We start from the raw sequence: 222,894 nt of genomic DNA, 5'->3' as shown, positions 1-222,894 counted from the left end.
CTGAGGTCAACAGGAACGCAGACGGTGCTGGGTCTCTCTCTATCTCATAAGGAGACCCAGACCGTCATTGCGTCCCAGAGTGTAAAGAGGAGGATCCAGAGACAGAGGTCTGGACCTCCTGGCAAGGGGCAGGCTGGGCCTGTGTGCCCACCTGCTGTCGAGAGCCGCCCTCTGCAGGTGCAGAGGGAAGCCCTGAGACTGGCTGGGGACCAGGTGGAGCACAGACACCTGTCCTGTTGCCATGTCTGGAGGGCACGGGGACATGGAGGGAAGCACCGGTTCTTTAACTGTAATAACAGTGGTCACAAGTGGAGGCACTGTCCGTATACGCTGATGGATGATGTCAGGGACGCGCCTCCCTGCCCTTGTGTCTTTTTCAAGGCGGAACTGTGACCCATGACAGGCAGGCGCCCCAACCTGTCGAAGGACAGCCCTCGCGGGACGAGCCGCTTCACCCTATGGCCTTCAGCTGGGGATGATAGATGGCCAGGAACCCGGGATGCCTGGAGGAAGGAGGAACCGGGAGAGCGGCGCTTCATTTCCCTGGGTACTTGGCCGGTCCTTGCTCCCTGGGGGACAGCACTTCTGGGACGCCAGGAAGTGCTGACAGACCAAGGATGGCTTATGCCCTGAGTGCTTCCGGGTGCAAGGGCAGCACTTCTGCCACACTGGGGAGTACTGCTGGAAGTACATTGTTGGGCACCTCCGGGACAAGATGAAAGGGGCCGCCTCACTCCAATCAGGGAGCCGGAGTCGAGAGGAGGAAGACGGAGCTTGCAAGAGAGGAGTTGGAGGCGGCCGAAGAGAGACAATGGACTGGAGAATTAGTGTGTGAGTCGCGGGAACCTGTAAATAGTTGTATTAGTAAATCCGTGTGTTTTGGACATTAGTGTCGTGTCTGTCTGTGGTTATCTGTTACAGTATGTATGTGTGTGTGTATATGTGTATATATATATATATATATATATATATATAATGTGTGTGTGTGTATATATGTATTCATGAAATGTCAGGCATTGAGAATTACAGCAGATAAATGTAATTGGAGTTTGCAGTCTGAATGAGTGAAAGATGACAACATCCCTGTTGCTGTTTATTTTTCTTTCTTTCTGCCTGTTACATAATTTTTCAATAAAGATTTATAGAATTATACCTTGTGTGCAGGTACTCACTCCATTTATCTGTAGACATGTAAAGGTTGATTGTGATTGCTATTTAGAATTCAAGTACTTTGGAGCATAGCAGATGTAATCTGGCTTATGTTTAAATCGGATGGGTGTTACGGAATTGAATTTTAGTTTGCCAGCTTCAGCACAAAGGAAGCACAGTGAATTTCTGACTATTGTAATTTAATAATAAATCCCAAAGCCTCTGTTAGTGTTTTCTGTGATGACATAAAAATGATAATGCTGCTTTTTTCTGTATATCTTTTATAGAAAAAAATGGAGTCATTGAAGCTTGAAATGTCAGATGCAGTGGGTGCACTTTGTACTCCGGGTCATCTCTGAAGTAGTAAAATCCTGGTTTAAGGTAAAACATATGCCTACACTGCATTTACATGTAATTGATTTATCAATTGCTGTTTAAACTGTTTTTTGTCTTGTCTAACTGAAGACTTGATTGATTCACGCTGTGTACTCATCTTTGCATATTAACAGCCAGATTTCCACATCAGATACTATATGGGACAGTACAGGATTTCATAGTAAAAGAGATTTCTCTTTACTGCTCAGCAAGGAGTTTTACTTATATTTCCATTCTAAAGAAGATTTTTTTCTTGGGTAAAATGCTAAGAAAATGTGCTTTTTAAGAAGTCTTTCCAGAATATACAGCCAGTGTTTTTTCTGAGCCAAGGTCCTGCTGAAAGCTCTTTTTGAGTTATTAGTGGATTTGTTTTCCTCTTAGGTGGTCCTTTCCTGGAGATGAAATAAAAAATAGGCACTTTTTTTGTCAAAGAAACTTGGCTCATATATTATGGGACTACTCATACCTGTAATTTATCACGGACGCTGACTGGGTAGCCTGCCTTCCTATTGATTGTGGGTTTGTGACCTTGGGTATGGTTCACCACAGGCCTGTAATACCTCATGACTCATGCTTTGGCCACATTTTTACTGTTGCTGTTCTTATTGCAGATGGACCCCTGCTCACCTAGAGTCACCCTGTTGACTTTTAAAACCATCAAAATGAAAGGGAAGAAACGTTTCCGAGCAGAAGGCTTGTGGGAATCAATTGCAAATGCATTGAGACAACTGTTTTAAGGTGACTGAAGATTTCAGAGCCACGTACATTTGATTTATTTCCAAGCAGACATGACTCATCCTGCCTCTTCTAAGAAGCTTGAAGGTTTCACCTTCCACCATTCTCTACGCTCTCTCCGACTAGTAGCTATGTTGTCAGGGAATTTGATCTCCTACTATGACTTACATCTTTAAAAAAAAAATCATATTAAGACTTTAAACCTCCTTGAAGTCAAGTCTTTACAGAGATTCATTTCTAATCTTAAGTAGATTCACCCTGTCAAATCATTTAGAAAAATAATTGGCAGAGTCCTATCTCTTGAGATGTTGGGCTTGACCAAATTATTGCTCTTTTCCAAATATTGAATCAGTTCTATTGTCTGCTGTACGTGACAGGGTGTAAAATGTGGGGCGCCCTTTGTGTAGACATGTAATCCATAAACTGCATTCCAAGTGCTTGTGATATTTAAGCTAAAGGTTAAACCTTTTGCCAGAGCCTAGTTGTTGCAGACACGAATTAGATAAATCATATTTTCAATATTCCCCCATTATATCCCATTAAATCATTTTTTAAAAATATTCCGTTTGATCTGTCTGCCAGGCGTCTGAATATCGCATTATATATTGCAGAGAAATTTTCACTGCCACATCCATCCAGATTTAATAGTGAGGATCCTTGCGTGACACCCTTACAGCTACAAAAACAAAACCACGAGTATATATCACTGACATTTCTGGTGTCTTCATTAATCAGGTTTTATTTATGTAGTGCCTATCAAGACGAAACACTTTCTAATGGAAAAAAAGGCGTATGTTGATCCACCTAATGTCTAACCCACTCATCCAGCTGAGGAGTGCAGAAAGGTAAAGCCTCTCCTGCCATTCTTGGTGCTCACGTCCCTGTCACAAATTGCTGTTTTTCCTAAAATATTACTACTAGGGGGTTCCCCCCCCTCCTCGGTTCGCTTGCCAGCCACTTTGCATCTCTGCTGCTCACGTTGTGAAGAGGGGGACTGAATGCACCCCAAGGAGACGCGATTGCTCCTCCAAAACCCCCTCTTAAACGGTGATACAATAGGAAACAAGTACAGTTTGGTTTTTTTTTTTTTAACCTCCTCTTTACTCGATCAGCTGCTGCCTTGCTGCTGCTGCTGTGCTGCGTGATCTGCATCTCGTGCGGTGCTTTGAACATTTAAAAGCCTGTACAGCAGCTGTCCTACTCTTTGTCTTTTATTTCCGGCCCCGGGCGTGGTTAAATCTTTTGGCACAAAGTCCTGTCTCACAAGATGTGAGTTCTTGATATTTTTTAGTTTATAATTTACAAACGGAATAAGAATCTTACAATCTAGCAACATCACATTAAAGTTTGATAAATTCTGAAAAGAATGAAACCAAACATATACAGGTATATGTAGGTTTTAAAATAAGCCAGATTTAAAACGTGATATAAAATCGTTGCACTTTTAAGCTTAGGATTTTATATATAGAGAGTATATTGCTTTGTTATGTTTTGTGTTTATCACACTTTTCTGTATAAATTATAGTAACATAAAGTAGATATTATGTATGGACTAATACATTGTTTTGCTCTGATTCAGGAATCATTTTTACTCCCATGTAAGTCGCTCTGCATACGAGTTATGATTCAAATGGAATAACTGCTTTTGTATGCAAGTGTATTTGGTCAGTGTCTTCATGTAGATATGTCACCCTTATCGTATCCTACTTGAATTCCCAAATCTGTGCAGCACCTTTCCACTGAGTATGTGGTGATCTGAGCTATCTGTGCTGGGAAGTCAGTCCTGATTGCCAGCTAAGTCGTACTTTGAGAAGGATTGGTGTGCTTTTGCACATGAGCAGCAAAATATGCAGAGTGATACCCAGTAACTTTTTCCAGCCTCAGGTGGGAGGCGTGAGGCCGTAATGTGGGCCCTCTGACCCTGCATGCTCCAGTGCCACTTTGGAAACGGCCTGTGACGTGCCTGTAGATCCACATTGAAATTTAAAGACGGTCCTTCTTACTTGCTAATTTTGTACGCTCTTAGTGGTTTTCTACGTGACACAATGCAAAAATTGTTTCCAGTTCTGAATGTCTTGACTCACTAACCTTTTGAGCATACATTACTGGCTTTCTTTTTCTAATGCAGTACAGGTAAATAAGTTATGCTGTAACGTGCATTAGCACTGGATGCAATCGACTGGGTTGTGTGGAGTTTGCACACCTGGGTACTCCATTTTCTCCCACATCCTAAAATGTGCATGTTAGATTTGCCATCAGTTCTAAATAGCTCCAGTGTGAGTGTGGGTGAATAGGTTTTGCACATAACTGTAAATGGACTGGTACCTGTCATGGGTTGGTACCAACATTCTGCAGGATGCTGCATGAGAAGGCTTCAGCCCTTGGCAGCCCTAAACTGAATTAAATGGGCTTGACATTTCTTTTATGCTCTGTTTATTTACCCCTTCTACAAGTATATCATTATTGTTATTATTATTTACTTAGTTGGGTGACCCCTTAATCCAAGGTGACTTCTAACATTTGAAATACAATTACATTTGTTTTTCCAGTTGGAGCACAGACAAAAGTAATGACTTGCTCATGGTGAAACAGTGTCTATAGCAGTAAACAACACAATCATCCCTCAAAAGCTGGTTGTAAAACTAAGCAGGTTGGGCCTGAACACCACCCTCTGCAATTGGATCCTGGACTTCTTGACAGAGAAACCCCAGTCATTTCGGATGGGCTGCAACATTTCCAGCATCATCACACTGAGCACTGTAGTGCCGCAGGGCTGCGTGCTTAGTCCACTGCTCTTCACCCTGCTGACTCACGACTGCACAGCCACGCACAACACCAACCACATCATCAGGTTTGCAGATGATACGATGGTGCTGGGACTGATAAGCAGGGTTGATGAACCAGCTGGCAAAGATGGATGAGTTTAAATACTTGGGATCAACAGTACAGAGTAATGGGAATTGTGGAAGAGAGGTGAAAAAGAGAGTGCAGGCAGGGTGGAAAAGAGTGTCTGGAGTGATTTGTGACAGACGGGTATCGGCAAAAGTGAAAGGGAAGGTCTACAGGACGGTAGTGAGACCAGCTATGTTATATGGGTTGGAGACGGTGGCACTGAGCAGAAAGCAGGAGACAGCTGGAGGTAGTAGAGTTAAAGATGCTAAGATTTGCACTGGGTGTGACGAGGATGGATAGGATCAGAAATGAGTACATTAGAGGATCAGCTCAAGTTGGATGGTTGGGAGACAAAGTCAGAGAGGCGAGATTGCGGTGGTTTGGACATGTGCAGAGGAGAGATGCTGAGTATATTGGGAGAAGGATGCTAAGGATAGAACTGCCAGACAAGAGGAAAAGAGGAAGGCCTAAGAGAAGGTTTATGGATGTGGTGAGAGAGGACATTGCAGGTGATGGGTGTAACAGAACAAGATTCAGAGGACAGAAAGATATGGAAGAAGATGATCCGCTGTGGCAACCCCTAACGGGAGCATCCGAAAGAAAACATTACATCCTAATAATAACAATTAGAAACAAGCAAGAGCAGACAACCAGACAAACAGCAGTGAATGATGAAAGGCTGCGACTACTTCAACATGAGGCCCACTAAAGAGTACATAATGGATTAAATAACCAGAACACATGGAAAAGCAGAATGAAAACTACCGTTAAAGTCAGAAGTTTACATAAACTTACTGTGAATGCTTTAAAACTCACTTTATAACCCCTCCACAGTGTTTATACTAACAAAATATAAAGACATCTACTTTGTGCAGGGCAAAAGTACGTTTTTCCAACAATATTCACAAACTGATCATTTCACTTTTTATTGACTATAGCACAATTCCAGTGGGTCACAAGTTTACATACTCTTAGTTAACTGTGCCTTTAAACAGTTTGGAAAATTCAAGAAAATGATCTCAAGCCTTTGGACAATTAGACAGCTTCTGATAGCCAATTAGTCTAATTGGAGTCAACATGTGGATGTAAGATCAAAGCTTTGACGTGGCCTTTCCAAACCATTCACCTTTCTTTTTTTAAGTCATTCCATTGTCACTTTGGTCTAATGCTTAGGGTCATTGCCATGTTGAAAGATGAAGCTTCTCCCAAGCGTAGGTTCATAGCAGACTGGAACAAGTTCTCCTGTAGTGTTGTGCAATAGTTGTGTCCATCCATTGTCCCTTCAGCTCTGACAAGATTCCCAATCCCAGCACATGAAAAGCATCCCCATAGCATGATGCTGTCACCACCATACTTCGCAGTAGGCATGGTGTTCCTGGAGGCATGAGTAGTGTTAGTTTTACACCACAACTACCTCTTTGAAGTCTGACCAGAAAGTTGTACTTTGGTGTCATCTCACCAGAAAACCTTCTCCCAAATCTTACCTGGGTCTTGCTACCCGTCCGTAGCTGCCTGTTTTATGGAGAGCTCTTGAAATTGTGGACCCCTGCACCTTCACTCTAGTTTCAGCCAAAGAGCATTGCAGACTTCTGAGAGTCCTGGTTGATTTTTAGTTTCATCTCTCGCCAGTCGACTTCTTACTCTGATTTTTAGTTTTGATGAACGGCCAGTTCTAGTAAGAGTCTGGGCGTTGTGATGAACCTTCCACTTTTTGATGATGGATCCAGCAGTGCTTAACAGGACATTCAAACTCTTTGATATTTTTTGTATCCATTCCTTCCTTGTTTATTTCAATTACTTTGTTTCTTACATCAGCAGAATGTTCCTTTTCTTCATTTTTGCAGTGATTGTCCAATAAAGACTTACAATAAAGCCCTTACAGAGGGTGATTTTTATATCCAGAGACATATAAAGGACTCCCAAGTAGAACCTGATTATGTTTAGCTATGGTCAAATGACAGTCACTTTATGTCATTTGTGTAAACCCGGAGCTTCCAAAGCACAGAAGTTTACTGTAAATAGTTATGCAAACACTAATTTTTGGGTTTTCTTCTTTAGTTAAATATCAGCAGAAAATGGTTTTATTCTGACTTTGGAAATGTATTGTTATGGCATAAGAGTTCACAATAAAAATACTGAATGGATAAATATGTGGACATATCTTTTGTCATGCAGAAAATTATGATGACTTTCAAGGGGATCGAATATTTTTGCACACCACTATACATTGAAGATTAAAAGAAGCAGATAGTAAAGTGGACTAATTTAGAAGCCAATAGCATTTCATCCATATAGTTACAGTGTACATGCTCGTTTTTCTTGTTAGTCTGGTCACTGTGATCTCTCCAACTTGGTGAATACCACACTGAATCAAGCATCAGCAGGTCCCGTCTCTCAAGTGCTCAAAACCAACCAAAGAAACCTGAAGGAATACAAGTAGCTGAAAATTTGACTTGTATATTTCTCCTTTAAAGGTTCTTCTTGCATCTTGTTTGAAGTCGTATTGTGCTCTGATCTCAGTTCTCTTGCCATCTCTTTCACTGTCTTTTGCTGTTTTCATGTTATATTGTTCTTGTGTACAGAGAAATTCTTACTTGGATATGCTGATCAACATATAACATGTTACGTGTCTCTGGTGCCACAAATAATGAGCTTACTTTGAAACTACTGACTTTCTTACATAAGGGTGCAAAACTAAAAATATGTCCAAATAAGTACCTTCACGTCTTCACTTGTTCGTCACCTACTACTTGTCAGGTCTTCCTTTTGCTGTCTTCCCAGCCTTAAGATGCTTAGCACCGTGACCTGTTCAAGCTGCTGGAATTACAGTCACCATCTTAATCAACTCTGCAGTACGTCTGCCACCTTCTACTCTCAAAGTCACTACCAAAGAAACTAAAGTTGGAGGATTTGTCACTAATTGAATAGACAATGGTAGATCATTATCTGGTATGACGTTTCCAGTTATCTTATATTCGCATAACTGTTTTTGTGAACAATTTAAATTAGATATTTAGAATGCAAAAAAACATAAAAATGATGAGTTAATATAGACATTTGCAGGTTTGGTGGTGTCAGTGGCTTCTGAAATGCAAAACAACAAAAAAAGAATTGGTGAGCTTCCTTTTTGTTTTATCCATTGTGGACCACTAGTGCATATACAGTCGCCCTAACTTAACACAGACAGGCAGACACAAGTTTACCACACAACACACGATTTGTTTACAATCGGGGAGCCTTTTTTTTTTTCCCCACAACACAGTCCTTTAGACTCTTCCTTCTCTCGGTTCGTCCTTCCGCCTCCATTCCTTCTCGGGCAAGCTTCATCCACCTCTTCTCGACTCTGGCCTCCAGAATGGAGTGAGGTGGCTACTGGGAGTGTTCCAGGTGGTTCATGAGTATTACCTGGAATCACCCCCAGGTGTGGTGGAAGTCCCTTACAGGGCTCTGTAGCTCCCCCTGGTGGCCCCTCACAGGGCTGCACCAAACTCTAGCTCCCAGAGTGCCCTGTGGGTATTCCGGGCTGCCGTCTAGCGTCCCAGGGGAGGTATGGCCTCACCGATGCTGACTCCCCAAGTCCTTCCATTCTGTTGGCGTCGCAGCCAGATAACAGCAATGGTTGCCCATCACACCATTAAACTCTGTCATCTGAGTGCAAATGCTGTGATCTTTGACACCGTACCACACATTTTTAAAAATCTCTGTTACATGGCATGTCAGTAGTGTTATGACTTGTCCTGCATTCCCATCTCCATGCTAGCTATAATAGTTGTGGGAAAAAAAATTCTTCATGAGTTGTATTCCTCTAACCAAATCTATTTTTATAGGTACATTCTCATATATTGCCAAAAGCACCTACAATTATACAATTATAGCCATGTCTGTCTGTCTGTCTGTCCATATGAAACGACTCGGCTCCCAATGGACTAATTTTGTTCAAATATGGCACACTTGTTTTCACGAAAACTTGTCAGGGCAAGTACATATTCATTGACATATCTTAAATATAGCACGTGGTTATGATTTTTCAAAATCTCTCTTTGAAAATCATCTGCAAAATCATAAAACAGAGAAACAACCCGTGACACTTCAACTAGTAATGAGTGTATTTTTTCAGTTTTACCTTGAGAGCAGCTACATCTGTTTGTAACGTTTCTTTATATATATATTATATACTAGCTGTGTAAGCCCAAGCTGTAAAACGCCCGGGTTCCTGGAAACTATGGATTCTGGCACTTCAATCACTGAATCAATCACATCGGTTGTGCATTAATGGCTAAGCGAGGTTCTCTTTTTTCAGCAGTTTTGTTTTGCCGACCTGCTTGCTTCCGTTGTCTATCAGCGGCCAAGCGAGTTTCTCTCTCCTCGGAGGTCTCTTTCTGCCAATGTGCTCACCTCACTTGTGTGTTAGCGGCTAAGTGAATTTCGTTTCTCTGCAGTTTCAGTTTGAAAGAGTCGCTTTCTTTGAGCTTCACGCTGTAGCCTGGCTCTTCCGGGCTGGACAGACAGACACACACACTTCCACGTGTAGATGTTTATATATAAGATAAGCGTATTCTAAAACACGTCACAACAGTGAAACACGTGTGATCATGTGTAATGAAGCAAATACATCTCTGGGGTCCAATTTAGATGAGATTGAATGACTGGGTGTTACCATATAAAAAAGATACAACATTAGATATTTATTACAATATGAACGCTTTCAAGGGAACTCAGGCCCCTCTTTCAGGCAAGATGTGATATTGTAATCTTATAATCTTTCTAGTTATCCAATTAAAGGTGTCATTTTGCTTAACTTCTCACTACCTCCATAATGGCTAACACGGTACAACACCCTAGTACTACATTAATTTAATTTATTTATTCATCTTCATACCAACCCTTACTGTACAAATGCAGAGATAGTTCCCTGCCTCCACCCCATCCTGTGCTCGTCTCTGCAGCTGCACGGCGCCATCCACTAACCTCAGTCACGGCAGCTCACTTCTCCTGCCTCTTGAAGTTGAAGCAAGTAAGTGACATTGTGTCCGTAAAATATAAAATAAAGTCAGCTTAACTCATGTAGAAATATATGAAAGAGGGCTAGGCGACATTGTATCTAACAGTTACTAAAGTACTCGACATTTGTGCAACACTGAAAGCAGCCTTTGTGGCTGAATTATCTGAAGATTACAGTGATTCTTTAATTATTGAGAAAGTGCCACGACGGTCCACTGTCTGTCATATTTGGATGCTTTTAGCTTGAGACTTGAGCACAACTTTTAAATCTTCATCATGTACTTCTTTGAAAAATGTTATGTTTAAGATGTTTGAACTCCAGTCAGCCACAGAACATCCACATCCAACAACTAACATGAGCACCGGAAGCTTTTTTGTGACTTGAGCTGGAATCTGCCCTCTGTGAAAACCATTTCAGCCACATCAAATTGCAAAATATTGCAATATGCAAAATTATATGCATATTGCAAAAACTATATTTTATATGCACTATGAGTACATGTATTCACATTCACCTATCATTGGTATTTTAGAATATGACTCACTGTTACAAGAATTTGAAATACTAGAGGGCTCTGCCTCCTGCTAACTTTGCTCGCCAACCCCCATTTGGGCCCTATGCACTAGTCATTTCCCAGATCTGCCACTTGCGACGAATCGTGCTGTACTTTTGGATAAACACAGATATCAACTCTGTCTTTGATATCTCCATCTCTGACAACTCATCACATGTTTGTTTATTATATTTGCGAGCGTGCTTTTTAGGATTCATATAGAAATTACAAGAAAACTTTTTGTCTGTGTTTTTCAGATACATTTCTTGTAAAGTGCGATACTTTTGGACGTATGGATTTGTATCCGTTATTGGCTGTAGAATTTCTACATGTGTCCGATCGTTTAAATCTTTTGATTCTATGTTGCATCGCTTCTCCGTGATCATAAATATAAATCTGACCGAATTGTGGTTTCATTGAAATTAATCTTGTAGTAGCTTTAATTGTTGTGGGACCACAGATTCTCATAGCGTATGGTGCTGAATAGTGTAAATCTAAGTTTTGAGCATTGATTGATGCGAATGTGGACAGATTATTGTAGATTCAGATATTTTGCCTGTAGTGTTTGTGGATTTCACATCCACCAAATAACAAATCTTTTATTTCTCGCGGATATACCTCTTCATTGGGAGGAAACACTACTTTTCCCTGATGGCAACATCAATTAGACGATCTTCAAGTCTCCGACATAAACTTTAAAGCCGAACAATAACTACATACTTCTGTCTTATCACCTATGTCCATATATTCAATCTCTTTTCGCTGTTCCGTTTTTTCACTGAGTAATAATTTCCGTTTGTGTGCGCTAATGCAATCTTTACTATCAGTTTTTTGAGACTTTCGAATTTTATTACTTTCATTATCTCTAACCTGCTCTGTATGTGTATCGCGTGAATGTTTTTGAACCTCTTTACGACGTTCTAGTTTGTCTTCTGCTCTTTGTCTTTTATTTCTTTTTATTTTTATTATGATTATGGTTAAATCTCTTGGAACAAAGTCTTGTCTCGCGGGACTTAAAATTATCTCTCTGAAAAAGTCTTGTCTCGTCCCAGGATTTTTTTATATAATAGAGAGAAACAAAAATTATGATAAACTAATTAGAAAAAGCAAAACTGCTCCATCTTTCAAACCAGTTAACCAAGGCACCTGATTGTTACACCATGCAGACATTTTCTTACTTGTTGTTTTCTTTTCGATTTTTTTTCTTTCACGAAGCATTCAGCCATCTTCCACTAGTCCACTGGAAAATGACTCATCACAATGTTTTTATCTATTAGAAATTAATAATGAAATTAAATAACTTTTGCTTGCTTTGGGTAAAACATTTTTGTCTTTCTGTATCAAACCTTTGTTCAGAAAATGCATTAAAGCTTGATGCAGTTTTGATCCAAATTTTTTTTTTTTTTTATCCCTGAGGAAATTAGAAGAAATGTGATTAAATACAGATGGCCATAAAATGTTTTAGATTCTCCTTGAGGTTGATATTAAAAGATTAAACTGTGGTTCTGCAGTCTGTTTAACTATTTCAGCAAAATACTGCAGCGGCGTGAGGCCGCTCAATACAAATGTCTTGTGGCTGTGAAACGTTTTATATAAAACACAGATTAAAGACAGACTCAGAAAGTGTAAATTTATAATTATTATCATTATGTAAAAGTTGCCAAAAATGTTTTCATCTAGGAAATGTTCCAAGTTATATTTTTAACTGAAGCTTAGGACTTTACAGTGTAGCACATCCTCACTTTAGCTGAAGTGAGTGGCTTTCCAAGGCCACAGAGACGGCAGTTCCCATTCTCTGAGCTCTTTTTTGTGTGCCATGTTTCTCTAGAGAGCTTTGTATCTTTGGAAAACTGAAGCACTTGTTCATGATTCTTAAGGCCCAGACATTCTGCTCATCTGTATGGACAATCCAGGGGTCAGCTGCACTAATGATGAAGGTTTATTTAGTTAGACTTGAATTTGATTATTATGTGAAGTCACACACAGATTCATATGGATAGAGTATGTGCGGATGAGCTCAGATTCTGTCCCTGACTCTTGTGTAGTTATAGTTGAAGCTCTGGGCACAAAACTAAAGGGATTTTTTAATCTGCAAGTGTCATTGGAGAAGGATTATATACACTTATGACCAGGAAGGGCACCTCTGGGGAAAAAAGAAATGACTTTTAAAACATACCCAGTGTAAGACGCTACTAGGGGTCGCTTTCACCCCTTTCAGCCCAACAGACAGACACAGTGAACACAGGGCAAAATCACCAAGAAGGTTTTTAATTATTTTCTTCTTGTTTTCAGTGCCTCCAAGCACCTCCGCCACCATACACAGGCAATTCACTAGTAATAATATTAATAATAATAATAATGACAATAATTTCTCCTCCACTCCTCCCAACAAGCTCTGTCCAACTCCTCCCGACTCTGGCTTACTTGCTGGGTCTCCAGCAGTCCTTTAAATAGTACTTGACCTGGAAGTGCTTCTGTCCTTCCGTCCACGTGACTCGTCAGCACTTCCGGGTCAGATGGAGAACTCTCTTCTTTCTTTTCTTCAGCCCAGAAGTACTTCGGGACTCCTGTCCTCATGACCTGGGAGTACTTCTGGGCTATAAATAAGTCCTTATATTCCTTTACAACTCCCCCTGGTGGCACCCACGGCACCCAACAGGGCTGTGCAACCAAACTCCAAGTCCCAGGATGCCCTGCGGGAATCCGGTGCACCACCAGATCACATGGTAGCTGCCATCTAGCGTTTTGGAGGAAGTAGTGTCCTGGAAAAGCTGCCTCCCCCCATCCTTCAATCACAATGGCATCCCGGCTGGGATGAGCTGCTGGCCGTCCACCACACAAAATTAGTTATAAATTGCAATTGGCCGTGTATGAAGTTATCTCATGACGTGGTTTCACTGATGTATTGTAGTTTAATTTGGATATCAACCGTGTGTGAGATACTCTTCTAAACTCATACTGCGTTACTAATATTAATTGAAAACTTTTTTAAATTCTGAAGAGTGCAATAAGGCTTACAGGGTACTTACCGTAGGTTTACCTCCTCACCTTCTTTGTCCTTTTCCCTTCTTGCAAGCTCATACACAGTTCACCATCCATGGTGGTACAAACATTTTATTTGATCACTGCTCACTTCTTACTTAGGATTACTGTATGTCTGAGTTTCCCCAGAAGTGTAATCTTTTTAGGCAACTGTCTGGGCGGTTTTTACACACTTTGGCTCATTGTTTCCAACCTTGTATGCCTTCTTAAGTTTTACCTACCATGTAATTCTTAATAAACGATCAGAAAATCTGGAAAGACAATGCCGTAGATCAGTGGTTCTCAAACAGTGTGCACCACACACATTAAGCAAGTTAGTAAGTAAATACCCTTGTCCGGGCATCCACATACTCCCCCCAAACAAACTTACGGGGGAAAAACTCCAAACCCCACCCCACCCACCTTATAGGAACAAACTTTTTTTTTGGTTTGTTTGTTTTCATGTCCTTTTCTTTTGCTCAGAAAATATGGTAACAATGGATAGAACTTTTTTTGACTCCAGGCTTTTTACAGAAGTTCTTTAAATAAATAAAAAAGATAAATAATTCTATATACACACACACACACTATGGTCTGAACACACACCAGAATGACTAAAAAGCAAGAAAATTAGAAAGAAAACTTCTGACTTGGCAGCCACAGTCTCAGTTACAGTGAGGCGTTATGCAGTTGTATTGCTGTTGCTATGAAGGAGCCCCCATAGCGTTTCTTGACACACTTCTGCTGAATGATTTCTTGGCTGAAAGTCCTCGGTGTTGGTGTGTCAGAGAGAGGAGGTGCAGCGTTGTTCATAAGGGCTCTCAGTTTTGTTTTGATTCTCTCCTCCTCTATGACCTCCAGGGGGTCCAGAGTGTGTCCTATAACTGAGCCTGCCCTTTCAGTTAGCTTGTGGGCCTCTCTTGCAGTGCAGTGCAGTGCAGTGGAAACTTGAACTTGCCATCATGGTAACCCTAGTCTTACTACTGAAACAATTGTGATCGTGATGCCTTATTCATGGGCATGCTTGCTCTGATCCATTTGGTTATGATTTGTGTTTTTCATGTTTTTAAATGGGTTTTCCTGGAGTGTTTTTCGATGTCAGTCTGTTAATGTAAGGAATTGAATTCTAGTATTTGTTTTTTGTATACATCATCATGAAAGAGCTGAAATATTTTTCTTATGCAATTTTGTTTTTTTTTTGTGGATGCTGCCATTTGTGGACATTGTTATATTACCCAGAATTACCTGGGGGATGTGCAACACGTGACATCATATAAAGGTCAGCGCATGCACTTCCAGATCATCTGAGATTAACATCATAGCAGACAAATCTCTGGTGTGTTTCCTGGTGTAAAAGATTTCTTCTTCTGATATTTAGACTTTGGTTCTTGGTTAGTGTATTAGATAGGAGAGCATTCTGGTTAACGGACTTGGCATGTACTCACTACTATATATCTCCCAGGTCTTTCTCTTAAAAACAATTACTGAAATGAGAAAGCACACAGCCACTCCTGTCAGAACCAGTAAGGTTTTCAAGCTCCCAGAAAGCTGATCGTTCATGACAGAAACAGGCAGCTAAATTCCTTTGGCTACTCCCAGGGAAGAGCAAGTGCTAACCGCATTTCTTATTGTCCAAAGCTTAAGCATGAATGCTACTGAAACTGAGTAGCAGCCACCACAAATCAAACATTAAACTGTTATTTAATTTAACACTAGAATCCCCGAAACTTATGATAAAAGTCATAATCCCGGGCCACCTTAAATTCCTTCGCACGTATGTTTTAATTCTATATTAATACAGTAGTAACAATACTGTACTCAACACTGCTCAAAATCTAGGAAAGTCCCGGAATCAAACACGCAACCTCTTGATTATGAGTCAGCAGTTCTTACCGCTGCACCACCCAAGTGGTCGTGTCAGCATCGTACCCTAACCCAATTTCTTTTTCTTTAGTTATATTTTTGAATAAAAGTGCACATGTTTTGTTATACTTGTACCTTTTGTGAAAATGTTTACTTGATATTTGGACTTCAGTCTTCACACATGTGGCACCCGGTCAGGGTTCATGCCCGGCCGGGACGCCCAGGAAGACAGGAGGAGGGTTCATTCCTCCTCCAGACCACGAGGGGGCGTCCGCCCTGGTTGTGTTGGGGGCCACGGGTACAGAGCTTGGAAGCCCAACCCTGTAGGGGCCTGTGGTCACCGCCAGGGGGCATCCCCCTGCCTGAAGGACCCTGGAACCCAGTACTTCCGCCACACCAGGAAGTATTGGGGGGAAGAAGAGAGGGAACACCCGGAGTGCTTCCAGGAGGACAGCCAGCACTTCCTCCACACTGGGGCGTGTCTGCTGGATGGCCAGTGCACACCTGGAGCACATCTGGGAAGGAATAAAAGGGGCCACCTCCCTTCATTCGAGGCTGGAGTCAGGTGGAAGCAGGACGAGGTCAGAGAGAAAGAGAGAAGGAGGCGGTCCAAAGAGGAGGCAAAGTGGTTGGCCTGGACTTTGGGAAGATTGGGGTTTGTGGAGCACTTAGAGACATTGTAAATAGTAGTAGTGTAAATAAACGTGTGGTGGTGATTAAAACATGTCTGCCTATCTGTGTCTGGGGCTCATTCTACACACATTATACACTTAATGTCAAAATTTTGTTATCAGTACTTGAACACATAGCAAAAACAGAAACTTTTCATGTTAAACATTTCTTGCCTTGCTTTTTCTATCATCTTGCCTTGCTTTTCCTGTCATCCTACATTAACCCAGATCGTAGTAGACACGGAACATACATGAAATGCATGCGTTCCAGATAACAATATATTAATTACCTTATCCAACTCCAGGCACCTCGCACGCAGATAAACAAGACTTGAGCTGGGAGAACTTTTTGCCCGAGTTGAGCTCTGTCAAGGTGATGATGAGATAGCAGGCTGCTTGTGCTGATCGACACATTTACAACACAAAAGACGCTAATGGAGAGGTGCAAAAGGAATTTAAGGTGGCCCGTGATTACAACTTTTTTCGTAGGCTTCAGGGATTCTAGTGTTAAGCTACTGAGGCTCCTTTATTCATACAGCAATGCACCTTTATAATGCCTAATTTTGACTGCTCTCATCTTCAGCAAAGTCAGATGTTTTTTCTTTTGTAATTATTTGTATGTATTTGAGGGTGCTGTTGTTCTTATTTGTTGTGATATTTCTTGCGCTTTTATAAAAAAACAAATTTCCCCCTTTGGACAAGTACAGTACCTTTATACACCATGTGGCCAAACGTATGAGGACAACCCTTTAAATTATTAAGTTCCAGTGCGTCAGCCACACACTTTGTTAACAGCTGCATAAAATCAAACACATAGCCATGCAGTCTCCATACATAGACATTGGCAGTGGAATGACTCGTACTGGAGAGCTCAGTCACTTTAAACATGACACTGTCATGGGATGCCACCTTCACCACAAGTTAGTATTTGAAATTTCTGCTCTGCCAGATCTGCTCTGGTCAACTGTGATTATTGTGAAAAGGAAGCATCTAGGAGCAAGAACAACTCAGCAACAAAGTGCTAGACCATGCAGCCTCAGAGGCCATCAAGTGCTAAAGTACATAGTATGTAAAGATCACCTATTCTCTGTTGCATCATTCAGAACTCAGAGTTCCAAGCTTCCTCTGGAAGTAACATCAGCACAAGAACTGTGCATCAGGAGCTTCATGAAATGGTTTCCAGGACCGAGCAGCTGCACAGACCTAAGATCACTATGTGCAATGCCAAGTGTCACCTGTAGTTGGGTAAAGCATGCTGCCATTGGGCTCTGTAGCAGTGCAGTCATGTTCTCTGGAATGATGAATCACACCTCACTATTTGGCAGTCTGATGGGTGAATCCAGTTTGGTGCATGGCAGAATGCATATTGCCTACTGTGACGTTTCGTACAGGAAGGATAATGGTTGGGGCTGTTCTTTGGGGTTTGGGGTTGTCCCCTTAGTTTCAGTGAAGGGTATTTTACGTGCTACAGTGTACACAGACATTTTAGACAATTGTGCATTTCCAGCTTTGTGGCAACGTTTTGTGGTAGGCCCGTTTCTGGTCCAGCATGACTGTACCAATGACTCAAAACCAGGACTGTAAAGATGTGGTTTAGAGGATCTCGGTGGCTTACACAGAACCCTGACCTCAGCCCTGTTGGACACCTCTGGGATGAATTGGATTGCTGATTGCAAGCCAGGTCTCCTCATCCAAAACCATGACCTGACTTCACAAATGCTCTTTTGCCTCAAGGGATAAACATTTCCACAAACAAACACTACAGACTTGTGGAAAACCTTCCCAGAAGAGTGGAGGCTGTTGTAGACAAAACACAGTGGGTATAACTCCACATTAATGCGCATTGTTTTGGAATAGGATGTCCTACAAGCTTACATGGGCATCATAAGCAGGTGTCCACACACTTTTGACCTTATAGTGTATCTATCCAAGTATCAATCTACGTATTTGTGGCTTCATTTGTTTTGTGGTGCCTAAAGTAACATTAGAATAATCTAGACAAGAGCAGGCTATTCAACCCAACAAAGCTTGCTGTTCCTATCCACTTAATTCTTCTAAAATAACATCAAGTCACGTTTTGAAACTCCCTAAAGTCCCGCTGTCTACCACACTACTTGGTAGCTTATTCCATGTGTCTGTGATTTATGGACACATGACACATAGACAATTAGAAATGTAAGAGTTATCAGTGAAGGCTGTCTGCATCCCAAGCTGAACAGGCATTGATAAGGGAAAGACCACAGCAAGCATTGTTCTGGGTTCTTTACAATATATTTCAGCAAAGCTTGAGACCTCCTTTATTTTTTATAATTGCAGCATTGCTTTCAACATGGTTAACCTTCCTGAACTTGTAAAAGTAAACATACGAGTCAGTCATTTCTTTTGTTGTTAGATGTTGAATTTCTCTTCTGACGGGAATTAGATGAAGCTTGTAGGATACCGTCTCTAAACTCCCTTTAAATATGAGTATGGTTGCCCCACAGAACTGTGTCTTATTACAACTTTAATACCCCATTACACATTTGACTGCACTTCAAATTCAAGTTTTGTTGGAATGATGAGCAACACTTTAATAGTTCTTTTCACAAATTATATTTCTATGTACAGAAATTAAGTAACTCCATCTACCCATGGAATTTCAAATCCACTTAATCAAATTGCAGGAGACTCCCTATCCGACATCATGTAGTGCAACAAGGCAGGAACCTGTATGGGCCATATATAATTGCAGAACAGATTATTGGAATCATTTTGACAACAACAGACTATTCAGCCCAAGGAGCTCATCAATCCTATTCACGTAAATTTTTCAGAATGACACTGAGCTGTGATTTGATGGTCCCTGAAATCCCAACTTCTCATCAACTTTAATATTAAAAGTGATTTGATGTTTTCTTCGCTAGTTGGTATGGTAATATGTTTGCTTGAAGAGGGGTGCACCACATAAAGCTCAGTAGCAGCACAAAGGTGCAACACTAGACAATGGCCTGCAGGCAGTAAAGATTGGGTTGCCCTAAGCAAGAGGAAATGCTCGGAATAACATTTGTAAAATCATGCAATGGCATATCTCTTCAGTCCTTTGATATTTCAGACTAAAACGTTCACTCAGTTGAACACATTATTAGGAACATGTAGGGCCTGTTTTTGCTCTCAACACAGCCTCAATTCCACAAGATTTTGGAAACATTCCTTTGAGATTCTGGCCCATGTTGACATGATTATATCACTCAGTTTCTGCAGATTTGTCAGCTGCAAATTTATTTATTTAAAACAGCCCAAAGGTGTTCTCTAGGATTCAGATCTGGTGACTGGGAAAGCCACTGAAGAACACTGAACTCATTGGCATGTCCATGAATCCAGTTTAAAATGGCTTGTATCATGCTGGAAGTAACCATCAGAAGATGGGTAAATTGTAGCCATGAAGGGATGCACATGGTCAGCAAAGATGGCTTTGGCATTCAAGCAATGATTGATTGGAACTGGGCCCAAAGTGTACCAAGGACACGTTTCCCACACCATTACACCATCACCACCAGCTAGGGCTGACACAAGGCAGGTTGGTTGCATGAATTCATGCTGTTGGTGCCAAATTCTCAACCCTACCATTTGTGTGCCTCAGCAGAAATTGAGATTCATCAGACCAGGCTGTGTTTTTCCAGTCTTTACCTGTCCAGTTTTGGTGAGCCTGTGGTGACTACAGCCTCAGCTTTCTGTTCTTGGTTGACAGGAGTGGAACCTGATGCGGTCTTCTGCTGTTGTAGCCCATCTGCCTCAGGATTTGACATATTGTGCATTCTGAGATGCTTTTCTGCTTACCACAGTGTGGCTATCTGAGTTATCATAGTCTTCCTGTCTGCAAAAACTAGTCTGGCTATTCTCTCCTGACCTATCTCATCAACACGGCATTTCTATCTACAGAACTGACACTCACTAGATGCTTTTTGTTATTTGCACCATTTTGAGTAAACTCTACAGACTGCTATGCATGGAAAGTCCCAGGAGATCAGCATCTCTTGAAATACTCAAACCAGCCTGTCATGTACTAACAATTATGCCAGGTTGAAATCACTGAGTTCACATTTTCCCCTTTCTGGTGTTAGTGTGAACATTAAGTGAAGCTCCTGCTCTGTATCTACATGATTTAATGCATTGCGCTGCTGCCACGTGATTGGCTGATTAGATAATTGCATGCAATAGCTGGTTACAGGTGCTTCTAATAATCCACTACACTCCACGCATTCTTTGGTTACCCTTCCACCAATTAGTAAATATCTTTCAAATAAGTTCAGATTTATTTCTTTTATTGCACTTCACTGAAGACATACAGTATGTTTATCATTCTAGGATGTTCCTCCTTGGATTTGTAAAAAACTTTTGTCAATTTATAAAACAATGTTTACTGTTGGCCTTATGATGTACATTTGTCCAAATATTCTTTTATCAAATTCGATTTATGTTACCGTAAAAATAACTAATGTCTATAATTAATATTATAAAAACATTTCAGATCATGGTCCTAATCCACAAGTGTGATCTATTACCTATGTTCTGATTACATCCAAATATTCAAATAACACCATGCAGAAGAAACACCTATGTTCATGCAGTTACATACAGTATAAATGGTGTTACGTGGCTTTGTGTTGTTTTCTCCTGTTCTCTATTTTTATAAAATGTGTAAAGACCTTAAAATTGTCTTCAGAGAAGAATGTTAATAAAGACTGAACAAAAAAGAAAAAGATTGTTTTAATGCATCTGATTATCTCCTCAACTTGAAAGACTCACACTTGCTTCCCTGAAGTGGACTGTGCTAACGCAAGGTTTTTGCTTTGTTTGTCTTAGTAAACAGTAATTTGAAATCTAAGCAAATGTTTGTACTGTTTGAAGAGGCTGTTTTCTGAGATGCTGACCACAAATCGCCTAAGAATGCAACTTGTTGTCTTCAGAGGAAAATGCTGAGAGTTTTGGAAGGAGAGACTGTGAGCCTAGGGGGCTCTATAATTGGCTCGGCCACTATATTTTGCCTTTAAAATTGCTTGTCCTAAACTGAATCATATGCATTGGCAAAGCGTACGGGCGTCAAGGACGCAAGAAATCTGTGAAATAGCTGGCCACCCACGGGTGTGATGCAAGTCTTTATATTCTGAAGGCCTAACAGTGACCATGCTGGTCACTCTGAAGGATCTGGTTACACTTACAGCTGCTTATTTTTGTCGGTTTTGCTCTGAAAACTGGCATCCGTTTTAATAGTCAATTGAAATTTGAAGATAGCTTGTGTGAGGTAGAGGACGTAGTGGCTCAAGAATATCCGTTTTGAATGTGGTATGATTAGACTGGAATGCTGGTTCCACGGCAGTTTCACAATAAGAGAATTCTAGCATATCATGTGTGCATGCCCACTGGCTTTTACGTCCATTAAGTTCTCAGTCTGTATCTCCTGGAATTCATAGAGTATAACATATAATTTTCTTATTTAATTTTTCCGGTTGTCCTTTGCTGAAATAAATGTTTTCCAACAAACTCGAAATCAGAAATTTGACATGACGATGCAAGCCATTTTCAAACCAAATGGAAAAAAAATCAAAAGCCAAATTTTCCCTAACAGTGGTAAACCCAGGATGTCAGACATGCCCAGTGCTTCCTCATATGGATTATTTTAAACTTTACCCTGAGTTAGTGAAAATAAACATCAGGAATTCTGACAATGAATGACCTGAATTATTCCATTATTTTAGCAAAAATAAAAAGGTCAGAGTTCCAAAGTTTATTTCTATACAAAATAATTTAAAATGACATTATAGTGAGGTGCTGCACTGGCTGGCAGTGTTTCCTCATGGATGCAGTTCCCTGGGTTTGAACCCTCTACTGGGGCATTGTCTGTAGTTGCCCGTTCATCCCAGAGCCCCAAAGCTGTGCCAGTTAGGTTCACAGGAGATATCAGATTGGCTCCTGTGTAATTGTGTATCTGAGTAGGCCCTGTGTGACCCTGAATTTGTTTAAGCAAGTTTAAAAATGTTACGGATTACTTTTGCTAGTTTAATAGTCCCGTATGTCTTTTTGTATGAAGTACTTAAGTTTTCTCCAGTGTCAGTGATAAATATTCAGGGCTGTAAATGAGACTCCGTGACCGGTCATTGGGTACACAGCAGCATTGGAACATGAGGTGGTAAAAAGTTGGGATGCGTTGAAAAGCAAGATTCTACATGTAGGGTATTTCAGCGTTGGCACCCCATCTATTTCAGATAACAGCGCCTCGCGGAAGTGGACCTCGTCATATACCTCATCTGACGACAGATGATGGGTCCAACCAAGACTCCCTGTGTCAGACTGGCAAGGCGATGGCTGTTAGGTGCAAGCGTGGGGCTTATCTGCAAACCCAACAGCATTGCTCTACTAACTAAAATTTGACTTCTGATTTTGATTGTAATTCCTTCTGCTATCTATGCCAATGAAACGTGGAAAGCGACTGCAATCATCGCAAAATGCCTGAATGTTTTCCACCATCCAAGAGATCCTTCGTATCTCATACTGTAACAACGTCAGAAATTAAGAAGAGTATCGTCAAACCACCATTCACCCTCTAGCTGATATTGTCACTGAACACCAGTTTTGTTTTGTGGGCCACATTTTCCTCATGCCACCAGAGCGTCAATCAAAAAAGGCAATGCTGTGGACTCCAGTGCATGGGAAACGGAAACAAGGGTGACCAAGGCCAGTGTGTTAAGCAGGTTTCATGATCAATGTGTCATTGAGTCGACGATGCTGTACGTTTGACCACAGTGTACAAAAGTTAAGTTTGTATTACATAGTAATATTCCTTTCTTAATGAAAAATATTGATACTGCTAACTCCTAAACAGAATGGACTCAAATAATATTTTAAAGTAGTAGAAATCACCATAGTCAATGGATGGGCCTCTCTGGCAGTGTCTTAAATTGGTTTGAGCCTTACCTGGCAGGTAGAAAATTCTTTGTTAGTTGAGGTATTTATACTTCAAAGACACATGATATTCTATATGGTGTTGCACAAGGCTCTATCTTGGGTCCGCTGCTCTTTTCGATTTACATGCTTCCATTAGGTCAGATTATCTCGGGGTATAATGTGAGCTACCACTAGCTATGCTATGACACACAACTGTATTTATCAATAGCGCCTAATGACCCCGACTCTCTTGATTCACTTACACACTGTCTTACTTGTGCTTCTGAATGGACGAGTAGTAATTTTCTTAAACTAAACAAGGAAAAATCAGAAATCTTAGTGATTGGCAAAAATGGATATAATGAGGGTATTAGAAATAAACTTGATCCTTTAGGATTAAAAGTCAAGACAGGGGTAATTATTGACACAGACATGAATTTTAAATCACATATTAATCAGATCACTAGGACAGCATTTTTTTCACTTAAGAAATATAGCAAAAGTTAGATCTCTTATAACTTTGCAAGATGCTGAAAAATTAGTTCACGCTTTTGTTTTCAGTCGACTAAATTACTGTAATGCACTCCCCTCAGGACTACACAAAAAAGACATCAACTGATTGGAACTAGTGCAGAATGCAGCTGCTAAAATCTTAACTAGGAAAAGAACATCCGAGCACATCTCTCCAGTTTTGATGTCACTACATTGGCTACCTGTGTCATTTAGAATTGATTTTAAAATACTGCTTATGGTTTACAAAGCCTAAAATAATCTCGCTCCTATGTCCTATATTTCAGAATCCCACTCACCTTACACTCCAAATCGTAACCTTAGATCTTCAAATGAGCGTCTGCTTATAATTCCTAGAGTTAAACTTCAAAGAAGTGGTGAGGTGGCCTTCTGCTTTTAGGCACCTAAAATCTGGAATGGCTTACCAATAGGAATTCGCCAGGCTAATACGGTGGAGCACTTTAAATAGTGCTAAAAACACATTACTTTAATATGCCTTTCTCATAGCTTCATTTTAGTGTAACCTGGATATTCTGTATATGCATTTAATTATCTTTTTTTTCCATGTCTCCTAAATCCGTATTAACCCCTACTTTCTCTGCTGTTCTTTTTTTTGTTTTCTGTGGTTGCAATCTGTGCCACCACCACCCGATCAAAGCAGTGTGCAGTCCCTTCATTGATGGATTGAAGGCCAGAGGTCCACATGACCATATGAAAACCATGAGGACTGATTGAGGTCATTTATGTTAGGTAGAATGCCTAGAGGGGGCTGGGTGGTCTCATGGTTTTTTCTCAGGCTGTCTGGAGTTTTTTTTTTTTTTTTTTTTCTGTCCTCCTGGCCATCGGACCTTATTATTATTATTCTGTGTTAATTAATATTGCCTAATTTTATTTTTTTCTCTTTCTTCATCCTGTAAAGCACTTTGAGCTACATCATTTGTATGAAAATGTGCTATAGAAATAAATGTTGTTGTTGTTGTCCTAAAAAGAGATAACGGTGGTAGCCCAGAACACACATTACAAGGAAGCCAAAGACAGAACTGTTTAATGAATAGGCAAGAGAGGCACTACTAAAGGACACTTGGCCAGTCCATCTTTTGGGCTGTGTTGGAAAATCTGAGTTCTCTGAGGAAATACACATGGTGATCATCATCATCATCATCATCATCACTAATAAGCAAACTCCACACAAACAGAATTTGTCTGGACTCAAACTGGGGTCAAAAAAGCTAGGAAGCAGCAATGATTTCTACCATTCAACTAAACATTCTTCTTATATTCTTCTATAACACATTAGAGTTGTTTCCTGGCACATCATAACATACAAGAGAGACATGAATTCCTGGACAATTAGTGGTCAGCATTTCTCAAGGCAGGCCTTTAAAACAGAATAAACATTAGCTTAGATTTCAAAACTTCTGTTTACCAAGGCAAATAAAACAGAAAATTAATTAAGAAATTGAATGATGAGCAATCCAGAGAAAGTCCAGGGAAGGCGAGATCTGTCAAGATGATAGAGTAGTGAAATACAACTACAAAGTTAAACAAATATTTTTGGTCAGAATAAAAACCACTACAAGAATTAGACAGTAGACTGGCTCATTAGAATGATTCGGGTTGGTTTATTCTGTTCAGAGTTTGGGTGCTGTCCTCCTGGTAAAGAAACACTTCACCCAAAAATAATCTATATATATATATATATATATATATATATATATATATATATATATATATAAAAGACCAAGTCGCCCGACCATGGGGTACGCGCGCACGACAGAGCCCCGCCCGCCAACTCTAACCCTTCTCCTTCGTCCACCCTCGCTCTCGAGGCATAAGCAGGCAGAGCGCATGGGGTATGCACGACAGAGCCGCGCCCGCCAACTCTAACCCGTCTCCCGCGTGATGGGATACGCACGACAGAGCCCCGCCCGCCAACTGTAACCATCCTCCCGCGTCCACCGTCGCTCTTGAGGCATGCACACTGCCTGCTCATGTGCCCGCCCCCAACTCCTCACCAAACACATCCTGAGTCGCTTTGCTCTGTGCTACAGTCCACATGCACCTCTGAGCCACGTTGACTGTTCATTTTCCTAACATGGCCACTGCTTCACATGTATTTCATGGAAACAAATCTTCTTTCAAGGTTATACAAATTCCTGCATCAGGTAACTGTTTCTTTCTATCAGTTGGATATTTCTGGAAAAATGTCATCGACAAAACTGTTGCTCTCAAACTTCACAACCAATGTTCCCTCTAAGGAGCAGCATATAGTGAGCAAAAAACATTGTTTATGAGCGACATTTTGTTTAAGCCAAAAATTTATGAGCACCAACTCCGACGGTCGGAGTGAGCGATCGTGCGATAAGTACGAGCGACGCCGTCGGAATGAGCGATCGTGCGGGAAGTATGAGCGACGCTCTGAATTCATGTGAGCGATTGCTCACGCGCTCAGCTTAGAGGGAACATTGTTCACAACATGGCTGTAACCTTTGTTTGCCAACATTGCGATAACTTCGGTGACGTGCTGTCCGTTGTTCTTAGTCACGGAAGCATAGTCATACAGTCTGCTCAACAATACGCTGACCACATGAATACTTCCACAGTTTATGGTGGCGAGGCAGAAATTGTGGCAATGTCCCAAATACTTCCAGCTACTATCACCATTCACTTCCGAGATCGTCCTTCATTCCCCGAAGAATTTCTTAGCAGTCTTACTCCCACTGGCATGCCTCCGCATAAACTCAAAATTAAAATTGGTTCACTCGTCATGCTTCTCAGAAACCTCATGCCAGCAAGAAGTCTCTGTGATGGCACTAGACGGCCTGTTACCAGCATTCACCGCAATGTACGGGAGTGTAAAACTATCGCAGCTGCTACCTCACAAATTGTCCTTATTCCCCGGATTTCCCTGACCCCATCAGATTCAAATTTGCCTTTTACTTTTACATGCAGACAATTTCCTGTTAGATTGGCCTTTGCAATGACAATTAATAAGACACAGGGCCAAACTTTCAAAAAGATCTGCCAACACCAGTTTTCAGTCATGGACAATTGTATGTTGCTCTCTCCAGAGTTCCATCTTTTCATTCAATTACAGTCGTATCCTCAAACCCACCCCCTTTGGACAACTGTGTCTTTCAGGAAGTGTTCACCCACTCAATAAATAATTATGCGGTGTATACTACGCCACAGGTTGGCTAGTATTTTTTATTTGTTATTTACCCCATGCAGTTTGTAATAATGGCTGAGAAACATTTTTAATTTCATGTTTTCATGCAGAATGAAGGTAACGCGTTGAAGGTAAGTTTCTGATATAATGTCTGTCTATAGTGACCTAGCGCTGGACAACAGCTAACAATATAAAAACATCCATGAAAAAATTTCGCGTTACACGTTGTCAAGTTGTTCATTTATATGCTTACAATATCCAAACCATATGTACATTTATGAAAATATTGATAAATAAACCACTTCCAAAAAAAACTATTGTGATCGAAGGCAGAACACGCTCATGATGCAAATGAGCATTTGAATTGTAGATTACGTTTATTTTCATAGCTGTGAGCCACAAATGGAATACCCTAGGATTTTTAGCAGCAGTCCACGAAACTGCACAAGTACAAGGCATATTCTGCTCCTATATTTTCACTCGTTTTTTCTTTACTTTTTAATTTTTAGTTGTAATCGAGTCACAGTGCATGCTTTTTTTGTTGATATCATGTGAAGTACAGTGTTAGTCAATGAATAAACTGTTGCTGGGCTGGACTCCTGACCAATGAATGAAGTGGGGGAGGCACATCTTCCATTTAAATGCCCAGTCAGTATTCAGAAATTAGCCTGAAGTGAGAGCCATTGAAAAGAACATCGAGGATTGGTGGTAGTCCAAGATAGAAAACCAGAGTGCAGTGTGGATGGAATAATTGGAAGAAGATATCAGGAGTATTGTGTGATCAGAGAATTAAGGTGAAGGTTAAAGGAAAGGTTTTGAAAACAGTAGTGAGACCAGCAATGACGTATGGAGATGAGACATGGGCAGTAAAGGGAGCGCAGGAGAAGAAGTTAGACGTGGCAGAAATGAGTGTGTTGAGATGCATGTGTGGAAATACAGGAGAGGAGAAAATAAAGTTGAAGCAGAGGTGGATGGATAAAGTAAAAGAAGATCTGATGGAAAAGGACTTGACTGGCAGGACTGAGGTGTATGGAGAAGGCTGATCAGGCATATTGACCTCACATAGAAGTGGGAAAAAATGAAGTGAAAGAAACAGAAGTCATGTCTGAGTGTATTTTATGTTTGTTCCAGAAGTGGTTCATTTAACAATATTTTAATAAGAGTACATTTGTGTGGAATTCTGTGAGTGTACAGCTGGATGATTTGACATGTGGGTTATGCCATGTGAGTAATGTAATTTATTTTTTCATGGTCTCTTCGATATTGTTTATTGTTTGTTCAGCATTGGTCACCATAGATCCCTGAAATATCAGAAACAATTACCTCTGTTCTGGATGAAAACACGAGATTAAGCATTTTTCTCTGTCATCACTTCAAACTACAGTACATGGGGTAAGTAACATATACAAAAATATTATTTTTGGGTCAAGTATTCATTTAGAACATCTGGCTTGAATTTTTCCTCTTCCTTCTTACATATTCTTCTGGTAAAGCGTTCTGTTTCAACACATGATATTAGGATGCTTCAATAATAAACTAAGCTTCCAGTGACATCAATGAATTAAGGAAAGGAGAAAATTAACAATGAAACACAGAAATAACTTTAACTTGCTCGAGTGATGCTCACAATCAATGTGTGATAATATGCTCTGCTCCGTTTGTTTGTTTATAGTATTCCCTGATATATCATTAGCAGTTTATACTTTAAACACCCAAACTGCTTTCTAATACTTTAATAGAAGGAAATTGAGATGGTGGACAAGACACAGCATAGCATTTTGTGCTACGTTGTGGAGAGTCAGTGGTGAGATGGGAATGGTGTAAGTCATATTGGGATGAAGAAATTGGGCTCGTTACACTTTGTTACATAACACTTAGGATATTTATTTGTGTGGATATTAGGATTATTTAGGTAAAATTCAGATTTTTAAGTGAATAAACTGAGAAAGCTAACCATATTTTTGATAGCGTTTATTTAAAAAAGAATTTGACAGGCAGGTGCCTTTAGCACATAAGGTTTGGTCTGTTTTCCAAGAAAGAAAGAATTTTGGGAATTGCTGTATGTGAGTAAGATGGAAGAACCCTGACAGAAATGCAAATGTAAAGCAAATACTAAAAAGTGTTGTTATTGTATGTATATCTATATAGACAGTATAAAAGCCAAATACCACTGACTCGCTCATCAATGAGGACCATGAGGACTTGGGACTTGAAATTTGGGATGTAGGTTACCTTTGGCCCATAGGTGCTTGCTAAGAAACAGTTTTAAAAATTTTGTGGTCCAAGCACGAAATTTCTTCTAGTTTTTTAGACCCGTTTGTATGTCTGTCCGCTTTTCACGAGAGAACTACTTAACGGATTTAGAGCGGGCTTTTTCTATAATTTGCTTCAACATTCCGTTGATTTTGCGACTTTCTCATCGCGCTAACTATCATAGTTCGCTTGTGGTACCGATTTATTGGCGCGAATCCGAGAGAGACTCAATGAACTGCAGGGAGGGGGACAGGGCCCTGCTCACTCACGTTCCAGCCTGGGGCGTAACCTTAACTCCGCTTGCTTAGTGAATCAGAAAACTACTTAACGGATTTAAATCTTTTTTTTTCTATAATTTGCTTGAACATTCCAGTTGATTTTGCAATTTCTCTCATTGGGCTAAGAATCATAGTTTGCTTGCAAGAGTGATATATTTACACTAATCCGAGACAGAGGCTGCAGGCCGAGGGGAGGGGGAAGAGTGACGTCAGGAGTGGGGAGCTGGGCAGGGCCCTCCTCAATGTCCTGTTTCACTAATACGCGGGCAAAGCCGCGAGGGATGGCTGGAGTTCGGTGTAGCCCTGTTGGGTTCCGTGAGCACCGCCAGGGGGTGCTGTAGCTACTGAGCCCCTGACTACAGCTCTTCCGCCACACCCAGAAGTTCTGCCAGAACTAGGTCAATGAGCTCCTGGAGCCTTATAAAAGGAGCAGGCAGCCAGAGTCGGGTACAAAAGGATGAATCTTCCTGGAGGAAGAGTGGAGGCAAAGAAAGAACGTAGAAGGAAAAAGAAGAAGAGAAGTGTTTGTGCTTTTGTGTAGTGCTGAACTGTGCTGTTCACTTGGGAAACAGGGGAAGTCGTTTCCCATGGAATAAAGGAAAAAATAAAAGTGTGCATTTGCACTTGTGTCCCATGTCTGTCTGTGTCGGGGTCGGGGCGGCTGGTGCACCTCCTGGTGGTCCACAATACATAATATATATCTTATATATAAACGTCTACGCGTGGAAGTGTATGTGTCTGTCTGTCCAGCCTGAAAGTGTGAGCAATGAGTCGGAGACAAACTCGCTTAGCTGCTGATAGATCGAGCTTACACAGCTAGTATATATATATATATATATATATATATATATACCTGAGAGGGGAGCAGTAGAGTGTGTACACCTGATGAGCCCAAATGAGGGCAAACCACGTGCCGCATACTCACTGCATTATTTGACAGTAAACTATGCAACATTCCATGATCTGCTTCTCGCAACTGAAAGAGGGTACCGTGGTGGATGTTTGCCGAATGGCAGACCAACCACAAGTGCTACCTGGTAGGTAACCACCCACACAATTCAGGTCGTCGAGACTCAGACTACGAATGCAATGAATATAAATATATATATACAGTTAGGTCCATGAAATGAAGGGATTGTGTTAAAAAAATGCTTTAGTTGCCTCACATTTTTATGTAATCATTTTGTTCACCCCACTGAATTAAAGCTGAAAGTCTGCACTTCAACTGCATCTGAGTTGTTTCATTTAAAATTCATTGTGGTAATGTACAGAACCAAAATTAGAAAAAAGTTGTCTCTGTCCAAATATTTATGGACCTAAATAAATTATATAATATATATATATATAATATAATATATAATATATATATATATATATATATATATAATATAATATATATATATATAGAGAGAGAGAGAGAGAGAGAGAGAAATAAATAAAGGCACTATATTGCGCCCGACCCAGCACAGACTTGACACGGTAGGCACATATAAAACAAAAAGACTTTTATTTTTCTTCAGCTGGAGGGCATGTCTTCCCCGTAATCCCTCCAGCCACAACACAGTCCCAAGCACTAAACACTGACCAACAAACACTCTTCCTGTGGCACCATCACTCCTCCCAGGCAACCTCGTCCTCTTCCTCCCGACTCTGGCTGCTGAGTGGTGGTGGCTGGCCCCTTTTATAGCCCACCTGGAAGTGTTCCAGGTGCTTGACCACCTGGTCCCAATTGCACTTCCGGGTGGGGCTGAAGATTTGTCCAGCTGGGCTGTGGAATCCAGGCAGCACCCGCTAGCGACCACCCCAGCTCCCAACCAGGCTGTGGAGGACTCCATCTCCCATGGAGCCCTGTGGGAGGTTGGGGAATCATCATCGTCCAGGGAGGCTGCCACCAAGCGTCCCGGGGGAGGTATTGAGCTGCCCATGGTTGTTTCCCCAGAACATATGCAGCATCAGCGTCCCGGCCAGACATGGGACCTGGCCGCCCGTCACAATATATATATATTGTGTGTGTCTATATACAGTAGAACCTTGGTTGTTGAACATAATTCATTTCTAAAAGCTGTTTAGAAACTGCTTTATTTGAAAACTGAAGCCATTTTTCCAAGAATGAATGTAAAATGCTTTAATCCGTTCCTGAACCCCAGATGATTGCTTATTTAAACCTTTATAACAGTACTTCATGCATAAAATCGTATGCAGAAGCAATGAAAATTCATAAAATCCTACACAAAAAGAATATACTGTCCAGGCGTTAAAGAACCCCACAGAGAGAGAGGAGAATGAGGAGTCAGCCGTGTGAAGCCGAGTGGCCTTTACAGGATTGACTTCACTATTTCAGCCTTCAGAACAGATGAAAGTGCAATCCTGGGTCGAGAGTACCTTCGACCACCAAACTGCCCATCGATAAAGTACCTTTCATAGTGTACACAAAGTCTATTTTCTTTGAAAGTACCCACAGGAGTTAGAGCACTCATGAAAATATTTCAGTCTGACCTGTAAGTGCAACTTAAAATGAAATTTCCACTTTCTGTGTGTTACACTCATCTAACCCTTTTGTGCTAAAGGGGAGAAAATGCTTAAAACAAAACATAAGCAATGGCGCCACCCACTGGTTTTTTTTTTTATTATTAAAATACTACACTTACTACACTCTTACAATACTGGTTCTTTAATGGCACTTTATGGATCTGTACTGGGTTGTGTGGCTACTTGTAGAACTGTTGCTTGACCAAGCACCGTTTAATTTTGGGATGGATTCTTTGCATGTAAAGTTGGTTCTGTGTGCTTTGAAAACTGTCCTAATGTGTTAAAAAAAAAAAAAAAAAAGACTGGCTACCTAGCTGGACACTAACGGATTAAGAAAACCTGAACAGGGCCTGTGTTATAGTATGCAGTGAGAGTCCTTTTAAAATAGTGAACCATTGGTATTTTACAGATCTGTTATCTGTTAATGGTTATTTACTGTATAGAGCCTGTTATGGATCTAAATAAATAAAAGTTGTTTTCTGGAACCTTCACGTGGATGGGTCTTTTGGGAACCCAAAATGGTTCTCCTATGGCATCGTTCTGAAGAAGCACTGTTGCACCTTTATTTTTAAGAGTTTAGAATGGTGGTCTTTTCTGTCTGTCTATCTATTGACCCTCAGCAGTGACATTCATGTCTCTGGTGACTCTTCCTATGAAGTCAGTAGATGAATTGGGAGAGCATGAAGGGTCATGAGGCCGCTGCAAAGGGGCGTGTGGTGCTCCCAATGTCTCTGCAAAAGGACGAAGGTCCAAGTCTTTAGAGTCCTGGTGCTTCCTGTCTTACTATATGGTTGCGAGACATGGACGCTATCCAGTGACCTGAAATGAAGACTGGATTCCTTTGGTACTGTGTCTCTTTGGAGAATCCTTGGGTACCGCTGGTTTGACTTTGGAATCCCGTATGAGGCACATTACCTGCATTGTGAGGGAGCGTCTGTTATGTCACTATGGCCATGTGGTGTGCTTCCCCAAAGGTGATCCAGTCTCATTGCTGAGGATCTGAATGGCTGGACCAGGCCAAGGGGACATCCATGTAACACCTGGCTGCGGCAGATAGGTGATCACTTCCGGGGGTAGGACTGGACCACGTGTTTTCCTGTGTTGCCAACCAGGGTCCCTAGCCATTTTATCGTGTGATGCGTGCAGCAACTTGGTGTACCAGTGCATGCTCCCTAACCTGACTCCAGTATAAATAATTTCAGAATTTACCTAATTGATTAAAAACACAGAAAATATACTTTTATGAACTCCAGAGACAATAAGCTGTTACTGACCTCTTCAATTTAGAGATTAGATTAGGAAACAAGTGTTTGGACACTGAAACACAAAGTCGTAGGTGAACAGAGTACAGTGAAATTCTAATTCAAGATGTTTCGTCGCAATTAGTGAGCAGAACTACCTTATCTCAAAACTTCTGTTTCCCTTACCTGAGGAGAAAAGGGAGGAGGTTAGGAGCATGCACTGATACCACACAACAAACCACCTCAATCCCAAATTAGGACACAAGCAGTTCCATGCAATGGGTGACACCTCAGCACCACACTAGTTCGAATGGACTGGAACTGTGTGAGTTTTTTTTACCGTGGCTGGAGTGCCAATCCTGCCAACAACCACTGAGCTTCCCCTGTAAGTTGGAGGACCTGCTTGCAGGGTTGGATGCAGTTTAACGGAGTAATTGCAGGTTAAAGGCCCAACAGAGTGGAATCACTTCTGGCATTTATGGGATTAGAACTGGCAACCTGAGAAATCTCAAATTATAGACCAACCACTGAATGTTTTCTTGTAGACCGTGATCTGCAGTGCACTGGAATACAAGTCTTTATTTAATTTTGCACACATCATGGACTATAGCATCACAAGATGGAATGAACAATTTACATGATATGTATGACCCAGCATACTTGAGTGCACACGATGTGTTTAAAGACATTAATCTATTCAGTTTTACAAACCTGCTTATTCCATTTCAGAGTCACGAGAGACCATAGCCTACTGTGGCAGCACCAGGCACAATGCGGGAGCAAACCCTGCAAAACTGGGCATTACAATAGCGGGCACAGTCACTCACAGCAGGCCAGTTTAAACTAACCAACAAATTTATGAAGTATAAGAGGAATCTGGGGAGCCCAGAGAAAAAACACACTTTACACATGCCTTAGGAAAATGGTGCATAGAGAGTGCTGTGATAGACCTGGGACCTGAAGTTGAGAGCTTATGGGCTTAGGTCCCTGGCTGTGATTTCATTCTCTGGATTTCCCACATTTCAGATGACTTTGTATGGAGTTAGATTACTGTCAAAAGTCTGTGTCCAAGTACCACACATTTTGTAAGCGCAAGTTATATTTTCAGCACACTTTGTAAGCTTGAGCGATGCGCTTGGCAAGTGTTTTGTGGTCGCATGATTTTCAGTGATGTTCTTGAGCAGCATCATTGCCAGAATTATTTGAGAGTGTATCAAGCAGCAAAGACTTCTCTGGGACTTTGTATTTCTAGCCAATGGGAATAGTCAATGCTAACCAGCCAATTGCGTACTGAATCTCCTTCCCCACCTCCAAACGGGAATGCGCATAGTTTACTCCATGACTTGGAATTTGCTAAAATTGTGCTCAAAATGTAACATGCGCTTCCAAAATGATACTCGAGCATGGACTTCTGGCTGTAATCAAACTCCAAAGCTTTGTCCATATTGCATACTGCATTTTATAGTAGGAAGAAATGGCCTTAATTGAGGTAATTGTCATTAACAGCAAGTACTTTCATCAAATACTTTAACATACATCTAATAGAGGTATCATACTCATTTTTGTGCCTTAATTGTATTTCTTTCATTAATTAGTCTTCTCATTTTCTTATTCGTTTGTGTTTTTATTGCGTTTACTTATTTGGCCGACACCTTTATCCAAGGTGACTTACAACTGTACAGTTTGTTGTGATCGATTAATTCGAATCATTGAAATACTTTTGCTTAGAACTTCCATTTGCAAAAATAAATCCAGTGAATGTATATTCGTTCTTTTTAAGGAGGAAGACAAACACAAAAATGCATTGAAGCAGCACAGAGCAATGAAGTCCTAGAGATCAAAAAATAGTTTAAGGCTGTGCCAAACAAAATGTTTGTATTTGGTAGTCTATTCTGTGAGTTTGACTCTGCGACAAATATTACTGTACACAAAACTAAACCCTTATTGTATGTTAGATAAAAGATTAATCTAGTTTTGGCAGCAGAAACACTAACTGAAAAATTTGCAGGAACAAACAAGCTTTAAGTATATAATGAGGAAAGAGCCGTATCAGTTGAAAAAAGACAGGATGGAGGAAAGATACCACATGGAGAATGGAAAAGTACACAGCCCAGTCATTAATGATTATATGCATTCACCAAAGCCAAACAGACATGTTGAAGTGTTTATTTTAAATGTGGTCGATTTGCTCGATACTGACAAAATTGCAGTGTATGTAGCAGACACCCACTGGAGAACAAAATGAGAGAAATAAAGATGGGAGTGCTGAGACTGGATGGATCTTAAACTTACAGTAAAATTCTCAACTCTGTTTATTCTGATTTAGAGTCACAGGGGCCAGAGAAAATCTCAAAATATCTCAGCAGAAGTGCTGCACTGGAGCTGTCGTACAACTCAAAAATGTTACACAATCCTGGTCATAATACTTTTCATCGTGTTTACTTAATTTAATCAACCATTTGCTCTGCTGCTTGTAGTGTGCAACAAATATAATCAATAATTAGTAAGTCACTATGATTTATGCTTTAAATGGTTATATAGACATATATGACTGTTTGATGTTTACGCATTTGCACATGGGAGCATGGGAAGTGATTCATGGGCTCTAGTAAAGGGAAACAGGGAGGGAAGAATAAAAGTGTTACACCGCCACTAAAGATTATATCACATTAGACGACTGTTTCACCAATTTTCAATCATTGCCTTAATTTACAGTACTTAATCTCACCGTGTGGGAGGCAGTTGGCGGTGTTCTTCTGTGAAGTCAGTTGTGTAATATGACATTGCCAGTGACTAGTGTTGGACCGGTACTAAAATGTTAACTTCAGTATTGATGCCTCAGTACCCGTTTCAAAACATTTTACTATGCAAAATAATATAAGACACCAAAACTCCCCGTCTTGCTCCAACCTCCCTGGGGCCCTGCAAAATGGCTCAAATTCCTGGTGCTCCAAGTAATTGCACCACAATATGCAACACTTCCCTCTTAATCAGTGAAAAGTCCCACATGCATCAAATCAATAAGGGACTGGTGTCCCCGTGAAGTTCCAATCATATCAAAGCAACAATAAATCTCCCGTGAAGTTCCAATCAGGTAGAAGCAATAATAAATTTCCCATGAAGTCCTGATCACACCGAAGCAATAAGAAGATGTTGCCCATGAAGTCCCAGTTGTGTCAGATCCCCTGTGAAGTCCAGATTGCAGCGAGGCAATGGGGGGTGGATTGGAGGTTTTCCCACATGGAGTTCCAACACCATCAAAGTGTGTAGTTTTGGTTTGTGACGTCTACAACATGAAGCTTTTTGCGCAACTACAATAGCGAGTGTTGAGGGAAGGGGTGTCTGAAAATCCTGACATGATGGTAAAGTACTGTTTTAAAATGTGTTTCCCAGTATTGGTATACCGTGCATCCGTACCAGTGGTTCACTTCAACTCTTCGAAATCAAACAGATTTAATTTTTGTCTTCAGTCGTATGAGTGTGCTCTGTGTGCGACAGCTGACAACCAATGAGTGCTCATCATATAATGCAGTGATGAGGATTAAGGTGTTTTGGACCTTACAAACAGTAGAGCAGCTCATCTGTCTTACGTCATGTGTTTTATATACTACTAGCGGTAAAAAGCCCGGGGTCCTAGAAACTATTGAAATCGTCAGAAAATAATCTGAAATGTAGAGATGTCAGGTAATTGAAAGGAACTACTTTGGGCATCTCTCTCCTAGGAGGATTCAGTTTGCCGACGTGCTCTCATCACTTGTGGATTAGCGGCTAAGCGACTGTCTTTCTTCGGATGTTTCCTTTTGCTGGTGTGCTCACCTTGCTTGTGTATTAGCGGTGGGAGGAAAAGTAAAAGGGATACCGTTTTGCAATGTGCTTGTCTCGCTTGTGTAAGAGTTTCTCTCTGTTCTCGATGGTTTTACTTTGGCTACAGAGTCGCTTTCTTCTTCCGACTCGTTAACTTGGGGCCGCCTTGCCGGCTCTCTGAGCTTCACGCTGTAGTAGCCTTGCACATCCAGGCCAGACAAACAGACACACACACTTCAACACGGAGATGTTTAGTTTTCTGTTTCCATGAATTACACGTCTCACTTGACGGACGGACGGACGGACGGACGGACGGACGGACGGACGCACGCACGCACGCACGCACGCACGCACGCACGCACGCACTTCCACGTGTAGACATTTATATATAAGATGGCAGAATGGAAAAAAGAAATTAAAGGGTTGAGAGTGCGGCTGAACTCTCCTTACCTCTTAATGCTTTGTAAACACTGCCTCCATTAGGCAGTATGCTATTGACTGTTACATAAGGGGCCAGCATGACCGCAATGGAAGTTCAGCATTCAGTCGGTAAATGTGACATTGGCCGCAATTTTCACTTGTTTGAACTGACATGGTCTGGTGAGTGGCACGGTGGTGCAGTGGTAGCACTGCTGCCTCGCAGTAAGGAGATCTGGGTTCACTTCCCGGGTCCTCCCTGCATGGAGTTTGCATGTTCTCCCCATGTCTGCGTGGGTTTCCTCCCACAGCCCAAAGACATGCAGGTTAGGTGGATTGCCGATTCTAAATTGGCCCTAGTGTGTGGTGGGTGTGTGTGTGTGTTTGTGTGTGTCCTGCGGTGGGTTGGCACCCTGCCCGGGATTGGTTCCTGCTTTGTGCCCTGTGTTGGCTGGGATTGGCTCCAGCAGACCCCCGTGACCCTGTGTTTGGATTCAGTGGGTTGGAAAGTGGATGGATGGATGGATGGTCTGGTGATGAGATCCACAAATGCAGTTGGAAAATCTGACTTCTCCCCTGACTAAAAGTCACATAACATCGACTTAATCTGTCTTCTGCTTCTGTTCCTAAAATGGAGGACAAGTCCCTGGATGATCAAGATGACACTTCTGCCACAATTCCCTAAGTATTATGCCTCAATTCCCTTCCAGTATTTAAAACATAAGTAAACTGGACAATAGTGTTCAGTCTTGGACGAGATTCTGAGAAGAACAGAGTGCCACTTAAAAAAATGTTATATGGTGACTCCACTCATCTTACTTTTCCACTCCAGTGCTCTTTTTGTCCTCCAAAAATTTTTTCAGTTAAGTGGGGATTTGCTTTGGGACCCCAGCACTTCTCTCTTATTTACAACACATTGATTTATTTGGCATATACAAGCATAAAGAAATATTTTTTGTGTGAACTTTTTAAAATGTAAACATTCAGGGAAGAACTAGAAAATTGGACTAAAACTGTTGGCCAGACACGCTGTGGTTCATTTAGCCAAAATGTTTTGGTTGCGTAGTGAATGAGAGAGGAGAAGGGTCAAATATGGAGTTATACTGTCAGTCAGTCAGTCATTCGCCAACCCGCTATATCCTAACACAGGGTCACGGGGGTCTGCTGGAGCCAGTCCCAGCCAATACAGGAAACAAATCCCTGGGCAGTGCGCCAGCCCACCGCAGGGCACACACACACCCACTAGGGACAATTTAGGATCGCCAATGCAGCTAACCTGCATGTCTTTGGACTGTGGGAGGAAACCCACGCAGACACGGGGAGAACATGCAAACTCCACGCAGGGAGGACCCGGGAAGCGAACCCAGATCTCCTTACTGCGAGGCAGCAGCGCTACCACTGCATCACTGTGCCGCCCGAGTTATACTTTTAATTAGATTATTTTTTGTAAATAGCATTTGAATAAAAATCCATAAGAGCTGCTGCTTCTAGAATCCTCGCTCCTGAACATCTGTCACAATGGTATAACATATGAGTGCCCTCCTGTGGGAAGTCATTGAACTAGCCAGTCCTTGTACCTTTTCTCTGCACTGGACCACCTGAAGGAGAACGAAGTCCTGAGCCACAAGCAAGAAACTTCCCACAAAGCTATTGCACCAGAAAGATTTGACACCAGTGGAATATAAGGGGAGGTACATTTAGGACTGAAGCCAGAAAGCACTTCTTTGTACAAATAGTTGTGAGAATCTGGGACAAACTACTGAGATATGTAGTCGAAGCAGAAACCTTGAAAAAGTGTATGGATGAGATATTGGGACAGTTTAACTATTCCACCTTAATAAAAGGATAAATGTCTGTGTGTTCATCTGGTTGCTACATCGCTGTCGTTCCAACAGATGGTGCATCACAAACATTAACACTACTTTTACAACTCCCATACCAAGTGCCATATAACCGATGCATACAGTATGCATTACATTTTGTCATCACAAAGTATGGCGCATCACAAACATTTGTGGTAATAAAATGTAACACATTTGTCATTTCAGCCGATGGCACATCACAGACATTAACACATCTTTTATGAATCCCATACCAAATGGCATGTAACAGATTGTGAGTGCCACTCCGAACACCATCAGACAAACACCAGCACTTTACAAAACACACGTTTATTAAACTAATAAAGTCCACACAACACACAGTGCTCCCGCACCAATCACTCCCAACACGGGCCTCTCCCAATGTCCTCTTTGGGCCGCGTTTCTCCCTCCTGTCACCGGAGCTTCGTCCTGCTCCAGCTCCCAACTCTAGCTCCCCGACTGTAGGAAGGCGGCCACTTTTATATTCACCCGGATGTGCTCCAGGTGCCTGATGACGTTCTTCCGGCGGCACTTCCTGGTGTGGCGGAAGTGCCGCATGAGCCCCTGGAAGCACTCTGGGTGTCGCTGGAAGGACCTACCCCCACCTTCCCAGGTGAGGCGGAAGTGCAGAGCTCCTGGGCTTTATGAGACTTGGGGCGCCCCCTGGCAGTAGCCACGGGCCCCCTACAGGTTTGTGCCTCCTTGCTCCATCCCCGTGGTCCCCTGCTTATCTAGGACGGTTGCCCCCTTGCAGCCCGGGGGACATACTGACTGCCTCCTAGTCCTTCCAGGCATCCCGGCTGGGTCTGGCCCCCAGCCTCCTGCGACACAGATACATATGCGCTGCATTTACCATCACAAGAGAAGTGTTTGTAGTAATGTATTTTATTGCTACAAAAATTTGTGATATGCCATTTGTTGGAATGACAAATGCAATACATTTTATTACTACATGAATTACAAGATATATTCCAATAGATGGCACACTGCATACGTTAACTCTGAGGTCTATATTGATTAGATGGGTAGCACAGCTAGTAGTTAAACAAACAAACTTGATGGACTGGTTCTTATGTTCTTGCTTGATGATTTTAATGTGGTGCTTTAGCAGCTCTTAGTTTTAAGAAGTCAGATCAGCATTAACAGTCAAGCTAAGGGCTGTTTTTCCCTGATGTTCTAGTAGTTTGTCATCTGCCCCCCTTTTTGAGGTGTGTGAGTTTTAGGGATAGCATTAGACCTTAAGGTGTTTATTGATTTGGAGAAGGCTTATTACAGAAAGGCACATCAGGAGGTCTGGAAGTGCACGAGAAAGAAAGGAATACCAGAGGAGTATGTGAAGATTGTGCAGGATGTGTATGAGGGAGTGAGGACTCGAGGCAAACTTCTTTTTGGGACTGCAAGCTGCAGTCGGCCTCATTTACAAGTTTGTGCTCAGAAGGACTGCGATGACCTGCAAATGAACTGTCTGGACAGAAAGCAGTGCTGTGAAGGGCATCACATTGAGAACGAATGTAAGAATGTTTTCTGTTTTTGTTTAAATCCTGTGTACTTTGGATAGTTTCTTTTTGCTGTTACAGTGCATCCAGAAAGTATTCACAGCGCATCACTTTTTCCACATTTTGTTATGTTACAGCCTTATTCCAAAATGGATTAAATTCATTTTTTTCCTCAGAATTCTGCACACAACACCCCATAATGACAACGTAAAAAAAGTTTACTTGAGGTTTTCGCAAATTTATTAAAAATAAAAAAACTGAGAAATCCCATGTACATAAGTATTCACAGCCTTTGCTCAATACTTTGTCGATGCACCTTTGGCAGCAATTACAGCCTCAAGTCTTTTTGAATATGATGCCACAAGCTTGGCACGCCTATCCTTGGCCAGTTTCGCCCATTCCTCTTTGCAGCACCTCTCAAGGTCCATCAGGTTGGATCGGAAGTGTCGGTGCACAGCCATTTTAAGATCTCTCCAGAGATGTTCAATCGGATTCAAGTCTGGGCTCTGGCTGGGCCACTAAAGGACATTCACAGAGTTGTCCTGAAGCCACTCCTTTAATATCTTGGCTGTGTGCTTAGGGTCGTTGTCCTGCTGAAAGATGAACCGTCACCCCAGTCTGAGGTCAAGAGCGCTCTGGAGCAGGTTTTCATCCAGGATGTCTCTGTACATTGCTGCAGTCATCTTTCCCTTTATCCTGACTAGTCTCCCAGTCCCTGCTGCTGGAAAACATCCCCACAGCATGATGCTGCCACCACCATGCTTCACTGTAGGGATGGTATTGGCCTGGTGATGAGCGGTGCCTGATTTCCTCCAAACGTGACGCCTGGCATTCACACCAAAGAGTTCAATCTTTGTCTCATCAGACCAGAGAATTTTCTTTCTCATGGTCTGAGAGTCCTTCAGGTGCCTTTTGGTAAACTCCAGGTGGGCTGCCATGTGCCTTTTATTAAGGAGTGGCTTCCGTCTGGCCACTCTACCATACAGGCCTGATTGGTGGATTGCTGCAGAGATGATTGTCCTTCTGGAAGGTTCTCCTCTTTCCACAGAGGACCTCTGGAGCTCTGACAGAGTGACCATCGGGTTCTTGGTCACCTCCCTGACTAAGGCCCTTCTCCCCCGATCGCTCAGTTTAGATGGCCGGCCAGCTCCAGGAAGATTCCTAATGGTTTCCAACTTCTTCCACTTACGGATAATGGAGGCCACTGTGCTCATTGGGACTTTCAAAGCAGCAGAAATTTTTCTGTAACCTTCCCCAGATTTGTGCCTCGAGACAATCCTGTCTCGGAGGTCTACAGACAATTCCTTTGACTTCATGCTTGGTTTGTGCTCTGACATGAACTGTCAACTGTGGGACTTTATATAGACAGGTGTGTGCCTTTCCAAATCATGTCCAATCAACTGAATTTACCACAGGTGGACTCTAATTAAGCTGCAGAAACATCTCAAGGATGATCAGGGGAAACAGGATGCACCTGAGCTCAATTTCGAGCTTCACGGCAAAGGCTGTGAATACTTATGTACATGTGCTTTCTCAATTTTTTTATTTTTAATAAATTTGCAAAAATCTCAAGTAAACTTTTTTCACGTTGTCATTATGGGGTGTTGTGTGCAGAATTCTGAGGAAAACAATGAATTTAATCCATTTTGGAATAAGGCTGTAACATAACAAAATGTGGAAAAAGTGATGGGCTGTGAATATTTTCCGGATGCACTGTATCTACCAGAAAGCCTATAAATTACATTTTAGATTCAAGTATCTATTTTTTTCCTAAGGGAACTGGAGATACAGCAGACAGCACTGTTGTTTATGATCAAAACTTTTATGCAGAGCTGTCCATCATGAGAGTAGCACATCAGTTATCTGTATCTGCGTATAACACCACAAGGATCAGAGCCCCACATGTGTCTTTTGGTATCAAGAATGGAAGGTCCAAGAGACAACAGAGATGTCAGAGTTAGTGAGACTCTCCATGTCATCACAGAGATTCTGTTTACCTGGACATCAAAGATGACATCCATACATCGGCCCGCCTGATGAATCTGGAAGTCACTCCTCAACATTCCTCCTCTGATACTGATGTTATGTTTATCTTTATGGAAAGTATTATTTAAGTTTTCTGAGTTTAGAGCAAGAATGCATTAGGACTTTACTCCCAGACTTTACTCTTACTCACTATTTTCTATCATTTATTTCAGTTTTTTAGTTCATTTGCAATTATCCTGTTTTAATAAATATTACTTTGTTTTTCAATTTGTGTCCTTTTTTTTGCATATCTTGAGTAATAAAGTAGATACAGGACACCTGGTAAGGGGAGATTTCCACTTTCTTTCCCACAGTGTAAGCTAATTAAGGGCAGCAGTCCCCTACAGAGGACCTCACAACCAGAAGTCATGCATTGTTGGTTGACGTTAATCTTGTAAGAAATGACAAGTCCAAAGGAGAATTGTTGGGGTGCCAACTTGGTTGTCCCCATTTAATCAAAGAAAAAGTCAAAATAAAAGAACTCGAAAGTGAGTGGAGTTAATGGAATCGTCAGGCTTTACAATACAAGATAGGAGCTCCATCCTGCAGTGTGCCCATTTCACAGAGTGATGCCTCTTTTCAACAACCTCGTGATTTATATCAGGAGGACAAGAAGCAGCAGAGTCAATTGTCCTTACTGGGCATCTTCTCAGTAATGTGGAGGGGATAGAAGAGGACATAGTTAGTGCCAGCACCCCCTTTTGATCTGGGGTGGTAGTACATACCTCAGATAAGCCTGGAGGAACATGAGTGACAACCTCTATAATTCTGGGTTATTCTCTGAAACCAGGGTGTCCCAGCCTTTAGGTTGAAGCTATGAAGGTGTTTTAGCTTCTAAATGTCTAAGTTATTATTAAGGGCTAATGTATATCTGCCGTTAGATAGGCTTATATCTAGGCATGATGTGTAGGTGTTTCAGCCTTTATGTGTCTAGGTAAGTATACCAGGCTCTAGGTCTTGGTCATATCCCGTGACACATGTGTGCTGTTCATGCTAAGGCTAATGAGACCCGATGTGGAGTATCAAGGAGTGATAGGCCATGCAGGTACCACTTGACATCAGTACTTAAGTGTTTAGGGTCTGTATGTGTGCGAGTGTGCATGTGTGTGTTAAGCTAAGAGTGCAAAAATAGACCAACCCATAATGAACTTGGCAACACTACAATAATACAGTGGGCAGCATGGTGGCGCCTCGCAGTTAGGAGACCTGGGTTCGCTTCCCGGGTCCTCCCTGTGTGGAGTTTGCATGTTCTCCCCGTCTCTGCATGGGTTTCCTCCCACAGTCCAAAGACATGCAGGTTAGGTGCATTGGTGATCCTAAATTGTCCCGTGGGTGTGTGTGTGTGTGTGTGTGTGTGCCCTGAGGTGGGCTGGCGCCCTGCCTGGGGTTCGTTCCTGCCTTGCACCCTGCGTTGGCTGGGATTGGCTCCAGCAGACCCCCATGACCCTGTGTTAGGATATAGCGGATTGGATAATGAGTGACTGACTGACAATAATACAGACCAAGACACAGAAATACCTCACACAATATCTCAAGTTTACAGTGGATTCAGTTTTTGATTTTTAATAAAATCAAGTTTGAAAACATGATTTTACTTTGTAATTATAGGCTATTGAGTATAGATTGATAGACAAAAATGACAAATTTATCCATTTTAAATTAACTGAAAAGCACAATAAATTATGCAAACAGTGAAGAAGTCTAAATGCTTTCTGAATCCACTGTAAATGGCAGGATCAAAAATACAGCCTCCTAAATCTGAGGCAGATCGACACCTCAGTTTGGCAGACGTTTTTACAACAGTGAGCTAACTTGTAGTAGCAGGTACAGTTTGTGGGACTTGACTATTTATAAGCAGAAGAAAAGAGCGGGCTTTAGTGATTCTAACCAGAACGGTTAGGTTCGGGAGGCTTTTAGATCAATCATTTATTTGCTTTTATCTTTTAAATTAATAAGCTCCCTAAGTTGTAATATTGGAGTGTAGTATTTTGTTTTCTGTAGGATCAAGCTTTCGAGCTTTATAGAATGCTTGAAGATCACACACTTAATTACTTGTAACATCTGTCAATACACATTGATTTAAGGAAGCCCACCCTGTTATAATTCATGTAATGTGTTTTTGCTTTTTGCTGCTCATTTCAAAATATCTTAAAACAAACAGGAAGCCCTGTTGAAAACACAGACGTATATTTTGAAATGCATTTGAGATATCGCAAAATGAACAGAGTATCATTTCAATATATCTTAAAACTCTTTTTCAGATGTCTTAAAATACATTTAAAATATCTTGAAGTCAATGTATTTTCAGATATCTGTAACTCATTTTAAGTTACCCTAATTGCTTTTCCAGAGATCTCTAAATGTTGATTTGTCTTGACATACATCTGAGATATATCTGAAAATGGACAGGAGGCTATTCTGAGATATCTGGAAATGCATTTGAAAAATCTTAAATTATATTGTAGATATTTGAAAATGTTTGGTTCACTTTATTAATCCCAGAGAGGAAATTGTCCTTTCGTGTGAGCTTTGGAGGTCAGAAATGATATTTAGGTATCTTGAAATAGGTTCCTGCTTTTTTATAGATAATCTTAAAATGTATCTGACTGTTTTGAGATATCTGAAATGCATTTTAACAGGTCTCAAATACATCTCCAGATGCTTTCAAGTAACTTCTTGTCTATTTTCAGATGTCTGCAATACAATTGAAGATGTGCTAAAATAACTTCCCGTTCATTTAGAGGGATCTCAAATTTGTTTCGATATTCTGCATTTTGAAATAGGCAACAAGCCCCATTGGAAACAAAAGGATCTTTACAAGAAGAATTTGAAGATATTTTGAAGTCATATACAGTACTGCATATATCAAAAATGCTTACTGACTTATTTTAAGATATCTCAAAATGTAACTACAAATTGGATTTCTATAGCACATGTCCATACAAGGCATGTAGCTCAAAGTGCTGTACATAAAATTAAAGAACAAACTGGAAGAAAAACAACAAATTTGAAATATATGAATAAATAAATGAAATATCAAAAGCAAAAAATTAGAATAAATCAATACATACTTAAATTATATACTGTAAAGGTATATTTGAGATATCTCAAAATACAAATGCAGGAAGTTAAAGATATTTTGAAATGTATTTAAGAACAGTACATCTTTATTTTGAAATCTGTTTGAGATATCTTAAGATGTGCTGTTATCTTGAACTAGACCTTAATTCATTTACGATTTTTTTTTTTTTTTTTAACATTTCCAGATATCTTGAAATGCATTTTGAGATCTCTAAAGTAGTACAGTAACATGCTTTGCTGTAGTAGTTACTTCAACTCTAGGCCAGCAGATGGCGATGTTGAATTTGCCTTTGAGCGTGTTGGGATTTTTCCCAGAGTTCATCGCGCGTTAAGCCTCTCACCAATCAATATTTGTTGACTCGCGGGTTGGAATCCTTTAAGGTGACTCTCGTTGTGTGTTGCTTGTCAGGTAAGTGTGGTTTGTGTTTATAGTGAGGCTTAACAGAACGTGATGGCAGTAGGTTTAAACTCACAGAACGCTGGACTTTAGTTGTCTATTTTATGTGAGGCAAAATAAGAAAGGTAGTTGTTTGTGAAAGTCTAAATAATTCCAGGGTGTAGATGCTCGTGTTTGGTAGTGTGTTTGTGGGTACGACGCTTGATCGTCGTGCCGTGTCTGTGACTACATGCCAACATTTTATGTATCGCTGGGAGCTGAAGCCCCACCTACAGGGGGCACCAACCATAGTTAAGCCTGATTAAAAATGTGGTTACTGCATTCGGCATTTTGATTGCAGATGTGTTTTGTCCGGCCAAAAGTGGGAGCACTAGTTGAATTCTTGTCAATCTGACACATCCTCTCAGCTCTAGCAAGGCTTCCACTGTTAACTGCTGCTTTGCACCTACTCCGGCTCCAGATTACTGTTTTCTTGTCGAAAATAAATGAACAATTCATCTGTTTGTAATAATTCCCTTTATGGAGCGAGACAAAAACATTTTATTAAATAAAGCATGGCTTCTAGGACACTGTATTGCATGTTAAGCAAGTTCTTAACAGAATCCATACTGATATTACTTCACAGTTTAGTAGATTGAGTGTAGTCCAGCACGTGTCTAGTTAGAAACAAGTTATTGAGATTCTGTTATACTGTAGCGCCAGTGCCGATATGGGTGCATGTGTGAATCTTTTTGCGCCTTAGATGGCAACATTACTTGTGCCGCTATCCTTAAAAACACCGTTCTCCTGGAAGTCTGTTTGCGACATGACAGGCTTTATAGGCGCATCTTCCACGGTGTTTGAAGCTCCTCATGGTAATGCCAGCTCATACTATGGACTCCTCATCCCTGGCTGGCGCATTTTGTCAGTGCCATTACAATACTGTATTGTTTTGCGTATTAGAATACATTAAAAATGGATGAAGCTGCACTAGTGCGTTTTGGTATCCCCATACATGCTAATATGTGGTTGTGATTTTTTTTTTTCTATTTTTTGTTGAATTTCTTTTCCTGTTTTGAACCAGGCTGGCGTGTGTTGATCTAGACGGTGTATATCTTCCCAGGAAAGAAAATGAATTTATCCATAAAATTATGGAAGATCTGGACAACTTCCTGCAGGAAGAAGACCAAAAAAAGTTAAGTTGTTGCTTGTATAGAACAACTTCATTGTTGCCAGTTTTTATGGCTTTTGTTTTAAAATCACTCTTTGTTATAGACCCAATGGTCTGTAGAGACAACTATAAGTTGTATGTTCAAGCAAATCCTCATGTTTCATCTTTGGGTTGTGGAAGCTAGTTAAGTGGAAATGTGTATAAAGACCAATTGTCAATTGATAATTGAATTGTTAATTGGCAATTGTCTGTATAACATAAACTTTTCATTTTACCCCTCTGTATACTCTTAAGTTTGATTGGTTATTTTGGGTAAAATATGCTTCATTATAAGCACCAAGAAAAACATAAGGTAGTTGTAGATGAACAATACATCATTGCTCATGTTATTCTTTTGTTTTTAAGTTTGATGCTTAATCCAGAAATTAACTTTTTTATTTAGATACACAGATGCACACAGGCTTGTCCAGCTTTTGACTGGGTAATAAGACAGACTGCACCACAGTACTCACGTTTATTTTACAAAAGCCTAGGCATGTAATATAAAATTACCATTATGATGTTTAAGCTCACTTTGAATTTCCTGGTCTGAACACTGCAAACATTCTGTTGTATCCTGATGTGCTTTCATTTTATCATTAGTGTTTTTCATTTTTCATTATTGTAACCTTTATTATGTGGTGGTTTATGGAGTGTATGCATACTTTAACTTGTAATGTTGAATTATTTTCTAGAGTTCTGCTGTTTCCCCCACTTCCAAGCCGCCTACGTTATCTCATCCACCGAACCACTGAAAAATACGAACCTCTAAGTACTTTTTCCATTGGGTCAGACAGAAGTCGTAGAACAGTTGTTTGTCATTCTGGAATTAGGTGAGTTTTGGTTTTTTTTTGTGTTCTTTATTATTTTGTATGATACAGATTAATTTCTGTACATTTTCGTAATGTTCAATTTTAAACAGCAACTCTGCGTTGTCCTGTGTTGGTTTTATTTGATAACTTTAATCCATAAAGAGATTATTTTTTATCTCTACACTGCTTTTTTTCTATTTTTTTTTTTTTTGTAAACCGCACAATGCAAAACCCAACTGATATCTAATTTCTTTTTAATATGCTTATGCAAAATGGAGGGCCAGCTAAGTGAAGTAGAGGCAAGGAAAAATGTGCTATCCTGGTGGCTTAGGAAGTGGAATAAGCAATAAAAGGAAACTGATTGAGTGGCGTAGCGGAAGATGCACTCAAAATGTTCAGGAGTAGAAAATCGCACTGTGCCTGAAATAAAAAAAGAAGTGGTGAGGCATCATAGTCGCAGTCCATCGTCAGAATGTGAACACCACTGGAGGAGGTAGCAAACTCCCAGGGCTCACACCGTTTGAGCAGCAAGTTGCTGCAGTTATTGGTGACACACTTGTTACTGGCATTTTACCAGCAGGGGAGGGAGATTCTGACATCACCTCAGCTGACAGTGAGTTGTAATTTCTTTTTTGCTTACCATTATCCATACTTTTGGAAAAAAATAAAAAAAAAATTGTACATGTAATAAGACAAACAACCAAGCAGCAGATGCAGTATTAATTGCTGTTTATTCAGTTCCAGACAATATCACAAAACCTGACTCCCATGCTGAGGACATGGCTCCAGACAGTGATGGTGCTCTTTTTGTGCCAACCACATCTTCGAGCGCTGGCTGCTCACACACCCCTGCCTCGGAAACCTCTGGGCGATCATCTGGCCGTGTTGTGATGGATGCTGTTCTTTAATCACAAAGTGCATTAGTGGGTGCTGAGAGAGGTGTAGCCAAAGAACTATGGAATATAAAGGCAGTACTGTATGATATTAGCTAAGTTTCCATCCAGTTTTTTGCGACGTTTTGTTATCGACAAACAGAATATACGTAAAAAAAATGTGCGAAGTTTGCTGTCTCCAGCCTGTTTCCATCCAACTGGCTTTTTATCGATAAAATGGTGTGCGTGATGACGTCATCCCCCCCAAAACGAACTGTTGCATAAGTTTTGTTGTATCGCGAAAAAAATCTGCCCTTGATCCGTTTCCATACATAATTTTGTGTATGTCGCAAATTATCTACCTTTTGTTTTCCACGTTACACCCTCTCCACTAAACAAAGAAACAAAGAAATGGAGAGATTATTCAGACAGTTTTTTGAAATTTGCCAGCTTACTGTTATTTCAGTTTCACAAATAATTGGAATTTTACATAATATCCGAAGACGACAGCAGAATGAAGCAGTTGCTTATCTGATAGCCCTAGAGCTTGAAGAAAGTACCCCAGTGCGACGAAACCCACGGGTATGGGAGAGACGACGGAATAAGACCTTCTGGGAGGAGGTGGTGGAGAGACACTTCATAGAAAATCTCTGGCAGCAAAATTTTAGAATGACACGGCCGATATTTGAGATGTTGTGTGGATTCATCAGTCCTGATGTTGCGCCCATCATAGGTTGCCACCGACCACCGGTTCCAACCCAAAAGCAGATTGCCATCGCCCTTTACAAGCTGGCAACCTGCGCCAAGTATAGAGTAGTTGGAGAAACTTTCGGGGTTAGTAAAACTACCATCCATCGATGTGTATATGCTGTGTGCACCGCTATTAAAGAAAAATTAATGTGGCGTTATATCAGACTTCCGACTGTAGCGGAGGCCAATGAAATTGCATACCATTCATACACGTGATGAAAATGTGACACATTTATTTGCGTTAAAGCCCTTTTTTCCGACAAAAAGTGTTTCCAATGTAGTTTTTGCGACATCTGAAGTATCGATATGGAATTTACGCGCTAAAGTTAAACGGAAAAATATTATGTCGACATGTACAACATTTTATCGATAATTAGCATTTCCATCAGCTATATCGGTAAAATAATTTGAAGCGCTAAATATTTTTTTGCAAAAACTCCTTGGATGGAAACCTGGTTATTGACCACAAATTAAATGAATTTGTGGAAAAAAATTACGCATCTGCTTACCTGTTTTTATATTTTGTTAATTACATCCAATTAACGTTGTAATGCTGTCCGATGTGGCTGATTATTTGGTGGTTTAGGGTCAGGTTCATCATAACATATCTCTTCAGGTATGGGCAAGCCACGATTGTGTGCCATATTATGTAGAATGCTACATGCTTGTTTACTGTGGACTATACAGCAGCACTCCACCTTATCTAGGTAGTGCCAATAGCCCTTAAGCTGGCATATAGTACGTTCTACCACCACCTGAGAGTGGAGGTCATTATAACATTGTTCTTGTTCAGTCAGTGGGTTGGCAAGTAGGGTGAGAAGCCACGTCTTCAGCAGGTACCAACTGTCACCTAAGTAATTGTGTTATATGGTTACATTGTACAGAAAACATACCGTTTTGACCAAAGGGGTAATATTAAATATCTTTTCTTACTGAGAAGCCAGCCATCATGCACAGCACCATTTTCAACTTTGTTCCACAAACTACTAATACTCGGGATGAATGAATCATTAATTGAGCCAGGCCATCTCGTGACGTTAGTGAGGTGCATTTTCACATCACAGATGATTTGCATAGTAATAGAGTGAGCATGCTTTCTATTTACATAAACAAACTCATTCTGTGAAGGTGCCTTTATATGGCGCCAATGTGTGTGCAGTTGACTGCTTTGATTACATTGGGAAAACTGGACATTACTGAAAATTGTACTTTGATGTTTGCCTGTTCAACCACAGTGTACGGAAATCTTATATATCTGCTTGACAAGCAGAGAATACCATCCCATACAGCTTCAATGGCATGACTCAGTGATGACTGAGAAATACCTGATTATTCAGCCAGTTCATGCTGAAAGCTCCTTTGGATAAAAACCTGAGAGTGAACAGAACTTTCAAAGGAGCAGGTAGAGTAAAATTCCTCACAGTTTGCCTTTGTAAAGCCAGCCCCAGTTCAGCTCCAAGAAGATGGTTCTTGGAAATCTAAACCGACTTAGAAGCCTTTCATCATCTTGTGCCAAGAATTCAGTATTGTCTCTGAATACATGTTCTCTTCTAATACTTCCATTTGCGATGTCCTCTAACAACGCTAAAGCAGCCATGATAGTGGAATAGTGTGGCCATTCTGTGCACCATTATATTGTTACAGATTGATTACAATCAAGGTGCTCTAAATTTATAAATGATATGCGGTTAATTTCAATGTATTTGATAAAGCCCACTTTGTGGGTGTGAATCTATAAAAGAAAAGAAAGGGAAACCACACAAGGATAGTAGCGTTGCTTTGACCAGGGCTGTGGAGTCGGTAGATAAATCCTTTGACTCCAGCTTCTGAATCCGATCCTGACTCTGACTCCTCTGTATTTAATATGCTAATGTATTTTCCATGTTGATTGAATGAAGGCAACATACACGTCATTTAACCACCGAACTACTGGCTAGGAAGCTGACTCTCTACCGTATTGGCCAGTTTAAACAAAAGACATGAACCCCTGAACACACATCAGGCCATAGCACACACCTACATCATTATACTTGTTTACACTTAAAAGAACTTGTTAAAAACATTATATCTGAAATAAAATGAGAACACTTTTTCTAATGTACCATAATCCAGATTACAATATGTGAATGTCAGGTTGTATAATAGCTCAGCTGAACTTCACAGTAGTAGAAACACAATATGCACTGGGCTTTATTCTTACATCAGTGAAGTACTTAATTATGATTGTTGTTTGTGAAATGGACCATTTGAACTTGCTGTATTTTTTTTTTTTCATTATAATTTAAATTTATTAGGAGTTGGACTCGGTCCTCTGACCCCGACTCCAGGTACCCAAAATTGTCTCCGACTCCACAGCCCTGGCTTTGACACTGGGTGCTGCCAGTTAGCAAATCCAAGCAGAAACTGTGTGCATAAGGGGGAGTGCTAGCATGAGAATGTATGTGGCTTTACGCCAAGTTTAGTTTTTATACATTTTTGTACGTATGCACCATTTATACATGAGGCCCAAGGAGTCCAATAAAAACAGAAGCTGGTTGGAACAAAAACCTGGATCCCCAGGGCCGCGTTTGAGAACCCCTGGTCTACAGGATATGCAGTAGTACCGTGACAAACAGCTCTTCATTACATAAGACCTACTGTAGTGAAAAGAACAGGGGTGACAGAGAAATGTGGAATGATTTACTTCTGGACAGTTATGATGCTTGAAAATAAAACATCATTTTTTTAATATTCTGCTATTTTAAAGTTGTTAAATTAGGACTATGATGGATTAAATTGATATTCTTTTCTGTTTCTAACACATAGGTTTGAACAGAAAAACATGAAGACATTTTAGATGAGTGAAATGTTGCAAAATTTCATTTTACTGTTCTTATGCTTAAGGTACTGATATGAATCTTGACGCATATCACAACATCATGTAAATTGTCAAGTTACTACACCCAGAGTAAAATATTTGCGATCAAAGCCAGAAAATTGCTTGATTAATGAAGTTCAGTCATTTTGTTCAGTTTTTCTTTAAAACATTATCCATTTGAAAAGTGTTTACAGATAAGGTGGATGCCAGAAAAACACAACTTTTCTCCATCCAAGCTAATGAGGAAGCTTTTCAGATTGGTTAACACCATATACAGCTGGGCAATTCACTTCATTGCTGCTGTTTACTACCAGTTAACGGAATGTTGTACTTAAGGTAGGAGAGGTATTCTGGTGAAAATAATGTTTGTGTAGCTTTTGGAAACTGTACTCGCCTTTCTATCCCTTACTGCTTTGTATTTCATACTGTTTTTTTCTTTCTCATGAAAGGTGCTTTTTACATCACAAATGTCTATTGTTACAAATTAGTAAAGCATAAGGCCATTACTAGAAAAATAGAAATGGAATGCTTATGTAAGTGGAGGCCAATGGACAAAGTGAAATGTATGTTTAAAGTTGACTATCCAGTGATTTTCTAAATGTATTAATTCTGACAGGCTCTGACTCTCTGCAAACCTCTATCTCAGCATTATTGAAAACAAGGCATGTATTGGATTTGGATAAGACAACAGTCCATTGCAGGGTGCACTTGTTCATGCTAATCAACTTAAACTGGATATCTCTGATGTACAATATACACTAAGAGATTTTGAGTCTTGAGGTGTGAACCATCAGCACTAACCAATGTTCCATTGTGCTGCTGTAGATGTTAAAAAGAATAAAATAGATGCCAGGTATTGGTTTATGCCAAGGTTCTTAACAAGAATGAAGGGGCATAATGGGAAGTTGAATTAACTATTACATGAACAAATGAAAAGACTTTTCAAACACAATTTTAAATGTAATACCATTATGCTGAGATGGAGATCCAATTGGTAGTTTATAGTGCCACCTTAGTGCGCTTTAGTTCTTGGTTTGTTAATAGTTTGTGAATAGAAGATTATAAGCTTATTTAGCTAAATTATGTTTTCTTGCTTAAATGCTTTATAATACAGATGGTCATATTTTAGTCTGAGCTTGCTGTATTTGTTCTATATTTTAACAACTAGCTGTATTCAGTGAAAAATGAGACAAATATTCTCACTCTCTTAATCTTAATACAGTACTCTTCAATACACCAGACAACCAATAATAAACATCATGACTTAGATTCATTTTATGTCTATCGACATGTTGCAACACAGAGGTTTTTACTGTATTTCCTGGAATACTGTAAAATGTGTATTTTGTCTGACATATTTTAGTAAGAGTTTTTGTAATAGGTCAAGTCTAGTTACATATCTTGTTTTAATATGAAGTTGAATTATGATCTCAATTCCCCTGCAATGTTTATATGTAGCTGAAAGTCAATAGCATAATGTCATTTTTGCTTTGCACTTTTAGTTTTTCTGTCATATTTTAAACCAGAAGATCTCCTCCATTTAGACACCATGTTTTTTTTAAAACATAAGCACCTCTTCCAAACTTTGTCTCAGTCCAGATGTCAGGAGTTGAAAGAATAAAGACTACCATAAACTGCTGTACATCTTCTCAGTCTAATCCTGGGTAGGGTCCAGGCATAATTAAATAACAGTTCTTTATACTTTTCTATGCAAATTTACTTGAAGCACTTCTGTGTTACCTTGAATTACAGAAAATTAATGTTATTGTTGTCAATCCATGTTAACGTCAGTGATGTTAATTTCTGCTTTGACACAATAACTGCACATATTGGCAAATAGCAGTACATTTAATTACCATAGGGGAGCTTGCATATCTAATAAAAACTTTTTTCTTTTTTTTTTTTTTGTTTGGCTGACTCCCCTTCTTTCTCATTTTAATAGATTGCCTATTGAAACTGAATGTGATGAAAGTGATATCTGTAGTAGCACTGGTGCGGAGATGCAGTTTGGAAAGAAAAAATACATGTTTAAGAGTACACCCAAGAAGAGCCAGCCAGACATAGCCTTATCTGTTTCAAGAGGGAAAGAAGAAGAATCCTTCCAAGCAGCAAATTGTGAGAAAGACAGCATTCCAGACACAGACATAAAGCCTTGTGTTTTTACTTCATCTTCCAACCAAAATCCATCTGAAGTGCACATTTTATCTAACTTAATTCCAGAATCACATTCAGACTCGGCAGATTATCTACAGCATATCGAAACTTGGAAAGAAAACTTTCAGTTTAGGGATGTACCAGTCTGTATTCAAGATGTTGTTGCTGATAGCAAAGATGTAAGTTACGTACCGAAAGATCCAGGCATACTTGAAAGACAGGACAGCAGTTATGAATTAGAAACTGGGAATCTGTTAACTTCAATGACTCTACAAGACCAACAGGAAGAAAGTCTTGCAGTGAGTAGCTCTGTGGAACAAAGGAAAACAAATCGTGCAGAAGAAGATTTGGAAGAAAATTTATTAAAAGAGGTTCAAACATTTTAATTCTAATCCTATATATTATTGGTAATAGATTTCTTTAATTTTTTCCAATTTGGGTTGTCGTATTTGAAAATAAAATATCATAGCTCATTTATTTCAGTCCCATCCTCTTCGTATCCCTCTCTCTGTCTCTCTCAAGTAGGAATTGTAGTTGCAGTGTGTGTTTATTTATTTATTTTTGGATGTGTTCTAGATCATGCATTGCCTTTATATTAATAAGGAGCATCTAGTATCCCAGTAGCCTACAGTGCATCTTTGGACTTAAAAAGAATATACAGCCCACTGATTGTTTAAGAGGAGAAATCCCATAAAATATTTATAGATATTCACTTGCTCTATGAAATAATATATTACCTTTTTTGTGTGTGAATGAGAAGATTTCAAAGTCTAAGATAGCTGTGCTAAAAACAATTCAATATAGATTGTTAGCCTGGCATGTTTACTACTGACAGAACAGGAATACTTATCTTTAATAAGATTTTTCAGATTGTTTTGTTTCAGTTATATTTACCTTATGTCACACGTAAAGAAGGAATAGGGACAGCAATAAAACAGGGAACTGGACAGAACAATGCAGTATGTTACAACCTATAAAATATTTCCACCAAAACAGCACTAAGGAAAAATTAGCATTATCTAGCAAGTAGTTCAGTTCTAAATTATGTAGTTTGCTTAGAATGAAACAGATTCAACTTTGTTCCTGCAAATAACCGATATACACTGTATTTTGAAAAATCTCTTGTCATAAAAATAGTTCGTGTTTTTTTTGTTTTTTTTTTGACTTGCTGAACCAGTACAACAAAATCAGAAAATAATGTATAGTTAACCAAGACACATTAACGCTACAATTTATCCTGGCTGGTCTTAGTGTATGCACTACCAGCAGATGCAAGCAGTTTTGTGTATTTTTCCTAATTTCTTAGACTTAAATAAAAGATGTAAAAATGTTCTTCTGTGTTCAGTGTTCATGTATTTATTTGCTTTTTTCCCTTTGTGTTACAATATACAGAAAGCTATGCAATTTGTGTTTTAAATGCTAAATAAGGCTTTGTTTAATTAAAAAAGCCCATTTTGCAGCCAACATTAATCATGACATTTTTCTTCATCTTTTGTTTTTGATGTGTATTTGTTTCTGTTTGTAATGTAGATCAGAACTTATCTAAATGAAAATGAAATCTCTATCACAAATTCCCAGTGTGATTATTCTGCATACAATTATGTGGCAACTAATGATGAAGAATTTGACCACATTATAGAAGTTTATGGCTTTCCAGCACATCTGAAAAATGAAGATATTTATGATGCCTTTGCTGCCTTCAGGTATGTCTCTTCTAACTGATAGTGACTTTCTTCTACTTTGTATTGTTTTATAACATTTTCTAAAACACCCTAATACTTCTGGTTGAATGCAAACATCCTCACTAAGATGTGGCTCATTGTCCAATTGTAGAAGACTTGCATATAAATGGAAACCTCCTTTACTTTCTTTTTCTGTCCTTCCATAAAATTTGTAACCATCTTTGTTATACTCATTCCCATCTTTGTTATTTAGCCAGGTTTTTGTTATTGCTATACAGTAATCCCTCCTCCATCGCGGGGATTGCGTTCCAGAGCCACCCGCGAAATAAGAAAATCCGCGAAGTAGAAACCATATGTTTATATGGTTATTTTTATATTGTCATGCTTGGGTCACAGATTTGCGCAGAAACACAGGAGGTTGTAGAGAGACAGGAACGTTATTCAAACACTGCAAACAAACATTTGTCTCTTTTTCAAAAGTTTAAACTGTGCTTCATGACAAGACAGAGATGACAGTTCCGTCTCACAATTAAAAGAATGCAAACATATTTTCCTCTTCAAAGGAGTGCGCGTCAGGAGCACAGTCTGTCAGAAAGACAGAGGAAAGCAAACAAATCAATAGGGCTGTTTGCTTTTAAGTATGCGAAGCACCGCGGCACAAAGCTGTTGAAGGTGGCAGCTCACACCCCCTCCGTCAGGAGCAGGGAGAGAGAGATAGAGAGAGACAGAGTTTGTTTTTCAATCAAAAATCAATACGTGCCCTTCGAGCTTTTAAGTATGCGAAGCACTGTGCAGCATGTCGTTTCAGGAAGCAGCACCACAAAAGATAGCAACGTGAAGATAATCTTTCAGCATTTTTAGACGAGCGTCCGTATCGTCTAGGTGTGCGAACAGCCCCCCTGCTCAATCCCCCTACGTCAGGATCAGAGAAAGTCAGCGCAAGAGAGACAGAAAAGTAAGCCGGGTAGCTTCTCAGCCATCTGCCAATAGCGTCCCTTGTATGAAATCAACTGGGCAAACCAACTGAGGAAGCATGTACCAGAAATTAAAAGACCCATTGTCCGCAGAAATCCGCGAACCAGCAAAAAATCCGCGATATATATTTAAATATGCTTACATATAAAATCCGCGATGGAGTGAAGCCGCGAAGCGCAATATAGCGAGGGATTACTGTAATATCATAATTATGCTCCGCCACATACAAGTCCAACTTGCTTTTTATTTTTGATACTCCTAGCATTCAAAAAAGCAGTTTTTAATGCATTGCTTATTTTGCTTTGACACTTTAACTTTGGGCTAGAATTTAAGTTAATATGCATATTTGTTTTTACAAGACTGTTTGTGCCTTCATGTGAGATTCCAAACCTGGCCTGTGCTAAGCTCCCTGCAACTCCCTAGTTTTAAATAATCCTCAGGTTACCTTCACGTATAACTTCCCAAAACATTGTTGCCCCTCTGGTTCAAATATAACCTAACACGGTGAAACAGATCTCGTCTGTTCCAAAAGGAGTCATAATGCCATATACAGAAAACCTATACCCTTCTATACTACACAGAGATTTCAGCAATGTGTTTAAGCCTTTTCATCTCCTTGGTAGTAATTAGTGAACAGGTAATAGTGAAATGTGAACTTTGTTGCCTGGCAAATAGAAGAAAAGCATCTGGTAAGATGGTAGGATGTAGATCTTTAGAAAGCATTTCATAGGGGTTCACAAGAGGAGATGAGGTAGGCATTGGGGAAAATTAGGTGTGGATGAATGATTAGTGTGTTTGTTGATGACAGAGGAAGCATGAAGGTAGTCAGTACAGCATATTGGCATAGTGAAAGTTTTGATGTAAATATGAGGCTATACCATAGATCTGTTCTGAGTCTGTTGGTTTTCAGTGTAAAAAGTTACATGATAAGTCAAGTCAAGTTGGGGAGCATGCACTGGTACAGTGTGTTGCCGCACCCACTATCCGACGAAACAACTCGGGATCCCGGTTTGCAACCCCCCTGGCAGACACGCGGTCCACTTCCACCCTCTGGAAATGACCCTCTATCTGCCACAGCCAGATGTTACGTGGGCCACCCCTTGGCCTGGTCCAGCCACTCGGGTACCCAACAATGAGGATCTTACGAGCTGGATCTCCCTCTGGGAAACGTGCCACATGGCCGTAGTGCCGTAACTGATGCTCCCTCACAACACAGGTAATGTGCCTCATTCGGGACACCATGAGCAACCGCTCATTTGACACAAAGTCAAACCAACAGTACCCAAGGATTTTCCGCAGAGACACAGTACCAAAGGAGTCCAGTCTTCGTCTCAGGTCACTGGATAGCGTCCATGTCTCGCAACCATATAGCAAGACAGGGAACACCACGACTCTAAAGACTTGGACCTTCGCCCTATTGCATAGATATCTGGAGCGCCACACACCCCTTTCCAGCAACCTCATGACCCCCCATGCTCTCCTAATCCGTCTACTGACTTCATAGGAATTGTCCGCAAAGATCACAGCATTGTCAGCAAAGTCAAAAACCGTGAATCTTTCTTCACCAACAGATGCCCCACAGCCGCTAGACCCCATGACCTAATAGGGATAGATTTTAAAACCTATTTATTCAGGTAAACTTTCTACCTAGCTAGTTACTGCCAATTATATATCCTTTATCATGTTAGGTCATGGGGTCCAGCGGCTGTGGGGCATCTGTTGGTGAAGAAAGATTCACAGATTTTGACTTGGCTGACGATGCTGTGATCTTCATGGAGTCAATGTAGGCTGTGATTGGGGCTCTCAAGAGACTAAGCGAGGAGTCTGAGTGTCTGTGCTTGTGAGTGTCCTGGATGAAAACCAAGATGCAGGCCTTTAATGACATCTTGGGCACAGCCATCAGCAGTCTGACCAGAGGGGGCTGGGCGGTCTCATGGTCTGGAATCCCTGCAGATTTTATTATTTTTCTCCAGCCGTCTGGAGTTTTTTTGTTTTTTCTGTTCTCCCTGGCCATCGGAACTTACTCTTATTCTATGTTAATTAGTGTTGTCTTATTTTAATTCTTTGTCTTTTTTGTGCTGTATAAATAAATGTTGTTGTCTGCGGAGAGAGTATCAACCTTGTCGAGAGGTTTACTTACCTTGGCAGTGACATTCATGTCTCTGGTGAGTCTTCCTTTGAAGTCAGTAGACGGATTGGGAGAGCATGGGGGGGTCATGAGGTCGCTGGAAAGGGGTGTGTGGAGCTCCCAATATCTAAAGACTTGGACCTTCGTCCTTTTGCATAGAGGCCTGGTGCTTCTTGTCTTGCTATTTGGTTGCGAAACATGGGCGCTATAATGGAGAGAAGAAAGGTTGATATATTGTGCGTGCAAAAGACGAAATGGAAGGGGAGTAAGGCCAGGTGGATCGGAGGTGGATTCATATTGTTCTGTCATGGTGTGGATGGGAGGAGAAATGGGGTAGGAGTTATTTTGAAGGAACAGTATTTCAAGAGCGTTTTGGAGGTGAAAAGAGTGTCAGGCAGAGTAATGATTATGAAGCTGTAAATTGGAGGTGTGATGATGAATGTTGTTGGTGCATATGCACCGCAAGTGTGCAATGGATGAGAAAGAAGATTTTTGGAGTGAGTTGGATGAAGTGATGAACAGTGTACCCAAGGGACAGAAAGTGGTGATTGGAGCGGATTTCAATGGGCATGTTGGTGAAGGGAACAGTGGAGATGAGGAGGTGATGGGTAGGTATGGTTTCAAGGAGAGGAATGAAGAAGGTCAGAGGATAGTGGATTTTGCCAACAGGATGGACATGGCTGTGGTGAATACATATTTTAAGAAGAGGGAGGAACATAGGGTGACGTTCAAGAGTGGAGAAAGATGGACACAGGTAGATTATATTCTATGTAGAAGAGTTGATCTGAAGGAGATTGAAGACTGCAAAGTGGTGGCAGGGGAAAGTGTAGTTAAGCAGCATAGGATGGTGGTCTGTAGGATGATGTTGGAAATCAAGAAGAGGAAGAGAGTGAGGGCGGATCCAAGGATCAAATGGTGGAAGTTGAAAAAGGAAGACAGCAAGGTTGAGTTTAGGGAGGAGGTGAGACAGCCATTGGGTGGCAGTGAAGAGTTACCAGACAGCTGGGAAACTACAGCAGATGTAATACGGGTGACAGCAGAAGGGTGCTTGGCGTGACATCTGGAAAGCGGAAGGAGGAAAAGGAAACCTGGTGGTGGAATGAGGAAATACAGGAGAGTATACAGAGGAAGAGGATGGCAAAGAAGAAGTGGGATAGTCAGAGAGATGCAGAAAGTAGACGAGTACAAGGAGATAAGGCTCAGGGTGAAGAAAGAGGTGGTGAAGGCTAAAGAAAAGGCGTATGATGAGTTGTATGACAAGTTGAACACTAAGGAGGGAGAAAAGGACCTGTACCGATTGGCTACACAAAGGGACCAAGCTGGGAAAGATGTGCAGCAGGTTAGGGTGATATAGGATAAAGATGGAAACGTACTCACAAGCGAGGAGTGTGTGTTGAGCAGATGGAAAGAGTACTTTGAGAGGCTGATGAATGAAGAGAACGAGAGAGAGAGAAGAGGTTGGATGATGTGGAGATAGTGAATCAGGAAGTGCAATGGATTAGCAAGGAGGAAGTATGGACAGCTATGAAAATGATGAAAAATGGAAAGGCCGTTGGTCCAGATGACATACCTACGGAAGCATGGAAGTGTTTAGGAGAAATGGCAGTGGAGTTTTTAACCAGATTGTTTAATGGAATCTTGGAAAGTGAGAGGATACCTGAGGAGTGGAGAAGAAGTGTATTGGTGCCGATATTTAAGAATAAGGGGGATGTGCAGGACTGTAGTAACTAAAGGGGGATAAAACTGATGAGCCACAGCATGAAGTTATGGACAAGAGTAGTGGAAGCTAGGTTAAGAAGTGAGATGATTAGTGAGCAGCAGTATGGTTTCATGCCAAGAAAGAGCACCACAGATGCAATGTTTGCTCTGAGGATGTTGATGGAGAAGTACAGAGAAGCCCAGAAGGAGCTGCATTGCGTCTTTGTGGACCTGGAGGAAGCATATGACGGTCCTTCGAAAGGAGTTGTGGTATTGTATGAGGAAGTCGGGAGTGACAGAGAAGTATGTAAGAGTTGTACAAGATATGTGCGAGGAAAGTGTTTTAGTGGTGAGGTCTGTGGTAGGAGTGATGGATGCATTCAAGTTGGAGGTGGGATTACATCAGAGATCGGCTCTGAGCCCTTTCTTATTTGCAATGGTGATGGACAGGTTGACAGACGAGATTAGACAGGAGTCCCCGTGGACTATGATGTTTGCTGATGACGTTGTGATCTGTAGCGATAGTAGGGAGAAGATTGAGGAGACTCTGGAGAGGTGAAAATATGCTGTAGGGAGGAGAGGAATGAAGGTCAGTAGGAACAAGACAGAATACATGTGTGTAAATGAGAGGGAGGTCAGTGGAATGGTGAGGATGCAGGGAGTAGAGTTGGTGAAGGTGGATGAGTTTAAATACGTGGGATCAACAGTACAGAGTAATGGAGATTGTGAAAGAGAGTGCAGACAGGGTGGAATGGGTGGAGAAGAGTGTCAGGAATAATTTGTGACAGACTGGTTATCAGCAAGAGTGAAAGGGAAGGTCTACAAGACAGTAGTGAGACCAGCTGTGTTATATGGGTTGGAGACGGTGGCACTGACCAGAAAGCAGGAGACAGAGCTGGAGGTGGCAGAGTTAAAGATGCTAAGATTTGCAGTGAGTGTGACGAGGATGGATAGGATTAGAAATGAGGACATTAGAGGGTCAGCTGAAGTTGGACGGTTGGGAGACAAAGTCAGAGATGTGAGATTGCGTTGGTTTGGACATGTGCAGAGGAGAGATGCTGGGTATATTGGGTGAAGGATGCTAAGGATAGAGCTGCCAGGGAAGAGAAAAAGAGGAAGGCCTAAGAGAAGGTTTATGGATGTGGTGAGAGAGGACATGCAGGTGATGGGTGTAACAGAACACGATGTAGAGGACAGGAAGATATGGAAGAAGATGATCTGCTGTTGCAACCCCTAACGGGAGCAGCCGAAAGAAGAAGAAGAAGAAAAATAGATAAATGAATATATGGACATCTGTGCTGTAGAGATTAATGCCAAAAGTAAGGGGCATTGGCATTTCCACTTATGGTCAGATATCCTTCATTTTATAAAATATTTGCAGCTACAGTCTTTTTTTTTTCTTTCCTGGTATTTTATGTTCTTGACCCTAATTTTAGAGATTATTCATCAAAATAATACATCCACACAACAAACACACACAGTTTTACTACAGGTATAACAACTTGAAAAGTGATAGATGTATTCTAATATGTGCTACTGTATATTTTGAAATGCTTGAATGATTCATTTGAAATAAAGCAATATAGAAATGACATTTTATAGAAGTTAATTGAAAAACCACAAATTTGACAAAAATCACTCCTGTGATATGAGAGCTGTATTAATAGTCAACTTGTGACAGATGGTAAAAAGTTGCCACTTGTTCTAATAAAAGACATCTTTTCAGATTTTATAAAAAGAAGCCTAAGTGAAAAAAGGTTCTTACAAATCACATAGAATGTGATGTACGAAATACAAGCTATGATTAGTTCACATATTTTCAACACACCAAATAGCAAATATTGGTCATAGAGCTTACAGATAGTATGACAGATAATCATATTATCGCTTGTGTAATTATAAAAAAGGTTGAGATTGCTAGTGGATTTGCATCATCAGACTACTACAAATAATGTATTTAAACTGTACATTACACGCACAGTTTATAGACTGCACATTGCAGTATAAGCAAAGGGTCCGTGAAGGAGGCTACATAAAGACAGAATAGCTACTAGGGAGGTCATGAATCAGATTTAATTTCTGCAAATATATACTCTACTGTAGCATAGAGTGCAAGCTAAGGCACAGTGGATCTCAAAATGTAGGTGAAAACTCTGAAGGCATTTGGTGATCCCTAGAAATAACTCGCTGAACTGATATTACACATCTATATATTTTTATAATCACAATCTCTTTTACAAGTATACTTGTCACTGTAAAGGTTAGAAACTTGCTGGCAGTCTTTATGCAAAAAAGATTATTTTGATAGGGGCATTGGAACAGTTAAGTTCAATTAGCATAGGTTGGCACTGGCAGAAGAGCGACATTATGCTATAATTTACTAACAGTAAATAGAAATTAAGACAGCCATAATACATAGATTACTGTTGTAACATATAGTGCCTAAATGAGCTCAGTTGACCACACATAGACAACATAACTAGAGAGATTGAATAACGTGCCTGATAAAGAGTACATGTAAACATATGGAGAAACAGAATAATGCTGCAGTAAAATGGTGATGTGGCATGTTAAGATTAAAATGAATGCTTGATAATGATGGCTTGGATATCCTGCTGTGGTGATACATACATCAGGTTGTGATCAAGGTTTTGAATGATAACACATGGAAAAGGAGTGTTTCAGGTAAGCTGATTTGTGTTTTTATTATATAAAATAAAGTTCTGTATTTGATATATTTATTGTTGATTATGGTGGCAGAGAATGATTATGAGTTTCATTTTGGTCAGACATGCAGGAACAATTTTACTGTATTCTGTACATTTGACAATACTTCTATCACTAACACTACAACCTGCTTCATTTTAACTTGTGTTCTGAAAAGGATTTGGCAAGATACAGGCAGGAGAGATATGTTGCTTTGGATTTGTGTAAAATAACAATTTTTTCCCCTCTATAAGGCTGTATATAAAATCTTTTTTTTTTTTTTTGCTGAGTAACGATGTCTTCCTTTGAACCGCACCATACGGGCCAGAGTTGTGAAACGCCAAGACTTTGTTTTGGCAACAAAACCCTGTAACACTTTCTTGGCCATATTGTTGTCTCCCTTACTATTCTCTAACTTTCTTTGTTATCTATTTTATCCATCCATTTTCCAACCCGCTGAATCCGAACACAGGGTCACGGGGGGTCTGCTGGAGCCAGTCCTAGCCAACACAGGGCACAAGGCAGGAACCAATCCCGGGCAGGTTGCCAGCCCACCGCAGGGCACACACATACGCACACCCACACACCAAGCACACACTAGGGCCAATTTAGAATCGCCAATCCACCTAACCTGCATGTCTTTGGACTGTGGGAGGAAACCCATGTAGACACGGGGAGAACATGCAAACTCCACGCAGGGAGGACCCGGGAAGCGAACCCAGGTCCCCAGGTCTCCCAACTGCGAGGCAGCCACCGTGCCCCCTGTTATCTATTTTAATTTCAATTAAACGTTAATCATTCCCAACGTGATTTTCGATACGTCTGAGCGATTGTACAGGATCTGCTGAATTTATCTGGAAATATGTGAATCACCGGGATTTAGCTTGTTGTGATGGTTATTACAATTTTCAAATGGTAAACATTTACTTTTAAAAAATTTTATTTTACATTTATATCAATATTTTAAGTGTTTATAGAACAAAACTATTACTGTAACAAATTTTAATTGCAAGCTAAGCAACATTAATTCTTAATTTATTCATTTGTTTTATTTATTTATTTTATTCTTTTTCCCCCGTTGCCTGTGCTGTCTTAGATTAGGCACTAAATAGATTTTAACTGCACAATTTTTGGACTGAATGATTTTTTGACTGTAGTATGATAGTTTGTGAAGTGCCAGCAAGAGATCTGCTCCACCTAGAATAATTACCCCTCTTTTTTTTTTTTTTTTATTTCACTGTTATTAGTAGTAGACGTTAATTTAACATAACATTGTAAAACCTGCTTAATTCATGGTGCCAGCGGTCTGGGGCCCTCTGCAGTTCTTAAAGTAGATTCAGATTGTCATGCTATGCCTCATTGTTACTATTTTTAATCTAATTTTGTTTATGAAGATAAGTATGAAATATATTAAACAGGTGTACCTACCAGGTCTGTACAGTGCATCCATTTGGATTATGGCAGTAACAGATCTGAAAAAATATCTCTCGATTTATTTTTTTATTTGTGTTACAGCAAGGAGGGACTGAAAATTGAGAGAGTCGACAAGAGCCATGCGCTTGCTGTGTTTTCTAGCAAGACCACAGGTAAAGCGATTCTTAAGCAGGTTCTTCTTTTTTTTTTTTACCTTACATGTGAAAGTGTATGAATTGTTTCACAATGTTTGTATTTGTAATAGTACAAAGTTGTAAATTTACATATTAATTGTATTTGACTATCTCTCCTACCATCCAGCATCTAAAGACGTAGTCCAGTATACAGGGGTACGTCTGTTAGGCTGTCACTTTAATTCCAGTACCAGTTCAGGTATTTGCGATAGTTTGGACTGGACTGTAATGTTCAAAATAAGTCTTTATTTCCACATCTTCACTGAAGAAAGGAACACTGGCGCACTAATCACTGTCCATCTCCCAGAGTTTAAGAAAACAGAAATCTACCCCTGTGACCTTAAGAAGTATCTGCTTATTTTCTTCATTGTAACATGTCTCTCAGCTCTGTTCTTTTTGTTCTGCCTTCTGTCTGAGATTTCATCTCTTTAACCTCGCGATTCTGTTCCTGGAGATGACTGATGTGTGACCATGTATAGCACAAGTTTAGGATCAGACAAGGTGAATGAATAGTTCAGTATTTGTCTCATCAAATCAGAGAATCGTTTTCCTCTTCTCTCTCAATGTGCTTTAATTACCATTTGACAAATTCCAAATTGGCTGTCACAGAATAAGACGCCTGAAATAAACTGATGACAGTATACTGTATATCAAAGCAGTGCCTCACATTTGTTTTGTTTTATAAGCTAGAGCCATCGTCGTCTTGGCACGCAATACCAATCAACACTCTGTGTTGTGTGCTTTTTGTAGCATGCATGATAAGAAAGGGCAAAATATGCACCATAGCCAAGCCACGATGAAACACAACACAGAACGACTTTTTTCTGTAATACATAATAATAATACATTTTATTTATATAGCGCCTTTCCCATGCTGAGTCACAGTTTTTTATTCAGAAGATGATAGAAAGAGAACAACCAAGGGTGTCTGAGTGAGTTAAAGTAATTAGTAACTTCTAGTTTACTTTGTTGCAGTTTATAAGTGAACTTGAAACAAATCGCTGTTGAATCTTCCAAATAACGTTACCAAATATTACTACTTGTGCTGAATTGCAGCAATCTGTGAAACAACAAAACTACTGCATCCCAAGCTAAAATCCCTGTGCACCATTCCACCTTCACCCCACCCAAGCAACCCTAGCACTGACCCCTGTGGAGCACCAGTCTTAACATCGGCCAGTTCTGATGAGGTTCCTCGCACCATCACCCTCTGCTTCCTGTGTCTGAGCCAATTCTGCACCCGCCTACAAACATCACCCTGAACTCCCACTTCTTTTAGTTTGATGCCCAACCTTATCAAATGCTTTCTGAAAGTCAAGATAAATATTATCATCTGCTCCACTTTGATCGTATTCTTTTGTTGCTTCTCACAGAATTCCAGCATATTAGTAAAACATGACCTCTGTCTTCTGAACCCATGCAGACTGTTCAGTAAAACTCCTGCTCTTGCCATTAATTTACCTGTGAATATGTACATATATATGTGTGTGTGTGTGTGTGTGTAAGTGTGTACAGTATATCCTAATGGCTAAACTGCATATAAACGTATAAGAATGTCTGCTAAGTCCTGCTCATTTGATTTTGATCTGAAAAGCTTGCTTCAAGTCCAGGAGAATGTTAGAATGTTCTACTTCTGTGTTTGAAACCCGCCTCCTGGTATACTCTTCACAATGCTGTTGTGTTTATTTATTTATTTTTGCTCCATCTCAGCTCTCCAGGCTTTAAATATTCAACACCCTTTACTGAAGACGCATGTGTTGTCAAAAGCAACCAAACAATCTAAGGGGAAGGCAGTAAATAACAGAGGTATGATTTGTTTTTATACTGCACAATTCTCACTTTTGCAGTCATTTATAAACATGGAGGTTTTTTTATTTTATTTTTTTAACCCCCAGAGTTCTTACAGCCAGTGAAGAGGCGGCCAGTGGCTGATGCATCAGTAGCGAAGAGGCTGGTTGCTAGAGCTTTAGGGTTGCAGAATCCTGTAAAGCAAAACAAGGACCTATAATATAAGGGGTTTGTTTTTAAAAAACATGAAATGGCAATGGTGATTACATAGTTCTCAGTATTATTTGGGGTCCGTTTAGCTTAATTCTAAGCACCACAACTGCACACTCATTTTGCTGAAGTGTCTAACCCTGCTGTAAGCCTGTGTTTGAATGGCGGTGAGGATTTAGCATGTTCTCTCTTGTGGGGGGCTTTATCTGGGTGATCTGGTTTCTTTTAAGGTAATATCCTACTTGTCAGAGCAAATAAAAACATATATTGTGCTAACAGCCATATTCACGTTAGGACTGGTGTAATTCTGAAGTGTGTTTTAGACCCCGACTACTGAGTTAACGTAACTCCACAATGCATCTGCCCACTTGTGCCGCTGCCTTCTCTGCTACATGTAGATTTTCTGCTTCACCAGATGTGACTAGTATAAAATTGTTAAAATAAACAATTTTGCCAAATCTGTGTGTTTTCATTTCCATTTCATTATTCTGGGTACTGTAAGAGCTGCAGAATCAGCTTTTTCAACACCCCTGGATCTGTTGTCTTTGTTTTTTTTGGTATATTTAGTGTTTGGTTTACAGATTTTACCTTCTTCTCTAGTTCTTTCAAGTAGAACCTGGTTCCAGTATATATACTTTTTAATATTGACCGTATTAGTGTCTGTGCATTTTAAACAGAAGTCATACTTTCTCCCTATTTTCCCACTCCTTTGCCTTTAAAATACTTCAGTCTTAAATGATGAAGACACAGTAACAATGTTTTAACTCTAAATGTTAATATTACTGTGTATTTAAAAAATCATGGTGTCGTAGTACCCTCCTAATATAAATGTACAGTATGTAATGACATATTAACCCAGATTTGAGCCCTTTTTTGTGTGTGTGACCATTTTCAACAAGTGTTTAAATATTTCTATTTGACCTCCTGTGATATCGCCCCAACCTAAAGCCCATCCAGTTCAGGGTTGTGAGGTTCTCCAGGGCCTGCGTTGGGCACAAGACAAAAGCAGCCCTGGATGGACCAGCCTGTACTTGCACCGATAGTCTCACTGCACTTGCACAGTTCCAATTTTAGAATCACCTAACAAAGACTTGGAAATCATTTTGGAGAAATTAGGTGAAGACTGACAAGCTGAATTTGTGTTGCAGGGCCAGACGTGATTCTCAAACAAGTTTGTAGTGAATAGCAGTGAAGTCTGCCAACTCAAAGGCTACACCCAGAGGGCCCCCAAGTTCTCCAGTCTGTGCATTTTTTAGTGCCGGGGTTTCAGGGAGAGAGCAAAAGAAACTGAACAAAAGACTTGATGCTGAGAGAAAATAAAAAGCTAAAATTGCTGGAATCAATTCTGGAACTTAGTGGCACATTATAACTGAAGCCTAATAATTAATTTGTATGTTGTAACGAGTGTGGAGATGGACAGACAGACAGACACGCGCACACACAGACCACCACAGCTGCTTGGCTCCACATGTCTCCGATGTGCTTCTGTTTGCTACGACATCTTTCTGTCATTTTGACTGTTACGTCATTGTATGGATAGCAACAACAAATTGAGTTGAGATAAGCATTGGGGTCTATGGATGTACCACATGTTAAAATGCTGCAGCTATTCTGGTATGACACGTTTGTGTTTGCACTTCCAATCAGACAGTAACCTGAACTCACTTTAGTTATTTGTTTAGACGTGCAGTGAGGAGACAGTGGATGTCTTGTAGCCTTGTCCGTGCTTTACAGGTATCACACAGGCACATTTGTTAATTTGGGTGTTTTGAGTACTGAAATCTGCATCTCCTGTCACTCTCCATTATCAGTTCACTTAACGGCAGTCCTTTTGACAGGGTGTTTACTTCAAGTGCATATTTTGCAATTCATATTTTCCCGGACATAGCTGCCAATTCTTTCAACCTTCTATCGACTCCTGCACTGTCACTGTAACTGAACAACAGCGGACACACACAGCACCTGTGACAGCATATCGTTCAGTTTTACCACTCATCTGTTCATGTCTTTGAATGCCAATGTATAATCTGATTTTACAGAAAGGTTTTTTGGTTGAACCAGATTATGTTTATTTTTAAAACATGCAATGTGCTCTTTGCACATGCAACATCATTTATATGTTGAATTGGGGTCTTTTTACTAGACTTTTCAGCTGTAGAGAGTCCACCTTAATCAGAAGCTTTCTGTCTGCCCCTGCTTTGAGTGCCACCTTCATGATGCGTTGGATTGGTTTAGAAATGTGACACTCAGAGAGCCGTTTAACTGTCCTCACCCAGTATTAAGCAAAGCACACTCATGGTTGACTCCAGACATCTGCATTTTACATCTGCCTAAGTGAGACTAGGACTGAGTAGTCTGTTGTAATCAACATTATTCTGGTAATGGTATTTTATTTTTAAATTGCTTGCTTTTAAATGATGATGAAAAGAGTCCTAACAATTACATTTAATGTTGCTTGCCATTTTTGACGTTATCCAAGTGAAGCTGAAAGTAAGACATTTTGGGTGTTTGTAGGCATAAACAGAATGTGGGAGAAAAGTTAGTGCACTTGGAGAAAATCCACACAAATGAGAGGACATACACGCTCTTTTTACAAACCAATATTTGAGACCTGGTGATATGGTGGAACGACCATAGTAATGTGAGAATGCACAATTAACTGTAGTAAAACAGTAAAAACTGGGTACTGAAAAAGCAAAATTATATATTTATTCAAGTAAATGCATAGATTACTATTTGGCTGGTAATAGGTGTTTCCTCCTAAAATAGAGGAACACATTTAGCACCATTGAAACTCACAAAGTACCCCAACAAAATAAAAGTTTCACTCGCACATAATTTATGGACATGAAACAATATTTGGCTGTAACAAAAATACAAGCTGCAGAAAATCCCTGACTCTTAACAACAATAAGTTACTAATAAATGCTCGTGCTATACCAGAGTAGGAAAAAAACCAAATTGATGAAGTCAGGTACAGTGTGCACTGCTGTAGTACTGGAGGCCTATACTGCTGTTTGGCGTCGTAGCCACCGTAGCAGTTTGTCATCAGTAAGTGCAGCAATTCTTAATGTCCCTGCAGCTCAGAGAATAGAGGGGGGGGGGGGGGGGGGGGGGGGACACTGAGGGTTAAAGAAGGCCAAGCTCACTGGGTTTTTCTTTTTAACGTATGCCTGTTTTCTGGATGCAGATTTAACAGTTACATTGGGAATGGCATGTATTGTAAGCAGTGTTTCATCTTGTATCCAAATGGCCATCTTTTATTGGTTTAGCAAATAGTGCATTGTTCCCACTTAACAAATGTTGAGAAAAATACAAACCACCAAAAACATATAAATATGGCACATTGAGATTCCATTATGTTTTACAAAATTACTTGTCAAAAATAACTCTTGCTGATGCAACTTGAGTTACACCTTGCAAAATGTTACAGGCATCCTGATATGGGGAAGGTGTTCTTTCATTCTGTGGTTAACCTAGACTTCCCAGAAGACACCACTTGGTTAAACTTAACTGAGACTTGACTATTGAATATGCTATGACAGAACTGTAGCTGACATCATGGAATAACATAAATTGAGGAGCTTCTCAATATTTAATAAATTGTTTAAACTTGTGTATTAAAAAATGTATTTGTGGTTAGCTGGTTTCATCCCACTGGGCATTACTGCAGAGTCCATCTTCTTTTAATATCTTCATTTTCTTTTTCTTTACCGGCGTGATAATTGGTTGGTTAGAAGATCTGGGAAAGTACCTTCAGTTTCAGCACTAAATGAGCCACCTGGAAGGAGAAGAAGAGGAAGAAAAAAAAAACAATTTCTTGTGTGAATAACAACCACCAACAAGGCTTACTAACACAACACACTTTCTTTTATAATATGTCGTCTTTCATTACCCAAAACCGTATGATGACCCATATTGACATGAAGAGTTTTTTCAGCATATTTGTACAGCTGATTTTAATATTCTAACTGTTCAAAGACTAAGATTCATTTATTTATTTAACACTACTTTTAAAGAAGACAAAAAATTAGTAGCCAGGATTGAACAATTTTAATTGATAGCATCGGTAACCACCAGTGAAATATCATTTCAAATCTTTCTGAGTAAATCATCAGGTGCACACAAGGTCTACTGTATACAGTATACTAGGCATGTCTGTCAAACTTTCAAAGATACATCAGAGCAACAATTTTAAATTGACTTTTTTGTAAGATTCAGAAGAAACTGACCAGCAATACTCCATGATGGGTTTGGCATTGTCAGGCAACTGTAATTTTTTGAAAGAATCAAAGATAAACTACCATGAGTGAGTCACACAGCATGGGCTATTTAAAAAAGTACATTCTTACAAGATTAACAGCGTTGTCACTTTTAGCATGTTTTTGAATGCACACAAATGAACTAAACATACAAGTAAAACAAGTATAATTACAGGAGAAGAAACTGAAAACTTCCTAGCAAATTTGGGAGCCATGCACTCAGAAATGTGTACATAATTCACATACGGCACATGTACGTATACTGTGCAGAAAATATGTAAAATATTCATTATCCTACGTTATTCTAAATATAGTTCACTTTATCAATTGTCTATTTGTCATTCCATTATTTTTAAATTAATCTTGCTGTGTTACAACATTCAGCTTTTAATATGTTTCCATGTTTTTGACATTTACACACATGTGGAGCTTCCAGCTGAAATCAAATTTCTACACACCCCACTAAATTGCTTACTTCAAGCTCCCTGTTGGTTGGGATGGAAAACCATTTCACCTATTGAAATATAAACCAAAACCCTTATTGCTATATTTCTGGCTCAGTGGTGATACACAATATATCTCACTATGTTCAATCAGGCTGGCTAAATGTTCAGTTGTAAGTGAAAGGCATGTGTGAGATTTCATAAACACTTGTATTAAAACTGACATTGATCAAAACTAAATGCAAACAGGCTAACAGGGATTTCTTTCCTGTTTGAAAATATATGGGGTATAAGATATCAACATATAAATGAAAAAAATAACACAGAACCTATATTAAATAAAACGTATGCCTATCTTTGAGAATGCTCTTACAATAACATTGATTAAAATATTGTGCAATCATAGGGTATCCTTTCCTACTTAAAATAAAAAGCTGGGCAAATAACAATAAAAATGCAAAAAAGGACCTACTTGCTGTGACATTGTTTTCTTCTGAAATGGATATGCAAAATTGAAAAAATATTTTTAAAATTCTTTATTTTACTTCATGAATTTAAAGAAACGGATCACTTAACACTAGAATCCCTGAAGCCTACGAAAAAAGTTGTAATGCTGGTCCACCTTTAAATTTTTTTGCATCTCTTCATTGGTGTCTTTGTTTTGTAAATGTGGCAATCAGCACCCCACCGATGCAGTTGAAATCAAGTCAGACGCAAAAGTTTCAGAGCTCAAGTCTGTTTATCTGGGTGTGAGGTGCATAGAGTTGTATGGGATAAATAATACAGTATATCGTTATTTGGAATACATACATTTCATGCGTGTTCCGTGTCTACAAAGATTTGGGTAAGTGTAGGATATCAGGAAATGCCAGTCAAGAAACTATATCAAGAAACTTTTTTCTTGATATAGTAATAATAACAAAATGTTGACGTGAAGTGTATAGTGTGTGAAGACTGAAGTCCAAATATCAAATAAACACTTTCAGAAAAGGAATAACAAAACAAGTGCGCATTTTATTCAAGAATGTAACCAAAGACAATTTACATGTTGCTGTCAATGAGTTAAAACCCAAATATCAATTGACATAAATTGGCTGATGCAGAGGTAAGAACTGCTGCCTTGTAATCAAGAGCTTGTGGGTTTAAACCAGTTTCCACCTTGCATTTACTGATTTGAGTTGTGAGTTGCTATAATTATTAGTATTATACAATAAAAACATACATTTGATTTGAGTCTGTAACACCCGGTGTAAGGCCCTTAACCTTCAATTGCTCCAGGGGCGCTGTACAATGGCTGACCCTGTGTTCTGAGCCCAAGGGGTATGTGAAAACTAACAAATTCCTAATACAAGAAATTGTATAAGGAGAAATAAAGAACAAAAATTTTTGCTACTTATAAAAGTTTTTTTTTTTTTTTTTTATATATTGAGTTCTATTCTGAAGCTTGCACTGTCCTTTGTTTTGGAACAGGTTGGTGGGGCAGAAGGGCAGTCTAATACACTCGTCGTGCTGTAGTTTATGTCACTGTTGGAAATATGAAAGAGATGTGAAGTGCTTCCACTTTTGGATGCAACCTGTTCATGGCATCCTCTACAAATGACATGGTTCTTCTGCTCATCCGATCTTTTAAATCTAAGCCATCTCCTAGTAATTGATCCATTGTTTTTCTTTTTACAAACCAGATCATCTTCAGCAGTTTGAACCGTACCTGTGTCTTCTCTCCATGTTGCAGGAAGATGTTACAAAATCCATTTTACAGAAACAAATTATGTACTTTAACGCATAGTAAATGTAGCTTGATATAAACAGTGTTATTTAATCCTATATCTTGCTTGAAAATACCCAGTCCTAGAACCGGTCATCAAATGCCCAATGGAATGCTTCCACCGATGTGGAAAGAAAGCAAGCAAGAAGGGTCCTTGCATGTCTAAATTTGTTTTTCCCTATACAAACTACAAAGGCACAATTTAGAATAAGGAATGCATGATGATGTCATGTGTAACAGTGATGTCTGACCACGAGACCAGCAATGAACGGCACTGGCATAAACAACATGGCAATGACCATGCAAAACTAGAATAAAATAGTGGTACCCACTAGACAAGCAAACACATTAGCTCCGCAGTGGCATGACCATCATATTGATGTACTATATCAAGGGGTACATAAACCTTTAATACATTTGTGAAAAGCGTAAAAGTAATAAGTGGGAATCCAAACCCCATTTTAGAAAAGTGCGGTTTAGCAGAAAGGCTAAATGTTTCCATGTCTTCATAACTGGCATATTGCTGGTATAAAGTCACAGGACAGCACATTGTGGCAGGTTGTTAAGAAGGTGAAGCAATGCCTGTACTTCTTCAAACATCTGATTAATATTAGTGAAACACAACCTTCCCCATCTGAACCTGTGCTGACAGTGCTGCTCAGTCTTTTTGCCTTAATAGTTGCTTCCATTAATTCATCTGTGATGCATGTTAAGCTTATTGGTCTGTAGTTACTTGATAGTAACTCGTAAACTTTAGAGGAAGAAGTGCTAAATACTTTTTTTAGCAGTCCCTGTTAGTTTTTGGAGGTTTTTGACTTCTTCACACATGAAAGAATTTCTTTTGGTCATCCACCTTTTTTGAAATATTTCTCCATCTTTTAGACTTCCTAATGTCCTTTTTCACTGTTGTTCTCATATGCCCTATGGCTAGTGTGGGAGTTACTAGTCTTATTATCTTATTTGAGACAGTCTGGCCATATCAAAGTTGAAGACACTAAACACATTGTTATAAGAGAAGGGAGCAGAGTAACATTTGAATTGAGACAAAAATATGAGCAAGCAGTAAGCAGGGAAGTGGAGAAAATGTACACGATTCACAAAAAAATGAAAACCATAACAAACCAAACATACAATCCTGACAGGTACAGATGGGGCACTTTTTGCTTTGTGGGTAGGTGTTGCAGAATTTTTTTGGACATGGCTTAAAATAAATTGTTGCAGCTGTTCAGAAAGACAACTATCTGAGTTAACTACAAACAAAGCAATGCCATCAACAGAAGACCAAAGTCCTCTGTAGAGCAAAATCAAATAAAGGGAATGCTTTTATGTTCTGTGGATTCCCTTTTTATCCACAGTATGCTCAATCAGCAGAAGCTGCCCTGTTCTTTGGAAACTTTTATTAGCAAAGATTTAACGGTTTGGCAGTAAACGGGGGAAAAAAGGAGCATGTTCTACAGTTCTGGGCTGAAATTTTCTAAATATGGTAAGCAAGGTTAGTGTTCAATGTTCTTAAAGTTATTTGTCACATTTGGCAGTGTTAACTCTTAATTTAGCGCAGTAATAAATGTTAATGATGATAATTTGAAGTCATTTAACAATTCATACTTTTTATAAAAATATGCCTTTTTTTACAGATGAGAAAGACTAAAAAACATCAGTTTCACCCTGTGAGCCTGAATGTATTGGCAGCGATGTGTTTGTGATACCGAGCTGTGCCGTCATGTCCATGCAAACACAAGGATCCCGTTTATCGTAAACAAAATAAGTCCGTCCTTGTATAAAAGGGAAGGCTAAACACCCTCATCTCCTTAGACTCATCTAAAAAAGGGACAAGAAAGTAAAGAGAAATGACATCTGCACGTATTCGCCTTCAGAAGAGGGGAGAAAGGGCTGCCACTCCACGTTTCTTACACACGGGGGGGGGGGGGGGGGGGGGGGGAACCACATCAGTGTGGCACAAAGACAGGAAAAAGAGAATTTTTGACACCGTCCACCAGTCCTCACCCTTTACACCCTAGCACTCAGAAAGCAAGCCAGGCAACAAAGCTGAAATATTTCCAGATCCCCTATAATAAGCCAGCATGAAAATTCAACTCTAAAGCTTTTATTAAAACTTCAGGCATTTTTTCTAGCTTCACTGTTCAGTTTTAATTTAGAATATATGAAAACTGACACAAAAACGAATATGTTTTAGAACTGCTCCATTTTTTTTTTTAACTACTTCAGCCTCCCACCCAGTGTTAAGACCCCATTTCCATTGCACATATCGCTTATGAGTAAGGTAAACATTCAATGACATATAAATGAGTATGCTTTGTTGAGAATGTTGACCCTTTCTAGTCCGTACTAATTTGATTTTTTTATTGATTCAAATATAATTATTAGTTGGCTACTTAAATTTTACTTTTAAAGCAGAAACATATTAGTAATGTTTTTACTAGTAAGAAAATTATGTTCTGTCTTTTTTGTTTTTCATTTAGAGTTGATGCACATCATATGTATTTTTATATACAATTAAATGTTATTTATTTTGTTTATATTCCACCAAGAAAGATGTCACTTCATGTTTTTAATTGACTGTTACAAATGTGGGCACAGGTATTCAGAAACACAGAGACTAGCACTAACGTTTTATCAAAAAGGGTTGTTTATTTGTTTTGTTTGACTAGGATGAAATATCACATCAAGCTTATTTTTGCAGCACTATACTTAACCACAAAAACAGGTACTCTGGGACCAAATTTGGTAAATATAGTGCTTTTCTTCCAAACAATTTATTAACCAAACAGTATCTCCTCCCTGGGACTGGAATGGCCCTTTTTGTTAGTATTGTTTTGTTCTTTTGGCCCATATAGAACTTTGCTATCTTAGATTTATATTTTTATTTTCTAATATTTTGCTGAACTTTGTGTCTTAATTATTACATATCCAAAAATGAATGGCTATTACTCTGCTTATGCAATAAAGGAGCCGCTGAAGAGTAGTGAGTACAACACTCCAGATTTGTAAAAGAAAGTATTTATATGATTAAAGACCTTTGTTTCACACCAATATCAACTAAATAAAACACAAAAAATGGCACTTTAAGGATTTCTGTGAATAAACTGGATTTTACTTTACATAACCAAGACATTTTATGTTGCACAACCCTGGAATTAATTTTCCTTTGTGCTTGAATCTGTCAGCTAGCTTTGTACCAAGTGGGCGGAGTGGTGGCTCTGAGGCTAAGGATCTGCGCCGGTATCCCGAAGGTTGCCGGTTCAAATCCCCGTCACTGCCAAAAGGAGATCCTACTCTGCTGGGCCCTTGAGCAAGGCCCTTAACCTGTAATTGCTCCAGGGGCGCTGTACAATGGCTGACCCTGCGCTCTGACCCCAAGGGGTATGTGAAAACTAACAAATTCCTAATACAAGAAATTATATAAGGCAGAACAAAAAAAAAAAATGTCTTATCCTGTAGCATTGCAAAGTTATACTCTTAGGTACAAGGTGACCCCTTGTTTGGAAACATTTAGTCTCTTACACCTAAAGTATCCTTTAAAACAATTATTGCAGTTGCAGTTATACAGTATGTGTGTGTATATTGGTAGGTAACCACCCATACAATCAGATTGTGACACAGACTACGAATGCAGTGAATGTAATTACCCCGATCTACATGCTGTCAAATAAACGAACCACACGCCGTGGCGCAACGTTAGGGGCATCGCCTCTGACGCGGACGTCCGAGGTTCGATTCCCGAGAGGGAGTGCAGTGGAGTTTGTACACCTGATGAGCCCAGAATGAGGGCGAAACACGTGTCGTGTACTCTTTGCATTTATTTGACAGTAAACTATTTCAACCATTCTATGATCTGCTTCTCACAACTGAGGGCACCGTGGCGGATGTTAGCAGATTGCTGGCCAACCACAAGCGTTACCTGCTAGGTAACCACCCATACAATCAGATTGTGACACAGACTACGAATGCCGTGAATATATATATATATATGTATATATATATATATATATAGATATATATATATACATTTTGTTTATATAATATAAATATAAAAATATAACTATAAAATATATACTGTATATATGTGTGTGCGCATAAACATGTACTTATCCAAACCTTTATTTTCAAAATTATTTTTCATGCCAATCCTTCAAAAAAATTTCTGTTTACCACTAGCCACAGAGAGCCGACATTTTGTGCGCTAGATTGGGGTTTTTGTGCTGCAGTTCACACATCTTCACTTGCCTTCTGTTGCAGTTTCCCCGCATACAGTAAGTTTAGTGTTTTTATTTATTATTGTTGTTGTTGCTGCTTTTTCCTTGCATTTCTGGAATAAACTATGTACATACATACATTTTCATGTGTTACTGGGGTGGGGACATTGCCTTTCCTGACAGACCTGGACACAGGGCAGGAAACAGCTCTGGACAGGACCCCAGAGCTAGACACACGCACCACACATACACCTACACTAGGTGTTTTTGCACCACTTTTGGGTTTCAAGCACATGAGACTTGTTCATGATATAACCCACCCCATTCCTCCACCGAAGGGATCAACAAATCTATGAGAATTTTTTTATCCTGTATCTAACCAAGGTTTCTTCACCAAGCGCTCTCTTCAACCTATAGGCCACTGAATAATAAACAGGGTTGGTTAAGCAAGTGCAAACAGAACTGTTGTAGGTTGAAATGAGCACTTGGTAAAGACAGCGCAATTAGAACCAGGATAAAAAAAAATCTTGCATGGTGCTGTCCAGCTTTTCAATCTGGGGGAGTGTGATGATGCACGTTAAGGTTGATGGTTGCAAACAGGGTTTTTTTTATTTTGCATTTTTTAAACAGAGCAACTTGTGCACTGTGCTTGTGTTTGCTTGTGTGGCCCCGGGATGTTGAATGGAGTTATTGGTACTGATGATGCTTGCACGTGAGGGCGCGACTGGTTCCAGTTTCCTTACTGACTTCCCAAGGGTCATAATTGAGATGCTGCCCTCACAGAGGCACAAGAAAGTCTTTGCAGGAGAGATGCTTTGGAAGTTTAAAAGGAGGTAAGAGTGGGAGGGCGGGCATTCAAGCAAGTGAGTGAGTGAGTGCTGATGTGATGAGTTGGTATGGTTGGGCCCCTACGAGGGAGCAAAAAAGTGAGGGGTGTCCACACTGGCCAATGGTGTCAGAGTAGGGACATTTGAACGTGCCTCCAGTGGATCTGAAAAGTGCTGAGTGAGCACAGTGCTGGTTGAGACAGAAGGAACGGAAGCCCGGTGCAAGGGACCAGCACTGTCGGCATCTCCACCAGCTGGGAAGACCTGCTGGAACTGAGCTGGGCAGACCGAGAGAGAACTGCGACAAACTGGTTTGTGATTGCTTCCTGGGACAGTTTTCTTTGTTGGATTTTACTTATTTATTGATGACTTTTAACCTGTACATAAGCAATGATTTTATTATGAATTATTTGTTGACTTTTACAAAGGAGATCAGCATTTTTTGCACTTTAGGGTTTTAAACCCCAGTTTGAGATTTAAGCAAAATGCAGTTTTGAACCATACTCTAGAATGCAAGTGTCCTCATTGCACTGACCCATCTTGGTTGATGAATATCAATGTCCTTGCATTCAAGAGAGACATGGCAGCTGCAGCCAGTCCGGGCCATCACGGGGGAGATTATATGATGAAAATGTCAGTAGCTGACATTTGTCTCTCATATGCTTGCGTCCCAGTGAAGCAAGGAGTGTTATACAGTGACATTTGATCAAAAAGGGTGTCCTTAAGTGAAACTTAAAGAGGCACCGGTAACAGCATAACAGTATTCAAAGGTATACTAAGAAATGTTGCCTGTCCTCTAAGTTGAAATCGAAAGAGCACTGCTCAGTATACTAACACAAACAGAATGTGCAGCAAGAAACATCCGGAAATGGTAATTAAACCCACAACACTATTCAAAGTTATACTCTAAGCATTACTGACAAACCAAGTGTAGAACTGAGTCCTTCAGCAATCAGAGCCAAAACTGTGATAAGAATGTGACTCAGGGTCTTCATATTCCTTACCACTGGCATGCTATAACTTTTCTAGGACTTTTTCAACCATATAGTCTCCTTTTTTTGAAGACGACGATGACAACATTTCCCAGGTTCAAACTTTAAGTCTAGTTGCATGTCAACCAATCAAACTCCATACACTTTCACAGAACTTGTGCATAATGGTGCATAAAAATTAGCATTCATTCAAATGTATTAATTGCCTTTTACACACAGCAGTGACATGTGGTATGGATGACCTACCATAGACAACTATACATCACTAGAACGCTCCCAACCTCAGCTATCCAGTGGTATTGAGCCTTTCACTGTATGTGGCTCGACGCAGATGAGATCTTGATAAAAGCAGATTCACTCAGCTGTGGTGCGCTTCTCGTCTCGGCATATGTGTGTGTATGAAAGAGAGCAGATGACATGGAAACTTGTGATTTATTTGAAAGGAGACATCCTTGGGTATGCATCCATTATCCAACCCGCTATATCCCAGCCAACACAGGGCACAAGGCAGGAACAAACCCCGGGCAGGGTGCCAGCCCACCGCAGGGCACACACACACACCAAGCACACACTAGGGACAATTTAGGATCGCCAATGCATCTAACCTGCATGTCTGTGGACTGTGGGAGGAAACCCACGCAGACACGGGGAGAACCTAGGAAGCGAACCCAGGTCTCCTTACACACAAATATTATTATGAATAATACAGTGCTTCGTCAGCAGACAGTGCTGTTTTATACTGGTGATGAACAGGTTTGGGAAACACTGCAATAGCATAATTCTTAAATTGCTTTCAAATACTACTGTACTATTCACATCTGAGATTTAATCAAGAGACGGCAATGTAAGTAGTGATGTACCTTAATTAACACAAAATTCTGTTATTTATCTAACTGAAGGGCTGGTAATTGAAAAAACAAAATATTTCCAGTTAAACAAGGAGTCTGATTATTCACATTAAAGAACTGGTTAAGTGGAGTAGTGGTGTAGGAGGACCAATTTTGGTAAACATTGCCCTAGCACATAAAGGGTTAAAGTGAAAATGAGTTTTTTCCAATTATTTTTAACAATACCTAATAGTAGTATATTTCTTTACCTTTCAAATTTCACAAACCATATACATCTGTACAGTTTAATACTTAATTTGAAATTATTTGAATTACACAGACTGCACTGCAGATCTGTTCTTATACTTAAAATTTCATGTCATATTCTCATTAATATCTGTTTAAAGAAGTGTTTTTAATGGATTACAAAGATCGGACAGGGAATAAGACTGCCTTTCATTATTCCATGTCACAAAATTCTGAGTATTCATTAGAGTCCCAAGTTATATGACTTTATTCTTTTCTATGTAATCAGGTAAATTGTCATAATAAGAAAAAATACATACTTGGTTTGTCTTTTATGGAGTGAGCCTGCACATACCTAAACAATTTACTTAAGTGTGCCAATTAAGTTTCAACATTTGTCCTTACCTATATGACAGCTGTACATCCACACTCTATGTCCGTCGTACCTACATCGACACTTCATCACGTTATTAGAATAATCGGATTCAGACACTTCATAATTCGGGTTGATCACCACCTGCCAAAACAGAATTTTTTTTATAGCACACAACATGGACGATTGATACATTTTCAGCATCTTTAACTATCAGCTTTGCTGGCATCCTTGAATTCCATGTACAGCTTTATTCCATTTAAATTTCTAGGTTTTAGAAAGAAGTAATTTGTGGTGTAAAGAACAAGTGTATCAATATTTCCATGTACAGTAGTACAGTTCCATTTCTGAAATTAAATATTTCTGTAGTGTATGTGATTTATGTCTCCATGAAGTAGCAGGCCTAGTTTCCATGGGATATAACTGAATGCTAAAAGAAGACTGCTGTTTACTACATGAAAACAGGCTGATTTTACAAATGGAAATTATAATTGTAATTGCTGCAACACAGTAAGTATTTCCATACATGTTTAGTTATAGATAAAAAAATGTACCTAACTCCATAACACTGCTACTTTTACTATATATCTTAATGCTAGTACAAATTTCTGTTGTAAACATATCCCAATTATTACTTTTCATTTATTGTATCATGTTTGACTAGCCTGCATTTTTACAAGCTTTCATAGCACATATTTGGAATGGAAACATAGTAATAAAAAGTGCATTTTACAGTATAGAATGCAGCACTCTGTCCCTTGATTTTCAAATGTTGCATTATGTACTGGGAAGTAAATCCAGTGGGTGTAGAAAGTATTTACCCCAAGACTGCTACCACAGTTTATTGTTTGTACCGTTAATTAAAGTATTTTCATGGACCAAGATAGCCTCAACCTGCTGTCATTACAATCTGAACAAAACAATTTAGTTTTGACTGTTTCTTTTAACAGAGTAATATTAAACATGAATGATTTATCCAAATGACTAAAACCAAGACAACCGATTCTTGGTCTAAATGGATCACACAGGTCTGAAATTCTATGTTGTCTCTCCCGTTAGGGACATTCTGTTGCACGTGTTCATTAAGTACACTATAAGTGCATATACCATTGTTCACTCTTAAAAGCAAATGAAGAAATCCATGTAAGACACACCTGAAAAATGTAATCTCCAGGCTTGACGTCAGTGATGTCAACCCACTGGCAGTCTATGTCATGGCGATACGTATCCCAGCAGCCCACAGTTATTCCCTGTTCACCAAAATTGGCACACTCATACCGTTTATAAATTCCTAGAAGATAAATGGAGTTACTGAGTATAACAAATTTACAATCTTAACAAACAGAAACTTAATGAATGTTCATGCTGCTTCTTTATAAAAAATAGACACTTGAGCTCAACAGGCCTTTGGCACTTCATTTTTGATAACATTATGCAGGATATTAAAACTACTGGAAACCAGCTTTGCAAACCACAGAATTATTTTCTTAAATGACATTCATTTTGATGTAAGTTGATGTCATCAAATTAAAGCCACTGTGAGTTCATTATTGTGTACTGTACTGTGATCATTGTCACTTGTCAGACTGTCACTGGTCCTTACTTGGCACAGTACAGAAAGACCCATGGCTATAAGAAGTTAATGAAAGAAGAGGAGTTATGATGGGATGTGAGGTATAGGAGATACTGTTTTGGAAATTTATGCCATTCTGTCAGTATGGCATGGGAACAGCCAGGAGGAAAGAAGATAAGTAACTATCAAAAAATGTATCTCCTGGATGATGTATTGTTTGTATGTGTATGTGTTTCTTCTTCCCGGGCTCCACCTTTATGTACAAATTCAAAAATATGCATTAGCATTAATTTTAAGTTCTTTAGGACGATGGCCAGGATTATTATGGCAAGCTTTTTAGGCAATTGCCCAATTATTTTCTCTTTTTGTATACTTTGGAACTGTTGTCCTTTAAGAGGTTACTGTATGAGCTAAGGAGTGTAAAAAAGGCAAATTTGATAACGTGTCTTAATTTCCAGTCAAAGAGCATTATCAGTGCCAGAAAGTCTCATAAGCAAATGGGTCATCAAGAATGAGAAACGACAAAAACTATAATGAATGGGTTTCATTATATATATATATATATATATATATATATCATTATATATTTGATTATATAATGACATACTGAAAGAGGACAAAGAACAGAAACTGTTCTTTGACTTTTTACAAACCATCAACTTTACAGTTTCATTAAAGACAGTGCCAATGTTGTAGACCAACAAGTATGGAACAGTTGCCTGCTGTTTAGTTCAGATAACATAAAAACTGCTAAACAGAATGACCACTAAATGTTATTTATTTTCATAAAAATTTTGTGTTATAAAGGACAAAATTAGCCTTAAAGAGAACTTAAATGACTTTTGGACCACGCTAATGTAGTATAAAGCAAAAATGACAGTATATGAAAGTAACAAAGCTCTACAAAACACAAACTTTTTTATGAAAATTCTAATACTAATCGAAATGTATTCTAGAACACAAATAATATTAAAATACAGTCATTTAGCAACCAAAGTCACATGACAAAGTTTAACATTGGTAACAAATTGTTGAACAAATGCTTGGCCCTTCTGTTTTAAATGGCGTGACCTCCTGTTGTTCACACTCTTCAAAAAAAAAATCTAACCTTCTATTCTCTCTTTTTTCAACGTCTTGGAAGGCCTGTTAGCTGAGTCCTCGTTCCAAATAACCTGAAGGTTAAAACAGGCAATGCACTGAACTGTACCCTCTTGTGGTGGGTGACACACCATTACTGCAAATCTGTCTGGGCAATTTTGAAAGCTCAGGAATAAGGGGAGTGCTGCGTCTGTTGAAATATTTACTTGTAGATATGCAAAGGACTGCCTTGGTGAGCCTGCATTTTTAAAAATCATTCAAGAGAAATGGCTCTCTGTCCCCAGATATAGAGAGCAGTGACTTGACTGTTCCATCTGGGGTCCTTCTGCTGACACCTGTCAACCTTCAAGAAGTTCACCTGGCTTCCTTATTCTGCTGAGGCCTCTTTCTCTTTCTAAAGCCTTTGGAGAATTGATGTACATTGCACCCTCTACACTTAACATGGTTATTTACTTTTGTCTTCAAACACCAGGACCTGACCTGGGTTCCTGTTTTCCTAAATGTCCCTTCATGTATCCAGACCCTGGTCTATGCCCTTTCAGCGGTTATTCAGTTCTTATAAATCCAACAGTAAAAAATGTCATTTTATGGTTTTGAATTGAGGTACAACTTCTTATAATAAATGTTAAAACTGGAAAGTAGATATCTTTTGCAGAATTTTAAGTAACTCATTCCTGATTAAATCAGTGTTAGAAATAAAGGTTATATCAGATGCATCCACTCCTAAAAAAACAAACAGGAAATGTATCTGTGAAAACCACAGCATTTAAAATATCAGGATACGAGGGGAGACCCAAAAATCCCCAGGATTGTTAAAAAAAAACAACTTTACTATACAATCTATAGCAATTGCTTTCAGTCGATATCAAAATCCTCGCCTTGATCCACTTGTCCCTGCTCTTCTACCATTCCTGGAGACATTTCCTGCACTTTTTTGTTACAGTGTCTAGAGCTTCCTGCAACTTTTTTTTCCTGGATTTCCAATATGCTGGCAAATCATCTTCCCTTTAATTTCAATTTTAATTTAGTAACCAAAAAAGTCACAGGGAGCTATATCTGGCAAATACAGGAGGTGAGCTGCAACAACCACATTGTTTTTAAGTCAAGAACTCTGAGTGACAAAGTGGTGTGTGCAGGTGTGCTCTCGTTGTACAAAATGCAGTTTTTTGTGCACAGCTGGTCCAGACATTTTTTTTTTCTGATACTTTTCTGCAGACACCTTGGAAGTTCAGTGCAATGCTAATTAACACTCTATTCACAGGGAACAAACTTTATTAACAAGTCTGTTAACACTGAAAGACATCATCATTGTTGTCTTGATGTTTGATGTGACCTGACGTTCTTTCTTTGATTTGGAGAAAAAAAAAAGATCCACAGAAGTCACTTGCACAGATGTAAAATCCAACCATCCATTTTCCAACCCGCTATATTCCTAACTACAGGGTCACGGGGGTCTACTGGAGCCAATCCCAGCCAACACAGGGCACAAGGCAGGAAACAATCCTGGGCAGGGTGCCAACCCACCGCAGGACACACACAAACACACCCACACACTAGGGCCAATTTAGAATCGCCAATCCACCTAACCTGCATGTCTTTGGACTGTGGGAGGAAACTGGAGCGCCCGGAGGAAACCCACACAGACACGGGGAGAACATGCAAACTCCACGCAGGGAGGACCCGGGAAGCGAACCCAGGTCCCCAGATCTCCCAACTGCGAGGCAGCAGCGCTACCCACTGCGCCACCGTGCCGCCCCAGATGTAAAATAAATATCAGAAATGTGCATCTCAATCAGCACAGTGTCATGTGGCAGACTGATCTCTAAGAAGACTGTGGGCATGTGACACCTAGCAAAATAATCGAGAACTACACCTTACTACTGTGTTGTTGACCAATTCTGGAAATTTTTGGGTCCCTCATTGTAATTCATAATTCACTTGAATAAAATAACTAAAGTCAAACTGACCACTACCTTCTCCCATAATGCAGAACAGATGAAGTGACTTGTCAGAGAACACATGTCGACCTCCCATCACCAGTCGATTTAGCGCCACCTTTTACCCATTGAGAGACGTCGCATCTACTTGCTTTTATTTATGTTACTGAGCGGCCTGAGATGGTTTCTAGACAACGTATGGTAGAACAGTCAAAAGTGCTACAATCTTATGCATCCAGTGCCATGGGTTCAAATCGTACTCCTAGACATCCTCCCTGTGTCTATACAGGATTTCTCTTGTGCTTGTGTATCCATGAGTGGGCGCTGCAGCATACAAGCAAGCCATCCATGGCTGTTGTCTTCCTTTGTACCCAGCAGCGCTAAGATAGGCTTGGGTCTGTGCCCATGAATTGGATTAAGTGGGTTTGAGAACGTTATGCTTGTATTACTAAAAACATAATGCTATTTAGACTACTCTATTAAGCTGTTTTCTCTTCTAAGATGCCACTGTGTGGCTTTGCCTTGACTAGGTGTACTGCCTTAATATTTACTTACAATTACATTGCTGATGCTTTTACAGATTTACTTACAAATCACAGTGGTTTTCGTATTTCTAAAATTAAAGAAATTCTGGTGAAATAACATGTTCATGGCTGATTTTATATAATGTCTTTCAAAGGCAATTTTGATTGTAATACAAGAAATTTACAATGGGTTTAATAACATTTCAAAAATTTTCCTTTTGTTCAAGAATGGTAGAGAAATAATTTGCTATCGTATGATTCATAACACTTTTTGTCTTAGAACAGTTTTTCCCAAACTCAGTCCTGGGGACCCCCTGTGGCTGCAGGTTTTTGTTCCAACCAGATTCCTAATCAGTGACAATATCTGATAACACTGAGCTCATTTAATTAGCTGGTATTTTTTTTCTTTTATTCGACATTCAGAAAAGCACAGCAGCATGATTTTTACATTTATAACACATTTAGAAATATTTCAGCTTTTGCTATAGATTTAAATGCTTAACTCTCTTTTGTTGATTTCATGATACTTTGCCCTTTCTCTGTGCAGTTTTTCCCCCTTCGTTGTATCTTAATAATGACAATTTAAAACGAGCAGAGCAGACACCCAGGCAAACAACACACTGAATAATCAAAGGCTGCAACTACTTTAGAGTCAGACCCACTAATTAGTAAATAACGGATTAATTAAACAATTAGAACACCTAGAAAAGTAGAATAAAAATCAAGATGAAAATACTGTTAAAAAGAAAAAAAATACATTATTCCTATATAACTGCTTGGTACATTTTAATATTTTTTTTTAGCAAACTTAGTTTTCTAATTTCTATATTGTTCCCTAAACACAGAACTTGGGAAATATCAGTTCACTTAATTAGCCCAGGAGTTCAATTAAAAACAGAAGCTGGTTGGAACAAAAACCTGCAGCCACAGGGGGTCCCCAGGACCGAGTTTGGGGAACACCGTCTTAGAAGGACACGCTTACAATAAAATTCCCCACTGCAATAATCCCAAATTGTTTTGCAGTTGCTAGTATGCAAGCTGCAGGAAGATGGCAGCATATCTGCAAGTAAATATTTCAACAGAAGCAGCACTCCCCTCCATTCCTGTGCTTTCAAAATAGCTAAGACAGATTTGCAGTAGTGGTGTGTCACCCACCACAGGAGGGTACAGTTCAGTGCATTGCCTGTTTTAACAGGAGAGCAAAATACACAGACACTGAGCCTCATATTTAAGTAATTCAGCTATTAAAAGTATTCATTCAACAATCTTAATTTTGTGGGGCAATCTTCTTTGAGTGTTAATGAAAATTCAGTAAAATAATACAGAGATTACAGTGTTCTGCATAACCCACAGAATACATTGTATAGAGAGCCTTAGTGTTTCACAGTTAGCTAGTATGTAATCATAAATCTGTTTAGCTGTCATTATTACTTCTCTATACTTACATATTCATCAGTCAGTCATCGTCCAACCAGCTATATCCTAACACAGGGTCACAGGGGTCTGCTGGAGCCAATTCCAGCCAGCTTTTCACAGGGCGAAATGCAGGAACAAATCCCAGGCAGGGCGCCAGCCCACCACAGGACACACACCCACGCACCAAGCACACACTAGGGCCAATTTAGGATCGCCAATCCACCTAACCTGCATGTCTTTGGATTGTGGGAGGAAGCCCACGCAGACACGGGGAGAACATGCAAACTCCACGCAGGTTTCCTAACTGCAAGGCAACAGCGCTATCACTGCGCCACCGTGCCGCCTACTTACATATTCAATGCTTCAAAATTACTGTTAAAATTGAAGTTATTTGAGAAATCTAAGGGTACCTTCATCACATTCTGTGTCCTCCAGGCAGAAGCTTGCTTTATGTCCCTCAGCAACCTTTGAACCATTGAGACTTAGCAGGTCGTAATGTGTAAACACCTCCATGCTGTGATAGTGCCTGAACAAGAAAAATGCAAATAGTTATGTCCTAGCTGAGCTCCAGTAACTTGAACTGTATGGTTCTCCTTAGGTGCACAGCAGCATTTTGGATGGAATCCAAAATTAAAACTGTTCAGTGTGTAAAGTTGCAGTTGGGCACTGCCAGTTCCTTTAACAGCCCAACCGTGAGAGTGCTGGGTTCATTTACTTATTACTATTAAGTATGTATGCCATGTAATGGAATGCTGCACCCATGTGGGCATGTACAAACTTCAGCTTTTGTGACCCTGAATGAGAATAAATAGCTTTTCCAATTTATTTTCAAAATTACAACCAGGCCACCCAACCTGACCTGTTTATAAGTAGCAGCATTTCCTTATGCTTAAAGTAAAAATCAGTAACTAGAATAGACTTGGGGGCATGGGGAAACAAAGACTGGATGGAGCTGCATTCAGTTCTCCACACATTCTATGGATGCCTGCTTGTTTTTTTCCCAGCCACTCATATATTCTCCCATATCCCAAGGATGGCCTGGTATAAGTGAGAGAAAGAATGAGGCATTCAGCAACAGACTAGCATTTCACCTGGGATGTGATTTGTTCCTGGTGCTACCAGAAAACACCCCAGCTCCCCACAATTCTCTGGTAGGTTCAGAAAAACACGTGAATAGATAAGGAAATATGGCTTAATGAAAAAGTCATTTCACTGGAACTAACACGTTAGCAGGTTCCCCCAACATGATGAACTAGCTATGTCATTCTAAGCTAGCTGTCTAACCAGCCAGGGCTTTAGCTGTAGACATACAGAAACAGATCTACTTTATATCATTTTGAAATCACCTTGGATAAAGTGCAACATAAATTCATAAAAGTAATAAAGATGGTCACATTATATGGGTTTTATATTAGTGTAACTTTCTTTCTGAATGACTTTTATCACCTAAACAAATCACTAATGACACCCCAGGTCCTGTCGCCTTATGAGTTATGAATGCTTTTCACTATTCACAGCAGAATAGAGCGGCTGCAAAATGTTACAAACAAGCAAAGCAGCCAACAGTGCTGATGTCATCAAATTAATCAGTGAAGGTGGGAAAGAGAATTAGGATGGTAAGAAGTCAGAGGTGAGATTTATAGAGAAGGCCAAAGGAGATAAAAAAAATGTGATGCCTCATTAATTTATGAACAATTTAACCAGATTACACTGTGTTCATTTATAGTGTATGTTGTATAGTTGGAGTCCAGTCAGCTGAATCCATTCACTAACAAGAACTGAGCCTGTAGCCTTTTGGTTCACAGTCCAGCTCCAGAACTGTTCAGCCTCCCTAGGAGAACACATGGGACACAAGTTGATGAATATGAAGCATGCTGTATTTAAATTTCCCCCAGGTCAAGGCAGGCAGTAGACACATGTTATATGAACATGGCTTTTTATGTTGGCCAACAGATGTCTGCTTCCAAAAGGCCAGCTGCATGGGTTTAACATGCCTAAATATCCACAAATCCATTTTGTGAATTTACTCTTTTACAGTAGGGGGCTGGAGCTTATACTGCAGCATCAGTCACAAGGGTTGGAGTGACCTGCTTGAAAACTGGGATAAAGATGGAGAACCTCAAAAAAATCTACACACAGCATGAGAACTCCATGAACGTAACACTAGTCATGACTAAGAGCTGAATTCCAGGTTCCCTCAGTTTCTTTAATTCTAACCCCCAAAACCACACCATCACACTTCTGGAACTGGTGCAGGGCCTTGTAAAGTTAGTGATTGCCTATATGCAGGTCACAAAGGTAACCATAAATATTAGCGGTTTGATAAATCTGACACATGAAAAAAAAAAAACACTACTGACACTGAACAAGCAAAAAGAATCAGTGAAAAAAACAACAAACTGTACTTTTCAGTTCAGAAGAGGTGAGCACCTGTTATCAAATCAGTTTACTGTTCTGATTCGATTCTATTAATTTTATGTGAAATAGGTGCAGTGGTTAGCACTGCTGACTCAGAGCTCAGATCACATATTTGGTCACAATAATTGGTCAACTTCCTTAGCCCACCGATACATTAGCCCATTGCACAATTATAATCCACTCAAAGCTAGTTTAGTTCATCCTTCCACATCAGCTTCAATGCATTTCACTGAGTTCCGTGAACTTCCTGAATATGTCTGTGAATTTGCCTGAGGTTGAGGTGAAACAAATTAGTTGGGATTTGCTCTTCACTAATTATCATGCTTTGGCCCAGGTTCTATTTAGTGGTCTCTCTGACAATTCCACCCACAGTGGTTAGTGTGGTTTGTGACAGGTCCAAGTGTATAGGTTAGATTCTCTTTCTAATTATTGTCTACATGTATGCTTTGGGGTATTATGGTTTCACCTAACTTCACAGAGATTAAATTAGGACTCTAAATTGATTAGGTATTGGTGTTTTTTGGTATGCCTCCTAAAGACCTTGTATCCCATCTGTGGTAACTCCAGTCTTTGACAATGTAATGGAAATTTCAGGTTTAGAAATTGAGTTGAAATATGCAATGTACACTTAAGGGACACTGTGGTCATTATACCTGGCACTATTAAAGGGTTTTCATTCATTTTACAATGCATGTATAGTTCGTATGGATGGTGTTCCCCACAAATGGCTCCATTCTAAATAAACTCTGGTATTAAATGGAAAAATAATGGACAGGCTACAATCCACTGCCATCCTGTACTGGAATAAGTGGCTGTGAAAAATGTATTGCATGAGAGTACTGTAAATACAATTTCAGATTTATTATTCAAATAAAACTCTTTCAGGTTGCCTTCACTATACAAGGTGCTCAATAACAGCTGTAATTAAATACAATATTTAGAGGAATGTTTTGGGATGTGGGGGATCATACAAAGATGCCTTGAAAAGCCAATTCCTGTACACAACATACGGAAAGGTTTTGATCCAGCAACTTTGTCCTAATCACCAAACAGTTTCCAGAACAGTATTAAGCTGAGATTTAAAGGCCTCCAAGGTGTCACATTTGCTATCGTCGTAGCCAGCTGGCTCCTTAGATTCATAATTATGTTTCTTAACATTTATGTGCAATTTACCCATAACCCACATTCCATCTGTGTCACCATGTGATTCCTGATGTGGCACTCACCTTACTGCTTTCTTTCATTAGCTTTATGTCCTGTCATCTATCCATCCATTTTTCATATCACTTTTGTCATTTCTGGGTCATGGGGAACTAGAATCCTGGCAGCCTAGAGCACTAGGCAGGGGTTAACCCTGGTTGAGATGCCAGTCTAATGCAGGTACAGGTGAGATGAGTGCCATCTCAAGCTCTGCTCCTCAGTAGCAGTACAATACATGGTTTATTGATACATGTTTTTATTTAGAATGCCATTTTTTGTCGAGTCACCATGCTTGGTACTGGAAGTTGCAGACTTTTTCCTTCAAGTCAATGGACCACCCAGCTGCCTGCATAACCAACTTAGCTTCAGTCAGTCCATCCAGCATACCGGTTGATCACCTAATTGGATGTTTGCTTGTTTTGCCATCAGATAGGCAGGCATCTTCAGTGCCACATTGATGTGTGAAACAATACTATGTGCTAGCATTTACCAAGGCCAGCTAAGCTGAAAACACAGACTTTGATTGCATTTTATTGTCTACATTTTGTACAATCCTTTCATTCTCTCTATTTTCTTACTTTGATTCAGTAAATAATGTGGAGTTAATTTTTTTAGCTAGACGCTCGGGGTAATATTCATAATTTGCACAGGCTTTCTTCACATTTCAAGTTATTTCCATCCTCATGTGACCCCCATTCTCATTTTATTCTGTCCTGTGTACACAAGTGACTTAGGCACGTATTGCCTGAAATGAATCTAATAACGAAGCTAAGAGTCTCAAGGCCTCAAAGCACCAGAGCAGAGAGTGATGTGGTGCATAAGAAGAGAGTGACGTGGCGATTCAGAAGGCATGCTTTATGGAATGCTGGCAAGCACATCTGGCAGAAAACATTGCAGTCTTTGTCCAATTGCTAGAAGCTGAACAGACTTTAAATGTAACGGCCAAATCCTGTTTTTTAATAAAACTCTTAATGCCTTTTTGGAATGCAAGTTCCTTGATTTTTTTTCCCCTTCCACTGGTTTTCCCTTAAGGGGCAAATGCTTATTTTTCTACTAGGTCTGTCAGTGATGGATACTGATCTTTAAGGCTGCACGGCAGCATAGTGGTTAGCGTTACTGTCTAATAACGCCAGGAGACAGGATTTGAATCACAACCTGCTCACTGACTGTGTGCAGCCTGCACATTCTCCTAGTTTAGGGCTGGGTTTGGGATTGTCTTATCCAGGGCTGATTCCAACATTGTGCCTAGTGCTGCTGGAGCACAAATTCTTGCCTCCATGAAACTTGAGTGTAAGCATATGTGAGTACAGATAAATGAGGGGTAGTGTTTATTTTATATAGCAACTTTCAGAGTGGAACTGTGTATGTCTGGGATTGCCTTTGTCACATCACCTTCATATAATCTGAACAATGACAACAAGTCAAATGTCTTGAACCTGTCATCTTTAGAAGACAAATTGTGAGGACTCTTAAAATACTGAAGTTGCTCTACCTGTGCCAATATTAATTTATATAATCCAATATTTAACAACCTCAACCTACCAAGATCACTCAATAAACCCAGCCAGGAATTTGACCACATATAGCAGAAGCACAGGAAGTCCTTGTACTACCCTTCCTACACCATAAAAGTAAAAATTCAGAGTCCCACTTCAGTAGGTGGGAGGTAGCAACAGAAGTAAAAGTACATGAAAAAATAAAGACGCACAGAGGTACTTGGAGCAAAAAGGAAGGAGCACACCTACAAGGATGAGTAAAAGGAGAGTCTGAGTAATGAGGGGTTGTGGCTTAGCAGTTATGGTTTGTCATTCATACTGAGTATGTAGTAAAGTTGAAGCAGCAGAGATTTCACCTTGACTTAAATAGATTGTCCAAAGGCTTGTGACCCCCCAGCATGCTAGTCAAAAACTAAAATAAGAATCTATGAGCAGCTGCTGACCTCTGACATAAGGATCCTGCCTTAAGTTACATAAGCTGTTGAAAAGTGAATGCTGGCATGCAGAGGCACGCAGCCCTCAGTTCAGCACCAGCCTTGTTTTGTCTGAGAAGATATATACTCTTACGGCATGCGGGAGAGTCCTGGATGCCTCCTTGTGTGTTCTTTTTGGATCCTGGCAAACCTTGTCAGGTCAAATGTGAAATACTCACCTGTCAGCTAGACATGTGCTTAATTAACATTTATTATTTTAAACATTAGCTGCCTCTAACTTAGCTATCTACAGGCTATCTACAAGCCCAAGCTTTCAGAGTGAGAAGGGTCCCCAGATGATGAAGAAGACCTTTCAGGGTTTGCCTATCTGGGTATGAATAGATTTCTTCAGTAGTAATATTTGGAATTTAAAAAGAGGTGTTCAAAAACCTCAGGGGCGACCACGACATATATTAAAGATGATTCTTCACTGTCTTCATGAGCCTAGGCCTTTATACGACTTTGTATGGTTTCCCTTTGAGTTTGACCTCAATACCAGAAGAAGACAAATTGTGACAAAGAATATACATCTGATCATTTCCCAGTAGTCTCTTGAAATGAAACTCACAAAATAAATATGACCAAAGTGAATTGCCATCCTAACAAATCAACTTAATCAGTTTCAAGGAATACATCACCCAAAAATGTTTTTCTTATTTTCACACATCTGTGTTATTTAACCCAAATAGTTTGTAGCGGTGGCCAAGAAAAAAATTTAATTGCATAGTTTCATGTATGAATTTTTGAATTAAAGAACTGCCTTTCCCCCTCCTTTGTGGGTCAAGAATCCTGTTGTCAGTTCAAAATACATTATTTTAACTAAAAGCCATGCATTTTGCACATTTTGAGTACACAACTGGAAATATTAATAAACATGAGTATTATGAAACATAATAGACAAGTAACGTGAGATTTTTTTACTTTTTTTAGGATGTTTTTCACATAATTTGCCGTTGTACAGCATTGGCTTCTATTATGTCAATTTTTTTCTCCCCACTTTGCATGATAAAATGAGCTTAAAAATTTTCTCGACCACCACTACAAATTGCATTGACTAAGTAACATATAAAAAAATACAATTTTTTGGGTGGAATATTATTTTAATGCTAAAAGTAAAAAAAAATAACACAGCCTGTTTTTTAACTAATAGTGCTTATTCTAATATAAAGAATATTATGATTTTTTTCTAATTAATCAATTGTAATACTCAAAATTCTTTAAACCTTGAAGAGGAGTTTCTCCCCACAAGGTCAACACCATTCTCATTTGTTACCGTCATCGGTCATCAATGATTTTATGACTAGGAATTGGCCACAAGTTTGCCCAGTTGAGATGTGCATATTACGTAAAACTGACAACTTGCCTACTTTTTTCTCCAGCTGCATAGTTTTCTCGTTCCACGGCAGATGACCAGTATCCCTCTAAAAATAATTCATACAACATATTTCATGTAGGGGAGAAGCTTGAAAACACACCAAATGATGCCATGCACTCATTGCTATTACAATCAGATGAAGACTACATGAAAACTTGTCACTGAAGAAACTCAGGTGACATTGTGACATCAGGTGATGTGGCAGAGTGGTGGCTCTGAGGCTAGGGATCTGCACTGGCAATTCTAAGGTTGCTGGTTTGAATCTCGTAAATCCCAAAAGGGACTTTGCTCTGTTGGGCCCTAAAGCAAGGCCCTTAACCTACAATTGCTGAGCGCTTTGAGTAATGAGAAAAGCGCTATATAAATGCAAAGAATTATTATTAGAATTATTATTGGTCATAAAATGAGTGGGTGGTTTGCTGATTTCATGAGCAGTTCTATGTGCAGTCGTTAATCCTATTTCATTTATTGTAGATACTCTCCTCTTTGTGCTGGTAAAAGCTAGAACACATACTGCTACTGCAAATGTGGTATCAAGTTGTGCAGTGTGTGTGTGATTCAAGAATGGAGCATTTGGAAAGTACTTGAGAACATTCAAAAATACAGAAATCTGCTCATCTTGCCTAAGTACTGCATTGGCTTCTCTGGCAGGCTAAACTAGATTATTTGCAAGTGCATCGTGCTTGTTTTTCTTAATTATAAATATAATTTTCTAATTCTCCTCAGCAATCAATAAAGCTGTTAGCACTTGCATCATTTTGTTAACTGTAATAATTACATGTTCATTTCTGAGACCCTTCAAAGAAAGTGCATGAACCTGGAACAGTTCCCGATTATGTACTGTATGCTTTTTCATGGGCCAGCCAAAGTTAATTTCTGCAACAATTGTAAATTCAGGCGCGCGGCATCGGCTGGTGTCTGATCAGCTGATGCCTGCTTCTAACTCTCTTGCTCGATCTCCTGATCACTGCCAATAAAGTCCGATTCTGAAAAATCAAGAGTCCGACTCCGTGATAATGCGCAAATGCGCATAATGCGAGTGTTTTCTTTTCTGCACTTGCTTCGCTGCCTTTTCACATGTCGGTGCCATCTTGCCTGTTTACATTTCGCAACTCACGCACACGCAATGTTTATTTGCTGAGTCAACGAGTCTAGCATTCCTCCAAGCACAGAGGGAATGCCTGTGACGTGACAGTGAGATTTGTCGCCATTAACAGCTGATTGTCGTAAAAGTCGACATCCGCCTTCAACCCCTCCTGTCGACAAAAGTCGACATCCACCCTAAAAGAGTTAAAATGATAGGATTCAAACTTACTTGTATACTACAATGTTGAGCTATGAACAGTTACATCATTATCTCTAGGCTATTCAAATATTTTCACCTTTATTCAAGATTATGAGTAGCTGCAAATAAATGGCACAGGAGAAAATCTGTAGAGCAGCTCCTTGAGAAGCTTACCTATCTAATGTGCAATTAAGTGCCTTTGTAGTGGACTTAATGTAAGTTGTATGGTATGCTTGATAACATGACTTATATAACTGTACAAGTTGCAGGTGTGTAAAACATGATTTTGTGTGAGTGGTATCAGCAGAAAATATTAAAATACAAATGAATGCTGCAGCTGAGTCAGGAGTAAAGCAAATCAGAGTATGTACCATGTAGTGCAAGGAAGGAAGGCCTCCAGAAATAAAAAAAAAAGTTTACCTGTTGTACTGATAGAGTAGGTCATGATGAACATAAAAGAGACAGCAATACAGAGAGGCTGTCTTCCCTAAATTGGTGAAACAGTGACTGGATTTTGCAATTCACAAGGCCCAAGAATTCCAGTTTCATGTTGCCACAGGTTATGAAAATTGCATAATGTGACATAATTCAGTTAAGATTTTTCATGATTACCCAATTGTAAATGTTATTCTGTTAATGAAAACTGCAAAAGCTCCCACCACATCACAAATATTGGATTCAATAGCATAGCTTCTACTATGAAAAGTAGACTGTGCCTACTTATCTGTTTCCTGGCACATGCCCAGAAAACACAAGGTACTTGCCTGTGACAATCATGCCAAATCCAGGCATGGCGCCCTGCTTTGGGACGGAAATCAGATTGACCATTGTTGTGGATCTGTGAAGAGAAACGAAGGAGGCGTCGGTAGGAGTTGGCTGCGATATTGTTAGCTGTAGTAGCCAGGCAGTTCTCCTCATAGGCACACTGGAGCATGAACATAGGTCGATCCTCAAGGTATGTAGTCTGCTCCACCACTTGTGGGTTCAGGACAAGATCTGGGGCAGCTGGAATTACAGCACAAGAGAAAGAATTAAAATCTTAACTTTTAACTGATTACTTCCATTGCAGAAGACGAGATAAGTTTTGGTGTACTTTAAAACCCAGAGGACTTAAAAGGCAACGTCATACTAGTGGGGAAAAAAACTAATGTCCATTATCCAGTTTTTGTTATTGTGATGATTTTATTTGTTGGAAGACCTGCAATGAAAGTGATGGTCCCTTTCAGCTCCTGTGATGGCTTCACATACTAAATTTTTATTTTAGTTATCTTTACATTTTATTTTGGTCAAAATTATACAATGCAGAGGTCTGAAATGAGGTCAGTGGTTCTCAATCTGTGAGGCAGGCCCCCCTAGGGTGGTGCGAAGTAACAAAAAGGGGGGGTGTGAAAAAAAGAAAGCAAGAATCGAAAATATGAAAAATACATCTATTGAAACCAAACAACTGGAAGTACATTCTGATACTAGAAAAATAAATATAGAGCTAAATAAATGTCGATAAAAGTTAAGTAGGTATAATAAAATATGCATCTATGATATATCATTAATTAAAAAAGAACAAATTGGTATTAGTGGGCTCCTTTCAAAAAAACATTAGGGGGGCGCGATTAAAACAGTTATGAAAACTCGGGTCGCAAATACTTAAAGGTTGAGAAACGCTGAATTAGGTTGACTATCGCATTCACAATTTTTTTATGACTTAGAGCATTTGCCTAAAGCCTGTACTTTGGTAGGCCAACTTTATTTCACCATTGATAGTTTTTGATGTTACAGTGTGACAGTAAATACTCCTGCCTTAAAACTGTTAGATTAATTCTGAATACTTTGTTTAAGAATGTTTATGTGATGTAAAGTATAAAGGCCCAACCCAGTCACTAAAGGTGATACCTATCAAAAATGATGGACAAAAGCAAAATAAAAGGTACATTTCTTGAGTTTATAATTGACTTATCCTTAGTTCACATTAAAGTCAGTTTGCAAAACGTGTTCAAATTTGATTCTATGAAAATTTTAACCCTCAGGTACAACAAGGTATTCATTTTTCCCTTACGGGTAATAAATAAATAAATACATAAATATATAAAGGTACTGCACAGACGTAACCAAACAGATATAATGTGGAAAATTATACATGTTGATAGCAAGCTGCTCATGAAATGCAGCCAGTCTGTCATGGTTTTGTGGGTGTTTATGGATTTTATTGTTTTTGAGTTATTATGTGTTTTATATTCTTTTTTTGTTTGTTTGTTTTGTTGTGTGTGTACTGTATGGTTTCTATGCATCTCTGCTTGTCCTGCTTTGTTCTGTGTGTTTCATGGGTGATTCTCTATGAGGCGGGGCCACCTGCCTATCACTATCAATGGACTTCTCTCGGCCCTGTAATAACTGAGAAAGCAAGCAGTCCCTTGCAGTTCATTGAATGCATTTGGTGGTTTTGGTGAGTTTTCCTATGATTGTCATTTATTGTCGATTTCTTGGATTTTTCTACCTTTGTGCTCTGTATTTTGACCTTTGGGACTTTGTTTGCTTGGAGACTGTCTATTTCAGGCAACTCCTGCTGTGCCTATTGTGCTCCTTGGAGCTTTTGTCAAGAAGAGTATTTATGTGTAATAAATATTTTATTAATAAAAGAATTTTTTTCTGCTCTTCATGTTAACAAGCCAAAGGACGACTGACCCTTCCACTAGTGTGGGCTTTTTGCCCAAACGTTATCCTAGGGTACTTCCAAGTTCATTGCACAATCCAATTAAAATAAAAGATAGTACATAGTGCTGCTCGTGAAATTTCAGCCAGTTACCTCTTAAGTCATAATTTACTAATCCAATTTTAACATGTGATTTGTAAATACACCCTGTGTTTATATACTGTACATGCACAATAGATTACAATAAAAAACTGACAAACAGTTGAAATTAAATGTAATTTTTCACAGTGTTTTGGATTCAATAGCAAACATATTAGTTGAGGTGTTAGATCATAGCTATTTTGTGGTCATTTTGACTGATTTTTGTAAGGTTGCTTTTTGCCACCAAATAATAGATAGATACTTTATTAATCCCAAGGGGAAATTCACAATAATGTAGATAGATAGATAGATAGATAGATAGATAGATAGATAGATAGATAGATAGATAGATAGATAGATAGATAGATAGATAGATACTTTATTAATCCCAAGGGGAAATTCACAAAATAATGTCTGCAATAGTATGTTTTGGCCTTTTTTGGTAAATTTTTAAAAATGAAAAAATTTATATTATTTAAAAATAAAACTGGCAGTACTATAATGAAAAAAAAGGTATTTTGAAAATGCAATATATTATACAGTATCTGTACTTGAACTCCAGATATTCTAAAACAGATAGCTATTCCAATATATTTGAAAAATATTTAAAGAAATCTGTAAATATTCATCTGATCTGACATTGCTGCATGGCACAGTGATCTAGTAGTTTAGTTTTTCTGGCTCACAGTGACAGTGACCTAGAGAGATTACTTGCCTGTACGGTGAAGTATTATGCTGGTACATTTTCTCTTTGAACTGAAGAAACTTATCAACATACTTTGGTTTCCATTTACATTACAAAGATTCACCCCTTGAGTTAATTTGTAACTATAAACTGCTCTAATAGGAGAGGATGCACATAAGCAAGATCTGCAAAGAAATGAGATCCTGTCTGGAACTGTTTTTTGCCCTGCACTCAATGATACCCAAAGGTAAGCTAAAGTTGTTTGTTGACCTGTAATTGCAGAAGGTTCACTAAATATAGGGTTACATGTTACTTCAAGTTTAACCTGGTTGGCCTTTACTTTAAAGGGCACAGTCTACTGGAAGAGTTACCAAAGTTGTAAAGTTACAATAGTGTGTGGCATATAATTCATCAAATAGCTAAGCAATTGTATTATTCAAAGTATATTCATGATTAAGGAATATTCAGAGCTGAAGTGTGAACCTGCAACAAAAAAACACTAGCTCTTGTGTTTCCCTTCCATTCATTAGTGTGTTTCCTCATAAGTCCACAAATAATGAGCAAAGTTGCCATTAGTGTCTAAGGAATCCAAACTTACACTCAGAACACGAGACGCCAGCTGCAAAGCGGGCTCCACCTTTGGGGCAGATGACATCGGTGCCATGATGTAGACAGTGGGATAGGGCCATTTCCGTTCCTGAGCACTTGACTCCACTCATCACCACATCATCTGCTGTTACATCCCCTGGCCAATACCATGTCTCCTGAAGCAAGAAGAATACACACGCATATAAAAAATAGAAATTATTCAACTGACAGGGGTCTTGTGTTGAATACATGGGACTGGAGCCTAACCTTGCAGCACTTGGCCAGCAGGAAACAACTCTAACAAGTAGGTAGTCCATTATAGGGTTAAAATGCAAAAGTAGTCATTGAGAAATAAAGAATTACAAGCATACATTTGACCCTTTTGTCAGATTATTGTCAAATTAATGAGTAATGACACCCTTCTACAATAATAAAATGTTTCCAATAACCAGAAACATGGAAGCTGAGATTATCCTTATCAATCATCTGTCTACCCATTCATTATAAACCTACTTAATCCAATTCAGGGTCTCCAAGGGGGAAAGAACCAATCCTGACAACACCAAACACAAAACAGAATTTAATCCTGACATAGGATGCTGCTCTGTTGCAAGGGACATTTAAATATTCACATTAACATGCAGAAGATTAATATTGCGTTGATAAGCCACATAACACATGCACCTTTGGGAGTTAGGAGGAAAGATGGAGTACCTGTAAAAAAACGTACAGACAGCAACTAGAGTGAGTGTTCTCTAGAAGCTGTGTGGCAGCAACAACACTAACTATTACACCTCCATGCTCCTTTCAGTATCTGTTAAGTTTTATTTTTTAGCACCTTTCACAGGAATTCACATGTGCCTTTCATTTTGTCAAGACTTTTCTGGGAACTAGATTCTCCTCATCATATTGCTACGTAAAAAAATGTAAATATTTCCGTTTTTTATTGTTCATACACTGCACATTGAGTAGCAAATATCCATTGTATTCTCCTGAGCATTTTAGGTTTTCAAAGTCTTTCTACTGTCTCTTTGTTCAGCTTTTGTCTGCACCTTGTGTATGTTAAGCTTATGATGGCTGCTTTCTTGGCAGTTGAGAGAAAACACCCACGATTTTTGTCCACACAAAAAAAAGCTCATGAACTGTGCCACTGAGTGGTTAAATACATTACATCTATATTCTAACAGTTATTTTTGTACTTTGTGGCCTGTGGTTGACTAAAAAATTCTAATTAATCTTGACATAGTTCTATACGTTGTTTCTCCACATCACTTGAAATACATGTATTTTTGGCAAGGGGCACTGGAATTTGTTTTTCCTTTAATACATATTCTGCTATCTTGCTGAAAATGTTAGGGTTGAGCTGTGGTTGTCACATTTTCCATTTTTATTTGCTCTTAGACATACAAATGTACTTTGCACAGACCCTGACAAGAGATACAAGGTCTTCAACAGCTTGAATGGAGCTTCCAGAAGACAGAACTGACCTGGAAAGCATGACTCGCAAATCCCAAGCCAAGCTGGCGGCATACCACCATGGCTTCCATCGTACTCCAGCTATCACTGCAGACTGTTCCCCACTTTAATGTCCCATTCTTCTTCACCAGCACCTCAACACGGCCCTCAAAAGGGTTGCGTCCACCACTCAGGCGCAGCTGTGGAGATAAAGCAGAGGTAGAGAAAGATAATTAAGAAAGCAGATGATGTGGAAAAAAATAAAAACAAGAATGATGGGTCCTGGAAATTGACATCACCCTTTTAACACTCCTTATATATGAAACTTTTGAGCAATATTTTCCAGAAACATAAAAACACAGTATTCTTGCTCTTTTTCCAAATGAAATATTAGGGCACATTTCTGTATGCTATAAACATTCAACTCACCCGTAGAATGCAGAAAGATGATGAAAGCTCTGACTAATGGGCATATGATACCCTAGTGGTTAAGAGACTTTGATGTTTCCAGTGTTACTCTGGAGAGAAGTTCGCAGGACTTTGTCTACATGATTACATTTCAGAAATACTTTTTTTCCTGCCCGCGTTTTACACAGAAATTTGTAATTGATGTAAAGATTGTGAACATGCAAGTAGAATAAACTTGGTCTATTTTTTAATACAGTGGCTACTCCGAGTTGCATTTTTCTCCAACAACATTTATTCTCTAATTTATTTTCTAACTTGTGGAAGATTGAGATTCAACTTTATGGACGGTTCAGAATGAGGACACAGGTGAACACTAGATCATGCCTTTATTTTCTAATGCTAAATAATTTATATTTCAGTTCTCAATGTATTCATATATAATGAACTTCCATTTAAAAGCCCAGTGGGAAAAATATATTTAAAAAGATATCTAAATTATAGGAATAAAACCACATATAGAAAATAGAAAAATGACATCGGCCTAAGCTCACTGGAAAAAAAATTAGTCACAACTGGCTAAATCTTATCTAACAGCAAGTTAACTCCTCAGTGAGCCCAAAGAACAGCTGTAATTCTGCTTGGCATGGATGCTACTAGTTTGCAGATATAGGCGACATCTATCTATCAATTTTGATGGCACCAAATCAAGCAGTTCAGCCAGATTGGTCGAATGGCTCCACTGGCATTTCACTCATTGCTCCAAATAGTTCCCCTGATTTACTGTTGTAGGCCTATTGAAATCTGGAGATAATGCGGCCAGCAGAGATGCAAGAATTCTTCAGAATATTCTTTGTGCCAATAACACTGGGGTAGCCATTTTATGTTTACTCTGGAGATGAAGCACAAAAGGTGGCACATGGATGTACAGTAGCCCAATGTAACCTTTTGGTTCAACTGTGTCGTCACCTCAAACAAAGAACCAGTTTTCTCCAGAAACACCATAACAACAGAGAAATATCTCCTGCCTGAACAACACCTTCCACGCAGGCCTCATGGAAGGCTTTGTGTGGTTTACAATGTACCTATTACCTTACATCATTCAAGCAGAAACCCAACTCGTCAGACCAGGTAACATGTTTCCAGGCGTCAACAGCCCAGTGTTTGTGACTCCATGCCCGCTGTAACCATGTAGTTTTGTGAATAGCTGTTAGCAAGGGCCTCTTCTGTGGTACTCTTCCTCAAATATCTATGGCATGCAATTCCCTCCTGAGTATTTGAAATGGCTTGTTGTAGGCCTGCATTGACTGCCGTTGCAATGTGTGACACATAGCAAAGGACCCTATCTGTGAGCACCATCTTTTGACTACAATTCTGTTGACAATTATCAGTTGATTGAGATGTACTCCACTGCTGGAAGACCCATTGAACAGTATGCTTTGACACACCCGCAAAGTTGGCAACTTCCTGTTCACTATGCCCTTTGGCACAGTTGAATGCAGTAACTCCTTTTTGCCAATCATTCACATCTATCATGCGATTAGCCATTTTTCATGGACAGAACCAAACACACATGACACACCACTACTGCACATCTCTCTTCGAGCCCTGTAGCACTTGACACAGCTATCTGTAGGACTGTAGTTCAGTCACAGCTATCTGTTGGGTGTCTGAAGTATGCATCACCTCTTACACACCTTTCTTAGAAGGAATATGAAACAGACAAATTCACAAATCTAAGTAATGTTCACACACTTTTAAACAGGCAAATGTAGATCTAGAACCCCCAGATGCTACAAACACCATTCTTTCTGACACAATACTACAAAATTTTCCTTTGCAACTAAGCAGTAAGCATGAACAACATACCACTTACTAATTTAGTGTTTTCTAACACTTCTCATGTGTCTATTTTTCTTCAAATTACTATTTAAACCTGAAAGAAATATCAAAATAAGGAAAAATACTACAGATGCAAAAGGAACAGTATTTAATGGCTTAAGCTCTGTCTTGTTTTATTATTATTATGCTTTTATTTATTATTGGTAGCACTGCTAGTTAAATATATGGGGTAACATCAAGTACAAATGATTGGCAAGAAAGAAACAAATGATAACTTAATCCCACATTAAGAGTAACTTAAAGTGAAGTAGAGACACAAGGAGAATAAAATCAATAGGCAAAATTTTTATTTGTCAAAAGTATTGCTAAAATTTATATGAAAGAGATAGTCAGAAGAGTAGATTCATAAAACAAGGGAAAGAGAATTTTATATACATTGAAAATGTACTGTAATTTTAACTTTATTTTTTATTGGCCCTCTTCATTTTCATTATAGCCATGCCATGCTCATGCACCATTTACAGGCAAAAAAGAAAGCATCATGTCTTTTTTTAATTAGAAAAATAAGTGCAATTGTCACTCAGAGTGTAGTGGTGCTACTTTACAGCACATCGTTTGATTCCAAACTTGCTTACCTTTAGGTTCTCCTTATAGTCTTGTATATTTCCTCTCATAGTTCAAAATATGCTGACTAATGATTTATGAATATTACCTACAGTGGACTGGTACTTCATCTAGGACTTGCACCCTTCCTTGTTGAATAGCGTTTGTGTCTTCACAAATGCAAAACTTATGGATATTTAAAGTAGGGAAGGATAGAATTATGAGAAACAAGAAAAAGGGCAGCCAATAACTAAACAGAGACATAGATGGAAGTAGGTAAATGAAAAAGTTCAGTCACTAATATTGGGGCCAGAGAGTGACAATGTGTTGATACACACATGCAAATAAGAATTTCACTGTACTGCATTGTATTGTAAGCTATAAACCTGTAAGAGAGTGACAATATGTAAGGACAAACTTGTGAGCAGAGACAGAATAATAGGAAAAAGGTAAATGAGGCCAAAGAGAAAGCTGAAAAGACTAAGCAGCTGGTGGATTAATAATACCAGGGAAAGAGCACAGTGGCTGTAAAAGCTCTAGAGAAGGAAAGACAGAAATACAATATAAAATAAGCAGGTAATAATTGGGCTGCATGATACATAATAATTAGTGATTGGGCAGCACGATGGTCTATGCATTTTATTAGTACATTAATGATTTTTATACAAAATGACATACTACTTGTTGCAGAGAGAAATTGAAGAATATTTTGTTTTACATAAACATTAGAGCAACTTTTTGCGAGAACAGGCCATTCAGCCCATCAGGCTTGCTAATCCTATTTCTGTAGTTTTTCCAAAATAATATCAATTTGAGATATGAAGCTCCCTCAAGTTCTAGTCTCCCCATACTGCTTGGTAATTTATTCCATGTGTCTTTGTGTGAAGAAAAACTTTCTAACATCTGTCCCTAACAAGTTCCAAACCATGTCCCCATGTTCTTCTTTAAGAAAAGGTACAATGATTATCAGTTCTTCCTGACTGCTACAGTACATTGACCCAGCCATTTTCTGTGTGATGTCAGCACACTTTTCCAATGTTGTATTGATTTCCTTCACTCTCCTAATTTATCTGGAAAACATGCTTGTAAGACTAGTTAACAATTGTAAATTCTGAATGAATATGGGAGTATACGTGAGTGTATGCCAGGATGGGTTGGTATTTTGCAGAGGGCTGACCCAGTAATGTAAGGATAGGAATGGATTCAGAAAATATCTAAATGATAGAATGGATAAAAGGGGCAGAGGTTATCTACACTCCTTTACAATCATTTCTTATTTATTCTGTAGTCTTGTTTATGAGTGTCTGCCAAATTGTGGGCTAGTTAATCATAAAAGAGCTGGGAAGAGTAGCAGATTCCTAACAGCTGCAGTAATAGCTTCCTGTACATGTACAGTATATTCTCACTACAGTTGCAGTAACATATCACACTGCTGCCCTGGGTGGAGCAACAATGATACCACTGTGTAATCACTGCAGCTTTTTGCCATTATTTTCATAATAATTTTTATTCAAAAATGTACCATTAAGTTACTGATGTGGAACTAACAATCTGAAATGAAGATGATGATTGCATACATGAGGTAATGTTCTAAAATACATTTTCCTCAATGACAGGGCTGTGGTGTCATCTGGAATGGTGGGCACACAAATTACTACTTGTTTTCTACCAACGAAACAGTTCTGCATCCAGGCTGTGTAAATACACAACAAGCTAATGGTACAAAATGGTGGAATCCAAACCAGATTATCATCTGGAATCAATTGTGCAAAGAGAAAAGTCATAAAATTTGAAAGTTTTAATAAAACATACTCATTCATTCATTATGTTAGAAAGGATTCACCTAAAACTTCTTCAGAGGTTTATGCAAATTGGATATTAGCCATTAGAACAATGGGTAAACATGCATATGACACACAGAAGACAGCTCACCTAGTGTTAATTCAAAAGAACATTTTTTATATGTCTATTTTTTTTTTACAATGTGTTCAACGGGGGGTTGGGTGATCAGGACTTTTCTATTGATACTTACTGTATAACAGCTTAAGTCATGAAATATTATAATTAGAAAGGTAATTATTATATTTTCTGTTTAATGTGCTGGAATCTCTCTACATCCCAGGAGACATCCCCATGCTGACCACTGCCCAAAGAGTCAGGGAAGCCAAAAAAAAGTGCATGGGTGTGAATCTACTATGAAACTCATGAAGCTTAAACTTTAGGGCCCTAATCCCAGAAAGGCCAAACAAAAGACTTTAGTCCACATTGCTTAAAATGTTTTTGTATCTACTGTATGTGAAGGGGATTTTAAAAATATATTAATAATGTAGTGTAACGAAAAAACAAAATAGTTGTTAAAATAAAAATTAAAGTATCATTTAGGCCAACAGTACCATACCATACCATACCATTTTTATTTGTTAAGCGCTTAAAAACACAGCATTACAACTGACCGAAGCGCTGTACAGTAAAAACAAGCAAGACTAAAAGCAAAATATTAAAAACAAACATTAAGAGAGAATTAAAACAGAGACACTAAAAACAGGTCAGGGGACCCAATAAAACAGAGAAATAGCAAAAAGCAAGTGGAAATAAGACAGGTTAAGAATTAAAAGCCAATGTGAAGAAGTGCGTTTTTAGGTGTGATTTGAATGTGGCGACTGAAGCGGCTTGCCTAACCACTAAAGGTAAGGAGTTCCAGAGCCTAGGTGCATAGAAAAAAAACAGAAGAAAAAAACCCTTCAAACTAAGGATGTTTCATTCTGAATATATGGGGGTGAAGGGACCCCCATAACATTTCAAACTTCAGGGCCCCAAAAATATAGGCCCACTACTGAGTGCATATTTGATAATAAAAGAATCATCTCTATGATAAAATGAGCCAAAGCTAATTCAAAGCACATCATTTCTTCTGACATGTTAAGAATGTCTTGAAGGTGAGAGATCAAATGCATTCTCCTGCACGCATTACACTGAAAAATGGTATAAGAGAGCAAGTAAAGAAAAATGTAAAGTGAAAGTATGCCAGGCTGCTCAAGTTTATTGAAATCAAATCATTTCAAGATCTTGGAGCTGCAGTAATTTGTCATTTGATTTAATAAAGCCACACATTCCTAACATAAGTAAGCTAAGTAACCATTTGAAGAAGAGTGAGGGTAAATCACCCCCTAACCAAAGACAACAATGCTTCATCACACATGCATGTCAGATGGTTTCTCAGAGGTAAACACTACCACCCCAGGACGCCAGGAGGGTGAGATTGCTGACTCTTCTTCCCCTTTTGTCACCCATAGAAGATGACCATTGAGGGCAACTGACCCCACCCCTTCTGGTCCACACTCTATAAAAGGAAGGCGCTCCCAGAAGATGAGCCACCTACCCTATGGGGCTCTGACCCTGAAATCTGACTGCTCTCCAGAGCCATTAAGATACAGCCAAGGGCTATGTTTTGCTTTTGTTTATTTGCTGCATCATTGAGCGCTTGTTACTTTGAGTCTACTTATATTGAGTAAACTGGGTGGCACCCTGGATTACCCTAAACCGATGACAGTATCGTATACAGTATATATTGCTAATAGTAGTATCTATTATTCTTCTATTGCTGCTATAATAAATGTCTGTATTTTTGCTTTTAAAAGCAAACTGGGTACAATACAAATAAACACAAAAAATTCTAAATAACATTACCAACTGAAGTGTATTTTGACTGTTTGCAGAACACTACTGCATTGTTGGTAAATCCCTTGCATTTTGAACAAGTAATTACAATATATTTTATTATAACTATTACATTTTTTTACGATAGTTAAAAAAGTATAAATGGAGGGGACTATACAATAAACTGAAATGTTAGCCACCTTACTCATTTTTTTAAAATTTTCTAACATTTAAAAAGAGTATGCTTTTATTTGTTTGTTTTACAATACAGAGAATTTGTTTACTGTTATTAATACTTTTGTTATTATATTCATTGTTTTGGTGTCACAGTCCAGTTTTGGTTCCTGCCTTGTACTCAGTACTTCTAGGATGGACTCTGGTTTTCTATATTACCTTGTGAAAGTTCTGAAAATGTATTATTATTATTAGTAGTAATAACAGTAATGAAATGCTAGACATTTTGTTAGATTCTGCTTTTTAAAGTGATTGTATTATTTATTGTGAAGGGGTGATTTGGAAGAGGCAGATAGTGAGTAAGAGAGAAAGAGAGAAACGAGCCTTGGTAGAACCATATACTGTTTCCCAGGACACTAGAGGAATTGAAGTTCTGGCCTGTAGTTTGAACACTCATGACCAATAGAGGACAGCGCTTGGTTCCAGGAATGGAATCCTTAAAAGTAGGGACTGACAAGAGTCAAGCTATAAACTGCAAGTCTATTAAGTGGTAACAGTTGGACTCCAAGGACTAGAACCCTTTGTCTCTTTAAGGCAGATGCAGACTGCCAGAGTGACTCAGTTGTTTAAGCTTAAGATTCAGAAGTACAGAGATACTGTAACAGGGGCATCTACAGAGAGTACTAGCTTGGTGTCCCCATATCAACAGTGTCGCCACTCTTAACTTCAGAAGTGATTGGGGGGACCATGTATAAAAAGTGATGCCATTTCTACATGCTGTGATCGATATATATGCAAATACTCTTAAATTAAAGTTAATAATGTCAGAATTGTTTGATAGGTAATTTTAAACTGTGGAGCAGAGGGGAATATATATAGGGAAAAATATATAAGAAAAAAATGTTTTTAGCAAGTCAAGACTGGTCTTGTGCACAGCTGTAATCAGATAAGTTTTATTAAATTGGCACTTTACTACCTGTAAGTGCAAGTCAGCAACAGTTCCATCAGAGTATGTCTGTGTTCATATTTCATTTAAATTAAAATCATGTTTATAATACCTGTGGGCTAAACTATCTTCAAAGGAGTTCGGCTAAGAGCACAACAAGGCTAAATGCAAAATGTAATAATATCACATAAAAATGTACAGAAGAAGTACAAGGTACAAGCTAAGAGAATGGGAAAAATCACTAATGACTTATTTCAAGCTCCAGATGATAACTGCTGCTTTAATCCTGATATCTCAAAAAAAAAACACATTCTTTACATGTGCCATATTTCCAAATAACATGAATTAGGAGGCAGAGCTCAAAAGAAAGGCTAAGCTAGCATCAGTCGGAGAGTTCCTTGAAAATGAGCAGACTTTTCTCTCCATTATTTTAAGAAGCAACAATGCATTATTCAAATACCAGAGAACATAGGTCTGACTTCGGTCCATTTTGGAATGTTGACAGTGACGTTGCCTTGCATGCAGACAAAAGGAGAGACTGATATTACTTTCTAGCAGGCCATCTTTCGTATTAAAAGACAATCAACAAAGACAGCTCACCTCATAGAAAGGCCAGAAACATTTTTCATTTTTCTTGCTTAGACAGCAGACTGCTAGTGGTGGTGTTTTACTTAAAGCACAATTACTGGCTTTTCTCAGTTTCACAGCACAATGGAGTTCAGTATTCTTGTCACTGGTGATGCAGTAATGTCATGTTTTTAGCACCCCTTCCTCTCACACATTCCATTCTCCAACTTGTACAAGCCTAGCAACCCAATATACCCAATCGAAAACCACCCAGTAATGTGTCTGGCAAGAAGGCCATGCTTTTGAAAGAGCAAAGTTGTACATAAATCACTAGCTTTTTCAAGACTTTTTTCATAAATAAGACTAACATCTTGAACTGCTGAACATAAATTAATGACGGTGCTAAGGTTGTTAATTGTCCCCTGTGAAGATGCACATAGAGAAATAAATCTGCCCACTGCATTTTAGGAAGGAGAAGCTATATAGTTTAAGACAGGAGCTAAAAGAGTAATTGTAGAAGTTAGAATCACACACAGCTCAAAATCAGTATAATAATCTAAAATCCATATGCTTGCATCATGAATAGGCACACAATGACCAACCTGAATTGTACAATTTCTACTATTTCTGAGTTTGTGTTTGTGATTACATTTAAAGTCAGGCATAGGATGATGGGGGTCCGCCAAGAATCACAACAGAGGTTTTAGTAAGTGTACATTTCAGTGCAGAGCTATAATTGTTTAGATGGACTAGTTTGCTTTGGGGAGCACAACTTTGGTTATTAGTCTACAGATTAGTTTTGACCAAGCATGACTTTAGACAGAAAGTTCTGACTTCATGTGCTTTTTTTTACCAGACCAATTATCTAAACTTTGCCACTTAAAAAATCCAGAAGTCCTTAAAGAAAAAACTGTAACAATATGTTCTCGTTTAAAAATAATTATGGGGTGTCATCAAATGACCCAGTATGAGATTTTACTTATTTTTTGTTCTGTTCAGTCAGCTGGATTGATAAATTTTATGTAACTCATTGTGAAAAATGAAATGTACCTGAACATATTAGAATTTTCAGAAGAATTATGAGTTTACAACTGTTTCAGGAGTTTTCCAAGAAGAACTGAATCTTTTACTTTAATACCACTATTTGTAGGCAATGCTTCTGATCTTTTAATTGTTAATTATAAAGGCAGGACTGAGAAAAGTGAAAATGTAGGTAGTGCATAAAAATACAATTTGCTACCCAGTCAAAGATTTTTATGTAGAAAGTAGTGTTTATGAATGTGAATGCAGCTAAAGAACTCCCCAGTCAAGGGTCAATATCACATTGCATTCTTGCTTCAGTATGCAAGAGATGCCAGTTTTGGAAATGAAGACAAACCAAATGGCAAGACACTTGACTGAAAACCCGTATGTGATTTCTGTAGTCACAACAGATTGGGTATGATAAACAATCTTTGTTCAAGAGCTACTAAAGTGCTGAGGTAATGTTCAAGTTTACAAGAAAAAAAGATATTTTAAAGAACTTTATATGTACTATGCTCTATCACTAAGAAGCAATAATAATGCTTCTCACACTTCAGGCTATTGAGGGCATTGTACAAGTCAGAAAGGAGCTGCCTGCACACTTTAAGTGTGTATGCGTACAAGTATGGGTCTAAAATCCTGATAGTTATAACACAGGGTAACAATGTCTACTCACAGAGAGGGAGAGGTTATATAGCGCATTGCCGCACCCACCACACGACAAACCAAATCAGGATCCAGATTAGGACCCGAGTGCAGTGGGTGAGACCTCACCACCATACCGGTTAAGATGGAGTGGAACCAGTGTGAGGTTTTTTACTCTGACTGGAGTGCCAATTCTGCCACCAACCCCCAGGTTTTCCCTGCAGGTTGGAGGGCCTACATGCAGGGCTGGACGCAGATTAACGTCATACCCAGGACGGAGCAATTGCAGGTTAAGGGCCTTGCTCAAGGGCCCAACAGAGCAGAGTCCCTTTTGGCACTACTCACAGAGTTAATATTTATTGTTTGCTGGAAGCACTGGAGCTGCTGAATAAACATGGTTGTCACAAGAATAATTCAATACAAAGGGCATAACAAACATTGGGTTTTTGTCATTCTGGCAATAACAGATGTGTCTGTTACTTTCTTCATATAACAATGGTTTTAGTGGTATGTTTTAGTAATGTGTAACTCTAATGTTGAAACTTAGAATATATCAAAGAAGTGAATTCCTGTGTAAAATACAGTATAGATTCTGACATGGAGTAAGGTTATGAAATTAAGGGGGAACTTATGAAGGACAATTCACTTAACTTAAATTGTTTCTGGAAAGACTTGACAAATTTAATGGAACGTGGGTGCTAGAGCAATCATTTACCTGGCCACAGCTCTAACTGTAAAAATGTATAAACAACTGTGAGTGGTAAAGTGGTAGTGCTAATAGTGTTACTGCCATGGGTTCAAATCTTAGCATGGCCATTTTCTAAATTTAGCCTGCATATTTTGTGTATTTTTAAAGTGTCGTTATTTCCTCCAACATGCAAAAGACATGTATATTTGGCTGAGTATCACCCTTAAATGTGTCTGTTGTGAGTGTGTACGAGTCTTCTAGTGATTAACTTTAAGATATTGCTGATTGAAATAACAAGGTTAGGAAAATTAATAGAAACAATTGTAAAAAGTCACACTATAAAGAATATTTAAGGGAATGAGATGGTGTTGAGTGTAGGAAGGTTCATGCAATTACCAGTTGTACAGCTGCAAGTGCTACCCATCCCAGTAGTACTGAGTACAAGGCAAGAGACAACCCTGAATGGCACTTGGCCAACTGCAGAGCACACTGTTTTATATGTTGCTGAGATTTGTGAGAAAAACTGGTGTCCTGGTAGGAAAGCCCACATTAACATTAAGAGGATATGCAAACTTCACACCGATAAGAGACTGATTTAAGAGTAAAAAGGCAGTAGTGCTAACTATTGTGCCATTGTGATCACGATATAGAAAGAATGTGTGTAAACTTAATGAAGTTTAAAAAAACTTTAATACTCTAGTCCATACTGTTATTGTTGTCTTTTTCACAGTATGCAAAAATAGCTTTTACATTTACAGGACTGCATGACAACTTTGTCCATAAGTCATGTAAATCCTCATCTGAAACTACCGTTGACATAGTAAATCTTTGTAATTAACCTTTACACAGTCATTATAATCTATTCATATCTTGTCTGAAAAAATGATCACGTTGTGTCGGTTTGTATGTGGTTTTTCTTCTATCACTAATTCATTTTTTGAGAATGTTTTTTCCATTATACAGTTTCAGTGAACCAAAAGCATTCCCAGCAGCTTATTGCTCATCATGTCTCTGCCCACATTTCCCAGCCTTTTTAGCAGTTACGCAGACATAGTCAGGAATGCTGGAAAGCTGCTTCACAGTAACAACAACAACAACAACAACATTTATTTATATAGCACATTTTCATACAAAAAAGTAGCTCAAAGTGCTTTACGTAATGAAGAAAAGAAAAATAAAAGACAAAATAAGAAATTAAAATAAGACAACATTAGTTAACATAGAAAAAGAGTAAGGTCCGATGGCCAGGGGGGACAGAAAAAACAAACAAAAAAAACTCCAGATGGCTGGAGAAAAAAATAAAATTTGCAGGGGTTCCAGGCCACGAGACTGCCCATTCCCCTCTGGGCATAAATAACTAATAACTAATAAATAATAAATAACATAAATAACAACGATAAAGACAACTCAGAAAGGTTACAGTGAGATAGCTCTAATTAACTTTATATAACTTCAGCACGGGAAAATATGATGAACATTAGGTCTTTCTCTTACAAATTAAACTTTGTTACAAAGCTGACACACCTCAATGTTGCATTTTAACTCTGCTAGAAAATGAGCCCTTTTTATGTGTCACCAACCTGTTTCAACAGCATCTCATTTAGTGCTGGAGTGATGAAGACTAAGTGCAGAAATGTAACAAATATGTAGGAGAAGGAGAAAAGAGAGGATTATTATGGCCAAAAATTTTCTCTTATTCTCCCTTTCCATTTCTAATCTTTTTAAAATTTCTCATTTCTACCAAAACAAACACCAAGATGAGCAGCACTACTAACCTGATTCTGGAAGCCCATTGCAGGGACATTGCATCTCACACTAGCATCTTCTTCGTGGCTACACCCTAGAGACTCCTTGTTGAAGTAGCAGTCTGTTATGGACTTCTCAAATCCAGAACACTCCACCTCATTCATATGAACTGGACCCATCCCTGAGGAGGAAGATAAATGACAGAGAATATTAGTGACAGGCTTTGCTTATAAGGCAACAACACTGTTATTCAATTTACAGTAAAAATAAATACCAAATCAATTCCCCCACAGTTCCTTTCCACAATAGGTGTACTGTAATCTGTGAACAAGTGGTGTCAGAAGGCACCAAGTCATGAACTACCACATGCTCAAGGTGAAATGTTCTAGGCTAAGAGCACAGGACATCACATTTGGTGGTAGTGATGAGATGATCCAGTGGTGAGAGGCAGACTCACTTTTCTTTTGTTTTGTTTTTTTTTCTCTGTTTTCAAGCACAGCTGATTTTTCTTTTTCTTTGGTTAATACCCTGTTACGGTTCAGGATGAATTAAGAAGCCTGACATAATCAAATGGGGCAGTGTTAGGAACGGTTATAGGACCGGTTTACCCATTTGAGAGGGGAGGTAAACAGAGTGCAGTATTTAGATTCTTCTTTGTGGTACATGATGTGTTGTGAGTCTCAGTTCCTGCTTGCATACTCACCGCTCCACCCTAAAACCACATTACAGGCAGAATGTATCTCATGCAAGACAGTAGATTTTTACAAAGTCACCCTCACAAATCAATGCTGGCCACCAATAAGCACATGACATGCAGATCTCATCAGAATTTAAGAACTGCTCACCACACCCTCCAAGACACCCCCTGTTAAATAGACGAAATTTTCAAGAACGGACATAGTAGGACATTTTAACTATAGAAAATGCTAGCTGTTATTTGAATTGCTTTTATCATTTGTTTATTTTTTATGAGTATGAAAATGAGAAACTTAGTTGCTATGTGTAATTAATGACAAATCTGATTAAAGCATTCTCTCTTATACATTTTTCAATCTCTGCATTGATGCCATTCACTGTTAGCACCATTGTAACCCTATTCACATTACGCACTTACATAGACCCTCTAAACTACCAATTTATTGGGTTCGAACCCTTCACATGGTCCATAACTCTGGTATGAAATAATGTTGGTTCATGACTAGTGTCTAATGCTGCCAGGATGGGATGCAGATCTCTGGATTCAGTGGCAGCTCGTAGCTAAAAATAGTGGGGGTGCTGCTCCAAAAAATTTTTAGCCTTTGTTTTAAAATTGTGTAAAAGGAAACAAACATGTATAAAAAGAAAATTTATTCAGAAACCGAAAAAAATGAATCAAATAGAATAGCTGGAAGCAGGATAATAATCTAATTCTACACTTTATCACATTCAAGAATATGGTACACGGTTTTTAAGCACAACACACGCAGAGTTAAAAAAAAACACTACCTTCCACCAGCACGCCAGGGTTGGCACTGCGGGAGCGACAGTGCTCTCTCTCCCTCGCAGCCTCGCGTGCAGCTTCCTATGTGCGCATGCGCACAACAGCCAAACATCACGCCGCTGAAACTGTGAAGCGCACAGTTCCATACAAAGATTTTTGTATCTTTTTCATAAACTGGGGGATGGCTACTGACATTAAGCTTAAGGATTATATATTGTACAAGTATAAAGAAAGAATTAAAGAAAAAAGGACTTATTATATTAAATGTTATCGATAATATCAAGTGGGATTTGCATTTGTACATGCCATCAAGCAGGTGACAAATGATTCTGCAGCACGTCCAGTCAGAGAATGACGAGAAGATTACTACAGGATAAACTAGATCTTTCTTGACTGCTCTCCTTTATCAAAACGGTTCTCCAATCCATTACTATCTTCTATACTACATAATGTACATTTTTTTACTTTACTGTATGTTGCATTGCTGTTATTTACATTTATTTGCTTTATTTTCTAAATCAAAATATGTGAATAGGATTATCAACATGTTGGCAAATGCACATGGACTGGTACAGTGTTGCAGTGGTTAAAGCTGCTGCCTCACAACTCTAACACCACAATACCAATCCCATCCCAGTCACAGTTTATCTGGAGTTTAAACCCATTTGAACCGATTTAACTGTGGGTTTTACTTGAGTGACCCCAATTTCCTCTCGCATCTGAAAAAGACACTCAGCTCAGCTTAACTGACAACAATATATTGGCCTGGAATGAATGCATGTAGGTATTTTGCACAAGTGTGTCCTATAATAAATTAGCATTTACTTTATGGCTGGTTCTTGCCTTGTGCCATACTGAAAACAGATGTACTGTAGCTAGTGTACCGCAGAAAAAACTAAGAAGAGTATACATTACAAAGTGATATCTTTAAACATCAAAGAAAGAAAGAAAGAAAGAAAGAAAGAAAGAAAGAAAGAAAGAAAGAAAGAAAGAAAGATGACATTTGATACTCTTATTGATACTCAATTTGAATCCTAAAAGCAGAATCCCTGTTGAATTGTTTGCTATACTTGCCCTTTAATATCTATCACTGAAGCTTTTCATGGTCTTGCATTGTTCACAATGTTAAGCTTCCCACACCCACAGAACATTTTGTTCTTATAAACATGAGGTTGTCCTGCTGCTGCATGTATAAAGGAGAGTAAGCATCTCTGAACATGTCATCTTTAATGGGACTTGATCCTCATTTCTCTTTAATAAGTTGAATGATTTTTTTTATTTAAGTCTAAAGGAAAATGTTAAGTTGCCCTGATTCATTTGTTATTGCAGCATTATTTAAGAGAATGAATGATTGCATTTTTAATAACCAGGTGCTACTGCTTTAACTTCCTCTACCACTTAAACCTGCAGAAAACACATGCACAACGCTTGACACTTGCACACCTTCTTTGTAAAAGACCACTTTTCCCACAAAAGGGACTTTGTACTATAAAATTAGGCACTATTAGGTGACAGCTTAGCATCAAGGTTGACCTTAATTGGCATAACTGTGACTTGCAAAAGGTACTCATGAGAAATGAAGGTCTTAGTGCACCAAAGAAGACAAGCTATCCTTGAAATAGCATGCCTGAATTGTCAGGAAAAGATTACACTGGAGGACATAGCTATCTTAGCATTGGTTTGTGAGGGTGTTTAGGAGATAATACAAAGTAGACAGCATTACCCATCGCTGACTTATTTAGGGAAAAATGGGTTCTGACATTTGTTTCAAATCAGTTTCCCTTTGAAAGGCAGTTTGGCACCTGCCTAGTGTAAGTAATTTCAAATTGCCACCTGGAAAAAGTATTGTCCATAAATCTAGATTAAATCACCTACCTTGGCCCAGCCTAGCCCCATTCAGGGCCTCTTTGGCACTTCCAAAGCCAAGCTCTCGGCACACAACACTGGCAGAGATGACATTCCAATTATCATCACAGATTGTTCCCCATTCCCCATTCTTCAGCACTTCCACTCTTCCCTCACCCACAATTGCACCTCCTTTCAAACGCACCAAAGGTTGCTATAAAGAGAAGGACAGAGAAGTTCAGAAACATGCTGAGGGCTAAAATACAAGCCATGCTTATACAGTAGTATCAGGAGATACACATATAATATTGGTAGCTAGGAGGTGGCAGTATGAGTTCAAATGACCCCCAAAATAATTTTCCATATCTCAAGATATTATGAAAAAATTACAGTAATATTACATAATAGATCATGTCCATTTTCTATAAAGAACATTAAAGGAACATCACCCACACAATGTGTAATTTTTGATTAAAATCTCTAAGAAAGTCAAGGTCAAGATGCTAATACTGAATACCACAAGCTGCTTTGACATCGAGGAAACACAAAGGTTATTGGGATTGAAAGAGTAAGCAACTTTTCCAGTCCTTAACTAATGAAATATCTGCATGTCTCCAAGTCTACAAAGTTACAGTCACTTTTACTTGAAGACAAGTCCTCCTCTAGGAAAGCCTCACAACTTACCAAAAAACATGCAAAGAAAAACATTTTCACAGGGACGAAAGTAAGTTCTCATGAAGTGTAAGAGGACACAAAACTGAAATCTGTGCTAGACAGCATATCATTTTAGTTTTGATATCCAATTTCATACTGACGGCTCTGTTACAAGGTCATATGAGTATAGCCATATACACATTACAGGTGTTAGCGAAATCCTTCTAATAACGTAAATGCAGGGTAATGTACATTGTGTACCCTTTCCATGTTTCTTCTTATGAGTTACAATTGTTATATTAGAAGTATGGAGAAGAGTTGTAAGGAATTTAATCAGAAGTCTCCTGATATCAATGACCCTATGCTTGGAAGAAGGATTCAAACAGAAGATTCCTAGTACTCTTCGTACCAAGCCCCATTTTAATTGCTTACGACTTGAGGAACTAATAAGTAAATTGCCAGGTTTTTTAAAACTGAACTGCTCAGAATTATCTTTGTGGTATGTGAGATTCCTTTTCCTTTTACTACCTTCTTCAGTTCTTGTCTCTGTTTCAGTGTCCATTAACTACTTGGCTAACTCACTGACAGAACCTACTACGGTTTCAGTCTTACTGGTGAAATTTTCATCTCAAATCACATTAATTCTTTGACTGGTTCAGCTAATAAACTCTTTGATGTTATTGTTGGAATTCTCAGTTGCGATCCCAATCACTTTATAATCTTTCAGGAAGTATTCCTATTTGTACTGCATTATGTTGGTTAAACACCCAGTCAGGTTAACTTGCTAACCTTCAAAAAGAAGGATTTTACTGCATCTTGCCAGTGACAGCTTATCAAATTAAATTAATGGCTACTTTTAGGAATGATTGTGCTTTATCTTATTTGTGAGAATTCCATTACAGGGCCAGCATTTATCAAGCATCTCAAAATTACTCCTAAGAACTGTACGAAAAGTCTGACTAGGCTAAGAATTTGTCCTACCTCAGCGCAGGGCATAAAAAGTGTCCTACACTTACTCCCAACTTGGAGTGAGAGTTCAAGTTTCAGAATAAATAATGTAAGTTTTTGATACCCTGAGCCGCAAACTGAAACTCATGATGACATTTTGTAGTATTGTGATACTAACACCTCACTACAAAGATAATAATAATAATAATAATAATAATATGTCACACATGTGCGAATAGGAGACAGCTAAATGGCCTGAATAATAGTAATTCCATGCCAGACCAGGGGGCGGTGAGGTGCACTAACTGTCTCGGTTTCCGATGCCTCTGATGATGTCACTTCCGGGTCCGGCACAGCTGAGGATGTCACTCCCGGTCCCCAATGACATCACTTCTGGTTCCAGCCCTAATTGATGTGACTTCCTCCACTGGCCTTTAAAGCTGCCATCTTACCTCCACATCAACAGTTCAATTGTGGTCTCCGATCTATAAAGATCTATTGTTGTTTTTCAACACTTTCTGCAGCCAGGACATAATATACGGGTAGCTGCCCCAAACCTTCATGATGCCTCAGTGTGATGCTTGTGACAAATAATAATAATAATAATAATAATAATGCTAAAATAGTAGTAGCAATAGTAGTAGTAGGAGGAGAAGAAGAAGATAAAGTAGGATATTGCCTTAATAACGTAAGATATTGCACTAAGCTGCACATAATTGTTTCTATTTTGCAACTATAACTATAACACTGCAATAAGCAGCAGTGGAGATGGAAAAACCAATCACAAAATGAGGCATATTTATTTAACAATAAATGTCTCAGAGATTGTTCCTTCCTTGATTGTTGGGAAAAGGCTCCAGCTTCCCTGTGACCCTACTCAGGATAAAGCGGGGTTAGAAAATGGATGGCTAGATGATCCATAGTCATACTTTCAGATGAATCAACTTCCCACTGTTAGTTTCTGAAGTCACTTTCACTTTTTCAGTGTTGCAGTTTTCGGCCAAAGTGGTGTGCTAAGCATCTCAGTGATCTGCCCTAATCTTCTGTAAGGCTCTATTCATCTAATGCCCCAGGAGTCTTCGACTGCCTTCTTGAACCTACCTAGGCTTGCAAAATTTGAAGGGGATTGCACAGATAAATGTACCTGTGTGGCTATTCACTGTCAATCACCCATCCAGCCATGCATATCCTCACTTTGAATGACTTTTATCTTGCCAGTGATTATTAATTTTTATCTTAAAAACTTTTACTTAATACTTTAGCGACTAAGCCTATTTGTGTTTTATTCTGTTAATGAAGACCAATTAACTTATTGACCTGTTTAGTTTATAATTTATTCTATTGCTTTTTGCCTGACAATATTTGAATTCTCTCGAATGTAATGCTAAATTTAAAGAATAGCCCCATTAATATTTGATCTTACTGGTATATCTCAGTAACTTAATGGTGACTCCCCAGTATAGCTCTTCAAAATTTTCTGACTGGTATGTCTTCAATTTAGATCTCATTAAGAAAATGGACACATCTTTCCATTTAATCTTACAAATGTGATTCTCAGTTCAGCACCCCTCGACTTATTTAGTAAAAATTAATCTCTCTGTCTTGAAAAATGAGCTACTGCTCAGTCACATGTTTTCTGCTGTTTTCAAATTACTTTATAAGGAAGCTCTAGTATAATAAGAAAGAGATAACTCATAAACTCGTCCTACCGCCTGTGTGAAAGCTTTCCTAAATCCTGACATTGTTGTAGGGGCAAATGCTCGGCCTGGAATGCAGCTGACCACAACTGGCATCCCTCTTTCACAGGAAACATTGTCCTTTCGCAAAACAGACGATCCCATCTTGCAACTTGAGAGGTGGACTTCATTTCCAGTGCAGTTCACAGAGTAGCCCCAGTACACAGGCTTTTTCCTTTGTGCGAACATCCTGAAAAAACACAGACATTCAGAATTTACAAAAACACTTTTTGTTAACATTCCTTAGGTCATGGCCCGTGTCAAGCATGGAAAACTGCTCTTTAGGTTGATGATCTAAAAGGGTTTTTTTTCCAAGTCTCCTTTTACTGCTGCAAAGCATGAAATCATGACAAATTATGTCAGACATTTTTACATGTTTAATAAGATCTTCTAATCAACCATATTTACATAAATAACAAACATACATTTCAGGAAAAATAATTAAAAATGAAAAAATGTTAATGTCTCGTTTGTACACATCCTTTAACTATGTAATCCCATTTTGCTTTGATCAGTTTCTATCAACAGCATACCTGAATTTTGCAATTCTATCACATTCTTCCAAGCTCTATAAAATGGTGGGGGATCTTTTGTGTGCCATCATATTTAACTGAGTCTACAGATTTTCTATGGGGTTGAAATTCAGGCTCTGATTGGGCCATTTCAGAACACTGATTTCCTTTTTGCAAACACTTTTGAGCTGACTGTGTGTTTCAGGTTGTTTCTGTTCTGAAAAGTAAAATTCTTCTTCTCTAACTCCAGCTTTCTGTCACAAAGAAGGTTTTTCCAGAAAATATCTTAATGTCTGAAGCTGTTAATTTTTCTTTCATCCTTACCACTTTCCCTGTTGGGAACAGATCATTCCTATCATAATGCTACCACCACCATTCTAGATAGCAGATAAGGTGTTCTTTGGGTAACAGGCTATATTGACTTTGTGTTAAAACTAACTTTTGGAATTTTAACCAAACTATTCTACTCTTGCCTCTTCACACAAGGCATTGGGAGATAGACTGAATTTTCTTGCAAAATGTATATGGACTTAAATGTTTGTTTGTTTGTTTATTTTGTTTTGATTGTAAGAAATGGATTAAATCTTGCAATCATACTTCAAACTCAGACTTGTGAAAAGTATGCAAAAATGGTTGTACTATGTTAGAAGTGGCCAGATACTGCCACAAATTTCTGCAGTTCCTTGATGGCAGCCATTGGCTTCTTGGTAGCCTCCTTTTCTCCTTATGCAGTCATCAGTTTTAAAGGGATGCTCTGATCTCTGCAGTCATCCCAGTGACATTTCCAGTTTTTCATCATGTAATATATGTAATTCTATAAAATTACATTTTCTTCTAATACTCTCTCATGATCTTCACCTTTTAACAATATGATTCAATAGATTCTTTGTTAGCTGTTTCAGGATCATGGTTACAACTAAATTATGCAAGGAAACCTTCAGGGAAATCCTACTGAACCAGTCATTTTCTTTAGGGCTTATCAGAATAACATCAAATGATGTCAAGTGTAGCTTTCAAATTAGCTTTGAACAGGATTTGAAATGTGACTGGCTAAATCTAAGCACAGCTACAATGCGTAATAGAAAAGATGTGAAAAAGACAATGAAATATTTTGTTTTCACATTACCTATTTTTTCACTTAAATATTTTTGGTCACAAGATCTTACTAAAGGGTAAAGATGTCTAAAATATTACGATTTCTGCTTCTACATCAATAAAGATGAAATATTTCAGCAAAAAAGGGTTGCATAGATTTTGAAATTCCTCCCCACTTGTCCACTCAGCATCGCGGGACCTATGGACTGCACCTGGGCCAAAGGAGAGAGGTACTGTGCACTGTCAAATCCTCTGGCGGTTCCTAATATGGGAGTGGTGTTGGTAAATGGGCACTTGGTGGTGGCATTGTTCGACTGCGCTAGTAACATTACCATTGTTGCTCACCGTTATGTTCTACCGCGACAATGGGTGGCTCAAAGAACGAGCGTGACTTGTGTACACGGAGAGACCAGATCCTATAGGTCCGCAAAGTGCTACGTCACCTGGAGGGGGAAGCCGAAACAACTGCTCATCACTGTCTTGCCCGAGCTCCCTTTTCAGGTCATATTGGGACAAGACTGGTCAGAAAGTAAACGCGGTAGAGCAGGGGCCACTCCTAAACCTAGCTTGGGTCTGATTGTGGAGGATCAAGGGGCTCTCCCAGCTGCTCTCACGCCGTGTTCTTCGGCAACTATTCATGGGGAGAGCCCTCTTCAGCGACGGACCTTAACCCAGAAGTGCAACTGGGTGAGGATCCAGGTCGGACGGCTGCTCCCCCGGGCTGCCCACTTGATCCACTCGCCGGCATAGATTATCAGTTTCACTCTACACTGGCATCATTTAAGAGAGCAGTGGAAAGATGATTCCCTGAAGTTTGCCAGGAATGTCATCATATCCATAGACAACATATCGTCGGCAAATTCCATGCAACCGGGACCCTACTTTGTCTTGGAGAATGATCTGCTGTACTGAGTTGCGGAACACGAAGGTGAGAGTCGGAAACTGTTGTTAGTCCCACAGACCTACCGGCAGGAGGTTTGCAAGCTAGCTCACGCCCACCTCTTAGACGCCCACCTCGGGGACGAGAAAACTTTGGAGCGAGTAAAACTCCGATTCTATTGGCCCGGGATCAATGAGGAGGTCTGAAATTTCTGTCAGTCTTGCCCAGTCTGCCGATTACGTCAGATACCCCAGAGGGATCGTGCTCCTCTGTGTCTGATTCCCCTTATTGACATTCCCTTTGAGAGGATTGGTGTCGATCTGGTAGGACCCCTGGAGCCTTCGATGTGAGGCCATAAATATATATTAGTTATGGTCGATTACGCAATTTGGTATCCAGAGGCGGTTCCCCTGCGAGCCGCTAATACAAAAAATATCGCACGGGAATTAGTAGGGCTCTTTTCCTGAGTAGGCATACCCAAAGAAGTCCTTACAGACCAGGGCACACCCTTTACTTCGGATACGTTCAGGGAGGTTGCCAAGTTACTCCGCATTAAGCATCTTAAAACATTGGTTTATCATCCTCAAAATGGATGGGTTGGTGGAAAGATTTAACCAAACCCTCAAACAGATGCTCCGCAAGGTAGTCAGCGCGGATGGTAGGAACTAGGACTAGCTTTTACCCCTGGTACTTTCCACCTATCGTGAGGTGCCACAAGCCTCCATGGGCTTTTCCCCTTTTGAACTGTTATATGGGTGCCAACCCCGGGGCATTTTGGTCTTTCTAAAAGAAGGATGGGAAGGGGAGGCACTTCCCTCCACCAATATATTAGAGTATTACGCGCAGTTACGTGATAGATTGAAGAAAATTAGACCTTTGCTAAAAGATCACATGTCGAAAGCTCAAGCAGCGCAGGCGTGGAACTATAATAGAAATGCCTCCCTGCGAGAGTTTCAGCAGGGAGATCGAATAATGGTGCTTGTGCCCACTTCCCACTCCAAATTGTTGGCCCATTGGTAACAAAGCCAGTGCTGATGCTCTCTCCCTGGTTTACGACCTCTCAGTTCGGGTCACCCGACCCGATGGGTCTGGGCTGAGGGGGGGTCATATCACGCACGAGCGCATGGGGAGCAGCTTAAGGACCCAACGCGCACTGAGACAAGTCATGCCAGGGGACAATGGCAGGGTACTAACCTCTCTTTCTCTATTCCTGCAGAAAGAACGCGGACACCTACTGAAACCAGCTATTTCCAGGTTCCTTTCTAACCTCTGGTCCCATCCATCTTCCCATCCATCACCACGGCTTTCCCAGCATCACTTTACTTCACTTCCGGCCCCCTCTTATAAATTGTCTGTCCAGCCATCTTTTTTTGTCTGTTGTATTTTGCTGAAAACACTGACCTGAAAACCTTTTACTTTACAGTATACGGGGCCAAAAAACCCCAAACCTATATATAAACAGAAGGGCAGCACAGTGGCGCAGTGGTAGCGCTGCTGCCTCGTAGTTAGGAGATCCGGGTTCACTTCCTGGGTCCTCCCTACGTGGAGTTTGCATGTTCTCCCCGTGTCTGCGTGGGTTTCCTCCCACAGTCCAAAGACATGCAGGTTAGGTGGATTGGCGATTCTACATTGGCGTTTGTGTGTGTCCTGCGGTGGGTTGGCACCCTGCCCGGGATTGGTTCCTGTGTTGGCTGGGGTTGGCTCCAGCATACCCCCATGACCCTGTATTCGGATTCAGCGGGTTGGAAAATGGATGGATGGATGGATATAAACTGAATTTGCTGCCCTTACATTATCTCTGGGCTCATACAGAATCAATCCACATTAACCACATTGCTTGTTCTATAAATTGTTTCACATTTCAGCTTACTGCTTAGGGAGTTATTTTCTTTTAGACACTTTATTATATATAACAATTTCCTACCCTTCTTGTCTTTATTACTCTAATGCAGAATCACATGCATAATCAATGTTCTCCCTGAGTTTAAACCAAAACACATATCTATTTGGGTTCAACTAACTGTTCTTTATGGGCTTCCTGATTTCTTATGGAATCTCATGTGAGATCTGAGGTCACCTTCCTGCAATTTCTGTTAGCACTAACACTAATAAACAACACAAAGAGGGTTCCACATGCTTTCCTTTCTTAGTGGTCTAATACAGAATCACAGCTATGTCTGAGCTCAACCTGTTTCTTCTTACATAGGCTCATCTCACTGCCCTTTCTTGTCTTACTGTCTGATTCAGAATCATATTTGAATATGAGCTCAATGTTAATGTTCTCAAAAGTCATATGTCTATTTTAAATTTAGCCTCAACCCACTGTCCTTTCTTGGTCTTAATGATCTTATGCATAATCACCCAATCATTTGATCTCAATATTTTGTTATTTCTGTTTGCTCTGGGCAAAAATGCAACACCACATGTGTTCACGAACTCAAGTACCTAAACTTTTTGTCGACAATAGACTGATAGACAGCATTTTTGCTTGGACATGACCTCATCTCACTAACTTTTTGATTTTACTGGACTGATAACTTGCATCTTTGTTCCTTACGAATGTGCTATGCAAAACATAATCATTTACATAACACTTTGTTCCTTTATTGTTTTTACAGAATTTAAAGTGTGTATAAACACAAGTCACTGCATTTTCCTTCACGGCCTGCGCTGTCTTACTCAAGCTTTCCTCCCTGTTAAGTTTACTTTGAAATCCTTAACATGTTTATCCAAACTCTGTTTGCTGCACGTAATGGATATTGGCATGAGACCAAAACACTGAGTTTTTCCAACACATATAATGATAAATCTCAAGTTCACTTTTTAAAAATATACATTAAATAACCAATGAAGTTAGGAAAGGGCTGTATCAGCATGTATCCATAAAAGGAAAAAACAGGAAGGTTATTTCCACTTGGAAAAAAGAAAAGAAGGTTAGAGACTTAATGTTTTGCCTATTTAGTATTCAGCATAATCTGCATTTTCTTCTGTATGCGAGTTGAGTTAATCTGCAAGTCTAAACATTTCTTTTAGGAGTTACTGTTGTTATGTGTGTGAGCGGGCCCTGTGAAGGACCCATATCCAGAATACCTTGTTCCCGTCTTGTGCTTGAAGCTGCTGGAATAGGCTCCCAGGAACAAAAAAGTGGATTTATAAAAGTTATAAATTATAAAGTTTATTAAATAATATGTTTCATCCTGAGTGGGCCTAAAAAATACTTTTGATGTAGCTTTGTAAAAAGTATGCCAGATCACATTGCAGATAAATACAAAATATAGCTAATATCCTGAAAAAACTTAAGCATGTGCCATTTGTAAATTGTTAATAATAACAATAAATGTGATTCAAGCATTATTTCTGAAATGTGTAACAATGTAATTACAGTGTGTTTTGCTATAGGCTGAGCTAGACTTTAAAGAGAATTGTATGATAGACACTGTACAGATTTGAAAATGCCTGCGTCCCATTTTCCAGATAGATTTGAAAGGCACTATAGTTTATATAATTGTTACAGATATACATTTAACACTGTACACTAATAGAACAACATGTTTGGGGATATTGGAAGAATAGAGAATGCAAACTGAAAAAGTAAATTATTAATGTCTTTTTGCCACTCCACAGTCTAGATAAGGCAAGAGTTAAGAATGGAGAGTGAACTCTGAAAAGAGAGTGGTCTGGGAGACAAACGAAACACTGGTTTAAAGGATTAAGCATGACTAAAGGAAAGAAAAACGACTTTACATTAACTAGGCTGTGGTAGCATACAGTTTAGTACTGTTGTCTCACAGCTTCAGAAAATTGGCTTTGAAACTTTTACCAGCTAATACTGTATATTGTATATGAACATTTGGTGCATTCCTCCATGTCTGCATGGGGTATTTTTCCACATTCAAAGATATGCATATTAGTGCAGTTGGCAACTGTAAATTACCCCACATGAGTGACAGTGACTGCCACCAACAGAGGCCTGTTATCCCCTCTACAGTTCACAAACTTGAAAGGAAATGAGTGAAGTATGAAACCTTAATTGTTGAAAATATTTTATTCCAATTGCAGCTTCAAGAAGAATGTAAAATTCTTCCTTGTTCTGTAGTATATGTTTTTTAGAAAATAAATAATGCTTAAATATTTTGTTGGGCACATTTGTTTAAGGCTAACATGCTATGTTAAGTCAATTAAAAACTGCTTAATTATTTATGTATTTAATAGAAATGATAAGAACATCAATTGCTGTGGCATTTTTTTGTTCTCTTAAGTGCTTTCCTCAGCATGTACAGTATATATGTAGTTATGTGTTCTTAGTGTGGTTATTACTTAAAACATTACACTCAATCATCCAAAATATGCAGTCCTTTATACTTCACTGATCATGTATACTTGTGCCTGCTCATTTAATTCCACTTTTCTGGAAACTACCCAGAGAAACAATGATGCCACATGCTTCTTTCAGGTATATCCTGATTGTACTGGCAGCAGTTGCCTAGTTAATCAATGTTTTAATGTGCCAAGTGACTGCCTGTTAAAACCTGGGCCTCAGCATTTTGTTTAAATTGTAAGTGATTACATTTACAGTTTATTTGGTAAAAAGTGTTTTAAAATAATAGTATATGATAGTGCTTGATTTGAATTGTTTTATACAATATTTGTGACATAATACAATAAAAATTAAAATGTATACACTACACAGAAACATGTGGCCTTTCTTGAGGATGACACTCAAAAGCCCCATCCACTGTCTGCCTTCCCTTACTTGTACACTCTTGCATTGAATCTCTTCTCCCCAGGAAATCCAAACATGCCACATATGACCCGGCTGTTCTGTTGGGTCCAGTTCACATCGCAGAGCTGCTTCCATTTTCCTTCATCCTTCACCTCCACATAGCCCTCTGTCACCGGAATGCGTTTTCGATAAGAGGCAAGGATTGCTCGTATCTGAACATCTTCCACCTGGATGTTCAGATTCTGAAAGAAGCACAAGAAATTGTCAAATTCAAGAGGCCCAGATGAGTAAGACACTAAATATTTGATGTTGCTGTGAGACCCACCTATTTTTGGAAGATAAACCACCAGTGAATGTAGGCGGTGACAACACTTCTGAAGTTTATAAAAACAACTTTAATACATTCCTTTAAAAGTTTAATAGATTACAAATATTCTTTAAGTCAATGCAAATACTTAATCAGAATGACATAACACAAGCTTCCTGTTTACAGACCCCAGCAACTGGCTGAAGGAGAAATGAGTAGGAAAATGAACACATGAGTTTCAGTTTGGCAGAAAACCACCCTGACAAAAAATGTAACCAACTGTCAGAGGGAAGAGTTAGCAAACTTCTAACTCATGTTGGCAATGACTGAATTTATTTGCACTTTAATAACCGGGTTATTCACAGAAACACAGTTTCAAAAAGTGAATACATTTATTCTGGTTAGAGAAATTGGGTTAACACACAAGTAACCTGGTTATGTGGCCAATCAAATCATTAATGAGGATTTCGTTGTCTGTGAATGTCTGTTGTATTCTGTTATTCTGTGAAGGTGTCTACAAAGGTAAATTTCCTAAGGTGAATGCATGGGTGATTGCATTATTCCTTCTCTTGGTTGAAATAATCTGTCTCAGTATTTCAGAGATCACAAAACTTACATTGATGAGCTGAACATACAATGCTAAGCTCTACAGCACAATCAGGAGACGCAGGCTCCATGCTGGATTTTGGATTCACGGTGGCCATTGATGTTTTTTAGCACATTTTTGTGACATAAGAGCATTTTGCCAAAGATGAATTCCATTAAGTGAACCCACATGTAAATGTTTCTTTTAAAGAAAACATGTTTTAGTCTTAGCCCGGTTACTCACTTTATCCTGGGTTTGTGTGAGTATGTAAACACACCTGGTATTGTGGCTGTAGGTGGATTATAGGAAATTGCAAAGAAATGCAAACAAAAGAGAAGACAGCGTCTTAGGAAAGCCAATGGAGTTGGACATTCTCTTAAACCTCTCACAGAAAGTTTGAAAATCATGAATTAATTACAATCTAGGACTGAGTCTTTATAATTAATGATTAATAAAGATTAAATCATGCTTTAGTAATTAGTTGATAAAACATTGTGTTCCTTTAACTATTAAAAATTAAATACTGGTTAAACTCGAAAGTTACTTTTAAAAATAACTCAGTTACATTACTCATTACTTACAAAAAAGTAACTAAATATGTTATACAGTGAATTATTATACAATATGTGTTACAAACAGTGCTTACTTTTGCATTTCTTTTTATTTCTTTTGTGTGAAAAACTGCACATCATACTTCATGTGTGGTGAAGTAAATAACAGTGATCCCCTTTGTCTATCCATAATCATAAGCCGTTGAACATTCGCTATATGAACACTTCTTGCTGCACCGTTAGATCACACTGTTTCTGAATATCTATAACAAATAATTGAATTAAAACTAAACTAAGAATTTGTTTACAGTATAGATTTCTGTTATTGGACACACAGCACACTCTTTTCTGCTTGGTTGTGTGACTGTGTTCAAAGGACTGGCAACAATCACTGGCTTCCTGTGACACTAAACTGAGTTGATTAAATTAACCCCTCAGCAAATGTGGAATTAAATGTACACCTATAATTCTTATTAATTTCTTTTCACTTGATTATACACATGCTTAACTTCTTCCACACTAGCTGTCACCAGACTGTCAGAGTATATGTGTGTATGATATTACACTTTTGCAAAATAATGCAAGTTTTCATTGTAATGTAGTAACACATACCTGTTTTTATGCAACACGGGATTTTTACTTTAATAAAATTGTGTTTTGTTATTTGTTACTTTAAAAAGTAATGTTGTGTTTTCATGAAATGGTTTTGTTTTTAATTTTCAAATTCAGTATATCTGTTAGTGATGCATTTTTCATGGTATTTTGTTTAAAAACTTGATGTTTGGCTTATCCAGAGATGGGCTTATCTGTGAGTATCTGCAGTATATTAAAAACATTTGAACCAAGAATTTCAAAAAACGTTGTAGAAATGTATTTGTAGAATGTTTGAGAGATTGAATGACATCACTTTAAATATAGCTTTTTGTGGGGAATCAAAACTGCCAAATAAGCAAAGATTCTATTAACTTCAGTCAACAAGAAAGATACATTTTTAAAAGTTATATAAATTAGAAAGATAATTGTTTCAGTCTTTATTAAAAATTATATCATTTGATGAACTATTGTGTCTTTGATTATTTTTAAAATAATTTACTATGATATTTTCATATTCCAAGCCTGAAGTAGTCACCAACTTTCTAAATGCTCAATGTCCTGGTGGAAGCTGTCTCAAGACCGAACAGATAAATGCAAACCTATGGCATTTCACTTGATAAGGGCAGCAGTTTATAGTAAACATTTCAACAGTTCTTTCAAGCTCTTCAGATTTCTTGCCTGCATCATGTCCATCAGTTACAATGGCAATCAACACAAGAGTTTCCCATAAAACTTAAAAGAACTAAAGTTTTTTATTACCACCCCAATTTGAGCCCAACAAACACAAATTTCTACTAATGATGAGCAAATAAGAAGAAACTCATGTACCTCCGATGGCCCAACACAAACAGCACAAAGTTATACTTATTCAGGGTGGTTTCATGTCATGATGCTTCGAGAGGAGTTGCTTTCTATCAGCATAATACTCAATACAAGAAAATACAACACAGAACTTGGCAACACTAATCAATCCATATCTTTTCTCTAATTATTTTTCTCCTGAATCACACATCCCACCAATACACTCAAAGCCACTAGTAAAGGTTTAGCGTGAAAACATAAAACAGTTAGAAGCTAATATGTTCACTTTTAAAATAAAACAAGCCATTTTCCGGTATTCTAGTCATTATTTCTCTAACAATGGCTTCCAGCACCTTCTAGGGCATTTCCATTAGGTTCTCAGGAAACCAGAAATGTAGAAGTAGTAGTAGTAGTTGTTGAATGTGGGTGAGTAAAGTACATTAGACTGAACTCTTGAGTACTTGCTGTACTTTCACTCAATGATGAGTTTGAAGATTTTAATTATGAAAATGGTGGGCTAACTCCCAGTTTACATTCTGTAACTCTTGCCTTTGGAGAAGGGTAAATGGAACATTTTGGAAATCCAGTAAATTTTAAGGTACAAGCATGTACGGTATATTAGTCAATGCTGTCAGCATCTGTGGGTAGGGATTGGGGTACATACGTTTGGATAAAAAACAGCATTCAGACAAATAAAGTTCATTATAATATTAAGGCAGGCCTAGAAGTTCTCCAAAATATGACTTATAACAATTTTGATAGATAACCTGATCCGTGCTTCCCTTGAATTTGCCTGCCATTAAAGATTGCATCCATTGTTACCTTCCAAGGCATGAATCCAGGAACTCTCACCTTATCCCTAGGGTTGCCAGATTAGAAAATTAGAAATACGGGACACTTTTAAAATCTCTCTCTATATTACTACTGTATATCTGTAAATGTATACATACCCCCTACACACCCAGACCAATATATTATATAAAAGTAGAGACATAAGTTAAAAACATAAAGCAAGGATTTTAATGGGATATGAGGAAAACAAAAATAAAATCATCACAGGGGTCTGCTGGAGCCAATCCCAGGTCACAAGGCAGGAACCAATCCCAGGCAGGGTGCCAACACACCGCAGGACACACACAAACACACCCAGCACACACTAGGGCCAATTTAGAATCACCACTCCACCTAACCTGCATGTTTTTGGACCGTGGGAGGAAACATGCAAATTCCATGCAGGGAGGACCCGGGAAGCGAACCCAGGTCCCCAGCTCTCCCAACTGCAAAGCAGCAGCGCTACCCACTGCACCACTGTGCCACCAAGTAAAATAATTTTAAAATTATTTACTGAAAGTGCAATTACATACACCACAGTTTGCTTCAAAACAGCATCTGCCTTGTTTGATAAATGTCGATTCGCTGGAATATTCATCACGGAATTTACACTTACATTTTGGCATTTTGGGATGGATGGATTAGTTTTTAAGTTAGAAAAAAAGTGGGCCATGACAAGTAGTAACAACACACTTTGTTGACACTGTATGAGAGAAAAACGGTAAGAGTGTCGCTGTCCTCAGCCAACCATAGCAACTGAACAAGCTGCAAACAGGCAGCAAACACTAGTTTCATCGTAACATTTGGGTTATTTTCATCAAGGTAATCTGAGAAAAGAAAGTATAATTACTTATAAAGTTATAACTAAGTACCGTAAGAAGGTAGTAAAAATATATTTTTATTACGAAATTTAAAAATGAACTAAATACGGGACATTTGGGTGTCCCTGAAAGGTCAGTATGGGACTGGGGACACTTTTTTAGGGCCCCTTCTGACACATACACAAAACAGAAACGTTTGGCTGATTTGTGCAATATAAGATGACATGCTTAGATAAATAATATTATGCTTATTGATAAGTAAGGAGAAGGGGGAGGGAGGAAAAAATATAAAGCCGATCGAAAAGGGGAATCTGTGCTTTTCTGCCTTGAAATGCATGAATCTATGTACTTGTCTGTGACTGAATAAAAGCTGATTGATTGAACTATTCCTATTTTCCTCTGAGGTCTCTTCCATACTACCTTCCCCAAAAGCTTGACTGCTTGATATGACCCACACTCCAGTGAATTACCCTTTCCCTTGTATACTGGAAGCAGCACACTTCTTTTTAAATTTTCAGAAGTCCTCCCTTCACAATAATCATGTTGTACAGGTCTGTCAAAATTTCAACCCCTAGGACCTTCTGGTGCATTCAGCAGTTTCAACACCATTCCAGTTGGGCCAACTGCTTAACCTACTTTTCATGTTATTCAATGCTACCTACTCTGTCAAAAATATATAGCTCAGTCCTTCTATTTTTTCAAAATTAACATCTTTATCCCATCTGTTCTCCTTATTCAGTAACTTCTCCACATACTTCTATCAGGTATATTTATTCATTTTACTATCAATCATGATGTTTCCTTCAGCATTTTAAAACAATTAACACCTATTACATCCTGTTTTTCTTCTTCAGTCTGTTTCATGATTCTGAACACATGTCTGCTTCCCTCTTCTAACTCTGCATCTCACTTGCTCTTAGCTTCTTGAGCATTCATGACTGCTTTTCTAGGATTTTCCTTTGGTGCCTTATAAACTGCCTTGTCACCTTATGCCATTGCTTTTGCTTCTCCTTATAATATGTCCTCTTCTCCTAAACTGCAGTCTCCACCTCAGAATTCCTCCATCATATTTTCATTGTCTCAGTGGTCCAACTGCAGACTTCTTTTGTTGTTTCAAATGAGACATTTGCTCTGGCTACCTCCTTCCACTTCCAGATCTTTAGATTTAGTACATACATTATTCCTACTTTCTTCATAACACTGTCTAACACATGTAGATCTACTCAAACCAAACAGGGCTCTAACACACTATCTTCTCCCAGGGTTCCATTTATTCCATTTGTATCATGCCCAAATCAATTATCCTTACCAATACATCATCTGTCTGCTCCTTACACCATCAGATTCACATGTAACCAACTTCTTATCCTCATTCTTAAACATGGTATTGCAGACAATCATGTCCATCATATCACCAAACTCAAGAATCCTCTTACCCTCAATGTTTAAGGTACTGAAGTTAGCCCCAATGTACTTTCTCATAGCCATCAGCACTGGCAGTAACATGTCCATTCCAGTTGCAACCCATTATCATAACATTCCCCTGACATGACCTCCAACAACTTAACACAAAACTCTTCATCGCTTTTGAAAAATTGTGAAGCATATACACAGAATATATTAATTAATCACACATTTACCAATAGTCACTTTATCAATATAACATGATCAATCACCAATTCACCAAATCATACAATTCTCAAACCTGCATAATCAAATTCAGTACTGATGGGGACTGGAGCTTATACTGGAAGCACCAGGAGCAAATCAAAAACCAGTCGATCACAGGGCCTAATCACACACATCTAATATACTCGATATAAACATACATTCACACAGAGTAATATAGAACTGTCAGTCCACTGGTCTTGCACATTTTGGAGATGTGAAAGGAATACCAGAGTACCTAGAGGAAAATCCACACAGTAATGGAAAAAACATAAATACTGTACTCTGCATAGAGAATAACAGAGTCTGGGATTCAGTTTTCTATATAACAGTCACAGTCCCTGATTATAGTTTCATCTTGATTAAGAATTGCTTGTAAACATTTTATACACAAATTACTGTATATACAGATAAGTTGCATGTCCTGTACAAGTGCATGTACAAAAATACACACATCATATGCAGAAGAATTGTTCTTTAATAGAGAAAGCACATTAGAAGGCTAGATTTCCAAAGAAAAAAGTGCTATGTGAGCAATTTTTCCTTGGAATAAATGTCAGGAGGAGAGATGGGATTCTAGTTATTTCTGGCACTGGTTTCTGAACTTACTTTACAGTGGTTTATAATAAAGAAGATGGTTTCCTGTGTTAACATCAGAGCTGTGGAATCTGCTGGGACCAGTGAGCTATGTTAAATTGAAATCTGGCCAAAGACATGACCACATTATGTTCTGGGGGAGGGTTATGCCAGTTAATTAAATCCAGGACTAGGCTCTCCTCAGGCACCCATTGCAACAGCAAAAAGGCAGCTTCCTGGTGAGGTAACACCTTAAACTTGAAGTTCTCCAAAATTCGAACTGCAGAAAAAATAAAATCCAAGTCTCTTTAAATTCAAAATACTCTGGTATAATTTTCATAATTGTTGTTTGCCTAAAGGCATTTTGTCTGCACATTCACTTGAAGCCTGTGAACTGTGTGTTTTCTTTTCCTTCTCTAACAGTTGCAGATTCCAAATTATTAAGTTAATAAATGCACTGAGAAAAGTGAAAAAAAAAACTCTTTGCTGAAAACTTCATGACCCCTTCTGCTCCCAGTAAAACATTCACTACACCTTGACAAACGTGGCTACTCACAATTAAGCTGTATCTCTCAGGATTCTCTGCAAACCACACTCCTCCTGAAAATCCCTGCTTGTTCTAATTGTGAGCCCCTGTGATCCTTACTGCTCATTGTACAATAACTGCCTATGCAGTTCTTCAATGACCACCAGTGTTGCTAAAGCTGATTCCTTTGTCTCTTTACTAATCCCTTATAACTGAAATCCTAACGGCCCTCATCAGTTTTAAAACTAAATCCTTAGAACCCTCACTTCTTCTTCTTCTTTTGGCTATTCCCGTTAGGGGTCGCCACAGTGGATCATCTTCTTCCATATCTTTCTGTCCTCTGCATCTTGTTCTGTTACACCCATCACCTGCATGTCCCCTCTCACCACATCCATAAACCTTCGCTTAGGCCTTCCTCTTTTTCTCTTGCCTGGCAGCTCTATCCTTAGCATCCTTCTCCCAGTATACCCAGCATCTCTCCTCTGCACATGTCCAAACCAACGCAATCTCGCCTCTCTGACTTTGACTCCCAACTGTCCAACTTGAGCTGACCCTCTAATGTACTCATTTCTAATCCTATCCATCCTCGTCACACCCAATGCAAATCTTAGCATCTTTAACTCTACTACCTCCAGCTCTGTCTCCTGCTTTCTGGTCAGTGCCACTGTCTCCAACCCAGATAACATAGCTGGTTTCACTACCGTCCTGTAGACCTTCCCTTTCACTCTTGCTGATATCCGTCCGTCACAAATCACTCCTGACACTCTTCTCCACCCATTCCACCCTGCCTGCACTCTCCTTTTCACCTCTCTTCCACAATCCCCATTACTCTGTGCTGCTGATTCCAAGTATTTAAACTCATCCACCTTCACCAACTCTACTCCTTGCATTCTCACCATTCCACTGACCTCCCTCTCATTTACACACATGTATTCTGTCATTTCTACTAACCTTCATTTCTCTCCTCTCTAGAGCATATTTCCACCTCTCCAGGGTCTCCTCAACCTGCTCCCTACTAACGCTACAGATCACAATGTCATCAGGAAACATCATAGTCCATGGGAACTCCTGTTTAATCTCGTCTGTCAACCTGTCCAACCCTCACTAACTCCCCTAAAATGAAACCCTCATGATCTTCATCCTGCGGTGGGTTGGCACCCTGCCCAGGACTGGTTCCTGCCTTGTACCCTGTGTTGGCTGGGATTGGCTCCAGCAGATCCCCGTGACCCTGTATTCGGATTCAGCGGGTTGGAAAATGGATGGATGGATGATCTTCATCACTCCACTCAAAATTAAGCCTTTTATTACAACTTCCTCTAACGTTCACCAAGTGGCAACCTCCATTATGCTGTCATATGATTATTAAGGAAAGTTTGTAGATAATAATTATTAGGTGATCTCAATTAAAAAAAACATACTATAAAACATGTTTACGCTCTATGAAAGAGAACAACGCAACAATATCCTTCATTCACACTTGATGATTTAATATAGATATGTGTTCTATCAACATAGCTAATTACATTGGAAATTCTGGTAATACTAATCATTTTTTCAGATGCTTTCATCTGAAGTAATTTACAAGGGGCAAAGTATATTTGAGTAAACATCTACTGAGTGTAACTACAAGTACCACACAGCAAAGTGCCTAAATGAGTAAAACCAAGAGGGAGAAGGAAAACTAAGCTAGTAGTCAAAAGTAGGAATGTCACAAGAACAGATATTTCTGCACCAAGTAAATACCAAAATTCCAAAAACCGAAGTCGTACTAGCCTTTTTACATTAGTGAAAGTAGGTACCACAATTATACGTGACTGCAAGTACTGTAAGCAAATTATGCTGAAAGGCCCAATAATATGTCAGAAAAACATGAGAAAAAAAACTAAATTATGTAGCATTTGTGTAAGGACATGGAGGAATGGAATCAGCACTTTACAACTGACTGGTAGTGAGTGGTTTTAAAAGGAAAATGTTGTCTTCATCAACAGCTGCTCCACCACACTGCTATGGTCTTCTATAGCATCACGCACCTTCAGCTGCTTTGTTTATTTTACCCACACATACACACCACCCAGCTCAGTCTCACTCTACTCACCTGGAGTCAGAGGTAACTTAGTCTGCTACAATATCTCCTGGCTCCATACACCGACCCTGGGCCAGAATCCACATCCCAAGCTTGCTGTTTTACAATTAATTTAAACCTGTTGTTACTGTTAGCTGTTTATATATTTTATATTCTATTACAGAAAAAGGCACAATATTGTTCATTTCAATATTGCACGTAGTTTTAAAAAAAATCCCATTAAAATGGGATTTCTGCTTTTGCCATGGTATTGCATAAGTATCAAGTATAAGTTTCTTAATGAACAGGAGGGTCAACAGAGGGAACAACACAAAAACAGTTTTGCCCACCTTACATACCATATCAATGATTCAATTATTCAACAAATCCTTCTGTTTTTTTAATGTAGAATTTAACTGTTTGTGAAACTAACATTAAAATCTTTCTTGGTGTAAGACAGATTCTACTTCTGGAGACATCTCACTTTCTGCATATTAAAGGAAAGGGATATCTGCCTTCATTATTTTTCTTCATTTCTGGGACCCTTTTTGTAATGAGGTAAATGCAGCTATGATAAAACAATAATTTCTAAGTTTCGTCTCTTGAATAGCCTTAAGTATAATTCTGTCAAATTTTAGTCTAGTTTGGGAAATTTCATATCTGAGGAATGGGCTGTGAAAATCAAATTTTTCATTATTTGTATGCAGTCAAGGTACAGTAAAATCTCCAAAATATGTTCAGTTTGTTTTCTGAAATTTAGTGAGAAAATGAACATGGTATACACCAAAACATGGATTTCTAAAATTCCCAGAAACATGTAATTGAGAAAGCCCTGAAAAATTGTGGCGGCCTTAGCAAGACCATATAGTACCACTTGGTGACCGGTAGAGGTGTTAAAAGCTGTTTTCCTCACATCCCCTCCTCATCTACTGATAAGACTGTAAGTTGACTGCAAGAATCTTTATATAGATTATAGAGTCTGTTACCTGGTTCAGTGGCTAATTTTTCTGACAGTAACTGTAATGATGATGCTTTTTCATTGTGTATTTTCAGCATTTTGTAGTTGTTGGTATTTACTGTAAATATTTCCTTATTATGTTTAGTTTTGTAACCATTTTTGTGGCTGTTTTATTATCACATTACACCAGGAAGTTGCACGTCATGACCTCATCACCAAGAAGGTATTTAAGACAGTGACATGCGATTCCTAGTGTTCAGAATTCTGGTTTGTGTCTTATAAGTCATTCTTTAGCTCTGTTAGGAGTCAGTGAAATTAACATGTATTTACATAAACAAAATAAAAAAACAAAGAGTAGTACACAATAAACAACATAAATCAAAGAATCAAAAATAAACAAAAAAGACATAAAACATAAATCTGAACCCCAGCCAGGGGAGGAATAATGACAAATGAAGACTGTAATTTCTAGGTTGCCCACAGCTGACATTTCCTGCATGAACCTGGATCACTGATAGCCACGAACCAAGATGGACTAGTGCAATGAGGACACATAGCAAAAAGGGTCTAGTTGTTCCACTTTGTTGTTCAGCAGGAGAGACCCTACTCCCATAGTGTCACTGCTCCACACAGGGCTTCTAACCCCAACTACCATGCCTCCTCTTAATGTCTACTTCTCTTAACTCAACACAAAGAGTGTTTTGGCTTGAATATTGGATTAGAACATTCGGCAAACATGCCCAAAAACGTTGCAATAAAAACATAACCCCTAAAAATACATTTTTGTTTTCATCTATACAATATCAGTTGCAAAACTGTACTTCTAATCCAAAAGTTGTTCAAACTACAGGCAAGAAATGTGACCTCTAGGCAACATCACCCGAAACAAACAGCAAATATTATTTAAAGCACTTATAATGGAAATGGGAAAAGAATACTGGTGGCAAGACTGTAAAGAGCTCCTGGCAGCCATTCAGACCAATCATTCTAAATAATATGTAAGAAAAGTACAAAAGTGTTTAATAATAATGTGAGGAGAAAAATGCAAAATTATAATTAAAAAAGTAGTGATATTCTGCAACATCAAACTTTAATAAGATTTCTACTTGCCCTAAATTTTCCCCTCCACTGTCTTTGGTGTTAGCACCTTCTCAACACTATACCACTACAAGGCACTGAATTTGTCTTCTGGCTCAGTTCCTGCTGCTGACCAACCTACATTCTGGTTTGGCATTTCTTTCCTGCAACAGCCCACAACACTACCACCAGAAGCTGTAGTCAAGCCAGCCACCTCATAAAGAAAGAATGAAAGAACAACCATGCTAGGAAGAGCACAAAGGGAAGATATAATAGTATTGCCTCCATTCTGATTCTTAGCAATTGAAATTCACTATTATTTTCTTAGTTTTAATACTGAAACTTTATATTGATAATTCTACAATAGCAGCATAGTAACCAAGTTACATTTTAATCTGATAAATACAGAAATGCTATCTTAAATGCTGCAATAAAATTAAACAATTTATTGTCATCTGAGGATGCTAAGGAAATGCAACATTTGAGATAAAGAAATAGCAAACTAACTGCTACATTGAAATATAACTTGTTTGAAAGTATCTGTTTAATACACGATCATTTTCAAAACTAAAATGAACGCTAACATTAAAGTGAACAAACGTTATAACTTAATAATAAAAGTAAAACTATCTTTTGTTTTGAACATAAGTTATAAATTGTTCTGCATTTTTATACATATTAAAAGCACTTTTAAAAAGCAAGCAATTTCTAACAATAGGTATAATGTATGTGGTAATGATTGACTTTGTCATTGCCAGGAAACATGCACCTGTGTCTCCAACCATCTATCCACTAAAGTTAGGTATTGAAATGTTAAAGCACATTGAGTGATATTAACAGGTATTTTTCAGAGGAGTATAGATCTAAGAACCAAGGGCCTCATGCGTAACACAGTGCATAGATTTCACACTAAAACATGGCATATGGACCAACCTGGAAATGTGTGTATGCATAAAATAATCCAGATGCATAAAACTGTGCGTACGCCAAGTTCCATGCTCTTCCCCTTTATAAAACCCAATGAATGTGAAACTTAACACAGGTGCACACGCCTACAGCCTCCCCCTGACTCCTCCCAGAATTTCACATATTTGAATATGCAAATCAATATAAGTAGCCCCTTCTGTTCAGTGTTTTGTTAAAAGACAATGGGAAAAGCACGTGGAAAAAAGAAGAATTTCAACGAATGCAAAGTGGAGGCAAGGAAAAACGTACTATTTGTAAATGAATTGGTTAAAAAATAAATGCTGCATCTCTACATCTGATTACCTGTTTTTACATTCTGCATCTCTTCAGGTACAGGCAAGCAACAATTGTGTGCCACATTATGAAGCACGCTACATGCTTGCACAATGCAACACACTTTCTGAGGACTACAGAGTAGCACATTAATATAGTGGAAATGCTTTCTGGTTACATAAGCAAATTCATTCAATGATGGCACCTTTATAGTGTAGCGTTGGAGCCGAGTGCCACAACAAATAGATTCGCTGCTCTTTACATGGCTCTTTCAGGTGACTCACTATCCTTAACATGACTGCTTGACTAGTTGGAAAAAACCATGTGCAATAGTACAGAGTTGCCATTTTTATAGGCTCTCCTGCTTATAGATGATGTAATGACAGCTCATTCTTTGGTGATTCATCCCTGTCTGGTGTAACTTGACCAGCACTGTTGCAATAGTAACATGCTAGCAGTTGACCACTCCAATTACATATGGAAAGCTGGACGTTGCTGCGAATTGCCCTTTGATGGTTGCCAGTTCAACCACAGTGTAAGGAAATCTTATGTATCTGGTTCACAAGAGGATAATACTATCGTATATAGCTGGCATGACGTGACTCATTGGTGATTGTGAAATACCCGATCGGTCAGCAAGTTCATATTGAAAAGCACCTGTGGCTAAAAACCCAAGGGTGGACAAAACTTGCAAAGAAGCAAGTAGAGCACAATTCCTCAAAGCCTCCTGTGTAAAGCCGGTGCTAGTTCAGCACACAGTTCCAAGAGGATAGCTCTTGGAAATCAAAATTGACTTAGAAGCCAGTCATCGTCATCTATAAATATGCACTCTCTTCTGATTCTTTCATTTGTGATGTCTTCTAATAACTCTAAAGCAGCTATGGTAATTGGAATACTTTGGCCATTCTGTGCACTATTATATTGTTACAGAATGATTACAATCAAGTGAATTAAATTTGTAAACAATATGCAATTTCAGTGTATTTGATAAATCCTGTGTCATGGATACAAATATGAAACAAAAAGTGCACAGAAACAGTAGCACTGCTTTGATGCTGGGTGCTGCCCTTTAATAAAAACCGAGCAGAAACTTGCATACGCACAGTGTGGGCGTGCTGTGAAATTGAGCGTGGCTTTACACAAAATGTCGCTTTTTTTACATCTCAAAGTGTGCATGATAACGTAAGCATGCATGTCTCTTCAAAAAGAAAACCAGTAGAGACTTAGTAGTACATTCCTGGATGTAGCCACTGCTGTATTGAAGCAATGCAACAAAAACTATCTCTACGCTTTACAATGGGGTCTAACATTTATATATTTGTTCATAGTGTAATACAATTTCTTTTTAAAAAGGTACCCTGCCAAAACACTTAGTTGGCCAGTTATCTTATCAAAACACCTTGACTATGCATTGTTCTCCTCTCCTGCTAAAGGAATCTTAGGCTAGAGAGGTCTGTACATTTGTTACATTGATGACGACATACTTAAAGGTTTTGTTTCTTTCCTGGTGTATATATAAACACAGTGAACTCCAATTTCTGTACTACAACATGCCTAAAGAAGGGGCCTGAGCTGCCTTGAAAACCTGCATATTGTAATCTGTTCAGTTAGCCAAAAGAAAGTGTCCTTTTGCTTCACTTCTCATTTTTAAAAATAAATAATTTTGTGTATAATGGTTTATAACACTGCAAAATACAGGTGATTCATTTTGCACAATGCAGAAACTTGGAAAAAACTATGCAATTTATAACTAACTTGTTTAGATAAATGACTTATGATGGGACATCAGCTCATCCAGGGTGTATTCTGCACAGCAGGACATTCTGTTAACACTGCAGAGTTTGAACTTAAATACAGTAAGTAGGTACAGAAAAAGAATGAAGCTTGTGTTTTATTCTTTGTGATCATTATGGCAAGGGTCTCTAATACCACATGTGATACCACATGTATGTGCATAAAAAAATACTTATGCCAAAATGGTACTGACCGACTAGCAGCCTCTCCAGTACTCTTCTCAGTTTTCATAGGCAGATACCAAAAGTCAAGGAATCAGTTATCCCTGACATTAAGCTGAGATGTGTACTCTTCTTCAGCACATTCTATTACAGAGTATCTAAATAATATTAAATCCTTGAAACTAAGTACAGAACTCAAACCCTCACAAGATATTTGCAAATAATGCAAATGTTCAGTTTACTTGAGGGCCTTTTAAACAGAACAACATTACTATTATTATAAAGTACTGTTAAAGCAACATGACTTCAAAACTTGAAAAGACCACCAAACAAGAAATGAGTCCAGTTTGAATTTTCTGTTATGAATAGAGCTTTTAGACATACTACCAGTCTGATCAGAATGTAAACGTGAATGATGCTCTGTGCTTGTATATGGATATGCACTGTACAAGACTAAATGAAGCCAAATTGAATTTGATGAAAGAAAAACAATGTAATACTGCTAACCAGGATTCTAAATGGAATCTCAAGTCAGACATTGCAGTTGCTATGCAAGAAAGAAAAACTTTATTTTATATAGCACACTTCAAAGTAAAGTATACTTTGTAAAGCAAACATAATACAATTCACAACCCAGCAAAATCTTGAAGACTTTAAGAAAATCACCACATGAAAATTTGTGTATCGATACTATATGTATGTATTATATAAGTTGTATGGTGGTGAACTGGTTTCTTATTCAAAGTCAGTTTCTACCTTGATCTTGGTGCTACTGAGATATTTTAGCTTATATGGCACCAGAAGCTATGTGGAATTAATTATATCTTTATTATGTCTGTAAATATATACGGCACTACAAGTCTGTCCTTTATGAAAGGAGCTACAAAACAATATATAGACTGGATTGTGAAAGAAAGAAAGAAAGAAAGAAAGAAAGAAAGAAAGAAAGAAAGAAAGAAAGAAAGAAAGAAAGAAAGAAAGAAAGAAAGAAAGAATTTTGCACAATGCAGAACTAATCTTCCCCATGCCCCAGCTAACACTAAAAAGGCAGCTTGCAGATCAAATTTTCCAAGACAGACAAACTTTGTCAAAACAGTTTTTTTTTTCATTTCAAAGGAATCCCATTTTCCGTAGCTGTGAACGTGAGCTGTGTCTGCTTTCACAGTTGACTCACTCTGTATTAAAGACTCTATAAATTTTTCCAACTCACCAGAGAGTTTTTTTCCCTTAATTGTAAGAGAGTTTCCTTCTGCAGGTCACATGAAGCAACACGTGTCTGTGAAACAGAGGCTGCAGAAGGGTTCAGCACTTGGGCTGTATTTGAGAATGAATTTAGCATCTGTAAACTCCCCATTCTGCAACCACTGCCATACTGTAAAACTTCCACATACCATCGCCAATTCCATGCTTTTCTTCTTAGGCAGAATTATTCTACTTAATTCATAGGCTACACCACCTACTCACCCTAATTAAAATATGGTACAACATAAGAAATCTTCTCTCAGTCTGCCTGTCCATAGCCCTGCATACCTCCTGCTTTCCACCAGAGAGAAAGTGAGCAAGTGTGACTGCATAAGAAAGAAAAAAAAGTGTTACTGTGCAATTGTAGCTCAAGTATTGATGGCGTAGCAGGGGTGTTAGTGTGTTTATGTTGACAGTCAGACAATCAAGAATATGTAGCTTCTACTAAGGTGATATTTTGACCTGAACTGTTGTTTGTCAATCCATCACATGAAGATAATTCTGTCTAGTTTCCTAAATATCTACATGAATATGTTATTATTAAAAGTTAAATTTCTTAATTTTATTTGAAAAGTCAAGCAAAATGACATCTTTTATTGGCTAACTAAAAAGATTACAATATGCAAGCTTTCGAGGCAACTCAGGCCCCTTCTTCAGGCAAAATGTAATTAATTTTACTTTGAACTTTGACCGACCAATAAATATTTTCTAAGCCTTGACATATGATTATGATTCCATCTTTTATCCCGACAACTTCAACACAACCTGAATGCACCTACTGGATAAATAGAGCACTCAAGTTAAAGCATGGATAATTTGTAGTGGTAAAGTTGAAAAAGGTTTGGGACATCTTTAAGTAGTCAGACAACAGCAACATTTTCTGACACATACCTGCATAATAGTATATCCATAAAGAAAACATGCTTTGCTCTAACATGGAAAATAATGTAAAAGGAAAGGCAATTATAAGACAGTAGAAACAAAATATGCTCAAAGTGATATATTTTCTAAATTTAAAATCATTGCCGTGTAAGAGAGAGTTATTTATGGGAGTGAGTGAGTGTTTTTCCTGCTTTGCAAACCCTCTGCCGCACCCCCTCAACCCAGAACTGAATTTAGCCAGCTTGAGGACATTATATTATGTACATACTGTAGTTGTCTGGTATTATTCTTCATATTTGTTTTCTTTCTAATCTAACTTCATACATTAGGTAGAGATTTAAATTCTGTTTACCATTCTAAACCCAGCCCAGGCTCATCTAAGAGGAATATCCTGACATTTCACACCTCGAGTTTTCTGTAGGCAGATACGCAACATAAAGCCAGTGACCCAGTCACTTCTTATGGAAAAATCCTGAAAGGCAAAGATAAGGTCAAGCATCCAGGAAGTGGCAGAGCTGGGGGCCTCATGCTTTTCTGAATGACGCAAGCTCTCCTGAGCCTTGATGTGACTGTTAAGCAGACTGAGGTAGTCTGAAATTCATATGTGAAATGTTTTCATTTCTGAAAGCCAGTACACAGGAGAGCTGCACCATCAATGGACATGTCTGGTAAAGACATCAAAGTTGTTGGTTTCACTGTGAAAAGACAGTTTAAAGAATAAAAAAACATATGGCAAATTTTGGAAGTTCTTCTACGATAAATATTTTTTTGTTGCTCCTACTACTATCCAAACGGAGTCTGCAGTATTCATCAATTAGTTATACATCCATTGGTTCATCCATTCTCTGACCCCAAATTTTTTGAGGCACAACAACAACATTTATTTATGTAGCACATTTTCATACAAAAAACATATAGCTCAAAATGCTTTACAAAATGTTAAAGAAAAAATTCTAAATAGGCAGGGAGGAGGAGCACAGCCCAACAACAAGTACAAGGCAGAAACTAACCATGGAAGGAATGCCATTTAAAGCATATCTCTGCTGTAAGACCTGCTATATGCCAATTTCGATATACAATATTGATCATTTGTGACAGTATCTCAGTATACATCTTTATCCTGATCCCAAAAATGGCAGAAATCTCAACAAAGAATAACACATTTTTTATTAACACATAATTTTAAAAAATTGTGATGATGGAATGTTAAGTATAGGAAAGGAAAGATGTGACTGGGATTGTACTATACTGTACCGTACAGTGAGATTATTAAATTTATCCATCCATCCATCCATTTTCCAACCCGCTGAATCCAAACACAGGGTCATGGGGGTCTGCTGGAGCCAATCCCAGCTAACACAGAGCACAAGGCAGGAACCAATCCTGGGCAGGGTGCCAACCCACCGCAGGGCACACACACACACACACCCACACACCAAGCACACACTAGGGCCAATTTAAAATCACCAATCCACCTAACCTGCATGTCTTTGGACTGTGGGAGGAAACCCACGTAGACACGGGGAGAACATGCAAACTCCACACAGGGAGGACCCAGGAATTGAACCCAGATCTCCTTACTGTAAGGCAGCAGCGCTACCACTGCGCCACCATGCCACCCATTATTAAATTTAATAACATCAAAATGTCATTAACATAAACCAATTCAAATATATATCCAATAATAAACAAAACTAAAGCCAGGGATATGGCCCCAGCAAAACAATGACAAAGACTTGCTGTTATTTTGCCTGGTGATTTTAGTCAGCACAGACTGGTGTTTCATCCATCCATCCATCCATCTTCCAACCCGCTGAATCTGAACACAGGGTCACGGGGGTCTGCTGGAGCCAATCCCAGCCAACACAGGGCACAAGGCAGGAAACAATCCTGGGCAGGGTGCCAACCCACCGCAGGACACACACAAACACACCCACACACCAAGCACACACTAGGGACAATTTAGAATCGCCAATCCACCTAACCTGCATGTCTTTGGACTGTGGGAGGAAACCGGAGCGCCCGGAGGAAACCCACGCAGACACGGGGAGAACATGCAAACTCCATGCAGGGAGGACCCGGGAATCGAACCCAGGTCCCCAGATCTCCCAACTGCGAGGCAGCAGCACTACCCACTGCGCCACCATGCCGCCGACTGGTGTTTCATCCTGTCAAAATCCAGCTCTCAGCAACTATTATCAGTGGAAATGTAATCAAAAATAGGATAGATGAAAATTCATAGAAAAAGTGCAGCAAAGACTTAAATAATGGCAAATAAAAAATAAAATTAATCAAATGCAATTCTGCGGTAGGCTGGCGCCCTGCCTGGGGATTTGTTTCCTGCCTTGCGCCCTGTGTTGGCTGGGATTGGCTCCAGCAGACCCATGTGACCCTGTGTTAGGATATAGAGGGTTGGATAATGGATGGATGGATAGAAATGCAATTGATTTTGTATTAGACAAATATGGGATATTATTATTGAAGCTACTGTGCTGAGCATTGTGCCTTCATAAAGGTGAACTATTCCATCACTCTACTAGTATAATGTTTACTATATTTTCTAAATGGGAAAGTGAATAAGGATTACATGAAAATGAGACATTTTCTATAATTTTTCATTTTAGTGCTTTTTTGACCCATTAAAAACAGATGTAACTGACAAGAGCCAATGCCACATCTACTTAAATTCTTTATGAATTTGGAAGTAGAAGCTTAAGGCTGCCATTTTCTAGTCATGTATCCTGTAAATTGCACTGTATGGCAGTATTTGGTGTGACTGTATTTAAATCAGTGCCAGGTTGGGATACTTTGTCTTAAGATTGTATTCAGTCTCAATTCTTAGCTTTTTGTTTTTGTTCTCGAATATTTTGTCTTCTGCTTGTAGAGAAAAGCCAAGCAAAATGACACCTGAAAATTTTAACTACATTTCATGTCCTGATCCTTTTTCTCAGCTTTTTTGCAGAAGGGAAGTGTGGAACTAAAAAGCCAGTGGGCTTACTTACATTGAGGCCCAACTGAACTACTGAAGTTGGAATAGTTTGGCATGTTTTAATTTTAATTCCTCCTCTAAACAGTAGCACAGTATCTAATCATTAAGCGTCATGGAGACAGGAGAGTGAATTCCTCTTACATCAAAAAGGGTATGCAAGCAAGTTTAGCTGGCAACTGTAAATTAGCAGCATAATGCAGTGCATGAGTGTGACCTTTGATTGACTGCCCTTGGCTCCCCTTCTTCTTTCGGCCATCCTGTTGCAACAACGGATCATTTTTTTCCATATTTTCCTGTCTTCTGCATCTCGCTCTGTTAAATCCATCACCTGCATGTCTTTTATTAACACATCCACAAACCTTCTCTTGGGCCTCCCTCTTTTCCTCTTGCCTGGCAGCTATATCCTTAGCATCCTTTTCCCAATATACCCAGCATCTCTCCTTTGCACATCGCCTCTCTGACTTTGTCTCCAGACCGTCCAACCTGAGCTGACCCTCTAATGTACTCATTTCTAATCCTATCCATCCTCATGACACCCAGTGCAAATCATCTTTAACTCTGCCACCTCCAGCTCTGTCTCCTGCTTTCTGGTCAGTGCCACCGTCTCCAACCCATATAACATAGCTGATCTCACTACCGTCCTGTAGACCTTCCCTTTCACTCTTGCTGATACCTGTCTGTCACAAATTACTCCTGACACTCTTCTCCACCCATTCCACCCTGCCTGCACTCTCTTTTTCACCTCTCTTCCGCAATCCCCATTACTCTGTACTGTTGATCCCAAGTATTTAAACTCATCCACCTTCACCAGCTCTACTCCCTGCATCCTTACCATTCCACTGACCTCTCCCTCATTTACACACATGTATTCTGTCATTTCTACTAACCTTAATTTCTCTCCTCTCTAGAGCACATTTCCACCTCTCCAGGGTCTCCTCAACCTGCTCCCTACTATCGCTACAGATCACAATGTCATCAGCAAACATCATAGTCCATGGGGACTCCAGTCTAATATCTTCTGTCAACCTGTCCATCACCATTGCAAATAACAAAAGGGCTCAGAGCCAATCCCTGATGTAATCCCACCTCTAACTTGAATGCATCCATCACTCCTACCGCAGACCTCACCATGGTCACACTTCCCTCGTACATATCCTGTACCACTCTTACATACTTCTCTACCACTCCCAACTTCCTCATACAATACCACAACTCCTCGTGAGGTACCCTGTTAAATGCTTTCTCCGGGTCCACAAAGACACAATGCAACTCCTTCTGGCCTTCTCTATATTTTTCCATCAACACCCTCAGATCAAACATTGCATCTGTGGTGCTCTTTCTTTGCATGAACCCATACTGCTGTTCACTAATCATCACCTCCCTTCTTAACCTTGCTTCCACTACTCTATCCCATAACTTGATGCTGTAGCTCATTAATTTTATTCCTCTATAGTTACTATAGCTCTGCACATCCCCCTTATTCTTAAAAATCGGTACCAGTACACTTCTTCTCCACTCCTCAGGCATCCTCTCACTTTCCAAGATTCCAGTAAACAATCTGTTTAAAAACTCCATTGCCATCTCCTACAGACATTTCCGTGCTTCCACAGGAATGTCATCTGGACCAACGGCCTTTCCAATTTTCATCCTTTTCATATCTGTCCTTACTTCCTCCTTGATAATCCATGGCACTTCCTGAATCACTATCGCCACATCATCCACCCTTCTCTCTCTCTCAATCCCTTCATTCATCAGCCTCTCAAAGTACTCTTTCTATCTGCTCAATACAGTCTCCTCGCTTGTGAGTACATTTCCATCTTTATCCTTTATCACCCTAACCTGCTGCACATCTTTCTAAGCTTGGTCCCTCTGTCTAGCCAATTGGTACAGGTCCAATTGGTGTCCAACCTCTCATACAACTCATCACATGCCTTTTCTTTAGCCTTTACCACCTCTCTCTTCACCTTATGTCTTATCTCCTTGTACTCTTGTCTATTTTCTGCATCTCTCTGACTATCCCAGTTCTTCTTCACCAACCTCTTCCTCTGCATACTCTTCTGTACTCCCCATTCCACCACCAGGTTTCCTTTTCCTCCTTTCTCTGTCCAGATATCACGCTAAACACCCTGCTTGCTGTCACCCTTACTACTTCTGCTGTAGTTGCCCAGCTATTTGGCAACTCTTCACTGCCACCCAGTGCCTGTCTTACCTCCTCCCTGAACTCAACCTTGCAGTCTTCCATTTCCAGCTTCAACCATTTGATCCTTGGCTCTGTCCTCACTTTCCTCCTCATCTTGATTTCCATTGTCATCCTACAGACCAGCATCCTATGCTACCTAACTACACTTTGCCCTGCCACCACTTTGCAGTCTTCAATCCCTTTCAGATTGACCCTCCTGAATAGGATATCATCTACAATGGAATAAGCAGGTTCAGACAATGATGCATGTACGCAGTGCCCACTTTAGTAAATAGTAAGTAGCTTACTATTGTTTTGTTTTTCAGACATAAGATATCAACCACAATTTATGAAGGTGTTTGTATTCAGATCTTACCTTGACCTTAACAATAATCATATTAATAGTAAAAGATACATACATTTTCTAATGTACTCAGACTCATCAACAATGATGTAGCCCGGGGATCACTGGGCATTTCGTTTTTTGGTGCCACCAATGCAGTCCCTCTCCAAGGGCTTTTGGGCAACTGAAAAGCATATGCTCCAGTGTCCCTATCTGGGGGCATAAGAGGCAGGTCCATGTTTCAGCTTTGCTCCACCTGTAGAGGTTAGATGGACTGGGGACCACATCATAGGCTGACTGGACCAGGAATTTAAGCAATGTGGTTCCGTCTTATATAGCTCTGACCAAAATATTTGGTGGTCCAATGCCTGATCCCATCTTGTCCATGCTACTTGCAGTTGAATCCTTACTAATCTGCTGGCACATGACTCCTCCATTCCAACTCTTACCTCTTGCTGGACCAAACTCCATCTTGACCCACTTCGGGCCCTTTCATAGCTTACAGAATCTTAATCACGTTTTAGTATTGTAAGACCTGTTCTGCAGCCTTTCAGTTCAAACACTTTATTTTTACAAAGTGTTGACAAGAAAGATTCATTCATTTCTCCAGCAGTGTTCAAGTACTCCACAAGTGTTGTGATCGGGGTTAATGTCCAATTAGCAAAAGTATTTACTCCAACATGTTAAGTTAGTTAAAGTACCAGAATATGCATATGTGTCAAAACCTAGAACACCTACCTGACTTTGGGAAGGAAAGGCAAAAAAAGTGCTTTGTTGTGGGAGAAACAGCTGGCACAGATAAGGCAGTCAACATGGGCTATTGAGTATTTCTAGCCATTGGATAATTGTTTTTTAAACTCTCGAATTCGTAGGCGTTATACATTCCTGTCTTTTGTGCTCTCTTCTCTTTTTCCTAGCCCGCAGCTAGGAAACCAATGACTTTTCATTTACTCTAACTTGTCTGCTCTTTTCAGACTCTTGCTTTAGACAAATCCTGTAACATATATTCAACAGCTGAATCATAAACTTTGAAGAGAAAAAAAATGTCTATCAGTCTAAAAATATATATGTTAATAAGTCATTAGTTGCCAAAGCAGTCAAATAAGTAAGAGACAGATAAATACTTATAGATGGACAGATGAGTAGAAAGATAAATAGACAGACAGATAGAATCACTCAGGCCTTGTTCTGTCTAGTGAAACCAAAAACAAAAAAGAAATCCACTCTGACAATCATAGAAAAAGACTATTAAAGATGACAGTATTGTGCAGAATATAATACTTCAGCTGTTTAACTGAGCTCCACAAACTCCAAATTGATTCTCTGCATCCTTCATGACTACTTGCAACTCACTTTCATCAACAGTGTAAATATTCTTGTTTGGCTGTTAATAGAAACAGTTCCCACTGAGGTCACACTGATCTAAAGTACTCCTCTGAATTTGAGCTCTGTGCACTTGGAATCACATTTACATTGGTGTTATGGTTATGCATGTCTGAAGGTTTTCAAAGGGATACTGTTGCCCTCTGTGTTATTAATAATAAACAGGGCACATAAGTCACATCTGGGAGGAGGGCAGGTGAAATCACTTGCACCCTCATCTGAATAATAGGCATTCCTTACATTGTTTCTTCCTAAGGTTAAGCATCTATAAGCATTACCAAGGATAACCAAAATCTCTGGAAAAAGAATCTGAGTTACCATCTCGCAATGCGATCTTTAAGTAATATATCTCAATAAATAAGTGAATTAGTAGATGACAAGGATTCTGAGGCAGCACAGAGGGCTTCTTTCATCTCATTCTCGGTGCCCTTCAAAATCATTTGTAAAATGACATACTTTACCGCACATGACATACTTTTATTTTCTAAATCTATACTGCCACTTTATAGCTTAATCATCAAACTACCCTTACTTCATGTTCTTACACTCAAAACATGCCAGAAGTTACACAATGTCATTTGATTTATCTTTTTTCCAAACTAATAAATTCCTGCAAAGTGTTTGGATTGATCTATCCTACTCTTCATTTGGCAGTATTCTGACTAACCTGACAGGAGTTAAAGATTTCTGCTTAGGAAAAGAAAATATCAGGCTGTAGTAGGCAAAAGGTTATATTGCAATTAATTGACTGCATATTTCCAAGTAAGTATGATCAAAGAAGTTTTGACTGAGGAAGCTATGTCAAAGCTTTTCATTTACACTCTTGTTAGGTTTTCCAAATCCAAGCTTCCCTTAACCGGCTATTTAATTAATATGTAAAGAGCCTTCCTTGTTCCCACTGAGCTCCTGCATGCTCTAAGGCTACAAGGAATGCTATGCATGTAATATCACCCCCAAAACCTGACCTGCTTCTACCGTAAACAGCAAACTGTCTTTATGTGTCAGTGGCACTGGCAGCCCTGACTATTTCATTACCTAAAAAAAACTTTAATGCCAGCAGGTCAAATATTTACTAATACTGTGTGGAATGCCTGAAACCTTGGACATTTTCAGACATAAATAGTAGATATGAAAATAAGCTTTTATATATATATATATATATATATATATATATATATATATATATATATATATATATATATATATATATATATATATATATATATATCAATCATTCCAGGAAATCTAAAACGAAAACTGAAAAACAGGACTGCATACAGGAATAATGATGAATACCAAACAAATCACCTTTGTCAATTTAACAAATGTCTGCACTGAAATTAATAAGCATGAAATGCTTTAATGAATTTGAACAAAAGCCACTTGACACACTTCACTCAATTAAAAAGATAAAAATAATAAAACCTCTTAGTACATTAGTAGTGCCAGCTACAATTTCAGTATTGAACATTAATGGATATTACATATAGATATTTCCAAAGACTTTGATTCATTATGAATTGAGTCAGATGTCCATTAAAAATTCAAAAACACATTTAATTAGAAGAGCCCATGATTGTGCCATACAATGTCACTTAATCAGTTGAACTTCCACTTTTAAACTCCTGAGTTCAGAATGAATAGCACATATTGTATAATACGAAGTCTCTCTACCAAAAAGCTAACCAAAGAACATAAACAGGTATCTAAATTAAATCATATAAATGTAGTTATGTGTAGAGCATTTATATCACTTTGCAGATTTTTTATATCACCTTAGGGTGACATGGTGGTACATTGATTACTGCTGCCACCTCACAATCTGCCTTCCTGGGTTTAAATTCCAGTCACTGTTTGTATCACTTTACACATTCTTCCACAGATATGCAGGTTAGGTTAATTAATGATTCCAAACTGTCCAGAACTGAAAGGAGAAAAATGATTTTGTTTAGCTGTTACATTCAGGGTAAAATTCAAAATTTTCTGCACTGATCAGCCATTATGGGTATGGGAAAGCTGTGCAGTCTGAAGCCCTTCATTTATTTTCATCAGGTAAGCCAATTTGTGGCACTGGAGAGTGATGAAGTATTGCATTTTGATCATACATGCAAGTAAAAATGTCACTATACTCTGCTCGTGTGACATTACTACTGCTGCTGCCGCAGCTGCTGATACTGCTGCCAGAATAGGTTCAGGCTCCTTGTGACTCTCAACTGGATGAAGAGGGTCTGCTATGTTATTCATAGGTTATTTAAGCTGCTAAGTCAAATACAAACTGCTAAAAAATACCTACACCAAGAATGAGAATGTTATGTAATTTATATAATTTTGTTTCTATTAACTACTATGTATTTTTAAATACATATAACTCAATTGTATATATACTATAAATTCTGTAAGTGTAAACTCAGATAATGTATATACTGTGTACATATTGGGATGCGAGCCCATTGCAGGCTCATACCAACTATTTTTAATGTCAACAACTAACTTTAAATGTTTAACTAATTTAACATGCACATTTTCGGTAGGCTGCAGGAATCTGGAATAAGCATGATAAGTGCAGAAGTATTCCAAGAATACTGGCAAACTTGATGCACTGATTTGCAAATGAAAGAACACTTACTGTAATACTGAACCATTTCATGCAGAACATTATAAGAAAAAGAAAGGAGAAATATAAATGTCCACACACTTTTGTGAGCAGTGACATGTTGCATGATCAAACATGAAAGTAAGAATTTCACTTTACTCTGCACATATGATAATACCATTACTATTACTACTACTATTGCTTTTACTACTAACTTTTTATTTTACTCTTAAGGGAAAATTTAGTCAGTACTGCAAAGGTTTAGTTTGATGGAGCAAGTTTGGAAGGGTTCACTATCCATAGCTGAGCTTGTTTTCAAAGTGAGGAGCACTTTTTTGAAAACAGGAGCTGAAACTCAGAGACACTCTTCCTACCATGGAAAATTCTGCAGGAATAGTATAATTTACCAATTTAAATTAAATTTATTTCCTCTCAAATGCTTGTAGGATAGGCACATGGATGACTGTACAGTAGTAACAATAATCTCAATTACCCAACAACACTCTCCTAGAACACATATACATACTGTACGTGGTCTGGGAAAGGAACAAATTACTTTCTCAAAGTCAAAAGTACGAAACACAGCTAGTATCACATGTAAGAGTAAAAGAAGGCAGGTCAGCATATAAAGATAAGAAAGTTTTATCCAACAAACTGTCTGATAAAACTGTCAGAATGTAATTTTGTAATTAGCATTGTGTAAAGGATCCATTTGCAACAGCTTGCATTTCACAGGTTAAAGGAAACTGCACATCAATAGCTGATATTTATTTATGCTTCATTTACCAAACACATACATTTTTATCCTGTTTTTAAATATAATTTAATTAATTGCCTAATAGAGCACTTTGCAATTGTTTTGACAATTAAATTCATAAAATAAAATGAGCAACTAATTGATTCGTTCCATATAAAAAAAGTGCCATCATTGATTCTTTGACTGCTGTAAGTCAAACCCTGGTACCAGTGAAGGATTAGAACAAAACATCAATCTTGTTTGTGACATCTTCTCTGTTTATGGCCCAGTTTCTCTGGGGCTGCCAAACGTACTTGGTCTCTTTTGGTTGCAAAAGTTGAACTGACAGTAAAAAATAAATAAGCAAATGGAAGCTTCTGTGATGCACATTTAAAAAGACACTTCATCTACACTTTCCCATAGAGATAAAAGAAGCAAATATAACAAGAGAGCACAAGACAGGGTGCTTCACCTCTTCCTTCACTAGGCTCCCCTCCTCTCCATTCTCATAAGACTGTCACCAGGAGCTCACCCAGGCAGAATCAACAAATCCAGTGATTCAGCTATTTAAAATTCCGCAGTGATGATCTCAGAGGGATGTAAGAAGATCTGGGGAAGCTTTACACATTTTTGCCATTAGCTCAATGCCCTGCCCACCACCAAACCTCACAACTCCCCCCAGCACATGTCAGATGGAAAAGCTGAGTTTGCAGTACTGAATATGTACTCAGATCTCAGGCATCCCCCGTCTAGACTTCTCTTGTGTTCTTGTACTACCAGCTGTGGGTGGTGGGTGGTAGTGGTGGTGTTGGTTGGAGGGGTGTGTTGTGTAGACGGTTACTGTTAAGTATCACTTTGCCTTGATATCAATGTCATTCATAGACAGAGAAAATCAGAAAAGAAGCTTCCACACATAACAGCAGAGGGATTGTGCTAGCCTGTCTGGAGGAAATCATCAGGCAAGGATTTCCTACGCCATTGAGTGGGCTATATTTACAAAGATGACTCCTGATTAAATAGCTTGTCTCCAACTCACTTTGTCTATGTCCTTAATGGCCTTCATTGAACCTTTCAATAGTGAGTCATACACTGTACGGTTTCCTTTGCGGTATATAGAAAAGTCCAAGCAATCTTTCCCACCATTCATTAGAAAGTGTGTCTGACCCAACATTTTTAAACTTACCTTTAAAGCAAGTAAATCTGCTCCAAAAAGGGAAAAATGAAAAGGTTCATTGCTTCAGAGAGTATATTCACAAAATCAAAGATTCACATAACAGACACACAGTGTATTTTAACTGTGTAAAATAGAATTGCAGAAAAAAACACTTTGCTATTGCTCAACAACTGAATATGTAGAGCAGAAGAAGAAACTGGTGCTGACAGGAAACGAGTGTCTAATACCACTGAGAATAAAATGTGGGTCAGCCATTTAAAAGCACATAGAAAGTGATATGGATGTAATGTCACTTGGTAAATCACGTCGATCAAATAGGATGATACACTGTGTGACCTTGTATTGTAGGGCCAGAAGATGGTATCTCAATAACAAAATATGACAGGGATCATAAACTGAGATCCAGGAGGAGCTTAATGGCAAGTGCAGAGTAAAACTAATTTCTTAATTAGAAGCCTATTCCTGCTGCTTATAAGCATTTCAGTTAAGTGGGTGGTATGTTTCCACTTTTAAATCTGCAGAATCAGAAATTTCAGTTCAGTTCACGTCGGTTTTTATACTTTTTCCCCCTTTTTCTTTCAATATTTAATCTGTTCTCTCTATATAATGATAATATGGAGAACAAAGTGCAAGTTCCTGAGAAGCACTGCATAGTGAGACTATTCTTCCAATAAGAATAACAGAAAACATTTTAAGACAAACTGAGTACAAATCATTTTCTACATGATACCACTTTTAACCTAAAAATGAAAGGTTATATAGAACCAGCACCATTATTTTAAAAGTAAAAAGATGAAGGAAATGCTTTGACTGTATTGTAATTTTAGTTACAGAAGAAGAAGTGATGCCTCCTGAAAAACACTTCAGATATCTCTTGAGAAGCTTTGTCAGTAGCTAACTGGAGCAACAGTAATTCAGCAACATTGAAACCTGTATGTAAAGCCTTTCCCTCATGAAATTATTCACTTTATTGCACAGTACCTTACAATTTCATTCACTTCTTTTTCACCCCTATCCTTTGGAAATCTAGGAAATCCCGTGTTGGGAAAATAGTTTATTATAAATTGCTTTTATATAATCATTTTAGTATTGCTTATATTTTGAACAACAGAGTAATTTTGAAAAGAAAATGCCATTCAACCAACAAACTCAACTATGGCAGTCACCTAATTTCTTCAGTAGAGCTCACCATCAGTATGACTGTCTTATGCTGACATGAAGTACTCTTTGTTTTTGATTGTTTTTAAAGCTGTTGGCATTAAGTTAATATTACTTTAATAATCACTTTTACAATTTGTGACATTTTAACTCAATCACTTAAATTTCTAGCACATTTTTATTTACTTTGAAACTAAGAATTTTAGAGACTATAAATGGAGATTTACTGCAGTCGACCTAAATTAACGGTTCAAGAGTTAGCTTATAATTAAGGAACTGGCTAGAATACAAGTCTAAAGCAACTTCAGAGGTGTGAATAATAAGCTTGAAAACACTGACTGGAAGCGTGTTTAGCATATTTAGTGAAAAAATATTACATTGTAATTTGACTTAGTCAGTGATTATTTACCAACAATGAGATGAACTGGCAAGGTATAAAAAGAACTCTATATTTATTTTTTTTTTCTATTTAAAGGATATGTGCAGTTTGGAAAATTGTGCATTTGGCATAACACAAAATATAAGTGACTGGATAAAAGACAAACCTCTACACTGTTGGTCAGTGTATTGATGAATTTGAAGCCTGGGATTCTCTTATCACTACAGACAACACCAACATCCTCTGTATGTTTGCAGTCAGAAACTCCAAAGCCATTAGAAGAGCACTGGGCCAGTGTCTTCTCTTTTCCAGTGCAGTGGACATTGTCAAGCCAAATACGCCCTATTTAGAAAATGAGAAAGGTTATTATATATTTGGAAAAGAGATCAAACTCATTATTATTAATTTATGGTAGACATACACCACAATAAAGACTCCTTATTAATGATTTATAATGATCTATAAATTTGAAATTTCCAATTTTGCTTTACTTTTACTAAAATGGATACATAATGTCCAGCCTTAAGTGCACTCACTTATGCAAATGAGTGGGCGCTAGTCAGATCTTAAAGGAGAAGTTATTGATTTTTCAAGTTATTTCTTCACGGTCATGGTATATGTATTCATTTACCACAAAAGTACATGTCCTAATGTAAAAACAGAAACCTTAAAACTTTTTGAATACTGTACATTTACTTTGAAGCGGCAAAATTTTCATTTTAAGAACATGTGCCTATTTCTTTTCTGAAATATCCTTGTGACAGCAAAAGTAAACCATAAGAGATCATTTTTATCACAGAATCTCTGTAGTGTTTTCTATAGGTAAGAATGGGTTTTCTATTGGCTTTTCATTTTGCCCCTCATTCTGTCGTTTCTCGTGTGTCCATTGCATTGCTGTAGCTTTATACTTTAAATTATCCTGCTTTTGTCTCTGCATTTCTGTGTCATCAATAGTTAAGTGTCTTATAAAAAAATGATGCTCTGCACTAAATTGTGATAAGTGTCTGACAGAGTGGTAGAGCTTTCTGTATGCCCTGAAATAATCTGATTTGATTATGCATTCAAAACATGATTCATAGTGTGTGTCAGTTCTGGCAGCACATGTATACACAACAGATACACATTCAAACTCATTTTTTTCCCTAAATATAACCTCATTTATATTTACATTTGTCCCTGGTTGTATCAGTCCTTCCATCTATAGCCTTGTGCAATCTAAGATGCATGTCAGCTTCAAATAAAGAAAAACGATTATTCATTGTTACATTTTCATACATTGTTGGGTCTGTAATGAGCATACCATCTTCCAGCATTGAAAGCTTCCCCTACAGCTTGTTTTTTCCACTCTGTACTGTCTCCATTTCTCTCCATGTGGAAACTTGCTCAAGCATTATAATAATTACTCCAAACTGTGTAAAAAAGACTGTTGGTAGATATTTCTCAACCCCATAATATAAATGAGATAGCTGTGGGCTATGATTCACAGCAATTTTAAATATTTTAATTATTTTTAGTATACTGTATGTAGTGATAGAGTATGAGTGATTATAAAAGTGATTTTTTTAGTGATTATTACCTAATTGACTACAACACACAGACAGCCATTCACATCTGAGCATCATCATTTAATAAATGTCAATTGTAACAGCTGGAAGAAAGTAGTTTTTGTGGTGAAAAGGAGAACCTACAGGAAATCATGCCCCTGAGATGAAAAGGTTGTCAGATGACCAGCAAGGTAAACTGCAGGCCTGTCTCATTTTAACTCATAAAAATGTTTTGTTTTTAGGTGCAGTCGATTATCATGTGTGAAGCACCTATTGATAAATTCCATGTTTCTCTTTTCGCAGGAAACAACTCAGCCCCACACGGACCAATTTTGTTGAGATGTGACACACTTATTCTTCAGAGAATTTGTTTGAGACAGTTCAATTTTCACTCAGAGATGTCAAACAGATCACGCTGTACAAATCTTTAAAGTTTCTAAATTTCCCATTGAAAAGCATAGGCAAATTTGTACACTCACCCATCTTAAAACAGAGAAACTTTTATTTACAACTTCAACTAGAAATATACCAAATTGTATATTACTCATCCGACAGCCACTCGGATGCCTAATGTAAGTTAGTCGGACACCGTGGAAGGCAGCCGTGTGCAGGGCCGGATTTATATGAAAAGAGGCCCTAGGCTATTACACTTATGAGGCCCTTTCACCTTCCATTTTTAAGTTTGTAAATTACATGAGAGATAATAAAATACATCATTACTGTGATTAACCAATACATTTTTATGTTTGTTTATTAGTCATATGCGTAGAATTTCTCCTTATTTTCGGTTCAGTGTTTTAGTGTTCACTGTTTTTAGAATAGTGTAATTTTCATTTTGCTAACAATTTGAATGTAGGCCCCTCTTGATCTTGAGGCCCTAGGCTGAAGCCTAGTTAGCCTATAGGAAAATCCGGCCCTGGCCGTGTGTGTAAACATCTCACACAGCAAGCGCACACTGCAGAGCCCTTCTCCTGCTACTTTAGATACGTTAAACATTAGAATACAAAAAAGTCACTTCAGTGGAAATAAATGGAAGAGGAAAGCAACCATGTAAGCAATACATAAGACTGAATTGATTGAACAATATTATCTGCAGATTATTATTGTAAATAACCAACATTAATAGCCTGCAGCTAAATGGGGTTTGAACCAATTAACACAGGAAAGGTGCAGCTGCCCTAACTTATATAAATTTAAGATGGGTTTAGAAATGCACATTGACATCAGGATGTAGGAAGCTTCAGTGGATTAAGCCCCAGATCTTTCAGACCCAGGTGTACATGAACAATCATGGCAAGTCCTTAATCTTCTTGCCCATTGTGTACTATTCGTATTCCCATTATACAATACATTGGTTCCTTACTAAGCTTTTACTTACATAATTTTAAAAAATTACTGTGTTTTAACTAATATTGATAGCTAGATGGAGATTCTGAAAAACATATTTAGGTTCTTATTCTCCTTTTATTGGAGAATACTGATACTGATGTTAAGCCAGTATTGGTCATTTGGTATAAATATGTTTTTCAATTGCTAATGGATACTACTCCATTGGGTATACTTTCAAAAATAATTAGTCACAGACACTCCATCACTAACACACCCACCAATCAATGCCGTTTTTGAATCACTTGAATTGCAATCTGTTCTGTATGTTTTTAACTCCATTATGCAGTCCTGTTAAAAAGCACATATTTTAATGTAATCTGCTAACACATTTAGTTGCTTTCTATCATCGCTATTTCCTTAGAATATGACTCATTGCTATAAAATTATTTAATAAATATAAATATAATAACTGACTCAGGGATTAAATAAATAATAAAAATAAACAGTTGCTGAATGCACCTGAATGTTACACCACACATACATTGTCTAACTTGTTTTTTCCTTCCACAACAACATCGATACGCTCTTTTACCATATACTGTATGTGCAATACTTGATAACCTCTTTGATGTAATATTTACATATTTCTGTAAGTTTTAATGCTTTCGTTTTCACGTTTGGGCTCATGCCCCATTATGTCCATTATAAAACACGAGAACAGGTTAAGTGTTTATTAAAATTATAAAAAAATGCTTCACTTTAGAACATAATTTCATATGCCAAATTAATATATACCATGATTGTGAACAAATAACTTTGACTTTAAAAACTTATCCACTTAAGCTGGTAGAATACTGCAAAAAGGCTTCAGACTATCCAGTTCTATCCAAATCTGTTGTCTTTCCTCTTTTGCAAAGACATAATTACCATTTACAGCTAAACCAAGACTAACATCGTAATAGTCTAATTAGTGATTATTCATGGGTTCTGCAATACATGGCCATACTTGTCTCATTAAAATCAATTCAGCTCAAATAATGGTTGTCTTTCATTCTTATCTGCAAGGAACATAAGGCCACTTATTTGTGAAAACACCAGTAATTCTGGCTTTTGTCTCATTTATTTGCTTTTATCTCATTTTAGAACGTAGCCCAAGCCCTCCACTTTCTCTAGATGTATTGGAGTAAATCCCAGAGCTACCCTGCACTACTGAAAAGCTTATGTTGTTTTTACAGATAATTCTGGAAAGGGCACACAAGCCATTAGCCCGGGAGCTGACAGGTACTTCATAGATATGATGCAAGTTGGGAAGATGCCCTGTCAGGTTGTGAAAACTAGAAATTTAAATGGCACAAATACAGAAAAGTTACATAAAGAAGTGCTTCTGGTATCTTCTACTTTTATTAGCCTGAGACTTTTTTATCTTGTGAGTAGGCTCCTTAATACAGTTAGGGATGCTAAGCCTACTTTCTTATATCACCTTCAACTAAGTAATTACACCAGATCTAACCCAAGTGAGATATCTGGTTGTGAAAGGACAGAAAGACTGGAAATCTGTAAGGCACAAAAGCAGGAATGTTGCATAAAGAAATGCTGATTGCATCCTCTGACTTTATTAGAATACATTTTTTATCTTGAGAATATGCTCCTCAATAAAGTTAGAACAGTAATCATGCAAGATCTAACACAAGTGCAATTTTTTAATATGAAGTGGCAGACAGAGGACAGCAAAACTTCCTCAGAGCTTCATCTTTACATGCAAGTGAAAGGCCACCATTTAACTCCCAGAAGCCCTGTGATAATGATAGAGTAGGAATTACCTTCTCCTCTTCCATACTTGGAAGCAGCCGACCAGGACATAGCTTCCACATACCCCAACTCTCTGCAAACCACCTGGGCTGCGTGGATAGAAAAGTCATCATCACAGACTGTGCCCCACTCTCCATTGTAGAAAACTTCTACTCGTCCTTCATTGTGTTTGCGTTTCTCCCCTGCCAGTCGCAGTTGAATTTTCGGAATGTCTTGTGGCACCTGAGGAGCTTGGTATTGCTCTGTTTCATGATAGCTTTCACCATATGGCCAGTTCTCATACTGGGCATAGCACAGAAGTCTGAACTCTCCACCCAGGCAAAGCAGGAAAATGGAAAAGCAGAAGAAGAGACTTCGAGGCATTATGGTTGGACTTTGGGGGTTTTGTTGCAGGAAAATACACACGGTCCTAGACAACAAGAAAATCATGTTAGACTACTACATCATACCCAGAGTGGGTTTCAGTGACACTACTGTTTTAGATAAAGTTTATGCACCATTGTAATTGAACATAATGCAGTTATCAGTATATCTTAACAACAGGTATCACTGGCACATAGCTGAGTAAAACATCTCAGTATGTTAGCTGTTTTCCTCTGTTTTCCCTAACGAATATGTAGCATTGTAGAGAATGTTGGTCTAAAACAATTACTGCATCTGCAGAGGTGGTACTAACCTGATTTATTGGGGCAGCACAGAGTGGACAGTAGCTCCTCTATATTTAAGACATCCATCCATCCATTATCCAACCCGCTATATCCTAACTACAGGGTCACGGGGGCCCGCTGGATCCAATCCTAGCCAACACAGGGTGCAAGGCAGGAAACAAACCCCAGGCAGGACACCAGCCCACCTCAGTCCTCTATATTTAATACAGGAAATTTGTGATGGTGAAGAAGAAAGTGGTTAACATTTGAAAGGCACTGTTGCCTTATCAGACTCATTCTACACTTGAGTGAATCACTTAGCCTATCTCTACTTTTGTTTGTAAATGTCTAAGTTTGTAAAAATCCTTCAGATACTATTCACTACAAAAAAGCTGTACATTAACATAAATGTTAAATTTTGTTCTTTGGGTTTCAAAAAGATTTACTGGGGAATGGTGTGCTGAGTTCACTGTTGCCAAATAAATTGCTAACTGAAAGCAATAATGCATCCTTGTATAAAAATGATGTACCCTATAGTTCATTTGTCATTCTTAGGATTAATTTTCCTACTTTATAGACGTAATGCACCTCTAAACACTGCAAGAAAGGTATCATTTATAGAAAGCCCTTACAGCACTCAGTGAAATCTCAGATATGCCTAACCTTGTGGTCTGTATCTACACTACAGGGGAAACGTCTTAAAATGGGAATCTAGTAGCCATTACCTCAAAGGTAGAAGCCAAACTCATTGGTTAAGATGACCTAAAACCAGTCCATGGCACTCTTTGCTGTTCAAGCTCTAAACCAGTCCAGTCATAGTTGGTAATAGTAAAAGCAGATATTACAAGGGATGCCAAAAATGAAGTCTCGTCACTGCAAGCCATCAGTACATGGTGCAAAACATTACCTGCTGACTCAAAAAAGGGGAAAAAGTCCCCAAAGACAACAAAGCAATTCACTATGAGTCTTATTAGATTTCAGTGTGAACTTGAGATATGGCTTCTTCCATACAGTCATGCTCTCAGATGTTGGTTTTCATGCAAACCCATCCTCTGTTTTGAGTTTAGCTATTTTTTTGTGCCTAAGTTTAGTGTCTTGGAAAAAGGCCACTATCCTATTAGTGACCTTAGAATAATAAAAAAGGAGTGATGTTGATGATGAACATAATGCAGGTTTAAAGCCAAGCTTAACTTGGACATGTTTGGATTCAAACAAAATGATTAAGGAGAACCAGCCAGAAAACTTAAAAAACGTTTTTTGTTGGTATTGTTCCAAAAGGTAATCATTTAATTCTTATATATGAGCACTATTGGACACACTTAAAATATGATCACCTCAGTGCTTTTGTTCAGTTCGTTCCCTCTTCTTTCTCATCTGCCTCACAATCAACATTATGGGCACAATCTTTATGATTCATATTTATAAGCAGCTACAAGATTTAGTTTTTTATTTATTTGTTAAATGTTATTTATAGGCTTCCATTTGAAGTGAAGCATTTGTCTGCATATAGAGTTGCACTTTTAAAGAGAAAAAGTGCATTGTTTAAATGTGTAAAAAAAACATTACTCTTTTCCATATTATTTAGGTAAGTGTTGGTATTGGTGGAATTTGCACTTTTTAAATAATAAATGAAAAAATTATATATATTATATATACACACATTAACAATATATAAGACATAAAATAAACATTTCAATTACACCATTAAGTACAAAATAATATAATATAATGGCTTCAGATCTCTAGGATTAAATGCTGAATATGTGCAGAATTTGAGGGAAACAATCCCAAGCTGTAGATTTGCCCTCAAGCTTTTGGGATCTGATAGCTTAATGTTTTCATGTAAATCAGCAACATTGGCCATCAATACTCAATAATGTGTCATGACCTTTATCTTTGGCCTGCCATTTACTATGAGTAACTGAAGGCAATTTTTTGTCCCTAATGACAGTGCTAAAAGGAGTAAGAACACGTATACCTCTTTCAAAAGCCTTCTTTACATTGACTAATGTCAAGTGCCACTGCTGGAATGCAGTCCTTTTGTTTCTGTTGTTTTGTCTTTCGGTAATAAAGCTGCTGATGACAGCACATTGCCCAGACATCACTTAGCGACACCATTATATAATGCAAACTAACAGGCTTGATGGCAACTCATATCCCCAGTTCTCCTTGCAGACTTTTGGATTTTATTTCATGCAGAGTGCATTTTTCACTTATTTTAATAAATGCAATTTTGAAAAATCACAACACTGAAAATGCTCTCTGTGACTGTAGAAATATCCAGTTTAAGAAGTAAAAGTAGAACCTGCTAGGTGGCTAATCTAAGTCCAACAATGTAAAAGCAAAAAAAAAAAGACTTTCGCCATTCTTTTTTACATTTTAGCTCCCTTGGATAGCCACAGAATATTACTTTGTTAGAGACACATCTACCACCTCTAGAATATGACTTTGTTAGAGATACCTGTTGTTAATCTACTGTACTTTTAAATTCCAAGATGATGTTAGTTGTCCAATGTTTCTCTTACATAGGAAATTTAGCAACAGGCTGCTGATGCAAAGGTTTCCAAAGTTACAAAATGAAATAAATAATGCAAATCCATCAGTCCTTCTCAAGCAGAGCGTAATGTTTGAAATTCATGTGGTGAAAAATGTGCATGTCCAGGGCGTTGTCTGGTTGCTCGGCAGATTATCTCTGTGCTACTCTATACGTTGGCTTTTGCAGTGACCAATAAACAGTGAACTGATACTTGTACTGGTGCTCTTCAGCAACACATACTGTAGCTTAAAGTTTAATTGACACTCTTAAAATATTTTAGAAAGAAGAGAAAGACAACTTAGAATTTGGAGACAACATACAGGAGTGTAGTTTTACTTAATTAACTCGTTAGCACAGAGGCGGCTATTTTTATTTAATCATCTTGCTTTAACATAGCCATACTTCAAAGGTAGCACTTACTGTCTACTTGGGATGTTTTAGCAGACTTGAAAATCAATATAACACCATAAATATATCTATAACCTGTTACAGTTAAAAAAAAAAAATCTTCTGTATATATTGTTTTGTGCATTATATGATATTACATAGCTGTGGAGCTGATAACCAGATTACTTTGTGAATCTACTACACTGATAAACTAGTCAAGCTATCATTCATTATTGTGCAGACCCTAAAACCAAGGGACTGCAAGTTCATCTAAATATCATGAATGACATTTGGACAACAAAGGAATATCAAAGTCCCCCACCCACAACTTAATGCATCTCTTTGTATTTTACCAACCAGCTCCAGACTGTGAGACTTGGACCCCACCACTCCTCCATTCGCACACTGAACACCGGTACCCCGCAAAGCTGTGTGCTGAGCCCCCTTCTGTACTGTCTCTACACCCACGACTGCAGTCCAGCCCACAACAACAACCTCATCATCAAGTTTGCTGATGACACCACAGTGGTCGGACTCATCTCAAAGGGAGACGAGGCAGCTTACAGAGAGGAGGTCCTGAAGTTGGCAGCCTGGTGTTCAAAGAACAATCTGGCTCTGAACAGCAGGAAAACCAAGGAGATCATTGTCGACTTCAGGAGGCACAGCACCGACTTAGCCCCCCTTTACATCAACGGCGAGTGTGTCATCAAGAAGGCTCAGCAGCGGTTACACTTCCTAAGGGTCCTTAGAAAGCACAACCTGGACTCCAACCTGCTACTGACCTTCTACTGCTCATCCATCAAGAGCCTGCTGAAGTATTGTATCACAGTATGGTACGGCAGCTGCACCATGGCAGACAGGGAGAGGCTTCAGCGAGTAGTAAAGGCAGCACAGAAGATCATCGGCTGCCCTCTCCCCTCCTTGATGGACATTTACACCTCCCGCTGCCTCAGCAGAGCAAAATACATCATCAAGGACAGCTCCCACCCTGGCTCTGATCTGTTTGACCTGCTGCCCTCAGGAAGGCGCTACAGGGGCATCACAACAAGGACAAACAGACTCAAGAACAGTTTTTTCCCAAAAGCCATAACCATTCTAAACTCACACATGCACTGACTACACAGTCTAACCCCCCAACCCCCTGGACTTCCTTCTATCCATCAACTGTGCAATATCCAATATCTAAATGGTACTGAATAATAACTGTGTAATATCTGCATACTGTACAATATCATTACTCTCAGGGTCCAGCATCCACTACTCACTGCACATGATCATCATTATAGTGCAATATTTAAATTATGTGCAATAACCCAATAGTGCAATAGTTATTTATTCTTTCCAGTATTTAAATAATGTGCAATAACTCAATTTAGTTATTATTCTTTCCATTTGTATATAGCGTTGCAGAACTTTTTTTGCAACTTTTTGCACCATTTGTTTATTTGTTTGTTTATTTGTTTATTTACTTGTTGTGTTCTACATATATGTCTGCACTGAAGGAGCTGCTTTTAATCTCATTGTACATGTGTATAGTGACAATAGAAGGCATTCTATTCTATTCTATTCTATTTTCCAAACCAGCCTTTTCCATTATAGAATTGTGGCTACACATGCAGTTAGAATAGCACAAAAACAACCGATTGATATCTATTTAAAAGTATACTTTCAGTAAGGACTTCCAAAACATTTTTTTTACTTTACATTGACTTGCTGCAGGAATTTAAATAACATCACAACTTTATGCTCATATGTTCAGATATCAACATAACAGAAGTTTTTTCATGGTATGTGGTCCAGCTGATGGCATTTTTTTCATGTGACTTCAGGTTTACAGTGTACTGTATGGGTTTTTTTATATATGATGCATTTTGCTGTATATTTTTGTTGTTTAATCTGAAAATGGTTCCCACAACATCCATTATATCAATAGGGATGTATCTATAGGGATATATGTATTGCATGGAGCTAGACAGTTTGACATCTGTGGCAGAGCGACGGGCGCTCAGCAGGCTCCTATCAATTTTTGAAAATCCACTGCATCCACTAAACAGTGTCATTTCTAGACAGAGGAACAGCTTCAGCAACAGACTGCTGTCACTGTCCTGCTCCACTGACAGACTGAGGAGATCGTTCCTCCCCCAAACTATGCAACTTTTCAATTCCACCCGGGGGGGTAAACGTTAATATTATATAAAGTTATTGTCTGCTTTACCTGCATTATTATCAATCTTTAATTTAATATTGTTTTTTGTATCAGTAAGGTGCTGCTGGAGTATGTGAATTTCCCCTTGGGATTAATAAAGTGTCTATCTATCTATCTATCTATCTATCTATCTATCTATCTATCTATCTATCTATCTATCTATCTATCTATCTATCTATCTATCTATCTATCTATTGTACAAGATGTGTGATCATATCAAGAAAGATAAAGACACTTATTACTACAGTATGTTATTAAACTACTTTACTTTACATAGGCTTTTCAACCTTTTGGTTTCATTAAAATAACAGTTTAAATAGTAAAGCTTACATTTACAATCCCATTCATGTGAAAGAATGAATGTTTTTGAATATACAGCTGCATTTACCTGTGTTACTTAGTTTCTGAGCATCATTGTACCTACAGGTTTAATTTATATTTATTAAGCAAAACTGTTTTGTGTCTATTTCTTGTTATTTATTATCTGTTAAAATATTTATTTCTTTTATTAAACTGCTTTTTATTGTTACTTAAATTAAAAATTGTACAGTGGATTTTTAATGGAAATGGTCATGTGACCATAACAGCAACATTTCCAATTAGTAAGAGTGCTTAATCTGAAAATTAACTAAGTAGTAAGATGTGCCAGGCTACACACTAACAATTGGTACTACGAATAAATAAGTTTCTAAAGTGTAAATTTCCTCATTTAAAAATAAGGTAATGTTTCAGACTCTGGAAATCTAAAACTATGTCTTTATCTGTGGCCCTTCCACATTTTTGTATTGCTGTCTTCTGCAGGCCCTGTGCCAGTTTATAAGGCTGTCTTAATTCAATAGATGTACTGGTGGAAGCAACCTAAGTGGTTATACTATTTAAAAGAACTGACTACTTTCTTTCCATCCATCCATCCATTTTCCAACCCGTTGAATCCGAACACAGGGTCACGGGGGTCTGCTGGAGCCAATCCCAGCCAACACAGGGCACAAGGCAGGGAACCAATCCTGGGCAGGGTGCCAACTTGACACACACAAACACACCCACCCACCAAGCACACACTAGGGCCAATTTCGAATAACCAATCCACCTAACCTGCATGTCTTTGGACTGTGGGAGGAAACCCACGCAGACACGGGGAAAAAATGCAAACTCCACGCAGGGAGGACCCGGGAAGCGAACCCGGGTCTCCTAACTGCGAGGCAGCAGCGCTACCACTGCGCCACCGTGCCGCCCTACTTTCTTTCCATCCATGTGAATATCTTTCCAAAAATCTGTGAACACAAAAAAAACAAAATGCACCAGGAGGAAGAGAAAATATAATGCCTTACAATCAACTAGGGCTTATGACTAAGCTTAAAGAATAACAGGCAAGCCTGCATAGCTCATAATGTATATGAGCCTTATTTCTTATGTTCCTTTAAAAGAGATCAACAGTCCATTTCGGGGGATATGTTGTATCTAACACTTATTGGGCAAGGACACATTATGCAAGAGTCTTTTGTTTCTAAGTAAGTATAATGCTCTCCTTTGACACTATGAATATGACTATTAAGATTTCTGACTCAAAACCGGTTGATGTGCCCCTCCATGACCTTAAACACTGCAAAAGGTCATCTGCCAGTTGGTGGAGCATGTCATTCCATAAGAAAGAACCCATTACTGGTGCCTTACAGACATTTTTAGAAGAGTGTGATCTCTGTAGTGGGACCTTGCTACTGGGTAATATTTAGCTTATCTTTGTGATCTGCAACAGCTTACATTTAGCTGACTGGGCAGTCTACATAAATTCCACAGTGTGATGTAACGCCATACACAATGCTAAATGTCACATTTTGTTGTCTGCATTAATCCATATTGTATTTTGTTAAATAAAACACAAAAAAACTTAAACTCTTCTTTGCAAGAAAAACTTCAGAGCTACATAAAGCATTTATGTTTCCTTAACTGTGGTCTGTTGTCATAAATTCCTATTGACAGTAGCTCCTCAGACCATAACTGAATTACAACAAGCAATTCAAAGAGCAAATGAGGAGGCTTCTGCTGAATGATGCTTTTGCCATTCATAATTACTTTTTCTTACATGTTTGGTACACAAGCATTCTTAACATCAGGCTTTAAAAAAATAAATAATATTTGTATGTTCCTCAATCACTTCACTGGCATCTACTTCTTTTTACCTTTCAGGGAAGATCAGGTGGCACAAAGCACAAACAAACTGAAACCTGGCAGTTCCCCCAAGTCATCCATGAATCCTAGTTCCATAATCCCCACTGATTGCCCAACAAAAAAATAGGAAGAAATGTTATCGTTTAAGCTTGAAAGAACTCAATGTGGCCCACAGCTGAACATCTTTGAAGCCAGGAGCCTCCTGATTCAAATTTTAGCACAGATGCTCCAATCACATCATCATCTTTCCTTCTTCAACAGAGTCAGACTATCCCAGTATTCTTTACAACTGCTTTTGTCCTTCACAGAACTGACTGTATTTGAAGCAATAAGGCCCCACCTAAACAATCCTAAAACTGTTACTTTTGGGTGTGTGAGGAATAGATTTATGCCTCTCTTGTCTGTCATATGAGACCATGTAGTAGGCACAAATCACGAAACCTCCAAGTTCAACTTCCGGCTCTGCCAATGAATACCAATGGGGCTCTTAGCCAAGAAAAAGAAAAGGAATTCCAAAACACCTGGTGAAATATGGTTTGAATGGAACCTCTGAACCTTGAGGTGGCAACTTGACGTGAAACATTTTCACCATGGCTTCAGTCAGAATTTGAGGTTGTTGCTTTATTGGTATCTTCATCAACCTTACCCTAGCAATCTGATGTGAACACAAGTTACAGGACATGAGACACAAAGGAGTTTAGAAGCATGCAAATAGAAGCTATATCCTGCTTCGTCTTGCCCCTGGGGAACCCAATGATCATGGATGCTACATGACAGTTATGTACCATCTCCTTGAGATCAAATTACCATTTTTTTTTTTTTTTTAACTTTTAACAGTCCAAAATGGTGAAAACAAATGAAAGCTTTGTGTGTGATTTTCTGCTACATGGGGTACAAACGTAAGATGTGAAACTAATCACTTGTTTTTCTTTTTGCAAAGCACGGATGGAGTTCAAAGGTTGGTCAGTTGACCGCAGCAAGGGGTTTCACTGCCAGCTGTTTCTGTTAACCCTTGATATGAACAACAATGATGCATTAGAACAGAGCACCTCAATTATTTCAATTATTAATAGCATATTAGAGTGAAGAATTTGATTTTTCCCAATTGATTACACATGAGAGGCTGGTTTGGCCAAGATATTTGATCAAGATATCTTTAGCAGATCAAAAAGCAGAAATATCAGTGTTATGGACATGGATTTCTTATATTTTACCATTATTTGCCATATACGCTATCTTGTTGTGGTACATGGAGTAAATAGTGCTAAATAAAATAAAGATTTTGATGGACGGATAGATGATTTCATTGCTTGGTTAGAAAAGCCAGTATTTTTCTAACTGTTTAAGGAGTGCAAATTGTATATTGAGAAACATTTCCTGGTGTTTTACTTTTGGAGCAACTGTTCATTTTCTATGGCGACTATCTTGCTGCTTTTCCAAACCGTACCCCAGAGATTTGTACAGATATCCTTTTTAGTACTTTTATGTAGTTAATCTATGTGCAGTATTTTTTTTTCAATTTTCTTGTTTAGATCCACACTTGCAAAACACTGGATGTTTAATGTTTCTGCTCAAGAATGCATTGAAATAAGGAACATTTAAACCAGGGGTGCCCAATATGTCGATCGCGATTGACCGGTAGATCGGAAAGGTAGTGCTGGTAGATCGCGTTGCATTCAAAAAAATTTATTTTTAAATGTTACTCTATCATATATCCTCTCTATGGCATTTGCCACTTGATTGACATACAGGGTGGCCAGTCTGAGATCTCTTTACTTCTAACACACTGGTCATCCCTCACGCACGATCAAATGCGCGAGCTACTACAAAACTCCGGCTATCTAAGTGATCTAGTTAGCCTTCCAATTTATATCGACTAAAGAAGGAATTTAAAAAAAATATTGTTGTTTTAGGGGGGAGGGTATGGGCTGGATGTGGAATTGGAAGAGGATTTTATTTTCTCACAATGTCACAATCTAAGTGCGTTTGTCTGATCTGTCAATCTATCATTGCTATTCCAAAGAAGGAAAATGTGGAAAGGCACTTTCGAACTGTTCATAAAAACTACAAAACTGACTTCCTTCCGAAAAGCAATCTGAGAAAGAGAAAGGAGAGGGAACTAAAATCGCAGTTAATTGGACAGTCATTTTTCACTCCGCTGAATTCAAAAGCAAAGGCAGACACACCGAAGCATCGTTCCGGGTGAGTCACTCGATCATTAAGCATAAGAAGTCCTTCCAGGATGGAGAGATGATAAAAGAGGCCTTCGTTGAGGCAGATGGCTAGGGAGAAATTCCTCCTGAGATTTCGAGATCCCTGGCCGGAGAAAAAGGAGTTTCTCCTTGTCATTAAACATACAGAATACAAGTAACTTAATAACGATCAATGGCTGCTAGACTTGGTATTTTTTTCCGATCTGACCAACATGTTGAATGAGCTTAATTTACAGCTGCAAGGAAAAGACAAAACCATGATCAATATGATTAACTCAGTTAATGCTTTCAAATGAAAAATGCAACATCTGTCCTCAAAGCTGCACTGCCTTGATTTGGGGAACATCCAAAACCTCACATCAGAGCTGGGGACGCAATGGAAGGCGTGTGCGCAACTTGACAGCATACGCTACACAGAGCAGATTGAAAATTGTCTGTCAGACTTTGACAGACGGTTTCAAGACTCAGCTTTACTTGAGCCAATCGCTACATTTAAGTGCTATCCATTTAGGGAAGATGTTGATGGTGATTCACCAACAGTACAGGATGGCATTCAGCTGAAGTATGGGGCTCATGGACATTTTTGGAACTTACTCACAGAGAAAAAGTACCCAAACATGAGGAAATGTCCTGCCTCCTTGACTACATTATTCGGCTCTACTTATTTATGCGAGTCAGCCTTTTCCCACATGAAGATTATTAAGTCCAAATACTGTAGTGACCATAAATGTATTGAATTGCTATTGTGCCATAAGGGTTATTCAGTTATGCAAGGTACTGCAACATACCTGTATATTTTATGTATAAAGTATACTCAGTACATATATATATATATATTGTGAATTTCCCATTGGGATTAATAAAGTATCTATCTATCTATCTATCTATCTATCTATCTATCTATCTATCTATCTATCTATCTATCTATCTATCTATCTATCTATCTATCTATCTATCTATCTATCTATCTATCTATCTATCTATCTATCTATCTATATATAGCATTTTTAATGTAGGTAGATCATTTCGACCTGGTCATTTTAAAAGTAGCTCGCAAGCCGAAAAATTGTGGGCACCCCTGATTTAAGCTATGTACAGCCATGAAAACATTACAGTTTTCTTTTTAAAGAAGATTTCTAGCTTTATACTCCAGTAACAATATCCAGACATAAACAGGAATGAATGTCATTTCCTTTCAAGTAAAATAAAAAATTAAATAAGAGAAGAGCTGAAATTTAATACTCTGGCATAACAGTGTCCACTGCCCAAACTTGCATGACACAATCAAGTTCAAAGAGGATCGAGCAATTGACATAACAAGAGTTGTACTCAGCAATGAAGCTGCCCTTATATTTCCATAACCAAAAGTAAACGTCTTCACATGGCCTCAAGTCATGGCTTGTGAAGAGCAGTCAGACAGCAAGTGCTTAGGGCAATTGATGAAGTCACTGTTAAACTACGTCTCCTCTAAGACGTGATTGTCATTCACAACAGAGAAAAAAATGCACACGTCTGCAAACTCTCTGGGCTTTGGAACGCTCATTTATAAAATATTTTGTAACTGAATAAGCTTCTCGCAAAATAGAGGGTGTTATTTACATAAACAGAAAATAAAGCATATTCCATCAAATGAGTTGATGAAAAATTAAGTTTCTTTCGTCACAGACTGGTCATTTTAACTGATCAAAATTTGACAAGGGGAACAGAATGGTACAGTGGTTAGCACTGTTGCCTCACAGTTTAGTGAGAGTTTTTTACATCCCAAACCACCTTGAAAATGGGCAGATGGATGGATGAAAAGGATGAAATACAGTAAAATGATATCACTTTAGCAATACATTTCATGTAGTCTTAGTGAAATCATAAATACTGATTAAGCATAATTTTGTATAGCACCTTTCATAATAAGCATTAATAAATAATATTTTTTAAAACTACACATAAAATTTCAAGGAGGGTTACCTGTTTTTAAGATATCCTACCATTGTTTTTAAAATGCTCAACTAATTTGTTAATTGTTGTGTTCCAAAAGCTCAGTGGAAATCAGGTCAGGTCAAGCTGAAAGACGGAAGCCAAGAGTGGACGAGAGAAATAAAACTAGCCCTGAATCATTCTGTTGACCAGTGCCGTAGATGGGCATGGAAGCATAAATTGTTTTGCCAAGGTAACTGCAGGATTAACAGATTTCTCAGGAGAAGGTGGGGTAATCCAGAGCCAAGATTAGCTGAGTGTGTGCATGGGTTTGTTTTTGTTTTAGAAAGGAAAAAAAAAGTTTACTTCTCAATTATAAAGGTAGCGCTAATAGACAAGCCAAGTGCATCTGGCCTATCTATACAACTGCGGAAAGAAGAATCAATAAGACTGAAATAAGACAAATAGGATGGTAAAATAAATAGATAACAATGGAAGAAAGAGAACAATAACTACTTCCTACACATGAATTTATTTTTTTTATCTTTTATTGAATTTACTAAAAGCATGTAACGTTCAATACAATCAAGTCAAACTTAACAAAACTAAATTCAATTCAACACCTGTATTTCAATTGACTCGAGAGCAAGGAAAGACATTGATGGATAAAGAGCTACAGGAGAAGGTGTAAGAATTGATTTTTTTAATGCATGTACAAGCAAAATAAAAATTGCAGAAGAAAACCTTTGACTGTAAAACTAAGTTTTCTTGTTGGTATCAGACCCTTAATCAGGGCCTAAATCTCATAAATGAGCTCCTTGTTTAATATTTTTTTTATTTAGCTTCTTCCCAGTCCTAACAACAACAGATCAATCACCCTAATTTATTGTTTCTGAAATACCATTGAAAAAAGATTGGGGAGCTCAAAAGTGTTGTTTTTGACTTTATAACTTCTCTGATATATTCATGGCTATAGATAGAAATATTTTCTGTCATGCATTTGAAATATACCCTTACACAGCTTCATCTATGTCCAAGGATGTTTGTTGAAGAACATATTTTAAAGACATTTCAGGCAGCCACTCTATTGCTAGACACTATCACCATTTGTTTTAGCTGAAAATAGTTGTCCAGCCCTTTGTTATCACTCATACTTCTCAGATTTAACAGATTTAACTTTCTCCAGTGCTTTTATGTCCTTTATATTATTCACACTAAACTTGTTCTTTCACTGAAAAATGCAGTCTCAAATCAAGAAATGAAATACCGCCGAGTACTACACAACAATAGAAAGAAAAATAAATAAACACAAATATTTACTGGAAAAAAAATGTCAAACAGCTTGAAAAAAAGTGATGACCTTAATTAAGCAGGACGTTCATTATAAGGACACAAACTGGACACTGATCATAAGACTGGCTGTACTGAGAACCCACAACTGGTTTGATGAGTGGTTACCATTAAAATTCTGGTCTCTTCCAAAATTTAGCAGACAATGAACATGGTTAACATGAGATAAGTTAATGACTGGCCTAAAAAGTTATAAGGCATGAGGCTTCCAGGCATATTTGCTTTTTTTCTCAGGTGTAACGCATAATAAATACAATGTAACAAGGATGAGTCCTGTAAGAGAGATGCAGCTAGTCATCATTTTAATAATTCCTGAAATTTACCTCAACCAAGCTATGTAAATCCATCATTTGTGTGAACCTATTCATCCAATACAGGGCCCCAAAGATTAGGAGCCTGTTCTGGTAGCCCAATATGTAAAACAGGAAACCTCTTCTCTGCCCCATTACCATCTCAATATTTTGCCAACGATGCATGGGGGTCTACTTGCCTCACTCCTCTGCTATGATATTTCCTTTGACCAAAGTAACAAGAAGTCTAAGAAAAGCAAACCCTCTTAAACCATTAAACTCACTGCAAAACCCCACTTCTCATGCTGTTTTTTTTTTCTTATCAAACAAGTCTCAGTATCTTGGAATTTTTGAGCACCCAATGGTTAGCTTCCACTTCTTAGTTCTGAGGTATCTATATGTCTTGCCATATCTTGTACTGAAAAGAATTTTATTCCATCCTTCTTCGTGTCAAGCTATTCTTCTGACAATTCAACAAGTAGATTACTCCAGTGGACACACAAGTCAAAATAACCAAGCAGCTCAGTTTTAACATACTCAACCTAGGTTTCCACCAAATGACAAAGTAGGGCAAATATACAGTATTGTATAATTTATTTTTGAGGGGAGAGTTATTAACATTAAACTTCAATGTGTGCTAGCTTACAGATAATATACATGCTCTTAAGCTAATTTTTTATTAAAACTTCTTTGAGCTTCTCAAATTAATTATTAGTCTAAAGAAGGAAATACAACCAAAAAATGATAAGGAAAAAATATTTAACTATCATGTTAGTATTATGCAATCTGTCCATCTTCTGGGCCTACCTTTCATCTGGTGCTTCTGCTTATCCCAATATCACTATAGGCAAGAAAAATACTATCGCTGGACAAAAGGCAAGTCTATCACAATGGGCACTTACCCACACACCCACATAATGGGACAATTCACACTTTTCAATTAACCTAACCTGCATGTCTTTGGGATGTGGAAGAACACTATATCAACCACAGAGGACTTATGCAGACATAGGACTATGCAAACACCACATATGCAGGGATTGGCTTAGGAACTGAACCCAGGTTTCTGTATCCGTGGCGTAATTTTGCTAATCACTGTATGATTTTATTACTTTAGAAGATGCAGGTTAAAAAATTAACAAATGCATAAACAAAACATGTCTACACTAATGTTTTGGTAAAGCATCATTTACCATATTAAACTTAGAAAATATAATTTAATAAAATAAGCATGATAATGAAAAATATAATATATATAATATAAATAATCTCAATTTACCAGTCGATCTATGTTCCTACACTCACCTATGGTCATGAGCTATGGGTAGTGACCAAAAGAACGAGATCGCGAATACAAGCGGCTGAAATGAGTTTCCTCCGCAGGGTGTCTGGGCTTTCCCTTAAAGATAGGCTGAGAAGCTCAGTCATCCGGGAGGGGCTCAGAGTAGAGCCGCTGCTCCTCCGTATCGAGAGGAGTCAGATGAGGTGGCTCGGGCATCTGAACAGGATGCCTCCTGGACGCCTCCCTGGTGAGGTGTTCCGGGCACGTCTAACCGGGAGGAGGCCCCGGGGAAGACCCAGGACACGCTGGAGGGACTATGTCTCTCGTCTGGCCTGGGAACGCCTTGGGATTCTCCCGGAAGAGCTAGAAGAAGTGGCCAGGGAGAGGGAAGTCTGGGCATCTCTGCTCAAGCTGCTGCCCCCGCGACCCAACCTCGGATAAGCGGGAGACAATGGATGGATGGATGGATGGATGAAAAATATGAAAACAAGTGTTTAACGCAGTTTATATATTGTCAAGAGCTACTGTATAATTTAATGCAAACAAGAGCATTTTTGAAAAAAGTAATAACTAAAATCACCCACTGATGATATACATAAAAAAAAATATTTAGAATGGCCAACTAGCTAAAGTGGAGTACTTTGGCCAATATGGCTGAGGGAGTTCTTTTACTTGGCAGTCCCCTAGATGAACCGCCAACTTGCTCAGCCCATATTTAGACTTATTACTGTATGATGATTGTGTATATACTGTATATATATATATATATATATATATATATATATATATATATATATATATATATATATACACATATACTGTATATACACACACACACATATATACATACTGTATATAGATGTATGCAGTATATATATATATATATTTATATTAGATAAAATTTTTAATGCAGGATGGTATAAAATGGGGTTTGTATACTTTCTTTTCAACTGCAGTAAAATTACTGTAATAATGTAATTCACAATTTCATATGGATGTTGTGGCAAATGACCAGGCTCCTCCAAAATGGAAGGACTGGATGAGAAGGTGTGCTCAGGGAATTACCTCCCCCGGATCACTAGGTGGCAACCCCACGGGTTGCTACAGCACATCTGATTTCCAAAGGGCATACTGGGAACTGGAATTTGGTGGCTCAGCCCTGTTGGCTTCTGGGGGTGCTGCAGGGTCCCCTGATCCCTTTTCCATTCATCTCCCACCTTACACGGAAGTGCTTCCAGATCAATCCTTTGCAACACCGGAAGTACTCCCGGGGATTACATAAAAGGATCCAGCTGCCACTCTTCCAGGGTCAGTGTCAAAAGGGTGAAGACAAAGCTTGCTGGAAGAAGGAAGGAGGAGGTGAAATAGAGAAGCCAAGGACAAAGCATTGCTGTGTGCTTTATTACGTTTATACTGTGTGTTTTGCACATAGTATCTGCATTAGTTTGGGTCAGGTTTGGGCAGCTGGAGCACCCCCTGTAGGTCACAATGTGTTATCTATCAATCTATTTTCTGACCTTACTTTATTTAGTATGAGTTGTAAAGATTTTAGTAAAAATAAATAAATTAATAAATAAATAAATAAATGTGCATCTAACACATTTAGATCCATTATCTAGTTGTGGGCTTATTACCAAAACTGAATAAACTAATATTGATACATGTATGTTAAAAAAAACACACCAAACAACATGTAAACTCTTTCATGGGTTTCATTTCCCAAAACTATTGTAAGCTTTATCTTAAGATTAATTATGAGTGTTTCTCAAACCCTGTTGTAACTAAAGCAGCATATTAAATCCTTCTTAATCTATGTGGTCCCCAACCTAGTCATTAATTGTTAAGTGGGCCTTAAACAGACTTCCTCTTTGATAGATCATAACTATGGGCAATGATCGCCACACAGAATATATTAAAGTCATGTTATGACAGCTTTCTGAATATTTAGAATACTGAGATTATTACTTGAGATTACTCACAATGCACTCATCTTAGCCAGTTTGACATTGTATCATAAGGAATGAAACATCATGTTTGTTGGTGAAAAGTTAGTGGGTGTCCCCTCTTGTGCTTGCCTATTTGCACCTGTAATAACTCTCAGGCATTGGCTTAAGAACAATACAATATAATACAATGCAAGGTATAGTCATAGCTATATGTGGAGAATTTGCTGCCACTGTCTTCATAAATCGCCATGTGTTTTTTTTATGCCATTACACTTGAGATATTCCCTATGTATTTGAGAAGTAAACACATTGTGTATCATCCAAAATAGTCAGGCAATTATTAATACACTGTTGAATTTATTTACTTCATTTAATGATTGTGAAAACATAAAACATTATATCAATTAAATATATACGCAAAAACTGAAAATTTGCCACCAGGATGCCCAGGTGGTGTTTGTGTTTCTGAAACAGAGTAAAATAGGCTGTGATATAACAAACATTTATTCGCTTAATTGTATTATCCATCCATCCATTTTCCAACCCGCTGAATCCAAACACAGGGTCACGGGGGTCTGCTGGAGCCAATCCCAGTCAACACAGGGCAGGAACCAATCCTGGGCAGGGTGCCAACCCACCGCAGGACACACACAAACACACCCACACACCAAACACACACTAGGGCCAATTTAGAATCGCCAATCCACCTAACCTGCATGTCTTTGGACTGTGGGAGGAAACCGGAGCGGCCAGAGGAAACCCACACAGACACGGGGAGAACATGCAAACTCCATGCAGGGAGGACCCGGGAAGTGAACCCAGGTCCCCAGGTCTCCCAACTGCGAGGCAGCAGCACTACCCACTGCGTCACCGTGCTGCCTAATTGTATTGTAACTTTTTTTTCACTTTTAGAAAGACTACTGCTTGTCTTAGCATAATACAACACTGAACTATAATTTAAAAGAAGCACAGGCTTTTCTTTAAAAATGTTCTTTTCTTTTATGGCAGCTCTGTCATTTCTTTTGCTTTCATCTAAGAAACAATACTGTATGTATCTGACTTTGTGCTTATTTACAAATTTGTCATATTCAGTCATTACATTACTCATATTACTTTTCATAAGTTCCTTTCATTCCACTGAAAGACCAATTAATGAAAAGATATAGTAATATTATCAACCAACTGCTCTTCAATAGACTTATTATGCTGCTTTGTAGGTGGCTTCAGGGGCTGGGGTTACCTAAACAGTAATTTATAAAGTGGCTGCTTAAGTAGGGTTGTGAGAAACACACAAAAATTTGGCCTGTAGATTATGTACTGTATGTGCATTGTAAAGCTGTTCATTAATCACGAAGATTAATTGTTTTTGGGAAAAGCAACGTACTGTCAAAACATGCACACTTTTAGGAAAGTGAATATGACTGAAGGTATTTGTAGTATCAGTAGGTTTATTAGTAACACACATATAGTATACTGTATCCAGGCCAACTGTTTATGTTTATCAAAAAACACTATATAAAATAATGTTTTACAGATTGATTGACAAACAGCTATTATTAGACATACGTATAATGTATATAATGTACATATTCACACTCATACTCTCTGTATACTGTATATGCACGCCAACAAGGTTTATACTGAGGAAGACCTACACTAATAATCGTGTAAATATTCATAATGTTGAGTAAACACTATGTTGGTGTTCACCCTGTGATAGGACCATCCAAACTGTGTTCTTTCTTTGGAGCTGGTAGAATCGCTTATAAACATTAGTAAACAGATTGAATTTGATGCTCCTGTCCTGCCATACTGTCTGGCTATTATATCCATCTTCTAGCAAGCAGCACCTTTAAGCGTTCACATAATACGAGTACCTTGCAAAGTGAACTTTTGTCTGATGAATACGTTTAAACAACCTGCCTTTGGCACCTAGAACTTTTTTTCAGTATGTGCCGTTAAAGATTATTGGTCCTTTTAGGCCTGAATGGGCCAAAAAGCGTTCACTCTTGGGTGTATTTTCTCCACGTGTACATTTTTTCCTATGTTACAGGCTCTGTGAAAACATTTTGGTCTGATTTTGTCTCCAAGTAGAATGATATCCAGAGAACAAAGATGTGCACATACACACGCAGACACAGACGGGCACGCTCCTCACGTGACACTCCGCGCTCCAGATAGGGGGCTCCCCTGAAGAGGACACCAGATGTCTCAGAACTAGCTTTTCAGAGCACAGATTAACAACTCACGCTATTCTTTCACAATCGTAGGATGCAGAAAATATGTTTTACTTCTTGTGCTTCACATTAGCTCGTTTAAGACGTTTTAACGATGGCAAGCGCTTCTAAGGCAACCGCTTATCAGCCGGCTTCTTTCGCATCGAGACACGGAAAGGGGCCCGGTATCCACGGTTTGGTAAGGATGCACAGCAGTGCTGTATATATCTTCAAAACGGATATTTAAGAAAAATTCAGTTAGGAACGGTAATACAATTTGAAAGCTTATCAATGTTACTCTTCACACTGACTAATGAAAAGCAAGGTTTTACAAACTTTAATTCTATTAGTCCGTTTAAATTGGACTTTACAACATGTACAGTCTCAAACATAATGCTCGTCACTCACAGATAAAAAAAAAGTCTTAAACCCAAAAGAAATAACAAACTTTCTCGTTTTTAAAATAATAAAGAAACAAAGTTAATCTGTGCATCCATTTTCTGAAGCCTGTCCATTTCATACATCATTCGATTTATCCATTTTCTGAATTCGTTTTTTATTAAGTAATCGCAAAATATTTAATAATATACAGAAATAATATAAATACTTGAATATTTAAAATGGCAACTTAATGTATTCAGCATTGACTTAATAATAAATCCATTACACTGATGTAAAGTGTAGCTGCCTAACAAACCGCATCAGATAGATAGATAGATAGATAGATAGATAGATAGATAGATAGATAGATAGATAGATAGATAGATAGATAGATAGATAGATAGATAGATTAAACTGTACAGTATCATGTTTTTAGGGGAAATATGCAAAGAAAGACACCTCGGTTCATAATCGATAAATGTAAAACGCCTATTTCAATAAACAAAAAAAAAAAATTACAGTCAGACAGTTTATTTGTCCGTACGATTCGCTGATGGGTGTTTTAATAACAAATGAAGGCATCCAAGTAAACAAATGGTAATTTGTTATGCCCCCAGGCAGTTTATGCTCATAAATGTATGACTCAGGTTAATTAAATCTGTTGCCTACAAACCATCACTGTCATCTTCCGATCTTTAAGAAACAAAGAGCAAACTTATAAAAAAGAGAGTTCACTGTTTTTCAGACCAAGCACTTAATTGCTACGGAACCTGAATTCACTTTAGCCAATTCATTTTAACTTAGGCGATGACTTCAAAAACTACGTTTGCATCCAAAACGAACTAATTTGAGGGGGAAAAAAAACTTGTACTCGACGCAACTATAATCAAATGCGGTTACTATAGTGTGTTGCACAATCGGGATAGGAACGTTACTTTACAAGGAGCATCTTAACTTAATGTCTTTAACCTCTTAATCGTGCAAGCGTGCAAAACCTTTAAAGCATGCTTCTCGTACCGTATAACTGGCAGTTCCGTAGTGTCAGTCTCAGCTTGTGAGCTTGCTGCTTTACTGGATCACAAGTCCAAGCTTTTCTTTAAAGGGACCCCCTCCATCGAGCACACATTCTCAACTTTTTTTTTCCTTTTTGTAATCCGCAAGCCTTTCAAACTTTCACCACCTCCCATTTTTGTCGATTCACAAACTCCACCCATCTGGACTCAACTCACTCTCCCTCTCCTCACTCTCTCTTTAGTGTGATGTCATTGTACTTTAGGGAGTAGGAGGGTTGGAAGAAACGGACGGGGGTGGGGTGGGGGCATTGAGGGATGTAGCTGGTTACCGTTGTGTAGGTGCTATATGAGAATCTGAGCATTGCTTATGACAAAAGGCAGAAACTTCATATTTGATATTACTGAAAAAAAATAATTTAAATGTGTGACATATAGATGCAGTGCTATGCGAATCTAAAAGTATTTCGCGATCCTACATATAAATCGTCCCTCTTCAAGAACGGATAAACATCTTAAGGTGACGAGTGACTGTAAGGAGTTATGCAATGGAATCCTGAAGGAATCTGGCTCTTTGTCGGAAGTGCTGAGAACACAGCAGAAATAAAGAAGTTGGTAATGACACAATTTGTAGTAGCAACAGTAAAAAATTTCAAGGATAACTAGGGAAGGAAGGTAGCCATTGCATATTAACTTGACAGGACAAAGACAGTACCCTGTTACATTATTTTTTTGTTGTGCTTCCAAATCTGGATAGTAAAATGTGTGCAACAGTCATGGTGTTACCTACTGTATACAGTACATATAAAATGGATGGAGAACACTGGTGGATGAGTGTCCTGGTCGTAATGGCTGGTGTCTCTTCTCCTTTTCCAGGAGGATATAATGGAAGAACTGGGGGGCGACTGTCTTTTGGGGCCATGTGATCCCTCAGTACACTGGGTTGCAGAATCCCTCTGGCATAGCTGCCATTTTGACACCCGCAATTCTGCATCTATATTCTTTCTATAAGCAAATCTAAAAGTCAAAGAAAAATGTACACTTGGAGAAGATAGACAAATAGCAAATTGACAAGGCCAGGATTCAAATTCAGTCTCCTCAGCATTACATGAGGCCTAAACAGTGTGTCATAGCACAGACAAGAATGTGTAAACTAACCACTGACAGTTAAAGGGACAATATTTGAAATGTATTTCTTGGTGATGTATATGGATACAAGTTCATCCATTCATTTTGTAACTATCTGAAGAAAGAAAGAAAGAAAGAAAGAAAGAAAGAAAGAAAGAAAGAAAGAAAGAAAGAAAGAAAGAAAGAAAGAAAGAAAGAAAGAAAGAATCACTATGATACAAGTGTATGCTTTTCTCGCTGTATAGAAAAAATATTAAAAAGTATAGAATAGTATTACAGAGGTGCTGAACGTAACAAACTAAAATAAGGAATTAGGCAATCAATCTCCAATATTACCAAAACAGTGTGCTATTTTAAATTGTAGATTAGCATGTACATATTAGCACCTCTCTCTGTAGGTAACTTGTTCCTCAGGTTACTACACTGAGAGTGCACCCTCTTTTCTGGTGCAGGAAATGACAGCTTTAACTATTTTATAGTGTTTATCATGTGTGAATGAAGCATGCAAACCTAAAACACCTCTCACAAAATGGAGTATTAATAAGATGACACAGGATAAAATTACTGTTTTGAAGAATACTCAATTAAGTTGAACAATTTGTATGGCAACAATGAGAAATCTTACAGATTCTACAAGGTGTAATAGTTTAGTGTGCAGTTTATTAAGTGGTTGTCAAATTCTCCCTTTCACATTCTTTGGGATTTCCATATGTCTGTTTTCTGAGTGATTTCTGGCAAAAATTAATTGTAGGCCAGGTTCATGCACTGGAGAGCATATCAACCTGACATTATGTCTTTGTATTATGAAAGAAAACAAAAGGGTCATGAGGAAAAAGGCAAAAACAAGAAGAGAAAATGTAAACATCACAGATGTTCCAGTATGGAACAAAACAAGAGTCCAAGAGCAGTACCCTATCTATAGTTCAATGTGGCATATGCTTTCTATAAACTCTGATGATAATAGTGGAAATTGTTAGTTTTTATTTTTCAATTCAGACTAGAAAAAATGATGACATCACACATTACATTGATTTTTTTCTGTATCACAGTTCGGATCCCAGACAATTCCCTCAATTTATATCATTCTCTTTGCAGTAATATTAAAATGAAAGACCATTTTTATCACTATTCATATATATGACTCAGTTTTATAAGAAAGATGTTCTGTTTCTTTTAACTTTGATAACATAAGCATCCTCTCTTTCAAAATAAATTCTCACTGTGAAAATATGTCTTTGCTAATATGGTGTAATGATTTTAATCCAAAAGACCTTATTATAAATGTAAAGTTCTAATGAATACAAATTTTGACTTTTTGTTTACTTTACTTAAGATCCAGGTACACGATTAAGTCAGTCAGTTAGTCATTGTCCAACCTGCTATATCCTAACACAGGGTCATGGGGGTCTGCCGGAGCCAATCCCAGCCAGCACAGGGCGCAAGGCATTAAAAAACCCCGGGCAGGGCGCACACACCAAGCACACACTAGGGACAATTTAGGATCACCAATCCACCTAACCTGCATGTCTTTGGACTGTGGGAGGAAACCGGAGCACCCGGAGGAAACTCACGCAGACACAGGGAGAACATGCAAACTCCACGCAGGGAGGACCCGGGAAGCGAACCCAGGTCTCCTTACTGCGAGGCAGCGGCACTACCACTGCGCCCTACACGTTTTCTAGAATATTTTTGGGAAAAACAATCTGTCATACTAACAATGAAAGGATCTGTAAAGAAAAGTTTAAACCTGACACAATTAAAAATGGTTGAACTATTACTACAATTAATAAAATGACTCAGAATGCTAAAATATGTGTTAATTGGTATAAGATCATGTCAGTCATTTAAAAAAAAACATACTGTAGCAGCCTGTAGACTTAAACACTTATCATTCATGTGGGGCAACACTTAGAGACAATGCAGATCAACCTGAATTCTTTAAAAGCCCCCTGACTGTTACATGGCTTTTAATCAAGTGTGGTGCAGGGGCTTTGCATCTCACATCATGGGTTATGTAGACAGGTTTCCTACAAAGGTTGAGAGATCCAGTGATTCCAGTGGCTTGTGTGAGGAGGACCTCCAGGTGGATGATAGGAGCAGAATGGTAGAGCCTAAGTATTAGCGGACAAGGAGGCAGAATCTGAAAGCCTTGATAATTTGCAAGCTTTTAAAAAGTATAGTAAAGAGGTGGCCACAAGTTAGTAGCAGTGCAGAGATGAAGAACAGTCCAGCAATTATCCTGAGCGAGTTTACAGAGAGGACAATGTGAAGTCAAGGATTATCTGGTGTTTAGCAGCATATTTTATTGTTTTTGCTGGCATTCTCCATGGCCCTTAACAGTGAAGAAGTTTTCATAGGTGCAGTAAGGTTTAGCAACCTGCCTGTTCTTTGTTGTGGTGTTAAAAAATAAATACACCTGGCTGTCTGAGGGCTCAAATGTGCACATCGTGCATGATGTCATGTGGTGTGCACTCATAAAAATAATAGTGTCAGAGTGGAACTTCAGAGCAATGCTATTGGGAAACCCTTTCTGGTTCTTAAAAGAAATAGCCACATGAAGGTTTCAGAAAGAACCTTTATTTATTTAGATCTGTAACATTCCAGTAACAAAAATGAATGGTTATTACTAGATTTGCAAAATACCAGTGAGTTCCTGATTTTTAAAGGACTCTTGCTGCACACTTAACACAGGCTAAGTTCAGGTATTCTTGATCTGCTCGCGTCCTGCTAGGCAGCTTACTAGACCTTAAACATTTCTGTTCTGTCCAAATATTAGGAACCTTATCAAAGCCTAAAGCAACAACTTCATATGCCAATGACCCTTAACAAATTTACTGTAAATGGTTATTTGTCAAGGAATAGTTCTATGAGGATTCAAACAACCCAGTAAAATGGCATTTTAGAACTATTACTTTAAACAGTGTGTGTGGCTGTCTCTTCTGTCCCTGTGCCTGTTATAATACATTCAAACTCAAGCTGACTAAATTAACAAACACTGTACATCATTTACAGATAGGGTGACCCGACAGTCCCACTTTTATGCCTTGTATCCCATTTATTAATAGAAATATAACAAAATTTCCCATTATTAACTGGCAACCAAAACGATGCTTTTTCAGCACCAAGAGAACTTGAAGGCCCTCCTGCTTTTTTATTTAATATAGGTTTACCAATGTGCACAATAGTCTAAGGGAGAGCGCACACTCCCTCTGAACCCTGCTTTTCAATTTATTACCCATACCAATTTCTAAGCCTGCTTAATCCTGAGCTGGGTTTCTGGGACCTATCCCAGCAAGGACAAGGCAGAAACAGTCCCCAGTACACACTCTTTCTCATGCACACACTTGCTAGGGCCAGTTAAACATTGTTAATCCACCTAACCAGCATGTCTTTGGATTATGGGAGAAAACCAAGAGGAAACCTACACAAACACAGGGAGAACATGTAAACTCCATACAGGGAGGACCCAGGACACAATATCCTGTTCTTCTTTCTGCACGGCAGCAGCACTACCACTGCACCACCATGCCACCCTTCTATTTAATACATGTCTAAAATATTTGTTGACCCATATGTAATCTCTTGATTATTAAGATATTTCATGTTTTGGTGCTATTAAAATCTGGTCAGCCTATTTACAGTTAGGATTTACTGGTAGTCCCTTGCTTTAAATATCCTAATGTACTACACATCTGTTATAAGAACTATATTGACACATCAATTCTCTTATTAGTAATTTTATTTCATGTTTAGTTTTCTATTTAGAAATCATTACTTAGTGCAAATTCCATTAACGCCAGTAACTAGAACGGGTGCCAGTGGCATCCAAGTGTTTGTCTATAATAAGCAAGAACTCTTAAAGGCAGTTTAACTTGTACCTTGATTAGATTAAACACCAGCTACGGATATTTGTGTACTTACCCCAATAGCAGATATGGTAAAGCTGCTTTGAGGCCAAATTTCCTTCTTTTCAATTCCTTTTGTAATTATTGGAGTGTTTGCTATCATTAGTTTTCCATCTCCGCAATGGGGATGACTATAGTTTCTTTCAGCTTCGATATTAAACCAAGTTTATTTAACTTTCTGAATTTCTTGTCGAGTTGAACGCTTTCAACAAGTGTCTGTGTTTCATATTTGTTACAATAGGCTGATTATAATATTTTGCATAAAAAAATTCAAACAAATCCAAACAACTAAAGAGAGTGTTTAAAAGTGCAGCGGGGAATCGCTGCACGAAGTACGCGAGCACTGGTACAAAAGGCGCGCAGGATATACGAGCGCGCCCACAATGACGTGTCCTGCGCCTGCGCTAAATCAAAAGCCGCGCTAACTTTAATCAAGATCTTCTCATTTCTATTGGGCGTCGATGTCAACGTAATCTTTGTCACCTGCATGATGGCACAGGCGGAAACACAGCAGTGACTGCAATGTAGAAGCGTTGTAGAATTCGCATTCAAATCAGTTTATTCTTGTAAACAGCTTTCCGACGATTACAAGCTCGAAAGTGCTTACACGCCTGTTCAAAAGAAAAATAAATAACCAAACATTTCCGAGCATAAAAAAATCAAAAAAATAACTATGCAGAAGTCAATTCCATCAGTAACATATAAACACATACTTGCTATCATATAATCCAGCTAACAAAAGATACAGCCAGTTTAAAGAGCAGTAAAGACAAACACATTCCAGCTAACAGCATTATCAGAGAAAATACACTTTGTTTTACAATGCTTTGTGACCCGTAAAATTCACAGTTCTGCTAACCTACAGTATAAGCTACTGCATTACTCTGTTCAGGGGCGGCACGGTGGCGCAGTGGGTAGCGCTGCTGCCTCGCAGTTGGGAGATCTGGGGACCTGGGTTCGATTCCCGGGTCCTCCCTGCGTGGAGTTTGCATGTTCTCCCCGTGTCTGCGTGGGTTTCCTCCGGGGGCTCCGGTTTCCTCCCACAGTCCAAAGACATGCAGGTTAGGTGGATTGGCGATTCTAAATTGGCCCGTGGGTGTGTTTGTGTGTGTCCTGCGGTGGGTTGGCACCCTGCCCAGGATTGGTTCCTGCCTTGTTGGCTGGGATTGGCTCCAGCAGACCCCCGTGACCCTGTGTTCGGATTCAGCGGGTTGGTAAATGGATGGATGGATTACTCTGTTCAGTGCTTCACATGCCTTCTGGGCATTAGAAGTTTTGATCTTTGTTCAGGATCCTTAAGGTTCTAAAAGGAGTAATTTATTCCATTGCATTTTTTCTTTGGGAGCTAATTGCCCGTTTTAAATAAGTTTTACATTAATAACAAAAATCTTATTCTTTACTTATTGACAACAGTTACTGTTTATGTGACTCAGTCACCAGGCAAGTCTTAATGTTGGTTTAATATGTACTATCTGATATTTCATCATAAGAATTTTGTTCACTTTTATTATTGTTATGTCTGATGGCTGATTTCATGTTGCTGTGTTTTTAATGTCATGTCTTGGGCTCTCTGTAAAAATGTCAGACAAACCAGAATTAATAAACTTGAATTGAAATGAATTAAAAGTGTTCCCCTAACCTTATCAATGGAAGCGATGCTCTGTGTTTCTTAAATTAATCTTTTACTTTTTTAATAAAAGGAAAAGAGCTGTTAGTGCCTAAAGCATAACTCTGAAGTTGACCAGAGATTGAATTAAAGCTCAGCAGGATAGCAATTTCTTTCACAATCTAATCAAAAATCAGGGGCCCATTCATGCCTGTAACTCCTTTTGGAAACAGCAGCATTTTTCCTCTTTTCTTTGTAAATACTACTGCAAATAACGGCAGTATGTGGCACAATGATAAGTGCTGCTGTCTCAGACCCTGGGATTTACATTGCATTCACTATCTATGTGGAGTTTATATACCCATACATGTTTTCTTGCAGTCTTCCAGTTACCCAAACATGAAATTAGATTAACTTGTATTTCTAAAGTGACATGAAATGAGTGCAAAAAGTGCCCTGTGATGGAATGGAATGGCTACGAACTCTGTGCATGATGATACTTGAATAGACTCTTAACTAACAGCAACACTGCACTGGACTAACTCAGTACACAAATTGCAAGGGTGGATGGGTAAATAACTCTTTGTCATAGTTTGTAGTAAGCACACAATGATTTTCTTGTTGTTTCCCTTTAAATATATTAAAGATTTTTAACCTTTATATTGTATACAAATTGATAAAGTTCAAAAACAATTAAAATACTGAAAATTAGCCACATATGTAGAACTTTCATGCATGCATACTGTAAGCATACTCCGCTTCAGACTTTACGGTACTGCCTGATATGCTTCACGCATGCATGATAATTAATGGCATATACACTCTATTCCTAGCCGGATTTGCACTCCATATACATTTAAAAAAACAAAATAAAAAAACTTCAGTCAACATTATTCCTCATGGCACAGTCCAATCTTTACTGTACATGCAGGTACATTACTTGCAGTATTTTCATTTGAAGGGTACATTAGTTGACAATAATGCTAATATTATAAAAACATTTGGTTGTTCTGCACAGATTCATTGTATGTTGTGTCTTCACTACTGGATTAAGCATGCAATGCTTTCCACTCAGGAGCGGACTGGGAATCAAAACCGGCCCAGGCATCCTTCAACGAGTGAGGTGACGATGTCTAATGTTAAATGAGTGCAAAAAGGATAACTTTTTCCTGTGTCTTAAGATAGATAGATAGATAGATAGATAGATAGATAGATAGATAGATAGATAGATAGATAGATAGATAGATAGATAGATAGATAGATAGATAGATAGATAGATAGATAGATAGATAGATAGATAGATAGATAAGGCTTTTCTTGTTGCACCCCAATCATATCTACTTAAACATCTAAGTATATCCATTGCTTTTTTACATTTGTCTATTATTTTATTTATATGACACCTCCAAGTCAATTTACTGTCCATATATAACACTGAAAATGTAACTACTGACACCTCTGATATATATTAAGGGTAGTAGTCTATTTTATAAGCAGTTGAATTTACATAACAGTGTCAATCAGTGCATACATTTACTTTGGTTGGTTCATTGATTTACACCCAAATGACTTACTTAAAATAAAAGTCTATGTTATTACATTCCAGTTCTTATTCCCTTTAGGTTGAGCCACCACCCTTGAAATTTCTGTGTATGTAAAAACTGTGCGTTCTGATTGTTTATAGGACATCTGCTGATTTCTTAGTCATCTCTTAGTCATTTCAGTACATTTTGTGTATTACATCAGTCTTTCTTCTGGTACATCCTTTGTTTACTTGACCATCTCAGCTGTTTTCCAAAAATAATTCTTTTATATTTCAATGTATACTGCAAATCAAAATACTTAGCTATTGTTACCTCTAAATTATTCTCTCACAGGAGGAAGAGGGAGCTGTTACTTTGCATCACATGTGAGCAGTGGACACAAAAGAGAAGAACACAAGTGAAACAGAAGAGCAGTGAGATGGAAAGTTAGGTTCTGCCACTGTGTAACTAACAGTCTTTTTAAGGCCTACTTTTCCATCCCCCTACTTTTTAATTTTTGGTTCATCACTTACCACCTGATAACTGCTTGTGTATAGCACAGGTTAAGAACTGCTGTTCTAGTATATAAATACACCGATAAAGGACTACTTTAATGTAAGATTTTAAGTTACCTGTTAATTTTTTTAAAACTATGTGAGGCAATTTAAAGATAATCTTTAAAACTGGAATAAATTTCTTAATGAACGTGAATGTCACCAGGACTACAATAATCCACAGTTTAAAAACCACTGGGATAAAATATATCAGTGCCTCTGGAATTTAAAGTATTTTCCTAATATCTCATCCATTTTTTTATAATATTATAAAACACTTGGTTGTTCTGCACAGATTCATTGTATGTTGTGTCTTCACTACTGGATTAAGCATGCAATGCTTTCCACTCAGGAGCAGACTGGGTTTCAAACGATGTCTAAAGTTAAATGAGTGCAAAAAGGATCACTCTTTCCTGTTTCTTAAGATAGATAGATAGATAGATAGATAGATAGATAGATAGATAGATAGATAGATAGATAGATAGATAGATAGATAGATAGATAGATAGATAGATAGATAGATAGATAGATAGATAGATAGATAGATAGATAGATAGATAGATAGAACCATGAATGCAGTTACAATAACTTATTGTTATACTGCTTCAATGTTTAAACGTATGCAAGTAGATCACTTCAGAAAGGTACAATTCTGCCCACAAAACAGCCAAGCAACATCTTATGTTGTTGATCTGGTGCCACCAAGTGTCCAGAAATAGACATGTATCTCTTTAATCCAGGTCCTGCTTGATTAGCTGATAAAATGTAATAGCATTTAATCCAGTGGATACTTACCTTAATCTTTATTTAATTGCTAGCACAGCAAAGTGTTTGTTTAGTAAAACGGGCACAATGGCACAACGTTGCGTTTGACTGTTTCAGTGAGGTCAAGCTTATAGGAACCTCTGTTCACAGGATATGCTAGCCCTTATGTCACTCTTTCTTTGTGCTTCTTGTTGTCTTTATTGATCGGACATTATAGCCCTCTTGTGGATTCCAGCCTACATTTAGCCTGGGCATGGACACTGGATGCCATACATTTTGCCATTTTAATTTATATAGAGATTAAGACATGAAAAAGAAATGTGAAAGCTCAGCACTGACAATTGCATGTCTTAGCAAAACCCATTTCATGCATCCTTTGATTTTAGAAAAAAATAGCATTAGCACATAGTGTTATATATTTCTATGTCTTATATTTAAGAAAGGTGGTCTTTTTTGAAATATTAATGAAATCTTCTGAAAATTATCAATTATTAGGACAACTTTATGTTGGTAGTATCAATCATCACAGTACTTCTGGGTTCATTACCAGAAAATTCCAAATCTTATCAAGAGAAAAGCATGGGAAAAATAATCTGAAGAATGTTTGAGGAAAGTATGCAGGCCAGAATAATAAACAATTTTGAGGTATATGATGCTATTTTGTGGTATTAAGGAAAAAATAATATAGTTGTTAGAAGGCCTTGGTTTGACCCCAACCAAAGAATATTGTTATTTTCCATAAGAAAATGATGGTAAAAGGTTTCAGAAACTGTATTTGAGTTCCATGTGAAATGCTGAAAAATGCATATGTTATGTATGAACTATTTTTGATAAAGCCAGGTTATCCAATAAAACTCAGTGCTTGCACAATACAAGCCACTATATATATATATATAAAACTTCCACAGTGACATATCAATGAGGAATCTGTATTGGATGCCCGAACCACCTCAATAGGCCCCACCTTGCAAAGAAAGCTCATTTCGGCTGCTTGTAACATGACCTCATTCTTTCGGTCATTACCCAAAGCTCATGACAATAGGTGAGGGTAGGGACACAGATCGATTGATAAACTGAGAGCTTCGCCTTCTGACTCAGCTCATTGTTCACCATTACAGATCGGTGTAGCAGCTGCATGTTCACCCTCCCATTTCCCTTCACTCGCAAACAAGACCCCAAGACTTAAAGTCCTCCACTTGAGGCAGTAACTCACCTCACACTTGGAGAAAACATATATATATATGCGGTGGGTTGGCACCCTGCCCAGGATTGTTTCCTGCCTTGTGCCCTGTGTTGGCTGGGATTGACTCCAGCAGACCCCCGTGACCCTGTGTTCGGATTCAGCGAGTTGGAAAATGGATGGATGGATGGATATATATATATACTGTATATATATATATAAAGCAGAGTCTATGTATGTTTGTTTTCCGCCATACAAATCTTTACCGGGCGTCCGATCGCCACCAAACTAGGCATGGGGCTGCTTTGTGACCAGGAGAAGGTCATAGGGTATGTTTGGTTGGGAAAAATGTCCTTGGTGAAGTACAGGACACCTTTTGAATGTTCGCAAAAAGTCCCCATACTTATCATTGACAAGATGGCCGCGTGAACGACCCAGTGCGCATGACTGGCTTTGCATATTTGTGGTGCTATTTGCTCGATTTCCGACTCAAAGCAAGATTTCAATCTTGGTCTTTCTGACTGACTGGTGCTATTTGTTCGCTTTCCGACGTATTGTAAATAACGTACATTCATCTCCCTCTGGTGCTTATTCCATGCGTAATACCATGTGACACATTATAATTGTCCTGCTTTTCGCTAATATACCCATGCCACCAAAAAAAGACATAGCATTAGAAAGTCCACTTCCGATGCCACAAAAAAGTCTATTTCAAGGCCATCTCAGACATTGCGCAAGATGTCAAGATGGTTTCATACCAAGAATTCCACTGATTCCGAATGATTTACCCTTTGATTTCAAACGTCTACAATTTTCTGTTCAAAAAAGTCTATTTCAAGGCTGTTTCAAATCTTGCGCAAGACGTCAACATGTTTTCATACAAAGAATTCCGCTGATTCAGAATGATTTACCCTTTGATTTCAAAAGCCTAGAATTTCCTATTCGTTTGGATTTTGCTATGTGAATTACTAAGGCTGAAGGGCAATCACTCCAAGTTAAAGGCATCAATTTGGAAAATCCATGCTTTTCACACAGACAACTCTACGTAACATGCTCTACAGTAGGCAATCCTCACAATTTGTTCATTTTCGGAACCCCACGACAACACAAAAAATATACTGTATCCAAAGCCTCTAAAATTATATTACCTATTACAATAATATGTCAATCAGAAAAATGTTTGTTCGATTTCTATGTTCTGTTTCTTTCATTTGGGAAGCAGTTTCCTGGTTGACATTAAAAGAGAGCCCGCTGTCTTACTTAATGAACTATGCTGCATAGTTTACTGTCAAATAATCCGAGGTTCGATCCCCGAGAGGGGGTGCAGAATTAGGGCAAAACACGTGTCGGGTACTCTTTGTATTATTGGACAGTAAACTATGCAGCTTCTTTCAACTGAAGAGAGCACCGTGGCGGATGTTTGCCAACTTGCAGACCAACCACAAGCGTTATCTGGCAGGTAACCACCCATACAATCAGATTGTGATTCAGACTACGAATGTCATGAATGTAATTACCCTGATCTACATGCTGTCAAATAAACGAACCACACGCCGCAGTGCAACGTAAAGAGGCTTTGCCTCTGACGCTGACGTCCGAGGTTCGAGAGGGGGTGCAGTGAGTGTGTATGCCTGATGAGCCCAGAATTAGGGCGAAACACGTGTCGCGTACTCTTTGCATTATTTGACAGTAAACAATGCAGCATATATATATATATATATATATATATATATATATATATATATATATATATATATATATAGTATATATAATATAGCATATGGAAAATATAGTTAATATATTATAATAATAATAATAATAATTCATTACATTTATATAGCGCTTTTCTCAGTACTCAAAGCGCTCTCCACACAGGGAGGAACCGGGAAGTGAACCCACAATCTTCCACAGTCTCCTTACTGCAAAGCATAGCCACCAAGAGGCACCACTGAGCCCCAAATCACATACCAACATAATTCCAGGTTCAAATAAGTGATGATGGAATAGCCGGCTGCTTGCTGGCTCGTGTTAATCGGCACATTTAGAAGACAAAAGAGAGCTGCGAATGGTTTTAAGGTGGGCCGGATCTACGAGTTTTTTCGTAGACTCTGGTAATTCTAGTGTTAAACACATTGCTGAAATCTCTGTGTAGTATAGAAGGGTATAGGTTTTCTGTATACAGTAATCCCTCGCTATATCGCGCTTTGACTTTCGCGGCTTCACTCTATCGCGGATTTTATATGTAAGCATATTTAAATATGTAGCGCAGATTTTTTGCTGGTTTGCAGATTTCTGCGGACAACGGGTCTTTTAATTTCTGGTACATGCTTCCTCAGTTGGTTTGCCCAGTTGATTTCATACAAGGGACGCTATTGGCAGATGGCTGAGAAGCTACCCAACTTACTTTTCTCTCTCTCTCTCTTGCGCTGACATTCTCTGATCCTGACGTAGGGGGATTGAGCAGGGGGGCTGTTCGCACACCTAGACGAGCGTCTAAAAATGCTGAAAGTTTATCTTCATGTTGCTCCCTTCTGTGCAGCTACTTCGTGAAGCGACATGCTGCACGGTGCTTCGCATACTTAAAAGCTTGAAGGGCACATATTGATTTTTGATTGTTTGTTTTTCTCTGTCTCTCTCTCTCTCTCTCTCTCTCTCTCTCTCTTGCTCTCTTTCTCTGCTCCTGACGGAGGGGGTGTGAGCTGCCGCCTTCAACAGCTTTGTGCTGCGGTGCTTCGCATATTTAAAAGCCAAACAGCCCTATTGATTTGTTTGCTTTTCTCTGTCTCTCTCTGACATTCTGTGCTCCTGATGCGCACTCCTTTGAAGAGGAAGATATGTTTGCATTCTTTTAATTGTGAGACGGAACTGTCATCTCTGTCTTGTCATGGAGCACAGTTTAAACTTTTGAAAAAGAGACAAATGTTTGTTTGCAGTGTTTGAATAAAGCTCCTGTCTCTCTACAACCTCCTGTGTTTCTGTGCAAATCTGTGACCCAAGCATGACAATATAAAAATAACCATTTAAACATATGGTTTCTACTTCGTGGATTTTCACCTTTCGCGGGGGGTTCTGGAACGCAACCCTCGCGATGGAGGAGGGATTACTGTAATTTAACATTTTATTTGCCTTTTCAAATTACTTCTAAATCCTTTTCAGGGGTTGTTTTCTGTATGATAGTGTTGCCTATGTTGTATTTATAATGTATGTTCCTTTTGCCCATGTGCATCACTTTACAATTTTCTACATTAAACTGCATTTCCCAGCTTTCAAATTCCTTTTGCTGCCTGTTTGTTTACTAATTATACAATAATCAATGTCATTAATATAAATCAGAAAAAGTAATGGTCCATGGACAGACCCTTAAGGAACTCTACTTATGACCTTGCTCCATGTTCAGCATTCTCCTCTTATCTGTACTTTTTGTCTCCTGCCATGTTAACCAACTAGAGATCCAGTTTCTTAGTTTACCTCTGATGCCTACAGCTTCTAGTTTTAGAATGAATCTTGAAAAGTGTCCAGGTAAATCATTCTGTATGTTTTTTTTTTTTTTTGTCAACTATTCCAGTTGCTTCTTTAAAAAAATCTAAAAGACTGGTTTGGCAGGACTTTTCCCTCATAAATCCATGTTGGCTGCTATTCAGCATACTATTTTTGTTTAGGTAATTTTCTAAATTATTTCTTACCAGTTTCCATAATTTTGCATGTCACAGAAATAAGACTAATTGGTCTATAATTTCTAGGATCCATTTTGCCTCCCTTCTTGAAGACTGAAGTCACATTTGCAACTTTCCAGTCCTCAGGCACTTCTCCTCTGTAAAGTGACTGCTGAAATATGACTAGTAAGGGTATTTAGATGATGTCTTTCATTTCTTTCAGTACAAATGATAAGATCCCATTGGGTCCAGGGGTTTTATTGGTCTTTGAGGACTTGAAGCATGTCTGACTCTCCTATTTGAAAATATATGAACTCAGAGTTTGTTTTTACTTCTGCATGAGGCATTCTATTTGTTTCTTCCTTTATCAATACTTGGTTGAAATATTTGTTTAATTCATTTGATAGTTCTTTCTCATTTTCAATTATTTCTTAATGCATATCCCTAAGGTTTCTTAAATTTTCTTTTATCATCTTTTATTGGAGCAGTACTGAAAAAATTGCTTGCTGTTTGTTTTGGCTTCTTTTGCAATTTTTATTTAGGTTTCTCTTTTGATGTTTTGAATGTTTTTTTTGATCTCTCGCTGTAGTTTCTGGTATACCCTATGTCAGAAATATCTAGCTTTTTAAATTTACTTACACAGTAATCTTTTCAGTTTTACTTTTTAAATAATGCTTCTGTTTATCAGTTTTAGCAGACTCCTTAATCTTTTTTTTTTTTGGAATAAACATATTTTCAGCCTGGATCAAAAGATCTTTGAAGTGATACCAACTGTCCTTTATAGTTGCTAAAATAGAGAAATTAAAGTGTCAAATGAATAAACAGAAAGCAAAACTCAGATTCCTGTATGGGCCTAACTTTAAGCTCCATTCTAGTATGCAGTGTGGATTTTCCACTTGCCTATTCTCCAAGCATCAAAGGTATATGTTAACTACCTTCTTGTTCAATTTTTGATTTAACACACATACTGATGGTAAATTCAATAGGCCCGATAACAAGAGGTAGGTTTTAAACTCGACCCTACATTTATTTTTGGGATAATCCATGGAATTTCCTTCAGAAGTTTGGAATGTGCCTTACTAGTCCAAAGTCCATTTCCCCAGAAATTGTTCCTCGAGATATAAATTAGGGCAGTCCTCTCCAGCATGTAGTAGGACACACCTGTTCCATGGATGAGCCCTCTCCTGTCACCCAAACATTTAAAAGAATTTTTCTGACTTTTTCTAGGCCATCACCTATGCATTTTCTCTCTCACATCAGTAATAATGGAGAAATTTCTTCTGGGGGAACCTTTTTAAAACAGAAGGACTATATATGGATATACTGTATATGCATACTTTTTGTGCCCTGCAGAGGGAGCCGTTAGGCTTCTTGTCTAGTCACTTTCAGTTATAATAAGTCATGTCATATTTCTACACAAGGAAAAGGGACTTGATTTCACTTTAATTGAAAGAATGAAGGAAGCAGAAGTGAGTAACCATGTTATTTGGGTTTGTCCATACATATTTGTTGTGCTGACAACTTAGCCACAGGTAAAGGAATGCTTCCAGAACACAAATATAGTTTGTAAGTTTTGGAAATGCAATACAGTACTAATATGCACATGACAAAGTAAAGAAAAGAAAGAAACAGACACTTCTGTACATATATTGTTATTGATAGAATTAAAAAAAATCCTATCATGCTTTAGACCTTAGAACGTGGGAGCAACAATCAACAAAGGCATAAACCTCTTGTTAACCTAAGAACAGAGCAGACCATTGACAGTTTTGCAGAACCTCCTAATTCATCTGCACTGTTTTGCAACAAATAGTAACAGAAAACAAACTGCCAGCTGGGAAGACAGAATTGGATGTGCAGCACCATTTGCAACAAATGGTAACAGGCAATAAAAGATAGACCAGGAAATGGCAAAAGGGAAAGTGTCAAAAGACAGTCACAAAATGTTGCCTGAGACTCAAGATGATCAAGCACCAAAGCCGAAACTGAAAAATCCAAAACCTTAATTTATGAAAACTGAGAAAGGTCAAAGTTCAAAATAATTCTGAGGAAAAGTTTTGGAATGATCACAATGCTAAGATACATGAGTAATAGAGTCACCATGTTATTTATTGGAAGTGTGAAGATGTCACACAAGATGTGGTGCAGGTCATGTACAGGGTGGTCCAGATCTAATGATGCAACTGTTCGACTGGCAACCGACTCCCTGCCATTTTGGAATGCAGGGCAGGTGCTGTCATCTATCGGCAACAAAAAAGAATTTTAAGTGAACTCTCTATGTGCAGGGTAGGTGCTGTGAATCCTCTGTGTAATATACTTAATAAGTTATAGCGTAATGAAAATTGCATAATTAGATCTGGACCACCCTATAATAAGCAATAACTCTAGCAAATCAAGAAGACAAAGAGATAACATGGGAGCACCAACAACAACGTTAACAGAGCATGGCAGTAAAGATAACAGTGGAATGTTTTAAAGTACACAAGATAATTACACAAAAATATGCTTAATAATAAATCAGTGCAAAAAGATAATTATGGTCAATTTTGGTCTCCAAGGAATTCATCGCTCTGCTAAGTCGGACTATATATCCTGAAGTAACTTGTCAGCGCCGTTACAATATGATAAAAGACTTTGTGTTCTTGTACTGTATATTGCACACCTAATGGCAAATGGAACACAGTGTGGGAGGTTACAGTCATAATGATGGAGGAGATACACAGGAGGTCAGAAAGGTTTCTAGCTAAGCAGATTTCTCCTGTACTTGGTTTGGTGAATGGAACAATGTATCTTAGATCACCAAAGGGATCCCCAAAATCTGGCTAGACTGGAGAGTTTTACCAATGAATGTACTGCACTATGATGTGTATCAGGAAAGGAGGGGGCGGTCTCTGGTATCTGCCCTTAATGGCATATTACTTTGTAAGGACAAAAGACCCTTAGCCACACCTCCAAAATGCTGTTGGTTTGTACCAAAGTAGTGATGCTTACAGGGTCACTGTGCCTATAAAGAGGCCTGTCTTATATATTCTACTGTACACAGGGTGGGTGGCTGCCTAGTCAGTTCTTAAGATCACTAAGTCTAGTTGTTTAGAGGGTGTAATGCTCCAAATAGTTATTGAGAGACAGTGATTCAAGCATGGGTTGTAATGTGCCCAATGATTGGCTATAAATGGCCATCTGCTGCTCAGAGGGAGAGGGACAGGGAGAGGCAAAGTGATGAGTTCATTTTGGGGGCTAGACGCTGAAAAGTAAATATGAGAGTGAAAGATTTGCTGATACCAATAAGAAAACACTGAAACTGCCCAATGGATGCAAGGGATACCTGGCAATAATTCTGTCCACATGTGGAAAGCAAGGGTTTCATGCTTTTTATGTGTTTCTCCTTCATGGTTATATTTTTCTAATGAATAAATAAAACCCCTATGTTTTTAGATGGTTATATGGTGATATTTTATTCTGTTTTCTGAAATGGTATCTCATCTATCAATATGCACTCAGGTACACTCTTCTAGGTCTAAATAACATGAATTCTTTGAACAATGATTTTAGTCAATACTGGCCCAACAACATCATGCAGTTACTGCAGATTTTTTGGCCATAATTTTATACAGTGAGCCAACTGTTAGATCACATCCCCAAGGTTTTTTCTTTTACTGTTTTGATCATTGCAAGGGTTATCAGTGTTAATTGAAGTCACCATCATGTTAATGGAACCAGCCCAAGATTATACATGCTTTGCAACATGGAGCATTTTCCTGCTGGAAAAATCCATTTAAATAGGGGTAGACTTAATCCAGACCACAGTCATAGGAGCTTATCCCAGCTAGCATAGCACACAAGGCAGGAACAAACCCTAGATTGGACAGCAGTCCATCACAGGAGAAACACAGACACACACACACCTCAAGTACACGCTCTTGACAATTTAGTATTGCCAATTCACCCAACCTACATGTTTTAGGACAGTGGGAGGAAACCCACAAAGACGCAGGGAGAACATGCAAACTCCTCATAGGGAGGACCTGTCATGCAAACCCTGGTCTTCTTACATGGTGATGCCACCAGGCTGCCCACAAAGATGAACATGGTCAACAAAAATGGTACAGGGTGGCGTGGTATTCAATCGAGCTTAACTCTTATTAAGAGGCCCAATGTGTGCTACAATAACATTCATCACACCATTACACTACCACGATCACCACCAGCCAGTAAAAAGGATGGATCCATATATTCACACTGTTTATACCTAATTGTGATTCTGCCATACGCATGTCACAAAAAAATCAAGAGTGACCCTAGGTGATATTTTTCAGTCTTCAGTCGTAACCTTTTGGTGATCAGGTGCCCACCCATAGCCTAATCTTCCTTGTCTTAGAAGAAATGTGTGGAACCCAGCATAGTCTCCTGCTGGTGTGACCACCCCGCCACTTCAAAGTGCGATGGGTTGGGCATTTAAGAGGTATCTTTGAGCACACCACTGCTCTAAAGAGTTGTTATTTGAGTATTTGCTGCCTTTTTGTTATTCTGGCTGGGCTCTTCTGACCTCCTTCACTAGCAAGAAGTTCTTTTGCCACTGAACAGCCAGTCATTACATATTTTATTTATCACACTATTCTCTGTAAACATTACAGGACTGAGTTACTTGGAGAAGGCTGATCAAGCACATCTACCCCACACAGAACTGGGACAAGATGAGGAAGAAGAAGAAGAAGAATTTGAGACTATAATGAGTGAAAATCATTTTTTTAAAACGTATGTTGAAACCACTACACCTGGTGCCATGCTACAATTAAAACTGCCTAGATTGAACATCTTTTAAAAAATGCTTGGTTAAACAATAACTAAACCTCTTGTCTGCATACTGAGCTGTACATACTGAGTTGCAGTCACAGATAGAGTGTTAGCTAGCAGATGTATCTAATAATATATCCACTGATAATAATAATGTTTACAATAAACATATCATATGAGAATGCACATACAGGTTTAAGTCAGGCTTTCATGAAAACACTTTTTATAAGGTAGGACAATTTAATTGCAGACAAGATCTTCTATCTCACACTTCAAGTTCTAGTTCTGAATATCTGAAGTCCTCACTAGCCATCTCAGTTTACTATTTAATGTCCAGATCCTGGAACTTAAATGAAATGCGGATGAGTCAGCGCCCACATGTCTGAAACCTGATCACCATCCGCATAGCCTGTGGGAAGCAGTAGCCCTTATGATGCAGACAAAGATTATAATAATAGAACCTGTTTCATGCAGATCAGTGCTGTTACACTTAATCAGCCCTATTCCAAATTAATAAGAGAAACATCGGCATAATAAGCAAAGACATATAGGAGGTAACAAAAGATCATCATCTCATTTCAATTAAACTACATTTACATCTGTCAAATCAATGACATCATTCATTCATTCTTTATTTGATTTTTCAAACCCATGTTTTTCCAGGGTTGGGTGAATAAGGCTGCAGCTCACTCCAGATGAATTTTCCATAAGGCAAACCCTGAACCAGACACCATTCAGTATCACTTGGCACTTTCACATGCCTGCATTTATACTCACTGCAGGTCAGTTTAGACTTGCTAATATATCAAACCTGAATGGCATTGGGTTTTGGAAGGAACCCAGTGTACCTGATAGACAGACTGTGTGACCTTCACAAGGTCTTTGTTCAAAGTTGGATTTGAATTGTCACTGAGGAACTCTGATAAAGCAGTGCTTACCACTGGTAATATTCCTCCGATACAATTGTCACAAAAACAAATAGACTTCCAAATTGTGTGCTTTTCAAAATTAATGAAATAATTATTCATTTAAGTAATCAGTTACTTAATTAGCACTTGAAATTTGGGGAGTATCCATCCATCCATCCATCCATTGTCTCCCGCTTATCCGAGGTCGGGTCGCGGGGGCAGCAGCTTGAGCAGAGATGCCCAGACTTCCCTCTCCCCGGCCACTTCTTCTAGCTCTTCCGGGAGAATCCCAAGGCGTTCCCAGGCCAGTCGAGAGACATAGTCCCTCCAGCGTGTCCTGGGTCTTCCCCGGGGCCTCTTCCCGGTTGGACGTGCCCGGAACACCTCACCAGGGAGGCGTCCAGGAGGCATCCTGTTCAGATGCCCGAGCCACCTCATCTGACTCCTCTCGATGCGGAGGAGCAGCGGCTCTACTCTGAGCCCCTCCCGAATGACTGAGCTTCTCACCCTATCTTTAAGGGAAAGCCCAGACACCCTGCGGAGGAAACTCATTTCAGCCGCTTGTATTCGCGATCTCGTTCTTTCGGTCACTACCCATAGCTCATGACCATAGGTGAGGGTAGGAACATAGATCGACTGGTAAATTGAGAGCTGAGCCTTGCGGCTCAGCTCCTTTTTCACCACGACAGACCGATGTAGCGCCCACATCACTGCGGATGCCGCACTGATCCGCCTGTCGATCTCACGCTCCATTCTTCCCTCACTCGTGAAGAAGACACTGAGATACTTGAACTCCTCCACTTGGGGCAGGATCTCGCTACCAACCCTGAGCGGGCACTCCACCCTTTTCCGGCTGAGGACCATGGTCTCGGATTTGGAGGTGCTGATTCTCATTCCAGCCGCTTCACACTCGGCTGCGAACTGATCCAGAGAGAGCTGAAGATCACGGCCTGATGAAGCAAACAGGACAACATCATCTGCAAAAAGCAGTGACCCAATCCTGAGCCCACCAAACTGGACCCCCTCAACGCCCTGGCTGCGCCTAGAAATTCTGTCCATAAAAGTTATGAACAGAATCGGTGACAAAGGGCAGCCGTGGCGGAGTCCAACTCTCACTGGAAACGGGTTCGACTTACTGCCGGCAATGCGGACCAAGCTCTGGCACCGATCGTACAGGGACCGAACAGCCCTTATCAGGGGGGCTGGTACCCCATATTCTCGGAGTACCCCCCACAGGATTCCCAGAGGGACATGGTCGAATGCCTTTTCCAAGTCCACAAAACACATGTAGACTGGTTGGGCAAACTCCCATGCACCCTCCAGGACCCTGCTAAGGGTATAGAGCTGGTCCACTGTTCCGCGACCAGGATGAAAACCACACTGTTCCTCCTGAATCTGAGGCTCGACTATCCGACGGACCCTCCTCTCCAGGACCCCTGAATAGACTTTTCCAGGGAGGCTGAGGAGTGTGATCCCTCTCTAGTTGGAACACACCCTCCGATCCCCCTTCTTAAAGAGGGGGACCACCACCCCGGTCTGCCAATCCAGAGGCACTGTCCCTGATGTCCATGCGATGTTGCAGAGGCGTGTCAACCAAGACAGCCCTACAACATCCAGAGCCTTGAGGAACTCCGGGCGTATCTCATCCACCCCCGGGGCCCTGCCACCAAGGAGTTTTTTGACCACCTCAGTGACCTCAGTCCCAGAGATGGGGGAGCCCACCTCTGAGTCCCCAGGCTCTGCTTCCTCATTGGAAGGCATGTTAATGGGATTGAGGAGGTCTTCGAAGTACTCCCCCCCCCGACCCACAACGTCCCGAGTCGAGGTCAGCAGCGCACCATCCCCACCATATACAGTGTTGACACTGCACTGCTTCCCCTTCCTGAGACGCCGGATGGTGGACCAGAATCTCCTCGAAGCCGTCCGAAAGTCGTTCTCCATGGCCTCCCCAAACTCCTCCCACGCCCGAGTTTTTGCCTCAGCAACCACCAAAGCCGCATTCCGCTTGGCCTGCCGGTACCTATCAGCTGCCTCCAGGGTCCCACAGGACAAAAGGACTCCTTCTTCAGCTTGACGGCATCCTTCACCGCCGGTGTCCACCAACAGGTTCGGGGATTGCCGCCACGACAGGCACCGACCCACCTTACGGCCACAGCTCCAGTCAGCTGCCTCAACAATAGAGGCACGGAACATGGCCCATTCGGACTCAATGTCCCCCGCCTCCCTCGGGATGTGGTCGAAGTTCTGCCGGAGGTGGGAGTTGAAGCTACTTCTGACAGGGGGCTCTGCCAGACGTTCCCAGCAGACCCTCACAACACGTTTGGGCCTACCAGGCCTGACCGGCATCCTCCCCCATCATCGAAGCCAACTCACCACCAGGTGGTGATCAGTTGACAGCTCCGCCCCTCTCTTCACCCGAGTGTCCAAGACATGTGGCCGCAAGTCCGACGACATGACCACAAAGTCGATCATCGAACTGAGGCCTAGGGTGTCCTTGTTTTTTTTCCCTCCAGGAATTGAAATGGCGTACCACAATTTTTCAGTCTTAAATTGTTAACTATTGAACCATTAGGCCAAACTAAAAGTGAGATTTCTTAACCCCCCAAACCCACAGCACTGCACCTTGCCATCCTTGTTACCCATTATGTATTTGGGGATTTTAACAAAGGATTACAAATAGTTCTGTATTTTAAAAATTTTCTTATGTACAACTCTTTTTTATGCATATTTTTAATGTAAGAACAGTGGTGTGATTTGATAAGGAAAGAACAATAGAAAGTGTAAAATGTCCAAACTAAATGTACAGTCACATACTGTATGAATTTAAATAAAAAGAACAATAACAAGTTAAATACTACTTCATGTCATAAAAGAGGAAAATAACTCAAAGTCAACATGAAGGCTGAGCCAGCTTCATGGAACTGAGTTTCTTTATACTTTATTTGGTCTCTAGCTACATTACCTGTCAAAGACAGGTAATAAAATAGATTTTTAAACATTTGATATTTGATATCTTTTATCCTCTCCCTTGGTATTCCTCCTACACCTTTATTAAGAATCCTCATGTGTCTCATCCTCTCTCTCCCAGTGCTACCTCACTTGATTGCATCCCTGTAAAGCCTGCTTCTCAGATTCTCTCATTTGTAGGCACCTTGCTCACCTACTGTTCACTTTTTGACTACTACCAGTGCTACGTGGGCCCCCAGTACTCACTGTGAAAACATCACTTGCATTCCTGTGACTATGTCCTGTATTTGTAGGCAACTCTTAATGTTCTTCCAATTCCTTTCCTTGGTTTCTAAAACTGTTCTGAACACGATGATGCACCAAACAAGTTTACCAAAACTAAAATTATTTTAACTTTCGCATATTGAACCTGATAGAAACACACAGAGAGAGAGGGAGAGAGAGAAAGAGAGAGGGGTACAGTGTGTAGATTGCTTGTGCAGGTGGAGGAAGAGCTCTGCAGCCCTGGCACTAGTCTCTTCTCTACCATTTACCTATTAAAATGCTCCCTATCACGAAACTTCATCAGTCTTGATACTTGTTTCCATACCAGTCTCCATCCTGGCTCAAAGATATGGGGAGTGTGTAAGAAATTAAAATTTGATATTGGAGGAGATTTGTTCTATGCATCTTTATCATTTCATGAAGAGGAAGCATTCATCTCAGCAGCCATTACAGAATGATCAAAATATTTTGTTCTCTGACTCTCTTTTTGTTTAATGCAAACCAACTTAAGGTGGATTTCCAAAACCAATTGGACTGGAGTGTGATGCAGAAAGGTGAAAATGCACTGTGACTCACAATATCTATATAACATCCAGTTTTTTAAATTGGAGTGAGATGCTAATCCATACGCTATACATTCATAATTAAATACCAATCTAACTTAACCTATTAACCTATATATATCTATATAAACATATATATATATCCATCCATCCATTTTCCAACCCGCTGAATCCGAACACAGGGTCACGGGGGTCTGCAGGAGCCAATCCCAGCCAACACCGGGCACAAGGCAGGGAACCAATCCTGGGCAGGGTGCCAACCCACCGCAGGACACACACAAACACACCCACACACCAAGCACACACTAGGGCCAATTTAGAATCGCCAATCCACCTAACCTGCATGTCTTTGGACTGTGGGAGGAAACCGGAGCGCCCGGAGGAAACCCACGCAGACACGGGGAGAACATGCAAACTCCACGCAGGGCGGACCTGGGAAGCGAACCCAGGTCCCCAGATCTCCCAACTGCGAGGCAGCAGCGCTACCCACTGCGCCACCATGCCGCCATATATATACATATATATATATATATATATATATATATATATATATATATATATATATATATATATATATATATATATATATATATATATATATATATTATATATATATATATATATATATATATATATATATATATATATATATATATATATATATATATATATATATATATATCTAAACATATATATATATTCTATGCAGATTCTATGATCTGCTTCTCGCACCATGGCAGATGGTAGCTGACTTGCTGACCAACCACAAGTGTTACCTGGTAGGTAACCATCCATACAATCAGATTGTGACAAAGACTACGAATGCAATGAATATATATATATATATATATATATATATATATATATTTGCAGCTAGAGATCCACAAAGGGAGAAAAATGATAATGCTTAGACTTACAAGAATCAAAGGCAATATATAGCAAAAAAAAATTACGTTTTGGGGGAGGTGGCTTTTTCCCGTGGATGAGACATGATCTTTAATGAGAGACAGAGAGACAGAAACACTTCCACTTCCCGCGAGATTGTCACGTCATACTTACAACCTTCAGACGCAAGTCCTGTAATGCACATGCAGGGCAAGTAATGGAAGTAGGAAAATTTGAAAGTCTTCAAAAATGAGAGTAAAGATCGCATTAGCACAAACAATCTGAAAATGTTACTCGGGGAAATAATGGAACAGCGAAAAGAGATTGAATATTCAGGTGCTGTACAGACTTTTAAACATTCGAAACTCCACACAAAATTCAGATCACGTGGCACGCAGCAGCAGCAAGCCAACAGCTTCTCGAGCAAAGAGGAGGTGAAAAAACACCTGTTACATGTTTCCCAATGTATCACCATTTAAGAGGGGTTTCAGAGGAGCGGCCGCATCTCCTTGGGGTGCGTTTCAGCCCCCCTCTTCACAACGGTGCCTACCCCTGGCTTAGGAAGGGTAGGGAAGTGAATTGCAGATCACGCGTGAATGCAGCAGCAGGACGCCAGCAGCGGCTCGAGCAAAGAGGAGTTAAAAAAAAAAGTACTTGTTTCCCATTGTATCACCATTTTTAAGAAAATGTATTTGTGCAAAACGAGCAGGGGGTGAAGCCCCCTAGTATATAGATAGATAGATAGATAGATAGATAGATAGATAGATAGATAGATAGATAGATAGATAGATAGATAGATAGATAGATAGATAGATAGATAGATAGATAGATAGATAGATAGATAGATAGATAGATAGATAGATAAGGCTTTTCTTGTTGCACCCCTATCATATCTACTTAAACATCTAAGTATATCCATTGCTTTTTTACATTTCTCTATTATTTTACTTATATGACAACTCCAAGTCAATTTACTGTCCATATATAATCCTAAAAATGTAACTACTGACACCTCTGATATATATTAAGGGTAGCAGTCTATTTTATAAGCAGTTGAATTTACATAACAGTGTCAATCAGTGCATACATTTACTTTGGTTGGTTCATTGGTTTACACCCAAATGACTTACTTAAAATAAAAGTCTACAGTATGTTATTATATTCCAGTACTTCTTATTCCCTTTAGGTTGAGCCACCACCCTTGAAATTTCTGTATATGTAACAACTGTGCATTCTGATTGTTTATAGGACATCTGCTGATTTCTTAGTCATCTCTTAGTCATTTCAGTACATTTTGTGTATTACATCAGCCTTTCTTCTGGTACATCCTTTGTCTACTTGACCATCTCAGCAGTTTTCCAAAAATAATTCTTGTATATTTCAGTGTATACTGCAAATCAAAATACTTAGCTCTTGTTACCTCTAAATTATTCTCTCACAGGAAGAAGAGGGAGCTGCTACTTTGCATCACATGTGAGCAGTGGACACTGAAGAGAAGAACACAAGTGAAACAGAAGAGCAGTGAGATGGAAAGTTAGGTTCTGCCACTGTGTAACTAACAGTCTTTTTAAGGCCTACTTTTCCATCCCCCTACTTTTTAATTTTTGGTTCCTCACTTACCACCTGATAACTGCTTGTGTATAGCACAGGTTAAGAACTGCTGTTCTAGTCTATAAATACACCAATAAAGGACTAAGATTTTAAGTTACCTATTCATTTATTTTAAAACTATGTGAGGCAATTTAAAGATAATATTTAAAACTGGAATAAATTTCTTAATGAACGTGAATGTCACCAGGACTACAATAGTCCACAGTTTAAAAACCACTGGGATATAATATATCAGTGCCTCTGGAATTCTAAGTATTTTCCTAATATCTCATCCATTTTTTAAAAATGTCAGGGTCTTTGCTTCAGTAACTTGATTAGGTTGTTTATCCTGTATATATCCAATATAAATAAACTTATGCTCAATTACCACTGCTGTCCAACATGATACTCTATTCAACTATATAATTTTCCCATATCAAGTTTACCAATATCCTTGGGGTTTCTGAATTTGAAAGTCCTGGATAAAGTCTCTAATTAGACTGAAGAGGTTTACTTCCTTCAGTTTGTGAGAGTTGGATCCTTATTCCAGAGACTTACTTCATTGCACTTCGCTGCACGGTAATGTGTATTTTTTGTATTGTACTGACCTCAGTGTTAAACACTGCTCAAAATATTGTCTGACTATTATATTATTGATTTGAATCTGGAAGTCCCTCAATTTATATTCAACAGGTTCCAGATAACAAGAAAGTTGGAGCTTATACAGTCAATAACAGATCCAAGGGAGGAGCTCATCCTAAACAGAATGCTTGACAGATAGCATACAAGAACACAGATTAGTGCTGCTGTACCATTTAATATGTGAAACATCTTTGTGGACTGTACGTGTTCTCTCCACGTGTTAATGGATTTTTCCCTGGCTACTTACAGTAAGTTTTTCTCCAACATCCCAAAGTTGTGTGTGTGTAAAGTTAATTTGGTATTCTAAACTGACCTGATATGTCACCTTAGGTGTTGTGTGAGTGTTTATGGGCTAACTATAATTGCCTTACACCCATTGCCGCTAGGCTAGGATAGGATAGTGTATCCAACACTGAGAAAAGAGGGGGCATAAAATGGGTGGATACATGCATGTTAAACACTCAGCATACCATCATATTGCCAACAAAAGGATAGTACTTGTACTGTAGTTGAAAACAGTCCTAACTTCTACACAATTTACCAATAATATTTAAAGAAAATAGACAAACTTTCACCTATGTTAATATGTCTGCCCCTTATTAATGACAGTAGGCCTTTGACCCAAATTCATTTATCAATTATGACCATCGGGGGTACTCTAGATCCCCAAACACTGAACACAGACAGGCTCAGACACAAGTTACAGGCACAGTGAACTTTTTTAATGTGGGAAATTCTTCTTTTATAAGCAATTCCCACTCCATAGCACAAGTGCAGCTAAGCACAGCAATATATAGCACTTTGTGATTCTCTGTCTTCTCCTTCCTTCTTTCTCTCTCTCTCTATTAGTCATTGCCTCTGCAGCTACTCCCCGCAAGCTTCATCCAACTTCCTCCCAACTCTGGCAACCGGCGCAGTGGCAGGTAGCTCCTTTTAAGTGATCCCCAGAAATACTTCCAGTTGTCCCAGAAGCTTGGCCAAGGCTCACTTCCAGGTAATACAGGAGCCCCATTAAGCAGGGCTTGCTATTCTCTGCAGCAACCCATGGTGGCACCCATGGAACCCAATAGGGTTGAGTAGAACTCCAATTCCCATTGTGCCCTGAGAGAATTTGTGGCACTGCTGCAACCCAGGGGGATTCCACTGGCGGTCTAGAGTAGAGAATGTCCTCTATGTACTTTGTCCCCCAGTTCTCCTAGCCATCCCTCACACAATTTACATCTAACCGGACTAATTTAATTACTATACGTTTTTTAAAATGGAGAGTATTTTCTATGAAAGACACTCTACAAAATAACAATTGACAAAAATTCTAAGAGCAACAGCTCATAAATGTTTACATTTAAAATTGTATTTATCTATTTCATATCATTATTTCCACTATTAAATATATCTTTTATTGAGAAACTGTTTCTTGATCCATTGTGGGACAGTGGAGCAGTTTTAGTGTTGCTGCCTCACAGTAAGGAGACCAGAGTTTGTGTCCCAGGCCCTCCCTGCGTGGAGTTTGCATGTCCTCCCCATGTCTGCATGGATTTCCTCTGGGTGCTCTGGTTTCCTCCCACAGACCAAAGACATGCAAGCTAGGTGGATTGGTGATATTAAATTTGCTCTGGTGTTTGGGTGTGCTTTTGCCCTGCGATGGACTGGCATCCTGTCCTAGGTTGTTCCTGCCTTGCGCCCTTTGCTGGCTGGGATAGGCTCCAGCAGACCCCTGTAACCCTGTTCTGGATAAAGCAGTTTAGAAAATGACTGACTGAGTGTTTGTTGATCCCCTTTTTTTTTGCTAGTGTCTCTCCTGTGTAAGTGATTTGAGCATTAGTATTTTTATCAGACACCTCCCACCAAAAATAGCCAGGTGTGGGAAAAATATAATCGCGTTAAAAATATCTCTCATTTGAAGGTTTTTGCTTAGAGGTTTCAGCTTTCTAGTTAGTGCAGGCAGTATTACTATATTGTGCAAATAACCAAAGATTTGAGAAACATTCTGTAATTACTCAGTGTACCAGGAAATGACAAGTTTTTCTGGTTTGTTTCAGAATTGTGTTACGTATAACAAGAACTGCCTGACAAAAGTACAGAGCAAATATTTTATTTATCAAGATCTGGTTTCACATGAATTCACCTCCTTCCTTAAAGGAAATAATAGGAGGCCAATTTAAAAAAATCATTATGCTTGGCAAACCACATACACCTCATGTTTCCGTGTGAAAGCTTTACATAATGAAGTGGACTCATAAAAGTGTGCTCAAGTACCCTGTGGTTGTGTATTTAAATTCACATTCAAATTTATTTGGTAACATTTGTCTACTGTAATGTAAAATGAAAAGAGGTACACATATAGTGCACTTCAGAAAGTAAAAAAACAAAGGTAATTTACAATACAATACAATAGTTTATTTTTGTATAGCCCAAAATCACACTGGAAGTGCCGCAATGGGCTTTAACAGGCCCTGCCTCTTGACAGCCCCCCAGCCTTGACTCTCTAAGAAGACAAGGAAAAACTCCCAAAAAAACCTAGTAGGGAAAAATGGAAGAAACCATGGGAAAGGCAGTTCAAAGAGAGACCCCTTTCCAGGTAGGCTGGGCGTGCAGTGGGTGTCAAAAGAAGGAGGTCAATACAATACACAGAACAGAACAAATCCTCAATTAAAAATTAAAAATCTTTTAGAAGTATGGAGCAGAATTTAACAGTAGATGATATCACATAATAAGATTTGGATAATTTTAGATTCCTGGAGACCTCATCCATCAAGCTGCCTCCCCCATTTGGCCATTACACGGCTGAAACAGCGCTGGGCCAGCCAATCTGATGAAAGGACCCCTGTTTCTCACGATTCCTGTGATCCTCCATCAGGGATGACTTTACCTTAGGCAGGCAAAATAACTTGGCAGGTGGGCCGTGGCACCAAGTGCCACATTTGAGTACCGAGAAAAGAAACAGAATAGGTGAGGGTTAGTATCCAATTATAACCATCATGTTACTTATGTTTTAGTGCTAATGACTAACAACAGAGATGCAGTCTGTACAGTTAATCAGCAGCTCTAGTCAGGATATGCTAAACTGAAGTAGTGAGTCTTCAGCCGGGATTTAAAAGCTGAGACCGATGGGGCATCTCTTATAGTAGTAGGCAGACCATTCCACAGTTTAAGGGCCCTGTAACTAAAAGCTCGACCTCCCATTGTTATTTTATTAATCATTGGAACCATAAGCATCTTGAGATCTTAATGTGCGCTCTGGTTTGTAAGTCATGTTTTATACAGTATACACACACACACGCGCACACACACACACACACACACATATATATATATATATATATATAAAACTTTTATATATACTGTATGTATATATATATATATATATATATATATATATATATATATATATCCATCCATCCACTCATTATCCATCCCGCTGAATCTGAACACAGGGTCACGGGGGTGTGCTGGAGCCAATCCCAGCCAACACAGGGCACAAGGCAGGAACCAATCCCGGGCAGGGTGCCAACCCACCACATGACACACACAAACACTCCCACACACCAAGCACACACTAGGGCCAATTTAGAATCACCAATCCACCTAACCAACATGTCTTTGGACTGTGGGAGGAAACCGGAGCGCCCGGAGGAAACCCACACAGACACGGGGAGAACATGCAAACTCCACACAGGGAGGACCCGGGAATCGAACCCAGGTCCCCAGATCTCCCAACTGCGAGGCAGCAGCGCTACCCACTGCGCCACCGTGCCGCCCCTATATATATATATATATATATAATCCTAAAGGGAAAAATGAGCATTTGGAAGTCTCCAGCTTTGTAATTCAAATCTCCTGTGGGAATTATGACAGACTCCTTTCTAGTTTTGCCTGTTGCCATATGTAGCTCATTTCCCTGCCCTCTGCTGGTGTGAAGAATGAGATGGAAATCTTTTGCAAAGATTGCGGTGAAATAGCTTTAGCCATTATACTCGCTGGAGAGGATTCTTATTTTTACAGCCAAAAATGGTGACAATAGCAAAACAAGAAAAACATACACTGTAAGCAATAAAATTAGGGTTTTTTACACATTTGCTGACAGAACGTGAAAACTGTACACAGATATTAACACACAATATATTGTTCTCTGGATTTTAGTGGCCAAAAGATTTAAATGGTCAGGGGTAAGTTCTCCCACACATTTGTACTTAGCGAGTAACAAATGACTCAAAGAAGTATGTAGGTAGCAAACTAGCAACCTTTTACATTGGTTTCCTGAATGGCTTCTTAAGATGGGAAACATGGATAGCCCGGCCCAATAACAGGCCTCATAAGTTGATTGAATATATCAATTGAGTACAATTTAAATGCACTATTAGTCATCCATCCATCCATTTTCCAACCCACTGAATCCAAACACAGGGTCACGGGGGTCTGCTGGAGCCAATCCCAGCCAACACAGGGCGCAAGGCAGGAACCAATCCCGGGCAAGTTGCCAACCCACCGCAGGATACACACACACACACACACCAAGCACACACTAGAGCCAATTTAGAATTGCCAATCCACCTGACCTGCATGTCTTTGGACTGTGGGAGGAAACTCACACAGACACGGGGAGAACATGCAAACTCCACACAGGGAGGACCCGGGAAGCAAACCCGGGTCTCCTTACTGCGAGGTAGCACTGCTACCACTGCGCCACCGTGCCGCCCCACTATTAGTCATATCCACCTTAATAAAAGGACAAGTGTCTGTGTGTCTGTCTGTTTGTCCTTCCACTTGTTATGTTTATGATATTTAACATATGGTGCATCAAACAAATTACCACTACTTTCATGAATCCTGTACCAAATTGTACATAACTGAGACTTAGCAACCACATGGACACACTGAACTGCAAACGTTGAGGTCAATGTTGATTACTTAGATTTCAACCTGTTTAAATGTGTAGAACAGCTAGTAAAAAGATAAAATAACAGTGCCAATAGAAATGCAAAATGAAAAGACCGTCACATTAAACTATCAATAAAGCAAAACCCTGCACATAAACACTTCTACATGTGACTCAATGTAGCTATTCATAATTGTACTCTCTTTACAGACAACCAGTACCCAGTCAGGAAGGAGACAATCCTTGAAAACATGTAGTTCAAATATTGTCTTTCAATTTTACTGTCAGTCAGTCACTTTCTGTCCCACTTAGTCCTGAACAGGGTCACAGGGGTCTGTTGGAGCCTGTCTAGACTAGCATAGGGCGCATGGCAGGGCAAACACACACAAACACATACCCAACCACATGCTAGTGCCAGTTTAGGACTGCCAGTTTACTTAACCTGCACATCTTTGGACCGTGGGAGGAAACCAAAACCAGACCACCCAAAAAATTCCCATGCAGGCACAGGGAAAACATGCAAACCCCACACAGGAAGGACCCAAAATGTGAACCCTGGTTTCTCCTTACTGCGACGATGCAATGTTACCACTACTCCACCCTCAGTTTTTTTTAAACGTATATATAGATATGCATAATTTAACAGTAACATAAACAGTAAAAAAAAAAACATTCCTTCAGTGTTTCCACATCTCTCTATTATAATAAAAAAATCCTGGGGCGAGACGAGACTTTTTAGCCTGAGACAAGATGTGACTTTTTTAGAGAGATACTTTCATGTCCCGCGAGACAAGACTTTGTGCCAAGAGATTTAACCACGACCGGGGCCAGAAATAAAAGGCAAAGAGTAGATGACAAAGTAGAACATCATAAAGAATTCAAAAACATTAGCGCGATACACATGCAGAGCAGGTTAGAGATAATGAAAGTATTAAAATTCAAAAGTTTAAAAAAAATGATAGTAAAGATCACATTAGCGCAAACAAACGGAAATTATTACTCTGTGAAATAACGGAACAGCAAAAAGAGATCGAATATATTGTTCAGATTTAAACTTTAAGTTGGAGACTTGTAGATCGTCTAATTCGTGTTGCCATCAGGGAAAAGTAGTGTTTCTTCCCAAGGAAGAGGCATATCTGTGAGAAATAAAAGATTTGTTATTTGGTGAAAGTGAAATCCACATACGCGAGCCACAGAGACGTGAAGTGGCTGGTGTGTAGCGCAGGCCGGAGGGGTTGGCGAGCGAAGAGAGCAGAGGGCAAAGCCTCTTCTGATGAAATTATAGATAAACCAAGCAAAATATTTTGTGTTGCCTTGCTTTTACACTAGCCTGTTGTGTAAGATGTGGCATTTGCTCATTGTCAGCCTCTGTGGCCACCTCCTCCTACTTCTTCCATTATGGACAGTGGGATACTGTTTTTTACAGCAATACTGCATAGCACACACAACTATTATGGTACAGCACTGCCCTGGTAAGTATCTGATGCTGCCAAAGTATTTGTGGAGGCACCTAAAATGCATTTTCTTCATTCCTTTATGTGTGTTCAACCACACTGTGTATCTGCTGATGTGCAGCATTATACTGCTCTTCAACCACCGTCTGTGGAGCACTTACAAGTGTCAATAGTTATGTGCAAAGGGGATAGGCGCAGTCACCTAATAGGCAACCACCTGCAAATTTGTTGTCTATTGCCTTGCAATAGATTGCTGAATTGGACCAGATAAATGCATTGTGGTTAACCTCCAGGTCACCTTGCCACAAGGTCTATGAAGAGCCCTTAGTCACTGCATATCACTTGTACATTAACTCACAAAAAGACTTTACAACAGGTAGGCTGTAAAAGACTTGGCATATGAATTGTTATGAGTGTCCCATCCAACACTCCAACAATGACTGGAATGTTGGCAATTGCATGGAGCCTGACATGACTCGTTTCAAATCATGTGGTCTATTTGAGTTTTCTTTAATGTTTTTCCTATGTCTGTATTGGGTTTCCTTCAGGTGTGTTAAATTGGCCCAGTGAGTTACTGCATGGGTGAGCCCTGAGATAGACTGATGCCCTGTCTGGGGCTGATTCCTCACATGCACCAGGGCATTGTTAGGATAGGCAAGGAGTTGTGGTATGTTGCTGTTTTTGGGGGGGTCTGGCCATTTATTTTTTAAACTTGAAGGTGAAGAGCAGGTGACTCAGGCAGTAACAAGCAAATTGTCTCTAATGCAGTCACCCCACCCACTAGATCAGCAAGTCTGCTGAAGACTATTTGCATGTATATGAATATCAGCTTTTCAGTTCATGTTAACTGTTTCAATATAGGGGTTATTACAAAATATCTGCTGTAATATCCATCCATCCATTTTCCAACCCGCTGAATCCGAACACAGGGTCACGGGGGTCTGCCGGAGCCAATCCCAGCCAACACAGGGCACAAGGCAGGAAACAATCCTGGGCAGGGTGCCAACCCACCGCAGTCTGCTGTAATATTTCCCGCTAAAACTTTAAAATTGGGAAAAACTTGAATAGCAGGAAATTTTCAGTCTTGCTTTCAGTTTTGCTTCTAGTCAGCATTATGTTCAAAGATGTATCGTACTTTGTAATTGTTCCTCTTAGGCACGCAATGCTTTCTAAAAATATACTTATCTTTTAACCTTGTCATTCAAGTCCATTGTTATCCAACCATTTCACCTAAGTCCTGTGTTTCTCAGTCCTATGAGGTTCATGCTGAATGGTTCAAAATTCAGATGCCAGGTCCTTGTAATACTAACCTTGGGAAAACCCAGAATATCTTCTTATGTCTTAGACATTAAGATGTGGAAACCACTGAAGAGAGTATTTAGATAACCACATTCCCAGTTCAGATATCAGAACTTCCTGGAAGCGTATGTGGCTGGGTGGCTCAGAAGAGTCATACCATGTATTTAAGATTTCAAACACTGACTTATACTCATACTTAAAATTCATTTTCAATACTTACACTCATAGTTAAAATTCAGCAACTTCATATGTTATTCAAAAAGCTATACTTACTATGTGACCATGAACCACGCCTGCTCTCATCTTTTCTCATTCTTCTTCCTTCACCTGTACATATAGCAAGGGCACATTATTAAAGAATCTAAGTAGCACTACAACAATAAGAAAAACCTGAATGGCTTTTTGTTCTTAGTTCACATACTAGTTGAAATATTAGCAATTTTAGTGACGCTAAACCAAGTTCTTCTTGACTTAAAAGTTTTCTCTTGTTGGGATCTTGTAAAGCTAAGTACACTCTTGAAAATCTTCTTCTTCCTCCTCTTGGACACCTTTTGAGTGGAAAGACCTGGGGAGGGAGCATGCACGGGGCACTATCTCCCACGGATTGCTAGATGGCAGCTAACCCTGGGTTGCAGCAGTACTTCAGATTCCGACAGGGCACTGGAGAGGACATGGAGTTCTACAACTTAGCCCTGTTGGGCTCTGTAGGTACCACCAGAGGGTGCAGCAGGGATTGCGGAGCATTACTTTGTTAGACTTCCACCTTACCCGGAAGTGCTTCTGGACCATGCTAATGGGCCACCAGAAGTACTCCCAGGTGTAGCATAAAAGAAGGTCACTGCCTTAATTCCAGGAGCCAGAGTGGGGAGGAAGAAGATGATGATTTCAGGAGGAGGAGGAGGAGTGGAGGCAGTGAGAGAGAGAGAAGGAAGACATAGATAGATAGATAGATAGATAGATAGATAGATAGATAGATAGATAGATAGATAGATAGATAGATAGATAGATAGATAGATAGATAGATAGATAGATAGATAGATAGATAGATAGATAGATAGATAGATAGATAGATACTTTATTAATCCCAAGGGGAAATTCACATAATTCACATAATTCCTTCAGGTGTGTTAAATTGGCCCAGTGAGTTACTGCATGGGTGAGTCCTGAGATAGACTGATGCCCTGTCCGGGGCTGATTCCTCACATAATAGGAATTCACATAGAGGGGAAGACAAAGAGCTGTGAGCTTCATTTGTGTATTATTATGCTTGTACAGTCCTTTGGTAGTGGTAAACGTTTGAGAAGAGTTTCACACAGCTAAATAAAAGCCATGTTTTTGCTGTGCTTATATCTGCAACTGCTTGTGTTGTGTTTGTGAGCTACAGTGCCTCCTGCAGGGCACACTCTTCATCTTTTCCCACTTCTATATGGGGTTGATATACTTGATAAGCCTTCTCCACATAGCTCAGTCCTGCACCTCCTCACCAGTCAAGCCCTTTTGCTTCAGATCTTTTTTCACTTTATCCGTCTCCCTCCACTTTGGCCTTCCTTGGTTTCTCTTCCCCTCTATTTCCATTCCCATCACTCTTTTGCCCACATATTCACCGTCTCTCCTCATCACATGTCCATACCACTTCCACCTCCTTTCTTTTACTTTGTTAGATATCTCTCCTACTTTTGTTATTCCTCTAATTGTCTATATACAGTGGTGTGAAAAACTATTTGCCCCCTTCCTGATTTCTTATTCTTTTGCATGTTTGTCACACAAAATGTTTCTGATCATCAAACACATTTAACCATTAGTCAAATATAACACAAGTAAACACAAAATGCAGTTTTTAAATGATGGTGTTTATTATTTAGGGAGAAAAAAAATCCAAACCTACATGGCCCTGTGTGAAAAAGTAATTGCCCCCTTGTTAAAAAATAACCTAACTGTGGTGTATCACACCTGAGTTCAAGTTCCATAGCCACCCCCCAGGCCTGATTACTGCCACACCTGTTTCAATCAAGAAATCACTTAAATAGGAGCTGCCTGACACAGAGAAGTAGACCAAAAGCACCTCAAAAGCTAGACATCATGCCAAGATCCAAAGAAATTCAGGAACAAATGAGAACAGAAGTAATTGAGATCTATCAGTCTGGTAAAGGTTATAAAGCCATTTCTAAAGCTTTGGGGACTCCAGCGAACCACAGTGAGAGCCATTATCCACAAATGGCAAAAAACATGGAACAGTGGTGAACCTTCCCAGGAGTGGCCGGCTGACCAAAATTACCCCAAGAGCGCAGAGACGACTCATCCGAGAGGTCACAAAAGACCCCAGGACAACGTCTAAAGAACTGCAGGCCTCACTTGCCTCAATTAAGGTCAGTGTTCACGACTCCACCATAAGAAAGAGACTGGGCAAAAACGGCCTGCATGGCAGATTTCCAAGACGCAAACCACTGTTAAGCAAAAAGAACATTAGGGCTCGTCTCAATTTTGCTAAGAAACATCTCAATGATTGCCAAGACTTTTGGGAAAATACCTTGTGGACTGATGAGTCAAAAGTTGAACTTTTTGGAAGGCAAATGTCCCGTTACATCTGGCGTAAAAGGAACACAGCATTTCAGAAAAAGAACATCATACCAACAGTAAAATATGGTGGTGGTAGTGTGATGGTCTGGGGTTGTTTTGCTGCTTCAGGACCTGGAAGGCTTGCTGTGATAGATGGAACCATGAATTCTACTGTCTACCAAAAAATCCTGAAGGAGAATGTCCGGCCATCTGTTCGTCAACTCAAGCTGAAGCGATCTTGGGTGCTGCAACAGGACAATGACCCAAAACACACCAGCAAATCCACCTCTGAATGGCTGAAGAAAAACAAAATGAAGACTTTGGAGTGGCCTAGTCAAAGTCCTGACCTGAATCCAATTGAGATGCTATGGCATGACCTTAAAAGGGCGGTTCATGCTAGAAAACCCTCAAATAAAGCTGAATTACAACAATTTTGCAAAGATGAGTGGGCCAAAATTCCTCCAGAGCGCTGTAAAAGACTCATTGCAAGTTATCGCAAACGCTTGATTGCAGTTATTGCTGCTAAGGGTGGCCCAACCAGTTATTAGGTTCAGGGGGCAATTACTTTTTCACACAGGGCCATGTAGGTTTGGATTTTTTTTTTCTCCCTAAATAATAAAAACCACCATTTACAAACTGCATTTTGTGTTTACTTGTGTTATATTTGACTAATGGTTAAATGTGTTTGATGATCAGAAACATTTTGTGTGACAAACATGCAAAAGAATAAGAAATCAGGAAGGGGGCAAATAGTTTTTCACACCACTGTATATATATATATATATATATATATATATATATATATATATATATATATATATATATATTTATAGCTGGAAATAGAGAATATGGATCAAATATTTTAATATTTTTTATTTCTAATCAGAAAGACTGTCCTGAAGGATACCAATAGAATTGAGGAAATAACTCACACATACATAAGGAAAGAACCGGACACTTCCTGGTTTTAAATGCTTTTAACCACTGCAGCATCAGAGGCATGTTTAAGAATCAAAATGGAGTGAGAAGAGGTGACTCACATTCATGCCATTAACATGGAGAGTATCTATCTATCTATCTATCTATCTATCTATCTATCTATCTATCTATCTATCTATCTATCTATCTATCTATCTATCTATCTATCTATCTATCTATCTATCTATCTATCTATCTATCTATCTATCTATCTAGTGGTTAAGTGATTTAGTGGTTAAACAGTTTCAGGTTAGACAATTCCTATTCTGGGAATTAATTATAAGTGGGATACGCCTTTTTACTTTTAGTCACCACTCTAATAAAATTCTACATTTCTGATTGATTATACAATTCAGTTAAATACAAGTTACTGTATAAAATAAAGTGAAAAACATTTGTTGTTAACAGAACATATTCAGTAAAGGGTTGGGTTTTCATATGGGATATGTTGCATGATTATAATACAAATATAACTCAGTTTGGTTTTTTTTTTTATTTACAACAATAGGTCAAAAGAGTGCATATGCATCAGACCATAATAACTTCCTCCTACACCAAACAATGCTGCAGGTTTACACTGTTACTCAACAAGCCCCAAGCCAAGCAAAGACTTTATCTATCAAACACATGAAAGCTGGCAATCAAACGTGCACAGGTTCATGGCCTCAGAAAACCCAACACACGGTCCTAAATATACCATTCAGCTATCAGAACACCTAATCGTTGATAAAGTGAAACTGCACCAACCAAGGCTGATGTGTGATATTACTTTGTTAAAACACAAAGGCAAATGTTAAATGAATGAACACATCATTAGAAGAACAAGCTTGGGAATGGAGTCTGAAGCAGTCATGTGATCTAAATAATTTCTATCCAAAAAATCTCATGTTTTTTACTTTTTGCCAAATAGTAATTATAATTCTGTTAATTTTTGTATATAAATTTGCATTATATAAATACATTATTAAATTATTAAAACACACACATATTATTGTAATTGAGGGACAGGCATCCCAACTGAGATGGGCCCTATACCCTTGCCTGGCCAGGAGGCTGATATAATGGATAGTCTTAAAGAGAGGCACTGTGTCCCCTGTCTCAAACAAAAGCCGTTGCCCAGCCAGGATGTATTCTGGATGTTAGCATCATATCTGGGATGTTTGGCGTTCCTTTTCCCTGTCGAGAGGCTAAAACAACTACTGGGCAGTGGGAGATTGCCTCCCATATGCATCTCATTTCCCACAGGGCAGCATGGGAGTTGTAATTCCATAGGATTGCCTTGTGGTGTCCCATGGGTGTTGCCGTTGGGGCCTATTGGAAGATGGATACCCTGTCTCAAGGTGATTCTGCATACCCTGAAGTGCTTCCTGGAGAATATGGCTTGGCAGCAGAAAGACTCCTAGGTCATGTTTAAATAAGAGCTGTCTACATTGCCCAGGGAGTTGGCATTGAGAGAAAGAGGAAGATAAAGCTTCTTTGGGTGTATTGGTGGAAGAAAAAAAGATTGTATTGTTTATTGTCAGAGGAAGAAGTCTACAGGTATTTGGGCAAAGATAAAGTAGTTGTGTGCTTGTGTTTGGGGTTGTGGTTGTTGTGTGACGCCCCTAGTGTTCTGAATATACAGTATATAGTCCAACTGGTGTGTGGTATGGTGATGAATGAACTCGCCTCTTCCTCACTGTGTAATACTGAACAAGTCCCTTAACTTTCCTGTGCTCCAAGTGCATAAACCATCTGTAAACAATTATAACTTACTGTGGTGTTTTAACTCTTCAACTCTTGGATCCAGGCAACAGCAGACCACTGTGTATTTTAATACCTGGAGTATAAACATATAGCAATAGTAAAATACAGTATGTTACTGCCCATTTAA

General features: G+C 38.9%; 2 protein-coding genes across 2 annotated transcripts; one reads left to right on the top strand and one right to left on the bottom strand.

Annotated features, from left to right (window-relative positions):
• The first annotated feature begins 46,180 nt into the window (after positions 1 to 46,180).
• r3hcc1 (R3H domain and coiled-coil containing 1) lies at positions 46,181 to 68,130 on the top strand. Its single transcript, XM_051924200.1, has 8 exons — positions 46,181 to 46,256; positions 47,308 to 47,418; positions 48,129 to 48,266; positions 54,667 to 55,249; positions 56,409 to 56,581; positions 65,583 to 65,653; positions 67,385 to 67,480; positions 67,570 to 68,130. Exons 2-8 carry the CDS (start codon positions 47,375 to 47,377, stop codon positions 67,680 to 67,682), a joined length of 1,218 nt encoding a protein of 405 aa, XP_051780160.1. The 5' UTR covers positions 46,181 to 46,256; positions 47,308 to 47,374; the 3' UTR covers positions 67,683 to 68,130.
• Positions 68,131 to 70,356: 2,226 nt separating this feature from the next.
• Positions 70,357 to 183,087, bottom strand: loxl2b (lysyl oxidase-like 2b). Its single transcript, XM_028798872.2, has 14 exons — positions 182,939 to 183,087; positions 162,402 to 162,799; positions 157,875 to 158,050; positions 128,129 to 128,340; positions 120,862 to 121,078; positions 117,581 to 117,764; positions 114,255 to 114,406; positions 101,962 to 102,129; positions 100,485 to 100,650; positions 97,181 to 97,421; positions 88,580 to 88,695; positions 82,776 to 82,912; positions 81,654 to 81,765; positions 70,357 to 71,453 (listed from the first exon to the last, which is right to left on the bottom strand). Exons 2-14 carry the CDS (start codon positions 162,751 to 162,753, stop codon positions 71,383 to 71,385), a joined length of 2,304 nt encoding a protein of 767 aa, XP_028654705.1. The 5' UTR covers positions 162,754 to 162,799; positions 182,939 to 183,087; the 3' UTR covers positions 70,357 to 71,382.
• Positions 183,088 to 222,894: the final 39,807 nt, after the last annotated feature.

The sequence above is a fragment of the Erpetoichthys calabaricus genome, chromosome 1 (assembly GCF_900747795.2).
Source record: "Erpetoichthys calabaricus chromosome 1, fErpCal1.3, whole genome shotgun sequence".
Classification (NCBI taxonomy): Eukaryota; Metazoa; Chordata; class Cladistia; order Polypteriformes; family Polypteridae; genus Erpetoichthys; species Erpetoichthys calabaricus.
The sequence above is the reverse complement of the archived record's forward strand: the minus strand, read 5'-3'. Positions and strand labels throughout refer to the sequence as shown.

Bases quoted from the DNA above. Each gene is read 5' to 3' on its own strand.
- r3hcc1 (XM_051924200.1), top strand. From the start codon at position 47,375: ATGGAAGATCTGGACAACTTCCTGCAGGAAGAAGACCAAAAAAA. The intron at 47,419-48,128 runs GTTAAGTTGTTG...ATTATTTTCTAG, and splicing joins CAGGAAGAAGACCAAAAAAA to AGTTCTGCTGTTTCCCCCAC. The intron at 67,481-67,569 runs GTATGATTTGTT...TTTAACCCCCAG, and splicing joins GAAGGCAGTAAATAACAGAG to AGTTCTTACAGCCAGTGAAG.
- loxl2b (XM_028798872.2), bottom strand. From the start codon at position 162,753: ATGCCTCGAAGTCTCTTCTTCTGCTTTTCCATTTTCCTGCTTTGCCTG. The intron at 114,407-117,580 runs GTAGGTGATTTA...CTTCCTCCTCAG, and splicing joins TGGGGCTAGGCTGGGCCAAG to GGATGGGTCCAGTTCATATG. The intron at 88,696-97,180 runs GCAAGTACCTTG...TTTCTTGTTCAG, and splicing joins ATTTGGCATGATTGTCACAG to GCACTATCACAGCATGGAGG.